This window comes from Desmodus rotundus, chromosome 10 (assembly GCF_022682495.2).
Source record: "Desmodus rotundus isolate HL8 chromosome 10, HLdesRot8A.1, whole genome shotgun sequence".
In the NCBI taxonomy this organism is placed as follows: Eukaryota; Metazoa; Chordata; class Mammalia; order Chiroptera; family Phyllostomidae; genus Desmodus; species Desmodus rotundus.
In genome coordinates this window covers 22,409,188-22,692,010 of record NC_071396.1, presented here as the reverse complement: position 1 = coordinate 22,692,010, position 282,823 = coordinate 22,409,188, and the positions used below count along the sequence as shown (strand labels likewise).

Sequence of the window (282,823 nt, the reverse complement as noted above, 5' to 3'; positions counted from 1 at the left end):
TGTGGAAAACTGTCTGACAGTTTCTAGTCAAGTTAGACACAGGGCCGCCACCCCCGACCCAGCAATTCTACTCCTAGGTATGCGCCCAAGAGAAATAAGGAACGATGGTTCACAAAAAGACTCACACAAACACGATAACTCCATGTTAACTCCATGATAACTCCAACCGAAGGCAGCTCCAATGTCTATCAACAGGAACATAGATTTAAAAACTGTGACATATTCACACAATGAAATGCACAAAAACGTGCTGTGATTCCATTTCTGAAGTTCCAGATCAGACAACACTAATCAATACGTGTCAGAAAATGGGCTGGAGGATGGTAGATGGATTGGAAAGGTGCATGAGAGGACTTTCTAGAGGAAGGAAAATGTTCTATATTTTGCCCTGCATATACAATTGTTAAAACTAATTGAACTGATCGCTTAAGATCTTTGTGTTTTATGGTATGTTAATTATATGAAAAGGAAGAAAGGGAGGGAGGGAGAGAGGCAGGCAGTCACGTGGTTTGGTCAGAGAATCTTGGGTAATTGCCTATGTCTAGACCATTGGTATTGTGCAGGAAAGGGGTGGGAAGGGAATCCTGCCCCAGCTCCTAAGGACCAAGCTGGCTATGAATTTCCCCCTGTAGTCAAAGAGGAGGTCTGAATGATTCTATGAAAGCAAATTACATGTGTGCCTTAGAAAGCTTACCTTTAGCCCGGGCTGGTGTGGCTCGTTGGATTGAGTGCCACTGACCTTCGAAGCAAAGGGTCCCCTGTTCAATTTCCAGTCAGGGCACATGCCTGGGTTGCAGTAGGGGGCGCGTGAGAGGCAACCACACATTGATGTTTCTCTCCCTCTCTTTCTCCCTCCCTTCCCCTCTCTCTAAAAATAAATAAATAAAAATCTTTAAAAATAAAGGTTACCTCTATACGAGATTTAGGGTCTTAGGCATCTGCAATATCCAGACAGATGTTACAGAAAATAACTTAAAGGTTCTAGTCGGTTACAGTAGCACATGCAGTGTTATTTTTAGCCTCCCCAACCAGAGGAAATAGAATTCTCTGGTTGCTAGGGAAATTGTGCTCTTAGTGGCTACATATGGGTTCCTAATTTAAAAGTCTTGGGAGACTTCATAGACCAGTACTGGCATGTCAGGCTAGGGTTGTAAACCTGCTAAGATGTGGCTATTTTTCACTTGATGTATTCATGGGTGACTATCACCATAGCAATAACGATGCTGGCCAATGCTGGGTCACTAATGGGGGTCTCCTGATGGTTATGTGATGGAGGCCAGGCCAGGAGGCCTGTTCAGAACGGCAGGCAGGTGTTGGAACAGGTGGATACACTGGTAGCCACCGGAGGTGCCGGGGCATGGGATGGAGAGGTTGTGGGTGGAGGATAATTGGATGGGAACGTAGGGTTTCTGCCACTTCATCAGGGTCAGGTTACTCTTGGGCAAAACCCTGCGCCCTCAGCAGCACTCAGTTTAGCGTGCGTTCTCGGGCAGAGCAAACTTACAGTTCCCGTCCAGCAGATGACAGACAGTTCACCGCGCCCTCTGGCTCTGGGGGCATTCAGTTAGTGAAGCAACAAGGGTAGCTTTGGGGCCCCAGCACCCCCAAATCTCCATCAGTGCCCCTCTCTCCATTTAGTAGCAGGGACCATCGGCCCAAATCCTTTGTAAAGGGCCACGGAGACACAGCTCCATGCCCCTCCCCCACTGCAGGCCAGAGGGAGCCTTTGGAAATTCTCCAGAACAGCGAGTCTCACCATTTCTCCTGCCACCTCACACATGATGGATGAAGCCCACACAGGTGAGAGGATTCAATGTGTGCACTTCGATTTTGATGGAACAGCAAAAAACTGTGGGAGGTAATGAGGTCTGCAACAGTGCGTGTTTATCAGCAGGGTCTTGGCTCCCCCGCAGGGAGGGACTGTCACCTCGGCACAGGGCGGGGGCTGCAGGGTGCCCTCAGCCACTCCACCTGTCCCTCCCACTCAGGACGTATTTCGAATGCAGGTAAGTCAGTGTGAAGTTATTTTGCAGTAATGCCAAGTCAACGCATTTTGCAACATTCAACCATCCATAAGTCCTACTGCCAGAATGATAACCCATGCATTTTTAGTGGCTCCCATCCCCCACTGTAACCCACGTGCCCCCCAGCTCCTTTTGAGTCACCCAGTTTGCTACTCTGTCCTCGGGCCATGCCGAGTCCACTTGCTCAACGACATGGAGGAGAGGCACCCGGTTTACCCAGATCTGTGCGGCACTGAGTTCCGGGGAGAAAGAGGTTTAGTCTGTGCCCCACCCTTCCTGGAGAATGTTGGCTTTTGATGCCCGTCTCAACCTCTGCATCAGAAGAGCTGAGCAGTGTCAGTGTTGATTTCCTATGCATTTTCCTCAATGTGTCTTAGAGAGTTCAAGGGCAAGGGCAAGGGCAAAGACAGGCCACTCCTACACAAGCACCTGGCCACCTCACGCCCTGCAGAGCCCTCCCAGGTGCAGCCAGTATAACTGGAGGTCATCCCTGCAACGGTGCCCCCACGGCCATCATTTTTAGATTGGAGAGAAGGGAGATGCTCCCAGGGGAAGAGAATCAGAGCCTTCCAGCGGGAAGGTGGAGGTCAGGGCTTCATGTTTAATTGGAGACAGCACTCTGTACCCACCAACCCGTGATTTTGAAAGTCACTGCTCTAGTGACTAACAGGGGAGCAGCAGGGAAGCAACATTTTTCGTGAGTTGTGTTCTTATCTGGAAAACTGTGTAATCTGGAATTAGGTGGCAAAGGTCACCCAGGGCAGTGCTCAGATCAGGGCCATTTCTCAAAGAAGTTCAAGACCACACAGCAACCAGGGGGAGGTAGAAAGAGCGCTGTATTCTGACAAAGATGACACATGTCATGGTCACCTTGTGGAGATGATGTCAACAGCATGCATCAGATTAGAATACGAGGATCACCATCGTTGTCCCCCTCAACACCACTCTCGCCATCACTGTCACCCTCGCTCTGGGGGAAGATTGTCCCAACGCTGCCGTGAGCGTGTCGTCCAAGGTCCCTGGGAGAGGGCTGAGCCCAGAGTAGAATCGAACGTTAAACTTGAGTTTGTTGCATTTAGGACATTTTCCCTCGAGGCCCGTATAGAAAACAGCCTTTATGTGTTTGTTCGTGTTCTGTGTTGTTTTCCTCCTCTTCCCAGGGTCAAAATGTCCTGGGTGGAAAGAGTGTGGCTGGGGGACCCTCCATACTTGCCACTCTTCAAGTCTGTGTTTGTACGTCTGGTGAGACAGACACATTTAGTTGGGATGCTAAATTAAGTGGAGAGGAGATCTTAAGATGGGAACTGGGCAGAGGGATAAATCAAATAAAATAATAAGGCACGCAGTTAACCATAAGAAATGGGCTTACAACCCCGGATATTAATGAGGCTTTTACTTTAAATGGATATGTTTAATCAAGCTATGTTGATCCATATTGGGAGCTGGAGGAATTATGGTGATTGGGTTGGGGCTGTGCCAAGAACATGCTTGACTGTGTTATCCTGTGCGAGCAGAAGTGGCCAGCAGAGCGAGGGAAGCCCTGAGTCGGGGGATAAACACACTTCCTCGCCTCTTGGCACGGCTGGGGAGAGCCCAGGTCCTGGGACTGGGTTGCCAGCCTTTGCATCTGGAGACCCAGGAGAGCAGGAGGAGGCTGGGCTGGAAAAGCCTCAAGGCAGGAGAGGTGGAGTGAAGTGGCTGGGAAGATGGGCCACCAGAGGAGGGAGGAGCCCACAGCATCACCCTACACACATGAGTCTATCTGCTTTATAAAGAAGATGCTTACGATGGGGCAAGAGGGTAGTTAGAATTGCGGGGAGAGAGAGGACTGAAAAGCCAACCAAGTCATAGGGCTTAACCCCCACTCAAAGCTACTATCAGAAGAACTGGCTGATACATGAGAACCCTCACCGTCTCTACACTGGTCACGTCAGTGGAGTAGACGGTAACGCTCAGGAGCAGCGCTATCTCAGGCAGGAAACACGCCATGGCCTTTCTGGAATTCTGTCTCAGAAAAGGTCAGCCAGAATGGGTGGAATGCTGGGCCTCACAGTATGATGCAAACTGATGGCATACAGCGTTCAAGTCAAATGGCAAAATATGCTGTGCTGTTAACATGTGCTTCTTGTGGCACCTATGTAGTAAAAGAAAATGCATTTCCCAGGTGGTTTTGAACAGGTCTCCTGGGCGTGGCACCTGCTGCTCAGCCCTCCCAGGAGCAGGCAGGGCGGGGCAGGGTCCCGGTGACCCCGGGTGGCTCACCTGCCCTGGGGGATGGAGAATATGTCTCAGCACCCCTCCGCACCCCTTTGTCAAGAAAGCTTTTCAGATGCTTCTGGGGGAGCTGGTCCTGGCTATGGGAGGCAGGACTCTGAGAGGCCCTCAGGGAGCAGACCTGTGGTCGAGGCCTGATCAGACGGGGAGAGGAGATGTAAGGGGCAAGCTGCAATGCAGACCACTGGGTGCATGGCATCCCGACGATTGTTGGCCACCAGGGGGGGTGGGAGCGGCCGGTCCCCGTCACGCTGTTCCAGTTCAGCTAGTCAAACAAAACCAAGTCTCATGTTTATGTTTGAGGAATTGGAACCAACCCAAAAGCCCAAGAATGCACTATGGCACATCCCCTCGATTTAAAAACTGCAGCTAGCCCTGGCCAGCATGGGTCAGTGTTTGGGGCATCATCCTGCACACCAAAAGGCTGGGGGTTCGATTCCCAGGCAGGGCACATACCTAGGTTCTGGGAAGCAAGCAATCGATATTTCTCTTTCACTTCGATGGTTTTCTCTCTCTCCCTTCCCTTCTCTCTTTAAAATCAATAACCATATTTATAAAAATTAGAAGAAGTGCAGCTAACTTGTGAAGAATAAACTGGAAAGCCTTGCAGTTGAAAAAAAGAATACGAAAGAGCATTGATGAAAATTAAACAACTGTGTGTAGGCTGCGTGTGTATACTTGCTGTGGCCTGAATTGTATGTACCCCCCAAATATGTACATTGAAGTCCTAACCCCCCAGCACTTCAGAATGCGGCCGTATCAGGGGATAAGGTCTTTAAAGAGGTGGTTGAGTTAAAATGGGTGGGCTTTAATCCAACATGACCCGTGTCTTTACAAGAACAGACGAGGACACAGAAGCACTCAGAGGGACAACCACGCAAAGACACAGGGAGAAGCGGCCAGCGGCACACCAAGGGCAAAGGCCTCGGGCGGAACCAACCCATTGATCTTGGACTTCTGGCCTCCAGAATGATGAGACAATAAAATTCTCTTGTGTAAGCCACCCAGCCCGTGGTCCCATGCTGTGGCAGCCAAGCTGGTACTGCCACTATGATTGTTTACGTGTAAGTTGGACCACGAATTGCTAAAGGCCTCAACTTGGGTGAAGACTCTTGTCCCAGCCTGGCTGCCAAGGGTGGTCAAGAGCCTCTTAAGGTGTTAACATCACGTTAAAGTTCATGCGCTGGCCTGAGCAGCCCAGAAGCACCGGGAGTTAAATCCGGCAGACACTGAAAAATAATAGGAGGGAGGCTATTTGTTATCACAAGCAGTTTATTGTTTCTTTTTTGACAATCTGCAGAGCATATGTGTGAAATTCCACCTCTATTTAGGGCGTTGCTACTTCCCAAGGCTCAGCTGCTCTGCTTTGGCTGGTGGGGAGGGCGGGAGGGGGAGCAAGCTCACCCAGCCCTGCCTGCTGTGTTCCCCCCCTCCCCGCAGTGCTGCCTGCTGCTGCGCGTGGGGCAGGAAATCAGCCTTGTAAAGTCCCCTTCTCCCAGGGGAAATGAGAATTTTTACCCTCTCCCTCAGCCCGGTCTCCATCCCTCTCTGCACCCAGGGTCCTGTGTGGCCACAGGGGCAGAGGAAGCAGACATGCCCCGCAGTGTGGACAGAACACACATAAATGCTCACCTGCCTATGGAAGGGACTCGACATGTAATGGATTGCCCGCGAAAAGAAGCCAAAACACAAACTCTTTCCCAAAACTGAAGGTGGAGCAGTTCTGGGAAGAAAAGTCTATGGGTCCCTAGGAAATGGCTGTGGCCCGGACCCCTTCCCTTGGCTCCCATCCCGGTGGGCCATCCCCTTCAGGGCTCAGGAGGCACGGTCAACCTCGGGCGGGGATTTTCCCTCCCGGGGTCACTGTGACCTTGGGCGGTGGGGGTGGAGGTATTTGCTGTGTGCCCCGAGCACGATGCTGTGTTCACCGGGTGAATGGACTACGCGAGCAAATGGTGGAGTCACTCTGTGTACAGGCTTCACCCAGAGTAACAAGGTAATTCTCTAAAGACATCCACACGGAGTGAGACTAGGCGTATTTTCTCACCCAACTTTGTCGCTAACTGGCTTTGTTTTGTGTATCTACCGGGTGGCTTTCCCCAAAGGTCTGTGTTTCAATGAAATGACACTTTATAGATGGCACCCCAGCTGCCTGAACTTGGTCCCTACCCGGCCCCGGGAGGGGAGCGTTCTCTGCCCACCACTTCTCCTACTCCTCCCCGGGGGCTGCTCTCCATTCTCAGACACAGCGTTCACGTTGGGTCCTGGGGACAGAATTTGCCAGAGTCACCGGGTAGCAAAGAAAGGAAGCCAGCACAGACCTTTGTAACAAAGCCATAAATGAGCTTGTTGGTCATTTCAACATTTTTTCCTTTTAAAATGGCAGTTTTGCACCTTATTTTATTTTTTATTTAATTATTATTTTTTTGTCTTCATTTGAGGACATGGTCATGGATTGGAGAGAAGGAGAGAGAGGGAGTGAGAGAGAAGCATTGATGGGTTGCTGCTTATACACATCCCAACCAGAAATCAAACCCACAACCTAGGCATGGGCCCTGACGGGGAATTGAACCCACAACCCTTTGGTGTACGGGATGATGCTCCAACCAAGTGAGCCACCTGGCCAGGACTCGTTCCAACACTTTTTAATAGGAGGCTTCTTTAATTAACCGAGAAATGAATGCTCAGCTGAGAAGGATAACCACTCTCATTCTCTGAGCCTCAACTTGCTCATTCATAAAATAGGGATAAAGCACGAATCTTGCCTTAGTTTGTGAGCTTTAAATAAGAGAATGCATTTAGAACACTTTGTCAACTACAATCATTATGCAAATAAAAGGGAACAGCCATCATCATTATATAAAGAACTCGCTGCTCTTTAGATCTGGAGAAAACTGTGGAGCGCACACGAGGAAAACCACCTTCATATTATGAATTAACTGGTGTTTAAAAACGACCATCTCTTCCTCATTTTTTGCCAGCTCATCTGGAAAACTTCTCTCTTATAGTAGAATAATGTACCATCACTTTGTGTTGCTTTCCAGTTGTTTCCCGTGGATGAGGTGAGACAGAAGCCTGCAGACTGCAAAGCGCTGTCGACACTAAGGTGGAATTTTAGTGGCCCAGTGCTTCGACCTGCAGGAAGTGGAGAAAGTTACTCCAGAGGCAATGTGCACAACCCAAGCCTGGGCTGAGGCTGACTTACGACTCAGGAGGGTGTGACTTCCTCTGGCCATAGGCATGCAGAGCAAGCCCTCCTAGGTTGGGTAGCCACGCTCCTAGGATCTGTGCTTGGTGCTCTGCATTTCTGTGAGGGGAATTGGCTCATCGATGGCCTGACAGATTGAGTCTTCTGTCCTTCTGGCTACTCGAAAAGCTTGTGACGTGAGCAGCCGCCAACCCTACCCGTGGGCTCTGCCAGGCCGAGAAGCAGATGGCAGGACTATTGAGGAAGCACCGTGTGGACCTGTTAGAGGGGCTGGGTCGGGGTGTGCAGCTCAGGTGGAGGGTCTAGGCCTGCAAACCACAGATGCTGAGTGCAGAGGTAGGAAGGGGGCTGAGAGGGTTGCGTCGTCGTCCAAGCAAAGAGTGATGCAGAGCCCGACTTCCACCCAAGAGTTGAAAAGGGGCTTTGGCCCCACTGCAGGGGCAGAAAGGTGGCCCTCGGTTCCAGGGAGAGGCTGGCACGGTGGATGAGGAATGCCACTAAAGACGGGAGTGGCAATGCTGCAGCCTATCCGGGTTCCTGGCTTTGGCAGACCAAGTTGACGTGGTGCCAAGTGCAGAGGCCATCCCATCTTCTCGGGATGTGGGGACAGAGCGAGCCTACAGCGTCCACCTCATGTAGGTCGGGCAGGGAACAGGAAGAATCTAGGGGCAAAGGTAGTCTCTCACACTGCGACTGGTGGTTGGGAGGGCTAGGCCAAAGCTGGGGACAACATCCAGGGAATGAACGCACTGTGGGTGTTTTAAGATAGGTTTTGTTATTATTTAGGTGTAATAAGGCCAATAGACCAAGAGACTACTGTCATTGAAAGGATAGCTTGTCACTCACAGGTCCCAGGAGGAGGGGACTTGCCGTGACGAGCCCCATGGAGCAGCACCAGGGTTGGTCAGGAGTCAGAGGGAGACGGGGAAACATGGAGCGAGTCTTTACCGTGGTTTAGGTGGAAGGAACGGGGAGGCGGTCGGCAGGCAGGAGGGCTGTCCCTGCCCGTCTGGTCCCTGCCCTGGAGGATTAGGGCAGAGGAAGGGTGGCCCAGAGTGTGAGGACCACAGAAGAGGTGGCTGGGGTGTGGGCTCTGCACTGACTGGTTGGCTGGTGCTTGGAAGGTGTGCTCTCAGGTGGGGTGCTCGCTCTCTCTCTCTCTCTCTCTCTCTCCCTCTCTCTCGGAAGTGGCTGACCCTGGGAGGGGTAGTCCTTCTAGAATCAGCAAAGCCCCAGGTATCAGGGCACCAGAAAACAGACAATATTGTAAAATGATATTACTATAGTGCGAGTGTAGGATTTTTTCAGGAGGACAAGGAGGAGTCCTGGAGAAAGCCAGCAGGGAGGAAGCGACAGCCAGGGTTTCCAGGCGAAGTCACAGCTCAGAGGCCAGCTCCCTGCGGCCAGGCCCAGGCGGCCTTTGCAGGTCCACCCAGCGGGCTGTCATTGTCCAGGATGGCTGGTCCGGAAACAAAATGGGGCAGAAGCAGGACATTTTTATGCAGACATTTTGATTAAATGGACATTATAGAATGTAAACACATTTTTTGGTTGTTGTCAGTAAAATTTCAAACTCATGCTAAGGCATATTTTGTGTGGGTCTCCGCATTTTGTGTGTCAGTGAATTAACTGGTGGCTGCAACAGCTTTTACACTTACATTTTTCAGAACTTGAATCTGAGCCCTGGCTGGTGTGGCTCAGTGGATTGCAAAGCAAATGGTCACCAGTTTGATTCCCAGTCAGGGCACGTGCCTGGGTTGCAGGCCAGGTCCCCAGTAGGGGGTGCACAAGAGGCAACCACACATTGATGTTTCTTTCCCTTTCTTTCCCCTTCCCTTCTCCTCTCTCTAAAAATAAATAAATAAATAAAATCTTTAAAAAAAAACCTAGAATCTGAATATAACTTATGGAGTTTGGAAGCCAGAAGTGCCCAAAACATTACATCATCCAAACCTGTCTTTTTTTATTCAAGGACACTAGGACTCGGAGATACCATGCTGAAAATATTTAAAATTGTATTAATAATTGCAATAGACAATCTTGACACCTCCCTACCCCGAGCCTCACCTCATCTCATGAGGCTTGAGTAGTGGTGTGGGGGGCTGTCAGGGAATGATTGGTAAGGTGACTGCTTTACCCATCGTTTACTAAAAATAAACCTGGAAGAGTAGTGCTTTTTACAAATTATATAATTATTTAGGTGAATTATAGAACTATGTATGTCACCAAAGGCTAGGGAAAATAGCCATATTATATACAAATATATACATATATATATAGAGAGAGAGAGAGATTTGAGCCCCTAAAATAGGGAGTTGCCCCTTTTTTGGCTGCCCAGCACACAGAGGCCCTTGTTTTGGGGGGCCCCCTTTTTGTGGTGCCTCAGTAGCAAGCAGGGCTCTGGGTCCCCACTAAGGAAGCCAAGGCAGGACCCCCTCTTTTCCCACGGCCCCAGGCTTTGCCCTTGGATGAGGGGCGTGGTTTCTCCTGCTCACAGCCCAGGTGCTCAGCTGTGACCTCATGATATAGCAGCTGGCATGACCTCCTTCTGCCACCGCAGCGGGGGGGTGGGGGGAAGCCCATGCCTCACCGCAGCTGGGCCGCTGGGCAGCTAGGTCTGTCTTAGGTTGTAGCTGAGCTGAGGGAGCTTACTCTCTGAGGTCAACTTGGTCCCAAGTGGAAGGGCACTCAGTACCTCCGAGGCCTTTCCTTTGTGGCCTCGGCCCCGTGCCTTCCACACGCAGGGCCTGACACAGAGGCCCACTGGCTGGGCCATCGCCCATTAGGAGTCTCAGGGGCCCCTGGCCACCTTCAGGGATGGTCCAGCCTACGGTATAAGGAACAAAATGCCAAGTCCCACAGCCACAAAACAGCATGTATAGGAGGATGATAATGGTTTTTGTTTGAAAAAACCCAAAAATACATAGATAAGTATTGTGTATGTATATAAATCTGTGTATATATGTGCGTGCATGTACACACATATACATATATGTATATACCTATACATTTATTAAATTTTTACCAACATTAGAACATATTTAAAATTTATTTTCAAAAATGCCATTGTCTTTATAATGGCTATGAAACACCAGAAAATCCTGGAAGAATACACCAAATACATCTGTTTAAAAAGTTATTTTGAGGAGTGAGATTATAAATTGTTCATACCTTCTTTATCCCTTTTTCTGTTTTATCTCAAAGTGTACTTTGCAGGCATTACTTTTAGGGCCTGTAAAGCGCTTGGTTGTTACTTTGTGAGAAAACGTGGGAATGTGAACGCCCCGGCAGAGCCGGGGTGCTGCCCGGGACCAGTCAGGCTTGCTCAGGAAAGCAGAGCGGCCGAGTGGTATGGAACGCGGACTCGCAGGGTTCCGGGAGACGCCGAGGAAGCACGAGGCCAGAGGGGAGAGCTGGAACCAGCCAGATGCACTGCCCCGTGCACTTGAACACCAGTGCAGGGGCACAAGTCATGGCTTTGGGCGACCTCGGAGCTGGTGCGGAAGTCTGCGGAAAGCTACCACCGCAGCGTAGTTACTGCGTCCGCAGGTCTGCAGCCAAATGCTGGGTAGCTCTACTAGGGCCGCTGTTGGTCAGCAAGGTCAGGAGCAGGGAAGCAAGATGAGAGCAGAGCTGGGAAAACAAAGAAAGAGCTGGAATCTGTGAGGTCTCTGCATCGGCCTTTCACCACACTTGACCACAGGACGGGCCACGGGACAGCAGCTGCTTCCTTTCCACCCTTGACACAGGTGCCTCCTCTTCGGGGCGTTTCCAACCTGAAGCCTCACAGGGTTAGAGAATTTCAGAAACATGCTTCCAGCTTAAGTTGAGTCCGCCAACTGCTTCATACACTAATATCAAATTTCCATGCCACTGCTCTTTTCTAGGTCTTTCTCCATTCGTGATGACTTCTAGTTTCAGTGCAAAAAAAAGTATAATTCTCTGAAGATGTTTTAAACGGCCATGAAACTCAGTATCGGTGGTACCAACAAGGTGCATGGCTCAACTTAAGTGATGAAGATGTGCAGCTGTGCCCGAGTGCGCACGGGCACAGGTCACCGCCACTATGTCGCACTAGCTGGTGTCGTTTATGAGATGTTGCCAACCAACCGTAAGGCACTTCTCAGCTACAGAGACATCAAAGGGTGAGAAATGGGCGTCTCTATGAGCTATTATTATTTCCATTCCTTCCACTCGCAGGTGAGGAAAATGAGAAACAGAGCCTAAGCAACTTTTCCACTAGAGAAGGTGACACAGAAAAAAGATGGCAGAGGCAAGTTAGCCACCATACCAGCCTTCTCCTCAATGGGACTTACGGCCGTTCACTCAGGTAACTGCATTAAGGAAAAAGGGAATCCTCAGCCCTTTCGAGGACGCTGGACACAGGGTGTGGGTTGATGTTGATATCTGGCATCCTGGCTCACCATACCGGGGGGTTCCTGAAGAAGTCACTTTTTTTGTTCCTAAATGGGTAATTGGTTCGTGGGAGACCCTCACCTTGGTCCTTTGACCTGCAGGGTAATAGGTACCAATGTAGGAAAAGCAAAGAACCTCGGGACCACTCCCTGTCCCCGTGCCAAGGTGGTAAGTGAAAAACAACACCACCTTCCATGGGGAATTCCAGAGATTAGTGCTGACTTCAAAAACGTAAGAAATGCAGAAGTGATGGTGGCTCTGTGACAGCCTTGGGTCTATCCTTTGCAGACATCAGTGGATCATGGCTGATGACAGTGCAGAGCCACAGACCCAACCAAGTGGCAGCCCCAAGCGCACCTGCCGTGTTCGGTGTGGCACCTTTGCTGGACTGACCTGCAGCGTGTGGTGTGTGGCCATCGATTGCCCTGCCGAGTGAGTTCTCGTTCCACCTGGTTGGGGAGAAGGATCGGAAACAGTTCGTATTCACGTGGGACAGACAACAGCACACATTTACGGTCCTGCTTCAGGGTTATGCTCACTTACCTGCTCTCTGTCCGAGTACAGTCCAAAGAGATCTGCAATGTCCGGATGTTCCACCGTATCGTATCACATTAGTCCGCTGGAGTATATCGATGGCATAACGTTAATTAAAGCGGATGAGCGAATATCAGCATTGGAGGGCTCGGTACGACACCGGGAAGGCCTCTTGGGATTTGCGAAGCGGCAGATCCCACACTTGGGAGAGTCCACACTCTGACCCATCTACTGGGCAGCGTGGGAGGCTGCAAGGTCTTGGGTGGGGCCCGCGGCCGAGCAGGGCTCTGCAGCTGGTGCAGGTGGCGACGCGTGCTGCCCTGTCTCTCGGGCCATGTGACTGAGGAGGCCCAGATACGAGAGCTATCGCTGCTGGGAATAAGGCTTTGTGGAGTACGGTAGCCACGGCAGGAGAATCACAGCGCAGACCTCTGGGATTCTGGAGCAAGGCCATGCCACCTGTACAGAGAGTGCTGCACCACTTGATAAAAGAGCGTGGGCCTTGGTAAAGGGAGCATCCTGGCCGTCCTGAAGTGGATTCTGTAGACTCCAAAGTCCCAAGGTCAGGTGGCCAGTCAATCAATCAATCAGTAGTAAAAAATTGAGCCCAGACTGGGCACTGAGAGTCCCGCTTCTGGTCCTGGGGCTATGTGACCTTGGGCAAGTCCTTCAGCCCCTCAACACCTCAGTTTCATTACCCATGATACTGTGATATGTGCTTCCCATGAGTCAGGCAGCGTGCCTGGTTTGTCTCACATAACGCAGGAATGCATGCATGTGTGACAAGGACCCTTGGTGTAAAGAACATGTGCGTGATGCCCGAGGTCACATGTAAATTGGCAGGAAGGCGGGGAGAGATCGTGGATGGCCTGCCCCTAGAGCCATACGTAGCTCTAGCGCCCACGTTCTCTGAAGTCCTGCATGCTCTTTCTACCGCCCGGCAGGCACCCTCCAAGCCCCAGTCTGGCTGTGCTCCCTGGCTCTTGCCTGAGAACCTGTTTGGACTCATGGCATTCTGACCAAGCATCAGACACGTTTCGGAGACTTTGGGCAAATCATTCATTGTGTCTGGGCTCCTTCCCAGAAGACTTAAAGCATGAAGGAGGTGGTGTTTAAAAATGGGTTTGCTGCCTGCCCGCTACATTGAGAACAGTGTTATTCCGGTAGATGGATGTGATAGCCATTTTGCAATGCATGTAGAGAAGTGTTGGAAACACATGGAGCCCTGGCCAGATGGCTCAGTTGGTTGGAGCATCGTCCTGTGCACCAAAAGTTTATGGGTTTAATTCCCAGTCAGGGCACCTACCTAGGCTGTGTGTTCGATCCCCAGTCGGGGAGTGTATGGGAGGCAACCAATACATGTTGTCACGTCGATGTTTCTCTCTCTTTCTCTCTCCCTTCCTCTCTTTCTCTAAAATCAATAAACATTTCCTCAGGTGAGGACTTTTTTTAACACATGGAATAAAACACATGGAATAAAGATGGTTATAAACTGCTACCTGCTTGAAAAAAATAATAAATAAAATAAAATGGGCTTTAGTGTTCTTACGGAGGACAGAGCTATGGAGCATCTAGAATCATTGGCTCCTTGCCTGGTTAGTCCTCCTGACCCCACTGTTTCCATCAGAGGGGAAGAATCGGTCTGCCCAGGGAAGGAGAGGGGGCTCTCCTGGGGGTGCAGGACTGCCGCAGAGCTGGGGCTGGCCGTTTGGAAGAGCAGCGAAGTGACTCGGAGCTTTCTCACTTTCAGCCTGGCAGATCCACAGGGGGGCCGGGAGGCCTATTTTTGGAAGATGCATCAGGACAGCAACCTCATGAGTCTGTGAAAGGATGTTTTTCTTTTGAAAATACTGTTTAATGTCTCAATGTTCCACTTCCCCAGGAATCGAGGGCTGCTGCCTTATAGAGGAGCTATAAATAATCCTAGCCAGCTTGAATAAATAATGTGGCACAGTGAGGGAGGGGCACCAGGTGTGTGCGGGAAGGGGTAGGGGGAAGCTGCCCTGATGGGCTGTATCAGCAGTGCATGGGAGAGAGGAGGGCATCTGAGGCCAGCTCCTGAGGGCCAGGGGACATGGGAGAGGGCTGCGGTGATGCTTCCCGGGGCTCTTCAAACCTGAGCCCAGGACCCTGGTGCTTCAGCAGCCTCCCTGGCAGACTGAGCAGCGCCCCTCGCAGGAGGGAATGGCACTGGAGCCGCACCCAGCCTGGGCTTGGAGCTGTCCCTGGATTAGCTGCCCTGGCTGCTGGCAGGAAGCTCTGATCTGAGCAAGGGGTGCCCACTGGGTGGGCCGGCTCCTCATTCCCCCCTGGGACAGCATGTTCACCCTGGCCTCCTTCACCGGGTGCCTTTCTCCTAGTGGTTCACGCTGTGTGTGTTTCTGAGCCCTGAGCCAGAGTGGCTGAGTCCGTTCTTGGCAACAACGAACAGACTGTGAGAAATAGTTTCCCTTGGGCACGGAAGTGTCGGGGAAACTTCCCCGGCACGGAGGCTCAGGGATTGGGAATCCTGACTTGGAATGAGGCAACTGCTCAGCCGTCCCCTCGCCCTCCCACATTACTGAGCCTCTGCTCCTATTTCCATCAGGACAGGACTTCATGATTTGAGGAGCCAGCAACGTGCTTTGGAGAGCCCAGCAGCCAGCCAGAGGGGATCTCAGCCCAGGAGAGGAGCAATGTGCCTGAGGACTGGGTTGGGCCAAGCCCTAAAGGGAAGTCGTGTTCAAATACTCCCTTCTTCCCACGCCTCCGGGCAAGCCCAGGGATGGCCAAGCCTAGGATGGGCAGAGGAGAGGCACAAGCTCCCTCTCCCCAAGCCTATGACAGAAATTCAATAGACATTGTGCTGCCAACAGCATTTTCAAGACCCGCCAGTATTTTTTTAATTCTATTTCCACAGAATTTCTGTCCTGGATGTTCTCCCAGCCACGCGGAAAAAGACGTTTGATTCTCTGAAGACATGGACTCTTTGAAAGCCTCTGTTCTATGCTCTTCAATGGAGCAGCACCTGTGCCATCCGGGTCCTGCCCCATTTAAAATCAGACCAACCTATGTGTGGGAGGAGCAAGCTCAGCATTCAGTTGCTCATTGCTAGTAGGACGCGCGGACCGTGCATCCTGGTGTAGATTCCAAAAGGAGACTTTGGGAGCATCCCTGGGACAGTTAGGGGGGAATCTGCGGCATCTCATTCCTAACCTAACCTCATTCCCTCGTCCCCGTGGACTCCCACCGGCAACTGGTGCTTGTGAACGAGGCTGCTTCCAAACAAGTCCAGGAGAAGAGAAACCACAGTCTCTGTGTTTTAACAGGTCATCCTATTCCATGTGTCATCCTATTTCTGGGTGAAGCCTTCCTGGTGGCCACTGTCAGCAGGGTCCAGGAAAGCCGAGGGGATCGGTGGGGACTGCGATCTCTTTGATGGGAGTGAGCACCGTTCAGTTGCAAGGGGAAGGCCTGCCCGGGGTGAAGATGCCCCTGGAGAAATGACAAGGCTTACTCGCTTGGCGGCGTACAAATCGTTCCAGCAGGATCTGATGGGTCAGGTCCAGGGTCAGAGGGACATAGATGAAGGATCCAAGAGGGGGCTGCATCTTCCAACTCCACGTCCAGCCAGGGCTGGCCAGCAGACAGCCAGCTTCTGGTTAAAGCTTAAAGTTGCTCTCCCTGCCCTAGCCTCCTCCTACAAGGGGTTCAGAGGAAGGTCCTACAAACCCATCCTCACCTGAAGAGGAATCATTGAGGACTGCCCTCCTGCAACCCTGGAGGAAGTCCCGCCGTTTTTGAGGTTTAAATGAGCTTTCTGCTCTTTCTCTTCTCTTCCTGGGACTCCCACAACTCTTACATTGGTTCTTTTCCTGGTACCCCACAAATCCTGTAGGTTTTCTTTACTCTTTTAGTTGTGTTTCATTTTTTCTCTTCTGGCTGGCTAATTTCACATGACTTCTCTATGAGCAAAGAGTCTTTCTTCTGCTTCATTGATCCTATTGTTAATGCTATGGTAGTTATCATTTTATTGATCGTATTCTCTAGTTCCAAACTTTCTGGTTTTTTAAAAAGAATTTCTAGCTCTTCGTTGAACTTCTCCTTTTGTCCATGTATTGTTTCGACTGGTTTTCTGTGATTCTCCTTCTGGGTTCCCTTGGACTGAGCCCCTTTAAAACAAGTATTTTGAATTCTTTGTTGGGTAATTTATAGATCGCTATTTCTCTGAGTTGTTTACTGGGAAATCATTGTGTTCTTCTTGTGGCATTATGCGTCTCTGATTTTTTATCTCTCTCGCAGCCTTGCGTGATGACTGTGTATTTGAAGGAGGAGTTACCTCTTGCAGAGCTTACGGACTGGCTTCAGTGGGGAAAAGACCTTCAACTATAGGCGGGTGACGGGGGACAAGCTGACGAAGTGCAGCAGCCCCAGCCCAGAGGAGCACTGTGGTGGCTCCAGCTTCAGCTAGTGCAGCAGTGTAGGCTCTGAGCAGCTCCAGCAGCTGAGGACGCATTGGTGAAGACTGCAGTGGCCCTTGGTGGCCAAGGCTGTGGGTGTCTGGGGTCCTCACTCATGGAGGCTGCTGGGATTCCCCTGCTCACATTTTCCCCTGCAAGGGGTAGTCACAGCCAAGGGCATCCCTTTGGATGCTGGGGGCTGGGAAAAGAGCGTGCACAGAGTGGCCGCTGAGTCAAGGTCTAGGGCATGGGACTGGCGGTGGTGCCAGGGTCTCTATTCCAAACACTTCTGAGCGTGAATTTACTTTTTAGTCTACCTGTCAGCCTGCAGGGCGTAAGTTTTAGAAATGTCGGTATAGGAAATTATTCCCTTCACAGATGAAGAGATATCCACAAGCTTTGTGTTCTTTGCAACTTACAGCCCCAATTAGCAGTGTGCCTTGGAGGATACTTTCCTCCTCGTTACACAATATGTGCTGGGGATAAGTGCGTTTCTGTGAGTGGTGAACAAAGTTTCTAAGACAAAACTCGGAGATAAGTAGGTCATCATATGTTCTAAGATTCATTTCTTGAAGCACTCTGGAACTGTTACTCTTCTGGGACGTGCAGATGACACCCGGAGTGAATGAAGCCTTTTGTTCTGCTAACTTCTGGTGAAGAAGATCTTGTTATCCACTTATAATATGTTCCACTGAGTAGGGTATGACTCAGAGCTTCCCAGTGCTCACACTTCCCACACGGAGCTCAGCGTGACATGCCAAGTATTTAACGATCAGCAGGCACGGGCAGTAACCAAGCATACGTACACGGACCCGCACGCCATACCATTACACACCAGCTGAACACCACCTCTGCCCAGGGCCAACCTGTGGCCCCGCTTTTAGACCGAACAGGTACAAGTGATTTGATAGATACTGAAAGGCCTTAACCCAGACACTTCTGTAACTGCAGCGTTTGTGTGAATGGTGACATTGCATCTCTAGAAAGCCTTCCCTAAGAGAAAGGATAAAATCCATGGCACACTCATAGGCATTTTTGTTATCTCACTCCAAACTGGCTTTCTCTAATAACGAGATACATGGCGGGAAAGTTTGTTGAAAGGCAGAGTAAAGAGTTGGTGGAAACGACTTTTTGTTCTGTTTAACATTCATTCTGTGTGTTCAAATATATTTAAAACATTCTCAAGAAAAACAATGGGTTTCATTCATGAGTTGCCTTTAAGAACTTGCAAACAGAAGCCGTTTAGCAAAATGCTGAGGCCCATAACTTAATAAAGAGACCTCTCTTGATGCTAAAACAAGCATTACTTGGTGGTGATGGGAAGGAGATTGGAGGGCTGGCTGGGAGAGGGGTGGCACAGGGGGCAGCATAGGTGTGCAGTGACCGTGTAGCACAGGGTGAAAGGGCCTGCGTGTACCATCTGTGCACTGCGCACAGCAAAGGCTGGAATGGACCCTGCAAGCGGCCCGCAATCCCCCCATGCATTACTGCAGAACCAACCTGGCTTCATAGTGACTTCAAAGTTGGAAGGTAAAGTATCTGATCACAGCCGACTTGACGCCTCCCCATTCCTCTTCAACTTGGCCCTACTCAGGCAAGGTGAGAAGACCTGGCTAAAGTCCCACGGCAGCTGTGGTTGGTGTCTTGGAGGCACGTAGGAGCCAATATTCAAGGGTGAGACAAAGCAAACTTTTGGAAGTGATTATAATCAATCATCCAAGACATATTTCTTCCTTTTCGGATGGCTGTTCCTCTTTTAAACTTTTGACACTGGCCATCCACGCTTGTGCAGTAAAGGGTTAACTCAGCTGGTTCTGACTGGCTCCTGCAGTATGCTACCTGATAAGAGTGTGTTTTGCATTCCTGGACCTCTGGCCTCCACCATACAGTCTCTGCCAGCTGTGTGATTTACGGTGGGGGCCAGGTGTGGTGTGAGCAGAGGAGAACCGGGGATTCGTTCAGCAAATATTCCACTTTCTGGCCATCTAACTTTGGTGGGTGGTGGAGCCTATGGACGGAATATCAGACAGAGGACATTTCTTCTCCATTCTCTCAAGGCCCCATGTGCCTCACTTGGGGCCCAAGGAAGTTTCCAGCACTTCCCACGGAGCCCCAGGGGCATGACTTCAATCAGCTCACAAGCAAGCATCTGCCAGCACCGGCTCTGTTAGGGCGTGAGTAGCTATTTTGGATTACTGTTCATTTGAAAAAAAAAGAGCACAAATTCCAAAATACCAAAATTCTAAAAATGAATGAGACCTTCTTATTTAATTATAGTTTTCATGGGAAATGGTGATTTTTTTTAACTTGCAAGTTCAACATCTTATCAAATGAATAAAGATACATTTGGTTAACTTCCTGCACTTAAGATGCAGATTCAGCCCCTTGGAGAGATGGCACTAGAACTGGGGGTGTAGACAAGTCACAATGTGGAAAAGCGCCTGCCGCCCACGGGACAGTGATTGAAACCCATCATGGTCCTGCTGTGAGAGAGTATGCGTCTCTCTGGGTGTGTTATTTGTCTTTGTTCCCATCTGTCATTTCGGGTCCTTTGGACAAATTCAAGCTACTGTCTCATATGAACATTATCAGTGCTACATTGAAAAATATCCATTGGCTGAAAGGAAATGAATACTGTTCCAAGGTGTGTGCGTTTGTGTGTGTAGCTAGTCTGCTGGCCAAGCTTGGATTCTCTCTGCACCACCTGACCATTTCAGATGGAAAGTGAGGTTGTTTCCTTAGCATGGGGCTGAGGGCTCATCATTTCAGTCCTCTAAACTGCTTTTGTGCTCACCCGAGTGTCGGTTTCAGGCAGGTGATCCCGGTGTCCTAAGCCAAGACCCTAAAAATTTTATTTTTACAAAGGCACAGGGGTATCCAATTGGGCATCTCTGGGCCACGCTGGAAGAAGAAGAGTTGTCTTGGGCCACACATTCAATACACAAACACTAATGAAAACTGATGGGCAAAAAAAAAGGCTTTAAGTACATTTACGATATTGTGTTGGGCCGCAGTCATAGCCAGCCTGGGCCACATGCGGCCCATGGGCCACGGGTGGGACACCTCTGGGTACAGCTTACATCCATCACCCCATAATCTTCTCAAAGAATGAATCCACTCAGTACTAGCTGGTTTTATCTGTGGTTCGAAACCATACTGTGAATTGTAATCACTCGAGGACTATTTTCTAATAATGTAGATAGACAGTCTCACCCCAGAATAATACAGCAGAATTTCCAGCAACCTTTTTTTTTTTTTTTTTTTTTTTTACTCTCCAAAGGTGCTTCTGCTGAGCACTGATGGACCTGATAACTGCCCAATTCCAGCCCTCCCGGGTGCAGATTTGTCTGCTGTCCCCCAAAGACCTTTGCTATCTGTAGGCAGAACTGTCGACCCATCCTTGAGGGCCTCGCTGTGCAGTGTGGGCCCCTGAGCAGCAGCACTGGCATCACCTGGAACCCCCCCCCCCACCAGACCTATGGCACCAAAGCCTGTGTGTCCGCAAGACTTTCAGGGGACTTGCAGGCACATTAGGGAGTGACTGGCGCTCAGTCTGGGCTGCACACTGAAACCTGGGAAACCTCAGAAATACCGATGCCTGGGCCTCAACCCCAGAGGTCCCGATGTGACTGGCCGGGCCACTGGAAATGTTGTCAATCCCCCGCAGGTGAATTCAAATGGGCAGAAGAGGGTGAGAACCCCCACCCCAGATGGCTTTGGAGTTCATCCAGGGGATCCATGACCCGTCTTCAGGCGGAGGTCTGAGTCTGCAAGAACAATCCCTACCTCTCCTTCTCCAGAGCAAGAACCAAGGCAGCTTCAAGCCTGAGCGTTCCCTCTGTTTTTCCTTTTGGGAAGGCAGGATTTACAAGGGTTATATGGAAGACAGTTTTTTCCCTAGCAGATAAACATTGAAGGCACGAATTTTTTTTTTAAGTTATAACATACACTTACTTAAATTAATACAGTGGCAGCCCAGATGGTTCTAAGTCGTACATTTCGGGTTTAACCAACATCGTTAACATACTGGTCATTCACAGAGGCATCCACAGGTTTCGATTACGTGATGATGTCTTCGCCCGTTCTTCTCTTCCTTTTCTGTCCGGAGTAATCTCGTTCAGACATGGTTCAAGGTAGAATTCGCCCTCCTCACAGTCTGTCCTCTGCTCTGTCCTGAAGGCAAGCTCTGCTCCCTCGTGGACAGGTTCAGCGCCCTCTTACTGCAGAACACCCCATCATCACACAGGTTCTCTGGAAGCCTTCTTGCAGCTTCCTTTACACCCTCATCCACACGTGTTGTATTGTCTCGCATTGACCCCAGTTTACCAAATCCTGAAGCATTGCAATTTCACGGCAAATACTCTCCAGGCACTGGCCGGATGCTGCAACAGCAGGCCTGCTTGCCTTTTTACAAAAAAAGAGGGGGGGCTGGGAAGAGGGAGAAATAGAGTGAGAGAAACATGGATGTGAGAGAGAAACATCAATCGGTTGCCTCTCGTACTCACTGCAACTGGGGACCAAACCTGCAACCCAGGCTTGTGCCCTGACCAGGAATCAAACTGGTGACCTTTCATTTTGCGGGATGATGCCCAACCCACTGAGCCACACTGGTCAGGGCCTGCTCGCCACGTTGACCTGAGACTCAGGCACATAGGTTTGGCATATTTCAAATCTCCAGACAAGGGGGTCGTCAGCCAGAGCAGAGGTACTAATAGCAATGCCCAGAGTGGAAAATGGATAGACGTCTGCATGGGAGTGGGAAGAAAGTGGGAGGGAACGTGAAAATGAGTTGTGCAACACCTGGTGCTGAGCTAGAGGAGCGCCGGTCCGAGTGCAGCAACGTCTTGGGCCCTGGAACAAAGAGCTCACTTTCGCTGTCTTTAACTCCCCGCTGCCAGAGCTTACATCATCTTGCTGTAAAACGGGAGCTTACAGTTCAGTCCGTCATTGCAGAGCAGGTCCTGAAAGGTGAGTTCGGAGCTGAGAGGCAGTAAGCGCATGCCTGGCAGCCCACCCCTCTGGCCACTCAACTCCCACATACACCATCTACACGCATCTGATTCTCAGACAAAAACAAAACAACTCAGCGGTTCTATCTAACGAGGTACAGCTACTCACCTCTCCCCCAAACAAGAAGACACGCAGTCCCAGCAGTAACTGTATCCATCACTAGCTGTACTCATTAATCTTCCAATTTAGTCATGGTCCTGTGGAATATCTGTTACCTAAAGACTTCACTGTAATGCAAACCTCAAAAAGGTCATAAAAATAAATAGGAAATAAGAGAATAAAATGGGGAGTATATGCCAATAAGCGTAGGTATATAACAAGCAAAGAAAAAGTCTGCAAAGCTTCGACAGCCCTCACTTCTGTGAGTGGTCTCAGGGCTGTGGTTGGTGTCTTCTTCCACTGCCCGGTCCATATCTCAGCCAGAACCTCAGCTGCTCCGGACCCTTTACCTGCTGAGGTGACCCAAATCTTCATTCCCAAATGGCCTGAGTGCCCAGTTGTCCTGCCTTTTATTCATTTATTTATTTTTGGTTGCTCTATGGTTTTCCTTTAGTCTTTAGGACTGGACATGGGAGTCCTCAGAGATGACCCAGTGAATTCCCTCGGGTCCCAGACACAGCCCTCCTTGCCTCTCTGTGCAGCCACAGCCCAATTTACCCTGGTACTCAGGATCAGCCACCTTGGCTGGTCATTGTTCTGGCACACACGTGCTGGGTGAGCGTGGTGCTTTGTGGGATGTGAGGATGATCAGGGATGCTTGCAGAGAGCAGGGTGATCAAAGGGGTTACCCCGTCGGCCCCATCTCAGCAAACCAAGTGCCAGGAGCTACGTCGATTTGCTCCAGCAGAGACACTACACTAACGACGGCGTCTGCAATTGGAGCGTCTCCACTTGACTCAGTTTAGGATGGTCCACGGTCATTCCCGAGAATCCACACAGCTTCTGCACAGGCTAAATAGGAGAGATGGCAGAGAAACACCACTGAGGGTCTTTACACACTCCTTCACATCAAGGAAGGGAGGGCCTGGGGAGACTACACAGCTGAGAACATCAGCACCACGCGCAGTGTCACCAAATCCCACTCGTGGCCGCACGAGTCACCAAGGACCAGTCACTTGGAAGATTTCCTGCCACCTCGATGGCATGGCTAGACAGCTAGCTGTGGGGAGCTTTGACAATGGAATTTGACAGTGGTTCATGACATGCTTATGGACTGTGTGAAGAAATATGGATTGCGTGCTATTTACAATTAAATAGTCACTGGCTTAATAACCATACCAAAGTGCATTGATTAATTGATGGATATCAACTTAATCTTTTAAGGTTTCCAGGGCCTGGCAGCTCTTTCAAGCTCATGATTGGGATGGGACTTGAGGTACAGAAGGGCTCTTCTGCAAGTGACAGAAAGTCCCACTCTAACAGGCTTAAGCCAAAAGAGAATGAATGTATTGGCTCATTATTTTTATATCCCCGATCACAGTCCTGCACAATGGCGCTTCTCGTTACAAAGCCACCCACCAGTGTCATTTAAATATTGTGCAAACTATATAATTTACCCATGCAATAACATTATTTCCGGCAAGTCTTTCGCTGAAGAATATACAAGAGCTTTAAAAACTGCACTCACACAGAATTACAGATGCTTCCAATTTGACCCGTAAAAGCAGGTCAGCGCTGCTGAGATCACTCAGTCTGCAAAGGAGAGGATGTGAGAGGACTTCATAGCTTTATACACGCCAAGCTGTCATAAACCGTTCCTCAGGGTCACACAGCTAATTCTTCAAGTACATCTCAACCCCCTTCCGATCTGTGTGACTCTCCAACCTTTGGAAGTCACGCCCAAACTTGGCATTTCAAATGACTTCTTGTGCAGGCCTTTCTATGAACTAACGATGTGTGGGTTAGATGGAAAGCTAAGAGATTTAGGTGCGTTCCTCACATTTTTTTATTAAAAAGTCAGCCTTGTACTAGTAGACATGTTTTTTGGTTTTTTTTTGGGGGGGTTGTGGGGTTTTTTTTTAGTTCTAACTTGCAAATCTCTCTAAGAAATTAACAATTTTGGGCATGTTCGGTGGCCCTCATAAGTTTCATATTTTTTCAACTGTAGCATCTTGATCTTTGAAAGATCATACTGTTTTGAAGATATTCGTTATTCCATGTTATTTCTCGGAGGTCAGTAGCTTCCAGGGATTCAAAATTACAGTCTCCTGCAGACTGTCCTATTTTAAAATGTGCAGGGCAGAGAACGGGAAGGTAAGTATACACACGAACAGCTTAGCTACGAAACGTTACTATTAAAGATAGTGAAACAAAATAGTTTTAAAGATAACATTTACAGGTCCAGTCAGGAATTCAAGAGACTGGCCAAGACTTTGCCCTCCATCCTCTCATCTCTCCTGCGGGGCTACAGTTTCACTGAGCTTCCCAGCAGTGAGCCCAGGGACCACAGGAAGTCCTGGCAGAGCCCAACTTTCGCGGAAGCCATCCTTCTATACTCCCTTCTTCCAGCCTCGCCTGCCCATCACAAGTATCCCCCCGTCCATTGTCATCATGGGTGGCCGAAAATGATTGAATGACCTGTCCCGGCCATAAAACTAGAAGCCCAGTCACACTGTCAAGGTCATAACAATGCCCTTAGGCTCCCACAGACTCTCCAGGCTGAAATCAAGCACGTCCCGCCTTGTTCCCGCACACCTGCCCTACCTAAAGGACAGCGACGAGTCAGGGGCTCGGAGAAAGGACGATTTCCCCTTCTCAGAACCACACCTGACCATCTGGTGCCCATTAGCTCAGTGTCTTGGAAACAGATTAGCCCGACTCAGGGTCTTTGTCTGGCCTTGGTGTTGGTGTGCCTGTCACAGTGTGTTCAAGTGGAAGTATCTAAGAATCCCACCATCTGTTCCTGGATAGGCCTGTCCCAGAACTGGCAGAGAGCCCAGAGCCTGGGGCAATACTAGGCCCTCGATACACTGGCATCAGACATGAATGACTTGGGTATGCGGCCCCTCCCTCTCCGCTTTGCACCTGCAGACAAAGCTACGGAGGGGCCGGGTAGGAAGGTTTTTCACCTCCTGCTCCTCTGAAGAAAACCGCTGGAGAGCCGGGCCCTACGCTCCCCATCCCCTGGCCTTGGACATCAGTCAGCCTGGGCGAACATCTCCCTGAGGATGGGGGCTGGTGGCCAATAGAACCGGCCCTGCCATTAGAGGGTGAGAATTTTCAGTCCCACCCCCAACTTCCTGGGAGGGGAGAGGTCCTGGAGTGTGAATGGATTGCCAGTGCCGATGACTTAATCAATCATGCCTATGGAATGAAGCCTCCATAAAACCCCCAAAGACAGGGTTTGGAGCTATTTCAGGTTGGTAAACATGTGGAGATTCGGGGAGAGCGGTGCACCCAGACAGCACGGGAGTTCCGTGCCCTTCCCCCACACCTCGCCCTGTGCATTTCTTCCCTCTGCTGTTCCTGAGTCATATCGTCTTGTAATAAACCAGTGACCTAGTAAGTAACATGTTTCTCTGAGTTCTGTGAGCCGCTCTAGCAAATTAATTGAACCAAAGAGAGAGGGTCATGGGAACCTCCAATTTATAGCTGGTACAGGTGACAAGCTGGACTTGGATCTGAAGTGGGCCAGGGGTGGGGGCCAGTCTTTTAGGAACCTGTGGAAGCTGATACTGTCTCTGCGTAGACAGTGTCAGAACTGAGTGGGGTTCTGGGGCACACTGTTGGTGTCTGAGAATTGCCTGTGGACGTGGGGAAGCCGGTGCGCGGACACACACACGGATGTTTCCCAGTAAAGGCGACTAAATCTATTCCAGTGCAGAATCATTCGACAAGTACAAACAGCTAATCCTGAGTAACTAACAAGACTCCTTGCACACTCTTAAATTGGCCTGATAGAAATGTGTGGTGTTTACCTGCTAACTTAAAGCTGCTACGTACAGAAACATGAATTCCTTTCTTTTTCACCCACATATGAAAACAGCTTTTGTCTAGCTGAAAGGGGGAGGCACCAGAACAAATTCTCCTACTGTAATTTATTAAAAGAGTCTCAAAAACACCCTGATGGACACCTCCTTTCCAAGGAACCGTGTGCTAAGTTGCTCCCCCTCCATGGATGTTCCCCTTCAAAGCAGATGAATGCTGTGCTTTCTCCCTTTGTAAAGGCTTGGGTGCCGCTGGACCGGCCTGGGGCTGGGGAGCTAGGGACCTGGAGCCTAGCCCCTCCCACAGCCTGGTGTAGAGCCTGGCTCAGCGCCCCCTAGCAAAGCTATGAACTGAATTGGATTGCCTCCAAGGTCCCTTCAGTCCATGAAACAGATAATCTATCTACAAGGAACCTTTGTTCATTAGGCAGGCTCTCACCTAGAATCAGCAGTTTGCTCTTTTTTTAAATAGTTTATTTTTTATTATATTTTTCCCATTACTACTTACCCCCCTTGTACCCTCTTCTACCTCCCCCCACCCCCTTCCTCCCACCACGCAATCGCCACATTGTTGTCTGTGTCCATGAGTCCTTGTGCGTTTTAGCTCCACCCTCCCATCCCCAAATGCCCCCTCCCCATCAGCTGTTTGATGCTTCTTTCTGAGGCTCCTTCCATACCCTGGGGGAGGCTGCATGTCCTCCGTCTGCATGGACTTTGCACACACCCTAAACTCTCCCACAGCCTGGCCCACTGTGGCTGGGTCGAAGCTGGCCTGCGTCAGTAGTAGCTCAGATGGATTTCAGCCACCGGCTACATTTCGTGGGCTGAGGTTAGAGCAGGGCGCTGGGAATGGAGAAGTTAGGCTCACCTCTGATGCTGAGCCAGGCAGGTGGCCAGAGGGACAAGAACTCCAGGATTCTGCTAAGTCCAAACGGACATCCTCATGCTGGAAATGAGCCAGAGCTTTCATGGTGTCTCCCACTCTCTCTTGGATTACAAGCCATGATCAGTTTAATCTCCCCAAACGTCATTGGTACCCTCGAGGGCTCGTGGTCCAGATGATTACAGCAGCCTTCTGCTGGCACCGTGAGATCAGAATGGCCTAGCCTGGCTGGCCAGTTCCTCCAGCACCTCTCACTGATTATAACCTCCCCAAATCCTAGCATCCTAGAAATGCCTGCCTCCACACCCTTCCTTGAGCTTCTTACTCTGTAGAAGTACTCCACTTAATTCTTCCCACGAAATATGGTGAGACTTTGCTCTGGGGTTCGCTCCTACTTGCAGGAAGAAGATAGAATGTTCCAGGACAGAGGCAGACAGCTGTCTCAGTTTTGAAGGCACTTAGATTTGGCTCAGAATGTCCCAGTCTTGCTTCTGTAAACCATCCTCATTCATGACATTGTTATCCACCACGTGAGTCCTGCATGATTACCTCTTTCTAATCTCTCTACCTGCTTCTGAGGCATGGAGGGTCTAAATTGCCTCCGGGTTATTTTTGGCGTTGTGCAAACACACAGTGCAAGCGTGCATCTGAGTGCTGACCACGTGCGGTGTGAATTTCGATGCGAAGGTGGGAGCGGCAGGAATGGCCCGCAGCTGGAGGCAGAGAGGGGCTGTAACGCAGGGTGCCTACAAGGAGATGCCACTTGCCGCCATCCTGGCCAGGTGCAGAAGGAGCTGGCTCCTGTCACTCAATATGCAGGGGCCAGAGGGGGCAGGAGCTGTGGATCCCAGCATGCTGCAGATGACGGGATAGCCCATCCGGACAGGGTTTTGCTGGGATGGACCGGGTGCCAGCGAGACAGGGCGGCCCCTCTTTGATGTGTACTTCAGAGGGCGCTGGGGAAAGCTGAGAATTCGTCTAAATAACCTAAGAAGGACGGAGTATAAAGAAGGAAACGTGTGGGAAAGAAAAAGCAAAACAGCATGGGGGTGGAAGGGAGGAAGGGAGGAAAGAAGGAAGGAAGGGGGAGGAAGGGAGGGGAAGAGGGAGGGAGAGAGGGACAAACACACGATATAATTAGAATGTTTTAATCTACTTTAGCAGTTAAAGATGGAAATTTGTGTGGAAATTTTAATATAAACGTTTAATTCTTTTAATCCTTAATTTGGTACCTAATTTAACTACTAAACCCATTTTTTCATGGAAAATATATGAATTAGTGGGATACAATTGGGGAATGCTGATGTAGACTCATGAGAGCAGGTGTAGAATATCTAGATGTATAGAAATTCTTAAGAATACTTTTTGGGTTATTACAATCTTAGGACTAGAGCAAATTTATAGCCAGAAACCTGTTGTTTTGAGGGTTTTTTTTTTTTTGTATTGCAGAATTTGTGGACTCTTTATAAAACACCAAGAAATCTCTGCTTCCCAGACAAAATTGTATAATTAATCGGATATACAAAAATTTAATATACATAAAAATGCGGTACTGTACAAGAACGTACAGGTCACCTGTTATGAGTTAAACACGCAAAGGCTGTTACAGAACGGTTTCCAGCAGCTCATCAAACTCACGATTCTCTGCTCTCCAGGACACACCAGCTCTAAGATTTCTTTGGCTGCGATTTGTGTGCTTCACAAGGGGGCGCCTTGTCTGTTTTGACTCACAAAAACAAGGCTTTGTTGGGCCACGGAGTGAGGAATAAAAGACCAGCAGTTAATGAAACTTTTGTAAATGGTTTAATTTGTTGTCTTGTATGTTTTTTTCAGGTTTAATTTAGACGAGTTAATTGATTTGATCTACAGAAGGCAATTAAAAGGGAGGGGGAAAACGCCTGAACTGCGATTAAAACTGATTAGAAATGCAATAGAGAATATTGCCGAATCTGAGGACTTTTCTTCAGTTCCTCGGGTCATTTACCACTTGTGGCCTCAGGGAGGACCCGTGCTGGTTCCCTGCTGGGTCTGCGAGCAAAGCATTTGTATCCTATCTCTGGATACACGTTGAGAAAACGAATCGTCACCCTTACTCAGACCATATCCAACAGTTAACTGGACGTGGACCATAGACTTAAACAGAAAAGCTAAAACCACAAAACTTCTGAAAACAACACAGAACAGCATCTTCATAGGCTTGGGCTAAGCAAAGGTGGGTGGGGGCGGGGGGACTGAGCTAGGCTCCATGTTTAAATCTGGGGGGCAGGAAGTAGGGAGTCCTGTTTCGGGCTTGGCTCTAAGCCACGTTGACCCAGCTAGCCCTACACACCTGTCCCCTGTAACTCAACTGGGCTTGCGTCTATTATCAGTCTAGGTTGGAACCCAGAAGAAGGACGCTTCGTGGGCCCCTCCTCTGATCTCTAGGAGCACACGCGTCCAGTGTTCTGTAGTTCTCCCAGACTTGGGAATAACTTTCTTACGGCAGGCATTGCAAGGGGGGATGAGAGGGTGTCCACAAAACACTCTGAGATCTCTAGAAGGACGCCTAGACTCACAAGGCACCGCCACCAAAGCTACTCTTCCTACATACACATTCTAACTTGTTGCCAGCGGCCTGACTTGGGTTCATCTTGGGTGTCTGTGTTTGAACCTACACAGGGAATCACTGGCTTAGTGGCGAGGGTGGGCAAACGGTCATCGAACACAAGGGTCATTTAACACCCTTCGGTGCCCTCTGTCCTCCTCCCTGGTCTCCACCTCCCCTTTAGCATGTGACAAGCAGAATTCTCTGGAATAAAGCTATCAAAGAACTCTGCAGTTAACGCAACCCCCAGGGTGTCAGAAGAAACAGCCTATGTCCCTGAAACGTGACCCAGAGATGTGTCCCCACCTTAGTGACGTAACAGCCCATCCCCTGCAGGCCCCCTGGGGCGGCACTCATAGTACCCACCAGGGACCCAGCTGTAGAGGGTACGTCAGAGGAGGAGGGCAAGAGGGAGGAAGAACAATTATGTTTAACAAACGAACTGAAACAATTATGCAGCCACCCACTGGGCACAGAGCTTTGAGCGATGCTTCAGAAGGGATAGGAAATAATCAGCTGAGAAACGGACCTGAAGCCACGCCGGAGAGCGATTTCACAAACCATCTCACGGGGCGAGTACACTCACGTACCCGGTTAGCGGAGTCGAAAAGGTGCTCTCGCTTCAGGCCTCCTGTGAATCTACAGCGATGCAGCCACCAGAGCCCAACAACGGCCACTGGAAGACATTAAACCGCCACCTCTGGGGGTCTTGTGACATTTGTCACGACTGTCATCATTTGTGACTGCCAGCATCTTTTGGACACTGTTCCTACATTTGAGGAATTTCCCCCACTCTACCTTTCCTCCCTGGAGAGAAGCCAAAAATATACTTGCAGCTCACCCCAGGGTGTGACCTAGGTCTGACGCACTCACGTGGGGTTTTGATGGGAGAAGCAGCCGGCACCGAGTGGGATGTGCTTCTAAGAAGGATGGAGGCAGGGGCCTGGAGTGGCCTCCCCAGCGAGGCTGTGGCTGTCTTCCGGGCCCACGGCTGGGATGTCGCTGCAGCATCGCCCCTGCGATGTGACGGGCTGAGCCCAGTTCTCTCAGTGGCACAGCCCCGAGCCTGACCCTGGCCCTCCTGGGGATTCTTCCAGGCCCCTTATAGTCTCTAATAAAGTCCTTTTATGTTCCAACTAGTTACATGCTGGCTGACACACCTTGCTTTTTCAGAAGCTACCAGGAAAGGACGCATATGTGCTTTTAGGCATGTGAAAGTCTGTACCAGACTTTGAGAACAATTACAGTACTTGGCTTTTAGAAAAAAGAGGCATCAGCCCAAGCTGACAACTGAAGAGACCCCTCACTAGCTTGCAAATGCTTGGCATCCTACAAAGTGACGCCTGGGTCACAGGAAAAATGCCATAGATGTTCCTTTCTAGCCACGTGCCAGGGAGTCCTGCCCAGGGTGAAGAAGTGGGTTTCCAGGAGCTTCCAAGGCCAGCCAGTATAGGGACTACTCTTGTCCCCTCTGCTCTGACATTGGACACTTGTCCTTTAGGAGGGCCGACAGCAGAACGCACCAACTGGGTGGACAGCCCCTAGGGGCTCCAGAAGACTTCAGGTCAGTTAGATATGACACCTCACAGGGTGTGAGGCCTCTGTGCACCGTGGTCTCAGCCCTTCAACTAACCAGCGCACCAATCACAGCCTCCTCCCACCGGCCAGGAGCACGACACAGGGTGAGATCATTAGATAGGGTCCCCAGACCAACCACAACGCCTTTCCACCGATATCAGGCACTGAGCAGGTAGACTGAGCCAAGGGCAACTTGTCCAAGCAATTGTTGTTTTGTCTTTTGCCAAATCATGGTACTTTCACTTTGTGGATGCGTATTATGACTGGGGATAGGTATGTCTTGGCACCCTAAGACGTTCCCTAAAATAGAGTTTGGGATTCTGCACCAGGCAGGTTGTCTCAGGTCAGAGCCGAGTGCAGGAAGACCTGGGGAAGCCGGGAAGCCGTTCTCCGTGGTGGCTGCTCCTCAGGGGGGCTCTCAGGGGGAGAGTTGGCTTCTGAGCTGAGTTCTCTGGGGGCCACCCTCAGTGCTGATGTGTCTGACTCTAGTGCTCGGTCACGGCTGGGCTTCGGCAGGTTGTCACTTCTCCCTCTGCCGGCCACTCGGAATTACCCTCTCTCTCAGCTCCAGAATTCTCTCCTCCTCAGGCTACTGCTGCCTCCTGGCCTCAGCTGAAGGCCCGTTCCTGTGTCCTCCAGCTTCTCCCCGCTTCTCACTGCTGATACTGACTATAGCAATGTATTTGCAAATTCCTTACAAAAGGCAGAGAAGATCTTATCCAATCATTCCCTGCTTATTAGACAGAACTCCCCAGCGGTCCTCCAGAGGGCAGACTTGGGCCTGGATGCTGAGCTGCACGTGGTGCTGGGCCTCACTCCTCCTGGCCACTCCCTTGTTGTATCCTTACTGAATTACACCTGACAAATTAATGCTTGCTTCCCCTGAAGCTCGCTCTCTCTCTCTCTCTCTCTCTCTCTCATATTAGCTCACAGGTAACACATGAACCACCAGCTCACAAACCCCCAGAACTCACACGAAGTGAGCTGTGCAGAGCCCTTCCAGGCTGACTGCATTTTCCAAAGGTGCTGCGTCAATGGGATCCCATCCCGCGTGCTCTCCTTGGCAGGAGACCTTGACACTCTGGGTCTGTGGTCCCTCCCCTTGAATCTGGGCAGACCTGGGACTGGCAAGGCTGCGTCCCAGACAGTGATACAGCTTCCACCTATCTTCTTGGGGACCTTCCCTTGGAACCAAAGTGAAATAGTACAGCGGGGAGCTGGTTACAGTTGGGAAGGAAGGAAAGAAGCAGACGGTGGAGATGCAGTGATAGAGGTGTGAGCACGGGGCGGGGGGCTGGGACCAAAGGCATCAGTGACGTCACGATGGGGGCAGGTAGGACAGAGTAAAGTTAACTGTGGATTATCACTTGCCAGGGCCACACAGAAGGTAATTCTAAAATCCACTCTGACTGGGTTTCTCTGCCCTTTCATTTACTAGGATCCTACCATAGTTTATTATTTAAAATGTTGCTTGGGGTAAATTTTTTTTAATGTAAAATCATGACTTCATACAAATATATGAGATTCATTCAATTCATCAGCTACAAGGGAGGAAGGTATTACTACCACTTCCAGGGAGAAGCCAAAGAGCAGACACATATGTCTGGCAATGTTCAAATAAATTTGCTTTTATGATGCAAATAGATATGCAAATAGTATGCAAAATAGATGCAAAACTGGTTCCTTCAAAGGAAAGGGGGGGTCAATTGTACTTTCAGTGGACGAAATTCATTTGCATGTCTATAGACAAGAGTCACTTGCACTGATGTTGTCTACCATTAATAGAATTGTAAAATAGCTCAAAGACAAGAAAGCACAGAACACCCCCTAGAATCGGCCCAAAAAGGCACACTCAACAACACTTATTCTTCCTCTGAAGACACTTCATGTTCATTTCAAAGCATTTCACAATTTTCCCTATTATGCTGAAATCAAAGTAGTCCCTACCACTTCTCGTAGTTGGGTTGTTAGAATGTATACCTGGAGTTATATTCCTGTACTACCAAACGTGAATTCCAGAACTATTTGATTAGGGAGATGAGGCAAAAATTCGGGAGCCCCGAGGATTACCCTGTCTTCTTGCTGGAAGGAGAACCATTTCTCCTTCGAACCAAACCACCTCTACTCCACTCCGGATGCAAGGAGGGTGCAAATAAGATACACAAGGGGTGGCAATGGCCCTGCCAGCTCCTCGTGAGTTGGAATGGAGGCCTTGACCACGGTGCCTGTCCTCCCTGCACCTCCCCCACTCCCAGGGCTGCCTTCCTCTAGGAAGGAAGGACTGTCTGACCCTAAACTCAGCCTTCCGTGTGAGCGTGTGATCGGTGTCAAAGTGGAAACCGCCTCTCCTGACGGTGGGCGGGTTGCTGTGTGCAGGTTTGGCTGCTTTAGTCCCAGGACGGGGTCAGAAGGAGGACGGATTGACGATGACCGATGGCTGGAGAGAACGCTTGGGTGGGTTCCCTGACCACAAGATTTCTCTTTGCTATTTTTGAGTGTTCTGTAGGAAACCAGCCAAAAAAAGGGGGAAATCTATAAATAAGGAAAGTGGGAAGAAAAAACGGACCTGTCACAATGTCACTGAAAAAAAAAGGAACTGAGAATATTCCAGAGATTTGAAGTTAAAGGGGGATCAATATTTACTAAGAAACAAAGTAGCGGGCACGTGCTTGGTAATGAAATGCAGGCAGAAAAAAAAGTGAATTAAGGAATGCAACAGAGACTTGAAGGTAGAAAAATGCTTCAATTGAAAGTCTCATTCTTCAGGCATGTACAGATCCGAGTATGAAGAGAGAAAATTAGGATATAGTGACCACTGATTATGTCTTGCACGGACTGAGAACTTTGTATTTACTTTTTAACTTCATCGTCCAGCTCCTTTCCCAGATTCCAGGCCCCATTCCCTGTGAAACAGGAATGACTACCAATGATGATATTCAAATGTTTAGCGGCAGACAAATATTCCCCAGCACCGACAGCTAACCAACCAGAAGCGAGGCTCCGCGGCCACGGGATGCTGAGGCAATGGCAGGGATGTGGGAAGGGTCCAGGCAGTAGGTGACGGCCGTTCACCAGCCTTCGCGGAACCCACACAGTGCGGACCCACTGAAGAGCAGCTCAGAGGGGAAACCCGGAGCAGTGGCTTCCGGGCAGGCGCAGGCTTTCTCTCCCTCTTGCCCTCGCCCTCTCCAGGGTGCTGCTCCACTTGCATCTGGATCTTCCTGCTGCTCCAGGTTTGCCGCGCTGCACCCCCGCGGCAGCCCGTTCCATGAGACCTTGGCTGCCCCCTACTGGTACTTGGGTGGAGAGCAGGCAGCTGGGACCCTCCTCTTTTGCCACCTAACCCCTCCAATGTCCCCAAGATTAGCACACCAGGCTGTGCAAATTTATTTATTTATTTATTTTTACTAAAGGCCGGGAACAATTTCAGAAGGGAATTATAACGAAGAGTTCAAGTTCAAACTCAACTACACTTCTAAAGAAGGCAGGGTTTACCACATATCATGCTTGGCCTGCCCTGTAACTTTGCCCCCTGCCCTGGCCCCTCCCCTTGGTGCCTTGGCCCAGAGCATGGCCCTGTTGCCCCCCCTCTCCCCCCAACTCCTACCCTTGGGCAACAACCGCTTTTTTTCTGTATGTATGGGTCTCTCTCTGTTTTGCTTTTCTTACTCATTTGTTTTCTCTAGATTCCACATACAAGTGAAATCATAAGGTTTTTGTCTTTCTCTGACTTTTTTCACTTAGCATAATACCCTCTACTTCCATCCATGTTGTTTCAAATGACAAGATTTCCATTTTTTAACTGCTGACCAATATTCCATTGTATATGTGCACGGCTTCTTTGTCTTCAATTGTCTATTAATAGATACCTAAGACACTTCCACATCTTCGCACTTACAAATAATGCTGCACCGAACGGGGTGGGGGGCGCATAGATATCTTTTGAGTTAGTGGTTTGTTTTCTTTGATAAATACTCAGAAGTGGAATGGTGGGATCACATGGTAGTTCTAGTTTAAAGTTTCTGAGGACCCTCCATACTGTTTTTACCAACAGTTCACAAGGGTTCCTGTTTCTTTGCGTCCTTGCCAACACGTGTTATTTTGTTTCAATTCTTGGTAATAAGTCTGAGGTGGTAGCTAACATTCTAAGAGGTGCAGTGACACCACATTGCAGCATCCCTGGGCAGGGAAAACTCACACTCCAAACTACCACACCGAGGGCGAAGGCTGATCCGACTGACATTTTAGTTTGCAAACATTTAGATATTCTCTGCCCCCCAAATATCCTGGAAGCCCCCACGTGAAGGGAAAAGGGGTGTGACTAGCCGCAGAGAGGTTTTCTTCTGCAGTGCTGCCCCTGAAAGCTCGGGCACTCTTCCTGTGATCAGTCTGCAAAGTCCTGGCGAGAGAATAACAGGCAGACGGACACGGAAGTGTTGTTTGGGGTGCATTTCCGATCTCTGCCCATTCCCCCACCTCCTAGTGGCGACAGAAGAGGAGAGAAGATTACAGTGATTCGCCAAACTGGTAAAGTAAGCATATAGCATCCTCTCGCTGTCTCCTAGGTTCCAGGCTCTGCAACATTATATAAGCTTTGCCTGAAGTAATGAAGACCTCGGGGTCGGATATGATACTCCATGAAACAACTTATACGTACCTGCACGTGGGAAAGGATCGGGTCGTAGAGAACAGACATGGGCCTGGGGCAACCTTTCCGAAAGAGAATATTGGACTAAATGTAGGGACAAACTCCCTTTTACATGGGAAGAAACTGAGGCTCAGAGTCACGTGGGAAGGAGGTCAGAATCTGGTCTGCCTGTACCCGGGGCTGTCTTCTTCGCTGCCACGCTAGCTTTTGTCAAACGTGATTCACGTGTAGAAAAACTCTACTCCTTTGCCTTCCTTGAATGGGCCTTGTTCACATCGACGACTGATGCAGTTTATAATATTGCAGCTTGGCTGTCAAAAGCCACCCAGCTGAGACAATAATTTGGTCTCTACGCATGGACCACTGTGTCAGAACGGCCCAGGAAGCTTGTTAAAAGTGCAGAGGCCTGAGCCCCCCACCCCCATCCCCCCCAGATCTGCATGCCTTCTGAGGGTTGGCCCTACAATTCACTCACAGGTATTTTCACATTGTTTCACAGAATCCCCAGGGGAGTCCCAAGCCCTCCTCAGTTGAGAAGTCATTTATCTATGCTATTCTGCCTTCCCCAGAGGCCCAGCCAGGTCCTGAGGATCTGTGGCCCCACCAGATCAGAGGAATGCTCCCAGACACGGCATCTCTCTGGGGTCTTGGGGAACCTGAGTGGTTTCGTGCTCGCCCCTGCCAGGACAAGCCTCCTCCAGAGCCCTCCCCTTCACCTTTTACCTGCTGCCTCTCCCTGCAGGTAGTCACCCCCATTAGACCTGCCTTTGCCTTAACACGCACCATGCGAATTCAGGCAACTTAGGAGCAAAAGAAGGTGCTGTGGTTCCCACCTGGGGTCGCCCACCTTCTAAAATAGCAGCCTAGACAGCCTACCTCCTGGACATGCCCCCCTCTGCCACAGCCCCAGCAGGCAAAGGTCTCATCTTGGCTTATTAAATTCGGCAACAGGGATCCCTCTCCTAAGGAAGGTTATCTCTCATTGCCAGGGAGTTCTTGGCGGCACTAACCAAAGGGGGTCCCAAAGATGGTTTCTCTCCATGGGCCCGATCATGCCGAGGGCAGCCTCTCCTGTCCCTCCTCTGAGCAGCACCAGGCCGTCTTCTAATGACACCGCTTCACACCATCGACCACGTGTGTCACCTGGACCGCTCCTGCGCCCACGTCTTTTCCTTAAGGCCGCATTGCCTTCCTTCTCCTTGGGGAGGGGGAGAGGACTGTGTTGATTGGGTTGTCAGTTGTATTATGTTATTTTGTCGTGAAATTGTTTTCAATTTCATTCCCACACTGTGAAGTCCTTCAGGACCCTCACTTGGCCTTGGAGTGACTTCAGCATCTCAGCGTCACTGTGAAGTGTCACGAGCTGGTCCTTATGCTCCCATCACAATGGACCCAGAGTCCCAACTTGGAGCCCTGCAGTGGAGCAGAACGCCTCCCGCCACCTGGGTGACTGTGGGGAGGCCGCTGGGTCTCTTGGTTTTGAGTCCTCGGATCTAAAAAGGTGAGGATTCTATGAATTGGCACTGGAGGCCAGACAAGGTCAAGAAGAGCTTGTCTTTGCTTCTACTCTTCCCACCTGAAATGTCTCCCCTCTCCTCTCCATGGGTCCAAATCTCACTTGTCCTTCAGGCTCACCCCAAGGAGCCCTCCTTGGTGTCCCAGGCCCCACAAATCTCTGCCTCTCCAACTGGTGGCTACTTAGTGCCATAAACCTAGCTGTCCTAGGCCAATCTTGCTTCTCACGCTAATCTCAGAATGGCGTTTCTCCAGGCTTCCTGGGGTCCCTAGGGCCATGCCCGTCCATAGGTGCGCTCCACAGGGAGTGGCTACATGACTAGGGCTTGGCTGGCGAGGGCCAGATGTGAGGGGCACAGGCAGGGTGCCCCTGGGCCTCCAGCTTGCTCCCCAGAAGACCTCAAGAGCCTCAAGTCACAGATTCCGTAGGTGACCTCACCAGGTAGTGATGACCTCACGGTTTCCATGGCAGGGTAACTACGGAAACGTGAGAACCTTCCCTACCATTTCTCTAACGGACACCAACCTGTTTGGTTGCCTGAGAGAGAGAGACAGACAGAGATACGATGATTGACGAGATCATTTGCATTCAATGTGACTTGGCCCCTGTGCCCTGGGAGACCAGCACAGCAGGTAGGCCTAAGCTGGGCGTCTGCACAGGAGGCATCAATGTACACACAGCCTCGCCCTTTCGGGCTTGTCCATCCCCCCTGAGGACTGCCCAGCTCTACGTAGTGCCAGTGCCCTGGGCCCCCCCGAGACCCACAGTATCCTGCTCACTGCTGAGGACAAGGCCGTGCCATTCCTGGGCCAGTGTTCACAAAGGTTCCCATCTTTGCCGATTCCCCTTTGGGCTACGAGGTATTCCATTCAGACCTTTACTGGTTGGCCTCTTACCAAAAGTCAAGTGCGTTTTTGTTGGCAAATGACAGGTGGAGACGTGTGAGGAAGAGTTGCTGAGCGTGGCTCAGGAGCCTGTCCTTCCAACCAGTCACCTTCCCTGCGCTGTCATGTGGGCGTCCGTCCACAGGGGTCCCCTCAGACTCGGCCCAGGCTGAGCTGCTGAGCGCTGGGGGAGGGGGCTCCACCCTAGGGAAGAACAAAAGAGCCGAGGGCAGTGATGGCGTGGCTCTGAGGCTGAGGGCCGAGGACACGGCACCTAGAGGGGTGCTGGGTGATGGAAGCCTGGACTTGGGACCCGGAATCTGGTCCGCACTTGGACCAGATCGCTCTGCGGTCGCTCTGCCCCGCACTTGGCCTTTCTCTGATCTCAATGGAGTATCAGAGGACTGGAGTTCAGTGCGGTTGAAAAACCAGCGCGAACAGGGCCTGAGAGGAGCTGCCAAGGTGGGAGGGGGTTCTGAAACTGATGTGTATTAACTTATTTTTTCCCAAAATTGGAAAGCATTTCCTTAAAGCCTCAGAAGTGACGGGCTGTAAGAAATCGTTTCTCTGTTGCAGGAGAGATGGGGGGCGGGGGGACCCCGGTTACGATTATTCCCAAGTTCTGTTTTCTCTGGGAACGGGGAAGGCACTCTGGTCTCCCGCTGCTGCCCGAGGCCCCGCAGATTTGCTTTTGCAGCCAACCCCCCCTCTAGGGGACGCGTAGAAGTGACGGGCCAAGGCCGAGTTTGGGATGCCAGCAGATTAGGAGGCTTCAGCCAGAACCCGGGAGACTCGTGAGAGAGGGGACGTCCGGGCAGGACGTTGTACAGCACAAGTGACCGGTCGGTTCTGATTTTCTTTCCAGCAGGTGTGCCTCTCGTCTATTCTTCTACACCTGGCCGCTACCACGTGCCCTACCGGAGCCGTGGAGCCACCCGGGTGGGCTGGCATGGAGAGACGTACTGCCTGGTTGGTGGCTACCGGTGCTTCGGGGACGCTCCTTTGGCCACCCCAGCAAAGGCGGAAGCCAAGAAGCCAGGCCCCAGACGAGCACTGAAGAGACCTCATCCTAGGAACAAGTCAGATGTAGACCTCGGCTGCTCCAGCCCCAAAATCCGGCGACTGGAGCCTGGTGACAAGAAGCTGAGCCCTCAGAAGCTCACACCAGCAAAGATGGTAGCACAGCAGCCAGTCCCCAGACGGGCTCTCAAGAGACGTCATCCTGGGGAGGAGTCAGATGAAGACCTCGGCTGCTCCAGGTCCAAAATCCGGCGACTGGAGCCTGGTGACAAGAAGCTGAGCCCTCAGAAGCTCACCCCAGTAAAGATGGTGGCAGAGAAGCCAGTCCCCAGACGGGCTCTCAAGAGACATCATCCTGGGGAGGAGTCAGATGAAGACCTCGGCTGCTCCAGGCCCAAAATTCGGCGCCTGGAGCCAGGGGGCAAAGGTCTGAGCTCACAGAAGCTCTCTGGCTGAGGTACTCGGCAGAGGGAACAAAGGTTTAATGGCCCAGGACTGCCAATGCCTCTTCCTTCAGGGACCCCCTGTGTCCCCCACTGGCGATCACAACCTGAGCCATGCTGCCCGAGCCTTCTTCCTCAGCCAGGATCCTCCTTCCACCCTAAACAGTCGGGGCAAGGAGCCGCAGACACCGAGTTCCAATGGGAGGCTGCTCTGGACACCCCAGGGCTGAAGCTGGTGGGCAGAGAACCCAGAGTTCCTCTGCTCCCTCCTTGAGAGCCCCTTCTTGGGCAGAAGAACGAGAAGTCTGCACTCTGTGAGCCAAGTAGGATCCAGGAGCAGAGAGAGGTTAAGTGGGGTGCGTGGGCTCAGCAGAGGCCCACCCAGTCTACCAGATGGGCTCCTGCCTGAGCCACTGCCAGCGGCCACCAGCACGAGCTAGGAGGCTCCTTGAAACTGAAAGAGGCCATCTATGGTAACCCGGGGACCCCCAGTCTGGGGTCTCGGGAGCAGAGCAGGGAGGCTTAGGAAGCATCTAGGTTACACGAGGTGGTCAGGGGAGGCGTCTCTGAGGAGGTGACTTTCTGTGGAGATGTGAGGGATGGGTCACGTGTGAGGAGCTGCAGGCAGAGCATCCCTGGAGGGTCATGGGGCAAATGCGAAGACCCTGAGGCAGGAATGCCTCGCCCCCTCCCAGGACCCGAAGGAAGGCCGGGGTGGAGGGCAGGAGGGAGAAGAGAAGGAAGATGGGATGGGAGAGGCAGCAGAGACCACAGTGGGCCTGTCACCCGTGGTGAGGAGTGTGGGTCTTGTCTTCAGTGGGATGGGAGTCCTGGGTGGGCTTAGAACAGCGTAGAGACGTGATGTGAGGGGACGATACGAACACCACTCTGACCGCTGGGGGCCGTGGCAGGGAGGTGCTGGCTGCTAGCAGTGGGTGTCTCCACAGGGGAGGGGCAGTTGGTCCTGGGGGTGGGGGAGGGGCAATCTCAGCAGACAAGGAAGAGCAATGGCTTTGGGCCTGTGTCCCAGGCTCACCTGCCTCAGCTGCCCAGAGTAGAAGGGGGCACTGTCAGCAGCTTGTGGCCCTGGGACCAGGCTGAAATCACCGTCCAGGGTTGCAGCACACTTGTCCTCAGGGGCCCCAGCACAAGACCGTTTCTCCTCCCCCGACACACGCCCAGGGAAGGTCCTGATCACCTAAGAAGCTTCCCTAACCTGGGTTAGAGGGGGAGGCGCACGCACTGGGGTCCCCGAAAGTTCTACGGTGAGTCTCAGCTAACCCACAAAAGACAGCAAATGGCTCTTCCTGAAGTGACCCCCCGCCATCCCAGTGCCCACCCCTGGAGAGTAGAACCTTCGTGTTTGTCTCTGATCCTCACTGAGCCTGAGGCTGACTTGTGGCCACAGCACAGTCAGATGGGCTGGCGATTCCCAGATGCGAGGCAAACAGACTCAGACTCACCCGGCACCTTAGGAAAAGTAGAGACTCCCAGCACCCAGCCTGGTCCTCCCGACTGCATTTTAGGGCGGGGTCCGGACATGTGCACTTTCAAAGGCTCCCCTGACTCCCAGTTCACAGGGAATATGAGGGGCAGAGGAACATGGGGAATGACACCACAGGCTGCAGTCTCCAAATTCCAGACAAAACTGATGGACAAAGGGGTGATTTTTTTCACAAATAAATTACAGGGAAGAGCTTTTTGTCAAGAAGGCAGAGCAGGTCAGAACTGTGCTCACCTCCCCCAGCACCACATCAGAACCACAGCCCAACTGCAGAACACGCCCCTTGGGAACAGCCCGAAGGCCAGCTAAACAGAAGTCCTATAGAATTAAGGACACTCAGAAGAAGCCACAATGACACAGGTAGGAGGGTTGATGTGGAAGCGGCAGGTCCCCCACTCACAGTGTGGCAGGTAAGAAATAATATGGTGGGGTCGGGGGGTGGATACCCGGGCTGCAGAGGTACCGTCTGGAGGAGCAGCAAAGAGCAAGGGTCCTAGCCCCACCAGACGCTCCTCAGCCCAGGGTCCCAGGGCGGGAAGGGCAACCCCCATGACTCTGGCTGTGACCCGAGGCAGGGACTGGGGCCCGGGGAAAGGGAGGGCTGTGCACTGGAGTCCCAGGCTCCCCTTAGGGGCCAGACTCACTCTCACTTGCTGGGAGCTCCAGCGCTGGGGCAGGAATTTGGAGGGTGCCAGGGTCGTCCGGGGAGGAACTGCACTGTCTGGCTTCCCAGCCAGGGCTGGGGGAGCAGCTGTGCCCCCAGACCATGTGCGGATCGTGGTGGTTGACCCTCCCCCACCCAGCTCTCATCTGTCAGTGATTTCTTTCTATGTAAATGGTTTGAATGCTCCGATCAAAAGACTAGTTTCCATCAAGAAAGGAAGAAAGGAAGGAAGCAAGCAAGCGAGCCGGCTGGTGCATGTTTACAAGGGAATATTACTCAGACAACAACCTGGCCATTTGCGACAACCTGGATGGACTGGCCTAGAGAGTATTAGCTAAGAGATGTAAGTCGGCAGAGAAAGACCATATAATTTCATATATGTGGGATCCTATAATTCACTTACATGTGGGACCTAAAACACAGAATACATTAGCAAACAAACAGAAACAAACTCTTAGATACAGGAAACTAATTGATGAGGCCGGATGGGACGGGGTGTGGGGAGATGGGTGAAAAAAGTGAACAGATTAAGAAGGAATTAAGAAAGTGCGAGTTGTCAAATTAGTCAAAGAAATGTAAAGTGCCTCACGCGGAATAGAGTCAACAACACTCTGGTAAGTACGAACGGCCCCTAAGATGTACAAATGTCTCATCACCATGTTGCACACCCAAAACTAACGCAATACTGCGTGTCAGCTGCCACTGAGAAGTAAGAAATCATTTTAAAGGATTGCAAGGAAGAAAAAAAGAAGAGCAACCCGTGAATTAAGAGTTATAACCACCAATTGCAGCGCAGGCGGGGCAGGGGATGGAGGTCCTACCTGCACTATAATTCAAATCAATTTAAAAGGCTGGCAGTCAGGTGGAATTTGAATGTGACAGGTAATTCACGATATAAAGGAAGTGTTGTTGACTTTTGAGGTGCCGTAATGGTATGATGGGGAAGATTTTTGTCTGTACTTATTTCTATTTTATTTGAGTACAATAGACATACATAAGTTTCAGGTGTACAGCATAATGTTTCAGTATTTTTGCAAAACGATCGACACAGTAAGTCTAGTTCACATCTGTCATCATACATAGTTCCCACGTTTTTTTCTTTATGATGAGAACTTTTAAGATTTACTCTCCTTAGCAACTTTCAACTCTACAATACATATTATTAACTCCAGTCACCTTGCTGTATATTACGTCCCCATGACTACCTTATTACTGGAAGTTCGTACTTTAAACCCCCTCGCCCCTTTTGCCCACGCCTACCCCTCTGGCAACCGCTGATCAGTTCTCTGTGTCTATGAGCTCATTTTTGGTTTTTCATTTTTAGACTCCAGACATAAACGATAGCAGGCGCTGTTTGCCTTTCTCTGTCCGACTTCTACCACTTAGCGTGATGTTGTCAAGATTCATCCACGTTGTTACAAATGGCAAGCTTTCCTTCTCTTGACTTCCGAATAATATTCCATTTTGGTTAGATAGATAGATAGATAGATATAGAATATAAATATATATCTCATTTTGTTTATCCATTCATCTGTTGACAGACACCTGGCTTCATCCATGTCTTGGCTATTGTAACTAATGCTGCAATGAACACACACAGGTACATATATCTTTTCAAATTTGTTGTGTTTTCTTTGGGTAAACACCCAGAAGTGGAATTGCTGGGTCATATAGAGAACCTAGGCTTTAAATGTGTGGTCCCTGGGTTTACACCTGTCACTCATTGACTGTGTGGCTTTGGGCTGAGAGCCGCACCTCTGAGAGCTGAGACGGACTGGTTATTAGAACTGTTGGCTTTTTTCAGGTGAGATGATGGCACTGCGGGCGTGTAACCAAATGTCCTTTCTTCCTCTTCCTCCTCTTGCTCAACGTGGAAACTGAGGCACCCCGGGAGCAGGAAATGATGGGATGTTCGGGATTTGCTTTACAATATACTCCAGCCGGGAAAGAAGGTGGCAGTGCCGTAGCAGGAGGAGCACCCACGACACAGGCACAGCGCGGCGCTGGTGACGGTGGAAGCAGGGTGATGAGTCCCAGGCAGGGGTAACCCTTGCGTTCTCCAGACGCTTATGTAAGTCAAAACATTTTTATAATGAGGATGAATAAACAAAAACCAAACAATGAGGCTTTTTCCAAAGATTTTATTTAGTTTATTTTTAGACAGAGAGAAAGGGAGGGAGAGAGGGAAAAAAACATCAATGGGTGGCTGCTTCTCACATACCCCCTACTGGGGACCTGGCCTGCAGCCCAGGAATGTGCCCTGACTGGGAACCAAACCAGCAACTCTTTGGTTCACCATTTGGTGCTCAATCCACTGAGCCACACCAGCCAGGGTTGAACAATGACACGTTCAATTCCCATACTGAAACAGATATCACCTGGACATAGGATGCACTTTTCATAATTGCTCTTCTGGCAGTTTATTTTGATTCTCTGGGTCAGTTCCAGCTGTCATCCATCACCTTCTCCAGACTCTGGCAGGGAAAAGTCTCCTTAACAAGGCTTGCAAGGCCTGGTGCTAGGGATCCTATTGATTGGATTCTACACCCACATTTTTTAAGTGACCAGTCTCCTCTTAGGAGTAACTTGAACACAGGAGTCTCATTTGAAGGTATTGTCTTCTTCTGTCCCACTCCTTCCAGTGGCAGTTAGGGTTAATGTTTTGTCCAAAGGAAAAACAGCATTGGGAGGAACAGCCTAACCCCATCCAGAAAAGCAAGGCTGTGTGACGGAAAGATGTACAGGGTGAAGAGCGTAAAGTGAGGTTAGGGTTTGGTTGTCAGAGTCTCAAGGAGTAAAAAAGAGAAATGAATGATCACCACTCATTACAGTATTCACAGCTAGAGGAGGGAACTATGGGAGTCAAAGCAAGCAAGAGAAAAAGAAAATCTGGGAATAAAATTGGAATGGAGGGAGGAGGGGGAGGGAAGAAAGTGTGAGAAGTTGCAGGGTAGGGGGTGATTGCACGGGGTACAAACAGCAAACTTTGTCCACCTGTGGTTTTGATTAAGAACAAATATGTATTCACACCTATTTATCTGCTGTATTTTGATAACCTGGAAGACCCGAAGTTGTGTTCAGTTGCTGCCCACCCTGGAAATAAGCTCAAAGTTAAGCAGGGGGCTGCCCAGCTGACCACCTTTTCTTCCCTACAGCTCCCTGGAACTGAACCCATGGGAGGGGTTGCTACGCTCGCCAGTGAGTGCCGAGGCTGAGGGCGGAGGCCCGAGTCTCCCACAGAGGCCTCAGCACCCAGGAGAGCGCCGCGTGGCAGCGCACAAGGACCGACCGAGGGAATGTGCTGGTGATGGGCCCAAGCCTGGAAGACCGGCCTGAGAACCCCAGGGCTGACAATCGGCCCTGGGTGCAGTTCCGGCCTCCGCCGCACGGAGGCAGTACCACCTACCGGCGCGACGACGGCAGTGCTGGCGCCCCCTCTTGGCGGCGTGGGCGGAGCCCGGCCGCGGCACCCTCGCTCATTGGCCGCGGCTCGGGCGCTGCCATGTTGGCGGAAGCGGTGCCTCCTGTGCCGTGGAAATCGGTCGTGGCTGCGGCTGCGGCTGCGGCGTAGGTGAGCGCCGTCCCCTGCTTCTTCACCTCGCTGGTGTGTCGGCGCTGAGAGGCGGCGGCCGGCGGGATGGAGAAAAGCAGGATGAACCTGCCCAAGGGGCCGGACACTCTCTGCTTCGACAAGGACGAGTTCATGAAGGTGCGCTCCCCGGAGCCGGGCCGTGGGTGGCCTGCTCTCCCTTGCCTTTTGGGGACTGTCGTCGGGCTTCTCCTGCCCAGGTGCCCTCGGCGGGGACCTCGCTGCACTTCCCGGGGCGTCTCTCGGCCTCAGGTTTGGCAGGTGTAGCCTGGAGAGAGCACTTCGGTGAAACCGTGCTTACGAGTTAAAAGGCCTGACCGCTCTGGGCAAGGAGTTTTGAGTTCAGTGCAAACCCCCCGCCGTTCCTCGACCCTGTTAGCGTGCCGTGCAGTCAGATGGTCGGTCCCCTCGCCAGGCAGAAGCTTGGTGACTAGTGTCTGGCACCTGGGGCTCAGGAACTATGACTGAACAAAAAGGCACTTAGTCTGAAGTTTCTTCCTAACGTTAACTTCAAGCTTCTGGAGTGAGATAGTGAAAAGATTCGGATATTCTTACTGACTTGGGTGCAGTACGATGAAGCAAGGCGTTCTCACTTTCTGAAGTCGCCCCACTTGATGAGGTGGACTGGAAGTTGGTGTGCAGGTGATTACAGAACATGAACTCACAGACTAGAAACATAAACTGAAAACATGTAACTGAGCATGAAGATCAGTCAGGTCCAGCCTTGGGAATGTCAGAGATTTGAATCAGAGCTAGGAGGAGCTTTGTCTGGCTGCCTGGTGTATGTATCCCTCTGGGTCTGCGCTTAAACAAAAGTGTATATGTGTGTTTAATTTCTAAAGATCGCGATTTTTGACACCACTTAGTAGCTGGGTTCAGTGTTAAACAATTAAAAGTGGTAGACAGCTAAAGTTTTGAACACGTGAGTTTAAATCTCTTGTTCTGTGTTTTTTGATGCATTCCAGTCATCATGTCTTCTCTTTTTCTAGGTTGATAAGCCTGTCTCTTTTTGATACTTGCTTTCTGATCACATCTCCAAAAGTCTGGTTTTAAACAAGGATTTTTAGATCTGCGGTTCTCCGGTGTGGCCATATCATTTTTAGTATGCGGGGCTCTCCAGGCCCAGGAGTAACACCCTCCCGGCCTTGTGCAGGGGTGTGTCTGCCCAGCCACTGTAATGGAAGGTGTAACCGAAATGGGATGTCTGCGAGAGAGTGCAGGGGGAGCTCACTGAGGCAGAAACCCCTCATCCCACCCGCTGGCTGGGAGCTGCCCTGAAGCCAGGGACAAACTCAGGAGACCTGGTGGGGAGAGGGGCGCTGGAAGAAGAAGGGTGCCCATGGAGATTGGGGCCCTTGTTCTGACTTCAGGGATCTTAGAGCACAGAAAACGCTTCACTTGTCCTCCTGGTCTTTAGGCTTCCTTCAGGCCCAGTGCCAGTCCCTGTTCTGAGTCACTGTCCTGTAAACTGACACGATGCCTTTGCTCAAAAGCGGATTCAGAAAGTAGAAATCTCAGGATACACGTAGGGAGAGGACAGACTGGGGAGGGGCTGGAATGCCAGCCGTTTCATATTTCGTGGCTCTTAAACCTCTGACTGTGCCATACGATCGATTTGTAGTGCCAATAAATGTGCCTCCTTTCCTGTGTGGGTGGAAAAAAGAGAACACAGCTCTTCTGTGTGAAATGTTATTGACTTTTTAGGTGGGGCCTGGAGATAAAGGTTAATTGCCATTTGTGTTTCCTTCGAAGAGATGTTTTTGTTAAGTTATAATTCCGGGGAGAAAGGCTGGGTGGAGAGCTTGCTGTTGGGGTTATACTTCTACATTTGTGCCTCATTCAACACGTTTTGTAATTGCATCGGTTTTATGCCTGTGGGGAAGTTGGAGAATATCAGGTTTGCTTTAGGAATGTTGAGATTGCTCGAAATGCAGTCGTTTGATTGGAAACTGTGTCATCAGTCTGCCAGACCTGACGGGGACCCTGTCGGGCCATGATTGCAATTGCTCGCTTAGCAAACAGGCGCTCGCTCATCAGGCACCCACTGGGTGCCTGCGGCAGTGGAGACGCGGCGGTACAGGGATAGGCAGGATGTGGTTTTGGCTCTTGAGCACGGTGCTAGGAAGCCCGTGTGTGAAAGCAAGCATTCCTGGGTAATTTTATGATCAATTTTAAGGCACTGCCAAACTGTTTTCCACCGCAGCTGTACCATGCAGACGACGGTTCCAGTTTCTCTTCACCAACACGTGTTTTTTGTTCTTTCTCCTTACTGTATCGCCACTGTCTTGGGGGGGGGGGTGCGAAGTGGTGTTTCCCTGCACTGCCGTTTGCATTTCCCTGCTGGTTAACGGCGCTCAGCATCTTTTCACGGGCCTGTCAGCCACGGGTGTGTTTTCCTTGGAGAATTGTCTGTTCAGACCCTTTGCTCATGTTTTAATTAAATATTTTGTCTCTTTATGGTTGAGTTGTAAGAGTTCTTTGTGTTCTCTGAATACCAGGTCCTCATCAGATGCACGGTGTGCAAATATTTTCTCTCATTGTATGGTTGTTTTTCACTTTCTTGACGTATTCTGATGTACACAAATTTTTATTTTGATCATATTCAACTTACGTATTGCTTTTCGTGCTTTTTGGTGGCCTTTCTAAGAAATCATTGCCTAGCCGAAAGTCACACAGATTTCCACCTCTGTTTTTGTCTAAAAGTCTCATAGTTCTAGCACTTATATTTAAGTCATGGTCCATTTTGAGTTACGTTTTTGAATGTGGTGTGAGGTTGGTGCGCAGACTCATCACTTGCCCAGTAGCGCCATTCGTTGACAAGACTGAATCTTAGCATTTGTGACAACGGGGGTGGCCCTTGAGGGCGTTCCTCTAAGTGTAGTAAGTCAGACAGACACGTGGACACCTGTGACCTCAGGTGGCTATGGAATCTAAAAAACACCACCAAAAGCCAGGCGTATCGGTGCAGAGAGCAGATTGGTGGCAGGTGGCGGCGGGGGGATGGGTGCAGGGTTCAAATCTTAATAAGATGAAGAAGTCCAGGGGGTGTGGGGACAGCTCGGTGACAGTTAATAATGCTGTATTATGTATTCCAAGGTTTCTAAGGGAGTAAATTAAGATCTTGTCACAAGAAAGAATTTCTGCGTGGTGTGAATGTTAACGACTTACCGTGCTGGTTCCCAGCATACACAAATACTGAATCATTATGTCGCGCATCCGAACGAATATGATGTTATGTGTCAGTTGTAGCTCAATTTTAAAAGGTAATTCATATTTTAGAGAGAGAGACCAAAAAAAAAATCTGGCAGGATGTGAATTCACAATATTAAATAGTGAAAAACAAAATAGCGTTTCACTGCAGAGTATCGGGAGGGGGGGTGATTTTTTAAATCTGTTATGCAGTTACTTCTCTGAAAGTTTTAGGTTGGACATTTGTTACTTTTAAAATTAAGGGGGGCAGCTGTTTCTATTTTGAGAAGAGCCCACTTAAACTGTCTAATTAAAAAGTAAAATAAACCCCCCGTGAGATTCAGGCAGCAGGGGAGAATGCTCCTGGGCCTTTTGGAGGGTTCGCAGGCTCCCTGTGCGCCCGGTGCACGCCGGGACCTCCCCCGTAGGACCTCCCCCGTAGGACCTCCCCCGTAGGACCTCCCCCGTAGCCGCAGGGCCGAGGAGTGAGCAGGCGGAGTTCCCTTCCATCGCTGTCTCTCTTTACTTGTACACCCCTGGAGGGTCGCTGCAGTCATCTGTGCTTTTCGGGTCTTACTCTCAGGACGACTTCGACGTCGATCACTTTGTTTCTGACTGTCGGAAGCGCGTCCAGCTGGAGGAGCTGAGGGATGACCTGGAACTCTACTACAAGCTTCTGAAGACGGCCATGGTGGAACTCATCAACAAGGACTATGCAGATTTTGTCAACCTTTCTACAAACTTGGTAACCCTTAACTCTGCTCTTCCTACCAGTCGGTATATGAGCGCCCACACTCTCTTTCTGAACGCAGCGTTCTCCTGAGAGTGCTGAGTCTTTTCAGAACCTTTCAGTAGACTTTCCCCCTCAGAGACTGAAAGAGATCACTCATCTCGTGAATTAACAAAAGAACTAAACTTCCTTGGTATACATTTTTGGTTTTTCTCATTTAGGACTATTCTAGCTTATTTTTAAATTAGTTATTAAGGATAGCTATATATATAGTTATATGTAAGCTATGTACATACATATGTAAATAAATATTATATCAAAGTAGTAGTTTTGCTGGTTGCCAAGTGATTGCCATGACATCTCACTGGCTGAGACTAATTTGCAAGAATAAGCTTCAGCTATTCTGAAGGGGGGTGTGGTTCACTCCCAGGCCCGTGTGCTAGCTGGAGCCAGGGTGAGGGGGCCGTGGCCACTGTTGGTCTGCAGGAGGCGTGGCTTTGTAAACATGTGATGATGGTTTGTGATGAACCGGTCAGGTGTTTGTAAAAGTCATTTAGAAACACTTGCGTTTTAATACTTGCAAAAAAGTTGTTCATATTTTATTTTGTTTCTAAATCTGTTTTTTTAAAAGAAGTACAGAAAGTAGTTATGTCCATAGGAATTTCAGGAAGCATTAAAATCAATGAGCTGTATTTGCTTTGAGAAATCTACCACTGAGATAAATGTGGGAGATGTGAACTAGAAACTCAAAATATTTTATATCCCATTTATTTGGTTTGGATTTTTCTCAAAGGTTATAATCATGTTTAGAGGAAATGGAGCCAAGCCACCAGACTTTCACATCAACTGGTGTTCATCTCCTGTTGAATTTTTTCCAGTTCATTTAAAATTTCATCCAAAGGCAAATTGTGCATAAGGAAGCTTTCATTTATTATGAATTCCCTTATTGTTTTATGAATATCAACAGATTTTTTTCATATTCTGCGAGCAATATTTATGGCAAATAGCATGGTTATTTAGCTAGTTCCTTGCAGTATGTGGTCATACAGAAGAAGAACCTATAGCTAGTGCCGTTTTGATCACTGAACAGATACGTCGCTATCACTCCTGGTTCTGACGTGTTTGTGCCAACGCGGTTTTGCCCGTAGGTTGGCATGGACAAGGCCCTCAACCAGCTCTCCGTGCCTTTGGGACAGCTGCGGGAAGAAGTTCTAGTAAGTATCCCGTAGAGCCTGCTTGCCTTCTCCAGGAACTCCTGCGTCTGGTAGGCGGTGGTGGTGCGGTGGCCCATGACCGGCACACACCTTCGGAAAAGGTGGAGATGATTCTCTCCTGCTTGTGGTATCACAACCAAAACACCTGTTCAGTTTGGAGATGACAGATTGTCAGAGTAGACCGCTTTGAAGTGTCAGGGGAGGGCAAGAAGGCTCTTTCCAAATTCAGCTTGTGAATGCGACCTCACTCGTACGTAAGTAGTCTCCCACTTAGGAATGGCTATGTCTTTAAAATTTGTAACGGTTTTGCAAGGTCTCCCCCAGTCAGTGTTTTACGTGTGGAAATGCCTCCAGACCGGTCCACAGAGGCTGTTCACCTTTTAATTTAACTGAAGGGTAATGTCAGTGTAATGTGTACTTAGTAAACACTACATTTTATTGCTTCACTGAGAAAATCTCTGCTGGGGGAATAGGACCCCCCATCCCCCGGCCTCTAAGCCATTGGGCGCAGGGACTGCATCAGGAGGAAGGGTGGAGGGGACTTCGGACATCACTTCCAGCAGAAAGCTCTGCCGCCTTGTCCTGTCCCGACCCTCCTCCCCACCCCGCCCCAGTCCGAGTCGGGCTCCCTGCCTTCCAGCTCCCGGAGCTCTGAGGCACTCTGTCACGTCTGCTGTACCCACTGTCATTGCCTGTGTGTGACGCCACCCCAGACCAGGCCAGCTTGAGTGGCCCTGTGCGCCGAGCCGCTCTGACAGAGCTGAAGGAATGCACAACAACAGCCATCAGTGCTGAGAAGTCCACAGGAGGGGTAGGCAGGAGAGAATTCAGACAAGGGATGTTTCTGGGGCTCTGCCTGCAAGTAGCAACTATTCTGGGATATTTAGGTCTTGTCTGAATTTTGCGAAAGCTCCTTAAATACTTTTCCTTGGAATGGAAGTGGTGTTACTGGATTCCGCGTGGCTCTCCGGCCGTCTTTGTGGTGCCCCTCTTCCCCCAGCCTCCTGGCTGTGCAGTCTTTGCTAACCTCGGGCTCCACTCTAAGACTCTCCCCGAGGTAGATCCCCTCAGACCTGGTGGACTGCTGGCCACCCGCCAGTGCCACAGCCCTGCCCCGCCCCCTTCATAGCCTCCTGCCTCTGTCCAGGTCAGCCACAGGCCTCCCCTCCCCTTGTGAGCTCAACTCCTGAAATGGCTGGGAGATTCTGAGGTCGCCCAGGGGTGCGTTTCTGTCTTGTTGGTCATTGTGTCCTCTCCGGATGCCACAGCAGCTGGCACTTAGTAGGTATTTCAGAATGTGTAGTGAATGAATGAACCCCTTTCGACAGAACTTTTGTGATTTGTCCAGTTTATTCTCATTGCTTTTCTTACCTTTATCTTGGACCTAATTCCTAATTATCTCATACTTGGCTAAATTCATTAGCTCCTGGACATGTTGCTCCACCTATGACATCTCCCTTTTCCTGGCCAGTCTCTTCCTTCTTGCTTCCTAATATTCCTAAAACAACATCATATCATGACATATTAGCACTTAAAAATTCTTTAGTTTTCCAAAAATGTATAGAATCTGCCTAGAGACCTTATCTTGTCTAAGTGAAGTCCTCCTAACCCCTCCTAACCCCTCCCAACCCCTCCCCTTTCATTTCTGCTGCTCTGCAAAGTGACGCTGTCCTCGCACCCAGGTGTCATCCTCACCACCCTGAGCATGCCATACTCGGTTATTTCTTTCTACCTTGTCTTCCCATGGTCTCCTCTCCACCCAGGTCAGCCTACGCACATGCTCGAATCGAACTCGGGCCCCGTCCCCGCTGCCAAGCTCTCCTGGACTTGGATTCAGACCCTCCTTCCTCTGCCCTGACCATCTGAGACTCTCGGTGTATACACATGATTATTCTTTCGGCCATTGACCCTGTGTGACCTTGGCTTACCATGTCATTTTGCCCCCCAAATCAACAGCAGTTGTATCTGAACCTTTGCATCTTTATCTGTCTGTGTCATACTGGCCTGTCGATACTGGAATTGAATTCATTCAGTTCTGTAGAACTGAATTGAATGTGTGAATTTCATAATGTTACCAGACAATTTCCACAGCACACTGTCTTTATTTTTTTGAAGAGTCTCCGGTCGTCTATCAGCGAAGGGATCCGAGCAGTAGACGAACGGGTGTCTAAACAAGAGGACATTCGGGAGAAGAAGGTACAGTGAGGTGTCGTGCTGTTAGCAAGCACCTGTGGTGGCCCTCGGAGTTCAGGCCCTTCCGCAGGTGTGACCTGGTTCGCCCCTCCTGTTCCTTTGCGGGGAGGAGACGGGAGAGGAGACCGTGGTCTCGCTCATCCTGAGGGATTCGTAGCTGAGCCGGGCTAGTGAGGGGCAGGGCCAGAGCCAGGGCGCAGGTCTCCTCACTCCTGGGACGCTTAAACAGAGGTGTGATAAAGTAACGGAATTCTTGTAAAGACCACAAATTCTATAGTATTATGCTTTCATTTATCTGTGGTAGCATTAACATTTTTAAAGAAAACTGTAGATTTCATAGGCTGCATGCCTGTGCCTATTTTTCATTACTACGAAATCGGGGGTTTTTTCCACATTTCTCTTACAATTATACAGCATTGCATTGCGTTGCGTTGTATTGTATTATAATGTCAGAGGAACCCAAGGGGACATAAATTAAAATGTTTCTTCTTTCCCCTAACAAGAAGGAGTGATAACTGACCTCAGTGAAGCGGTTTACAGTGTGAGAGGCGCACACATTCCCAGCACCCCTATAAAGAAGGCACTCTTACTTCGGAGATCAGGGAGTAAGGGGGCTTCCTGAGGCGCTCCTTCCAGTGTTGTCCCGCAGATTGTGCTCTCGTTCTGCTTATTACCGCTCTTGTTTCCGTCCTTTACATAAACCTCTTCATGCACTGCCTTTCCTTGTCAGTGGGCCTGTGTTCTCATTCTAGTTTCTGATTTATTTGTAATCGTAACGATACAGTGGCAGAGTTGGAATCTGGATTCAAGACTTCTGACTCTAGCTTGGTGCTCTTGGTGTTTTCTAAATTTACTCGTTAACACATTTTTTTTTTTTTTTTAATCGAGGAGAAAAACCTGTTAGAGAGACCTTCTGTTTAATTCTTTAGGTAGCCTCTGAGCTTTGGTCTAAAGATTTCAAGAAGGAAGTGGATTCTGGGAAAGATGATCAGCCTCACGGGAGCAGTGAATTTTTCTTGTTTTGTTCACTCAGGGCCCCACTGTCGAGAAGAATGTCCATTCAGAACAGGTGGTCAGCAACTGTGTGCTGTATGAATGACCTTGTATCTTTCTGTCCTTTGAAGGATGAGAGTTTTTATAATGTTCCTCAACTTCTTTGGTAGTATTTGTAGCGTAATAATGTATCTAATGAATTGACACATTAAAACTTGAATGAAGGGGTTATAAGAAAATAAATGTAGTACCAATTGAGAGGTTCATTTAAGACAGGAAAAAGAAAAAGGAATAAGAGCACAGAGCATGAGAAAGCAAAAAGTCCAATTTCTTTTTAACTGCAAACTTTCAGTAGAATATCGAAACGCACTTACTGTAGAGAGCCAAAATTAAGATTTGCGTCCTTGGGAATTCAGTGTGCTACAGATACTTGAAATGTAGGGAATGTAGGGTGCTCCAAATGTTCTAACTTGACTTTTGGGTTTGTATGTCCCTGCATTTAGCTTGGGGAAATCATATAATTAAGATTAAACATCGTAACATTTCTTTTTGCTTTATTTTAATTTTTATAGATGTGTGTGTTGAGACTTATACAAGTAATTCGATCAGTTGAAAAAATTGAAAAGATCTTAAATTCTCAAAGTTCTAAAGAAACATCTGCATTGGAAGAACGCAGGTAAGTATATTTTTTACTAAACAGCACATAAATTAATACCTCCCACTTAGGCTAATTTTTATTTGTTTCTTTATGTATTTTAGCGAGAGCTCATTTCTCAAAAAGGTGGCAGTCCAAGTCTTTGGCTTCAGTGTCTTTGACGGTTGCTCAAGCAAAGCAGAGCGCATGCAGCGGGAGGTTGTAGCACGTCGTTAGGGACCTTGGTGGCTCTGGGCCTCAGTTCCCGCGTTCCACCTCTCAGGGAGACAAGATCAGCGTGCTGTCGGAGGACGGTTTTTGTCTTCGGCATTGTCCTGCCTAAGGGAGGCAGTGTCCCCACTGATCTTCAAAGCGTGGAATAGCATTCGTCTTCCTCTGATACTTTTTTAGACGTGCCCAGAGCATTACCGTTGGTGCCCCGGACTAGCATTATGTCATTAAGAGGCAGTATTGGATACACTTAGCTGAAAGTTGTAATCAGGAGAGAAAAGCTTATGAGATAAGAAAAAGGTGACCATTTCCTTGGTCACAGTGGGACTCTCTTCCCACCTTCCTGGCCCAGTTTTGAGTCGGCCTGGTAGGCGAGTGACTGGAAAGTGAGCTGAGTGGGTCTCGGCGGCAGCGGAGCACGGGCTTCCGCTGTCCTGCCAGCCGGGCAGCCCGAGTCCGGGTCCTTCCCCGTCTCATCTGTGACTGAGGCTCATCAAGACTGCACTTGCAGGCTTGTCTGGCAGTCACTGAGGTCCTGTCAGCCAGTCCCTAGCACATACTGAGTAGTAGCCTTAACACGTGTCTCAGTCAGGCCTAATGTGAGCTTTTCTGAAGGTTGCAGTGACGGCCTTGAGGGCCTTCACTCAAAGGTTTGAGGGCCTTTCCTTTGATTCCAGTGCGTAGCTCAGAGCTGTAGAGAGGGAAAATCGGGTCAGTGTGCGTGAGTAATAAATACGCCACGCCCGGTAGGCCACGCAATGTTCAGATAATTCGTAACTAATACATGCGTTAGGTTGTTCGGGAAGGAGTTGGGAATCGGCCTCTTGTGTTGGTCCTGCTGAGCAGTTCCGGTCCCTCCGAACTAGTCTGGGCGCTGCCGGTCTCACGTGGCATTTCGTGTTCCCTTAGGTGCTCACGTCCTCCCCCTCTGGCTGACCGGTCACAACCAGGTACAGGATGCTTCCGAAAAGCCCAGCAGGTGCTTCGGTGCCTCTGCGGTTTTCTTCCTTTGCTACTTGACTTCCTTTTGCGTGGTAGCGAGGCTCTGTGATGGGTTTTAGCAGAAGAAGGGCATTTATCAGACTTCGTGGAAGATGCTTGGTGAATGTCCCCTCGCTGGGACACAGCGTGTAAACTGGCTGCCTCTCAGCCGCTTGGCAAATGTCAGCTTAAAGGGAGCTGTTTTGACACATTTCATTTATTGCTGCCAGAGGGCCAGTTGTATTTTCCGGAGGAGACAACAGTATTTGCTACTGGAGAGGTATCAAAGATATTTGAGAAAAGGTGTGACTAATAGGGCAGGCCAAGCGGAGAGAAGGAGGGTGATAGGTAAGCCGTCCACGAATGGGAGAGCCTGGGGAAGGCGGTGGGAATGGGTGGTCGCACCCTCAGTGACCTCATCCAGCTCCTGCTTCCTGTCCCGGTCCCTGGGCCGGTGGCCTGGGGGACTTCCCTACTGTCGCCGCGCCATGCTGTGCGTATAGCTCATGGTGAAAAGCGACGGCACGGAGGGTGCTTCGGCTCGCACCGGGTACCGGGCAGGGCGAGGAAACACTCCCTGGAGGAAGTTGTGACAGCGGGTGCGCACGCAACACCATGGCTCGTCATGTGATGTGTTCTCCTGGGAATCAGCAAACTCCAGGAATTACATTTCTGTCACTCTCTCTGCTAGCCCACTTTTGACAGGACAGATTTTGGAGAGAATTGCTACAGAATTTAACCAGTTACAGTTTCACGCGGTTCAAAGCAAAGGCCTGCCTCTTCTGGACAAAGTAAGACCGGTACGTGCTGTTTTAGATGTTCACCATCAGGTATTTAGGAGTTCGCTAAGTAATTTTGGTTTAACCTCGTAATGCCGTGGTGAGTGTTGGTCTACACGATTTTGAAGCTAGCTGTGAATGTTTGCATTTAGTTTTTGTGTTTTGGACCATTGCTTCCTACATGTCACGCATTACGGATTTTGTGTAAAGACGCAGGCATGTTCTCTGAATTATAAGAGTAAAATTAATGCTGAATTTCACGTAACTTGACACATTGTGTGATGTCGTCAGAGTTAATTTCTCCAAAGCCCTTAACTGAGCTTTAAAGTCGTATGTTTGTCAGGTTTACTCTGTAGCTTAAGAGGAGAATAACTTTTTTTCTAGTTGTGTACTTCTGTCTAAATTGTCCTTTGATGATGCAACGGTGTACTTATAAAGAGATTGCGGGGAGGAGGAGAAATGCATGTTATTCTTCAGGAAATGTCAGTATTGTAATTCTACACGTACTCTCCTCTGTTGGAATAAGAGATGTGTTGTGTGTGTGCCTGAGTTTGGGGGATGGGTCCAGTCGGAGCTCTTACCTGTCTCCTCTCGTGCAGCGGATAGCTGGCATCACGGCCATGCTGCAGCAGTCCCTGGAAGGCCTCCTGCTGGAAGGCCTCCGCACTTCCGACGTCGACATCGTACGGCACTGCCTACGGACCTATGCCACGATCGACAAGACCCGGGACGCCGAGGCACTGGTGGGCCAAGTGCTGGTGAAGCCGTACATGGACCAGGTTTGTGCCTGCCAGACCTCGTCCCACAGACACCCCAGAGCGTCGGTCTGCCTTCAGCACTGCACTGGGTATTGGGGGGCTGACCGGAGCCCCCGCTGTGAGGAGGCCCGCGTTTACTGCGGTGTCCGCTGTAAGAAAGGGAGGGCGCCTGTCTGTCACCATCCGCACGCCGGCAGCCGGGCGCGCTCTCATATTTTTGAATGATGCCGCAGCCCAGGGACCGTCTTCATTTAGAGGGCGGGGTCTGGCCTAGGAAGGAGGTGTGTATGAAAACATTTCGGGGTCAGTTTTATGGTTTGTAAATCACACTTCAATGAAGTTGTTAAGAAGCTGGTCTTGTGGACAGAGTAGGACACACAGCCAATGGCAGTGCTGCTGTGCGTGTGCGTGGTGGAGGAGCACGCAGACCAGTCTGTGAGCAGGGAAACTGCGGGTTTGGGCCCAAGTCTTCAAAACTGCGGAGGAGTTGGCTGGGCCAGAAAGGTGGGAGAGAGGGAGTATTCAGAGATGAAGGGCTTTTATGGGCAAATTGCAGAGTAAGACCTTTAATCCCGAACTTGGCTGTGCAGTGTCCCTCACCCATTAGGATACAGTGAAAATGTAGGAAGGAAGTATATTCTGCCTTTGAGCAGCCCGAATATAGATTGTACCCCACGAAGTTGCCAGTTTCTACAACCGTTTCCCAACATACAAAACCGTTTCCCAACTCAACCGTTTCCCAACATACAAAAACGGCAGCTTCATCCAGTGCAGACAGATTGAAGTCGCAAAGCCCATCCCCCATGTGTGCAGACTTCCCTCCGTTCACCTGTCCGGTGGGTGTTCTTTCTGTCCAGCAAGTGCAGAGCTTCTCCTCACCGTGACTTGGGGACGAAAGTCTTCCACTTTTACACCGGGCATATTGCATCCCGGTGATAATGAAATTCCGTAATTGACCTCAGTGATCTTCAGGGTAACTGAAAACTGTGACCTGCCAGTTGTGTTGTGGTGTATTTCGTGGTTATTTCAGTGGAGGTGAAAAAGACAAATGACCCACAACTTGTCAATGAGTGAAAATACCTGTTACTAATTTTTGTCTTTGTTTTTCATTGACCTGAATCTAATGAACTAAATGAAAGAAATGTGAAGTTTCAGTGGCATATTGAGTAAACCACAGCCACATTTTTAATTTTATTTAAATTCACGTGCTTCTCATCTTGTTCACCTCTTGACTCTCAACCTTCACCCCCAAAATAAACTTATAAAGTAAAATGAAATGAATTGTCTTCCATCTTTCTCTGTCTCACCCCTTCCCCTAAGCTGAGTGACGGTAGAAGAGAAGGTCAAGGTCAGGCAGTAAGAAGTTGTCACTTACATCCCAGCTCAGAAGGAAAGCACATGGTTGTGCCTGGTGTTTCAGCCTCAGGCCGGTCTCTGCCAGCCAGCCTCCGTCTCCACGGGGACAGAACTGCGCAGCCTCGTCCTGGGAACTAGTTTGGAGTGCAGCTGTTCCTTACCTATTGGTTAGAAAACATGTTAGCTGGGCGGGGCATGGGTCTTGTTAATTGTTTAAATATAGAGTTCATGCCTCTCCTTTAGATGCTTTTCCTTCAAATGTTACCCCTGTTAACAGGTGATTACAGAGCAGATCGTGGAGTCTCATCCAAACGGCCTTCAGATCATGTATAACAAACTCCTGGAGTTTGTCCCTCACCACTGCCGCCTTCTGCGGGAAGTCACAGGCGGAGCCATTTCAAGGTACTTGGCTGGTGTGCCGGAGCTCACCTCGCTCTCGTGGTGGCACCTGCCCGCCATAGTGCACAGCCGCTGTGCGCCGTCGTGGGCCGGCTGGGCCCGGGGGACACTGCAGTAAATCGAGTCACGTCGACTTTTTTGCTTCCCGTATAAAAGTTGTGTCACACTATCCTGTAGTTTGTTAAGTGTGCAGTGGCCTCATTTCTAAAATAGACAATGCATCTACCTCAGTGGAAAGATAATTTACTGCTAAAAGATGCTGACCACCATGTGAGCCTTTAGCGAGTCTTAATCTTAGGGCTGGTGAGTGGGCTTGCCTTCAGTTTGTGAAAAACAGGAAGCGAAGCGAAGCACAATGAAACGAGGTGTACCTTGCTTCTGGTTCACTGTTACCACGGTGCCATCAGGCGGGTATCACGAGCCTCGCTCCACACATAAGAAACTAGAGTGATGAAGCTGAAATTGGCAGTTACAGCACCTGTCTGAGCCCAGAGCCCGAACCCTTTCCTTCTCTACTCTCTCTCCCACATCAGTTCAAAGTCAATACTGGTTTCTTTCTATTAGTCTAATGTCGTAGTCTGTCTAGAAATACTAATTCAGTTAAATTCAACAACTTTTATACTGATTGTGGTTGAAGTCGTTTCCAGTTTTCCCTCCTCCTTTTATTTAATTTCCACGACTTCCCAGTTCCGTTTCATAAATAGCTCTTCACCTTTCATCACTGCTGCTGCCCCAGGCTGGGCCTCTGCCCTCCTGTCTCCAGAGTAACGGGATCTCCCCATTGGCCTCCCTGCCTCCACGTTCTTCCCCCCAGTCCAGCCTTCTTGCGTCCCATCCTCCCAGATCTCTGAGATTCATGTGCTCTGCCGCCTTCGTAAGTCGTTAGCGGCTTCTCATTGCTCCTTGATACAGCATCGAGGGTCCTCTACACTCCAGTCCTGTGTGTCTCCACTGGAGAGCCCTCTGCGGTGGGACTCTGCCCCGTACCCCCTGGTCTCTGTCCACACACTGGCATGGCCCTTCCCTAACACTCCCTGTGTCCTGTACATCTGTGGCTTTCCTCCTGTCCCTTGCCACAGTAAGTGGCAGCTCGGATACCACTCCCTTCAGGAGACCATCTCTTGTCCTGGTCGCCGGAGTTAACCGTCCTCTGGATTCCGTTGCCTGTCACTGTCACTGCTGTTGGGGACCGGTTTCCGTCTTTGCAGGTGCGCATCTCCTGCACTGCACAGGGTTTGCAGAAAGCCCGGTTAATTTATTTTCAGAGTTAGAGAGGCAAGAAAGGCCTTCATCTTCGTGGAGTAAGCCACATATTTGGTCTTGAATTTTTGTTCTTTGAAAAGAAACGCTGGAGTGATAAATACATTGCTTGACCTCCCTGTTTTCGCTGCATGATTTCTGATGAAACCTGATTTTGCCACGTTTGCTTAGTGATCGTTTGGATTTGAGGGTAAGAGTTTCAGAGAAGTTACGATGTAAAATGAAAGAAGCTGCAGTTATGAGACGGCCGGTCATTAGATTGGACGAGGCTGGTCTTGTCCCTGAAATGTCAAGTTTCAGAACTTTGTAAGTTCCTACCCACAGTTGTCGGCGTGGTAGAATCCACAGGGAAGCCTCAGAAATGTGGGGCATCGTATGGTCCTTCGGTAGGTCGTCTTCCTTTGCTTCGGGCCCCATCACTGTGCTGCCGTTGACCTTCCTCTGCTCACCTCCTGCCTTAACGTTTCGAATGCTTGTGTTTCCCTTTTTCCTGCATCGTCCTCGCTGCCCTTTGTAACTGGCAGTGCCAGCGACCTTCTGGCTTTGTCTTCCAAACAGTAGGGATTGGCTTTTCTAATTAGCCGTTTCCATTGTTGATCTTGCAGGTTTCAGTTTTCTCTTTGGGGCTTTAATTAGGTATTGACTTTGGGTATGAGACCTGGTCATTTAGTAGTGCTTATATTACGTGCATCTGTCGTTTTAAAATCCTCAATTCTTCCCTTGACCAGATACCTGAATAGATCCGGTTCTTTCATGATTAAACATGTATCATAGGGGGCGTGCAACCCGGTAGTCGGATATGCCTTGCCCTCCTCAGCTCTCCTCCAACTCCGCCAGTGATTCCTGTCAACGCTAAACTGTAGTAAGGTGGTTTGATAGCTTTCTGGGCAGTAAAGCTTACCCTCCTTGATGATTTGTCTTTTTTGAAAATCATGAAAGCTTTTTTCTGTTTTGATAATTTGACAACTTAGCTACAAAACTCCCAGTTTTGCTAAAATAAGACCGCGTATTGACTTGCTGAATATTTTAAAAGAGCATATTACTCAACAACAATCGAAGTGGGTGGATCAGCGAGACAGTGTCTGCCTGGGGGATATTTATGGGTCTTTAAGTTCAAGAGAAACTTAAGGAATCTGCCTCGATTTCATTACTTACTTAAGTGTTTAATCAGCACTAACACAGCACTTGCTGTGTGCTGGGTACCGTCCTACATGCCTGGTGAGTATTAACCCACACGGTGCTCCTGTGAGGCACATGCTACTGCACCTGCCTTCTCAAGATGAAGAAACCAAACACAGCGGTGAAGTGGCCCAGCCTCTGAGCTCGGGTGCCCAGCCCCTGAGGCCCTGCTTTGATCTAGGCGTGGCCTCTCCTTGGAGCTTGTGAGCTAGAACCCGCAGTCTAGCTGTTTGCTAGAGATGTACAATACAGCGTGCACGCACAAAAGTGCAATATGTCAAGATTTCACATGGAATAGCCGTAGAATTTTACAACTGGAGGTAAACTCAGAGGTTGTCTAGTAGCCACGGAGCTGCCAGTAGTCGGGACACTAGCAGTTTACAGTGCTGTGGGGTTTGGTGGGGTTCGGGTTGAATGCAGAGAACGCCCTGTGCTGCTGTTGGACTTCTTTTCTAGGACAGAGGGTGAACGTGGTGGCCTGTTTTAGGGGAGAAAATTGTGCCCCGGCAGTGTGATGTGGTAGTTCTGTCTCGTGCTTGACACCAGCTCACTCTGCTGGGTGACGGAGTCGGGGGATGTGTCAGGGTCAAGGTGAGACTGAGTTCAAGGAGTGAAATAGAAATTTGGGCACACAAACAAACTAATTGACGGGACTTTTTGGGTTTTTTTTTAAGTGTTGAAATAAGATTGAGGCTTGGGGACTTTTAGTAAAAGCACCACGGTGGCATTTTGGTCTTTGTAAGTAGGAGACATGGTGTATTTGACTGCAATTTTGCTCTTACCTTACAGTGAAAAAGGCAACACTGTTCCCGGATATGACTTTCTGGTGAATTCTGTCTGGCCAGAAATAGTGCGAGGACTGGAAGAGAACTTGCCCTCGCTTTTTAACCCCGGAGATCCTGATGCCTTTCACGAGGTACCTCCCCCCCTTCTCGGCTCTGGAAGATGTTAATCCGAGGCTTTGGAATAGTCACGTTCTTTTCTGCACAGGCCTGGTTCTGTGATTGATTAAAAATGGAAGTTTGAGTTGCTGAGCGAGCATCTGTCTTAAAATCCACACATTGGTTTATCCACATAACAGTCCCCAGTACTTTGGGGATTGAGACTGTTTTAAATTGTAGACTGTAAAGTAAAAGTCAGTGTAGACAGTTGCGACTAGATATTTATACTATTTTCTAAATTTTTAAAAAAGGTTCTGGAGTCATTAAAAGCTCATCTCTTTGCAGTTGTTTTCCATGAAAACTTAAGTTTGCACATTTCTACTATATAATTTCGAAGGAAAAGAAAAATTATTGATTGGATTTTGAAATGTAGTATGTAATTGTCCTACATAGTTTAAAAGATGAGGAGGCCCTAGATTTCGTGATTTTCTTTAAAAACCATGTTGCCATTTAAGGATCTCACAGTTTAGGTGTCAGAAGCAGCTTTGAGTGCTCCCTCTTCGTCACGTCATGTTTTAAAGGCAGCACGTACTGTTCAGCAAAGAGTGAAGCCTTGGGCGGGCGGCCCCGGTCCCCGGCCCAGCTCCCCTGCTCTGCGGCCTCTCGGTGCCTGTCTTCCTTCTCTTTCCCTGGGCTTCGTTTTTTCATTCAGTACGACAATCTCTGTCTTTCAGTTAGGCAGTTCACTGCATTTATAGTGGCCTTAGTACTGATACGTTTGGGTCTTTGGACTTCCTGTTGTCCCACTTTTCTTCCTTTTTCTTCCTCTTTTTATCTTCCATTTCCACCTTCTCTGTGTCGTGGACTTTGGGGGATTTGTTTTCCTCCTCTCTTCTGTGTTTCCCTCTGCTAATTTACACGTTCTGCCCGTTATGTGTATATTAAGTAGCCCTAGCAGTTACAGACTCTAAAGCTCACTGGCCCTCGAACCGTACGGAAATGTGGGGCGCTCTAACGCTGATCACCCCAGTTTATGGCGTGTGGTGTCCTTTCCAGGGTCTCGTTTCCGTTCTGATTTCTGTCGTCTCACACGATCGCTCTCCCCTCGGAAGGATCCCTTACTGCCCCCACAAGTCTGTCCTCTCCTCTGCATGCCATTCCCTCTTGCATGGGAGACCTACCTCCTTGGAGCATTTCCCTTCCTCCTGAAATTCACGTTAGGCGGCCTCTTAGTAAGGATCTGTTGATGATAAACCCTTATAATAAACCGTTCGTTTGTGTTTGTCTATGTTGCTTTCAGGTTTGAAAAGTAGTTTTGCTGGAAATAGAATTCTCTGCACTTTGAATGTTGTCTTTTGACTTCTGTGATGAAATTAGCATTTAACCTAATTTTTGTTTCTTTGTAGTTAATGCGTTTTCCCCTCTGGCTGCTTTTGAAATCTCCTCTGTGGCTTTGGTGTGCTGTGTCAGTATACTGTGTCTAGCAGAAGCTTCTAAAAATGTATCCTATGTGGGGTGCATTTGGTTTCCTGCACCGAGGATTGGAAGCTTTTGTAAATTCTGGAACGTGTTCAGCCTTTAGCTCTTCCCTTGCACCTGTCTCCCATCCTTCTGTCACTTCCTTCCAGAATTCTTGATTAGACCTCCTCGCTTTATCTTTTATGCTTTCGAAATGTACAGATACTTTTATATTCTTCATCTTTGTCTCTGTGCCGCATTCTGAGTAATTTCTCAGGGCCGGTCTTCTAGTTTACTAATTCCTTCTTCAGTCGTGTTTAACCTGTTTTTTCATCTGTACATTGTTTCCAACTTTAATTATCCTAGTTTTCATTTCTAGAAGTTCTGCATGCTGCTCTTTCCAACCTGCCTGGTGAATTTGGTTATTTTTAAAGGGTAGAGAGGCACAGGGTGAGTGGGGTGTGAGCCTGGGGCCTAGTAGACTTCAAAACAAGTAAGGTAACGCATTCGGAGCTTTATTGGCCCAGAAATTTCAATGACCCGTTCTCTCGGCTGAGTGTCCTGTGTTACATACAGTACACTGACAACGATTTTGTCATTGTAAAAGTAGGATTTTTAAAAACAGATGCCGTTAAGTGGAGTGAAATAGTAGCCGTCAGCGTTTGCGATTTAAGGCCTATTACATCCTCCCGTTCTCCTTCGAGAATCCCACGGATCGCACTGGGCCAAGAGCTGTCTCAGCTCAGAGACGAAGCTTTCTGGTAGAACTTTGGCTCTGGAATGCTAAAGCAGTGCTAGTTTCCAGCAGCACCTATCTAAGTCTTTCAAGAAATGCTTTCAGCCTTAATGCGCCACGCTTCCTGGGAAGAGGGAAATATTCTCGGACTCTCTTAGTATCCATCACATGCCGAGGTAGAGTTTCATCCCAAGAGAGATGCCTGATACCTTTCTTTGCCTCCCCTCCACACACCTGACCGTACCCAGGAGACACCATAAGTGTCGCCCAAAGCTAATTGACAGGAATTTGAAACCTGCAGTGTTTACGATGAGAGTTACGCCACCCCGTCTGCCATCTTGTCCAGTTCCAGCAGACGGGGTGAGGGTGCCCTAGAACATGAGAACTGTCCCTTACAGAGCGCCGGGTGTAGAATCCTGGGTTTCCGAACGGACTTGCCATGGGAGACCTGGGGTGTGCCGCAGAACCACCCGGGCACTGCCTGATCTTGGAGTGGGCACCTCGAAGGACGAGCGAGCCCTCAAGGTCCCTGTCGGCTCTAGCAGCTGTGATTCTGTGTTGACCTTCTGTATCTCAGTGGTAGTTTTTAGTGTGTGCGCCCAGTTGTGGTTGGTTTGCCTGCACTGAAAATGCCTCCTGTTTGTCCCCGTTTCAGAAATACAGCATGAGCATGGATTTTGTGAGAACATTTGAGCGGCAGTGTGGGTCACAGGCCAGTGTAAAGAGACTGAGAGCGCACCCTGCCTACCACAGCTTCAATAACAAGTGGAGCCTGCCTGTTTATTTTCAAATAAGGTCAGTACTTTATTCACCTCCTACCTCCTTTCCAAAGTAGAATTCGAATACCAGGTAAGGCTGTCGCCCCTGACTACAGCCTTTTCTTGGTGAGCACTGTACAGCTCTTTGGGAAACAAAATTTAAAGTGGAGATTTAGAAGAAATACCACGCTTGCCAAACCAGTGGGTTACCGGACAGAAAGCTAGGACTTGTTTGCTAGAGCTTGGAGAGCTGAGAACGGGAGACTTGGAGCGGGCTGGGCTCCACGCACAGCCTCGCCCCCACGCATCGTCTCCTTCACTGCGGGAGGGAGAGTGGGAGTCAGACGGCAGCACTTCATTGCCATGTTCCCTGTCGTGTCGCCCACCTCGAACAGCGGGCGGGCCTGTCCCACGTCTGCTGTGTTGGCTCATGTGTGACATTTTTTTCCCTCGGGGCGGGGGGAAGCCTGGCGTTCAGCATTTCTTGCAGCTGGTTCTGTGACCCAGCGTACGAGAATCCTCGATACCTTGGCTTTCCGCACAGCGCTTGTGACATGTGCTGTCCCCGTTCTGGGCAGCGGTGCCACTTTTCCCCCAGATACTGCTGACACGGTGGCGTGGCTCCCTGGACTACTGAGGAACCTCATGATAAGCCCATAACAGCGTATGTTCCACTAGAAAAAATGGATAATAGCCATTTTTGCAGATTCTTTTTTTTCTTTCTTTGCAGATTCTCTTGAATGAGGCCATGGTGAGTCCCTTGTAGAGCGAGCGGCATTGACCAGACCATCTGAGTTAGAGGGATCTTTAAAGTTTCTGGGTGCTTTGTTAATTAGGATGCAGGCCTTTGCGCAGAGTCCTAAACAAAAATGACAGGGAGGGAAAAATACTGAGTCGGGCCCCTCGATTATACTTGCTCACCGTGATTGCGGATACGTGTAAGCATCTTCGATAATGAAGTCAGTGTTCAGAATGTTGGGACGGTGCCCTTCCACACACATGCTCTGCGCGCTGTGCTTTGTGCTCCGTTGTTCTGAGTTACATCGTCATGTAGCTTGTCTTTTGGTAGAAAGTCAAGGGCTTGTTCATCTGAGGTATTCATGGACTGCTAGTCAGGACCAAGCCGGCGTGAGGAGCCCTGTGCCCCGGGAGCAGAACTGCAGGGGCTGCAGCCTCCTTTCACAGGAGAAGACTGCAGGCGAGCCCTAGTGTGCCAGCTCAGCCCTCTCTTGTGGTCCAGGTTTGGAGTTAGGTTGCTTTCGACGCCGCCCCGGCACATCCTCCCGTCTGGTGCCTACAAACTCCTCTTTCCTAGTGGTGCTCCCCAGCCCCCCGACCCCATGCTTAGTGACCCTGCCCTGCCCCGCCCCCTTGGGGCTCTCCAGGCCCCGCGCTCTGGGCTCTGGAGGCCGGGCCCGCAGTTCCTCTCGGAGCTGGTGACTGAGCTGTGAGGTCTGCGGACACTCGGCCCGTTTCCCGACTCCTCTGCCTTCACCAGACTTTAGCCTTAAGCACTGAAGGGGTGGGTTAACTTTTCTTCCTAGACTGTTTTATTTAACATTCATGAAATTCTTAAAAGTCAGGTTTCAGATATGGGACTTGTTCTCAGTGTATTTGTTTTTCCATTTGAAAAGTAAACTTGGTAGGCCTCACCTGTTGATTTCTGTTGGGTGTTGGACCGTGCACCCTGGGCCATGAGGAGGAGCTCTGTGAACAGGGCTGGGGTCAGAAGGTGCCGTCACCTGACTCGGGGTAGGACCACTGAGAGGAGCCAGGAAGCCAGGGCGGGGAGCACTCTGACCCGCCCCTGAGGAGAAATGCTGCTCTTGCCCTCTCACTGACAGGTGTGTGTCCGGGTCTGACCCACACATCCCCTCCCCGCCGTTCTGGGACACACCTGTGCCGCCACCCTGCTGTGCCCGCACTTCCTCCCGCAGTATTGGGAGGAAGGAGGTTCCAGATGCTGCGCTGCCCACTGGGGGGACGAGCCCTCCGTGAACCTTGCCAGGCAGTAGGAGGGTTTCCCTTCCCTGCAGCACAGGAGGCTGTGGGAGGCCGCGGTGGGATCCCGGCTGAGAGTCCCCCCCCCCCCCCCCCCCCCACTGCGCCCTCTGAGGGCGGGGCTGCTGCTTTTGGTCTGAAACGCTGTTTCCTTTACTGCTGAGTTTCCTTGAACTTGGTCTCTGAACTGCTTTTTAAAAGCACATGTGTACCATCAAAGAAACCAAATTATCACTTAGGGAAGTTCATCTTAAGCCTGTGTCAGAACTTACTGCCACCTGGGAAGTGACTAGCAGGTAACCGAAGGGTGTGAAGATGGAAGAGTTACATACTTGGGAAACCGTGCTGCATAAGCCGCTAGTTACAACACGGAACATACAGTCACGCGCTGCAGAACGGCGTCCCGGTCTGCACGGATCGCACGCACCACGGGGGTCCCACGGTGTTACCAGGAAGCTGGGGGTCCCGTAAGATGGGCTTCAGGAGGGGTCTCTCGCACTCTTGACAGGAGCAAGGTGTGTGTGTCACTCACAGCACCTCTGTCCTGAGGGCCCAGGTTGCATCCCTGGCGCAGCCCCGAGGTGCCTGCCCATCCCCGCGCCCTCCCCCCGCCCCGGCTACACGCTGAGAGGGCAGCAGGCCTGCCAGTGGTCTTCCGAGGGCACCGCTGTGAGTCATCTGTTGGGGGCCTGTGCCCTGCATGAGGACGCGGGTCCGAGGAGGCACCTAACGAGGATTGAAGGGCCCCAACTCCTTTTAGCAGGAGCTTCCTGCTTGAGGTGTGGGGCCAGCCCGAGGCCCCCGGCCCCCCAGGCGCACGGCCTACCCCGTACTGGCGGGACACCTCTGACAGTTGATGCACCTGCGCCCCGCGTCATCGCCACCCGGCACCCGAATGCGTGCTGAACAGAGTGCATTTGCTGGGCGTTGTTGGACGAGCGGCTCCGAATCCTAGTCACTCGTGTCGGGCCCGTTTTTCCTTCGCGGTGGTTGCAGGAATTACTAAAGAGACTAGAGCTCGGATCTTCTCTCCCCGTGCCCTGCATCACATCACCTCATGCCTCTCGGCCTCCCATTCTCCCTCTGCCTCCGTCTTACAAGGGACCGTGATTGATGGCACCCCGATGACCCAGGGTCCTGTCCTCGCCTCAGGGTCTCTCATTTAGTCCCATCTGCAAAGCCCCCTGTGTAAGGTCGCAGCCACAGGCTCTGGGGACCAGGGCCCAGGTGTCTTCGGAGGCCTTTACCCGGCCTCCCACCAGGGCCCCCAGGAGGAGGAATTTCCTGGTACTTCGGAAGAAGGGAGAATAGTTGGGGAAAGGCATCTAGCAACAGCAAAAGCACTAATTTGTGCTCTTGTTTTTATCCCAGGTTTAGAGAAATAGCGGGAGCCTTAGAAGCAGCACTTACAGATGTACTGGAAGACGCTCCAGGTAATTTCCTTTTTTAGGTGAGAAACGCCAGGATGCCACTGAATGAGCTCATTGAACTCACCACGTCGTCTAGACCCTAATGAATGCACGACACCGGGAGTGCCTTCCCCTCCTATCTGTCGTGCAGTATGGTGGACCTTAAAGGCTGACCGGGACAGCTTTTTTTTAAGAGACAGAAGGAAGTCGAATTTTTTGGTTTCCACAGTTTGTAGAAATGATAAGAGGGTGCGTTGAGAATTCGGAAACAGACCTCATTTTCGTTCCTGAATGTGACACATCGTGCAGTCCCTGGTTGCCGAAGTGACCAGCCCGTTTATAGCGGTGTCTGTGAGCTGCTTTCCTCCAGGACCAGGATGGCCCTTCTGCCCTGGGAGACCGGCAGCTGGGGCTCAGGCCTCCGGAGCACGGGGCGCCCGCCCTGGGTGCAGGGCAGGTGACAGTGGTCAGCGGGCACCTCCCAGACAGGCCCGCCGCCCTCACAGCCTCGCCAGTCGCACTTCACGCCGAGGCCACTCCTGGGTGTCTAGGCCACTGCGCTCAACTCCCTGCCCCTTTACGTGCCGCTGAGGCCATCCATGCTCTGGAGCCTGAAAGTTAGTTTTCGTCTATCTTGGCCAAAGATGCTCACGCAGCTGAACTTGCTGTGGATAAGCAGTGCACTCAGGTGGCGGGGAGAAGAGCAGACAAATGGAACGGGACAAACAAAACCGAAGTTGAAGCCCGTGCGAGTGGCTGCCCCTCCGGCTCACGTTTGCTGCCTCGCTGTGAAGTGCACGTTAGCAAACTGGTTCTGAACGCTGTGTGTGTTCTCTCTGCAGCCGGAAGCCCCTACTGCCTGGCGGCGTCCCACCAGACGTGGAGCAGCCTGCAGCGGTGCTGGTCGGCAGAGCTGTTCCTGCCGGCGCTGGCGCACCGCCTGTGGAGACTCACGCTACAGGTGCTGGCGCGGTACTCCGTGTTCGTCGGCGAGGTGAGGGCCCGCCCCGGCTCCACCGCAGCCAAGGCACGTTAGGCCGAAAGTGCTGAGACCCTAGACGGCCACGGTGCCGCCGGAGCTTGCTTTTCGGCCGCGGGAGGCTCACCTCTCAGGCCCGGGCCCACTCTGTCCCCGTTCCCTGAGCGCCCCCCCCCCCCCCCCGCGCCACCGGCTGCCTTGAACCTTCCTTATTCCATTCTTTTCCTGCTGCTACTGCTTCTCCTCGGTTTCCCCTGCTGAACAGCACATGCTGCAGACACTTCGTGTCATTTGAAGCATGAGGTTTGGGTTTTGATTTTTAGTATTAATATTGATCAATTAAGTAAACTCAGTATATTATTTGCCTAGTATAGGTAATTAATTTTTTAAAACCTGTGATGGTCCAGAAGTTAATTTGCCTTTGGTTTAGGGACCTGTTGTTTTATGGTCGCCTGTTACTCTTTGGCTTCAGAAATTAGACACAGGTTCAGTCAGGGAGAACATCCCTGGGCTTGAGGTTCGTGCTCGTTCCTCCCCGAGTCCTTCCCAGCTGTCGAGAGAGTCGACGCGGTGCGCTCTCAGCGGGAGACCTTTACCGAGACTTTGTTGGCGGCTAGCTTTTCACGGTGACTCGTTGACCCACACTTATAAGTGCCCGTGCATCCTGCTGTTTTGCTAGTGGAGACGTATTTAGTCATCGAAATCCTTTTTCAGCTTTTACTCAGGCCCATCTCTAATGACAGTGCCAAGGACATTAAAAAGCCTCTGGGAGCTGGTAGCAAAGACCCTTCCACCACCCAAGGAAGCAGTGAGGACCAAGGAAGCGGCGCTCCCGAAGCGAAGCCTGTCGCTTCCGTCTCCAGCACTCAGCTTGTGCACGTCGTCGCCGACCTGGACAGGCTTCAGGAGCAGGTAGCCCGTGCCCCAGGGTGCCGTGTGCTCAGCGCAGGGTTTTCTCAGTCTGCGAGGACAAGACACCGTCCGCCTGTGGGCTTAGGCTTGTGGGGCCCCAGGGCAGCTCGAGAGATCACCTCGGTCCTCTCATCTGAGCCGTTTCCCTGACAGACGTGCTCTCTTGCTCCTCCTGCCAGTCTGGCCTCGCGTCGCGCTGACCTGGGGCCGCTGCTGCTCCCCCAGCAGCGACAGCCCGAGCTCGAGCAAGCTGTGCTGCGCGAGCTCAGCTTGTGGTGCAGGCACGATCTTCCATGGGTCAGATTTCAATCATTTCTCATTCACGTACCCAGACTTTCTTGGCAATATCTACTCTTCAGCTGTACTGTGAAAGTACTGAGCTATTAAAGTTTCTCATCTGTTTCTGTGTGTTTCCCATGTCCTTGCTTTTCCCAGCCAGAGAACATGGGTGAATGTGTGTTGAGGCGCTGTGTCGCATAACTGTGCTCTCTGCTCGGGTTCCCGTAGTTTGTGGTGCCGAACAAGTACTGTTTGTTGTGAGTAAGGACATGGCCTTTCTCTGAGGGTCCTGGGAGAGCTGCAGACTGCAGAGTGGTGTGTCTTCTCTGGGCCTCCTACCAGCCACAAAGCTGCTGTTTCCCAGGGCGGATGTGAAGTTTTCATTAAGAATTCTGCTTGCTTCTGATGAAAGTCACCAAAAGTCCTGAGTTTACTTTCAGCGTTCATTAACGGTGTCCCAGAGATCGTAGATGCAAATAGAACTGCCCCTTCCTTTGACTTAAAAAGTGGTTGGGTATCTAAAGTGCATATTTATTTCAGCTTCCAGAACTCGTGGAAACAATCAAGCCAAAACTCGAAACGATTGGCTTTAAGAATCTTTCTTCCATCTCAGGTAAAAACGATGCTTTAGACTTAGCAAATCTTTGAATAAGAAAGAATTCAAAATAAAACTTTAGAGACTGTGGGATGTATTTCAACTACCATTCTCTCTAGTTGTAAATTCTTAGCTGGTCCTGTGTTCTGTTCTACGATTGTAACTCCACTAAATGAGAGGGTTTGTTTAATCTAGTCATTTAATTTGATGTGTTGCGCACGCTCTGTGCACGCTCTAAGCGCCGTGGCAGCGTTGTGCGTAGAGCCCACACCCGGGCTGGAGAGGGGGGCTAAGGCCGTTCTGTGTGTGCCAGCAGCAGCCCTGGAGGACTCCCGGCAGTCCCTGTCAGCCTGCATGCCCGCCCTCAGCAGCCGCATCGTCCAGGACTTGAGCGAGTCCTGCTTCAGTTACCTGAGAAGTGCCCTGGAGGTTCCCCGGCTCTACCGAAGGACCAACAAGGTCAGCGCCATCACTGAGAAGAACGTGGAGGTGGGGAGGTGCCAGGTGGGAAAGCCACAGGGAGGGAGTCGTCGAGCGGGAGGCAGACGTGGGCTCACAGGGGCAGCCTGGGATGGGCCCGTGCCGCCCCATTCAGAGAGGTCGCGTCCGTGGGACGCACCCCATGTGGACGGCCAGGTGCAGGGCAGTGGGACTTGGGCAGTGTGTGCTTTTAAGTCCTTTCCCTTTGTGGGGCGGGTTCGTCTACCTGTCGCATATCTGAAAAAATGAGAATTTACCTTGTTCCCTTCATCCTGTCCTTGGAAGCACCTGCTTTCCCCTCTTCTTCTGCAGCTGCGGTTTGAAAAGCTGCATTAAGAAACTAACGTGATTCTCCTGCTTTCTGATCTTGTGGAGTGGTGAATCGGGGGTTCATTCTTACCAGCGTTCTGGCTCTCCATATTGACCTCTCATTTTCATGCGTCGACAGTGCGCTCTTGCTAGACCTCACGTAATTCCCCCTCTGGTTTTCTTTGTCCCCAGTTGTGGAGTTGGGTGTTAGGCAGTTTACAACTGAAATTATTCTCAGGAGTTGTGAGAATCTGCTAGGACGCTGTGCAGGTGGAAAAACCCCTGGGCTTCCCGCAGACCTCCGTGGGCTGGCCAGCCGCTCGGTTGTGTGGTGCAGCTGTCTCTCCACCCGCCTGACACGGGGTCCCGAGGGTGGTGGGGAGATCTTCGCTGCTGGGCTGGGACTGGACTGACCTCCTCCGTGGCTGGTCTCCTTTTCCTTCTACGTCTGCAACATGCAGTTGAATTACCACTTGTAGAAAAAGAGCCACGTCACCGAATTTTCTTCCTGGTCTGACTTGAAGCTCGCACTCAGAAGTGGGACAGACCTGATTCATACAGCCGGATACATTTTTCTTTCAATGACCTCCTGGCCTTCCCTTCCTGGTCAGTAGGTGCTCGTACTTACTGGGGGCAGGCGCTGCTAAATGCCGTGCGCTCTCACCAGCCCTGCTGCCAAGTGGGTGCTCGTGCCCTTCTTTACAGACGAAGAAACCTAAACTAGAGAAGTCGGATTACTCACCTTAGGTCCTGCTTCTCGCAAGGCGGCCTGTTGACCAGCAGCATTAGCCCAGCCCCTGCCCCCCACCCACACGCGCAGAATCAGGCCCGAAATGGAATGAGATCACTGGGTGACGGGTGTGGACAGGAAGTGACTGGAAGCAACACCCTAGGGAATGAAGCCCTCAGTGGCTGGCGCAGCCCCTGAATCCAGTCGGGCTCCAGACGCCGCCTCCCGGCTATCGCTTGCAGAGTCCCTCTTGTCCTCCAGACGGCTCTCTGCAGACAGCCGCGTATTGCTTTTCGGAAAGGACGGAGGCTGTACAAGTCTCAGAACTGGTACATTTCTAGAATCCTTTTGAACTTGATGTTTGGATAACTTCTATCTTTTCTTTCTGTACCTCTTTCACCCTACCAACGGTGTTCCAGGAGGTGCCAACAACAGCTTCCTCTTACGTGGACAGTGCCCTGAAGCCATTTCACCAGCTTCAGAGCGGGCACCGGGACAAGCTGAAGCCCGCGATCATTCAGCAGTGGTTAGAAGGCGCCCTCTCGGAGAGCACTCACAAGTAAGTGACCTCAGATAGACTCCTCCGGACTTCCTCAGAAAAGCCCCGAGTCAGACATCAGGAGATTCCTATCCGAGGGCAGCGGGTCGATGAGGTGGGAAGAATATCACATCAATTCGTTGGGACAAAGCAGTGCAGGGGGAGGGGTCACACAGTCCACCTGTGTGGACGGTTGAGCTATGCTCCCACACTCCGTGCTCCCCACCCACCCAAGGCTCTACCTGGACTGCAGCCAGCCTGGCTGGGGCTCCCACTGGCTGGTGTCTCCTGGGTCACACACCTCTTAGGGGTCCGGGCATTCCACCCCTCCCCGGGCGCACCTGCCTTTTCCCGTCCTTGAGTCCCTTCTCCAAGTCCAGTCTCGTGGTTTCCTGGAGGACCGTTTCTCTACCCGGCTCTGTCCGTCCAGAATGGCCTCAGCCATGCGGCGTTATCAGGGGAGGGGAAATCGTTACAGCTGATCGAGGATCTGTGTCTAAAGCCCCACAGCCCTTGAGAATGTGGGGAGTGCTCAGAATCACCGACTGAGCGTCTCTTCATTTCTGACTCATTCCCCTTTTCCCCGGACGCCAGCACTGAGTTACGTCAGAGTCTGTTACCCAGTTTTGTCGCTGAATTCTGCTTAATTATTGATTTTGCCCTAGTGTTTTATTTCTTTCAGTTACTTATGAGTTAAGTGGCATTTGTGGGTTAATTTAGAACAAAGTAAATTACAATATTGTTTCTACATAAATGCCCAGGAACCAGCTTGTAAACAGAGTTTTGAAATGTAACTCATGTGTAATTTGGACAATATATTGAGCATGTTTTGAAGGCAGTCAGTTTTATTTAATTTTGAAATGCTTCTACTCTTTAAAAGAGAAACCAATTGTAAATGAACGTGTGACTTGCGTGGGAGAGTGAGCTACAGATGTTCGCTCTGGACATACCAACGACAGTCTGGCCTGTGGTTCTCCCTGAGTGTCCAGGACTGAACCGCACGCAGAACCCACGTGCATAGTCTTGGGCTCTCAGGGAATGCTCGGGAGTCGAGGCCCTATTTTTCTTCAGTCTGAAGAAACATTAAATATTTACCATGGCTGATGTTTTATTGGAAGTCAGTTTTTATATTAAAACTCTCCCTCTCTCCCTCTCTCTCGTTTTTGGTCTGCGATGCCTGTTAGCATGCTCAGTGTCACACACACATCTCTCTCACCTGTACATGCGTCTTGTGCTCCAGGTACTACGAGACCGTGTCCGACGTCCTGCACTCTGTCAAGAAGATGGAAGAGAGCCTGAAAAGGCTAAAACAAGCCCGAAAAACCAACCCTGCCAACCCCAGCGGGTCCAGCAGCAGTGGCGGCATGAGTGACGACGACAAAATCCGGCTGCAGCTGGCCTTGGACGTTGCGTACCTAGGGGAACAGGTAACCGTGATCCGGCATCAGTTCCAGGGACTCTGCAGCCGAGTTCTGGGGGCACCTGGCGGTTCACATGGGCCCAGAGGGGCCACTGAGGGCCCGGGAGGCTGGTTCCCATGCTAGAAAGAGGGGTCAGGGTCCCAAGGTACTTGAAGTCCAAATACTTGCACCTAGGAAGTTAGAGAAAGAAGAGACAGAAGAATACTGAAAGCCAGCTTCCTGAAATCCATTGGCTCCTCCCTTTGTGCGGTTACGTCTGCTTGGTCTTCGGCGCTCACGTTCACGAAGCCCACTGGAGAGGCACCCACGGAGGTCGTGTCCTCCTGGTCCCCTGCCTGACACGTGATCAGCGCCACATCACGGTCTTTGGGAATATTGGCTGGTTTAGAACAACCAGAACAACTTGGGACAACTAGCAAAGCATTAGCCCGTTGGCTTCGCAGCGTGGAGCGTGAGAGACCACGTGAGCACAGCATCTTTGTGGGTGCTCCGTAAAACGCAGATCTGAGCATCGTAGTACACGGATGAACACTAATGTGTGTGTTACCACGTGGGGGGCAGGTGAGGATTGCACGCAGGCCTTGCCTGGTGAGGCAGAGGAGAATTCCCCGGTATCAGAACTTTCAGAGGTTCGGAAAGTGGCTTTGTCCACTGTTCAGGTTTCCTGTGTAAAGAACGGTCCTCCAGGTGGATCCTCAGGGAAGGCCTCTTCGCTCGAGAAAAAGTGAAACCGGAACATTTCCATCCGAAGATGCTTGGTTTTCTAGCTCCCTGAGAGCCAGCCGCCTTCTACACATCAGGGTCATCACCAAAAATCTAAATTCTTCTGCTTTGAAGCAAACTTAGACATACATCCTTGCAAAAGTCCATTGCCGTGTTTCCTACTTCACAAGTGAAGCTTGGCCTGATAAGCAAGAAGTGCGTTATGAAAGCACATGCAACAAATGAGCAAAGGGAAGAAAGGAGGGCGGGAGGGAAGACCGAGGTGGGGGGGGCGGGGAAAGGCGGTCCCCATCCCAGTCCCCAGGGCGGACCGAGACGCTGGTTTTTCCAGACCACACTGTGCACGCGCGCGTGTGCCTGTGTTGTCGCCACTGCCACTGCTGTTGCCACACTACAGCGGGGACAGCGTGTGCCCTCTCGTTACCAAAGCAGTTCACAGGAGTTGCTGTGCCCAAGTATCTTCAATTAATCAGATTCTAAGAAAAGGTGGTTGCTATGTTAAGAATTTAAGACAGGCCAATTCTTTTTTGAGAATTCTCCTTTTAAAAAAGCAGTTGGCTTTATTATTTCTTTCAGTGTGAGTTTTCTTTGCCAGTCCACAAAAGAGGCCCTTGTCCTGTTAGATGCTGACTTGCTGGACCAAGGTCAGTTAAACACACTGGCTTCTTAGAACGCTGAGGGTTTGACCCCAGAGAGTAAAGTTTCGCGATTAAGTAAATCCTTGCGCTCTGAAAGGAAGAAGAATTCTGCCATTAACTTTAAGGAGCTGCCTTTTCCTTATTTAGTAGACGCTGGGGGTGAATATTTTCCTTTATTTTTTGTAAGGGTCTTTTTTCCACATTCACTTTAAATCGCAGGAACTTACTTCTCTCTCATGGCCTTTGCAGATACAAAAGATGGGCCTGCAGACAAAGGACATAAAAAGCTTCCCAGCACTCGCAGAGCTTGTCGCTGCCACCAAGGACCAGGCAACAGCAGAGCAGCCGTAGGCATCCTGGGGGGAGCCCACCAGGAGCCGGGCGCCGGGCCAGGCGCCCGCAGGAAGAAAGCGGCTCTGTTCGCTCTGCAGCCCCGAGCCTCGGGGGCGGACAGAGTATTCCCGCCAGGTCTCCAGCGACACACCAGCCCAGCTCACCCCGCACATTTGGGTCTTCTTTCACCCAAAAAGAACACAGAAGCCTTTTTCCGTTGTATGGAAGATAGTTTTTAAGACATTTGAAACTTTCTACTATAGTTTACAGAGCAAATTATTTTATTTTTATTGTAAACCTTAGTGAGGAAGAGCTGATTTGTAAAATATGATTAAAGTAAATGTATATACCCAAACGCAGAAAGGGTTCTCCCTGGCCCGCAGCAGAAGCAGCTGCCTGCCCAGGCGTGGCCACGCGGGGGCTGTGCCCCCTCTGAGACGCACGCCGATGGACTCCCCAAGCGAGGCTAGGAAATGCAGGCTCCCCGGCCTCCCGCTGGGTGTTTGCGAACAGTGCTCTGGCGTGCTCTTCGCCCAGCCCTCTGTCGGGAGCAGGAACCAGTCGGCAGGGTTTATTTTCTGAATAAATGAAGTGTCTGCCCAAAGCGTGCGCCCTTTTTCTTTGTGAACTCAGAACAAGTGGCGTCTCCTCGCTCCGGCCTGTGATGACCCGTTTCCATCTGGGCAGTGCCTCCCTCGCACCTCTCAGGAGGGTCCTGTCCCCATAGAAGCGTCCTCCGGACGTGTGGGAGTCCACCCACGGGAGGGCAGCAAATGTGCCTGCCCCTGGAAGCCAGCAGTCGCTGGCCCTCCTGACAAGCTAATTCTGCAAGCCGGGCATTGGTGGTCAGGCGGACAGAAGAGTCGGGAAGAGGTGGTCAGAGCACGTGGTTGGCTCGCTACCCTGCACACTGACACGCCCCTGCACACTCAGGCTTGGCGGGGGGGCCCCTGCCTTTGCCACGTAACGACAGTAGGAAAGCAGGTGGCGTGTTCTTCTAGCTTCGCCTTTCTTTGCACCTCAGCCTCTCTCTGTCCAAAGGCTGCTTGTAGGGAGACCCAGGAAAGGCGTGAGTGACGGGAAATCAGCAGATCTGGGAGCTCGCCAGGACGACTTTGCTTCAGCACAGCGATGAGGCCCAGCTGGAGGAGGGACAGGCCCCCGAAAGACAAGCCCCAGGAACACCCCAGAGCGGTGGTGTGGGCACCAGGAGTTCCCTCGGCCTGGCGCTCTCACAGCAGGAGCGGCTCCCACTCCATCCCAGTGCACAGCATGTGCTCTGGGCTGAGCTGCAGACCGGGACCAGACAGGCGAGTGCCAGACTCTGCAGTTAGGGTTAGGAAGGTGGGTGGGAGAAGCAGAGCGTGTGAGCAAGGAGTGAGAGGGCAGGAGGAGTGCATCACAAGGGTTCAACCTGACTCCGCCAGGGGGGCTGGCCCACCGGTCTGTGCTTGGCTCTCTGTTGGTGCAGTAGACAGCGGTCAGGAGGGCAAGGTGGATGTAGGGCTGAGACAGCGGGGACGGAATGGAACCCGCATGCCTCCAGGTGTCCCAGGTTCGGTGATGGGTGACCTGCAGAAGCTGTGCCGTTCTTGAGGCCGTGCACACACCTGGCCCAGGGCTAGAGGAAGCTGAAGGAAGAGGTCCAGCGGGGGCCTACTGCCCCATGCTGACAGGTGACCTGCAGCCCAGCGTGACCTGTGACCTGCACGGGTGCAGGATCTTAGTTAAAAAGCAAGACGCCCCAGACACTTCTCCCTGGCTTCCTCACACTCCTGCTCTATTTAATATAATATGTGATTATTAAGCTGTGCTTTGGAGAATTGCGATCGAATAACATTTAAAGATGAAGTAATACTTCTTGCAAAACTGATTTTTAAAACTTTTTAACACAAATCAAAAAGAGGTCTCAAGTGCCAGAGTTGGTGTGCCGGTGTCTGCCGGTGCTGGGGCCCAGGGGGTGAGGCGGGGTGCGTCCGCACCATCTCAGACTTTGGAAAGGTGGTGTGGATTCTGTCCTGTGAGTCCTGTGACGTCCCTGATCTCCGGAGCAGCACCCGCTGACCCAAGGCGCACGTCCTGGTGCCCCAATTTAGAACTCCAGCCACTACGAGCTGTGCCGCAGAGGTCGTGAAGAGCCTGACGTCGGTGCAGGTGCCCTTCCGCTGCCACACGAGGAACAAACAGAAACGTTTGGGTTTTCCAAGTTCAGTAAAGGACTCGGGATCTGATGACTAACCTCAGTGGGCTGGGGGAAGCCACCTCTGGCCCCCCTTGGTGCCTGGTCTGGTGCCCAGAATCTGGGACTGGAGGTGTTTGTAGTGGCTGAATAATGAATTGCCTCGTTACTGGATACACACTTTGCAACCCAGGAAGACTTAGAACACAGTGAAGAAATGTCTAAGGAAAACAAACCTGTAGAATTGATATTTCTGTGTTAAGTGATCTGCAAAATGTTGGTGTTTTGTGGCTTTGTAGTGTCCAGACCCAATTCCCAGTTATGGCCGGTTATTGCAACCAGCGGCCGGTTGGCGACGGTTTACTCCTAGCAACTGCCCAAGCCCCGGAGCAGCCTGCTAAGCAGAGAGGCCTGTTAGTTAAAAACACAATGTTCTCTCTGTCCGACTGCCCTGTGGGCGACCTCAGGATGGCGCTGCAGCTGGGGACTCGGGCTCCCTGCTGTGTCCCCACGGCCAGCACCCAGAGCAAACCATAATGTAAAGGAGGAACTCTGGGTGATGACGACGTGCCAGCCTCCCCATTACCAACGTCCCTCAGCAGGGCGGGACACTTGTTACAACAGATGGACCCGCACCACCACACGGTCGCCACGCTGCACCCGAATGCATGCTGAATGGAGTGCATTTGCTGGGGGTTGTTGGACGAGCAGCTCCGATTTTTCGTGTCGGGCCGTTTTTCCTTCGTGGCAGTTGCAGGAATTACTAAAGAAACTAGAGCTCGGATCTTCTCTCCCCGTGCCCTGCATCACATCACCTTGTCCCACTCTCCCTCTGCCTCCGTCTTACAAGGAACCCGTGACTGATGGCACCCCAATGACCCAGGGTCCTGTCCTCGCCTCAGGGTCTCTCATTTAGCCCCATCTGCAAAGCTCCCTGTGCCGTGTAAGGTCACGACCAGGGCCCGGGTGTCTTCGGGGGCCATTATCCAGCCCCCCACCGTGGCCCCCAGGTGAACACCTCCATTCCTGCCGTGTCTTTTGGAACAGGACTGCTAGAAAGGGTGGAGGTCATGGTCCTGTTAGGGACTGAGTGCCACGTGGCGGTTACTACTCATTTATTCATTCGTTTCCCATTCCATAAACAAAGAGACAGGGCAGAGAGGTGAAGTCACTTGCTCTGGGTCACACAGCTGGGCTTTCTGCCAGCCCGCCTCCGAGCACCCGCCACACTGCCCCCGGGTGCCTGGCACAGTGACCCCGTCACACCCACAGAGGTGGGAAGGACGAGGCACCCCCCTTGTTGCCAAGCTAGGGAGGTACTTTGCAGGCTAGAGGGGTGCCCGGGAAATGTGAGGGAACATGCTGAGATTTGGAGGGTGCCGCTGCTGTTCTGTATGGGCCTGGGCTGCAGTCAGAGGAACAGACCCGCCACCTGTCCCCACACACGCTCCAGTCAGCCTCGGTCCCTCAGAGTGTGGCTCCAACATCCCAGTGAGTGGGAGGGTGGCAAGCCCTGGGTGCAGGGCAGGCACCGCACAAGCAGGACAGGAAGGCGCTTGGCCAGCTCTGACACGGGCCGTCCCCACTCCCAGGCCAGGTGCTCCCCAGCCCCGGGCCTGTGGCCACGAGCCCCGCAGCTCTCGTGGGCAGCAGCTCTCTCATCTTGCCACTGAGTCCATCGCTACTCACAGACGGGAGGAGAAGGTGCGTTCTGTCCCTCCTCAGCACCCTCAGTTATCAACCGGTGCGCAGCCTGGGCCTGCAGGCACCCACCCCTCTCAGGCTTTGCCCAAGATTCAGCAGGTGGGGGCCTAATCCCACCAAGGAGGACAGGCAGGGACGCTCGATGGACAGAAAGGAATGAGCAGCGTAGAGACCTCTCTGCCTCCTGCTCCCCGGGCACCATGCATAACAGCCTGACCCCATGACCGGGGAGTGAAGAAGCGCCCGTCGTCTGGCCCCTCCCCAGCTGTGTGGGGTGCAGGGCCTCCCAGGCCCGCCCGCCCGTCCCACGGACAGTCACTGCCACCGAGGAAGGAAGGGGCTGGAGAAACATCACCTTCAGCTTCTTCGGAGTCCTAGGAAGTGCTTCTGTTTGTACGGTTTGCTAAATGGCCTACATAGGGCCCGGCAGAAGCAAGGCCTGCTTGAGTGTGGTGGGTAGGGTAATGATAGGGGTGTGATAATTTATAGTTGTCACTTGAACAGTTCACCTCAAATGTCATACGGTGTGCTTGAGTGTGATACTGTTATATTATAGAAATACATGCTTATAATTTGTAATAAAAATATTTGTAATAAAAAGAGGTGTTATTTGTGTCAGGCCCTGTACATGTTCTGCTAAGTGAAAGAATTTTTTCCTTTGTGCTTCCTGTTGTAAGACATTTATTACTAACAGGGTAATCAGCCATGGTGTTACATTCTAACACACATTCAGATGCTTGTGCGTTTCAGAAATCACAGCGAAGAAAAACTCAGGCCTCGTGGAGACAGCATGCAGGTCGTAACTCCCATTCAGTAAGCTACATATACACCCGGGGCAGTAAAAACGTGTATTTTAATTTTAAAACCCAATTTCTGTTTCCAGTTAAAAAGGAAACCATTACCGGCTTCACAAACACAGTGGTCTGTGCGAACCCTTTCCGGGACAAGGACACTTGTGCTGTACTGAGCTCTGGCCCTGGGCTCCCCCCACGCGCCCACAGTAAACCTAAGGACCCAAGAGCCTGACCCACCCGCAGGTCCTGCTGCTCCCACACACAGCGCCGCACTGACCGAGGGGAAGCGGCTGCTTTCCAGCTCGCAGCTGACTCACTGGAAGAAAAAGCAGAAGATGGTGGCGACAAGTCAGGGTTGCTGAGCTATGCTCCTCGCCCACGGGGGCAGCTGCGTGTCCACAGCAGGGCGGCCTCACAGTGCGCTCAGCGGGTTGGCCACGCGGCCCAGGAAGTGGAGGGCGGTGGAATCTTGGTCATAGACGGCAAACAGGAATGGGTAGTTCAGGGTCACCTCCAGGACCTCAGGCCCGGCCAGCTGCTGGGCAGGCTCTGCGGGCTGCTCCCCCTTGTCTGCTTTGAGCTCGAACAGCACTCTGTTCAGCACCTGCAAAGAGGCACGGGTTGGGGTCGCTCCCACGCTCTGGGGGGCCCGGCATGGCTGTGCAGAGCTGCCCACAGTGGGGGACAGTCCCAGCCTGTTCAGACGGTGCACGGGGCCTGTGGGTCCTCACTCAGCACAGCAAGAGGGCTCCTCCCTGACGTGCCCTCGGACCTGCCTGTCCCCACCTTCCACTTTGCTGTCCCGGGCAGAACTCCTGCATCCCCCGCCCCCCTGCCCCACTGTGGCCCACCAGGGCATGGGCCCTCGCGCTCACTTAGCACAGGAGGCTCCTGCCCCCCAGCAGAAAGTCTCTGAGGCCAGGACTGGGAGTGACCCCATTTCTCCCAGCACTGGCACGACGCCCAGAGCTCCCAGGCCCCTCTCACTGCCGAGGTGTGTCATCCCAGGTGGCAGCAGGAAAGCCTGTTCTCTGTAGGGCATTTCTCTGAGGCCAGAGCTGTCTGACAGGGCCAGTCCTGGGCTTGGCAGCACCTGATGTCCTAGTCCCAACCCCAGGATAGGTCAGGCTGGGCACAGCCACTGAACACAGGGTCGGGGCAGGGCGGGTGGGGTGAGGGGTTGCTGCTCTCCACCTGTCTCTGGAAAGCCCCAGAAAGCTCTGACCACATCTTTCCTACCCTAGAATTAAAGTATTAATTCTGATTACACCCACCTGGACAAGCCTTCCTCTCCCTCCAGCCCAACCCCACCTTCCAGAAGCTTCCTGTGTGTCCCTTTCATCTCCCACACTGGGAACGCACAGACCCACTCAGCAGCGGGCCAGATGGTACCTGTCCGACGCGGAGGTTGGCATCGCTGATTTTGCCCAGGTTCGCCTCGGCGCCCAGAAGGGTGGGCAGCTTGGCCTGGGCGAGCAGGTCCTGCAGGTCGTAGGATTCCCGCAGCACGAGCTGCGGCAGGGTCAGGCGCATGGCCCTGCGGAGATGACCCACAGTTAGGAAGGCGCCAGGTGGCTCCCGGGGCGAGGCCTGGGCACGCAGAGAGGGCTCTCGGAAGACCCGGGCAGCCAGGGGGCTGACATGTGTCCCCACTGGAGGGAGCGTTCACTGGGGGTGGGAGGAGAAATTGTCTTGTCACCACTGGGAAGAGGAGCAAATGACCAGGGCAGCAAACCAGGGGGCATCAAGGACTGCTCCCTGGGAAGGGCCCCCAGGCTTCTCAGAGGGGGCCAAGTCCCCTGCGAAGGCAGCCCCCAAGGAGCCCTTAGAACACACAGGCAGTGGGTGTCCGGGCTAGTGTCCAAAAGGCCCTGCTCACTGGGCACATGGAAATGCACTCTGACCCTCCACATGGGGAAGGGGGAGGGTAACCCCCTCTCCTGCCCCCAGATAGACCGTGATTAATAAATCGAGCGCTGGGTCAACAGCTGGTGGAGAGACGAGGGTGGGTGCAAGCCTCCTGCTCCAAGCAGCAGAGGCCATGTCCCTGTTCCGTGCCCAGGGCTCGACCGACAGCGGCGCCCATGTCCACCCATGCTCCCCATGCACCCACCCACCCTAAACAGAAGGACCAGCATAGCTCCCCACTTTCCAGAGGCAGCAGCCAGGAGGTTCCCAGGGATTCCCAGGGGCCATACCGGGGAGCCAGGGTCTTGGTCCACGTCAGGAATTCGTGCTGGAAGGTGAGGGCCTCGACCTGCTGCAGGGCCGAGGCACAGTGGGGCTGAATCAGCAGCAGACCCACGTTCTGGCTGAGGGGCACCCGGGTCACAGAGAGGTTGTTGTGGGTGTCACTCCAGTGCTGGAAGGTGCCCGTGGCGGAGAGCATGGGGACCAACACGGAGGTGGTGTTGTCCACCCAGAACTCCTGGGGGCCGGCCAGCAGGGAGAAACCCTTCATCTGCCCTGGAGACCCAGACGGAGACAGAAGGGGAGGGTCAGCCAGGCCACACAGGCAGGTGGACGCGGGGCGGGGGCCGGGCTGAGAGCCAGGCCTAGGCGGGCAACCCCAGCACGTCCCAGGGCCACTGCGTTTTCCCAAGGGCCGATCAAATCAGCATCGCGAGTTCACTAAGGTAACGCTAACAGCCAATGACGAAGACACAGCACAGCCAGGCTCCAGCTGAGACTGGACACTGCCCCTCCCTCAAGGACATCAGAGAGCTTCAGGAACCTTCTGCACCAGGTGCTGAAGGGGCTAGCGGCCCCCAGATCTGTCCTGGCCTGAGGCCAGTGGTCCAGCATGCTTCCTCTGATTTTTGGTTTTTAATAAAGTTTACTTTTTAGAGCAGTTCCAGGCTCACAGAAAAATTAAGAGACAGGTACAGAGATTTCCCATATACTTGCTACCCGCCCCCCCACAGCTTCCCTCACCATCTGCACTGCCACCCCCAACGCTGATGAAGCTACTGCCACAGCGCTGCCGCCCACCGTCCGCCCTTCCCCCTGGGGCTCGCTCTGGGCGTGGCGAGTTCTGTAGTCTGCACGAGCATGTGACCACGTCAATCCACAGCTGCATTTCCTACAGGACGGTCTCACTGCCCCCGAGTGCTCCACGTGTGCTCCCGTTTTCATGCGTGTGCGGCGCCAGCTGTGACAGAGCCTGCTGCTGTCCCCCAGGGGCCTTTCCCTTTCTCAGAGCCACAGACTGAGAGCCGGGCACGCCCCTCCAGGAACGGAGGCTGCAGGGCTCCAGGCACTGCTGCTGGGCACAGACCTGCGCCCAGCTGTGCCCAGCGGATGTGAGCTGCTGCGAGAGGTGCACCCTCTGTGATGGGCCCGGAGCAGGGCTGAGCCCTCCTTCCCCGCAGGCACTTGCAGAGCTGAGCTCTAAGCATGCTCTTGTGGAAGGCGCGATCACTCAGGGAGTCTCCGTGATGTCCCACTGGCTCACCCCTCCCTCCGAGGCCCTCCCTCCTGCCTCAAAGGGCCCACTCTGTGGTGATTCTGGGAAGAAAACTGAGGCCGGGGAAGAGCCATCACAGAACAGCCCCCGGGGAGCCTGGCCCTCGGCAGTCTGAGTAGAGGAAGCTTGAAATAGAGTCGCCTGTCCCCTCACTGAGGCAGGTGTCCAGGGCCAAGGGGGCAGGGTGGGGGTGGTGGAGGAACAGGGTCCCTGGCCTCAGGGAGCTGGGCCGGCTCTGCTGTCCCAGGCTCTGGTGAGAAGGGAGAGCGCCCTCAGCGGCCCTTTGGCTTTGTGACCCAGGGCGCTTGTGACAAGAGCAGCTGGACGAGAGCGTGGGAGCGAGGAGCTTCGGTGCTGCCTCTTGCGACAGCGTGGAGGGACCTGGAGAACACTACGCTGAGTGAAATCAGCCAGAGAAAGACAAATGCCGCATGACGTCACTCACACGTGGAGTTCAATGAACACACTGGACTGACTAGCAAAATGGAGACAGACTCGCAGGTACAGAGAACAGACCAACGGCTGTCAGAGGGGAGCAGGAGGGGCTGGGTGAAAAAGGTGAGGGGGTTCAGAAAGGAAACCCTCGGAGACAGACCACAGCACGGTGATCACCAGAGGGAAGGGGCGGGGGGAGGCAGAGAGAGGTGGGGGGCTCAGTGGTGGTGGAAGGAGACGACATGGGGCCGTGAACACCCTGTATACCCGAAACCGATGCAGTTTTATTAACCAGTGTCACCCCAGCCGATTCAGTTAAAAAGAAGGAAAGAAGCTTCGGTGACCTTCCGCACACACTGCCCCTGGGGACCTCAGCACTGGCCCACCAGGCCCGGCAGGAGGCTCTTTAGATTAGAGGGGAAAAAAGACTAAATTTTCCACCAACAAACTGAACACAAACAGAAGCCAGAATATGTACTCAGGGGCCGCCCTCTTCCCTCTGCTCATCTGAAAAGCACCATCCTCTCCGGAGGTTCAGTAAACCCCTCAAGGTTAAGTCAACAGATCTCCCAGGACCTGCCAGGGCCAGCGCCTGGGCTGGAGGTGACGGTAAGTGCCGGGCAAAGGGCGCCTGGCGCTCACGGGCCCCCATGTTCCCAGCCCGTGCTGGTTAGAAACATCCAATTGTGCACTGAGGTGGCCATGACAAGACGTTACTACTGAAAGGGACTGAGAGCCCCCGGCACAGTCCACTCATTTCATGAATGGACCCACCGGTGGGCTGGAAGGGGGTGTGCGTCTCCATTTGATGGAAACTGAGACGGGGAAAGCTCAGGGCGCGAGAACAGAAGGCTGCACCATGGCGGGGCTGGGAGAGCACCCCAGGACTTCGCCATCCTGAGCGTGGTTTGCCTTTTTCTACGTCTCCCCTTCTTCCTTTCTCGCCTTCCTGTCCAGCTCTGTTCTGCAGAATCACATGGATGGGCAGTTCTCCAAAGCGAAGCCCCACTTCTGACCCAGTGGCTCTCTGGCTTTGCCTTTTGGGGGCACGACGTTCTTGGTGAACTCTCCCCCAGGGCTGCTCTTAGGGACCGTGCGCCAGCCTCTGGTCTCCTCCCCGCTCCACAGTGGGGCTGGACTCTGCCCCTGTGACCTCTCTGACCTGGGGCCTGGGCAACCGGCCTGTCTTCTTCCTCTGCCACCCAAGGGCGGCTGGAGGTCCTTTCCTGGTGCGGTTTCATGAACTTCCTGCATGTGACCAGAAGGGATCCTGCTCTCTTTAACCTCTCTCTCCACAGCTCTGTCTTCAGCCACGGGCTTTCTTGGCTCCCTGTCCACCACGAGGCTGCTCATCTTGATCCAACCTCCTCAATGTCCCTGAGACGCAGGGCTCCCCAGCCCACCCATCCATCACAGAGCCACTAGCTTACAGCGTGTCCCCAGGGAGTTTGCCTGGACCGTTGCAAAACCTTCCAAGCACCCAATGGTCTCCGGTGCACACAGCACAGCTATGGGCACGACCTCTGGGCAGAATGCTTGTCCACATGGACGTCTGCCCCCAAAGAGCTCTAACCTTCCCGGCAGCACATTCCAAGTCTCAAAATCTGGCTCCAACCCATCTTCCCAGCCCTGCCTTCCACTGGTCCCCCTCTCTCATCCTAATATCCCAACCTCGTCCCTCACCTTGAACTTGGCTGCCTTTGCTGGCAGGTTTCTCTTCACTGAAACCCTGCTCCCCTCATCACCCCCAGGCCTTCTGTCCACTCCCCAGTGACCCCCTCCTCTGAGTTCTCTGAGCCTCCCCAAGAGTAGCTTCGTGGGAGACTTTTGCCTGCAGCTCTGTGGCCAGGGCGCCTGCCCACAGGGTCTGTCCCCCACATTGAACTTCAACAACCTGGGGTCAGGGCTTGTGTATCCCTCCTACTTGGCACCTCTGAGACGCCCAGCTCAGCATCTTGCAGCTTCTCAACGATGAATTGTCCAATGAATGAGCAACCTGTGTATCAGGGACTGCTTGCTAATTGCCCCCAACGTGAGAGCGATTTAAGCAAACAAAGTGGTATTTTTGTATGAGACAGTGACCTTCTTAAGAGACAGAAACCCAGCCCTCTGAGCAAGGAGCTGGGCCACTGGGGTCAGGAGACGTGGGTTCAGATTCCAGGTCCCCTGCTCATGGCTGGGCCATCTTGGGCAAGTCACTTAGTTTCTCTGAGTCCCTATTTCTTCACCGGTGACAGAGGCAATGACACCTCCTCACCACATCACAGGGGGTCAAATGATGGGAGTGAAAGGAGGCAGGAGAGTCGCTGCAGAGACAAGGCAGCGGGTGGGTAGGCACGTGCCCGAGCCGTGGTCACCCGAGGAGCCCAGGGGGACAGCCACTCCCGTCCTCCTTGAGGGTGGCCTCCAGTTACCTGTCATGTCTGCCACCCTGCCCACCTCCAAGGCCAGGCCCAACTCAGCTGAAACGTTGGATATTAGAGCCATAGAGACAAAGAACTGTCATCTTCAGGCAGCGGCCTGGGGGCAGAGTCCCCCAGGAGGCTTTGCCTTACCTCGAAAGTGGACGTAGGCGTTGAAGACCAGGGTGCTGTCCGGGCTGACTCCCGTCGGGGCACTGCCCATTTCCCACCCTGTTACGGCCTGTATGAACCTGTTGATCTTCTCAGCGGCGAGCTCTGGGTCCGTGGACAGGTCTAGAGAGCGCGGGAGGGTGACGGGGGCGAAGGGGGCCAGGCCCTGCACAAAAGACCGCTTCAGGTGCAGGTCGGGGGCCGTGAACAGGCCCACCACGGTGGACAGCAGCAGCCTGGCCTGGCTGCCTGCCCCGCCCTGCAGGACCAGAAGGCCCTGGATGGCCTGCAGGGTAGCGAGGACCTTGTCACCATCCAGCCGGGAGGTGCAGCTCTGATCCTCCCCGGGGACGCCCAGGAAGGCCTGCAGTCTGTGGGCCGTGGGGTCCAAGGCCCCCAGGTAGAAGGAGGCCAGGGTACCAAAGAGGGCCGTCGGGGACAGGACGACCCCGCTGGCAGCAGTCTGCATCTCGCTCAGCGTCTTGTACATGCGGAAGCCCATGAAGTTGAGCAGCATCCCCACCATGGCCACCCTCATCTTGTCTTCCCCCTCCAGCTTCCCAGCAGCCAGCACCAGCTGCTCCCGCAGCGCCTCCTCGTCCACTGGGGACGTCTTGGCCTGAATGGGGACAGGTATGAAAGTCGGCTCGCTGGGCGACTCTGCAGTGGGCTTCTCCAGCTGCTCACAGCTGCTCTTGCTGTAGACGAGGAGGTGGAACGGGTGTATGTACACCCGGTCAGCGGTGGAGAGGCTGGCCCAGGCCAAGACACAGAGCATGGCGGTCCCCAGGCTCACACCGGCAGGGGCCATCTCTGTGGGGCACTCGCTGCTGCTACCCTGAAATGTTTGGGGAGGGTGAAAGGCGGTTACTGAGTGCCTGCTATAGCCAGGCGTGTTCCCACACCCCCGCAGCTTTTCGCCTGGAGAAACCCATCCGTGTCTGCAAATTTCCGCAAGAAGAAATGGACTCAAAGGCCCACAGAAAACATCTCTGTGGCCCAGGTGCATAGCACCCCGTTGGGGCTCAGGCGTGCTTTTGCAGGGTTCTGTTCGGGGGTTCATTTTGTTGCATTTCTGTCACAGTGGGCCTCTCCCTTCCTGTTTACATAGACCCCATATAGAAAGTTGAGTCGCCAGGGAAAACCTGTGGACTGAGTGCCGGGCGGGGGGACACGCTGCAGGAACAGCCCCGAGGGGCGGGGTTTGGGCCGTGCTGCTCAACAAGCCCCTCCCCACTCTGCATTCTGAACGGCACAGGCCCTGTTCCGGTGAAGCCATCTCATGGGTCATTTTCAAGGCAGAGGCTGTTGTTTGCCCTCAGTTGTGATCAGCTCTCCCGCCCCGAGGGTCCTCAGTCAGCAGCCAGCCCTCAACAGGGGGTCCAGGCCTTGTGGGTGCTCCCGGCAGGGTGGTGGGCCTGACGCCCACCCCCTGCGGGTCTCTCCTCCTCACCCCTTCATGGTCTCCCTGTCCACCAGCCCCTCCCTCCTTCTTGATGTCCCTGCTCCTGGCGGCTGTGTGGCTCAGTGAAAACGGTGAGGGTGGCAGCTCACACAGTACCCTGCTTCTCCTTGCCAGGTGCTGCTCTAGACTGTTCAGGTATCAACTTACCTAATCTCTGCAACAGCCCGCCCCCGACCACTGGGGCTTCCTGCACGCGGGATTCCGCTCGCAGCTGTCCCCGCCAGGCCTGGCACTCTGAGCTCACCCTGCTCTACTTTCCTTTTGCCGGAGCCCTGCTCACCTGGCGGCACAGTGTATTGTTTACTGTTTGTCTGTTTATTGCTCATCTCCTGCCACGTGCATGCAGACCCCCTGAGAACAGGGTTCTTGCTCACATTATACCACATTCCCTGCCCACTCCCCATGCCCCCACTCCCCTACCCCCACCAAAGTGCCTGGGACATAGTAGCTACTTGAAAAGTCATTGTTACATAAATTCATTATTGTTGCTTTGCAGAGGAACAGAGAGGTTCAAGGGCAGGCAGCTAGTAGGAGACAGAAGCAGGATTCAAACCCAGACCCTTGAAGCCACAATCTGCACACACAAGCAGCCGATCTGCATTGCCTCTTGAACAAAACAATGAGAATCTGCCTTCGTAGTTCCTGCGGAAGTTTAGAAAGCATTTCATTTCCTACTGCTGTCCTAGTCCGAGCCCAAGGGAGTTCCAGGCCTGGCTATTTGTCCCGTTTATAGATGAGCAAGCAGAGGCCCCGGGGGGACGGGGTGAGTTTGATTGCACCGACCCAGGCCTTGAGCCCAGAACCAGAGACAGCTCTGCTCAAGGAGGCTGCGGGGAGATGGGGCCTCCCCTCACCTGCACCCTGTGGGGATGCCGACCGGAGCTCCTTGAGCCTGGCCGCTCCCCTCCCCAGCTCCGCCGCCTGCACAAGCCTTGCTGTTCCTTCTGGCTGGAAGAGGACTCAGGGGACCCTTGGCCACCATGATCCAGCCCTGTGCCAGAGGACCCAGCCCTGCTCCGAGGGAGCAAGGGGACTGACCACCAGCAAACTGTGAGAAGGACCAGCCTTCTGGTGGAATCCAGGTTGGGGCTGAGCAGGAATAGGCCAGCTCTGGATGTCTGGCTTGACTGGAGGGGAGCGGCATTGTCTGATTCTTCAGGGGTAATGTCCCCAGTGGTGTAGGTCACCACTGTCCCCTGGCTTCTGGCTCCTGGATGCTGGCTAGCTCTGCCCCCTCCCCACAGGGCCCCAGCCTTCTAGGCCCAGCAGACAGCTCAGCTGCCCTGGGAGAGACAGGAGGGGGCACGTGTGTAGAGAGGGGCTCTCGGCTTACCTTCTGCTTCAGTCCACAAGACAAGGGAAGCTCTTCCTCTGGCCAGCCACGGAGGCCTATTTATATCTGAGGGGTGGGGATGGAGCGGTTCCCAGACCGTCCTGTGCCCAGGCTGGAGAGAGGGGGGTTACATCACAGTGGGGGTGGGGGCCTCAGGCAGCCAGGGGGATGAGAGCCAGAAGGACTCATGCTGGGCCAGCTTCCAGGAAGTCAGGCCGATCGATCGATGCGTGCTCTGCCGCTGAACAGAGCGAGCTGGTACGCGGTCAGTTACACATTTACTGGGTTCACCAGAGCCAGGGCCGAGGTCACCGGACGCAGCAGCATCCCGTGTGGGTATGCCTGACCCGGTGTGATGTGCTGGCCAAGGGAAGCCACTGAGCCTTCCAACGGAGCTCCCTTGGTGAGGGGGTGCTTCTGAGAGGCCCGGGCATGTGCACACTCGGGCGGCCTGGGCTGGCTGCTGACCCTGCAGCCTCGAGCGGTTCGGCAGTTGCCCACAGAGCTGCGTGAGGCCCCCTGACAGCTAGGGAGAGAAACACCCAACCGAGGAAAAACATCTTCTAGAGGCTCGCAGTTCAGCAGTGGTACAGCCAGGCAGCAAGACACCAACAAAAGGCTTCCAGATGGGGGCGGGGGAGCGGGCAGAGCACTCTGTTAAAGCTGGGGAAGCTCTTGAGGTGGGGGATGTCGTTGGAGCCAAACCTGGAAGGAGAAAGAAGGTGGCCACTGAAGAAGTGATTTGCAGAGGGAGAGGTTTGTACAAGAGTAACAAAGAGGTAGGGCAGAGGGGGCTTGTTTGGGGGGACACCAGCAGACCCAGGTGCAGGAAAGGGGGTCAGTCAGGATGGCAAGTTGCTGCTGCTCCCGGGGCCTGCCCAGGATGAAACCTGCTTGCCATCCCCCACCCGGATCGGAGCGGGTGGAGTGAATGGTGCAGAAAGGAATGACACTGGCTGGAGCCTGAACACCAAGCTTGGAGGTCAAAGTCGAGCCACAGAAGGGAGGGATTGAAGACGTCTGAGCAGGACAGTGACACAATGCTTGTCTCCCGCTTTTAAAGTTTTACTCTAGTGGGGACACTGTGATGGAAGGCTGGAGGAAAGGTGGAGAGAACATCTCAAATCAGGCGCTGAGAGGATGATGAACCACTAACCAGGGGCAGGACCTGGAAAGCACGGAGCTTTGGGGGAAGGAATACACAGTTTGATTTTGGGCTGTTTCTTTTCTTTCTTTCTTTCTTTTTAGAATTTTATTTATTTATTTTTAGAGAGAGGGGAAGGGAAGGAGAAAGAGAGGGAGAGAAACATCAATGTGTGTTTGCCTCTTGTGCACCCCCTACTGGGGACCTGGCCTGCACCCCAGGCATGTGCCCTGACTGGGAATCAAACCGGTAGCCCTTTGGTTCACAGGCCCTCACTCAATCTACTGAGCTACACCAGCCAGAGCATGGACTGTTTCTTTTGAAGCTTCTATTGGCCCCCAGTGCTAAGGACTTGGGTGATAGTTACAATGGTCAGGAGTAGGGTCTGAGCCAGTCACACAGATGTGAGAGGCAAATACATCAAGTGTAACTCACAGCCGGTGGGTGGAGATGGTTCAGCTGGGGAGGGTTAAAAATGAGGAGCGAGGCCCTGAGAGGTGTGGCTCAATGAGTTGGGCATCATCCCACAAAACTAACGGTCTCGCTTTGATTCCTGATCAGGGCACATGCCTGGGTTGCAGGTTCAGTTCCCGGTCGGGGGCGAGTTAAAGAGGCAACAGATCAATGTTTCTCTCTCACATGGATGTTCTCTCCCTCTCTCTCTCTCTCCTTCCCTTCCCCTACCTCTAAAAATAAATAATAATTAAACAAAATGAGGAGAGAAGAAGGAAACCCAGAGAGCTGGAGGGTGGGGAAGCAGTCCGGGCAGAGGTCCTGAAGGGCAGTACAAGAACCAGGAGGCAGCTTTCCGGAAGCCGGGGGGAGCGTTTGGAGAAGTGAGAAGGTAGGAGCTGAAAGAGGCCTTTGGGATAGAATGTCATAAAGGCGTAAAGGCCTTGGTGCCTAGATGTCTCCACCCAAACAAAGCGTTCTGGGGCAATCGTTCCCCAGCTCTTGGCTGCTCATCAAAGACCAAGCAGAAGTAGGTAGAGGTGAAGGTCGAGGTGGAGAGTGACCCTGGGAAGGACGAGGGAGGGCCAGGCTGAGATGGCCTGAGAAGCTGGGGGAGGGGAAGGGGCAGACGGACTTGTGAGCTCTGCTTTAGGAAATGTAACAAAAGGAAGAGGAAGGATTAGGAACCTCGCCGGAGGAAGAAAGATCCCCTTTCGTGGAGCAGCTGCTACGTGGCAGTCACATCTGCCCAGGTGGCTGACATGGGTGTTTGGGCTCCCAGCCTCTTCCTCCACGTTGACTAAAGGGGATTTGACACCGCATTGCCCCATTCCTTCCTCTGTCCTCCTGGCTTTCAGTGGGCGCATGGCCCCTGGGCCCGACCCCTTCTCTCCCTCTTACTGAGGACTCACAGCTCCCCGGGTCACTCCCACACCGCCCCTGCTTGCACTCCGTAAGCCGGCTCCTGTCACCCTCAGGCCCTTGGATCAAAGGGTCTCCTTCACCCTCCAGCCTCTGCCATCCTCAGCCCCCGACCCTCTGCCCTAGACCCAGGTCACCTCCGCCCCGTCCATTATCTGTGCCCTGTGACCCGTGTCCTTCAGTAAGTCACCTCCTCTTTCAGTGCCTTCTGCCCTGAGAGTTCCTGTCACATGTTTGTACATCCTGAAGTGTATTTGAAAACAGCTTCTCAGGGATTACAGCACAGGTCAGAGTTCCTTCAAACTGGGCCCAAGGTGGGAGAGGCTCCAAGTGAAGGCAGAAATTTCCCTCTTGATAATGACATGGGGGAAAAAATAAGGAAATAATCGTTGTTAGGCTGGACACAATAAAGATATCTTCTTAAATGTTTCGCGAGGTGAACGGCCCTTACTCAACTCCCAAGGCTGGCCATCAGCTGGGTAGGTTTTCTATGTGAGGCTTCTAAGCTCATTAGAATAAATCAGAAAATTGCTAGAGCGTGGTATCAAGAATGTACATTATTCCCAGAAGCGTAACCATTCGAACAGTCCACAGACTTTGGCCTCGTTCCGACTTAGGACAATCTTCATTCCAATGGCTGCTGCTTCTTGCGCGTCCCTCCCATCGTGGGTGGTTGGGGACGGCTCATCTGAATAGACTGTGGAGGGAAGGGTAAGTGCTGGCTAGGGAGACCGAGTGCCGTGTTTTGCCGTGTTTAATGTGCACCCACATTTTTGTGCACGTTATACGCAGGATTATTGTGCCCATCATTAAACCCCATGTTATTTCATTGCTATACCCATGTGTAACGCACATCCCCATTTATCTCTCAAAAATTGGGGTAAAAATGTGCTCATTATATAAGCCATGCTCAGAGCTGATCCAGGAACCAGCCGCGGGCGGTTGGCAGACCTGGTGACATATCAGCCAGGGGTGCCCTTCGAGCTGATGACCTTTGAAGGCCAAGTCTGCTCTGCAGTTACTGAGACAAGGCTTGGCCTAACCCAGAACCCGCTTCCTCATCTCCTGGCCAGCCAGGAAGTCACGGACAAAAACACACACAGTCTTACTCCAAAGCAAAACAGACACAAACCAGGAAGGTAGGAGAAGCTCTGTTTACGTATGTGACGCAATCTGACTTGGAACCAGCTAGGATGAGGCAAGGGAAGCAGGAGGGGAAAACGCAACAACTGAGTTTCCGGTTTTGCTTCTAGGACAAAACTTGTCTCACAGGGGACCGCTTTCGGCCTGGATCAGAACTGTCAGTCCCCGAACAGCCTGGTGTGAGTCACATGACCACCAGACGTCATTTAGTGGAACCCGGAGCAGGAGGAGCTTACTGTCCTCCTTCCAAGTTTTCCTTTTTATGATGAGGACACTTTCCACCTCATCACTGCTCATATGAGAGCTGAACAGGCCCCTGGGGGTTCTCTGTTTGTAAATTGGGCTCCTTAAAAAGGTCAGGTTCTTGCTTTATTTTAATCCTCACTGAGGATATGCTTATCAACTTGCGAGAGAGACAGAAACATTGAAATGAGAGAGAAATATCAATTGATTGCCTCCTGTATGCGCCCCAACCAGGGATTGAACCTGCAACGTGGGCATGTGCCCTAATCGGGAATCGAATCCACAGCCTTTGGTGTACAGGATAACACTCCAACCAACTGAGCCACCCAGCCAGGGCCCATTTCTTTCTAATACAAAGCACTCTCAGTTGGTTCACCTGGGCTTCAGACTCTTAGTAAATAAAACAAAATACTCCCAGCTGCCCTATGTCCCTGGGAAGAATCTGCTCCTCCCTTTCAGCCCTTTTAAACCCCACAGACGCCCCGGACAGAGCCCTGCAGACTGCTGTACGTGAACTTTACCCGAAGAAGGTACAGCTGCCCATTCGGATGAAGCAAACCATGGGCTGGAGGGGACGGTGATTTGAAATAACAAAGTTCTAGGAAATGTTGTGATTGGAGCATGTTTCAGAAGTTATAGTCAAACTAAAGAATTTTCTTGGTCACCAATTACGATTGTACAAATAAGTGATTTGTGTGTTTGTGTCAATTTCAACATTAGATGATAGAATTAGGGAATCCAATTCAGGTTCTTATGATGAGTGACAATAAACTTTATATCAAACACCGTTGGATGCTGACCCCTCATCTCTCCCTATACTTTTCTCCTTTGTCCATGGCCATGTAGAAATTGAGAAAAGTAATACTCACTTTCCTAGCCTCCTCTGTAACCATTAGTGGTCAGGTAAGCTGGTTCTGGCCAGTGAGACAGAAACAGAAATCTGTTGAGGGTTCTCAGAGTGCTTTTTCTTTCCTTTTATAAAGAGAGTCGATGGCTCAGCTTCTCCATGTTCTTCCACCCTCAAATGTTATGTAATGTCTGGAGATAGAGCAGCCACTTTGTAAGCATGAGACAACAAATGATGAAGTAGAATGATTTTTTTTTAAACTGGACTTTTGATTGCAAGGTGCCAGCAATTGCATATCTCTGGACTTTTACCTGTTTGAGCACAATTAGTAACATTTTCAGACAATTACATACCACTGAAAACATCCCAAAATAATGCAACTTTCATTCCCACCCAGAGGCCAGGAGAGTGTTCTTCAAAAATGCAGTTCCTTTGAGTAGAGTTCATTTCCTGACCAACGTCAGCCTCTTTGTAGTGGGTTTCCCGTTTTACATCTATTTCAGTTGGTTCTGTTTTCAAGTGAGTAGTCAAAGCATGAAGTTTAGCGATGCCCCAGTTAAGTTCACGGCTCTAAGCCTGGAGTGAGTAGCCACAGTAGTGCCAGGCCTTGCTGCTGGCTACTATGCTCCATCTGAAACTAACCTGTGATGAGTCTCGGGGCGATGGGCCTGCCTCTATTTCCAATGAGATGAAAATAGGTTGCCCTCCCTTTATCCCTTCCCAGGAGGTTTTATGGCTCTTCACTGATGTCCACAGGGCGTTGAGTTCTTCTCAGAAAACTGTACGAGCCCGATGATGGACACGTTGCCGGGGTGCAGGGCTTTTCATGCCCGCCGTGATCCGAGAGACGGGTGGGAGAAAGCGTGTAATGTGCGTCCCAGAAGCTCTGGATCTACAGTGGTCTACGGCCGACCCTGGCCAGGAAAGGAAGCGTGTATAAAACAAAGGGCAGAACGAGCCTGTGTCCATTCCGGGGATGGGCGAGCTACAGCGCGTGGGCCAAATCCGGACCGCCATCTGTGGAAGTAAAGTTCTATTGGACCCCACCACACGCGTTAGTTCGCAGGGTTTTCAGGCTATGTTCAGGCTGCAAGAGCAGAGCTGGGGAATTGCAACAGGGAACATGGGTGGGACCTGCAAAGCCTAACACAGTCACTCCCTGGCCTTTTCCAGAAAAAGCTCGCTGACCCTTAGTCTATTCTGCCTACGGGAGAGGCAGTAAAGCTACACTTGTATATTGTCCTTTTATGAAAACATTGGCTTTGGGAACACCTGCTGTATGTAAGGACACACTAAAAATGAGATATATTTTATCTGACCCATAATGAATATAACACATAGAAATGGCCCACACCAACTATCTAGACAATGGCTAGAACTGCCCATTACAAACTGACTGAAACTTGATTTTTGAAAATATTTTGACAAAATTTAGATCTGCCAAATTTAAGCCTGGGACATTGGAGTTGACGATAGGGCCTAAGAAAGAAAGAAAAAAGAAAATGTTTGACCTCACCACTTAAAAAAAAAACTCTCAGCAGCAGAAGCTCTCATTAGGAACTTTTGATACAAGCAAAACCTAATCGATAAATCAGCTCCTCATTATAAACGTCAAGGGGAAGAATTTATCCTGATGAAAAGAACTTCTAAAAATGGAAAGTGTCTCAACAATTAGCCTTTGGAAAAATAAAAGTGATTTAACGTTACTACATAGAAATTGATCAAGAAATTAAGTTGGCTTAATGGATTTTATTCCAGAAAAGACTTTGTCAATGAAAATTCATCAGTAGTCACATAAATCGGAATACAGTATTCTTATTTAAAATGGCACATTCCCACCCCGGCAGGGTGGCTCAGTTGGTTGGGGCACCATCCCACACGCCGAAGGGTTGAGGTTGCAATTCCTGCCCAGGGCAAATGCCTAGGTGGTGGGTTCCGTCCCCGGTAAGGGAGGCCGCTGATCGATGTCTCTCTCTCTCACATCAATGTTGCCCCCCGCTCTCTCTTCCCCCTCCTCTCTCTCTAAAATCAATGAACACACCCTCCTCAGGTGAGGATTAAAAATAATAAAATAATAAATATAAAATAAATTTTAAATAGTAATAAAAATAAAATGAAACGGCACATTTTTACATGTCCCCAGTTTGTTTTGTGGTTCTTTCCTAGGGCAGGCCTGGGAGCCATTTCTGTGTCAGTAAGCCATACACAGAAAGTACAATTTCCTAATCTATTTCTCCATTCAGGCTTTCTTGCGTTTACACCTCTGCAGCAAAGGGGCCGAACTCCATGTTTGCTCTGGCGCTGGGCATAGCTGGGAGAAGTCTGGAGGGGAGGGGTCCGCTCACCCTTCGGGAAGTAAGCTCAGATAAGGGACAGCCATCCCCGTGGAGAACGGTGTCAGCCTTTTTCCACTGGAGCTCTGACGCTGGGATGATAGAACCGTTGTCCCCGTGCACCTGAGGTGCTGGCTCTTGCAAAATCCCAGTTCCAGGAAAAAAAAATATTTATTCAATGATCAGTTCTTCTCCTGTGGAAAATATTGCAAAGAAGTTTAGAGATGGAAAATATTAGTCAGTGCCTCCCTACTGCAAACGAGGAGGAGAGGAGATTTCAGAGTGCAGCGGGGAGCCCCCGCGCGGTGAGGATTGGGGCTCCTCGGTCGCCGCTGGAGCCTCCGTGTACACAGCTAAATGCCTCCTGCTGTCTGGGCATCTGTGTGAGAAGTACCCGCGACAGTTGCTTTGCTCATCCTAACAAAGAGAGTGACCAGCTGCCCTAAAACTGGTTCAATGGCAAATAGTCAAATTAACCGAACATAAGGACTTGACCTTTGATGTGACATTTCCAGCCAAGGTGGGAGAGGGCTCTATTTGGTTTGCATTTACAACATTTCACAAAAACAAAGCAAAGAACAGACATGTAGCTTGACTGACCTCTTGCATTACTTTACTGTATCCTTAGCGGGGAGTCGGACGGGCGAAGAGTCTCTCCCAGCCCCCTTTGCAAACAGCCCTGTTTGATAACTCACCCCAAACTCACCCATGCATGTTCTTCAAACCGAAAGAATCGAAAGCTCCAGATGACCCCCAGGGTCAAGCATCACCCTTCCTCCCGTCTTCAGGTTTGTCTCAACCCCACCCCCTTCACCGGGGCCTCACGGAGGGAACCAGGCTCCACGCCCACCCAGCCCCGTCTTCCCAACTCATACCATTCCTTTGGATCTCGAAGCATTTTCCAAGAAGACCCTGGACTACCTGAGGAAGGAGTAAGGAATTCTGGTAAACTACCTGAGGTCTTCCCTTCTCCCTCTCTCCCAGATAGATGGTCATGTCAATGATGACCTTCCGGGTCAAAGCTCCTACCTCCACTTGACTACACTGTGGGTCATAAATGGTGGAGCTTTCTGGTTAGGACTTTCCCATGAACTGGCACCCCAGTGGGCCTTGGAGAGCCCTAAAATCCCACCAGTGGTGTTCAGGTATGACCCTCCAGCCCAGAAGGACGCTCTCCTCCTAAAGATCCGAGGCAACAGAAAAATGCAACACCCCTCAGCTCCTGGATCCAAACATCTGTGAGCCTTTGTGCTGGGAACTGCGTCTCATCCCTGAACCCATCTGGGTGGCCTCCCGGCCCAGGACAGAGAGACCCTCTCATAACACGGAGCATCTGGTCGTGAATCCCAGATGCTTCCCCAGGAGGCAAATGTCCCGCTGCACTTGACAGGTTAGTCCCCGACTGTAACCTAAAACTGCCCATCGGCTGGCAGCCAATAGTTACAGAGCGCATGTAAACAGACTGCAGTTACAGAGGACTTTTGAAAACGGAGCGAATGGACCACACTCAGCTTTTTGCCATGAAGTGTGAAAAATCTAATAATGTGGCAGTTCCCTGGCAAAATGGGAATAATCATCACAGACGCGAGAAGAAATAGAAACCCTAAGGAAATAACTAAGGAGAACGTCTAAAGTTCAAAGTTCTACCCCCCAAAGACACGATGTCTGAGCGAGAAAATGACAAGTGCCAGCCACTCCTCAGGAACCAATCGCTCTCATCTTTCGTGAGTGACGTCGAGCACCCACTCCGCGTAAGGCCCCGGCCTGGGTGTGCTGGGGGACACGCAGTGCAGGAAGCTCCCCGGCCTTCGAGGGAGTTACACCCAGCAGGAGGCGTCATCAGTTATCCACAGACCGAACCAGCAACAGCTCTGAGACGCTACCACTTATTAAGCACCTTCGACACCTTCCAATCACTTCGCGTCGTCGGCCCCGGGCTCGTTCTCCCGCGCAGGGTGCGAGGCCATCAGAGGGAGGGCGGCCGGCGCTGTTCGCCCCACATCGCTGTCAGCCCGGGCGTTATGGTTGCACCGTACACTCTTCCATCGGGGTCAGGGAGCGCAGCTGGTGCGTCTTTATACTCCCTGCTGTCCCCGGTAGAAGAACCCCTTTCTCATGCTTGTGAGGATTCACTGACTTCTGCTCAAGTGTTTGGAACAGAGCCTTGGGCGCCGTGAGCTCCGTGCAAACACCAACTGAGGTCACTCCCTAAAGGTGTGCTGGTCAGCGATGGGTTTTCTGCCAGTAGGCTGGGGAAAGAGGTTGGGTACCCATGGAACTCACTGGTCCAGCCAACGGAAATGCAAAGGCACCCTGACCCTCCAGGCTGACCCAGAGCCTGTGCCTCTGCCTCCTGCAGTTTCCTCACCAGCTGCCTGCCCGGGGTCCCCTTTCTCTCTCTCTCTCTCTCTCTCATCCACAGGAGCCTGATGGTGCCCAAACAGTCTCCAGCTGTGACTGCTGCTCTGTGCTCCCAGGCCATGTCTCCAACTCTCCGTGGGCCCCATACGGACACATTCAAATTGAAAACAAGAAGCTTCAGCCCTGGCCGGTGGTTCAGTTGGTTGGAACATCGTCCCGTGCACCAAAATGTTGTGAGTTTGATCCCTGGTCGGGGCACATGATTGGTGTTTCTCTCCCTCTCTGCTCTCTAAAAACAAATCAATAAAGTCTTATAAAATATACAGGAAGCACTGTTCCTGTCATATATACTATTATTACCCTTCCAACTACGAAAACAAGGAAGGAAATTCCCACACACTACACCATGGCTGGACCTTGAGGACATGATGCTGAGTGAAATACGGCCAGTCACAAAAGGACGCACAGTACCCGACGGCACTTACAGGAGGTCCCTTGAGGGGTCAGCTTTAAGAAACGGAAAGTAGAGGGGTGGTGGGCAGGGGCCTGGGGTGAGGGGTACGGGCAGAGGGAAGGGGGAGTTAGTGTTGAATGAGAACAGAGCTTCGGTTTGCAAAGGTGAAGAGTTCGGAGATGGGTGGCGATGGATGCACTCCACTGTGAATGGACTTAAAGCCACTGAGTGCCACACTTAAAAATCAAGGTGGAGGCTTTTATGTTGCGTGTATTTTACAACGAGTTATGTACATGAACCATCCCTATGTCAGGGCACAACCCTGTGCATCCCCAAGATGGGAAACCCTGAAGTCCTCCTTTCCACTACTTCCAGAGAAGAACTTAACCTAAAACCCCTTGGATAATTGGCTGTGCTTATCATCCCAACAAAGACCAGAGCCCCAGGCCCCCGCGGGTGGTCAGACAGATCTCCAGTAACACCTGTCCTCAGAGAGCTGCTCGCAGAGGGCGGGGGGCTCGGGGACCTAGGGGCCTCCTGCCATTTTGTGGGAGAGGTTGACAACATCACTGCTGGCCTGTGGGACCCCCTCCTTAAATAAGTGACAGAGACATCTCCGAATGCTACTGCCCACCCGCCCTGGTATGGGGACCCTCCCTCACTGACTTTGGGGCCACAGCGCTATGTCTTATTCCTGGAGCGGAGGGACAACCTGGCATCGCAGACCCAGGGGCCATTGGTTCCCCCGCATCAGGGGTCAGAGCCACCAAACCTCCAGCCCTGTGGGCACGCAGACACACGCGCTGGTGTGCGTGGCATCCTGGGCCGCCTGGACACCATGACGAGCAGATGGCCGAGTGGCAGCAATACAGGCTGCAAGGCCCACAAAGCCGAATACACTCACTGCCGGGCTCTCTACGAGGAAAGTTTGTCCCTGTGGTGTACACTGTCATTAAGCTCCCTCCCAACTACCAACCTGCCCTCCTCGACTTAACACGTGCACCCTCCCCAGGGCAAAGCCATTCCTGACTGCCACCTCCGGACCTGGTGCGGGGGATGTGGTGCAGGGGATGTGGGGCAGGTGGTTCTTGCCCTCTTTCCTGTAAAGCAGCCCTCTCTCCCTCTGGGTCTGCCTCTGCTGGGGACGTGCCCAGTCTCCCAGCTCCCTGTGGGTCTGCAGGCGCCCTGGGAGGGCACGGGGCTCTCTCTACAGTTTGCCTTCAGGGCGTGTCCCATCTCTGTCTACAGGGAGGTTCCCAGGCAAATACGTAGAGTCAAGCGCCGCTCAGCCCAGGTGCCCCTAGACTGGCACTGTCATCTCGCTCCTTCCCATCCATCGACGACCCGAGCCCGCTGGTCAGGAAGCAGCCTTGCCTTACCTCTATGGGACCTCGGGGCCCCAGGAGCACCCAGCTCCCAGGGATACCCGCAGCTCCCACTCCTCAAGGCAGAGCTTCGAGCAGCGGAGGCAGGAGTGCCCGCAGAAGGGCATCCTGTTTGAGGATGCTGACTTCCCAGCCAACAGCTCCTCTCTCTTCTACAGCGAGAGGCCCCAGATCCCCTTCGTGTGGAAACAGCCGGGGTGAGTGCAGCGCGAGGGGTGGGGTGGCAGGGGGTGTGGCTCTGGGGAGAGGGCAGCAAGGAGGGGAGGGGCTGGAGGGCGGCTGCGCACACCTGCCTCAGGCTCACCTGCTGAGCCTACTATGGAGACGCTGTGCAGTTTTCGGGCAGAAATGAGGTGCGGGGAACACACACCAGCAATGGGGGTTCAGGGATGGTACCCAGGGTATCTGCCTGCCTCCCACCCCCAGCTCTCTGACTCCCACCGAAGTCAGACTAGAATCAGAAAGGGTCCTCTGAGGAGCGGTGAGGGAGCCGGGGTCAAAGCTTCCTCCAGGGCAGGTCTCAGGAGACTTGCAGAGATGGGGGGAGGCCCTTCAGAACCACCCCCACCCATGGGTGCTAACGCCCTTGCAAAGTGCTGTGTGGCTTCTGGCCGTGCTTCACCTGCTTGCTCTGTGGGGTGGATACTCAGTCAGCAGGTACGCAGCACAGGTGTGATGCAGGGAAGGCCAGGGAGCAGGGTTCTCTCCCCAAACCACGAGTCTCCCTTCCCGGAGGGAGCCATCCTCAGGCCGCCCCACCCGACAGTCTGGAGGTCCCAAGGGACACCGGCTGGTGCCTGGGATGGGCAGTCAGTGTTTGCCACGCTGGCTTAGTCAGGGCCTGGCCTCTGCCTGGCACACTGGCTCACATTCCTTCAGGGTGGGTACTGGCCTGGGAGCGGTCCTGTGGGGACGGGAGAGAGCTGAGAGTGCCGAACCCAACGGTGAGGCTGCGCTGCGTGTGGTCCCACCCTGCCACGGAGGTGTCCCGTGACTGCGGTCACGTCACCGAACTGCCCGAGCCTCAGTCTCCTCACCTGTCCAGTGGGTCAGCAATGACCAAGACGGGTCCAAAGTCCAGCACACGGATGTTCTCAGCGAATGACGGCTGTTATCCTCTCATTCTCCCGGGTACCACCACCATCATCATCATCTTCATCATCTCACATATGAGACCACGGCTCGTCATGTCTACCTCCTCCCTGTCTCCCTACATTCAAAAACTGTCCACGTTTTACACAAACACCTCTGGGCTCTCAGGCCCGGCCCCAAGTACACACCGCAATCAAAGCCGCGTGAGCTCTTTATTGCTCGTTCCTGTTGGCAGCCATGTGTGCATGCGTGTGCATGTGCTCACCTACACGCCATCCCGCCCTGGTCCACATGTAAGCTGCTTCTGGTTCTCCAGTATTTTCCCGTGTCTGCCAAGGCTATCCCAGGATGGCTAAGCCTTCCTTCTGAGAAATTCCAGTAGCTTCCTCCCTCCTAACTGGTCTCCCTGCCTCCAGTCTTACCTACCACCCCCCACATACTGCTGCCCGGGCTCATGCCCCCTCCCCAGCACCCTCAGGGGGGTGGTGTTGCCTAGCAATAAGGTGGGGCTCCGCTGCCCCCTGCTGCTCTCGGCCAGTGCCCCATCCTCCTGGTCTCTGCTCTCACAGCAGCCCGTCCTGTCCCGCCGGCACGCTCTGTTGGCCTGGAAGGCCCTTCTCTGCCGGGAAACTCGGAGCCCTGCTCCGCGGCCTCCCTGCGCCCCGAGCGCCTTGGCGGTCCCTACTTCAGGACCGATGCTGTTTTCACCTGAGAGTCTGTGCAGCCGCCTGTGCTCTGCCTCACAGTCCTGCTCTGTGAGCCCCACTGCGCCCTCAGCTGCGCGCACCATCTGGCTCATTCAAAATGGTGGTAACAGCCAACAGTTACCATGGCAACAGCCACCAGCCACTACACCTCGAACATTTGCAGTTGACCAGGATTATCTCCCTTAATCCAAACAACCCTGAGAGCAGGGCATTGTTTTGTCCCCAATCTATCTACGGAAGAGGAGACTGGGCCAGAGGCTAAGGCTACAGGGCGCTGGGACCTGGCAGCGCCTGGGGTGCTCGTCACCGCACTCACTAACACTTGCTTCCTGATGGAGCAGGGATGCTGCGTTGCCCCGGAAGCACAGTGTGACTGTGGCAGATCGGGGCAGGGGTGCGTCCCACCTGGGCCGCCCTGCACGGCCCTCTGCCTCCGTTCTTCCAGGCTGGACATGCCACCGCCGCCCAGCAGATGCAGCACCACTTGCAGCGAGATGAGCTTCTCCTTGACCCCAGGCGAAATTAGCCTGTGGGGTGCCGGCCGTCTTTTTGTCTTGTCGGGGTGCTCTTTTGATCAACACCTTGGGAAGAGAAGGGCCAGAATCGGGCAGAAGGAGCCACGAGGGGTAGGGCGGCCCCAGGAAGGTGCTGGCCAAGCACACAGGCACTCTGCAGGTGGGAGGGTCCCTCAAGTACCCTGCAGAGGGGTGACGGCTTGCCACATCTGTAAGCCAGCTCCAGGCTCTTCCCGTCCAGGGGTCCCCGCCCTTGCCTTCCACACTGCTGGCCCCTGGCTCTGAGCACCAGGCCGCAGCCTGCCGTTCCCCCTCTTTGCCAAAACTGGAATTTCTCCGAGACCACAGCCCGACAAGCACAGCTGCTTCCCAGACACCCAGCTCTGTTTCCTGTTTGGGAAGTGGGGGTGGGGGGCGGAGGCTCTGCATTATACCTCACATACTTCTGGGGCCTGGGGCACAAGGTGTGGGGGTGGGACTGAGGTTCCACTTGCAGAATGGACCTCCAGGTCGCTCGTTTGGGGACACAGGGCTGGCAGCGAGGGGCCCGTTTCCAGGGCCCCCACCCCAGGCCTGGGGCTAGAGTGCTGTGTGCATTCCCGCTCAGCACGTCAGTGGAGCGTGGTCCGGCGGCAGCTGTGAGCTGCCCAGTGAGACGCAGGGCAGCGAGCCCGCCCCAGCACCACCTTCTTGTCAAACACAGCTGTGCTCAGCGGCAGGGGAGTGGCACGCGAGCAAGAGCAGCTGGAACCAGAAAAGTCGAGGGGCCATCACGGGGCGAGGGGCAGCCAGGAGGGCCAGGAGTCACTGTGGTGCATGTCCTGGGCCCTGCCGTAGGGGTGGGGTGACAGGCTCCCTGAGAGAGAAGGAGAGGTCCCCCCAGTGGGCGTGGCCTGTACCAGGCCTCGTGGGGGTGGAGCATGGGTCTGAGTGAGTGGAGCTGGTCTGGGATGGGGGTCGCTCTCCCAGCCTGATGGGGGATCAACAGCCACGTGGGTGAAGGGCAGTCCACCCACGGCCTGCCCCCCTGGGCCAGCAGCCCGACTTGCTCCGCTCACAGTGCCTTGGCCTCAGCGTTCTCCCCAACTCCCTGTCTGCCTGAAACCATCTGCTTTCTCCCATGAAACCCCCTCCCCCTGCTTCTCAGCCTTAGCCCAGCACATCCGGTCCCTGAAGGCATCACCGTACCCCTCTAGCTCTCTGCCTGCCTCCTGCGTGTGCCATGTCATGTGGCCATGACCTCCCCGCACAGTGGGCTCGCCTCCAGAGGCTGTCGGCCGCTCTGAGCCACCCCCGAGTCCCTGCCACAGCTCCAGGTCATGCCAGGACCAGCACACAGCTATGGGCAGCAGGGCGCAGCCTCTCCACTGTGTTAGAAATGTGGCTTCCCCTTGTCAAATAAATCACTTAGAGAGAAGTCTGTGCTGAGCTGAGGCCTCGACGACGACGCACAACCTGAACAGAACAGGCCCTGAAAGCCACCATTCTGGGACCCGGACGCTGCTGGGTCCTCCGTCCCCCGGGAGCACCACTTGGGGGCGCCCAGGCCCACCCCCCTCCTGGCGCCCCGCTGCAGACTGGCTCCCTTCAGGTTTGTCAAGACCCCTCTGACCTTCCCGTCGCAGGGCTGCGGTTCCAAGTGACTCCTGTCCTCAAGTTCCCACACAGCTCTTTACACGATCACACATTCCTCTGGGCCCCACGCATGTATGCACGGCCTGGGTACACAGGCAACCTCATGGGACACACACGTGGGCGCAGGTATCCCACATGCCTACAGAAGTCACTCATGCTTAGCACCCGGCACACACAAGCACAGAATGCCTGAAGGGCACACGCATGCTCTGCATCACACAAACGCTGGACAGACTGGGGTGTCCCCACACATCCGGGACCTCGCCAGTGGACACCTGACGGATAATCTGTGTTCACTGGGTGAGAATCGCTAGTTCTCTCCTTTCGTATTTTTCCCCGTCCATCCACCATTGGATGCTCTCTGATAAAACTCTCCTGGATAAAGACAACCCACTGGAAGACCAGAGCTGGGAGGTGGTGACCGCTGCGGCACAGGTGGCCTGGCCAGGCACGCAGAAGGCAGGGGAAGGGAGGGCAGCGAGGCAGAAGGAGGGTCCTGCAGGCCCACAACCTGTCCTCCTGGGAGGCTCAGAGCCTGCACGGGCTGCGGGGGGGGGTCTCCAGCCTCAGAGCCCGGTTTGCATCCCCACTAGGGCTGAGTAGCCGCGGCAGTGCGAGCATCGTTTATTAGGACCCTAGAGTGGGGCTGGGGGCCAGTGGGGACCCCTGGGTGCCCTCGGGGGCAGAGGCTCCCATACAGATTCTGGGAGGGGCCCAGAAAGTCCAAGCTGGAGGAGGGCGACCTGTGTATCACGTGACAGAGGAGAGCAAAACCTGGACGAGGTGGATGGCCTGCCCAGGGCCTCTGCCCACCGGCAAGGCCGCTGCCGGGACCTCGCACATTCCTGCCTCACACCTTCCCCTGGGCCGGTCGGAGCCTCCGCAGCACCCTTGGGAGCTGAGGTCAGGAAGGAGAGAGCACCCCCATGCTTCACTGCACAGGTGGGAGAGCTCTGTACAGGCAAGTCAGGAGGCCTGCTCCGAGGAGGAGCTGTTTCCCGACCTCCTGCCACCCTCCCCACAGTGCTGGAGACGGGGGTGATGTAATAACAAGACCCTGAGGTCCCTGGCTGGAAGGCGAGGGGCTGCGTGCAGATGTCAGGGGACCTCTGCCAGGCCTGGCTCCATGGTGCCCCGAGCACTGGCGTTCTCCGTAAACTCTCCTGGATGAGTCTATTGGGGTCCATTAAAAACCAACAGCCCCACCCAGTGCTCCCCTGGCCCACAGATGTCCCAGGCGCCCACCTCCACGCAGCCAAACACCCTGCAGCCTGCAAAGGCGGCACATCATTCCACACTGGAGCTCTTGGTGCTGGGGAGGCCCCCGTCCTTCAGAGGACTCGCCAACCCCTGCCCCGATTCTCTGGGCCCAGACCACAGGAGAAGCCAGTCCTGGTGAGCCTGAGGAGGGGAGTTCAGGGCAGAGCCCTGTCCCCAGCCACTCGGCAGGGACTTTCTCTCTGGTTTTTTGCCGTAGTCCATGCCAGGGACCAAGCCTGGTGCCTCCAAACAATGGAGAGAATATGTAAATTTTGTATAATTGCTTTTAAATGCTTTTGTGTTAATGTTTTATACTTACTCCTCTATGTAATCTATATATTCATATATATGAATGATTTTATTATGTATGCATAATAGACATGATTATGTGTCATATATAATAAAATTAATACACTTGGTAAAATTATGAGAATACATGTACATATCTGTCATTATAGTGTAGGTACATTTAAAAATTATATTTAAGTGCATATTTTGAAAAAGGAGGAAGCTGGGTAGCCTGAGTAGGAACTTGTGTTTAGCCCCAGGCACCAGGCTGTATGTGTGACTCCCTCTGACGTGGGTTTGGAGCTCACAGAAGCACATAAATTGGGAGCCGGGATTCGAACCCAGGGTGCCTGACACCTGGCCCAGGGCCTGAGTGGCCATGGGAAGCCTCAGGGCCTGGTGACATCCTGCTCTGACCAGAGGACTGAGCTGAGGTACTCAGAAGGCAGGACCTCTCCCCAGGGAGGTGATCTACTGCAGAAGGCCCAGGATTGTGGGGTACAGAGCTGAGGGCACCTTTCACCTCCTCACGCCCCCCCATAGGAAAACCCAATACCAGGAAGCAGCCCTCTGCTTCGAGAAAGGAGAGGGACCCCGAGCCTCCCCACGGCAGGCCTTACTTGAATAACGATCTCATTCCTCCAGGAAATAGTGAAAAATCCAGAATTCATTCTTGGAGGGGCCGCCAGGACTGACATCTGCCAGGGGGAGCTTAGTAAGTGTGAGCGGAGGGAGCATGCGGTGGCAGGCTGGACAGAGGGCCCGCCAGCAGGACCCGGCCTCTGAGCTGTCACCACAGCAAGAGCAGCACCAGGGCCCTGGGGCTGGGGACCCGCACTGCCACCACCTCGGCTCCTCCTTCCCTCACTCCCTCCCCCAGGTGCCCGGCTTCTCTGGGCACTGGAGCCCAGGGACCCTGGAGCGGCCCAGGGCTCCCTGCGGGAGTCGGGAGTCGGGAACGACACACACAAGAGACCGTCTGAAATCTGGCTCACATTTGCGTTGTCTTGTTGCGTGCTAACACGGACGCACAACTGAAGAAATCAGTGCATCATTAACCCACAAGTCCTGAAAACCCAAGATAACTGACAGCGAATGACCCCGGAGCTGCCATTACCTATGACTGACTGAGTCCGGGTCGGGGGCAGCATCGGTCCTGGGCATGTGCCCCCAGGCACCGCGGGGGCTATTTCGAAGGTGCCCAGGAGCTGCATACCTGTGCACCCGGCCATGCCAACACTGAGGTCTGAGCCTCGGTCCTCTGGGAGGGGCGCCACTGGAACCTCACAGAGCTGATGCTTACGGAGCATCGAGCCAGCATGTCCTGTGATACCACCAGGACAGGGACAGCTGCGTCCTATGACTGGGGCAGGAGAGCAGGAAGGGAGGCAGAGGGGAGACCCGAGGTGTTTGCTGGTATCTGTCCTCTCTCTTCGCATGCAAAAGACGCAGCCTCACCCAGCACGCCCCGAATCTTCTGCCTCAGAGTTTTCCCATTTGCTGAGAGTGAGCAACAAAAACCACGGTTTCCCACTTGCCTCTTGCAGGTGACTGCTGGCTGCTGGCCGCCATCGCCTCCCTCACGCTTAACAAAAAAGCACTGGCGAGAGTCGTCCCCCAGGACCAGAGCTTTGGCCCCGGCTCTGCCAGAATATTCCACCCCCAGGTAAGCGGGGCCTGGCCGTGGACTGGCCTCTTGGGGTCCGGCGTGATGCCAGGGACGTGCTTGGTGGCTGGGAAGCCCTGGAGGAAAGTCACCCTAGCTGGGTGACTGCGGCATCCCAAAGGGCACTGTGTCATGAATGACCTCTGCACGCGCTAGACGAGGCGAGTCCTCGCAGAAGTCGGCAACCAAGCTGGCGGTGACGTTTTGGCAAACCTGGAGGTCCACGTGTGAAGGGCTTTGATATTTGGAAATTCTTGTGCGTTAGGCGTAAGTGGCCCAAAACTACTACACCTCTCAGGGACTGGATTCTTTCTCATACACTGAGAGTCTCCTTATTGAGGACATGCAGATGCAGAGACCTGAGTGAGCTTAAAAACTGAAAACAGAGAAGCAGAGACGTCATCGGCTGGGGCCCCGTAGAGGACAGAGCCCTGCTTGTCCCCTGCACAAATGTACATGTACATGTGTGTGAGCGTGTAAGCACACGTGCACATGCACCTATGTATGCACACACTCCCCTCGCATCTGCACCCGGCACGGAGGGGCCACCTGTCTCACCACAGCCTCTCTCTGAAGGAGAACAGCCAACACACCGGGGTAGAGGCTCCATCTCTGAGTAAGGGGGGAACGCGGGGTGCAAGGGCAGCCGAGACGCAGCCTGAGTGTGCGTGGGAGGGAGGAGCAGAGCAAACCCTGACAGTGAAGAGTGTGGGATAGAGAGGGCCCACCAGGGTGCAGTGTCCACGTGCCACCCTGTCCTGCTTCCCCTGGCTGTGAGGGGTCCGCACCAAGTCTCTGAGCCAATGTCAGGGGCAGGGTCGGATGACTTCACGGTGTCCAGGGGGCCCCATCACGGAGCCACGGAGCCCACGTGTGATGTCCTTCAGGACCTTCAGGGCAATTTGGTCCAATGGAGGAAAAGCAAAGTGATGCACATTTGCAAACGGGGCTGGGCCTGCCGTGACTCCCCCTAATTTCCATCTCCCCCGGCTACAGTTCTGGCAGCACAATGAGTGGCTGGACATGGTGGTGGATGACCGACTGCCCACCTTCAGGGACCACTTGATCTTCCTCCACTCCGCTGACCACAGCGAGTTCTCGAGCGCCCTGCTGGAGAAAGCCTATGCCGAGTGAGTGCCAGCTGCATGTGGGCAAGTCCCAGCTCCAGAGCCCGCTCCGCAACCTTCCCCCACCCCCGCCCCGCCAATTCCAGGATCAGCAGTTTCCAGGGCTTCTGCGGAGGGAGAGGTGAGCATGAGCAGGTGCAGCACAGGGGGTCTCCTTTGGGCAGGGAGACTATTCCGCATGATACTGGAATGGTGAGTCCCCGACACCATGCATTTATCAAACCCACGGACCTCGCTCGACAGCACAGAAAACTCATCTGGGGGCGGGGGATCCCAGGACGAAGTGCAGACTCACAGCACCTCGCTGTGTTAGCAGTCTACCAGGCCGGCTCACTGAACGGGGAGGAGAGAGGCGCTGGCCGAGTAACGTCGGAAATGAATGGCACATGTAACACGGAAAGGCAGGGAAGGTTCCTCCACTCTCTGTCTGCATACAAGTGACACCCTCATGGTCGGGCCCTGGTGTCTGTGAGCAGGGAGAGAGGGAGGGGAGAGAGAGAGAGAGAGAGAGAGAGAGAGAGAGAGAGAGAGAGAGAGAGACTCTCATTTAAACCTCACAGCAAACCTGGGAGGGAGAATGCAGCCATCACCCTGTTCTATAAATTAGAGAAGCCAGTTGGCCCAAGATTACAACACTTGTGATGGGGCTGGAACTCGAACCTGCAGCCAGCCAGGGATCAGAGTCCATGCTCTTCACCACCACACACCGAACGCTCAGGGTGTCTTATTTCCCTAGAGCTCCGAGCAAACTCCATCCCTGATCTCTGCTTCCCATCCTCCCTCCGCACCACCCAGCCTGGGCCCTTGGGGAAAGTTAGGGAAAGACTGGCTGGGGGCGCCACCTGGTGGCCGCGCTGTTCCCGGCCGCAGTGCCCACGCTTTCCTGCGTCGTTCCAGGCTGAACAGGAGCTCTGAGGCTCTGAAGGAGGGCAGCACCATCGAGCCCCTGGAAGACTTCACCGGGGGGCGTGGCAGAGACCTTCGCCACTGGAGAGGCTCCAGAGAACTTCTGTGAGATTCTGGAGACGGCCTTGAAGAGGGGCTCCCTGGTGGGCTGCTCCGTTGACGTAAGTCGCTCCTGTTCCAGGCACTGGGCTGGGGCCAGCGGTCTGAGCCAGGTGTACACAAGGAGGGACAAGACTTTCGGTGGGGGGAAGGGGGAGGAATTCATTTTAATTAAATGTTTATTCATTTATAAGCTTTTCTTTGATGTTTTTCAAATCACAAAGGTAAATATACTCGCTGTATCAGGGGGGACAATCCTGAAATTGTCCTGTGGGCACATTTCTCCCTCCCCACCCCCGAGCCACCCTTGTGAGGCTTGGCACGTGCCCTCCCCGCCCCCTCGCTCATACAAGTGGGCTTGCGCACATATAGGCACAAACGGGCGGGTCGGCCTGGCTTCACTACATTGGACCTTCCTGTATGCTTTCTAGAAACCTGTTTATTTTGCTTCATCTACCACGAAAAAACACACCAGTAGATAGAAATCTAACAGCAGTTTTGATTGTATACATGTACAAGCACACAGATGATTTGACTTCATGTGGTTCTGAAACCTATGTAAGTTTTCTTTCCTCTCAGGCCTTCAGTCTTCGCTGGTAAATTATCTGTCCCCTCTGCGCCTGCCACCGCACGTCGCACACACAGGTGTACAATGTAACGCTGTCGTGGGCTTCCTGCCGCCTCTCCGTGTGAGCGGCAGCGCTTCTCCCACGTGCGGCTACGTGACGGGTCGGTCCAGTTGTTCTGTTTGGAGGCAGAAAGGTAAACTAACTACTCGGGGCTGCTCACCTGGATGGGACTGGGAGTTGCTGAATGGCACTGCTGACCACCTCGGCATGTCCTGTGTACCCATTTCACATGCCCTGGGCACAGGGCCCTCCCCTCAGGGCACAGGAGAGGCCGGGCCGGGCCTGGAGCGCCATCTGGGATGGCAGGAGCTTGACTTAACTTACCTGACGGGCCCAACGCTACTCTTCTGTGTTTTAAATCAGAAACTCCACAGAATCAGAAGCCCGGACGCCTTTTGGTTTTATTAAGGGCCACGCCTACACTGTGATGGGAATTGACCAGGTAAGTGGCATGGACCCCTGTGGACGGGGCACAAGGACAGACTCAGCAATGCCTGTCCCCTGTGCTCACTTAGTGCCAGACAGCGTAAGCCCACTTCCAGGCGTCTCAGAGCACGGCTCCTCGAAAGAGCCGGGCTGGGGTGCAGAACAGCGAAGCAGGACCGAGAGAAGTGTGTGCCTCCGCCACGGTGCAAACTCGCTCCGCCAGTGTGAGAGCCTGGTCTTTGATTTTTTCTTTTCTTTCCTAGTTCCAGCCCTGTAAGAGTCTGGGTTCTCCAGAGAAACAGAACCGATAGGAGACAGGGCTAGAAGTAGAGAGAGAGAGAGACGGACAAAGTGACAGAGACAGAGAGAAATGGAGAAAGAGATTGAGATTTATTGTAAGGAGTTGACTCATGTGACTATGGAGGCTGAGAAGCCCTGTGATGCACCAGCTGTTAGCTGGCAAGCCGGTGGTGTAGTTCTAGTCCAAGTGCAAAGAAAGGCCCAAGAACCAGGAGAAGCGGTGCTGTAAGTCCTAGTCCAACAGCAGAAGAGGACCGAAGTCCCAGCTTGCACTCAGGCAGAGCGCGCAAAGTCTTCCTCTTTCCAGTTTTTTGTTCTGTTCTGACCTTCAGCTGATTGCACGGGCCCCAGTGACCCGCATCAGGCGTCCATCTGCTTCACTGAATCAAATGCTAACTTCATCCTAAAACACCCTCACAAACACACCCAGAATCATGCTTAACCAAACGCCTGGGTCCCCCATGACCCAGTCAAGGGGACACTACAACCAATCGTCACAAGGCCTCTTCTCCGCAGCGATTGTCCAGGGTGGCACCGATCCCCGGGCACACCTGGTGAGGGCTCGGGTTCGGAAGGGGGCTTCTTGAGGGACACATGGGAATGAGAAGGGCAGAGGATGAAGAGAGAGGAAGACAAGAAGCCACCGCTACACCGTCTCAGGTTCCAGTCCAGTGAGGTCCAGAGGCCTGTGGTAGCCCTCTCGGTCTGTGGACAAGTCTCAAACCAGTCTGTGGAGGGCACAGGCACTGCAGGCCCCGCCTGTCGCTGCCCACACTGTGAGTACTCTCCACGTGAGTGGGAGCCAACTCTCCACTGTGGCAGGAAGCACCAGCCCCCCCTCATCACCGGGACCCTGAGCAAAGCGGCCAGGTGGGCGACGCCCCTGGAGCATTTAGGGTTGCGGGTACTTGCGTTGGCTCCTCTCCTCCCCCTTAACCACAGGCCCCGCCGGTCACTCAGTGGAGGAGGCTGTGATTTTTAACGTTAGATCTAAATACTGTTCCGAGTAACCAAAGAAATTCTCTGTCTCCTGTGACGCTCTGTCCAGATGCATTTTCTTCTCTCCACCTGCAAGGACTTTACCCTCCCTGCTCGTGTCAATGAGTGACCCTGTGGACTGGTGCCCTGGAGAGGGCACACTGACAAAGTACGTTTTCTCGTCAAAAATATAACTTGTGCCACCAGCACAAGGGCACGCTGTTCTGAGAGCTCAGGGGTCTGGTAGCTGGTGAATTACTCCCCCCACCCCCCTCCCTCCAGAATCTCTGTACAGTGCACGCGGCCCTTCCCTGCTGCAGAGCGGGACAGAAGTCACGGTGGACACGTCTGGTTTTACCGGCTCCAGGGTTCTCCGTGTGGACAGCAGAGACCCTCCTGTCACCCCTGATCGGGGAGCCTGATCGGAGTTGGGAGCCTGGGAAGTGACTTTTGCTTGTTGTATAAATTCCCAGTGTGTGTTTGCTATGTTCTAGTCATCCATCTGTGAGTAAGAGGCTAAGGATGAAGACAATTCAGGACAGTCCTGAGATGCTTATGGTTCTGACCATTCTGTGACACCTTCTCAGGGAGATCCGTCCTGAGATGCGTGTAGTGAGGTGCTTCCGTCGCTGTGTGGACACCGTAGGGTGAGCACGCTTACACCAACCCGGATGGTACCGGCTACTGCGCACCGAGGCCTCAGGGTGCGCGACCTGGTATATGCGGCTCATCGGCGACTGGGACGCGGTGCTGTGTGCGTGATTAACAGTTCGTGAGAACTCTCCAGTCGCAGTGCTGGGGGCGGAGAACACACAGGTAAGTAAGACCTGGCCCCTACCTCTAGGGAGAGACAGTCTAGAGAGAAAACTCATTCGTCTGAAGACTCATGTGGACTAATTACTCACTAACCACAATTCTACTTTATTTCCCAGATTTGGCGTCACTGGTCTGGGGTGACTAATATGACATCATTGGTAACAGGAGTTAGAAAGTCCCCAGGGCCAGTGAAGAATCAATGAGTTTTGACATGTCTTCAGCATGTTGCCATAGTCAAGGGGCTTCCGGTAGCACCAGGCCCGGCTGGAGCTCATGGGTGACTGTGCCATTCCACGGTAGTCCGGTGCTTTCTCTTCCAGGTAAACTTCCGAGGCCAGAGAACCAAGCTCATCAGAGCACAGAACCCATGGGGCCAGGTGGAGAGGTACAGGTCCTGGGGCTACAGGTCGGTCCCCGCCCCCTCTCTCTGGCGGATCACCCCTTCTTGCTATTCAAGGGGCCCATGGGCCCGGCGGCCTGTGCAGGGGTGTGAAGGAGGAGTCGTCTGTCTACAGCTCTCTCCTGGCTCTTATTCAGAGCCCTGTCCTGCCTCCAGCTACTTACTTCAGCCTTCAGGTCCCCCTTGCAGTCAGACTCGATTCTCCAGGACGATTCTTAGTGCTTCTCTCTAACTTCCTGCGATGATGTTTCGGTCAGTGAGAGCAGATGCCCCCGTGGGGACTTCTCACACCCCCGTGCTGCCGTGAAAGCCTGTATCTTCTGGCTGAGGGGGCCAGGAAGCAGTGTCTGTGGGTGTGCATGCACACGCGGGTGCAGGTGGGGGTGGCAGGGAGTGTGTTTGGTGTGAGAATCCCTGAAGTATTGCCACACAGGTCACCAGGGTCTTCTTTCTAATGATCACTGTCCCCAGTGGTCCAGCAGACAGCAGAGGAAGTGGAACAGGGAATTTGTCCACTACAGAGCGGTCAACCAGTGCTATTCATTTGGCTCTCGGTGAAAACAAAACAAGGGTCTGTCTTCCTGGCTGTGTCCCCTCTTCACCCCTGAGGAAGTGGCCCAGGTGACTGGGATCAGGGTGTTTCCCAGTGCTCGGGCAGTGCCCACCTGGAGCAGTCATTCTGTCTCTCCGCCACTCCCTCCTTCCTCCTCTAGGGCCTCTGCTGCCCCCCTCCCACCCATTGACCGCTGGAGGGGCCCCGGGGAGCCCCAGGGATCCTACGGCAAGTCTAGTACTGGAGTGACACTGAGTCGGAGTTTGTCCTTGGCTCAGACAAAGCTGCCAGGTCACCAACCATCTGGGTGTCGGTGGCTTTATGAACTAGGCTCCAGCCTGGAGACGCAGCACACACCCTGGGGATGGAGGACAAAGGAGGGAAAGAGACCGGCCTGCCTCTCCTGGTGGAAATGGAAAGAGCAGGAACGTTGAAACCGACAGTACTGGGGCTGCTCCCCCCCCTCCATGGACAGGCCTGCAGAGCCCCTAGCTATGGGGGACATACTCTGCAAGGGGCTGGGGCCACCTCTGCCTTTTCCCAGGAAGCGCGCAGAGCGGGAAATGAAGACAGTGCGTTTTGACAGGAGCCCAGGCAGGAATCAAGCTTGCCTCCCGCTGCCACGCAGCCTCAGGGTGACAGGCCCACCCTGATTGCTGGCTCTGATCCTGCCTGTCACAAGCTTGGCCCGCCGGCCCCTTCTTTGTGTGTGGGTACCCAGGAGATGGTCGCTCAAACAGGGAATTATGGCCATTAGTCCTGATGTCCCAGCCCGGGCACAGGGACCTAGAGAGAGGTTCCTCCCCGGCACCCCCACCTCAGGTCAATATCTGCGGGGGTGGGGGTGCGGTGAGGTGGCCACAATGGCTGCAGCACCGCAGTACGGTGACTCCGTCTGACCCATTTGGAGGCGGCCATGGGGCCACAGAGACACAGTGGACTTGGAGGCTGCCCACCTGAGCCCTCTCGTCCACAGGACGGGCATGAGTCTTCTCTGGCTCCCTAGAGAGGCCAGGCAAAGAGGGTACTCGGCACATTAAACGTCCAGTGTGGGTGGACATGAGGCATTATTATCACTTCTCAAAGGCTCAGCTTATAAATGAAGGGGAGAGGTCAGACCCGTGCTCCTGGCCACACCTTTCAATCCACTGGGGGCATCCAGTCGGGCTCTCTGTGCCGCACCGTGACGGTCCCGTGATCATGGTTCCCTGGGGGGAGGGCAGTGGTCTTAAGGGCCTTTCCCCATCAGCTGTCGGTCAGCCTGTGGATCCCCCGCACGTCCCTGGGGCCCAGTCAGTAGCCACTGACCAGGATCTGTCCCCTCTGAACACACATGGCTCCCTGGGCGAGGCCACTCCTCCACTCGAAGCTGCTGAGGTTTGGGCTGCTGCCTGTGACCGCTCCCTGACGCTGACTGTGTTTGCTCCCAGCTCCCCCGAGTGGCGTGCCAGTGGCCCGGCTGAGCGGCAGCGCCTGCGCCACACCACTCTGGACGACGGAGAGTTCTGGCACAGTGCTGCCTCTGTGTTCACTTCCACGTTACTGCCCCCCAGTGTGAGTGCGCCCCCCCAGCCCTCGGGTGCAAGGAGCCCGACCTTCCTTCCTTCCTTCCTTCCTTCCTTCTTTTTATTTATTTATCTAATATAAATCAAATAATTCTGTCTCAGACCCCTTCTATGCATCCAGGTTGGCAGAGAACATAATCTGTTATGTTTTGGGGAGCTCACCCCATCTCCAGGCTTCTTTGGGTCTCAGGGGCCTATAATGATCCAGAGTACGTGGGGCAGGGCCTCCGGCCTCCAGCACCCCTCCCCAAGCCCCCCGACTTCGAATGGGGAGTGTGAAGACCTGCGGCCCTGGGTTCACAGGCTCCTCCCTGCCCACCCACCGTGAGGACAGGGACCCTGGAAGGCAGTTACCACGAGAGCATCTAAAGACATAGACCTAAATGAGAAGGCACTATGCCTAGTCCAGACTGAAACTCTTGGTTTAATGAGAATTTTTAAAATTTATTTTTAAAAATTATATTTTATTATTTACAGTTGTCCCAATTGCCCCCCTGTGGCCCCCCGGCTCCCATCCCTGCCCCCACTCCTTTGAATGCTGGGTCAGGCACACAGGTGTTCTCTGTCTACCCCTTCACCTGCTTGCAGCCGGGCCCCACCTTTGCCCTCCCCTCTTACAGCTGTCAGTTCATTCCATGTTTCTATGCCCCTGATTCTATTTTGCTCGAGTTGAACACAAAACGTTTAATGGGCCTTTATTCCAGAAGGCTTTTCTCAATCTTCGTTCTTCCAGCCCTGCAAGGCCACACTCTCTGACCTCTGGCTCTCTTTGCTGTCGCATGCTTACACCAGCCTCTTCTCGCCTAAGATCGTCTCTTTCTTGTAAGACCATATTAAATACAACTAGCGAAAACCAGCACACACGAATACTTCAGCTTTTTCCATTCTTTCCCCAGAGCACAGCCCACTGGGCACTTCTCTGCTCTGTCTTCCGTGTATTTACAGACAGCAGATTTAGCAATTATTTCGCCATCCATAGCATGGATATCTGTTTTCCAGCTCCAATATTTCCTTGCAACCTCCTGCCCAATGGCTAAGCGGGTATCACCTGTTTAGAACTGGTACGGCGGCTCCATACTTCAATGATCTAGGGTAACAGCAGCTGCTGTAACAAATGGGCCCGAAATGTGTAAAGACACAAATGCGGTCCAGCTGATTTCTCACTGGCTGGAACGGTCCACGCTCCTCTCACCCTTTGGCTCCACCGCCCCTGGGGACACAGTGTCATCGCAGGAAGCCAGCAGCAGAGGAGGAAAGGGGAAGACTGGAGAAGACATCCCCACTTCCTAAAAGCCTTGACCCAGAAGTAACACATCACTGCTTACATCCCACCCTGGACGGAGGGGGTGGGGTGCAGTCCCCGGCTCCGTTCTGGTGGGCGAGCTTTGGCGACATGCTAGCCACCTCTGCCTCAGGAGCCGTGGAGTCGAAAGCAGAAAAGATTGTGGAAACCAAACACAGTATTTGAGACATTGGCAAGCTGTGGAGTTGGACATTAGAGACAAATTGACCTTAAATTTTGGGTGCAGAGGCTCTGGGTTAATGAGCTACATGAAAAGAGTAAAACTTGTGGGAATAAATGCAGAGGCCGGGAAGGAGTGTCCTCACACACCGTTGAATAGGAGCAGGGGGTAGGAACCCGAGTCTGAGAGGCCGCCTGTGTCCCTCGAAGCTGGCCGAAGGGAGGAACGCGGCAGGGGATGCAAGGAACCCGCAGCGGAGGCCCGGCAAAGACAAGGACCTCGGTCTCCACCGCTGGTCAGCGAGGCCTCCCTTCCTTGCTCCCTGTCGGCACCCCACCCTGCGCCCTCCTCCTTCACCGGACTTTAATGTCTCTGTAGAACTTAGATAATCAGCCTATATTTTTAGCTTTTTTCTCTTACCTTTCTAATGCTTTCCTTAACTTTTTTGGTGTATTTTCAGTCTCCCCACACCTGCGGTCTCCTCTCCCGGGAGGACGGGGCGGGCACGGTCTGTCAGATGAGTGGGTGGGTGACCGAGTCACGCCATCGACGTCACCCCCGAAGCATTGTGTCCCTCCGCTTTGTGCAGGATGGCTTTCAGCGACTTTCAGGCCCATTTTGACAAAGTGGAGAGGTCTGCAACTTCACGCCTAATGCGCTGGAAGAGGACGCTTTGCACCAAGGGGAGGTGATGGTCCACCAAGGAAGCCAGGTGTGGGGCTCCACAGCCGGGGGCTGCCGCGACTTCCTGGGTTCGTAGCCTGCCCGTCACTCTCTCTGGCATTCCCAAGGGTCCAGTCCAACCCGGAGACGTCCGTGGGTCAGGGCCAGGACCCTAGAGAAACCCTGACCGCGGGGTTAGACAGAAGGATGTCAGGCAAGATCAGGAAAGAGGGCTGAGGAGACTTGGGAGGAAGCTGGGCCAGAGTGGCCCAGGGAAATGCCCCTGTTTCACCACTGAGGTTGTGTTCCATTGCAAGCGATAGGGAACACAGCGCACACCTGTCCTGCAGGGAAAAGGGCTACTGTCCTGCGTACCGGCAAAGTTTAGAAAGATCTGTCACCTGTTTGGGATTCTCTGTTTTGCGCTCTTTCCTCTGTTCACTTCCTCCTGCACCTGGCTTGCTTTATAGTCACAGCAAGAGCTCCTAAATGTCCTTAAACAGAAGTCCTCGACTTCCTTCTAACTGGGAGTTCCTCGAACCAACCCTGCCTGGTGAAGGGCTGGTTCGCTTAGTTCCAGTTCCCGTGGCGAGGGCAGGGCTCACCAAGATCAGCCGGCGCTCCCCCTTGGAGCTGGGAGGGGGGTCCATTCTGCTCAACCCGCAGACCCCTGCTGTCCCTTTTGAAATGCCGAAGGGGGAAAGTCAGGTGGCACAAACGTCCCAGCTAGACCCCCAAGAAGGGACATGGTTCCAGAGAAGGTGGAGATGAGCAGAAGAACGCTGCTTTCTTACAAGGCATCCTAGAAAGTAGGGCAAGGGGGCGACTGGAACAGGGAGAGAAGAAACTGTCTTTCCGGGTTGGGGAGGATGGGGTGAGCTGCTTGTGTGTGTGTGTGTGTGGCCTTCATGTTGTTTTAAAGGGAGGAAACAACTTGGTCCCTGACCAAGAAAGACGACGGGCAGGAGGAGCACACGCTGCTTGTGGCTCCGACGCGGACCGAAGGAAGCTCAAGAGGTTTGGCGCCAACGTGCTGACCATCAGCCACGCCATTTACCAGGTAGGTGAGGGCCAGCTGCTTCTCAGAGTTCGCCCTCTGAGTTCCAAATTCTCGGACCCTCCATGTGTCCACGCCAGAGACTCCACGGCCAGTCTCCAGCCTGTGCCTTTCCCGTTGCAGTGCCCGGGCAAAGAGGAGCACCTGAGCCAAGACTTCTTCTGGTACCACACTTCCCGGGCCAGAAGCAAGACCTTCATCAACCTGAGAGAAGTCCCCGACAGGTTCAAGCTGCCCCCCTCCCCCGGGAATACATCCTGATTCCCAGCACGTTGGAGCCCCATCAGGAAGCTGATTTCTGCCTGAGGATCTTTTCCGAGAAGAAAGCCATCACCCGGTGAGTGACAGGTGCAAGAATCCCTCTTGCAAAGAGCCTGCACTCCCGTTTTGCGCTGGGGGCCTCAAATGATGAGACCAGTCCTGTTAGCACTTTAGAAAGTGCGTCTGCCCGGCGCCTTCAGGGCACAAGCTAAGCGGAGGCAGGCTCTGTGCTCCTCGTGTCCACCAGAGGGAGCTCCCTCTGCTTCTTCCGTGTCATTGGAGCACGCGTGTGACTTGTTGGCGGCCTGTCTTCATGGACTGTAAGCTCCAGGAGGGCTGTACGTAGTGGACAGTACAGCACACGTGTGGACTGATGATGCGGATTTGAGAGAGGCCAGTGGACCTCGAAGGTCAATCGGGAGGCGGGGCTTTCTGCAGGCGGACCAGCAGTTAGTGAGAGGCGTTTACCAAGACCCTCCTGAGAGAGACTCACTTATTAGACCTACGGGGTGGCCAAAAACAGCCTAGAGAGTGTGAGACTTGATGGTTTCTCTCCCTCAACTGCCCTTGTCCTCCTAAGTCTCCTGGGGGTGCTCAGCTTGTTCTGATCATGGAGGAATATTAGGGAGAAGGTGCTCCAGACTTCACATCACCTACTGGGATCCGCAGGCTAGGTTCATCACCTGGGAAACATTTAAGAGAGCCGAGGCTGGGCTTTACCCAGGGCTACTTTAACTTTTTATTCCACAAAGTTTTAATCAAACATTTCACTAGAAAGAATAATCTTAGTTCCCAGGAGCCCTCCACCTGTGCTTCTCAAGCTTTGCCACACGTTACAATCCCCAGGGGAGCTTCAACATTTTGATGACCAGGCTGCTCGGTAAAGCAGCTAAATTAGAAGAATATGGGGGGTGGGGGGTGGCACACAGCGTTAGTATTTGTAAAAATTCCCCAGGTGGTCCCAGCGTTTTATACCCAGCCTCGATAATTATCATCTTGTAATCTTTTCCTGACGTTCCCCAACACGTACTTCTTTTTCTGAATTACTTAATAACAGATCTCAGAAATGCGGTCCTTTCGTCTGTAATTATCTCGAACAGATAGACTTGTTTTTAGCATAATCCCCATGCAATTTACACAACGTAAAAAGCCTGGACAAGTCCTCGCATCCCCTAAGACCCCGTCCATGCTGAAATTCCCCAGGTCCGCTTTTTACGTTTGCCTGGCTGTCTCCGATCCACTCACTCACTGCATTTGGCTGTTGGGTTCCGTCTCTTTTGTTCTACGACAGCCTCTTCCCCCAGTTTGTTGTACATTAAAGGTCCCAGGTGACTGTCAGGTGAAGCCAGGGTTGACTGACTCTACCGCTTGGACTGAACAGGAGCCTGAGGCTGAGAGAGCAAAGCCACTGTCTCCGTAGACCAAGCATCCAGCTCCGAGGGGCTCCCCACCCTACCCTGGCTGCTCCTACCTGTAGCCCCACTCACTGAGCTTTCCCTCACCTAAGGGACCCATAAACTTTCAAGACTCACGCAAAACTTCATGTACATGTGCTTTTATTCTGGAAGCAAGGCCACGGATTGTGAGGGATCTTAGCCCCAAAGAGTTAAGATGGGGAGATGTTTTGGATCCAGGAGCTGGCTGCATATTGTAGATGACAACACGTCCCACCCAATGCCAGGGCCCTGTCTTCCTCCGCACCCCGCAGAGAAATCCCGCAGCTGGCCGGAGTCGGGCCTGTGCTATGGAAGACCGCCACCAGGTGGCGCAGCTCCTCCGCAGGCTTCTCGGAAGGCCCCTGGTACTGGGGAAAAGCTAAGCCTGTGGAAGGACGGGGCCCTGCAAAGATGCCTCTCTCGTGTGTCTCCCATCAGGGCTGTTCGAGGCCCTCAGTACAAAGAACAAGGACTTCATTCATCTCAACATAAACGCGGTATGACCAAGACTTCCTCTCAGGGATGCAGCCAGGTCTAGGCCCCGAGTCCACATTCCATAAACGTTTGTTGAATGTGTGTGTGGGTGAACATTTAGCTTTGGGGGTAAAACAAAAAAAAATTGCTAATATCTCAAAGGCATTATGCATTTAGCGGTCAATATAATTGTTACAATAGTCCTGTGAGCTAAGCGCTAATAGTAGCACCATTTTGCAGAACTGGAAACTGAGGCATGGAGAAATTAGCCACCTGGAGCAGAGCAAGCTAGCAAACCCTGCCTCCTCCTCCTTCTCCTCCTTCTGCCAGACGGGCTCCTTGGCCTGCCTGCCTTCTACGTTCTGATTTGCTCACTTCCCCTTGCTCCCATCATCCCCTGGGGCTCGTAATTCTTGGCGTGTGTGTGCCTATGAATGGATACACACGTGCAAACTCCTCAAAAACCCCAGAAATACACCACTCCTTCCAGTGACAAGGGCTGATGACAGCCAAAAAGGTGGGGGGGGGGGGCTGATGGAGTTTCAGAGGCTGGGAAGGGGCGCTGGAGGCATGGCTTGCTTCCCCCCAGTGCCCGTGTGGCCCCAGCACCAGCCGCCTGGGCTCCACCTAGGGGAGCAATTAGAAACGCAGAGTGGCTGCTGGCAGCAACACTCTGTCGGGACCTTCAGAGTTGCTCAGCCCTGGTCTTCACTGTTTTCACTACAAAAAAGACGTGGTAAGTATCGTCACGATAGCGCCGTGAGCTCACCCCACAGCGGCAATCACATTGCCGTACGTGGATGTTTCACATGAACACACGGCACACCTTGTATCTGTGCAACTGGTGCGTGTCCATTGGGCCTCAGTGAGACAAACAAGCAAGTGCAGGGCTCCGGCCCCACCCCAGGCCTGCTGAACCAGGTCTCACTGGGCGGGGTCCCCAGGGACTACTCAACACACTGAAGTTTGAGAACTCCGCTGAATCCTTCTCTTGCCCACAGGCCGGGGACAGACCACGGGACGCTTTCCTTCAACAGCCCCCGTGACTTCCATGTCCCACGCTTTCCTTTCTCTGTCTGTGTGTCGTTCTGGCCAGCTCTGCTTTCCAGGGACCTAAGGGTGCGAAGCCAGCCTGTGTCTCCCTCTCCAGCTCTGACGCTGAGCTCTTTCTCCCGTGCCCACACCACCCCCTCGGCTCCCTTCCAAATTCACTAGTGACCATGGATTTCGGCACCACTTACTGACTATTCTGAGATACAGAGGTTGCTGACAGCGTGTCCTGGACAGGGGGTGGGGTCTCCCCCCACCCCCCCCCCCCCCCCGTGCCCTGATTTTGGTCAATCAGCCTGCTCTTTGCCTCGGTCTCACCATTTGCAGACAGAGATCTGGGCCTTAAACTTATACCTGACATTTGGTTAACGCTGCATCGTACAATTTGGCAATTTATCATGTTGACTCGTCCCTAATGTCCCCGTGTGCCTAGCCCAGGCCCCTGGAGACATTAGAAGTATGCTGGGACCAGAAGCTGGGCGTTTTTCTTCCGCGCATCCTCTCTCACCTTTCCCTCCAACAACACGTTCGTACAAACACCTCCTCTGACTGATGGGCTATAAATACCCAGGATTCCCAAGACAGGTGTGCAAACCCACACTGGTCTCCGCCGGAAATGAGAGGACCGCTGGGCCCGCCTTTACTCCTCCTTCACTTCAAGGCTTTGCCACTAATAAGTGTGAAGCAAGTGTGACAGCTGCCACCTGTCCACAGTGAGAGGGGAGCAGACAGGCTTGGTACTCAATGGCTCCTTGGCCAAAGACTCAAAGTGGTGGGAGAAGCATTCCATCGCTTCAGGTTCAAGGTGTCATTTCTCACCTAAATCTCCACTGGCGTGGGGGCTGGATGAGCTCTCTCCTGCCCACTGACTCAGCAGACCTGAGTTCTTGCCCCTGGCCCAGAGTTAACCGCCCTCCAAGACAACAAGACAAATCTGCGTCCTCTCCCTCCCATTCCAACCTGCTCCACTCCTCCTGTGCATTAGCATCTCCTGGGGAGATTTTAACCCCCGCCCCCTGCCCTGGCCATGCCCCAGACACATCCAATCCAGATCTCAGGTGCTGGGACCCAGCACTGATGTGGATTAAATTCCCCGGTGAGTCCAGTGTGCAGCCACGTTCGAGAGCCACCATTCTGAATGCAACCCAGGGCACAGAGACTCTCTCTGCCTGAGCCGGCCTCACCGGCACCTTCCCTGCTGAAAGAGTCTGTGTGGCTGCCTTCCATGACCCTGGCCTTGGCTCAGGCTGTGCCCGGGGTGAGGGGGCGGTGTGGCAGAGAGGAGAGAAAAAACATGTTCACTGGAAACCTGTTGCCCCCAGGTACCACATGGTGATGAGAAAGCTGGTGGGAAGTGGGGCACAAGGGACTCGGGGTGGAAGAGGTAAGGAATAGCTCCCCTCTCACGCAGCCCCTGTGATGGGGGTCACCTCTCTGTCAAGGTGAGGGGACCCCTCGTCAGGAGGAAAATGCTCCTTAGGTGGCCCTCCTCCGTGCCTCCGGGAGGCTGCTGGAATGCATGGGAGAAAGCACAGTTCACTCTCTCACTGTCTGCACTTGACCTAAGCTCATTCAGAAAAGGCTCAGGAGCTCTGGGAAATGCAAAGGGCTGAGAACCCATTTTTTAAATGTTGCCCCTTGAGGCAAAAGTCCCTGTCTGAAGGCAGAGGGGTCGGGGAGGCGGTCCTGTGGCAGGAACGAACCGGGGCCGTTCCTGGGGTGGGAGGCAGATGGAGGCTCACCCGCCTGCAATCTCTCCTCCTCTCGGTTTCTTTTTGCTCCCAGTTCATCACCCTGACGATGAACATCTGAGTCCTCCCTGGTGAGAAGCAGCCCGTCCAGCTGGGACTCGACTTTTGGGCTGTGAACTTCAGTAGGTCTCCTGGTGCAGAGCCCTCAAGCCCCTCTTCCTGCCCTACAACCCCCCACTGTGTCCTGAGCTCGGAAGACTGCAGTGGACTCTGCGGTGCTGTCTGACTTCGTGCTGCCTCTTCGTGAGGTCACCGCCCCGAGATGGCTGAGGCCACCTGCCATGCCCTACGTCCAGGTCCAGGCATCTCTGCCAGCTCCTTCCTGCACTTCCCCCACCTCCGCCCAGGAGTAATTACTCAAAGGTCCAGCGCACAGAGCCCTGGCTTTCACACAGCTTTGGTCATTGGCTCTATAAATGTGGCTGTGGCCTGACACAAGAAGGGACGGCGTGGGGCCGTAACTGAGCATTTTCTCCACCATGGGTGTGTTTCCTCCCTGGGGCCAACATCAGGGGATCCTGGGTGCCCACTGGTAAGAGTGGGGCAATGTGGAACTCTCCACCTCTCCGCTGAGAGCTAGACAGTCTCTGTCTGCTCCAGACAGTCTGTCCCCAAAGCTCTCGGGACAGAAAAGCCCGAGCAGTGCTACTTCTCCCCTGGGAGCCCAGTTCCAGGTCAGACTGGCCTTCATGCCTCTCCGCCGCGGTGGGACGAAGCGGGAGGAGCCTTGCTCTGGCTCCCGTCCCCCAACCGGAAACCCCACCCAGTGGGAGGAATGCAAAATAAACGATAAGCTGCTGGCTCAACAAATGCCAGGCCTCGGGTTCTTACGAGCATCCTTGTGGCAGATGAGGCGGCGTGGAGGGGCGTGCAGCGAGGGAAGGAGGCAGGGGGTTGGCATGAAGATCAAGTTCAAAGCGGAGCTTCATCAGAACCCTGTCCGTTGACTCGGCTACAGATGCGGGAGCAGCAAGTCGCCCCCTCACTTCCCGGCGCTTCCCCAAGCTCCCCAGCGACGGACACAGGGTTATTGCAAATACTGTACAATCGGCCGCTGACGCATGCTCATTGCACCCACCATTTACACCAGACTCCTAGAAAAGGCAAATCTATGGAGACGAGAAGCGGGTCGCAGTCCCTTGGGCTGAAGTGGGGGCGGGGGGTATTAACAGCGAAGAGCCAAGGGAACTTCCTGGGCGACGGGGAAGTCCTAAAAGCAGCTGGTGGTGACGACCATACAACCCCCGTGGGGTCACGAAAAGGCATGAAAAGCGTTTGTTTGTAAACTTCACAAGGGGAGCATGTTGAGTATTGAAATTATCCCTTAATAGAGCCATTAATGAGAAGTAACTGATCTGTGAGGTGAGATGCAGGTACAGACACCAGAGAGAAAACAGGTAAATGACACTAAATTAATCAACGTCGACAGGTTTTGTTAAATGGGTCAAAACGATGGTCCGTGCTTGTGTTTCTCGGTCTCAAGGTGAAGTGCAGTCGTCGCCCATCTTCCGCGGGCCGGGGGTTCTCATCCAGGGCGCTGGCCGTCAGCTCAGCAAAGCACAGGCTGGGCTCTGCTCGAGCGAGTCTAAGTGGGTTCATCTGTCCCTCCACTTCTACCTTTTCAGTGACAGAGACAACGGCTTGGGTCATCTGTCCATTGATTTTCAACTTTTCAGTAACAGAGATGTCGGCTCGGTTGGGTGAAATATGTCGGCATCTAGACTGCAGGGTGAGGTTCAGCCACTGAACAGCCACGTGGACACTCAGCAGGGCCACTATGGTCAGTGGATCTGGCCTCGACTGCCCACCCAGACCTTGGACGGGACATCGTGATTCCTGAACGGAGAGTGTGTTTCACGAGCTCCAGCCTCCGTAGTCCTCTTTCCCCAGGGAAGCCCACGGGGGTGGGGGGCCTGCCCGACCTCTCCGGGGCCAGGGAGGGACCTCCTCGGTGACTGCCCTGGGCGACAAACAGAAGGTCGCCTTCTGATGTCATTCTATTCATTCAAAGTATCAGTCACACTTTATAAAGAGCTTGCTTAATATCAGACGATCCTAGAAGTTTGGTTTTCTCCTCCCCATAAAACAGGTTTTGAAACAACCTAATCTGAGGCTCAGAGGGGCTCACGAGCCGGTGGAGGAGCAGCTTGAAAGAATGGTCATCTGCTTCCTGCTCAAGCAAAAGCTGGAGAGAAATGCTCGAGCCCCTGCTGGAGGAAGTGACATCCTTCCCGATGAGAGTTGGTGGTGCTCCAGAATGACCTGGAAAATATTCTGTGTGACTAATGACACGTATTCTGTGTATCCTCATCCAAGGATGTGCTTATTGATTTTAGAGAGAGGGGAAGGCAGGGAGAGAGGAGGGCGAGAAACGTGGATGTGAGGCAGAAACACCGATGGGTTGCCTCTCACACACACACTCAGGCGTGTGCCCCAACCAGGAAACGAACCCGTGACCCTTCGGTTTATGGGATGACGCTCCAACTAACCGAGCCACACCAGCCAGGGCACTAATGACACTTAGAAAATCTCCCCTGTGCCCATTTCTAAGGGAGAGGAAAGCTTTGCACTTGAGGGATGGTGTTCCCCGGGGGGGATCCCAGGGTCCGGAGGAGCACAGGTGTCGTGTGTGTGGACCTCCCCGCTGCCAGCGGCTGCTACCTGCTCACCTGGCCAGCTTAGCCCCAATGGTGGCTGTCGACCATCAGTGTGTCTCAGCTCTCCTGTGGCCTAACTTTCCCGGACGCACACAGCATGGGGGACGACAGGCTGAAATTCCTGTGCATACGTGATGGCCGTGTTTGATACACTGTAGCGTGGCAAGTCCACAGTGAAGGACAATATAAGGGGAAACATTCTCTGAACGAAGGCTTCCACGAGCCCCAAGCTAGAACAGGGGCAGCATGTGGTCCAGCAGCGATGACCCACCTTCTCTGCCTCTCCCCACAGGGCTGTCCCCGGGCCTGGCATCCGCCACAGCCCTGTGGTCACATCCGAAGAGCTTGCACCGAACCCAGGGAGTGGACATCTTTCCCACAGGTCCTTAGACCAACCCCCTGGGGCCTTACCAGAAGGGAGCCCCAGGCCCCCACGCACGGGCGCCTTTTTCTGCCCTGGGGAGCCTGTCCTGTCTCCTCTCTGCCCTGTCCTGTGCAGAGCCACACAGCGTCCTGAGGGCCAGAGCATGTGACCCGGTGGGCAGGGGCGCAGGGGGCGTGGGTGCCACTCAGTTCAGTGCGCGGGGTCATTGGCGGTGACAAAGCACCACTCTGCCGAGAGCCCGGGCTGCCTGCCAGGCAGCAGCGCACACGCCTTGTGGGCTCCGCAGCTGTGAACTGGCGGTGGGCTGTGCTTGCTACTGACGCCCGCCTGCGGCATTTTCCCAGTGCCACCTCTGCTGTTCCCGTCTGAAAGGGGGAGGGGGCTGGCTGGGAGAGATGGGGGGAGGACAGCAGAGAGAGGGAGCAGGAGGGAGAGGCAGCCAGAGGGAGGGAGGGGGAGGGGAGGGGGAGGGAGAAATTCTCCATCCATCAAACAGTAACTCCCAGTCCCAGGTGAACTCTGTTCTACTTTCTGTCTTTGTGAACTTGACTATTCTAGGTACCTCCCGGAAGTGGAACAAAACAATTTTCATCCTTGTGTGTCTGGCTTATTTCACTTAGTGTTGTGTTTTTGAGGTTCCTCCACGTTGTAGCAAGTGTCAGAATCTCCTTCCTTTTTGTGGCTCAATATTTCACCGTCCACTGTCTTTATCCATTCATCTGTTAATGGAGATTTGGGGTGTTTCCCTCTTTTGGGGGGGTGTCTTGGTTTTTGGCTATTGTGAATAATGCTGCTGTGAATATGGGTGCACACATATTTGACTGGGTCTCTGTTTTCAGTTCTGTTGGGTATTAACCCAGAAGCGGAATTGCTGGATTAATGGTAATCCTGCGCTTGACTCTCAGGAGCAGCCAAGACCGTTTCTGCTGTGGCTACACTATTTTACACCCCCCACAGGCAATATAGGGGGGCTAAAATTTCTCCACATCCTCGCCAACACTTGCAATATTCCTTATTTTTGTATTATGTTTGTATTATTTTTATAATAGCTGTCCTCGTTGATGCGAAGATTGAGGCCCCACTTCTGGGAAAGGGAGCCAAGGGGATTTAATTAATTAACATTTTCTCATATTATAAAAGCTTACTTGCAACTTTTTCCCCTCTCTTCTTTCCAAACGGAAGTCCACTTCCTGAGAAACTGCCATCACTGTTGTGTAGAGTCTTCAGTTTCTTGTTATTACATCTTGATCGGGATTCTCCAGAAGGTTCTTGCCCCCTGTTCCTGAAGGTGGGAATGCTGGTCACTGGGTGAGTCCCCTCTGCTTAAGCCCCACTGGAGCTGTCGAGCTGTTTGCATTTCAGCAAGACCGTGGGTAGATTTGGAAGTCAAGGCCAAGTCTGAGCAGAGCCTCCTCCCAGACACCGCTGAGGTGGAACTTCAGACTCTTTCCAAGATTTGTCGGTGTTCCTGCCTGAATCCGGGGACTAGGGCCTCCCAGCACGTCCTAAGTGTCTGTCTCTCGTCAAGGACCACGGCTCTGAAAGCTCTGGGGACATCACTTTTAAAATGTAAATAACAAAGCCAGATCGTCGCACCTCCTCATACACAAAGAGTCCCTCCTGGACCAAACTCTAAGAAGGCTTCTTGGGATCTCCCACCCAGCCAGGCCTCCTCTGTGGACTTGTGCGTTCTTGTGGGATTTTAGCAAGAATCCTGCTAAGCCAGTTTAGCCAGTTTAGCAGAATCCTCCATCCTCAATATCCACTCACCATCAATACCTGCTCAGGTGCCTCGGCCCCCACCATCCCCAGGTGATGTCTGACGGCCCTCGCCTGCCTCCAGCAGGAATCCCGTTAGGCTGGTGTACCCTGAAGAACCCCTGATGGCTCCTCTTGGTGGTGTTCTGGCCTCTGACCTCCCCGCCCTGCCCCTTGTCTACAAATTCCCACTTTTCCCAGTTGCATTCAGAGTTCATTCCAATCCCCCTCCCGCCACAGAACCCCATTGCCGGGGGCCTATACCTATTGCTGTGGGCCTGAAGGAAGTCTGCCTTACTGTCTTCACCAAGAGTCATGCGTGATTTTCCTTTAACGCGGTCTCCCACCCAGGGCCCCTCCCGCCCACGTCTGACTCCACCTGCAAGGAGGGCACAGAATCACTGCTCCCCCTCCCTGGTGGCCCCCACTCCTAAGTCACGGAGCATTGACTTCCCAGACGAAAACTTCCTAAAACAAGCCAAACTGCAGGCACACACTCTCCAATGTATTTCTGTGTCCATAACTCTGAAAGAAACACATAGAGATTTATGGAGTTGAGCACACGAATCGGAACAATACATACAGCCGCCCTGCCTGAGGTCACTTAGTAGGAAGCTGCAAGGCATTATGTGTCTATTAAATAATGGAAAATGAAATGTGCACTTGAAAAATAAGCCTTTCACTGAGATCAGTGAGATCGTTTTCTTGGAAAGAACTTGGCCAGGATTGTAGGAGTTAAAAGGAACACGTGAGGATGTTACAAGGCCAAGGCCAAGTCTTCTTTGTCCATTCACCAGGGTGTGAGGATGCTTTTCACGGTCAAGGAGGAAGAAAGAGGATTTGGTTCCTCAGTCTGTCTGTCTGTCTGTCTCTCCCCACCCTCACATCCTAACCACCCTGGCGCTGCCCCCAGCCTTGCCAGTGACGTAACCCAGGCAAATACAAGCCGCCTGGTGCCCCGTCCCCTCGCTCCACAAATGCAGGAATTGTAACAGTGTCTTTGCAAAAGGGTGGAAGTGGCACAGAGAAGGATGACTGGTTCGTGTCTCCATGACCTTCTGGAGTACAGCGGCGGGCCAGGCCCAGGCTCGAGGGAGGAGAAGGGGGACAAGCACCACAGCACAAGGGGGAGGAGGGGCCCACATCCAAAATGCGGGTTAGAGCCGGCAATGGGGCCACCAGCAAAACGCACAAAGTGGGACGAGGAGCCTGTTCCCACCTGAGAGTGGAGGTCGTGAACAATGAGTGTGCAATCACCTGACCAGAAAGGGGAGTGGGTCCCCAGTGACGTGGCAGAGCTGGTGGCCTGGAAGGTACTGATTCGGACGTGTGGCTGAAAATGCAGGCGTTTACAAGAAAAGGAGTGTGAAGAGAGGGCACCTAGGGGCCTGGCGTTAGGACACCAAAGAAGAAGTTAGAGAGAGAGAGAGTCAGAGAGAAATGAGAAGCCTTTGCTGGGGTGGAAAAGAGACAGATCTGAACCCTGTCCGTTTGAATCTAAAGTCTGTGTTTCCCACCGCGACTTCCAGCATGAGCTGCAGCCCCTCCGCCAGGAAGTCCGGCCGAGGGCTGAGGACCGGGCCCATTGAACGGCGGCGAGCCCAAGGGTCCGGCACAGAGCTGAGTGGGTGTGGGCCAGGGGACAGAGCCACTGTCAGCCCCTGCCCCACGCCAGCCCTGCCCAGGAGACAGCAGACACTGCCCGGCACACTCCATCTAAGGCCCTCAACGACCTCCCCCGGTCAGGTGACCCCAGGCACCAAGACACTAGCGATGTGTCGCTTCAGCATCTGTAGAAGATGTTTTGCGGTGAGGGAGATGAGACAATGCCCTGCAAACCTAACGGCGTCCACGTGGCGAGGAAGAAGGCTTTGTATGCCTTTTCCTCTGAAGCTTGCTTGGCTTGTCCTCCTCAGTCCCTGGGACGTGGCCAGGCCAGGCCAGGCGGGGCTCACGGAGGGGTCAGTGTCAATGATGCGGGGGGCGTCGGTGGCACAGAGCTCGGGAGCTTGGACCTCACTGGAAAAGCTCTTCTTGCTCATCCCGTCCTGGGAAACTATTGCCTCTGTTCTCCCTGACAGCCAGGTTCCGGCTGCCGAAGTATTCACTGGCAGGCCCTTCGGTGGAAAAGTAAAAATCCCCACCTCTCCTGCCAAAAGGATGCTCAAACTGGCAGGCCTGCTTCCAAACTTGCAGAGGTGGGGAAGGGAGGGAGGGAGGGTCGTGTGGGGGCAGAGTGTTCACCAAAGGCAAGCCCTTGATAACAGCAGGGAGCCCATCAGGGCCAGGAGGCCAGCCCGCAGCCCGGCCCAGGGTGCTCAGGGCCGGTCAGGCCTGGATTTCCAGAAACAGGCTGTGGCGTGGCGGGGGGCCTGTGAGTAGGACCTTTTTCTCCCAAGAAACCCGAGGAAATCACATCTCAGATCATTTGCTTCCAGAGATTCAAGTCTTTCTTTTTCTGCCTCCACATCTTGGTGGCTGCCTGGGCGCTGAGCTTGGCGAGGGCTCTCCCCACAGAGGGGCTGGAGGTGTGGAGTGGGAGGCCTGGGGTGGGGGGCCTGAGAAGCATCACGCCCGCGGAGACCGCTGGTTTGCCTCACCCGCTTTGTGCACTAAACCCTCCAGGCCCCGAACTGCCCCATTTAGGGGCTTCTGCTCAGTTCTAAAGACAACAGGGGAAGAAGCGTTTTGTAGGGAAAACTGACAACAGGGCTTCTATGCGTCTAAAAGCTAGAGTGACTTTGGGGCTGCAAGAGGCCACAGGTGGCGTTTTCTCCCTCCGGCAAGGGGCCCTGGGGTCCTCCTCCGCGCACCTGCTGCCAGAGCCCCACCATCTCGGATCTGGAAAACAGGAGGCGGGGGTGGGCACTGGGGCCCGCTGTCTGCCCCAGGAGACGCCCCAGAGCCCGGAGATGAGGAACAGCAGGCACCAGTTCTAACAGGAGCATCTGTGCCCGATTACCCGGGAAGAACACAGCACTCTGGAGACCCGAGTATGGGGAAGAAATACAAGTGCGCTTCAACCGCTTCAACTGACCCGCCCTCCCCAGCTTCCCCTCACAGCTACAGCCTCCCGGGCCCTCAGAGTCACTCTATTACCTGGGCCCCCTCAGGTCACACCCCCAGATGCCCTCAGAGTCATACTGCCCGGGGGCTGGACTTTGACAAACCCCCGTCAGTGTGGGAAGCCTGCAGACAGGACTGAGAGCATAGAATAAACTCCATCCCGATGGGTCACTGTAGTTCAAGGTGAATGAACCTGTACGTCTGAAGCAATTGGAAAACATTCAAATGTTAAATTGCAAAGTACCTGAAATTGCTTCCTCAATGGTCTCCCTCTGACTCAGCACCATCCCTGGAGCTGCTGGAACATTCTGTCCCTGAACACTCTCCTGCTGAAAGTAAAGACAGCTTGAGAAGCTGCACAGACCAGAGTGACACCCCTGGGCATCATAAACTCGGCACATTGCTATGTCCCCAGCCCTGTGGATTCAGGGAAAATTGAAGGCAGCTGGCCCAAGCTGGCTCATCTCTTCTCTATGTTGTATTTAAGGTGCACTTCTTACAGACTCCTTATCATAGGGGCCTTTTTTAAACCTAGTCTGACAATTTCTGCCTTTCGATCGGAGCATTAGGCCACTTGCATTTAACATCACTATCAAGATAACTGCGCCAACCTACGGTCTTGCTCTTTGTTTTCTATTTCTCCCTTTTTCTCCGTTTTCCTCTCTTCCCGCTTTCTGGCTGACTAATATTTAGCATTCCATCTTATTTGCACAATTAGTGTATTACGCATACATCTTTGCTTTAATTTTCTAGTGGTTACTATACCGTTCCCAGCGGGTATGTCTGACTCATCAGTCTGTCTTCCAATGTTACGTCACTTCACCTGTAGCAAAAGGGCCTGACGAGAGAGCGTCCATTTCTCCCTCCCATCTTTTCAGGTGTCACGCATTTTATTTCTGCGTGTTACAGAGGCCACACACAGTGTTATTATCTTTTGCTTTACACAATCATCTTTCTAAATGTTTTTAAAACTGAAAAAGTGGCGTTTATATTTACTCCCCTAGTTACCATTTCCTGCAGTTTTCCCACCTTTGTACAGATCCAAGCTTTCATCTGGTATCATTTCCCTTCTGCCTGAAGAACTTTGTTTAATATTTCTTGTACCTCTGGCCAACTGGGGACACATTTTCTCAGCTTTTGTGTATGTATAACAAGCTTTTATTGTGCCTTGGGTTTTTAAGGATTTTTGGTGGTGGTGGTGGATATTGAACTCGAGGTTGATAGTTCCATTTTTCTTTTCAGCACTTTGGAGAGGTCATTCCATTTACTTCACGCTTGCATATTTTGAGATGAGGAGTCTGCAGTCACACGGTCATTCCACCACCCACCCACCTCCACTTCCTAACACATCTTTTTTAACTCTGGCTGTTGTTATAGATTTTCTGTATGTTACTGACTTTCAGCCATTTGTAGCATTGTATGTGTGTGGGGGGGGGGGGGGCGCGAGTTCATCCTACTGGAAATTCATTGAACTTCTGGAATCTGGGCCTTCACTGTTGTTATCAAATTGGGGGCCATTTGGTCATTATTTCTTCAAATACATGTTTCATCAGCCTCCCTCTCTTCTCCTTCTGGGACTTTGACTACTCACATACTGGACCACTTAGTGTTTTCCCACATGATACCAAGGCCCTGTTCATTTTTCCCCTACATGTTTGCTTCATTATGAATAGATTCGACTGCTGTCTACACATTTACTTAGCTCTGAAGTACATCATCTGATTTTAATACGTTCCAGTGAAATTCTCTTTTCAGATACTGTTTTGTCTTTGAAAGTTCCACATCTTTCTTTGAAACATTGTACTTTACATCTTTGGGCAGATGGACCACATGAATAAGAGCTGTTCTAAAATCCAATTTCCATCATCTCTCTTACTTCTGGGCTGGTCTCCTGATTGACTTTTCTCCTGTTTGTGAATCACATTTCCCTGCTTATTCATGTGTCTAGCAATTTTGATTAGCTGCTGAACATTAAGAATTTTAGGTTTCTTGCTAATTTTATAATATTTGTATGAAGATTGCAAGACATATTCTGGCAGGCAGCTAAGTTCTCTGTGAATTGGTTTGATTCTTTTATGTGCTCTCTGAAAGCTCTTTTGGAACAGATCTAAAGTACCCATTATTTTAAGGCTAACTGAGCCCCACTTCCAGTGCATGGTCCCCCGACATGGTCTGCACTCCACCCGGGGGGAATCTGGACGAAACCTGGCCTTGTTTGAACTCTGGGACTTATCTCTCAGCTCCCTGATTACTGCCCTTTCCTTGGAGGCTGTTCCTGCCCAGCCCATTACGGTTTCTTTTCACCTGACACTTGCAACAGTTTGGTCTTTGGCCAACGACTCAAGGGAACCTCTGTGCAGATTCCTGGAACTCTTCCTCTCTGGAGCTCTGCCCTTTCCCTTCCAGCCTCCGTGGCCTTTCCAACTCCAAATGCATTCTCCTCACCTCAGCAACATTGCCGGGCTCCATCTGGACTCCCCCTCCCTGCACTGCAGTCCGGAAACTGCCTCCAACAGACTCGAGGGGAATTATGGGCATACTTCTGGAGCTCCTTCTCTGCATACGCCCCTCCTACACATCCCAGCTACCTCTTCATCCCCAAACTCACTCTTCTCAGCTCAGCGAGACTTCCTGCAACCGTCTAGAAAGCGCCTACGTCAGAAAGCCAGGACACGCTGCGGCATGCCTTCACCTTTGCGTGGGATCGGAGTCCTGCCCGTCCTGTACAAGGTGGGGAAACGCACGCTTACAGCTGTTTGCACGGAAAGTAACACAAAAATGAGTAGATAATAATGCAAGAATAAACTCTTTCCCACACTCCCAACCGTAAGCCTGACTTCTGCCCCTCTCTGTATTTTCTCCAATGTTGTGCTTGTTTACAACACGAGGGTAAGTCTACTCCCAATTACTCTGCCATGGCCAGAAGCAGCAATCTTGTTCACTTTTAACAACTTTCAACCATAAGTCTGTTTGCACAGTCCTATGTTCAGTCTGCCTCCTCCACTACAGTGTAAGCCCATGAGGGTAGCATCTATGTGTATGAGACACTACCAACCCCCCCGGCCGGCACCAGGCTGCAACGCAGGAAGAACTCAGAAGAAAAATGGGGTGCTGTGATCCTGAGGCTACATGCTGGCATCCAGCACACGGCCACGGCCCACGTCTTGCCAGGGTCACATGTGGCTCTCATTTCCAGTCTGCACTGTCCCTGTGACACATGCTTTCCCCTCGGACCTGGACATTTTCACCCCCCCCACAAAGACTGGCAGTAAATGCTTCGAAACGCTGGTATTGGGTTAAAGCAGCAGATGGTGTTTCCCACACTTCTGTGATACGGTTAGAAAATCTTAGATAACTCTGAAGGATCTTCACATGTGTTATGGTACGTGAGTTTGTCCCGTGACAGACTCTCAGGTGGGGCAAACTTTGGTTTGCTGTGGTCAAGGCACTGGCCAACTGAGGAACTCCTCTGCCCCGCCCCAAACAGCTGGTGTGATTTCATCTACACAGATTACTACCAGAGACGAGCCTCAGAAGATCTGAGCAATGCTGGCCACCGGCCACCTCCAACCCGAGAGAAGCCAATGAGCCTCCTGTCCGACATGAGAGATTGGTAGCAGACGTAGGTTACGAGAAATACCAACCTTCTCTGCAAGCAGGCACCCGCTGGCACATCACCATGGGTCCCTCCAGACCTCTGTTCTTCTTCTTTCCCGCCTCCCTTATTTCCGCCTCTGCCACCTCTACGGGCACCGGCACTCTGCTGCTGAGTCTGTCTTGTGTTACGTGCATGTTTTTAATGTACGCAGATGGAGTATTGTTCTGTATTCCATTTGGGTTGCTGCTTTCATTCACTAAGTAATACATTTGTTCAGACCCACCCATGTTGCCACGTGGACACCTAATGTCCTGCTTTTAGGTGCCCCCGAATAACCCTTGGTGAGGCCATTCCATTTATCTAACAACCTTCCCCTGACAGACGTCAGCTTGTCACCAGTGCTCACAAACAGCAGTGAGCAGCCTGGTGCACACCCCCGTAAGTGCCTGTGTGAGACTTCCTTTCAGACTTATGTCCCGGAGGGGGACTGCGGGGTCGCAGGATACATGGCAAAACATCGCCACGTTACTCTGGAGACCGTATCTGCACAGCTCCTCTATTCCGGGGTTTCTGAAGCTCAGCACTATCGACGTTTGGGACCAGATCCTTTGCTGTGGGGCCTGAGCTGGGCACTGAAGGAGGTTTGGCAGTGTCCCTAGCCTCCACCCACCAGATGCCGACAGCAGGCTCTCCCCACCCTCGGCGGTGTTGACACAAATGACTACCAAGTGTCCAGGGTGGGGGCAAAATCACCCCCGGTTGAGAACCTCCGCCCTACCCCATTTCTGGCATTATCCAACTCTCTCTATTTTTCTCTCCAATAACCAGTTCCTTGACGCACCTTTTCACATGCTTTACAGTTTTTAAGGATCTTGTCTACGGTTCACGCTCTGTTGCAGTGGCTGGCCTCCTGGTCTTTTGCAGGAGTGCCCTCTGGATTCCCGATGCTTGTCCTTCACTGCCGTGGACATAGCCAATGTGCTCTCCCATCCTTTCAGCTCATCAGCTCTACCCATGCTCACTCCACTGACAAGAACCCTTCACCTTCACGTACGAGACACCATAGGCCGCTTTGTGGTCTGCACTTTGGAACTTTTATGGAAGAAGTCCTTCTCTGCCCTCGGTCACGAGATGTTAGCTTTACACCTTTACCTTCCTTCATTTGGTCTGGACTCCGCGTGGAGCCCCCCTAGTGCATGGCGTTGGGTATTTCTCTCCCCCTACAGTGAACTCTGCCGTCTGCACTGCCACTTGCATTGCAGACTAAGCTCCCACGCGTGTGGGCCTGCACCCCGGCTCTCCACCCTGATGGAGCCACGCGCCCCAGCAGCGACACCCAGACGTGCTTCTGCAGCTTTGCGATGTGTTTCCATAGCTGAGAGTCCGACCCCTTACCCTTCAGTGAACAACAAGTTTCTGAGTTAATGTAAATTCGTCAAATTGCTCAGAATAGCCGACTGCAATTTTTGTTGAGGTTACACTGACTTTACAAGATGATTTGGGGGGAAATGACATTTTTAGAATATTGTTATCCCACCTGGGACTATCGCATCTTCTTCTAGTCCTTCTGTTTCATTCTCGTAGTTTTCTTTAAGGAAATCTTCACATACTTGTCAAAGTCGAGTCCTGGACACTTTATGTCTCTAGCTGCCATCAGGAGTTGGTACCTTTTGATTTACGTTTCCAGTTGGAACGGCTGCCCTTGATTTTAAGTTGATCTTATATCCAGAACTGTCTGAGTTTAGGTGGACTTCCGAATCACTGACTTCCCTTCTAGGGTCCCCCATCTTCAGCACACCTGGAAGGCTGTTGAGTTCGTTAGAAGATTGCATGTGAGCATGGAATCAGACCAACCCAATGGCTGGAAAAGCCTATAAATACCCCACCCCATAGCAGAGCCCTGTCTTGCCCCCCGACTCCGTCTCCCTCGTGGCTGCAAAGTGTAAACAGGCCCAGGCATATTTTGTCTTTATGTGAATGGCTCCCCCTTGCCAAGAAACACTTAAAAAAAAAAAAAAGATATATTAGCACCACATGCTGAGCTACCATAATGTTTGCCAAGCCTATGGCCATGGAGCTATGGTGCCTCCTCTCACCACGGGCAGATGCACTAATGCAAGGCGTGCGGGCCCACCCGCCTCCCCACGGTCGCTGTACAGCCCAAGTCGGAAGTACAGTCACCTGCTCTCCCAGAAATCCTGGCTCCCAAGGCGGCAAGGCCCCACTGGCCACCTGAATCACCGTTTTCCGGACGGTTATCAGTTTTAGAAGTGCATTCACCTGCTCGTTAATGAAACAGATGGACTGGTCAGGCTTGATGTCGTTTCTCCTGAGGAAGACCGGCTTAGCCAGGTTCAGTGCGACGTCTCTCCGGGAGACAGCACCGGCCCTGCCTAGTCGGTCACTTGCTGTGATAAGCATGTCACCCAAGGGCATACTCCAGCCCTCCAGGACACAGCTCACCGCGTCTGCTGGGGGCCTGTGCACCTCGACACTGCTTCCCACCGGCCTTCAGGGGGCCTGGGTCAGGACTGCACGCGGGGGGGCCTCCTGAAGCGGTTTCACGCTGGTTTAACTAGTAAGAATCTGCTTCATCTCCTCTGTGTTCATCCCCGCCCCAGAAGAGGCCCAAACAGACATCTAGAATATTTTAAATGGCTTTATTAAAGGTTATTAATATAAAATACAACCAAGTTACAAGTAGCCAGTAAGAATTTTCATTTTTGAAAACGTGTATCAAAGAAAGAGAGGCGCAAAGAAAGGGAGGCTGCTCCGACATCCACGAGGGGCTGCAACGCCCCCTGTTCCCAAAGTGGGCAGCGCTCCCAGGCCCGGGGGTGGGGGGACAGACCCCCAGGGGAGAGAACTGAGACTCGTTGCTGACTTCTTGGGAGAGATTTTGCAAAATACAGTCACCCAAAGCAACACACTGACTCCTTGAGCTGAGTCCTAGGTGCAGGGGGTGGAGGTGGGGGGAATCCAAAAACACACAGGCTGCAGCTGAGAAGTATCTTTAAAATAATAAATGGAAACGCCTGATACACGGGGCGGGGGGGGGGGGGAAGGTGGTGGACATAGGAGCTTAATTTTCCCTTATTTGGATGCACTGAAGGTAGATTCCCAGGAGGACGAGAAAGGAACCATCTTTGTATGTAGGCTGCCATGGTTACAAGGAGCCCCCCTCCCCCCCCGAAGGTCAGGCGGGATGCAGACCAGGAGCCAGCATCCTCCAAGCCTTCGCTTCTCTCTCTCTCACATTTCCGTACTTCTGAAAGTGGAGCAAAACAACTCGACTTTAGGACTCCCTCTAGGATTTCTGGGCTTGAAGGGGATATTGGGCTTGATGGGAAAGTGGGAAGGAAATTCGAACTGTCTCCCAGAAGAGCAGACAGATCACGTTGGCTTCATCGTCCCAGGGCACAGATCTTCTCTGCTATTAACGCCAAGGAACACAAATGCATCTGCGCATCTCCTCGTTTTGAAGGGATCCTGCTTTCCAGCCTGGGTTCTCAGACAGCTCACTGCCCCCACTGAGGCAGGGGTAAGACAGGCTCGAGCCTCTGCAGCTGGCTCAAGGGGCAAGCCCCCTGCTGGGCTGTCCCAGATGGGATTTCTAGGCTCCTTTCCCTCACCACCACGCTAGCAACCTGTTTTTCCTTTTATAATCCAACTATACTCAAATGGTACAGGAAAAAAAAACCCTGCGTTTGTCATAATGAAGAGTCACCGGAGGAGGGAGGTCCACTCCAGCGCCCCAAGGAGCCAAATGAGGTTTGAGAACATTAAGCAATTGGCAGGAACCAAACCACACATTGGCTAAGCCACAGCTTTGGCAGAAACTTTCCTGGAAAAAATAAGAACGTTGCCATGTGCTTCACCTTGGAGCCAGATAAAATACTCTGGAAATCATTTCAGATTTGTCCTATGAAACAAAGAGGCATTTTTTAAAAAGACACACTTTGATATTGAGACCAGGCGCACGCTGGCTGGGCTCGCTGGGATTAAGGCGTCAGGTGAGGAGAACACAGTGAGAGGTGCCGTGCAGACCACACTTGGGCGTGTCCTGCAGGTTCCTGCAGCTCAGGGGCCACGGTCAGGGCACAGACTCCCCAGGGTGAGGCCCCCACTCCTCCTCCCCAGCCCCATCAGGGGCATGGGCCACCCCCACCGGAGCAGCAGTGGGTTCGAGGTCCCAGTCCGGGAGATGCCGTTGCTATGACCACAAAGGTCTCCAGGAGGCGCTGCTGGGGCCATGCAGGAGCCGGGTCTTCCACTTCCGCTGGCAGTCAGTGTTGGGGGAGGGGCCGTGGTGACACAGCTGGACCAGTCCTTGGGATGAAGGCGCCCCTGCCAGGACCACGCTGGGAGGTCTAACACAACTAGTCAGAAGAGCCCTGTCTGCCAGTGACACCTGCCATCAGCCCTTCCTCCCGCAGGTGCCCAGGACAGGGGATACCCACAGGCCACAGGAGTAGCAAAGAACGTCTAAAAGTGGTAGCCCTACAACCGCTAAATCTAGATACAAAATAATGCAAAGTTAATACAAAACTTTTAAACATGCAACTCTTAAACAAGAATAGTTTGAGTAAGTATCAGGGCCGCTTAAAGACGCCCTCTGCCTCGCGTCAAATCTGTCCCCTGCAAACGACACAGGGCGGAGGGTGGCACGCAATTTGAGAAACAGGGCTTCAGCCAGGGAAGCCCTGGACAGCTGGGAGCGTGGGGTGGGGTGGGGTGCGTGGGGAGCAAACCTTTCCATGGTCACAGCCAGCATGCTGATGTCACCGTTGCTGAGCACGTCACTAACAATCTCCCATCAAAGGTGACCCCACACATTCAAAAAACGGGAGGGGATAAAGGAGCAGGGGGTGGGAATCACTTTTACAATTTTGGTGACATGGTGGAGAAAACCCTTTCTCCGAGGAGGCGGGACCTGGGTGCAGCTGGAGCAGAACATTTATTTGTAAGATTGACTGAACTCCTAACAGTCTTAAAAAATTCCAGATGTAAAACTTGTTATCAAATCATTGAAAATAGCACATCTCTCTGGTCTTACCAAAAAGGGGAAACGGTGGGAATCTGGACAAGGCAATATTTACCAGTTTCCCAAAGATCACGAAATTCGCGTAGAGAAACCAGAAAACGGCCCAGGAAATGCTGCCCTTTGCATCCTCCTCCGCCACACCACTCTGGAAAACTTTTGGGGAATTCTTGGTTTTTGGTGGGAGGTTTTTTTTTTTGGTCTACCACATTTTACCAGTTGTCCAGAAAATCAAACCCCGTCTTTAAGATGGCACTGCTTGAGCTGACCTGCCGAAGAGACAAAAACACCAAAGTGAGGCGTGAGGGTTTTTTTAGTTTTGCGTAATCTAAAAACAGCATCTCATTTAACATGACCCAAATGAAACAGACCGCTTCTGTCTCAGAAGCTCCCTGACCTCAATTTGCCTCGGTGCCTGGAACCAGAAAATTAAATAAAATTCAATGCAAGCTACTGTCCCCAGACATGTCTGTGAGCAGCTTCTAGGCCTACCTATGGAGAAAAGGAGGAAAGTGTATCTTTTCTCTTCCTGGAAGACAGGCATGTTTAAATTTAGTCATCGTGGAATAAGAGAACACGGTACACATGTAGTCTTTCTAATGTAACACGCACAGTCACACAACTTGCAAAGTTGAGGGAATAAAAAAATATGGGGAGAGGTTGTAAAGCTTCTTTCAGATCGTGTGGAAGGTCCTGGAGTGTTTTCCCCAACCCAGGGACATTTTTCAGGTCAAGGATCTCCCGCGTGAATGACATGGGTGAGCTCGAGCTGTCTCAAGCTGCTGTGGTATTCAGACACATCCCAACGGTCTCCCGCCATCCCTGTGACTAAGGTGCCCCTTTCTTCCGGACCAGCACAGCAGATACCCCGAGTGGCCAGGAGCCTTCCTGGGCAAGGACACTTTGACAACCCACCCTCCACGCAGCTGGCAAATGCAAAGTGCGTCTGTGACAGCAATGGGCCACGCAACTTCCCTGGTAGCCTGGCTCCAGCCCAGTTCTGCTGCATCCGCATTGGAGAGTGAGCGAGCCAAAGTGGAAAAAACTAAGGAGTTCCATCAAATTTTCCTCTTTCTGGTTGCCTAGCAGTTTCTTCAATGCGGGAGCATCTCACTCTGGGCTTTGCGCTCAGAGAGCTGTTCTTTCAGAGGATTTCAGACGCCTGACTCCCCACGCCCCGAACACGGCCCTGCAGCTCTTACAATGGAGACTCTCAGCCATGCTAAGCGAGCACTTCCTCTGGAGGAAGAGCCCACTGCAGAGGACCAGAGAAAGATGCCCAGTCAGGGAGAGAGGCAAGCTGAGCCGTCTGAGAAGGAGCTGAGGGCAGGAAGACTAGAGACCCAGAGAGTAGATGGGCAGGGCCAGAGGCAGGAGAGGGAGGGGCCCACAGCCCTGGCTGAAGACCCTGGGTACACCCAAACCCATCAGCTGGAGAGTGGACTTGCAGCTGATGGAAGGTGGGCGGGGCACCTACCACAGGGCCCCTTCTTCGGGGGGACACTGACAGTCAGCCTTCTGCTGAGGGAGGCGTGGAAGCACCTTTAACTCCATTTGGGACACACCCGGAGGATGCTCAGAGCCAAACCACGAAACACCCACCAATGAAAACTGGGCAAGGGACTTGAAGAGACGTTTCTTCAAAGAAGACACCAAATGGTCCGTGAGTGACAGGAAAAGACACTGGACATCACAAGGCATCAGAGGCATGCCAATCAAACCCACGGTTAGACAGATGGCATCAGGGTGGCTGTTGTCCAAACAGAAGCTAACAAGCACCGGTGAGGATGTGGAGAACCAGACCTCTCGCTCTCCGGAACGTAAAACGGTGCGGAACGACCCTACGACCCTACGACCCGACGACCTGTCAACTCCTCCTCTGGGGACACACCCCACAGGACTGAAGCAGGACCTCGAACAGCCATGTTCACAGCAAAGTGATTCACAAGAGCCAAGAGGAGGAAACACCCGTGTCCCACCTGGAGGAAGGGGCCACCCACCTGTGCAGGTACGGGTTCTGAGAACAGCTCATCCTCCACGTCGTCCCTGTCCCCAGGGCCGGCCACGGGGGAGGGCTGCTTGCCCACAGGCTTGGAGGGGGCCACATCCTCCACCATGCTGGCCTGGATGGGCTGTGGCCCCTCACACTCGACACCGGCACTGGGAACGACTCTCGGCTCCGGGCGCAGGTGGCCGGGCCTCTCCGCCTTGGCCTCCTTGTCCTTCGGGGCAGGGTCCTGCCTGTAACAGGCCGGCAGGACCTTTTCACCTTTTTCCATGGACTTGATCTGGCTGGGCGTCAGCGACTGGAACTCGGCCTCGGGACCCTCCCCGCGGGACCGCTCCGCATTGATCTTCCAGAAGGACGCTTCCTCTTCCTTCCGGGCCGGACCCAGGGCATCCAGGCTGGAGGACTTGCTGCCCTGGGGGGGCCGGAGGACCTGCGAGCCCTGAGCGGCCTTGGATGGCTGCCTGGGCTCGCCGGCGGGGCAGCTGCTCGGCTCCTGGATGGATAAGGCAGAGACGCTGAACTCCATCTGACTCTGCACCGGGCACAGGGAGGAGAGAACAGAAAGGAACCTTCAGAACCAACTGGGACAGGTGCACCTGCTCACACAGCCCACCCCCACCACCAGCAGCAATAATGGTGCTTTGTGGCCCAGTTTCTGGAACTTTCTTGCTCTGATGCCAAAGCCTCATCACAGCCCACACTACAAAGAGCTCATAGGCTCCCGACTCCTACTGCCTATTAGGGCCTCTCTGCTTTGGGAGGAGAGCACCCACCGGCCTTCTCAGGACCAATTCCAGGGCCTTCCTGAGGAGCTGCTGGTGGGCAACCGCCCTCCCTGGGAAGCTGACGAGGGTCAAAACCCAGCCCCCGCTCCAGCCTCTTCTCTCTGGGACCTGCATCAGCAAGCAGGAGTTAAAAGAAACCAACAGAGCCAGACCCTGCCTTCCCAGTCCAAAGCAAGCAGGTCCAGGACAGGCCTGAGCGCGCTGCAGAGACCCAACCTCCCCTCCCGCCCCTCACACCTGCTCTGAACTGAATCGTGTTCCTCCAAGTCACACACTGAAGCCCTAACCCCCAAAGTGAGGGAGTTAGGAGGTAGGGCCTGTAGGAGGGGATTAGGCTTAGAGGAAGCGAGGAGGGTGGGGCCCCCGCGATGGGATTAGCATCCTTGTAGGAAAAAACTTGAGAGATTTCTTTCCACCGTGAAAGGGCACAGCAAGAAGGCAGCTGCCTGCAAACCCGGAAGAGGGCCCTCACCAGGACCCAACCACACTGGCACCCTGAGCTCAGCCTGCAGCCCCCAGAACTGCTAGAAATGAAGGCCTGCAGTTCAAGCCGCCCTGCCTGTGGCATTTGTCACAGCAGCCCGAGCCAACCAGGGTGGCACATCACTCCAGAGGTCTCCTCCTGAGACGGTCCCACCAGCTCGGCTCTGCGGGGCTCACCCTGTTGCTGGTCCTGTAAGCCAGGATGCCGCTCCCCACCTGAGACTGTAGACCCCGGAGGGCTGCCGGGGCACCCGGCACGCCCACACCCCACATCTGAGAGCCCCAGAAATGCTTTCCGCAACCCGATGCTGCTCGATCTCTAAAAATGATAGCGCTGAGCTGTTCTGACCAACACATCGTTACATGGAAACCTAAACCTTCCTTAGATCCGAACCCGCAGGAGGACGCCAACTCCCGCGCTCTGCAGAACAAGCGATCCGCCGTCTCGGTCCCTCCTAAAATCAGTCTTGATAATGCCTCTCTTCCTCATCACTTCGGCTCCCCCTCTTCTACATTTTTTTAAATAAAAATAATTACACTACAATATAGAAACTTTGGGAATTAGAAAAAAGAAGAAAATTATCACTGATAACCCTAACCTCTCCCCATAATCATTCTTCCTTTTCGGATTTTTGTGTAATCTTTCATGTACGTATTTTACGAGGCTGCCATTCTATTATGCCTATAATTGGGGGCATTGCTTTCTCACTTCATGGAAGCGTCATCCATGGTGCCACATGGTCTTTACGATTGTCATAGGTGCAAGAGGTTTCAGAGAGTAACTGCCCCACTGCCTACTTAGCCACTCCCTGAGCACCAGACAACTCTCTGCTTCTCATCTGCTGCCGTGATTAAGGTCGCCATGAATGTCTGCACGCACATAGCCCTGCCCCGTTTGGAGTTCATCTCTTCAGATGGACCTGTGGAAGCAGAACATCCGCACGCGAAAGGGTTTTTTAAATGGTTCTAGATGCAGACAAAGCACCCTCTTTGTTTCCCAGGACCTGCCCCCTTTCCCGGTGCCAGCAGCTCCTCACCAGAACAGCATCGCCGGCCACGCTCCCTCGTCACCACCGACTGTAATAACTTGAAACTGTGTTACCTTATATACGAAACGTGGTCCTTTATTACTTTAGTGCATATTCCTTAATACATGGCGGACGCAGGTCTTTTCGTTTCTACAAACAGCCCTCTCCCCAACGGGCACGGACACTAAGAAAAGGATGAAAACATTGCTTTTCCTGCAGAAACTGCAGGCCCTGGACCTGGACCGCCACCCATTCTCTCAGTCTGAGACTTCCAAAAGCCCGATTCTGACGGCCAGAGGTCAAGGCCCAGAGAGGACGAGGCCACGAAGAACTCAAGATCAAATCACAAGCACGGGCTGCCTTAAAGTTCAGTGTTCTAAGAAATTAAGACACCAGAGCTCTGGCCCAGCCAGGTGCTGTTCATCGGCACAGGTTACCGAGAGCGAACAATGCAGCGGGCGCCCTGTGTCAGTGGTGGGTTTTGCTTTCTGAATTTTCTTTCTGCAGATGAGAGAATGGAGGTTTGGAGCAAGTCCATTAGTGGTCGTGCAGCTGAGGCTTCAACCTGGGCCAGGCCCGTCCAAGGCGTGAAGCCGTGCTGGGCACCTCGGCCCCGATCAAGAGCCAGGGACCAGCAGGGACGCCGCCCACAGGAACGGCAGAGCGCCTTGCACCTAGTGGGGTTTCTGCACAACTATGGCAAGGACCTGACTCGATTTTTAAAGGTCTGTGTCTGGGTAAACCACGTGCCCTCGGCACATTTCCAAATTCCACAACAGAATAGATGCCGTTGAGCACAGACATGACGGTTTCTTTAAATAAGCAAATTAAAAATAGCTCGGAAGTGGGGACCGAGACTCCAGAATGGAGCTGACTTTGATCTGGAAATTGTAGTGTCAGACAGCTCTTAGCAGTGAGCCTTCTGTCGAGCCCCGGGCTTTTTTAGGATCAGCAATTTCTCCGGTGGGGGTGGGAGTGGAGCTCTGCCTAGGGGCCTCTGGAAAACTAGGCCGGACATTTGCCTACAAGGAGGGCAGCCACGGGATGAGCCAGGGAGGCTACGGGAGAGGGCAGGCGGTCACAGTGCCTCCGAGACTGCTCCAGGCACGTCGAAAGGGCACGGGGGCAGCGCTGAGCTCGACGTGACATTCTCAAGCAGCAGGACAGAGGCTGTTCCCATGGCTCCTCGGACAAGCAGCCACGGGCATGTCACAACTCCTCAAAGGAGGGTGTCGCCTGGTTAGAAGAGAGGGCTCTGCTGACAGAATGGGTCACCTGGCTTGGAGGCTTTAGGGCAAAAATGAGGAAAACAAGAACTTACAGAAGAAGAAGAAAACCATCCCAGCATATTTGATTCTCAGTCGTTCCCCTGAGCATACGTTGTTTTGTATTTTGCAAATAAGACTACAATCTCCTGGCTCTGGCTGGTGTGGCACAGTGCATTGAGCACTGGCCTACGAACCAGAAGGTCGCTGGTTCAATTCCCAGTCAGGGCACATGCCTGGGTTGAGGGCCAGGTCCCCAGTTAGGGGCGTGCGAAAGGCAACCAATCAATACTTGCTCACATATTGATGTTTCTCTTCCTATTTCTCCCTCCCTTCTTGTCTAAAAAGTAAACTAAATAAAAAAGACTACAATCTCCTTTAAAAAGTCTCCTCCCCACTGCTCACCCTGGACGAAAAGGGTTTGTTATTTGTATCTGAAGTACACTCCGTTGGGAAGGGGTCGGCAGGAACGGGGAGAAGGGTCTGTTTTCCTGTGTCGACCCCGTCCTCCTCGGGGCCAGGTCTCCGGCACAAGCAGACTGGGCCGCATCCAGGGGAGCTGCCCATCCACCCTGGGACGGTGGCCCCGGGATCCCAGTCTGTAAAGGTGCCCACGCACAGCAGCAGGGCAAAGCAGAAAGTCCCAAACCCATCTGCAACCCCACGCAGTCACACCTGCAAGTCATAAGGAAGGGGCACCTTTTCCTTGGACAGCCTTTGCCATTTCATTTTTAAAAACTGATTTTAGACAGAGAGGAAGGGAGAAAGAGGTACTTGCTGTTTTTATGCTGATTCTTGCACATGTCCTAACCAGGGATCGAACCTGCAACCTTGGTGTATTGGGATGATGTGCTAACCCACTGAGCCACCTGGCCAGGTCAGCCTTTGCTGTTTCAGAGGAGGCTTGATTGCTTCTCACTTTGGTGATTCAACCTCACCAGGGCTTTCCTCTCTGGTGGCCACTCACTGGCCCTTCTCTCCCAGACCAGGGCTTATCCTGGACGGCCTCTGCTAGCGGAGCTTTCTCCCTGGAGATCCCCCCCAGTTCCTCCTGGGGCCCCAGACCCCCGAAACCCCAACCAAGATGCTTCCAGGCACCACTCATTCTTTCCCTTCCCTCTAACACGCCCCTCCTCAGTGAATGGCAAACCCACTCCCAGCTACTCGACCCTGAACTTGGGCTTTTTTCTTTAGTAAGAAAGGGAATAACAATCACCCTTACCTCACTGGACTCTTGTGAGATCACATGAGTGGGCGCCCCTTGGGGTTTTAGAACAGGGCCCGGCACGTGCTAAGTGCTTCGTGAACGCACAAGACTTTGCTCTTCTGGCTCTTCATGGTCTGAGGTGGGCAAAAGCCCACCTCCATGACCCACAGCTACGAGGGCTCCTTGCACGCCTTCTCTGGTCACCGGGCAGGGCACGTGGTGACTGCTGCCCATAACTGGGACAGGCGGGCAACATCCTTGCCCGCATGGCAAGCTGGGTCCAATGCTACCCTGGAGTCCCCCTCTACGGGTGCCCAGGGGCGGGCCATGGAGTCTGGGCTGGGAAGTCCCCCACAGGTACTGTGGTCAAGCCACTGTCCTGCCCAGGCTCCCGCAGAGCCTGTGGGCGGGCCTGGGACCGACAGGCACTGTGACCTCCTCGGGTTCTACCACACCTTTGAACACCACGCCACGCCGCAGGTTCTGAGATGGGGCCGTTCTGACACAGGGACAGGTCAGCGAACAGGAGAGGGACAACCCTGCCTCAAGGTGGTGACCAGCTGGTGGAGAAAGAGCTCTTAGGAGAGGAAGCGATGCCAGCCCTGCCCCAGAGTGCAGGGCCTCACTGAACCGGAACACTGCGTGTGAGCACCGATGGGTTGACACTGTCACCTGCCTTGCCAGGGACGGGTGGGGACTGGGTGCGGGTTTCAGGTGGTCTTAGAGCCTTGAGACAGGAGAGGAGGAGTAAACACGAAGCCCTCTCCCCTGCAGCACTGCCGGCGGCCCCCCCTCCCCCGCAATGTCCCCAATGCCAGCTAAAAAGCCCGGGGAGAGTGTGCGGGGGGCGGGGGGAGTCGGTCCAGCCACCCCAGGACTGGGCGTCGGTCACCCCATGTGGGGAACTGGGGCTCAGCTGGCCACGTCCGTCCTAAAAACAGAAAGACCACAGCTGAGCCCCGAATCTATTTTTACGTCCCCCTCACTGGAGAGGAATGTGTAAAATCTCAGTGAAGGGGGGGCACACGCCGCCAAAAGTAACTGTCTGGCTTGGCCGCCTCCGGCAGAAGTAAAGCGCGCAGCGCAGGCTGCAGAACCGCTGCCAGGAGGGGCACTGGTTTTCTGGAGCAAATCCTAACAAATTCACAAACACCTACTCTGTCCACGGAAGGAAAAGGATGTGTGAAACAGCCCCCACCCCGTGGTTATGAGGTTAAGGGAGAAATGATAGCCTCTGCCCTCTGGGGGCTTGTCACCTAATGTCACGTTCCCATCCACCCCAGCCCTCCCCAGAGGCGGTACGGAGGAGGGGAAGTCCCCGGTGCCGCCACACAGGGTCCCGGGCTCGGATGTCCGCTCCACTCTGCGCCTCAATGTCATTGTCTGTAAAACGGGTGCTTGTGAGGGCTGAACCAGGAAGCACCCCGGGGACGCCCAGCACAGACAGGCATGAGGCGAGCCGCGCGGCCGCTGTCATGCTTGCAGAATCCCAGGAACCGGGGTGTATTTGCGGGGTGGACCTGCAGACCCGTCGGGGTAGACGGAAGCTCCGAGGCCAGACAGGGCAGGGCCACCGAGGTGGGTGGGGCACCTGACTGCTGTGCAGAGATGGGGGTCTCGCTGAAGAGGGCCTGGGGGACCTTGAGCAGTGCAGGAGCTGAGCTGTGACGGGGGGACAGTGCGGCCCCATGTGACGGTGCCTCAGAAACGTCCGGCTGGCAGTGAGGAGGGGCAGCTGAGTGGAGCTGGGAACCAAGGGCATCTTCTGTGTACAGGGCGTCCCAGCAGAATGCCCTCCCCCCGTGGGCAGAAGACACCTGGGAGCCACAGACAGACCCGGTGTCAGTCTCTCCTGGTCCATGCAGCCTGCTGGTCCCCGCCTTCCTTGATTCCGGGTGCCCTGGTCCATGGCAGGACAGCGGCCCTGGTCTCAGCAGTGAAAGAGTTCGACATGTGAGCAATTCCGGGAGCTCCTGTGCTCCCTTCTCTTCCCCAGGAAGGGGCTGGAGTGCTGCCCCACTGGGGACGGTCTGTACTGGCCCTCAGAGAGCTCTGGATGCCACAGAAACCAAAGAACTGATGCCCACGAAGCCCCCTTACTGACCCCAAGTAGGTAGCTGACCATGAGGTGAAGGACAGGGGGAGACAGAAAGGAGAAGTCCAGACAACTCGGGGGAGGAAAGTCCGGGTGGGGTGGGGGTCTGGGGTCCTCTGCAGACATTCCTTGAAACTCCCAGCCCAGAGCGACGGGCAACGCCAGGAATCCGCTCCCTGCCTCCCCTCCCCGGAGCATTCCAAGGGCTGGGTTTTTTCCTCTTGAAATACCAGTAGCATGAGAGAGGAATCCAGTGTGGAGTCCCAGGGGCACCCTCCCCCTAGCCTGCCGGCCAAGCTAACAGATGAGCGGGTGGGAAGAGGCCTAGGACGACCCCCGCCCCTGCCCCAGCTGGGACTAGCAGCGCTCCCTCTGAGCCCCCTTCTGTGACGAAGAGGTCAGAGCAACAGAGGCATCGGCTGGATCACCAAGGGGGAGGGAGGGGCCCAGGCAGGGAGGACAGGCTGGAAGGCGGAAAGGGATTCCAAGGAGCGGGTGTCAGGCTGAGGCTGCGGTGTGCCTGCTCGCCAGCAAGGGCCCTGACAAGAGCTGTGCTCCACTGGGCAGTGACCCCGGTCCCCAGTGCTGGGCGGTGACCCCATTCCCCAACACTGGGCAGTGACCCCAGTGCCCAACACTGGGCAGTGACCCCGGTCCCCAGCACTGGGCAGCAACCTCGGTCCCCACAGCACTGGGAGGCAACCCCGGTCCCTGGTGCTGGGCGGTGACCCTGGTCCCCACAGCACTGGGCAGCCACCCCAGTGCCCAACACTGGGCGGCGACCCTGGTCCCCACAGCACTTGGTCACGACCCAGCGCTGCAGCAGCCCGTGCTCCGCGTGGGGAACCATGCGCCGAGGCACTGGCTTAAAGGAAGGAGCCCATGCAGAGGTTCAGCCATTGGGTCAGAGACCCCGAACCCCCGGGGTTCTCAGCTCTGCCTCACACGGCCGTGACCTTGGGACAGGTTCCCCCGGCCTCGGTTCTCTGACCGTCAGGGGCTGAGAGCCAGAGCTGAGCAAGAGCTGGGCACTAAGCTGCTGCTCACAGAGTCTGCTGGATGGAAGAGCTGGCGGGAGGCTGGGATCACACCTCCCAACGTGGCCATAAACGTGTCCAGTGAGGGGGGGGGGGGCATGGCTGAGGGGTGGCGGGGCGTCTAAAGCCTTCCTCCCACGTGAGCTCGGCCACCTCTGGAAGCTCTCCTCCCCGGGGCAGTGTTTTGAGCGCAGAAGGCTTTGCTCTGGCCTCAGCCTTAAGCACAATGGCTGACACAGTGGAGGAAGAACAAATGACCACTGAGTTTTTCCACCAGTGGGTGATGTCATAGAGACAGACAGTAGAACGGGTGGGTGCCAGCGGCTGGGGGAGGGGAACGGAGGGAGTTAGGGTTTGATGGGACAGAGCTTCAGTTTGGGAAGCTGAAGGGAATGCTCTGGCTGGATGGCGGGGATGGCTGTCCAACGTCGTGAATGTCCTGAAAGCCGCCGCTGAGCTGTACACTGACAAAGGCCGAGATGGTACATTTATGCTATGAGCATCTCGCCCCAGATGAAAACTGAAATTTAAAAGAGAAACCAGTGGACGATGGGGAAACGGTGGAAGGAAGCAGCCGGTGTCACAGCTGCCAGGCTAGAGAACCACAGATTGAAAACTGCGGCAAATTCTCGGTGACTCTCCACCAGGAGCTGTGCTCTGTTCCCCTCACCCTGGATCCGGGTGGGGCTGTCCCTCGGTTGGACCAGCAGAAGGCGGCGGAGGTGACACAGTGTGGCTAGCATGCCTGAGCGTCGAGGGGCCCAATGAGCTGTTCCTCCACCACACCCGGGGCCCAGCTGACAGCCCGGCCCACGGATACACAGAAATGAGGCTTTCTCAGCACCCCTCAGGCTGTCAGATGACACAGGAGCCCGGCAGGGAAGGCCAGCAGAAGACCTCTGAGACCGCCGAGCCCCGCCCACCACCCAGACGGCTGACTCTGCAGAATCCCAAAGCCTGGGGCAGAATGTTTTGTCAACAGATCACTGAGGAATCTGCTCCGGGAGAGCAAGCCACAGGCTCCAGTCTCCAGTCTCCATCCTGCACTCGGGGTTCAGGCCACCTCCTGTCTGCAGCCCTCCAAAGGCGTTCTGATCAGTCTCTAAGTCCTAAGGCGGAGTGACAAAGTCCAGGACGCAGGGGACAGGGTGCTCCAGGCCTGAGGCTGGGAGGGGTGGGTGGGGGACTTTATAGAACTCAATGTTGACTCATGAGGACAGAGGTGGGGACAGCTCCTCCACTCTCTGCAATGCCGCCCATAAGGCACTAACCCTAAACAATACAAATCTGACCTCGAGAGGTCAAACCAGAAGTCGAGAACACACAGTGAGCCCCCCATCGGTGAAATAAGCTGCTTCTCATTGAAGGGGAACAGGAAGTGGAACAGACAGAGCACTCTGACCCACAAAGGCTGGCTTTTTGCTACAAGGACACAAGTGAAAATGGGCCACACACTAACTTGATTTTATAGAGCCTTCTCAACTCCCCAGGTTCCCAAGGGACCCACTGGTGTCTGTGGACCATGTCCGCCAGCACAACCATGACCCACGCCAGCCCACATTAGCTTCCTGTTCTCCAGGCCTCGTCCAGGCACCTGTCCCCGACGTGGGCCCCGGAGCTGAGCCCTGCCCTGCCCTGCCCTGCCCTTGTCCTGGAATGTCATCTGCTCAGGTGAATTAACAATGAGGAAATGGGCCGCTCCACCAAGAGCTGATTTGGGAACACTGAACAAGTAAATTCTTGACAGAGCGGATATTCCTGTGGGGCCCAGGATGGACTCGGGTCTGAGGACGCCTTCGGTACAAATTTTGACTTCTCAGTGTCTCCGTTGCTGCGGTACCAGCAGAGGAGGGCCCGCCCAGTCCGGAAAATCTGTGCCGCTTCCCAGGCCACCACACCCGGGCTGTTGCTCCCACGGCTGAGTGCCGTTTGCCTGCTGCCCCTGGATCTCACCTACAGGACTTGTGCTTCTCAGTCACCTGTTTGGGGAGCCCACATACATACACAAGGAAATTGAGTTCCCTGGCTGAACGCCAGTGGGGTCGCCTACAGCTTCCTTTACGTGGCACCCGACATGGTTTTACTGTTGGATTTAGGAGCTGTGGGCATTCCAGCCTGCTCCCGGACACCCTACCCTTGGCTGCCCCTTCCAGCAGTGTCCAGGTCCCGAGGGGGACTGCAGCTTCCAGCCGCAGCCTTGCCCCTCAGCCTGCTCTCTGCACAGACCCAGGGTTTGGACCTGCGGTGGAAACAGTAACAACATGAGCAGGAGGCAGACGACTGCACTTTGTTTCTGAGACGTTTGGGAGCCAATGCAGTGGTCCACCCAAGGCAGAGGCATCTGTAATCACGGAGGGGACACTGCGTGGTCCCAAACCACGCCTCCATCCAACGTGAGGACCGCCTCTGCTCTCACGCGCCTCCACAGCCTTCAGTCGGGGCGGTCAGTGGTCATTCGTTAGGATTTATGATACTTAGCTGATTCTTGTAATACAGACTCTAACTTCACGCAATCACGCCAGCTGTCCTTACCCAGCTGAACCCTTGTCTGATATTTCATTTGAAGACTCCCATGGGCGAGCCTCTTATAGACCCCCTTGTTGCTTCGCCCCACTCTGACCCACCCCCACCCTCCTCAAACACGCCCTGGGGACCCATTTCTACTGAGGCGAGCAATTGTGGGAACACGAGAAAGACCAAGAGCCAACCCCTGCCAGTGACGCGCTCGAGAACCCTATCTGACCTCAAGTCTAAGCCTCGTTACCCCCATTATGGAAAGAACCCTCAGACACGCAGCACTGAACGTTCCAGAATGCAGAGCATCCTGGGCCTTTTCCTCCTCCTCGGTGGGTGAGCGACACCTGCCTTCTGGTCACTCCACTGCTTATTAACACACTTCCATGGGGCAACTAGGGAGGACGTGGGAACACATTAAAAGCGGTTAAGCCTGATACTCTTAAGCAACTCTGGCAGCGATAATAATAAATAATCAGTAATGACTGCCTGGGAGACCAGTCAGAGTTCGTGACCCAAGTCGGGCTTCATTAGCGCGCTCTCTCTCTCTCTCTCTCTCTCTCTCTCTCTCACACACACACACACACATACACACACACACACACACACACTGCAGGCAGTACACAGCACATCTCTCTCTTCTCTCTCACTGTGAGGGCTCCTGCGCCTTAGCCCTGACTCTTCCAGGCAATTCCGGATACACAGTCTTGTCTCTGCCACTGTCTCTCTTGTCCCCATGCCTACCCAACGTCCGGTCTCTCCTGCCCGTCTGATTTCATTTAAATATCAGCAGCTGTTACCCTCTCCCATTCTCCCCACCCAATTTTTTTTTAAAGCTCCGCTGGTAGCTGTGCCTTATGGAGCGCCCGCACCAGGGCGCTGACTGCTGAGTGCTGGTGGACCAGGCAGGGGCGGAAGATGGCCCGTGAGGAGCCTGCTTCCCAGAAAGGCCACCCCAGGCCTCCCGCACCAGTCTGCTAACTCATCGCCAGCCGCTCCTGCCTCCTCTCCGGCCCCACCAGCAGTGGGGCAGCTGCCTTCTGAGTCCAAAGGCTGAAAGAAAAATACACGATGCAATTCTTTTTAAACGAACAAGCAAATCTAAATTTAACCCAACTTACCCTTGTCTCCCAGGAGAAAGGGGCAGAGTGCTCATCTTGCCAAGTTATGTCCTGAAACGAAAATTCAAGAAGAAATCTGAAATCCAAACCCAAACACCCCGCGCAAACATCCCCCACAGCCACAGGGGAACCAAAATTTAAGAGTAACCCCAATGCCTGGCTGGAAACAAGCTGTTTTGATGCTCTGCATAGAATGTGCTGACCTTCCCAGTCTGGCCGCAACCGACCTCTCTGGCTGGGGCTGCCCGGCACGCTCCTCCCGGCTGGACAGACAGCGAGGAGCCCCTGGGAGGCCCCAGGCCGGATTCAATGATGGGGATGCTGGGTAGAAAGGGGAGGGGGCTTTCGGGCTCAGGGCTCAGCCCTACAGTGATGAGCCAAGTGGCCAGGGGAAGGTGATTAGCCTTTTGAGCCCCGGTTTCCTCATCTGTCAAAGGAGAAACATTCTTCCCTCAGAGTTTAGGAGACACATGTCTGTGGGGGAAGAAGTGGAAGGGGGAGAAGGGCAAGGGAATGGCGTGGGCTGCTCCCCAGAGAGAAAACACATGAGTGCTGGATCCTCTGTGTTGAGGTTTTCCTCTCTGGCAGGTGGGAACCCTAGGGGAGGTCTCAGCAGAGTACTCCTCAGTTCTCCAGGTGTGGCCCGGGGAGGTCAAGGTCTCCACCGATGGGTCAGTGCCAGGATGGGGGGGTCTTTAGTCATTGCAGTCAGTCTTGGGTGGCTGGTGTGCTGCTTTTCTGGGTCTGGAAATACCGCTGAGGCCTAGTCGTCATCTCCAGGGAGGAAAGGCCAGGGGAGGAGAGGTTACCCTGGGGGCGAGGCCCTCGTTTGCCCTGACCACCCGCGCCTGGCGGTACAGTGCTCAGCATTGTGTTCAGCTCTCAGTTTCCCTACTGCACTTGCCAAGGAACTTTCCTAGCTTCTCACCACCCTGCCTCATATTGGGGGCCAGATTTTCTAAGCCAGAAATTGGGACATACTGGGTGACACAGGGTAAAATTCTTGGCCTGAAGTTGAGCCTGCCCCCCACAAATCGCTCCAGGTGAATCCCGTCTTCTTCTTCCCCCCGGGGAACCCCCTGCCCTCGAGCTGGGCTCGCTGGCTCTCCCCTCCTCCCCGAGGCCAACTGGTCCAGCAGACTCGTCCCCCCCTGACCCGACCCCCCTCGGCTGCGTGTCTGCCATCACACCAGCTGTCAGGCAAAACTTTCAAAGCGAGAGGGAGCTTGAGTCACCGCCCTCCCGCCTGGAATTTCAGTTAAACCCAAGTTATTTTCAATTTACAGACTCTGTGCCTCCAAACATGGAAACGCCGCCGGAGGAATGTGAGTTGAGGAGGCTTTGTGAGCAGGAGTCTCCCGGCAGTCGCTGTGGGTGCTGTGGGCTCCTGGACCCGTCCCTCCGTGTATGTGACAGAGGAGGTGGGGGAAGGTGCCCCTGAGCTAAATGACCAGAAGGTGTTCTATGATGGCAGGACCCCACAAGCTCCTCTCGGAAGTAATAAGACAAGAAGGACTTTGTTTTCAGATGGGAAAAATAAAGGCAGCCGATGGAACATGAATATCACTTCATCTAGGTTTGGACCTGCACAAGGAAGTAAAGGGATTTCAGCGAGCAAGTCTGCTTCTGTGTCTGGGGGCGGGACAGCCAGGGCCATCTCCGAGGCCAGGGGCAGTGTGAGCAGGCAGGGAAGGGGCGGGGGCCCCTGGCCAAGGGCAGGGCACACTGGGGCTGGACCCCCCTTATCATGTGATACGATCTCTCTGCTAAATATTAATTATGCAGCTTGAGTCCCTTTGAATCTGCTAAGGTTGAAGAACGGTTTTGGCCTTGGAAGGTGAATGAGTTCAAGCCTCTGAGCCACACAGACTCAGCCCGGAGCGTGGTGGGCCAGCAGTGCCCCCCGGAGCTCACATTGCAGGGGGTCAGAGCCGAGAGGGGTCACCCTGTGGTTTCTCCCCTGTTTGGCGTCAAAGTCAATAAATAGCCTGTTCGCCCCAGTGAGAAACGGAATTGAGGGGCAAATTCCCTAGATTTCTGCAATCCTGAGCCTGTAAAAATAATAAAGCGCTCGAGAAAAAAAACCATGCCAAACAGAAATGCGGGCGAAGCTCTGATGTCGGGCACCGGCTGCACAGCCCAGCCCCAAACAGCGTTGGCGGCGAGAACGGGCCCCCCAGGCAGCGGGGTGCAAGGCGGCAGCAGAACTGCAGCGTAGCAGCAGGCACACATGCGTACAAACACACTCACACACAGCTCTCTTTCTTCTAACCCCACGACAACCAGCAGGCACAGCCAGGCACACGCCCGTGGACAATCGCATATGTCTTCGGCAGGGTGGCTTGGAAGGCTCCCCCACCTGCCGCCCTGGCGCCCAAGATCTGCAACTAAGCACCAAAACACAGCTGCTACGGAGACCACAGGACAGCGGGGCGGCCTTCGTTTCGGCCAAGAGTTCTCCTCTGTGCTGAATTCCGCTCCAGGAGAGACACGCAACACCCCCAGAGACAGCACCGAATCTCTGGAAACGACTGCTTCCCTGCAGCACAGCCAGGGACAAAGAGCAGAGGGGAGCCACAGAGGGCCACGGGACGCACGGCTCCGAACAGCCACCAGAGGCCAGCGCACACGTGGCGGGCTCTGGGGGTCCCCGCGTGACCCCGAGGACTCAGGACGGACACTGACCAAGTATGTTTCCTAACGGTCCAGAGGCCTGGGCTTTTGCTTTTGTCGGGGACGTGTTCACCCAACACAATGTTACCTCCTAACAGAAACAGTAGTGTTTAAAAAATGGGAATACGCATTCCCTGCCCATATAGGCCTAGAATGCATAGTCGCACTAGAATGCGTAGTCGCAGGAAAGCTCCAGCACTGACTGCTTCGCACTTGGAAGAACAGGTCCCAGGGAGCTGCGAGATCTCTGTGGGCCAGACAGCTCTGGGTTTGGAGGCTGCAACCGGCGGCGGGCTGAAGAGGCTCACCCCGCTCTGCAATGACTGGGGCGTTGCTGGCCACATACCAAATATACACATAAAAATGGTTCGAATGGTGTATTTTGTTGTGAATATTCTACCACAATAAAAAGAAACCTCAAAGGGCTACATACTGTATGATTCCAACTCCACCGCCTTCTGAAAAAGGCAACATTATAGCGTCAGTGAAAAGCTCCGAGGTTGCCAGGGGTTAAAGGGCGGGAGGGAGGAGGAGGCAGAGCACAGAGGATTTTGACGGTGGTGAAATACTCTGTTCCATGTAGATGCCTCTCTCAAAACCTGTAGAACGTTCACCATCAAGGGGAAACCCTGGGTAAGCCCCGGACTCTGGGCCGTAATGCGGGGCCAGTGCAGGCCTGTGCCCCACGACAGAGGGACCGCTCTGCCGGGGGGTGCTGACCATGGGGGCATCTGTGCCTGCATGGAGTGGTGGGGGGAGTAGGTCAGAATTCTCCCAGGGGTGTCCACCCTGCAGCCCGTGGGCTACATGCAGCCCAGGATGCGGCCCAACACAAAGTCCTAAGTTTACTTAAAACGCTATGAGATTCTATATGTGATTGCACGTCACAATGTATTGAATGTGTGGCCCGAGGCAACTCTTCTTCTTCCAGTGCGGCCCAGAGACACCAAAAGGTTGGACGCCTACCTTCCACTTGGTTTTGCTGAGAACCTAAAACTGCTCTAAAACATAAGACCTTTTTTTTAAAAAAGTGTGTGTCCCCAGGAAAAAAGCCCACAGAGGTAATAAATAAATAGTCAAAGGTCATCATTTCCTAACCGGTGCATTTTGCGATGATCCGTGCCCTAGAGGTTACTGCCATCTGCTGCTTCTGCAGCGTGGAAGGGGCGTCGGTGACACTACCTGGCACTGTGGCTGCACCTCCAGACGGCTCTGACTCAGCATGTCACCTGGGGGGCCTGGCTCGGGCGATCCAGCAAGCGCCGCCCTGTGCCGCCCTGCAAAAGGCCCCTCCACCACCACCACCACACTCCGGCTGCTGCCCACTCACCACAGTCTACAGTAAATGTCAGTTCTGCAATTCAACTTTTAAAGGATCTTCGTAGTTTTGCTTTTGAAATTATTTGGTTACAGTAACTCCTCTATCATCGGCTAAGCTTTCTCTATAGAAGTCACGACTGACTATTCCAAAAGTATTCTACAAGGAGGAACTCTGGACTGAAAACTCATTTCAAATGCGGCGACACTTTATGAATATTCCCTTTTCCTTTTGGTGAACTTGATTACAGACTCCTGGGCATTTCTTCTTGTATAACTTCCTTCCCCGTTGTAGGCCCAGTGAATCTGACTGCTGTGTGTGGAACAGACACAGCACCTGCAGGAGGCTCTGTCTGCGTGGGGGACCCCCAGCTCCCCCAAGTCGATCTGAGGAAGAAAGGCGGGGAGCCCGAGCTTTCTGGAGTCGCCTGTGGGCTCCCACTGCACTGGGTCAGGCCACTGGCAGCCAGCAGACAGGAAGCGGCCCCTCTTCTAGAACATTCAAAGAATAGCTTCCGTAGACACCGGCAGCCCCATCAAAGTCATGTCTGCACCCCAGGCCTCTCAGAAGGGCAGGCTGGGGCCCTTTTGAATCCTTAGCCGGAACAAACTGCGCCTCCCTGCGGCTGCCCTCTCCACATCACACCTGTCACAGGTATCCGGTGGGAATGGCCCCTTCCCCGGTCCTCACTGGACTTGGGTTCACACTGGAACTGTTCACACACACCGGACTCAAGACTCTCCGAAGCGGTCCCCTGGCCTAGCAGTTCCCAGGCCTGGCTGCACGTCAGAATCACGCAAGGTGCTGTTTCAGCAGGCCGACTCTGTGGGGCCCACCTGACCTAGCTGCACAAGCAGCAACTCCCTAGGTAACTCCCAGGCAGCCGCTCCACTGGGCAGCTTGCCCATTTCAGTCCTTCACAGGACGCTGTTGGCCCCTTCGGCCAGGAACACCTGGCCACATGGCCACACCAGCTGCGCTTGCTGACCCCCGAGGCACGGGCCCACCTCTGTGTGCCAGGCCACACCCCGTCAGAGGTGCCCTCCATCAACGTGGTCCTCATCATCCCCAAACAGGGACATCTCCTCCACCAGGCCCAGTCCAGGCTGCTCTCACGAGGGGCCCACGTGTTCTGGGCAGCTCTCACTCTCCCTGCTTCGGAGCAGGCAAAATCCTGGCTGCGCCCGAGGGGGACCAGCGTTGCAAATGAACAGTCTCCTGGCGTGTCGCGAGGCTCCAGCATAGTGAGAACCACAGTCAATGGTCCGTGCACTCTCCCCGGTGCTCAAAGACTGAAGAAGAACGGCAACAACTGCACTTCCAAGAGCAGTGCAGCGCAACCATATAACAAGTATGTCACCATTAACAGTGAAGGCTCCCACGCGCCAGACTCCGGTGTGGTGCTGCGTCTGTGAAATCTACCAGGAGGGCTGGGTGTCCTCCACAAGTTACAATCCCAGGCACGAAGTGTATTTGCTTTTTCTGGACTGATTCAGAAGCAGCGTCAGGACCCTGAAACTATAAATTGTACTGTGCTCCCGCTTCTGGTTGACAGATGGTAGCATCTTGGCTTAAAGGTAAGAATTTCAACTGGGAAATGCTATAAGCTGGAGAAATTAGGAAAAAGCACAGCCTGCAGGAATGGGCCACCCCCCCGCCCCCGCCACCCTGAGGTGTGCTGGCTGTGTCACCCTCCAGGGCTGTCAGGTGGCCTGGGCGCCTTGGCACACCCAGTGTGGAGCCCATTCTTCCCGGGGGGGCTGTTCAGTGTCCGTCTGCACCTCAAAGCCTATGAAAGATGAGTGAGGCCGTCTTACTCCTTGGCATTTAGTCGGATGAGGGAGAAAACTGGTGTCCGCACAAAAACCCTGCGTGCCGATGTTTATAGCGGCTTTATTCACCGTTGCCAGAACGTGGGAACAACCGACATCCTTTTGTAAATGAATGCATAAACTGTGATACATCAGACAATGGAATATTATACAGTGCTAAAAAGAAATGGGCCATCAAGCCATGCAGAGAGCTGTAGGAACCTTAAATGCCTATTACTGAGTGAAAGATGCCGATGTGAAAAGGCTACATACTGTCTTATTTCAATGATACAATGTTGTGGAAAAGGCAAAACTATGGAGACAGTAAAAGGGTCAGTGGCTGCTAGGAGCTAGGGGGAGGGAAGGTGAGCAGGCAGAGCACAGAGGGTGTCTAGGGCAGTGAAATAGTCTGTGTGATACTACACTGGTGGGGACATGTCACATCTGTCCACACCCACAGAAGGCACCGCAGCAAGATGAACCCCGATGTCAACTAGGGCCTTGGGCGATGATGAGGTCTCAGTGAGGTTCTTCGATTGGAACTAATGTGTCCCCCCCTGAGGGGGGAGGGGGGGTGGGGCGGCTGTGCAGATGGGGTATATGGGAACTCTCTCCTTTCTGCTCAATTCTGCTGTAAACCTAAAACTGCTCTATAAAATTCAGTCTATTAAAAAAGGAGGCGGGGTGAGTGAGGAAGAGGAATCGTGAAAATATGCAGCTCTTTTTTTACCACTGCTCATTCTTAGGGACTAATACTCTTTACATATTGATGGAATCGATGGCTCTCCCTTTGACTTGCAGTATTTTTAACTCTGCTGATAAGAGGGTTTCCGTGAGTGGAGGGCAGAACTGCGCTTCCAGCACCAGAGAAGCAGTTGTGACTGAACTGGCAGGCGGCCTCCACCAGGACACAAAGTCCGAACTCAGGCCTGCGCAGGCTGCGGCAGAAGCAAAACGCGAGAGCCCCGAGGAAACGAACAGAAAAACGAGTAGGGAGTTTCAACAGCTCTGGTCTTCATTTATTTTTTCAGGTACTGAGGGAATCTCTTGCTTAGAGTATCAAAGGGACGCTTGACCTTTAAATGGTGACTCCAGACCAGCCAGCAGGCTTTCAGCTCTGTCCCCTCCCTCCCTGCAGGATAGTGAACCAGTCCTTTAATTTCTCTGCCCAACCTGTTCCCCAGCAGCCACAGCGGCCAGGGAGAGGGCCCGTGCTGCTGTGTTCACTCCCGGGGCTCAGCTGTTCGACAGGTTTCTCCCAGGAGCCCCAGGTGCAGGGTACCTGCCAGGTGCTACTCTGGGAAGAATATCTGTCACTCCGAAGGGCAGACTGTGGGGCCAGGGCAGCCTATGGGGTCAGCCTGGTGGCCTCCCCAAGTAGCCTGAGCTGACGGATCTGGACTCACGGCCAATTCCTCAAATCCTGCCCGGAGCCAGGGCTTGGAACCCCAGATGCAGGGACACGAAAAGCCACATCCACCCTGTCACCTTTTCTAACAAACACACAAATCTGCCAGACAGAGGTGGGAACCATAATTATACAGTCCACCTTCCTTAAAAAAAAACAAGTCCAGAATCCTGAAAAGCACCTCTCAAATTTCCCTTCTGTGTTTCTGCCAAGGGCTGAAAAAAGAAAAGGCGGGGATGCTGAGGGCAAAGGGGAGGGGAGACATCACAGGTTACAGGTCCTGTATCATCAGGAAGCCACAGACGCTGCCAAACTCAGAGGCAACGAAGATTTAATGGTGGAGGAAAGTTCTGGAAGGATCCTAGCAACTGCTTCCTAATGCTGCTTCTGTATTGTTGGAGCCTTTTCTCAGTAATATACAGGAACAGCATATGATACATTTTATACTAACTTAGTTTATTTCAAGAAACAAACACGGTCACGCTAAGCTGGCTGAAGAGGAGGGGGCAGAGCTCTCAGGCTTGGCAGTGTTCCCAGCAAGCGAAATCCAGATCAGGGGCCCCTCCCGCCCAGAGCCCCCTCTGTGACAGTGAGCTCAGAAGAGGCAAAGTCAGTCCACGAGATGTATACGCACCAACTGCCCAAACTGCCGGGGTCACCTGCTGATGGCCTGCGTGGAACCGAGAACGTGGCCAGAGCTCAGAACCCTGTACTGACTCTTACCAGATCCTGCAGCAAGGAGTTTGGGGGAGGGGGGCAGGGAGCAGAGAGCGACACATCCCTAAAAATTCAGGGTTGTTTTCTCCTTCCCTGCTTGATCCCACGAAGCAGCAAAAGCAGACTGGGATGATCGACAGACCCTTCTAAAATGTGAACCTTCCGTCTCTCAAAGGAAGCCTTCCTGTTCTACTAGACACCTGACCAGTGTCTGTGTCCACACCGAGGCAGGCCTGAGAGCCTGAGAAACCTCGGAGCCGCTCATCCCTCAGGGCAGAGCTGTCCCTCGGAGGCAGGGCCTTGCTGCCCTGCTGGCCGCGTGGCCAGGACTGGGCTCCAGGGGTGCCCCGGCAGAGCGGATGAGGGCAGGAGGGGCTGGTGGCCCCGCCCGGAAGCTGTGCTGAGATCCTGTGTCCCTACGGGGGATTTTTACAGGAGCTGGTGAAAGCTGGAACGCCTCTGGTTTCCACCGTAATAGGCTTCGAGAAATATTCTGCTCAGCGGATTCCCAAGGACAGAAGAACTGAACAATTGACAGGTCCCCTCACGGCTTCAGTGCTCCAAGGTAGCCAGCCTCCCTCTGCACGGGGCTAGTGGGCCAGCAAGGGCGGTCTGGGCCCTGGTCTTCTCCCTCTACAACAGCGAGGCAAACACCAGCCCACAGACGCGCCTGGCCGACGCAACCACAAAGAGGCAACTTCGGTGTGTGAACTGCGCCCTGACCACCAAGGGCTACGACCGTCGACATACAATCGATTCATACTGTGGGTCCCGCCAGGCACACGAATGATTAGGTGATGGTCCCGTCAGAAGCCCTGTTTGCAGTCTCACTGAACATGCCTCCGTGTGAAACACGTGACGGGGGAGGGGGGAGGGGGATATTCAAAGAAACAGGCAAGGTCCTTGTCCTCAGGGCAGCTGAAAGGGGGGCCCACGCTGAGGCTGGTGTGGCTGGGGATGAGGAGGCAGGCCACACTAGTCAGAGCACGCCGAGGCTTCAATGATGTGCCACCAGGCACGTCACCCGAGCCCGCCCTGCAGAGCTCCTTCCTGCGCGGCCAGCTCAAGGCCGAGCCACGGCAGGAATTGATTTATTTCACGCCAGTCAGTGCTTGTCGCAAGCGGAAATGGAGAGATTAGCTAATATTATTAATATTCTCACCATCAGCAGCAACAAACATTTTGTAAGCCCACAGCCCTTTCACATGCGTTATCGCTACCATTTAATGTCACCCCCGTTGTAGAGACAAGGCCACTGGAGCTCAGAGCGGTTGGAGAGTCACCAACAGCGTGTTGATGGGGGTACATGGGGAATTCGAGTCCGACACTGACCACCAAGCCCAGGCTCGTTCTGTTACAGCCTCGGGAAAGGCCCTGGGAGCCCCGCGTACTGAGTGGTCTTCCACCTGATATTTACAGTCATCAAAGGCCAGGCAGTGGCTCAAGCAAGAGCTGTGGCTCACCTGGAGCACCCATCCATCAGAGGTCCGTCTGAGGACAGCAGGGTGGCCCTGCTGGTGGGGGATCAGAGGGCCCTGGGGAGCACTCTCCACTCTGTGGCTGGCTGTGGAGGCCCCTGGGGCCACATGAGACTACAGATCAAGTGGGAAGGGAGAGTGCCCTGATCGATCTGACACAGGGCCCTTTCGGACGAGCCTGGGGCCACCTACCAGGGTCGCTCTGTCCAGCATCCTACCCAGGGGTCGCCTCCACCTTGTCCTCATCCATCACTTTTTGTGCCCGGGGACCAGTTCTCCTCCGTGAATGGTCCTCCTCTTGGGTAATGAGACCACTAACTCCCCTTTGGTACCAACTTTTTACCAGGTCCAGGGGATGCATTTTATTTATTTTTTAAAATATTTTATTTATTTATTTTTAGAGAGGAAGGGAGGGAGAAACGGGGAGAGAAACATCATAGTGTGGTTGCCTCACATGTGCCCCCTACTGGGGACTAGGTCAGCAACCCAGGCACGTGCCCTGACTGGGAATCAAACCAGCAACCCTTTGGTTTGCAGGCTGGCACTCAATCCACTGAGCCACACCAGCCAGGGCCAGGGGATGCATTTTAAATTCCCTGGTGCCAGTAAACCACACAGCCAGTGCAGACAATACACCCCGGACAGTGTCCCATGCACCTCTCCTCAGATTCAGCGCCTCTGGCTCTCTGCATCTGTGCTGAGTGCGGGCAGAGGCATGCGAAGCGTGCTCTCAGCCCGTTTTGCAAAGCTGAGTTCGAATCTGGAAAACGGCTCATTTGTTTTGGAAGGGCATGCAGGTACCATAGGGAGCAGTTCCGTTTGTGTTTAAATCACATTGGATATACAAATTCACAAACAGCTCAGTCTGGCATCTGACACCTAGTGAAGGAAATTAAGAGTACTCCGTGAGCCCTGGCCGGGTAGCTCATCCTGATACACCAAGGTAACGGGTTTGATCCCAGTCGGGGCATATACAAAGAAGCAACCAATGCAGGTATAATAAGTGGAACAACAAATCAATGTTTCTCTCTCTCTCTCTCAAACTAATTAAAAAAAAAAGTAATAAATGATCACCCTTATCAGTGGCAGTGGGCCCATGTATGGCCTGGGCTTTTTGGCGACGAGCAGGCCTGTGGGCATTCTCAGCCAGACACCAAACTAAGGAAAACTGAGGCTCGCTCACCAACACCTGTAGGTGCCTCATTTCCAGGTCTATTTCCTCTCAGATTTACTTCTCTGTGACTTTCCCAAAGAGGGGCTGCCTGCACTTCCGTCACCCCGATCTGAGCACAAACCCTGTGAACGTCTTTCCTTTTAAAAGATTTTATTTATTTATTTTTAGAGAGAGGGGAAGGGAGGGAGAAAGAGAGGGTTGAGAAACATCGATGCAAGAGAGAAACATCAATCGGCTGCCTCTCATTCACGCCCTAAGCGGGGACCAAAGCCACAACCAGGAATTGAACCAGGGACCTTTCCCTTTGTGGGACAACCCCCAACCAAGTCATACCAGTCAGGACTCCCTGCAAAGGTCTTTAGAGAGGTGCGTATTTCCACACAGAAAATATTTCATCTCTAGGAATACATTTTAAACCTCTGCTGCCATCTCCCCAGCTCACCACACCTTTTTCCTGGCAAAGCCTTCAGAGTTTAAAGTCTCATGGAGACTTTCCTTTTGACTCTGTCAGAATAAACCAATATTGGCAGCCTATTTCTGTCCTTCATGCCTCCATCCCATTAATGTGAGTTTACAACCAGGAACATTTTGTATTAATGTCTCAGCACACCCAGGCCTGAAAATCAGATTCAAACCTCACTCTTCCCTGGAATTCCTTCCGCAGCCCAAACTTCCCTGGAAAAGGCTCCAAGCCCAGCCTCTCCTTCCTGCAACCTCACAGCCTCAATGAACCGAGTGAGAATTTCTCTCCTGCACTTCTTGCTCCTTCTGACTTTGCCCCTCACAGCAACAGTTGAGTTTGAAAGGCCAAAGAGGAACAGAGCAACATCGGATGGCACCAAGCAAGTGTTAGTTAACCGTATTTCCAAGAGAAAGAGCAAGTTATAGGACCAAGTCTTGCTGGACCTCACTGAAACCTTCCCCCTAGTTTTTTGGTGGGAAGACCGGCCACCACGCTCACCTCAAAACAAAGCTTGTACTTCATGCTCACTCAGGAAACATCTTAGGGCTCTGGGTTTCGCCTCCTTATCTTGGAAGCCACCTCTTCCTTCTTGTTATCGTACTTGGCAATTTCACTGTCCCCATAGAGCTCACGAATATTGATATGTATGTACAATTTCCTGCAGGCATGGGGTGGATATTATTAGCCCCGACTACACCGCGGGGAACCTCCAAGGGGTTAACTCACCCACGGCCACACACGAAGTGGCAGAGTGGATTAGAACCCACTCGTCTGGCTTAAAATTCCTGCTCTTTCCACTTTGGTCAGCCTCGCTTAAGCGCAGCTGCCTTCAGCCCCGGGGGGTCTCTGAATCCAGTGCGGCCCAGCGGAGCAGGACCTCCTCCTCTCGGCGATTCTCCCAAACTCCCGGAAAGCCCCCACCCGGACTTTCGGCTCTCGGACATCCTCTCCCATTCTCGCGCCCTCTCCTCTCCAGCCCCCACTACACCTCCACGACCCGAGGGGAGGCTCCAAGCCAGCAGGTGCCCGCCAGACCAGGGCGCCTCGGGGCATGGGGAGGGGAGAGGGACCCCGCCTGGCCCGGCCCGCGCCTACCTCGTCCCCGAAGCGCACCACTTTCTGGCCTGTGGGCCCGCGCAGGCCGGGAAAGCGCGCGAGCTCCTCGGGGTCCCCGGGGCCGCGGGGCGCCGGGGCGCTGGGCCCCACCAGGCACCGGTCGATGATCTCGTCCTGCTGCGCGGGCGGCAGCCGCGCCCACTCGGGCCCGTACTTCTCGCGGATCTTCTCCTTGTCCTGCATGATCTTCCTGGCCATGGGGCTCAGCGACGAGAAGTAGGTGAAGCGTTTACGCTCCCGGTCGTCCAGAGGCCGGTTCCCGCTCATGACGACCGAGCGCGAGGCTGCGATCGCCGCCGCCATGGACGCCATGCCCGGCTGGCCCGCCGCTCCCTGCCTTCCCCTCCCCGCCGCCCCGAGCACCGCCCCGCCGCGGCCCCGCCCTCGCTCCGCCCCGACCCCACCCCGAGAAACGTCCGGGGAGCCCCGCCCCCCGCGTCCTCCACCCCCGAGAGTCTGTGCTCCGTGGCCCCCGCCGCCTAGGCCCCCGTCCTCTGTGCGCCCCATTCCCGTAGTCCCGCCCTCCGCGACCCCTACCGCCGCCCCCCGCGCCCGCCCTTCTCCGGGAACCCGGCCTCCCGCTGCCCCACCCACCGCCTCCCGCACCCCCGGGAACCCCGCCTCCCGCGCCCGCCCTCCGCCGGGAACCCGGCCTCCCGCTGCCCCACCCACCGCCTCCCGCACCCTCGGGAACCCCGCCTCCCGCGCCCGCCCTCCGCCGGGAACCGGGCCTCCCGCTCCCCTCACCCCGCGCCTCCCGCTGCCCCACCCACCGCCTCCCGCACCCCCGGGAACCCCACCTACTGGCTCTCTTCCTTCCGCACCCCCGCGGCTCCTGCGCGTCCTCGGGGTCCGCCCTCGTGGCTTCCCTCGCTGCCCCAACCTCTCGAGGCTCCTCTCGGCCAGCCCTGGAGGCGGCTGGCGCGTCCCCAAGTCCGCGCCCGGCCGTGCGACCGGATTGCCGGTGGCGACCGCCATGGTGCCACGTGGTCCCTGGTTTGACAAAGGAAACTCTTTCTGCCGCCGAGGTGCCCGCGAAAGCCGCGCTTCTCCGGATGCAGCCGCCCGCCGCCCAGTTCTCCCCCGGCCCCTTTCCCCGATGGGCCATCCGCGCCCTTCCTCTGAGCCGTCCCGACCCCGGGCCGTCGCGCGCGAGGTGACAGCGGAGGGCTGGGCGGGAGGCCGAGGGGACGACCTGGGGGGCCTGGACTCGTGACGGGGGGATGGAAAGGAAATTAGTTCCCGGTCCTAAAGGGACGGGAGAGAAATGAACTACGCCGCAGCCCAAAATGCCGTCGGTGGAGAAGGCGGTGCCGAGGCGCAGGGCCGCTCGCACCGGCGCTGCTTTTTGCCACCTCCGGTGAAGAGGTGGCCCCCAGACGCCGAGTGGCCTCTCCTTTCTCTGGGGACACAAATAAAGGGACAAGATTTATTTTGGAAACTCAGAAACCAGAACTCTCAGCAGCTGGATGTTCACAAAACAAGCTGAAGAGAGGCGGCAAGTTTTCACAGGCAGAGAACAGCGCCATCCCAGCAGTGGGGCCCGGTTGGTCCTTCTGAAGCATGATGCCCCAGGTCACAAACACTAAAATTACACACACCCCTCATCCGCTTTACCCTCGGGCTGATTTGAACAAGACTGTAACAGGTCTCAGAGGAGAGTTAAAGTATCCTCTCTCGCAACAAAAAACTTCATTTCAGTATTACTACGCCTTCAAAATAACACTTGAATAATTCTGAACACATTTGCAGACAGAACTCGCGACATTCTGTTTTAAATGTGGAATGGTCTTATCATCTTCTGGCCCAGGGAGTCTAAGAAAATATCTGTGGAATGTCATGAATTCGAGGAGCTCTATAATAAGAGACATTGCTATCAACAGTGTTATCAGCATGTTAGAGGGAAGGAGTGGGAAAAGCCACCAGATAAGAAAAAGCCTGGATCGCACAGTATGTGAAGGGCTGTGTAGGAAGCCAGAGGGTGAGAAGGGCTTTTGGGTGTTACGATTATCTACTGAAGTTGCCCTATAGTCCAGTACATGCTATCCTGAGTGCCGTGGATTTCTGCCGCCCATGCTCGTTCAGTAGTGAGCGATCTTTAATCACGTATTCTTGAAATTGATTAACACCTTTGAACTGGCTTTGATATTTACACATGAAAGATTCTGTGCTATTGGAAACTTGGTCCCATGTGGGTTTTAAAACAGTTGCAAACAACGAATGTTGCTTTTCAAAAAAGCACCACCTGATTGTTTTTCAGATCAAAGATAATTTGTTGCCAGAGAAGTTGTAATATTAAATACGATACGATATAATTCAAGGACATCAGCCAAAGTATGTAAAGTTCATGATCTGGAAGATAAGGGGTAACTAAAGGAAAATTACTTCCAGATTATGAGAAACTTGGGGCCCTGACAGACAACTTGGCTGAAATTGGGGGGGAATGAAAATACATATTGATGCACTCCAGGGAAGAAATGCAAATAGACAAATTCCAAATATGTAGCCAGGTAAAACAACGGGACGGCTCTGGTGTAAGAACTGTAAAAATTAATGTCAACAGAGCCCCGTTAAAATGGAGTCGGAGCTGCCACCCCAGCGGAACCGCCCTGCACACGCTAGTCCTCAGAACTTTGGATGTTAAAACAGGACAGAATGGCTTTGGACTGGGCCTGGAGCAGCATGTATCCCTAACGACTGTTTACAAAGGTAACCAGAAAGAAAATATCATGATCACCAGACTGAAAACGAAGAACATTCTGTAGAATGATCGCCATTATGTTAGCTTATCGGCCCCAATAGAAAAGCCATCCTTCTATTAATGTAACTGTTTCCTTTCCGTTTCTCATTAAGTCCCCCTGGCCTTGGCCTCCTAATTGGAGCACCATTGTGGGCTTCCTCCTGAATCCGCGCTGCCCGAATAGCTATTCTTTTGGATCTCAAATAAATGCTCGTTACCTCCCACTTCGGCCATTTAGTTGTAGGTTCAGTTTCTTCTTAAGCAAGGATTTGGATGGAGTCAGTCTACTTGTCCTTTCTGGGGGGATGTGAGGGAGCCAATGGACTCTGTTCACAAAGCGAAGAGACTAGCCTGTAGTCCCTGACCCTCAGAAATGTTTCAAAGCCTTGCAGTGGTCCCCAACGCATTCCTGTCTTCATCAACATTTCATCGGGGCATTTGCTGCTTCCCAGTAAGCGCTACAGGGAGAGGAGGAAAGGCGTGAGAAAGAGAGAACGCAAGGTTATGTTCACTAGATCTGTCGGTGTTGGGTGATGGGTATTCCCCGCCAGGTCAGCGCTTCTGGAAGGACGTGCGGGCTCCTGAGATGCTTTTCTGAGGAATCACGGAGACACCGCAACAGGTGCTTGGGGTGAGGATTACACGGTCTCGGGTGTCCTCAGCTGTGGAGTTCTCCCTCTGCAAGTGCCATTTCAGTTCTTCTCAGAAGTTGCCCCACGTCCGCAGCAGAATGTAAACTCCACAACAGGGAGAATCTTAGCCGTCTTGTTCACTGTTGGGAGCAAGAAAGCCTAGTTCTGAGTACGGGCTCAATGGCTATTTGTTGGATGAATGATGAATGAATGAACGTTACAGGGTCTGCATTATCATCCCCTTTTACAGATAAGGAAACTGGGGCATCAAAAGAAAAAAACTCACCTGAGATTATCCCCTACCACCCCTCCTAGTCTGAGATGGACTTGAGATTCAGACCAAGGTTGTTTGCCTTTTGTTAAATCTCCAACATTAATTTATGTGTGTAAGTTGAATTACTGGATTAGTATTAATAAACTGGGTTTATGGCTATGTTTATTAAAGCCTCAAGGCACTCACTGGTGAACCACAGCTCTAATTTTTTTCAGAGTAATCCCTGAAAACCCAGGATGATCACCAACACCTCCGTGACCCATCTGACACCTTGGCTAACAGCTGCTGCCCTGGAAGTCCTCTCTCTAGCTCCGCCCCATTTTTTAAAAATTACTGAGAGAGAGGCAAACAGCGAGGCCACCCCCCATGGTGGGAGGTTGCCCTGGGGCACCTCTGGAGACCTGGGGGGACAGATTCAACAGCTTTGGAAAAAAGCCCAGAGGTGACGGAGTAGGGTGCATTTGAAGTGGGGTGCTGTCCATTTACCTACCCGCCCCTGAGGTGGGCCAAGGGGCTCACTCAAAGCTTCTGCTAAATACCTGTCTGAGCCTCAATTTCTCCACCTCTAAGATGGGAATGACTACGCCAGCCTTCTACGGTAATGTGTCCAGTGAGAGAGAGGCTACACCTGGGAAAGCCCCTCCCTCGGTGCAGCCTCTCTGACTTGGCGACTTCTCACCCACCTGGCTTTGCAGGTGCTGCGTGTGTCGTGTTTACCTACGGACAAGTCCCTGAGTTTGTGAATGGCTTCTTAGTTGAAGATCAGCACAGGGCTCCTTCTCTTTCTGCTGCCCATCCCAAAGGGCCTGCGACACAGCTGAATGCCACGTGTCTGCGGAATGAATCTGTCTTCCCAGACAAAGAGTGTGGGAGCCCGGTCCCCCACGGAGACGCCCCGCAAGGTAACGGAGAACCGCAGGGCAGACGTCCCAGCCCTGCCTCTAGGATCCCAGTGGCCACCTCCTTGCCCGCCGGTTGCTGAGACTAGTGGCGAAATTCCAGGCACTGTGGCAAACAGATGGCAGCGTGGGGAAGGCCGTCTCGTGGTGACAGGGCAGGGCAGTGGGCCTGTGGACAGCAGTCCTGGCAGGCCTCTCTGCTCGGACGCAGGCAGACTCCCTGAGGATGATGATTCATTCCCACAGCTGTTACTGGTTACTCCAGACGCTGCCCTGCCCGATCTCTGCTCCTTGCTCCCACACCCGGAGGGGATGGGCAGCGGACACGAGCAAACCTGGCGTCTGTAGACCGGCTGGCACACCATGTGATAGGAGGCCCGGCCGAGACAAGGAGAAAGGATGGAAAGACAAGACGACTTTACAGATTCACTGTTGGCAGGAAACGTGCTCTGAATGTTTAGAGGAGTTGGGTTATTTTTCCAACTGTAGAGAGAACTTTGCAACAACAATGGTCTGTCACCAGGTCCGGGCAGGTGTGAGTTTAAGCAGCACAGAGAACCCGCTTAGCTGCTCTACGAAAAACACTGAAAGGCCTCTTGACAGCAAACACCTGCTACCTGCCCGAGGTTTTACATTTAGGAAGGCCTCTGAGACTTTGAGTCCCCTGTAATAAACATAAACAACGGTAGAAGCAATGGCTGGTTCTCTTTTCCCTTCACCTGACATCCCCACCCTGCGATCCCCGGATAGGGAAACCCCTAGCTCAAAGGTGACCCCTCCTTGACGTCTTCCAGGTCACGGGCACCCGAAAGCAGGGAGCGGGGCCCAGACGAGACAGTTTGTCTCCTGTAGAGTTTGGTCTCAGGTAGACTTCGGTGTCCTGGGAAAAGCAAGGCCAGCATTTTTGACAGCGTACGTGTGTCGGGGACTGCATCCTGTGTGCCCCCAAATCCATAGTTGAAGCCCTACTCCCAATGTGAAGGTACTCCAGAAATGGGGCCTTTGGGACAGTGCCCTTGTGAGTTGACATGGGACAGCTCACCTCTCGCTTTGCTCTTCACCCCGTGAGGACACGTCTACCTGCCGACCAGGAAGTGGACCCTCTCCATACACCAGGGCTGCCCGAACCTTGATCTTGAACTTCCCGGTTTCCGGGACTGTGAGAAATGAATGTTTGTTGTTTTAGGTCACCCGGTCTGTGGTTCTGCTGCTGTAGCAGCCCAGCAGGACTAAGACAGCGTGGAATGGGCTTCAAATTCATATAAAATCATTGGAGAGAGAGAAAGGGAGATAAAAGTGTCTGGGAAGGGAGGGTCTAAAAGCACATGGCAGTGATTTATTGATTGAAAAGTGAAGGGAATTCCTCTCTCTCCTCCCCTAAACAATGTGTTCTGGACTTCTAAACACTCCCAGATGTGGAATGCAAGTTCCCTTCCTCCGCTCGCCTCTTCAGGCTGCCCTGACGTTTGTTAAACGGGCTCCTGGCAATCCGCGTTAGGCGGTGAGGGCAAGGGAATGTCCCACCGTGAGGTCTGCGATGGCCATCCCGGCTCCCTGGGGAGGTCCGCGGCATCGCCGGAGCCCTGTGCTTCACAGGAGTCACGCATCTGTTCCGTTACCCGTCAGCAGCCTGGCGCGGGGACTTGGGGGAAACCCTGCAGTTAGTTATAAAGGCTGACTTTTGGGGACCTTAATATTTTCATGTGCCTGTCCCTGCTTGGATTCGATCTATGTCCTTGAATTGTTTTAACCCGAAAGCCATCAAAATGCCAAGATGCTATAAAGAATGGAAAAAAATTATGAAAAAATGAAAACAGTTGTCTGTTAAGTTTCATGGACTGTATGTATTTTGTTTCTAATTTCTATGAAAATGTTGTTTGTGTAACAGATACATAAAAATTGCCAAGCGCCGTGAGTCATTCCCATTCTCAAACAGAGAGAGAGAGGTTACTGAACAACGAAAATGTGATATATGTGTGCTAGGGTCAGTGAACTTGACCCCTGTCTACCTCAAGCCACTCCCTGCAAATGGCCTCGCACACCTCCGCAGGCCCCTCCTCCCTCACAAGCCCTCCAGGTGGGCGTCTCCCTTTATGTTACCACTTTAGGCCTGGACTGCCTCTGGCCTTCACCGGCCTCCTCCCTCCCAGCACAACCCCAAACGTTCAGATAGGTGTGTTCGTCCCAATTGCTAGCGCTGTGCCCATCTGTCCCTTGGGTTAGAAAGCCTGTCTGCCGTGGGTCCCCCTATCCAAACTTGACTGATCCTGGTAAGTTTGGTTTCAATGGCATCCGCTGACCTTTACTGTGTCTCCTCTCCTCTAACCTGCGGTAGCTGCTGTGCCCAGGCCACCAGCACCGGGGAGAGCACACACAGGCATTGACTGAGGCATAGGGACAACAGTTAAGGGGCTCCAGCAACAGCTGAGTGACTTCACGGAAGCCATAGGGTCACACCATGGCTACATGCCCCCTGCAGACAAGCTCCAGGGACGAGCTCCCCCAGGGGCCTCCCCCCTCCCCACCCCGTCCTCTCTCCCTGCTGGTCTATCAGCCCCCACAAAGCCCAGGTGACCTCACTCTGGCCCCTGTCGGACTAAAACCCCAGACATATGCTGAACTCCGATCAAGCTGATTTGGCAACGTCATAAAAGACAGACCAGAGGGGTCAAGAAAGCTGCATTTTGGAAATAGTAGTTACGTTCCTGTATCAATACCCAACAGGACCCAACTATTGCACAAGCTCGACACGACCCTAAACCAGAGTCAGACAGAGCAAACGCCGAGCTTCCTGTGCGTCATCGCTCATGCGTGCGTGGAAGGGTGAAGCTTGTTCACGGGCTGGAAGGATCAACATGTTAAAACGTCCTTATCACCTGAAGCAATCTACAGGTTCCATGCAATCCCCATTAAAATACCAAAGGCATTCTTAGAATGAGAACTGACCCTAAAATTGATATGGAGCCACAAAAGAGCCCTTTCACTCAACTATATTATGAACATTTTTCTAATTTTGATAAATACTCTGAAACATGATTTTAATAGTGATACAGTATTCCAAAGTTAAGGAGTTAATAATTTATTCAACCAAGTCTATATGTTGGGACTTGCATAAATGGCATAAATAAGGTTCTCAGGAAAACTCACTTCCCTTGGAACCTTACCTGCCTCTCCCCCAGCGGCTAGGCCTGGTTTGGTACCTGGGGCATCATCGCCCTGGCAATGGGCTGGGCCACTCAGGTACCTCTATTCAGGAATCTGAAACTGGGGCTGAGCTGGGGTCAGCCAACCTCTGAGCAGCAGGGATTGAAAGAGAGACTCCTCTTCTTTCAAAGCGGGCCTGTGAGGGAGACAACACAGACATCCTGGCTTCTCCACAGCCGCCCCCTGGCTTCCGGTCCTTTCCCGAGCCTGGCTACAGGAAGCAGGACCGGCCTGTGGCTTTGTAGAAAACTCCCCTTTGCCTCAGTCAGCTTGTCTAGGGTTCTGCTTCTTACTACCCAGAGGGCTCTACCTAACGCTAAAGGAGTGAACATTTTTAAGGAATTTGCTACGCATTACAAAGCTTTCCTCCAGAAAAGTCACATCTGCCTTGTACGTTTCTTGAATTTTGGTACCGAGGCTCTTTACGGGGCAGAGCTCTTGCTAGGAAGCAAATCCACATTTAATATTAAGAGCCACCAAAGGGAACGGGGCAAGCACATCCATTTGCAGGGTATTAATAGAGCCTTAGCTTGCGTTTACCAGGCACATGCTGTCCTCAGAGTTGATGCGTGTGGCACAGGACTCAGAGTACAAGTGGAATTTTCCTGTTCGCAGGCAGAGGCGAGGGTAATTTTCCCAACTAATTTAAAACAGAGCTGTTCCTGTAAATTGCAGTGATTCAAGTCCATTTGCAGAGGCGGACGACCCAGGGGTCTGTGGCTGTCACCTAAGCTCGAATGAGCACTGAATGCTAAGCCCTTGTTTCCTGGCCCGGGGTCTCTCCAGAGAAACGGAAAGGCCGAGGCAGGCTTCCACGGAGCTTCTGAGCCTGTGGCAGCCAGCTCCAGAGCAGGGACCGCAGGCGTTACTACCCCACTGGGCACCAGCCCTCACACTCGAATCTTCCAGGACGTGCTCTTTTACTGACGTGCTGCCTGGCTTCTCGTGAGTTCCAGCCAGCTGTCCGTTCAGTCGCTGGGCACTCTGACTTTACACAAGGCAAAGTAAAGCAAGACGAGGGAAAGAGGCCCATGTATTTAACAAGGGTCTGGCTGGACCATACAACGCAGGCTGCTTATTCACATTCCTTTTTCTGTTTTTAATCCTCACAGGAGGGTATGTTTTTTAATTGATTTTAGAGAGAGGAAGGGGGCGGGAGAGAGAGAGAAGGAGAGAGGACAGAGAGAGAGAGAGAGAAACATTGATCAGCTGCCTCCCAAACGTGCCCGACCAGGCATGGAACCCGAAACCTCTTGGTGCACAGAGGACTCCCACCAACTGAGCCACCTGGCCAGGGCTCATCACATTCCTTTTAAAAGAAGTTCCCCTGCAGCTGTCGGCCCCTCAGGAATCTGCAACTTGACACTGAGCCAGAACCGACCCATTTCACAAACGTGGGATCTCTCTGCTTCCCGGGGGGTTAGCAAGTAGGTGGAAGCCTCTTCCCCCGGGCTTTAAAACTAGCTTATTTATAATGCTCCCACACCAAACTAATGCAAGGAAACCGAGACTGGATGTTTCTGCCAGGGCGGGGCCTTGTGCACCTCTCTGTCTTTCTGTCTGTCTGTGTGTCTGCACAGGAGAGAAGAGCTCCCCCGTGCTCTGTGGGGCGTCCCGTGGAGCCTAGCATCCGAGCCAGTTTCAGAGAAGCTGTCAGGTTCCCCTGCCTGGCACCCGGCACCCTGTTGCGGGCCCTCTCTCCCTGATGGCTATGGCCGATTTCCGACTGATTTCCTCCAGGACAGCTGTTGGAAGTGGTGAAGACACAGCCTCTGGACTCCAATCCCGGCTCTGGCGCTGCTGGTTGTGCGATCTGAGCTCGGTTTCTTGTTTTCTGCGCCTCCATTCGCCCAGGGGTGCTGCTGTATTCCCCACGCTGCGCGTCTCTGTCTCGCGGGAACACTGGTGATACAACGCGGGAGCGCTCAGCGCTGCGCGGGCACAGGAAAATGCCCCACTCCGCTGAGCTGTGGCCATCGTTTCCTCTCCTGGCTCCTGCACGTGGCTCTGAGTGGGCGGAGCCCAAGTCCATCTTGGTTTTGCTCCCATCTCTCAGCTCAGTGCCGGACCCCCACGGTGGGCCCCCTGTTAATGCTTGCTGGTCGCATGGATGGGGTGAGTGGATGGGCTACAGACACACAGGCTTTTGTAGCAGAGTTCTGCGGCCTGTCGTGGCCCTTTTTCTTGTGTTGCAAAGCCACTGGCAACACTGAGAAAGGAGGTGGAGAAGAGGCTCACACCCCCAGCTCTCCGTCACCTCAGTTGGGTAGACATCCCATCCCTTGTCTACTATGCATTGGTCTGAGAGCCATCTTTCTGCTGCGGTCACGAACGTTTCCCCCTAAATAAAAATTATCTACATTTATGATCGAGAAAGTGGACCAGGAAGTGAGTTCTAAGGTTGAAGCTATCTCATGGAAAGCGTGGTTCTACAGGACCTGTGATCTAGGGATGTAAATTGCTGCGGACACGGCCATAAGCAAAAAGAAGTAGTAGAGAAACATAGGTGTAGTAAAAATAGAAAGAGATGCATGGGCCATATGACCTCAAAACTCTGGGTCAAGGATACCCCCGCCCAGGGATGGCAGGGGATGCTGATGAGAGTACGTGGAGGACATACCCTGCGTGGGTGGTGTTTTCTTACGCCGGGTGGGGTCACCTAAGGGTTTGTGTACCATTTTTATTCTCACTGTGTTTCAAATGTTTAATAAATTGAAAGCGATAGCTGGAGATCACGAAGGCAGTTCAAAAAAGAAATACAAGTGGCCAATCAGCACAAGACAAGACGTTAAAGTTGGGGGTGGGGACAGAGAGCTAGAGACAGATAGAAATGGAGATAGGGGAGGGGGAGAGAGAGATCAAGCAGGAAGAAACCCTACACCAGGCAGATAATAGCTCCACCAGCATGAGGAGGCAGCTCTGCAGGGCCACCTGGCCCCTGGCTCGCTCCCCTGGAGGGACAAGCGTCCAGGCAATGAGTCACAGCCACACACGTAGCCTCTCACTCCTGACATTAAAGACGGGCAGGGGATTAGAAAGGCTTCGAAGAGTGCTTCTGAGTTTCTCTGGTCTTCTCTGAGGGAGGAGGGAAAAAAGCAAAGTTTCGGCTGTGAAGTTATTTCTAGCCCTTATGCCCAACAGTGTTGGGTCTGGGGGAAGTCAGACCAGACTGTATTATGCTACTGGCCAGTTTTTTGGGGGTTGCTTCCCCTGCATCTGCTACACGGGCTTTAAAACACAGAGGCCATTTGAGAAGGTCTTTGTCAGTGTGAAAGTCTGAGCTGATACCAGGTGCACATAGGGAAGAGAAACTATTTTAAATTGGCTCTCATTTTTTTTCCTGAGAGAATCTTCTCAAACTGGTTAATTAGAGATGAGTTAAGAATTTGCAGTTGGCTCGCTACACAAGAAACACAAATATTAAAGCTGAAGAAACACGGGGGATTGCGGAGTTTCACACTTGCATTTTCCAGGTAAGTTAAGGCCAGAGAGGTTAAGTGACCTGCTCAGTGGGAGGTGGCAGGGCTGCTTTGGGGACCCGGGTCTCCTGATGGGACACCTCACAGCCTCCCGTGGACCTTCCTCAGTTCCAGACTAGCCTCATAGGACTGCCATCCACGGAATCTCGCAGGCTCCTCGGCCGGAGACTTCAGGACGCTGTGGCGTCCCCGTGAGTAGCACGGGCATGTCCCACTTCCTTCTCCTGACTGCGGGCACCCGACACACCTACTCCAAGACAGACCCTGGGGATGAGGTGGCCAACGTCATCGTTGGAAAGGCTCCCTGGGTGTGATTCACCCTCCTCAGCAGACATCTCTGCAATAACGACCTTCTGAGGGTCGGATGATGTAGTTAACAAAAGGTATGTTTCAATATGCCACAGTCAATGATTCTGAGGTTCATGTCGCCTGGGCCAATGTGGATTTTTATCCGCTGCTGGGTCTTCCTCAGGCAGAGCTCCTCCCCTCTCCTCTGTTCCCACCAGACTTCTGAGGCTGTGTGACAATGACCTAACTTGTATTCTCTCCCCGTAGGACTGTGAGCAACTGTGAGCAACTCCAGGATGGGACTTCCATCTTACTCCATGGAACCTCCAGCATGCAGGACGCTGCTTGGCCTCTACTGGTTGCTGGAACCAAGCGATGGCCGGCTGGGTCTTGGATGACAGTACCGCGTTGGCCAAACAGGCGCGTCAATGAACTTTCACACTCCCCAGACAGAAGACCACTTGTCATCAGGGACACTGTGTGAACTGTCATCTAACAGAGTACCTGTGAATAAACAGGGGCTTGTTGGCGATACAATGGGAAAACTGGCGTCCTTTGAGACAGTTCTGAGTGACCTGCAGCGTGTGGCCATCCTTCCTGTAACCTAGTTTACCTCTGGAAATCATGCTCCATAAGAAAAAAAAAAAAATTTTTTTAGTAAATGCATGAACTGAAACTGAAACCCCTAAGAGAGGTCTGCTGAACAAAATAATCACATTCTATCAAAATGTATTGGACGAGTCAGGGATCAGCAGCCCAGACTGCCCATCCCCTTTTCCTTGTTGCTACAGGTTATCACGTTATCACTCTACCTCATGGCCACGATTGGCGGGCCTAAGTGGTCACCTGACTTAAGGTGGACCAATCAGTGTTCCTTCCCAGAGACTCTGGAGGTAGAACTAAGAGCAGTGGCCTGTCCTCAGGTACCAGAGGCAAATTTAGGGCGTGTGGTAGTCCCACACCCACCAGTGGGTGTGCGGTGCACAGACCGCAAGCAGCAGAAGTGAGCGACAGAGGCAGGCCCCGCCGGCCCAGCCCGACGTTCCAAGGGCCTGGAGCAAGAACACAGATAGAAGCCGATGCCCCTTACGTTCAAACACCGGGAAGTTACAAATCCATCGTCAAACATAGGATGTTCTGCCTTTCCTCCTGTCTCAACACATTTTACAACAAAAGAAGGGGCTCAATACGTGTAAGGCCATAGGTTTTACGTTTGCAAAGCTGTCAAAAAGGAGCCACAACTGGATTTAATCATTCACACGCATCTGGGTGTTCTCACGGGCGTGGAAGTCTGCCTGAGTAAGAAGGAAATGAATGACTCACACATCATTAACTCCACAGAGTTATCCTTCTCGACTTCACCTCGGCAAATCACTAGTGTTGTTATCGTCGGGGTTTTCACTTAATCTCTGCTCTACTAATGATCCAAGGGATTGAAAAGCAAGATGTGATTATAGTCAACATATACGAAATGTGGATACATGTTCACAAGATATAAATGTAAAAATGCTGTACACTTAAACGATTTGTTTCTGAAAAACTTTTTATTCTAAGTGATATCACCTAATAAAATCAAAGACGCTACACAAATTATAATTTATAAATATCAAACTTAACACAAAACTTCTTTAAATAAAGCTGAATTTTTTCATTTCCTTTGAAAACATAATTTCACTTTTTAAATGTAACAATTTGCAATTCTAGCATTCGAAGTGCATTCGGTTGCCGGTGTAAAGAACTGTAGGTTGTTAGGGTTTCTCGTGAGTGGTTTGCGAGTAACCACTCAAAGAACAGGAAAAAAGTATATAGTTCCCACAATCCTGGTGAGGAAAAAAATAATTACAAAGACCACTAGCTCAAAAGAATGGCAGGGGGGAAGAGAAGAAAAACTGGAATAAAGAGAAAAATAAGGTGGCATAGCTAGGTGATGTCGGATGGAACAGACAGGCATTAAGGCAAAACCATTAAGAGATACAGGGATACTTTATGTTGAAAAATGTTCAATTTACTAGTAAGATAACTCCAATTTTATATGTCCATTGTCTCAAAGCCTAGAAAGCAAGATTTGACAGAAATACACGTAAACGCAGACTTACTATCTTAACAGTAACTGCGCGCTCCCATCACCCACGCCCACCAGTCAGGAGAACCTGTGGAGTCCGGACACAGAACGAAGGACGCTTGGCGCTACTGGGAGAAGACGCCTCGCTCTGCAAGAGCCACCGTGCTCTTACCGTGTGGCAGGGAGCATCCGACGAGACAGCTTTCCTCTTTCATCTGGGGCGTTTTGATTGCTCAGAAATTTTTAGAAATGTATGGGAATAATCTCAATACCTCCTGGTCCCAACATGTGACAAGGACACTGGGAAGCGCAGGCCTGATGGGAAGCGGGGCTGCAGCCGGGCTACCATCCACGTGTTCGCCACGCAAGGGCATCAGCCACCCTGACTGGGGCGGGGTGGGGGGAGGGGAGGTGGAGCCGGGAGGAGACTCAGACAGAGGAATCAGATGGGCCACTAGCACGGGGACAGATGGGTGAAGACTGTTGGCAAAAGCCACGATTTTACTGGTAAGTAAAGGCCCGTAAGATGCAGGTGTTCATAGACAACACACTTTTCAAATCACAAACAGAAATATGATGCCAATTGTTAGGATAAAAGAATATTCTGATAAAAACGGCTCTATGTATATGAAATTTGACACATACTGATGTAGGCACACGGACATGTATTTGTAGGAGCTTCTGGGTGCTGGATGCTCGTTGTAGCGGTGTGTTGGGTTTGTGGCAATTCACCCACGTGTGCGCCTGTACGTGCAATCTCGTGTGCATGTGCAGTGTCCCCTGTATGTACAACACGCCTGCACGGCCCGCACGGGACAGACCACCTCTGGACTGTGGTTTCCACACGCGAGTGCTTCATTCTGAGCAGTAGGAGGCGGACGTACGAAGAGGAGGGGGAAGTGCAGTGAAGGGGCTGTTCCACTGAGAAAAGGCAGGCCCATGGGGGTCTTGTCAGGGGGTTTTGTGCAAGAGGATCGACCGTGCTGTGTCCCGAGGCCCACGGCGGCCCTGTCAGCCCTGCCCATGTGACCGTGGGCAGCCACTCATCTCTTTTGTCCCAGTTCCCCCACGACAAATCACGGGAGCTCGCCTAGGTGGCCTGAGGGTGCTGTAAGTTCTAAAGTGCTATGTAAGCGCTGAAAGGCATGTATAGAAAACATGTTTAAGAATGCATTTCAAACACATTAACTGGTTCCCCCACTCGTGTTATCCTTTCGTGTTGCACGCATGCGTTCCTTCACACCTTTGAAATGGGATGGCTGGTTAACATGTATGTACGGGGGCCGGCAGGAGTAAGGCCTGCCTGAGCGTGGTCCCTACGGTAGCAATATGGATAACTCATAGTTTTAATTTGAACATGTCACCTAAAATGTCCTATGGTGTGCTTGAGTGTGACACTGTTATGTTGCAGAATTACATGCTTATGATTTTGTAATAAGATTTTGTAATAAAAAAGGGATGTTATCTGTGCCAGACCCTGTATTTACATGAAGCAGAAGGTGCTACATTCACCTCAAAAGTTACATCCACACCGAAGTGGTAATTTAGGAGTTGGTTCGCGTGTCCAGAGTGTTCCAGATTGTTCTAAGCCTACCAAATGTAAGACTGATTCGGAATCTGTGTTTGGGCAGAGATGTATTATTTTGAATCCTGAGCCTAAGAAGTGAGAGTTCTTAGTCTCAGCTGAGATTGTCGTAAGGCTTGACAAATGTGTTTGCTCTTAGGAGGCCTCCACAGTTGCCGAAGAACAAGCCCTTTTTTTGGCCCCTGATGGATGGTGACCAGGAGACCCTCAAAGGCCAGGGTGGCATTTCTACCCGCTAGATGGCCGGACGCCATCGGTCCACTTGACAACACGCTGTCAGGCTGACTTCACAAGTGGAGGACTCAGGGGTTCAGGCCCGGGTGCTGGAGCCACCCCCACTGGCCCTCCACCTCCCCTGTCCACTGCGTGCCGACGTCTGCATGGCAAGCTCGTGCGCAGCATTCAAGGGCTGTGACAGGTAAGTCACTCCCCACCCATCGGAGCCATCAAAGTGGGAAGCACCCTGGTGCCTACCTCTCAGGGCTCCCGAGAGGACTGAATGAGGTAATACTGTACGGCACTTAGAAAAACGCCAAAAACAAGTGTTCAAAACACGTTTCCTCCGACAGGGTGCCGCTCCCTGGGGAAGATGGAGGCAGGCCTGGCAGAGAAGGCCCCAGCCCAGCGTGGCCTGGAGCAGAGAGGGGTAGGGGCGCCCAGCGACCAGCCAAGGGACCTAGAGTGTTGAGGAGCTGGTGGATGGGAAAGGGCCAGGGCATGGGCAGTGTGCACGCCGTTGAACAGCGCCCCCACCAGGAGAGGGGCCTGGCGGCTACTGGTACATGCAGCAGGGCACTGGCCTCTGCTCGGGCACAGGCCCTGTGAGCCAAACCTGGGCACTCCGGGGGGGTGGCGACCAGGACCCAGGGCTGCAGGCAGCTGAGAGGCTGGGCTCAGGGCATCAGGCTGTCCCCTGAAGACAAAGGGGGCCTGAGTGACTGGGAATTTAAGGCCGTTCAAAACTGGAAATGCCTGAATCCTGGTGACCTGGCACAGGTGAAATAGTCTCTTACCGGTAGAAATTGGAGCTTGTAAACTAAGTTGTATTCAATCACAGAGCGGTATTATTCATGTCAGATACCTGTGCCTGCCCAACTTGCATGGCCCATCATAACTCTAGCCCAGAGGCCTTCCTTGGGCCACCCCCAAACCCTGGACTCTCACTTAAAACCCCAGGACTCCACTCTGACTTCCATCTGAGGCGGAGCTGCGTAGGGGCTGTCTGTGTGCGGCTCCGCCCCGCAGAACGTCCTGCCCCAGTGGGAAGGCTCCGTATCTGCCATCAGCAGGGAGGCCGTGGGCCATAGGTGGGCACCTGGAACGGGGGAAGCGCCCAAGGAACAAGCATTGGCATTCCTTTAAGTTTTTAAATACCTTGGGATGGGGGTTGCCAGCCACGGTGGGTCGACCTGAACCCACCTGGGGTGTTGTAGAGGCACCCTGGACCGGATCTCACGGGGACCTGGGCGGTGGCGATCTGGAGACTAGGGGAGTGCAGACTCAGGGCCCACCCGGGTTGCTGGTGCAGCTGCTGGGAAGAGGGGGCTGGTTTTGAGATGGGGAAGAGCGGGAGGGACACACAGACTTCGGGGGAGACTAGGGTGCGTCTGTGCACACGGCGCCCTCCCCTGGGTTTCTTGAGGCGAGTCTGCTCATCTCTGTTCTGGTCCGTACACAGCTTACTTCCAAATATTGGAAGGTAAGTATTGGAGTTGGAGGTTGGCTTCCTGTCCCTCGCACACTTTCTACATGAGAAGTTCCTAGTTCACTAGCAAGTTTTATTCTAGAGGATCTTTTTCCAGTCTTTTGAAAGTTTGAATGTCTTGATTCATAGGAGCAATTTTACAAATAGAGCTAAACTTAGCTACTCCGACAAGCCGCTAACATGAAGTTTGAGATAACTAATGAGCAGCAGAACGTGATTCGGGATCATTTCCATGGGTACACATGGCTCTCTACATTTAAATGAATTCGAGCTAAATCAAAAACTCAGTTCCTCAGTCACACTGGCCCCATTTCAAGTGGTCAGGAGCCACCTGTGGCAGGTGGCGGCTACCACACTGGAAAGGCAGATGTAAGACAGTCCCATCACCACCGAAAGTTCTAGTAGACGGCGCTGAGTTGGCCCTATGGTTCCCATGGGAAGCTGACACTAGGAAAGGAGGAGCGTGTGGCCAGGGCACGCACATGAGAGGAAGGGGCGTGTGGAGGAGAGGAAGGTGGTGGGAGGGGAGGCTGGAGAAGCAGAGGCCATGTCAGGTGGGCAGTGAGAGGCTGTGGGGGTTCGAACACAGCAGCAGCCACCAGACAAGTTAGAGTTGATGGTGGCCATGGTGCCAGGGAGGTGAAATGGACTTGGGGTGGGGGAGTTGGGGGAGCTGAGGAAAGCAAAGCGATAGGGGTGGTGCTTTGTAGGAGGGGAAGGAAGAGGCTGCTAATGATGCCCACCCCCGCCCTACAGAGCACATGGGAGGCAGCCCCTCTGTGGTTTCAGGGTCTCCAGGTGGACAGACCAATTGGGTCAGGACTTGAGAGCGCAAAGAAACGCAACAGACACAAGGAGGCCCGCGTGGCATGGTGCTAAGTTTTCTAAGTCTTGAGAAGAGCCTGAGAATGGAATCTTTGGTCCCCCAGACTAGGGGGTCTGGGCAGGCCCTGGGGTCAGAGGGGACCAGCTGGAACCCTAGCACCCGGCTTCAACAGCTGGGTGACCCTGTAGAGCCATTAACTTCCCAGAGCCCCGGATCCCTCGCCTGCTGGTCGAAAACGATGACAACCTGTCTTTCGGGAGCGCAGCCCTCGTCTTGGGAGAACACGGACCGCGGATGGAAATCTGGGTATGAGATGAGGCGCGCCCAATGATGCAGGCACTCTCCCTTCTCCTTCACTGGTTGTCAGCAGAGAGCAGAGCACAAGCCACATCTCCGCCGCTGTTCAGAAGCCCGCACCAGTACCCAGAGCGACCTCTGCGCAAAGGGTGAGTCCCACCGTGCAGATAACTGGCTAGCCCCCAGGGGTGTTACCCCTGGGGGTGCAGACACCCTGAGGTGTCATCATGTGACTCTCTGCAAGAATCCACCACACAAACTGAGTCTCAGAGAGCAGTGAAACGTTTGACTCTTTAACAAAAAAAAAAACAATCAAAGAAAAAGGAAACCAACTTGAAAATGGCAATAGTTTAATGAGCCCGTTTTTCTCCTGGTCATTTACCCTGTCTGAAAAAAACAATCAGTAATTTTCTGAATGTCCTCATACCTGAAAGTGAAACCAGTTCACAGAATAAAAACATACACGATCCAGTGTCAAAAACCAGTGATTCGGAGAAATCGCCCGTTTGTTTTCCAACAGAAAGCAGAAAAACATGGTTCAATACTTCAGTGTGTGGGTCGCTGGCAAACACCGTCCGCGGCACTCGCCATGGTGCTCCTGGCTGTGAGCTCCGCGGCCCACGGGGACGGCCTTCCACGGGCCGAAGACAGCGGAGAACCCATGCGTGGAGGTCGTGCGAGTTGAAAACCGGACGCCCAGCACCGTGTGCACAAAACAAAAATCATGGGAAAAAAATGCCGATCTTGAAAGGAATGAAAATACTGCTGCTGTTGCTTTTGTTCCTTTTAATTATTCATTTTTGGTTTCTGAAGTAAACTTTTTTTGCTGTAAGGAAGGAGCTGTATGACTTCGTAAGTGGAAGCCGACAGGCCACGGGCTAACAAACACTCCTTTGCTCCCAGACATTACAGCTTCCCCCCCAAAACCCTCTTTCGTAATTTTTGTTGTGGTTCAGGAAGTAAAGACAATGATTTCAAGTATTCAATTCCTATCAAAAGTTGGTATCAAAAGTAATAAAGGACCTAATTTCTTTGTAATTCCACGTTTTAAAAATAACTTAGGAAGCAAGAGGTCCGGCCCTTTCCTTGTATAAATACCGCGGCGTGACTAGAGTTTCTTAAGACAGCGTGGCGAGGAGTCGGTGTTCAGCACCTCGATCATGGACCGTAGCGTCGGGAAGGTCTCCGAGACTGACGGGAGAGTCTTGTAAGAAGGTGAGATACTGAGAAAGGAAAAGACAAAGATGGGGTGTGAACAGTAATGCAACTTTACAAAAAAGGCAAAGCTTATATTTTATTCCTACTACGATATTCAATTTCCAACACCCCACATGAAATGCCAGTTACTACAGAAAGGAGGCGCTGTGAATGGAACAGCTCCTCCTAAGCAATGGACTGAGGTACCGGAGGGCTCATGCATGAGCTGCCTAGAACTTCAACCAGAGTCTCCGGGGGGGAAATCGAGCTCTGGTGTCCGCACGACCATTAGGCACACATGTCGTGGTGGCGTGCGTGCTGCCCCGGAAGCAGGAGACGCAGGTTTCAGGGCATTTCACGTCCCTTACTAGCTGAAGTCATTTCTCTACGGCCGCTCCCTCCCTGACCTGGAGCAACAGGGACGGTGCTAACTCACGGAGCTGCTGTGGGCATGGGCCGAGATAATGCAAAGGACGCGGGAAAGCGGTAACTGCACAAGGTAGGTTGCTGGTGTTACTCTTTCCTTTAAAAGCTGTTGGAAGATTAACACTGTAAAACTGTGTAAGAAACAGAAGGGAGAGCTCGGACCTTAGGGTCATTCTACTGAACCACGTGTAGAATAGAAAACCTGAAACAAGAATACAGTGGGAAAAGGAGTAACTGTTAGGAATTTTTATTACAACGCTAATGGGACGTCACGGATTGAACAGGTGTGTCCTACGGACGTGAACTTCTCTGTTTTACACAGAGCACACATCGCCCAGCAATTTTTACAGCAGCTGCTGTGTCAGTCGGACCCATGGGGAAGGCCACACCGGTGGTGGTGACAAAGGAGAAACCACGGAGAGGGAGTGGGCTCAACAAGGTCGAATAGTGAGACATGCTCGTCCTTCATTAGCTAGTGAAGCTCTGTGCGCTCCTTCCTGTCCACGCTGACCCTCCCCTGCAGTGCTTCCAGACACCAGAGCCAAGGAGGCCAGAGTCGCTGCTCGGCTGGCCCAATCGCATCGGGGTAATTTCTGCTTCGGGTTCCCTGACTCACACACACTGGTCACCTGAATCAGAACAAAGTGCCACCTTCGAGAGAGCAGTGAAGATGCAGCTGGAAAGGCAGGGTGCCGCCCCTGGGAGCAGGGAGCGTGGGAGGGCTCAGCCCAGTTTTCAAATCCACTCCTCAATGCTGACCCCCCGCCTTTGGGACGAAGGGTGAGCCAGCCAGGAGACGTGAGTGTCTGATTACATCTATGAGACACCTGTGACTTTCTGTCATCAACTAAAGAGTGTCTTTATTTTTTATTCATTATTCATTTTCACCCACATACTCACCCTGTAGGGGATCAGACACGACGGCCAAACCTCTTTACCTTTAAATTCACTGCCTGATAGGAACTCATGAGAGAGAGTACAGTTCCAGTTTCTTCCGTAGCCCCCAAAGGAACAGGCGGTCCCTTTTCTCCCTCTCAGTTGCAATATCCTTTTGTTGACCCTCATCAAGTGCTGACCTTTTCAAGTTCATCCAGCTTTTGGCTATTCTGCTGAAGGCCTCTGAGCCAGGGGCTGTCATAGCTTCAAAGTCAACTAACTGCAAAAGAGAGACATTGAGGAGTGTGAGCGAACCGGGAGGAGACAGGCTCACGTTGGCACCTGTCCGACTCTCGTATCTTCGCACGAAACCCGCAGACTGGGGTGTGAACACAGCCAGTCATCCGCCCCCCCCCCCCCCCCCCCGGCGCAGCCTACCTTCCCTTTGGGGATTTTCCCCGCCACTTCTTTTCCGCTTGCCATCAACACTCCCACGATCACCGAATAGGCCGTCACACTGCTCGATAAAGAAGAGTCACCGTCAGTCGGCTACAAACAGTTGCCGGGCTCGCCGTGGATCTCCCGCCATAAAAGAGGAAATTTTCTTTCTTTTAAGAATCTTTGGACATTAAACATAAGACTGCTTTCATTTGGCTTAAAAAGTACTTACTAATTTACTACTAAATATATTTATACACACTTATTTAAGAGTAAGTGTGACCAAATATGTTCTTTTTCTAAAGGGAAAAAAGTGCTTATTTTAATTAGAACACTTCTTTCCCTTTAGTTTTTAAGTTCTTGTGAAATGACAAATTAGAAAGTGTGTTTATACTTTTAACGACTTCATGAGGCTTGGTTTTAAAATGCGTATCTATAGTATACTTCATAAGCACAGATCAATCTCACCATTTAAGCATTAGAACACTCTGGTCCTCAAAGAAGCAAAGTGCACACATCCCCACAGGCCAGACAGACAGACAGACAGACCAACGGTCGGAAAGCGGATCCCTGCTATCAGCCTCCTTCCTGGCGCAGACAGCCCCGCTCCGGATTCTGACAGCTGTACTACACACCGACAGTGCCCCGGGCAAGGCTCCCGGGGATGAGGCTCCGCCCCTGACAGGGAAGGGCAGCCCACAAGCAGTGAGGCCTTCGCAGCTACCTACCGGGGAAGGCCCACAGAGGCCGGGGCAGGGTGAAGGAGGCAGAGGAGCAGGCGGGCCTCGGGCTGTCATGGAGGGAGAAGCACGCACAGGGACATGAAGATGTGAGGAAAGGCAGGGAGGGGTGGTGGGAAGAGGACCCTCAGAAGTTCCACAGGACAGGTAAAGGAGGGAGGTGATGGAGCCAGCATAAGCCAGGGCAGGACAGGGACGGGCCCTGGGCATGATGCCACTGCGTCTGCACGGGGGCCAATAGGCGTGCAGAACCGGGGGGCCACAGAGTGGGGAAGCAGCGAGACGAGTGAGCAAGGCCATGTCGGGAGATGACAGGGATCGGTGTCTGTGGCTGTGGCTATGGGCATACGGGAGAGAGAACTGGGGGTCAGGAGGCAGAACCAGCAGGGTTTGGGGACTGAACAGAAGTGGGGACGGAGGGTGAATTGGGTTTGGCTTCCTTCACATGTCACACAGGAGCCCCGAGCTGCCGAGGACAGTGACGGCTGCTGGGCGTGTGCGCAGGGCTGGCTAGAGGAGGGCGAACGGCGCTGCGGACAGGTCTGATTCAGCGCATCTCTGCTCAGGGGACACTGCTAGTCGCAGTTGGCCGATACTGCAATATTTATGCTCCTACTTTGTTTCGATGCCTTTGTGATATTACAATGAAATTTACTACCACATTTAGAAGAGCTGTGAAGTATTAACAAAGATGGGCAGGTACATTATTCTAGCGAAAACATCTTAAATTTAAATATGTGCTAGCAACAGCCATTGACGTGATTTGCTGCGCACAGCATGGGGCGAAGAATAGAAAGAAACCCCTGCACACGCCTCCCCCGTGTTGATGACATCTGACACACTCCTGGCGGGCTCCTAAGAAGCCAGAGTTTATTCACAATAATCTAAATGGCATGGGTGGTTGGTGACGCGAAAGTGTAAAACATTAGGGCTAAAGGCCGATTCATGGCCAAGCACTGGCGGGCAGGGGAGAAGGAGGCAGGGTGACAGTCAGGGGGGAGCACCGAAATTGAGGTGCAGGGATCATGGTGCCCAGGCACAGCAGGCCCGGGTGAGCCCGCGCCTGCAGAACTCAAGCACACAACAGAGGAACCTTTCATACCCCTGCTGCTGGTCCGGTAGATCAGGGAAATACGTTGGGATGGAGTTTGAAAAGACAAAAGGGGGCTTGTCACTGCTTGGGGTGCATTTGTACACACACCCACAGCAGGAGGTATAAGAGAAAAAGGACACGTTTTCAGTGTAAAACCTCTTGAATGACAGGACATCACTCACCTGGATCCTCGTGAGAGCGGCATTAAATTATAAAAGTAATAAACTAAGGATAAGATTAGGTTGCAAACAGCATCAGCCTCCTGGAAAAAGAAGACACACGCTCGTGAACTTAAACTAGACTACAAACTACAGTGGGTTTTTATCGGGGGACAGGACGAGGAGCCCCATGTCATCAGGAAGGGGGTTATTCCGCTCCTCTCCCACAGAACCTGCTCTCCCGCTGCTGAATACCGATACTCTTTTGTAAACTTTTGCTAATAAAAGGGTGCATGCGGTCCAGGTCAGGGCAGTATCCTCCCAGCTGGTCTTAAAACTGCAAACCTTTCTGAGAAACACAGAAATCTCAGTCTCCTTTAACGTTACTTGCGACGTCAAAATATACATGGGGATTAAAATAAAACAAAGCATTATTGATGCTGATCGTGCTTTCTACAAGCCTCCCTAACTCCAGAGATTCTGGGAAGCCCCGCTCTGCACAGATTTAGGTGGTACATAGGCTTCGTTCTGTATAAAAACTTAGCTGCTTAGTTATATGAATTAACTGATTAAAGTGCAAGAGATACAAGGTGTCTTCCTGGGGCTACGGGCACCGACTCCAAAACGCGGATGGCGTCACCAGACTCTCAGCACAGTGGCAGCTGTGGCCACGAAGGTGACGTCTCAGATCCTGCCACCAAGGAGCCCCCACAGGAGTCGGGGTGGGCAACAGAGGTTAAGAGGTCGCCGGCCAGGAAAGGTCATTTCTATTATGGGTCAAATTGTTCTTTTAAATCGTGACATAGCCCACATTTATGATAATATAGTAAATAATAAGTTTATTTCTCGCTCCCCCATGGCTGTAGTCACTAAATATGGGAACTGCTCCAGTAAGAATAACAGAAAACTACTCACAGGTACATTAAAGCTGATTTCAAGCACAAAATGTGTAATCTCATGAAAGGGCAGAGGCTTTCAAAAGCTCACCAGGAGTCAGGGGAAGCAAGGGGGACAAGGCAGCAGACACCTACCCCAAATTCTGACGAAAGAATGAGGACTTTTCCTTTTGCTGTTAGGTCTTTATAAAGTGCATCTATTTCAGCGTGATATAACTGTGTTCTTTCTTCTGTGGTTTGGGTTTCCACAGAAAAGAGTATATTGCCAATCCTAAAAATACCAGAACACGGGTCAAAGGCATGTGTGATATACCATTCAGGGAGCCAAACACGGAAAGCAGGACAAGGCGGCGAACAGCACGCTGACGTGGCGCAGGACACGGGGGGGAGCGGACCCCACCTTTCTAACCACCGCAGATGAGGCACCCGTCGTAAGTATGCAATTTTTTCACTAAATACGGTATTTTGCTCCGTTCAACCACGTAATTATATGGGCTTCAGCTAGTCCAGGAGGAAACAACTACGCTTAGTAGAGAATGCGTTTAAGCACCTAGAAAACATTTGACCTGATAGCCACCCTGTTATTACTGGGGGCCGGGGCAAGGGCTGGGCAGGAAGTTCATGGTCTCCTTTCTCTTCTTCCCGCCCCTACTGCATGCTCGGCTCCACACGAGGCTCTGCGGAGGGGGTAAATCTGATGCCACGGGTATTTACTGTACAACGCCAGTAACAAAAACACCGACGATGGTCTGGGGACCCTAGAAAGAGCATGGCACAGCTGTGTCCTTTTGAGGAAGGGAGGCGGAACTCAGGCCGCGAGTTATTCTGAGACTGCGCTCAGGCCTTACCGAAGTTCACCGGGGTTCAAGAGAGGGAGCCCAGAGCTAATTTAGAAGACATGGAAGAGACCGGGACAGGCTTCTTGGAAGAGGAGGCCTGAGCTTGGGTCTTGAAGACCAAGATGGCAGAGGCTCAGACAGGAGGTGCAGGTGACCGCAGGGTGCACGCGGGCCTGCGGGATGAGCAGGCCGGTTTCCGACAGGAAAGTGGTTCAGGTAAAGCCGGAAAAACGGTCAAGGCCACGTTACTGAAGGCCTCAAACGCCTGGCCGGGGGGTAGGTTTTGGCATCAACAGACAAGGGCTGGGGAGTAATTTCTGGAGCCAGGGGAGTGCCCAGTGGAGTGCAGCCCTAGGAATGCCGCTGAAGCCCTGGGAAGCCAGCAGGAGACGGGCGGCCGGCACAGCAGCATGAGTCTACGTGAGGGCCGGGCAAGGGAGGCAGGGGATGGGGTGACACAGACAGCGAGGACAGAGGCTGCATTTCAAGGGGAAGGGATTTGACGTATCTCTTCCTCGGTGACTCCAGTTCTGCCTGGGGACTTACCTGGAGAACACTCGTATCTGTATCTACACCACTGGTGGGTGAAAAGGTAGGAAATAACTTCACGTGAATAGTAAACCCTGAAATTCCTTTTGGGGAAAGAATGACCTTTATGGTGAAAGGACTTTGGTAAGTAGGTGGCTGGAGGTAGAGAGCGAGACCACAAAGACGTGGAAAATCACACAAATCTGGAAGTGGCCACACTGTGCTTACTCGTGAAGGCCTGTGCGCCCCACCGTGAGCCTGACCGAGGGCCCCTGTGGCCTATGAGTGAAAGCACGTGAGGCAGAGGGTCGGCAGGGGTCGAGTGTCACAGCCCCACCGCCGAGCGGCAGGAGTCCCGGGCCCCCAGCGCTGAGGAGTGTGGGCAGGGGTTCAAGGTAAGCCCACCCAAAATTCAAGAGATTTGGAGGCTTCTAGAGGGAGTTTGGATTTTAGAAATAGTTATAAAAACGTTCCTTCTGGTGCTGTTTACAGAGTGAAAAAAGGGAACCACCCCAGATGGTCAATAATGAAAAATTAGTGGGAGAAACTACCCATAAAATGGAACACTGTGCAATTATTAAAAATGCACATTAGAACAGGATATGGGGAAATGTTACCAAGAAACGGTGAGGCTAGTAAACAGACACTTTACAAAGCAATACACAGAATATAATCTGTTTCCAAAGAAAATAACTTAAGGGTTTTTATTTTTTAATCTCCGCTTGTCTGTATATTCTAAATTTTACACACTAAGACTACACTGCTCTCATAAAAATTAAAACCTGCATTTAAAAACAAGAAATTGGCCTCGAATCTGCCAACTTCTCATGTGTTTTCATTTTCTTAGTAAGAGCCTTCCCCAGATGAACTTCGAGAGCCCAGAAGGATGTTTTCCACCAGCCCCATCAGACCTCACACCTAACGTCCAGAGCGCGGGTAGACTCAGCACACTCAGGAGAGGCTGAACGCCGGGGCAATACCGTAGATGTGACGGTAGGAAGAACTGGTAATAGCTGCACTCGGGGCCTCGTCTTCATTTCAGGAGAAAGCGAAAGCCCCACCGGCGGACCGTCCGCGCCAATGCGCCCAGGCGCACTTCCCGACGCCCGCCCGCCTGCCCTCCACGCTCACGCAGCGTACGTACTTGTCTCCCGTAATAGTGATCGTGAATCCATCATATTCCTTCCCTTGATCTTTGAGGCTGGGGACTTTTGTGTTCACAGTGAACCCATCCTTCGTTTTAGTATTAAACTGCTTTCGGGGAAAAAGAAGATTCACGTTACTAGTGTGAAGTTCACTGTACACCCCCAACGGCCACTGTGCAGCGCCGACTCGGACTTCCATGCTTTCAGGGAGGGTCACAGACGTCCCCGATGCAAGAGACCCAGTGAGCAGGGACAGAGGATGACGCCTCTGCCCAGCCCCAGGCCCCAACGCCGACTCTACTGCCTGCCGGAGGCTGCAGGCTCACGGGCCTCTCCCGGAGCCCCCTCTCTGGGGCTCTTCTCACGCTCAGCCTCAATCAGCGGCAATCCTGACCTTCAGCAGGAGCTGCACCCAATGTCCTGCGACTCAAGGAAACACCTGCGCTCTGCTGTGCTCCCTCCAAGCAGAGTCTGAGCTCTCTGCCGAGCACTCAGAATCATTTGATTTGCCAGCGGGGAGTTTCAGACACACGCTCCGACTCTGCAGACCACAGACAAGCGAGCTGCGGCGGATACACCAGGCTCAAGCTAAGAGCGGCCCTCGGGGTGACCTCTCGGCTGCACTGGGCCACTGTAGTCCCTCGCAGGTTCTTTTCAAACAGACACTCATATAAAGTATTAAAATCTCCCCAAATATAGTAAACCTAAAGGACTAAAATGCCCACAGGAAAGCTAAAGATGAAACACTGAGACGCGTGCCAGTGTCCTTGCTGCCTGGAGCCCCCAGCAGCCCTCGGTGAGGCCCTTCTGCCCTCTGCGGGGCACTCGGGGAACTCACTGGCGAGTCTGTAACTTAATTACTGGGCCTGCACCTCCTGTTACACTTGACACTAAATATTTCCGCAGTGTTAATGCACACTGAATTTTCCAGGCATGCACACAGCATGTACATTGAGGAGAGTGTATGATATCCTGCTGGAACTTTACTGAGCGTGGCTTACCATTCAGAATGCCCTCTCACCAGTGACATCGTAGCACACAACCCCCGAGTCAGCAAACAACAGGCGGGTATGGATGGGGCTGCACTTGCAGCCGGTGGGTACCACGATTTCACATACGGGTGCAAGCAACGGGCTGCCTCTCGGGAAGACACGCCCGAACGCCGGCACACGCAGCGCAAGCCGCTCTGTTAGAAGCTCCTCCCAGTTTAGACTTCTTTACGGCTCCACGCTCACGTCAAAGAGTTTTGGGGTAAGTGGGATATATTGTGGAGTTCATCTTACTGCACCTGACCATGTTGGCGGAGTTGACACGGGGGGCTGAGAAGACGGAGGACCACTCCTCAGTCCATCAGACACCGCAAGGACCCCGAGGCGGGCCTGCAGAGTCACCGCCCCTCAGCAGCCAGGAGCCTCACACCCAGCCTGGGAACAGGCTCGCTCACACCCGGAGAGGCAGGCGTGGACCTGTATGCGACCTGAGGCCTCTTGGTTATTCCTTGGAGGTGGACAAGCTCTGGTCCTTCACAGAAACTTCTCAAGTTCCATTTGCTGTAAGTCCATCTTATCTACTAGCTGCAAGGAGAACGCTCATCCCGCCCTGCAAGCGTCATCCACTTCGGCAGGCGCAGCTCCAGCCTCCACCTCCTCAGCTCCACGAGACGCTGCCCAGTGGTCTGGTGAATAACCCCGGCAGAGAGCTGGCGTGAGCACGGGCTCCCCCACACGCTCCCTTCTCTCAAGAATCACCGTCTTTCTAAGACCCGAGAGCTGCGGCCTGTATTTTGTCCGGCTGCATAGTTGTCACGGTGTGGAAGGGCAGTCGCGTGCAGTTGCCCGGTCAGCACCAGCAACAGAATTCAACTGTCTGTATTTCTAGTTCCTCCGTTTCCTGTATCTATGACTTGCTCCCAAATTTGCTTTCATGTATGAGTCCAGTGTCTGTGTTTTATTTTATTTTGGTTATTTATTCAGTGTGCTTATGTCAGTGTTTTCAGGTGGCACACACTTCATAAACTTTAAGATGTTATAGTGTAGTATTTACAAACATGGCGTTGAACAACTCAAAAACGTACTACAGTTTTATTTTTTCCCTAAAATGCACTGCTATTTTGATAATAGACTTACCTTCATGATTGGAAGAAGATCTTCTACTTTGTGTACCTTTTCCAGAGCTTCTCTAACTTCCAACAAGCCTTTAGGATTATTAGCTCTTAAAAAGAGAACGAGATGAACTAAAATCAATACAGAAATATAATAATTATGCCATTACGTCTAATTTAAATAAGTCATCCTCAATTATGATAACTCAATATTCAAAAGGGTGGGCCACAACTAAAGTTTCTAAATAATGGGATGGTTTGATCTCACGAATTCTGGGCTACAGGTGAGGAGTGAGGGAGCAGGCAGCAGCCCCTCTAGAAGGTGAGACGGGGCGAAGCCGAAGGGACGGACAGGCGTGCGGTTTGGTCATAGAGCCTGACTCTCCCGGCTGGCTCTGAAATCAGACGTGAGTGGTTCTTCTTCCTAAAGCTGCTCACAGACGTGCCCTGCTAGGTTCTCACGCCAATTTTCTATTTACTTGGTGAGAGCGAGCCACTCAGAATTCTCTTTTTCTCCAGTGTTCTTTCAATGTTACATCTATGCCTTCATATCTCCCTGCCTTTCAGGTGAGGGAGATTGAGTATGAAGGCTAAATTCCCTTATAAAAAATGTCAAAGAAACATCCTGCCTTTTAAAAGAAAGAGACCAGAAATGTCATAACACCGCACGTAAGATTAAACATATCCAATCGAGTCTGTGCATTTTGTTAAGTTATTAAAAAGAAGGTTGATAGGTCATTCTACAAGGTTTTGATCCTAAATACAATGTAAAAATTTGAAACACTTTGTTTAGTCTGTCAACAGGCTTAGTGTTCAAGTTTCATAACTATAAGAAATACATAAAATTAATCCATTATTAAGAAAAGAATTTAAAGTATTACCCATGATAAATAAGAATTCTATCTTTAATAAAATGAAGAATTTTCTCAAAATATTCCAGGTATCTCATGTTAATCACCTGACCCCTGTAAGAAAAAAAAAATAAGAATTTTTACAAAGGAATATATTCCAAACCCCATCTAATTTCCAAGTTAATTCAAAAGAACAACAGAGAACTATGAGAATAATGTAGCAAAAGAGATGGGGAAATTCACTCATTTGCAACCAATGAACAGAAAAGCAAAGAGCTGCCTTAGCAAGACTGCTCGTCAGCTCATGGGGGTGATTCTGGCGAGAAGGGTGCCAACCTCAGCCCCGGAGAGGCCGAAATGGGGAGGAAAATCCTCACGTTCTTAAATGAGGCTCAGACTTTTCACCGATTCCCTCCTGTGGATCCCTTCGGTTTCTGGGCTGCATGCCTCCTCTCCCCGCGCTGTCCCGACTGCATTATCTGCTGGTACCCCGACCTTTTATCTAGATGGAAACTAGTAGTTTCTCCCCAACCCACCTGAGACACGATTTTCCTCACATTTCTATGCCCACCCCCCTTTTAAAACTCTTTCAGAACTTGTACAGTCAACATGCTGATGTACACATCCGACTGCTGTGCACGTGTACGAGACAAAGCACACATCCGACTGCTGTGCGCGCGTACGAGACAAAGCACACATCCGACTGCTGTGCACACGTACGAGACAAAGCACACGTCCGACTGCTGTGCACGCGTAGGAGACAAAGCACACGTCCGACTGCTGTGCGCGCGTAGGAGACAAAGCACACATCCGACTGCTGTGCACGTGTACGAGATAAAGCACACATCCGACTGCTGTGCACACGTCCGACTGCTGTGCGCGCGTAGGAGACAAAGCACACATCCAACTGCTGTGCACACGTACGAGACAAAGCACACGTCCGACTGCTGTGCGCGTGTACGAGACAAAGCACACATCTGACTGCTGTGCACGTGTCCCACACCATCCTGTGTCAGACCCGCTGCCAGTGCTCCTCCTGCCACCGTTTCAGTGCCCTTTCCCCACTCCAGCTCTCTTCCACGCAGCCCTCCAGACCTCGGCACTTGTCACTCGCGCTGGCACATGACTCTCTACTCACGTCCTGTGCCTCCCAGGTCACTGTGTTTCTGACCTATTCCGCCACCTGCAGCCAAAGTGATCGCCTGTTTGGGCAAATGTGCTCACGCCACTTCTCTGCTTACAACCTCTGAACAGCTCAGCATCATTTTTGGGGGAAAAACAGCTTCCCATGGAGCAGAAAGTTGTTTATACTTAGGGGGAAAAGTTTTTTACATTTTGGTCTCTGCGTGTCTTTCAGGCCTTTGATGGCTGGTCCTGCCTTCATGGCAAACTAGCCCTCAGCCACAGGTCAGCATCCCTTTCTGGTCTGGCCCAGCTCTCTCCAGGCCCAGACCTGCCCCCCTCGCTGCTTTCCCTCTTTCCAAACAGCCCGGGCCTCGCCCGGAGGCTAGTCTCAGGGCCCTGCCTTGTGTCCCCTGGCGTCCTGTACATGTGACCACCACAGCTGGACACAGTGTGCAGTTGTTCACGGTCCACTGTCTGCGCTCAGCTCTGAGCCCTCTGAAGTCAGGGCCCGTCACACCTCCTCACCACCACCACTCCGCACAGCGCACTGACAGTGGCCTTCTGATAAAGTGAGTTGAGTTCAGCCTATAAATGCTACAAACTAGTCCATGAGAAACAGAAACAGAGAAGTCACAAGGGATAAATTGTTTTTTTAGAAATTCGAAACAAATAAATGTTTAAATGACATTTCCATTAAACTTAAATGTCAAAGGTGTACAGAGTATTTTATTCCTGATTCAAACTTCCGGAACTAGAAGCATTTTAGATGGGACACAACTACCATATTTACTTGCAAATTCTATCTACAATTAAATTCAGTGGGTCCCCTTGTAACTGCTACTCTTTGCGATCTGTTCATCATTTATTTGGAAGGTGACGAAGCACACGAAGGGAGAGGCGAAGATGCCAGCACTTCACCCGCGTCCCTAACGTGCTGAGCCTCTGGGCACAGAAAAGCCCTCCCAGGCAGGCGGCTCGGAGACGAGATGGTGCTATTGCTCCAAACCCTTTGAGTGTTGGCGGCGGGAGGGGGAGCCTTTCCCCACATCAGCCACACCATGTTACCAGGGTATTATGACAAATGTGATGTCCTCCAGCTAAACGCTTTCTTCATGGTCTAGGACCCGTTAAAGACAGACATCCCAGGCAGGAACCTGGTAGCCTACTCTTTGAGTTCTGCCTCAGACACAGAGCCTGAAGCAGGCCCCGGGCAGGCGCTACGTTGCCTCCTGCAGCCGGAGCAGCTGAGAGGACGCAGGCAGGACTCTGCAGGGCAGAGCGAGCCTGCGCAGGCCCTGTCCAGGTCTCCAGGAAAGGAGCAGTGGGCCCCTCGTGGTCTCCAGACCCGTCTGCTAAGAATAAACTGTTTACTCTTGGGCACAGAAGGGTCGTACCTGATTAAATTGATGTGGTTGTTAAAACCTCGGCTGAGACTTCGGGCCGGCATTTGATCCAACCATAGCACTGGCTGGTCTGGGTCAGCAATCCTACGAGACAGAACTGGTTAAAGATGAAGACCTTTCACAACCTAGAAAGGCTCAAAAGCATTAAAAATAAAACATCAGCGCCTTTGCAAAAATGCGGAGGAAGAAATTGTTCAGAATGTTAAATCCAGAAACACGGAACGCAGACACGCCAGCTCCAAAAGGATGTCCAACTGGGCCAAGAGAGAAGTCGGTACCGGTGTCTAGCAGCGCAGCACTCCCTCAGGCACACGAGGTCGTCCAGACACACACTCCAGTGTGGACAGAGGGGAGTGCTCCGCAGTCCACCCAAAGGCACCGCAGGTGACGGAGCACGCTTTCAAAGAGGCTCTTTCTACAATACTTCTTCTAAAAACGTGCTTGGAAACACGGTAATCCCTGTTCTGTGCGTATTACTTGAGTGTATTTCAAAGAATGACGACACCAGCAACGTCGGGCAAACTTCAGAGAGGAGCACGTGATGTGTAAGGCTTACTGTCAGTCAATAAAACAGCCTGCGAAGCCCGCAGGGGAGACCGGTTATGACACATACCCCATCCGTCGGACTCCGGTCTCTCACGAAAGCCTTACGTACCGTCTCCACTTGGCAGCGATGTCGAACATGTCCCTCCACTGCATCAGCCGCGTCTTGCCGTTCATCCGGACCTTCGAGTTGGTCCACGTGCGCTGCACCGCCTGCATGACTTCCAGCGCCGCCAAACCCATGGCTGTGAGAGAGAAACACAGCGTGGACAGGGCCTGCTGGCGCAGGGCCCAGGGGCCGAGCTGCACCGAGCCTCGGGGACAGCTCCCGAGTTGTCACACAGGGGCCTCGAACAACACAGGGCTCCGGGGCCCTGGCTGCCTCGTGCAGTCGAAAATCTGTGTACAGCTCTGGTCCCCCCAAATCAACTACCAATAGCCTGCTGTTGACCAAAGGCCTTACTGATTGCATAAATAACCTATTGCACATAATTTTGTATGTAATGTGTATTATATCCTGTATTCTCAGAATGGAGTAAGCTTGAGAAGTTAAAACTGTAAGGAAGAGAAAATACCTTTACAGTTCTGTACTGTATTTATTGGTACCGTAAGTTTATACCGTCAGTTTATAAGTCAAATTGGCAGCACCTACAATAACACTGTCTTATGGGGTTCACTGTAGATGGTACACGCGTTACTAACACTTTCATCAAAAAGGAAAAGCTCATGAGAAAAAATATTGTATTTATTTGCATGTAGAACGATTCGCGCACTGATAAGGAAGAGTCAGCCATGGGATTGCTTTACGGTAGCCTAGTGTAACCCATGCGACTGCTTCACAGCAGAAAGGAAATGTCTACACAATTTTCTGATGCATTTACTGGAAAACAGCCACTCATGCGTGGGCCCGTGCAGTTCAAACCTGCGTTGTTCGAGGGTCACTGTCTGAAGACTCACAAGCACTGGCGATTTAACAGGACTGGGTACACATCGCAATCACAGTGGCCCTGCTAAAGCTATCAGAGAAAACTAGTGACACCCCCAAGGCTGTCCCCTCCCAGCTCTGCTCCCTCCTGAAGCTCCCGGAGGCCTATGGCAAGGACACGGCGCCGTGGGTGGCGGTCTGACCCACAGTGAAGCCTCCAGGCTGGTAGCCCACGCTCACGTCTACCATTTGCGCGGCACGGCCCCCAGCCAAGTCAGGATGCGGCCTTCCCGTGGGGCTTCAGTGAATGGATCTGCACGTTTCTGTCCTGATCGCATGCAGATTTCGCGTAGGCACAACACGTGATCTTTTTAAAAGCACAACGTGGTTGAGCAATCCTTGCTCTTTTGTCAGAAACATTTCCACTGTCAGATAGTTGCAAAATACCTCTGTGTATCCTCTTGTTTGGCAGGAAGCCAGGCGTTTCATACTGCATCAGCGATCCCAAACGATCAGCCACACAAATCAGCTCTTGCACCTCAGGCTTATAACTCTCGAAATTCTGATGTAACACGTCTCTGCAAAAACATTACAGATACAATAAGGACTTTTACAACAGACACTGGGTAATCGAATTTCACCTGAAGAGCAGTCATTTCCTCCTCTGGAAAACTAATCAAGAAACCTAGGACTACAGAATTTTTACTCCATCCAGTGCTTTGCACCCAACCACACACAAAGCAACGGAAGGAATCTCCCGGAGTATGTACAGAGTGGCTCTCACGTGCTTGTTGGCAACACCGGCGATGGGTTTGCAATTCGGACCATTACTTGCACTGTAAACTCCTCCAGAGACATAACCTGCGTGGAGGGCCTTCTGCAACAGCAACCAGCCCCCACGCTATGTCCACCGCCCTCCCCGGGACTGCAGCAGGTGTACTTGGAGCCGTACGTGTGACCGCTGCTGGGTAGCTGGCAGCCTGCTAGAAGTTCTCGTAACAAACATTGCAATTCCAAGCACAGGTTGTGCTGAGGTCCCCAAGGCCACCCTGAGGTCCAGCTGTCCACTGGGAGGACTCACAGGACTCAGTGCTGTTGTCTATTACAGCAGAAGGACACAAGCACAGACATCAAAGGGAAAAGCCACATAGGGCCAAGTCTGGAGGTGACCGGGTCAGGCTTCCAAGGGTCCTCTCCCAGGGGTCACACAGGATGAATTCCCCGAGGGAAGTGCGGCCCACCGGGGAAGGGTTTTTACTAGGGGGCGGTCACGTAAGCTGCCCAGATTGGTCAGGAAGGAAAGCAGGTGTTTAGCGTAAACCTTGATGCCTGTGCAGACAGCGTGGGCCCAGGGAGCCACTCTCTTCCGTTCTGGGCATGGTGGACACTCCTGAAGTCCAAGTTCGCGGATGCCAGCCAAGGGCCAACCTTGTACGCAGGCCTTTCCCAGGACAGCGTCTCAGGCCTGCCAGGTTAACCCTTTCCTGCACAGAGGTATTTCCCCAAAAAGGGATGGCAGAAAACACAGGTAACCTCTTTACGCTACCTATTTCCTTTTTTCTCTTTGACTGTGTAATAATGGACACATATAAAAACATACCTCAGTACCCAACTTAAGAACTGGGACGGTCCTGTAGCTCCAGCTACTTGTCTGCTCCTTTCGTAGCCTATATCCTCCTGGCCCCCGGCAAGAGGCAGCTTGTCTCGAATTTTGTGTCTGTCTCCCTTACCTTTTTCCTTTGAAAAATAGCTACGTCACGTATATCCCTCAACAACACAGTCTATAGCTTTCCTCACGAGCTTCACGGGGAAAACGAGGCGCCATGGCAAGCTACTGCCGTGCTGTTTTCACTCAGCGTGGCATTTTCGGTCTAACCCACTCTGTCGCACAGGCCGCTCATGTATGCTGCGGAACACCCACCCTCGTGCGACCGGTTGGTTCGCCCACTCTTCTGCTCGTGGACACCTGGGACGACCTCCAGCTTTCAGTGTGAACAAACACTGCTCTCAACAGTCCCATACAGTCTCCCGGCGGATGGTGCTCCACCCATGCAAGGTTCTCTACTGAGCGTACACAGCAGGATCGCCAGGCTGTAGGACATGCGAGTGGTCAGCTGTACCAGGCACGGACGAACTGCCGGCCAGTGTGGCTGTAGCAATTTAAACCCTCTGACCCCCACTTCTGGTCGCTATTACTCTTGTCAGGCCTCATAGTATTTGCTCATCTAGTTTAGGCCTTTTTTTCCCACTCTTCACGGTGTCTTTCGTTGAACAGAAATTCTTAGTTTCAACGTAGTCTGACTCGTCAATCCCTTTGTCTAAGGTCTATACTGTGTGTCATTATTTTAAAAACTCTTGTCTACCTGAAAATCATAAAAGTCTTCGCTTATATTTTCTCTAGACGTTTAAAAAATGTTGCCACTCAAACTTAAGACTGTATTCGTCTAACACCGGATCTCTATCTGCACCATCACGAAAGTCAGCTTTGTTATCTGTGTTAACAACCTGATTGTCCCCCTGCCTCTTACTGGCCAGGCCCACCCTCACCCACAACACGCAGTTCCTTGGAGCTCTCTGCCAGAGGCTTCCAGGCTCCGAGCTGTGCTCCTCTGGTCCACCTGTCTGTCTCCGCTCCCGTCTCACACTTGCTATCCGGCAGGATGAAGCCCTTCCCCTCTGAGCTCGGGCACCATCCTGCTTTAGGAGTCATCTTCTTGATGACGCTCGGTTCATTGCTTTTCCACACAATCGCCAGGATTAGCTCATCAAGTTTCTCGACAAACTTTGTTTCGAGCTTTGAATGGCACTTTATTGGATTTAGAATTGATTTGCAGAGAAATGACTTACTGATCTCCTTGAACTCCCTACTCGTGAATACAGTATTTCTCTCCCCGTATTTCTTTTCTTTTAGGAACTTTCAATAAAGTTCTGTAATGAATTCCATACAGATTCTGTTTATCTTTTCTAAGATACATTCTTAAGTACTTATTGCTATTATAAGTGGTATTTTTGTTTCTTGCTGGTATATAGAAATGCAAATGATTCTTGTATATTGATTATAATTGACCACCTTGCTAAACTCTTAGCAGTTCTTATAATTTGTAAGTTTTCTGGGTTTTTTATAAAAGATTTTATTTATTTCTTTTCAGAGAGAAGGGAAGGGAGGGAGAAAGAGAGGGAGAGAAACATTGATGTGAGAGAGAAGCATCAGCCGGCTGCCTCTCACACACACCCCGACCGGAGCAACGTGACTTTCTATTTTTAAGATTTCCTCCTTACCTTAGGTTTTCTCCAGTTTCTTTTCATTTACTCTTTTTTTAAAAAAATCTGTGGGTTTACGTGTTTCCTCAGTTCTGGGAAATTCTTAGTCATGATTATTATTTTTTAATTGCCTCTCTCCCATTCTCTCCTGAGATTTCAACAACATGGGCCAGACCTACTCACACCATCCGCATCTTCTGCCTCTTTCCTGTTTTCCGTCCCCTCGACCCTCCGCGCCGCACTCTGAATAATCCCAGTGCTCTCTCTCCCAATTCTGCCATTTTCTCTCAGCTATGGCTACCCTGCTGTTTGGCCTCAATAATAAATTCTCATTATATTTTCTATTTCCAAAGCTCCCAATTATTTTTTTTAATCTGCCGGGTCATCTTTTATAATCTCCATGTTCATCTTCCTGATTTCTTCAAAATTTCTTTAAATACTAAATTGGGAGTTATTTGAGAGTCTGCATGCCATAATTCCAATATCTGAAGTCCTCGCGGGTCAGTCTGTTGTTTGTGGTCTCTGCTGAATCTCACTCCATGCGCGAACCTGGGGCCCACATTCGCACTGATTCCTTCCTAGGACGAATCTGCATTTGCTTCTGTTGAGACCCTGGGGAGGCCTCCGGCATGGCACCACTTTAGCCCTTTCAAGTTCAGCAGCCCCCGCCTGTGCCTCCAGGCATTCTACTGCAGTGGCCGCCAGGTGCACTTAGCCCCCACCCCACCCCAGGGCACCTTCTTCCCTCTAAATGTGCTCACCGCGCACCACTCGAGTTTGATTCCCCCCTTCTGTCTTTTTAGAGAGTGAAAGGGTGTAAGGAGTCCAATCAGCCTCTTCGTTTTTAAGGCACTGCAGACTCCCAGGAATCAGGATCTATTCTAGATCTGTCTTATAATGGGACAGCCCTTCAGCATCTCTGCTTTGCCATATGCAGCACGAGTTGGCCAGTAGTGTCACTTCCCGTATGTTCAGTAATTTGTTCTAAAAGTAACACAGCACAGAATAATGCATATCAAAGACGGCCAGTTAGTACAAGTACATCCACAGTTTGATGCTGCCCAAAATTAGCAGGGAAGAACGGGCTAGAAGGAATGATGATATCCAGAGGCAAGTTTTGTGGTACTTTATAAATTAAAAGAAATATTTGCAGACATGTCAAATCAAAAGATAAATTAACCAGAAATACGAACAGAAGGCCACTTATGGGTGGAAGGACAGCAGGACGGACCTGCGGTTCAGTGCTGGAAAGGACAAGAAGCACGGAAAGCACTCACTTGATGTGGGGCTGCAGCCCCGGCTGCTCTTCGTAGTCTTCGATGAGGAACGGCAGGCTCTTCGCCCAGTGGTCCTTGAAGCTGCCCGGCAGATCCACGTCGATGTTGTACTCCGTGAGGGGAGTGTCAAGGTGTGCGTGCAGGTACCGAGAATACTCTGCACACAGGAAACCAGGTCTGACACACCCAAACACTGCTAAAGAAGCGTTTTTGGTACTAGCTGCCATACAAATACTTTGTAGCAGACTGTTATTTAATTACAAGAATTCTAAATGGAGAGTCCAAATTTTATTAAGTCACTGTTATTATTTGATAATCGGAGGAACCCGCCACCGACTGAGTCACCAGGGTGAAATACCAGCCACTCAAGAACCTCTCCATGAAACACACCAAAGATCTCACTTTCGACTCCAGAGTCACACCCGAAAAAAAGGGGGGACTGTAATTCGGAGTACACAGGTATGCTGCCCAACAGTGGCCTCTAGCCACCTAGCTATTGAGTACTGAAAGTGTGGTTAGAGTGACTGAGAAACCGGGGTTTAAATTGTTATTTAATTTGAATTAATTTAAACTTAAAAACATACTTAATTCAATTATTAGAAAACATCGGTATGTTTGGAACAACTTGCGTATACCAATCTACTTTTACAACTTTACATTTTATGAAATCTGAATTTAGATCAAATATTTCCAATGAAAATTGAGTATCCAAATTGAGATGCACTGTGAGTGTAAACTATACAGCAGATTTTGAGGACTTAGCACAGAAAAGGTAAAATACCGAATGAATAGTGTCTTCGCTAATATTGTGGGTGTACTGAATTAAATAAAATGTGTCATTAAAGTTCATTCCACCTCTTTTTTCCACGTTTTTACTGTGGCCACTAGAGATTTGAAATGACACATGCTGCCTGCGGTTTTTTTCAGCTGGACAGCACTGGGATAGAACAGAAGGGTAGTGGCAACCACGGCAAGAGGAGAAAAGGAAGCGAAGACCTGGCATTTCTGTGGAAAACAGAACGATCTTTAGGCACGGCAGTGAGAAGGTAAGACCAAGACCGACCAAACGGTAACTCGGAGATCCGCTCCCTCCCTCAGCCCCATCACACTCCTCCAAACCGTGTGAGAACTCTGGTGTGGGAGAATCCTGGTCAAAGACAGCACCTTTACCCTTCACGGTGCAACCTCATGAAAGGCCCCTTTCCCGTCACTCCTGCACCTTCGGACAAGGCGTGAGGAGGCATGACCATGCAGGTGGTCGTCACGGCTAGTTCAAACTACGTTTTCCTGACTTAAGTCTTTTTAACTTTAGAAGGAAAATATGTAGGAAGCGGCAGCAAAGGCGCTGAACTGGTCTTCAGAAGGCATGGACTCCATCTAGTCCAGCTCCCACCACTGACCGAGGGAGGCTGGGGACAGGTAACCTCACGCCTTTGACACTAGTGGCCTCCTGGGACATCAGAGAGACAAGCAACACGATCTCCACAGCTTTCGCCTTGAACTTCAGTGGCTCTGCCATGTTCTGACTTACCTCGGAGATACTTCACTTTAAGGTACTCTGGGCTGGCCTTCTGGCCTGGCAGAGGGTCATTCAGCATAACTTTAGTTTGTGCCTTTATTCCTTCATAAAACTGTCCCATTGCGACGTGGCTGAGCCCCTTCATGTACTGGCACACCTCGTTGTACGGCTCCAGCTGCAGGCACCGCTGAGGGGTGAAGGGGAAACGGCCCGTTCGCATCAATACAGTTCAGGGGGACGTTCGAGTGCTTTGTTCGTTAATCTGAAGTTAGAAAACTGTTCCCTCCAGGCTGGGCCAGACCAAGTACATGCTGCTAAGTTAGTCTAGAGGGCAAGGCAGTGGATTTCCTTTCTTTCTGTCGAGGCGCAAACACTATTCTCGCCACCCCGCCCATTCTTGACAGTCTCACCAAGGGAGGCTCACCTTGAAGTTTTTCAGGGCTTCCTGTAGGCTGCCGTGGTGGTACAGCATCATGCCCCGGAGCTGGAGGGTCTGCACGTGGTTCTGGTTGAGCAGCAGGGCCTTCTGAAAGCTCTCGGTGGCCGCTTCGAAATTGCCCAGTTCTCTAGGGATTTCGCAGCGGTTAGGGACACAGTGCCGGCACTTCAGTAAACGCGCGCTATTCAGGACCTCATCTTCTCCCCGTCCAGGCCGTGACCCGATGCCGCGGCTCGGTGTTGCCTTCTCAGTTTTACCGCTTTACAGCCGCGCAGCCTTTCACACCTCACGGCTCCTGTCCTTTTTCTAAGTCTTACCAGATTACGGAACAACCACAGAGCTCCTGAAATTCTTTAGGGGAAGTTAATTTATAGCTTATTCAAATCCCTTTCCCTAGTTCATGATGAGCTCCACCCCTTACGAAACTGTGTGTAAATTTTAGCATTTGGGTAGAAACATACGCTTCTTCTTCAAACAAACAAAAAAACCAGGTATGTAGCTTATAATCATACAGAGGTTTAGCAGTCCGAATTTGAGTCAAATTCAAATTGCTAAATTGTATAGGTTGAAAATTGTATATTTTTGTCACTAAAGGTACTTTACTTAAAGTCTAGTATATTGCTATATAATTTAAAATTATATGCGTTTCTGAAAAAAGAAGTGTAGTTTTAGCATTGTGATCATTTCCGAGTGGAAACATTTATTACTGACCAACCTTCTTTTATATGTTAAAATGTTTGCAAATAATACTTTCAAAATATCCCATATGTCAATTTTCTATACATACTGAATATGTTAAAAATGTAACAGCTTACATTTACACCGCACTTTACTATTGATTAGGCGCTTGCACTCTATTTTCAACTTATGTTCCCAGCAACTTTATGGGACAGAAGAATAAGAATCGTTCCATAAACCCAAACAAATCACTTTCTTCCACTCAGGATGGACCGTTTCTCCAACTATCGCAGCAGATAAATAAGCTCTTGAATTTAATCTTTCCCAAATGAGGTACCTAGCAGAGTTTTGAAGGGGCCCTCTGTAACTGTCTTCCTTTTCTACCTGCTTGAGGACCTTTAAAAGAGTCAGAGCGTACATTTTTTCAAAGCCCAAGTGGAACAGTGCCCCCTCTCAGGGCCACGCGTGGAGCCAGGAAGCACAGGTCCAGGCACAGCCTCTCCTCCCTGACAGACATGTGTCAGGGCTGCAGCCTCCCCCGCTGCTATTCCCGCACCCCTCAGGCCTGTCCCAGTGATGTGGGCCTCGGCCTTAGTTATGGCCTGAGCGACAGTAGCAGCGTCTGGAACTCAACAGCTCATCCCGCCACTGCTCAAAACCACCACCCTGGGAAGACCCGCACTTTCTAGACCAGTGTATGTGCAAACTGAAGGCGTTTTAAGAGATTAACTGGATGCATCGTGATCTCCTCTGATACATGCGTTTTTCTGCATTCCAGAGAAGGTCTCAGCAAGTACGTAAATGCCCATGCAATTTAGAATGACCACTTCTTTGGGTTAGGAAACGCAACTTTGCTTTGACATCACTATCTCGTGAGGCTCTCTTGCCTCCCACTCAACACCCTCCCTCCGACCCAACTGTTATTACTTCACTTACCTATAGGCCTGCCCCAGACTTTTATACGCATCAATGAAATCAACTTTCTGCTTCAAAGCATCTTTGAAGGATTCAATAGCTTCCTGTAAAAGTATATAGGAAATTATTTCATTTGCCTAACTGCTAAGAATGAGTTTCACTTAAATCACTAAAGGACTCACACATTACACATGGCCTCTCGGTGATTTTGCTTAGATAGGAGGACGTGAAAGAGGGAGAGGTAGAAAGGAGAGTGAACTGTGAATCCGGAGGGTTTAATTTCAGTAGTAAACAAATGCACCACTATGATCGACAGCAGAGCCTGCAGCCTCTCTCTTTCGAAATGGGAAAACAACTTCTCTCTCTTTTTCATCAGCTTCTTCAGTGCAGTGACATCACCTTCTTATTGAGATCATTTCCTTAACTAATCAAAGCCCCGGGGAACAAACAAAAGCCTTAACTGTGTGAAAAACTCAAAATGATCATAACTAGTGGCAATAAAATTGAGCCAACAAAAGAGGGGGGCGAAGCAAGCCCGGGTGCAATTGTTTATACAACAAGCAGAAAGGCTCCTAGATTGGCTACCCGAGAGAATCACAGGATCTAAAGGGAAAAAAACAGCAAAGCAAAATAAAACAGAAACCTTAAGGTCGGGGTGTGTGAGGCCTGGTGCCTGCCAGCACCACGGCAGGTCTGCGGCGAAGGCCGCGGAGGCCCCATGGCACTGTGCTGCGGGGCGGGGAGGGGGTCCCCTTAGAGACACAGAGCGCTTGGCTGCTGTGGGACTCTCACTATGAAAACCGTCAATAAAATGTGCCATTCTGGTCCAGAACTGATGTCCTAGGCTTAAACCAGTATCAAATGTGTCTTCCATTATGACTCGACTATTCACTGAAACAAAAAATTACGAAGACATCTCACACATTTCCCCAGGAAAAGATGTATCTCACTGACGTTAGTGGCTACAAAGTTTCATGGTCTCTAATACCCTTAGTGAGAAAGGCTTTGCAACTTCTGTGATAACCACTGCACACCTGATTAGGCAGTTCACAGCAGAAAGCTGCTGCAGATGCCACACGCCGGGCACATGGTAGGCACTCAATAAATATTTAATGATTTGCGAGGCACACAAAAGCATCGTGCAAAAGCAGCGTGACCCTCGTTCTTTTCGGGAAGTCACTCGTTCGCTGCTTCCTGGCTTTCTCGGGGGTGGGGAGGGGCGGCAGGGCAAGAGAGGCTGGCTTTTCGAACTCTTCAAAGACGTCACTGGGATAACAAGCTGCTCTTTCAGGAATGCAACTGAATACTGCTTGGCAGAACGGTGAGAACAGATAAATGTTAACAGTTCAGAAATGTTAAAGACCACTGTTAATTAAGCTTCCTGTTCTGGCATCTTGATTGCAAATGTTTTTCAACTGTATTTTTAGTTCAACAAACATGTATTGAGCACCTACTATGTGCCGAGGCGGTGTAAGGCACAGGGGAGACCAAGAGGAGCAATCATTATCTCCGTCCTCTAAGAACTCACAGCGGAGTTAGAAAGTTAACACCGAACCAGATCAGTAGGATATGAACTAAGAACTACGATAGAGGCACAAGTGAGAAAAGACTCTGGGAACAGAGAGAGGAACAGCGAACTGAGCCTGGGGACACAGAGCTAGCTTCACAGAGGAAGTGACAGCTGAGCTGGGTCTCACAGAAAGAGAAGGAACTTGGCAGAGACAGAGGCCTCGTGGATGGGGCAGGTACAGGGTGCTCAGAATTGGGGGCTGTGGGTTGGCAGGAGTACAGGGTGCACAGGTGGGAGTGGTGGGGACAGAGGAGATGGGACCGGGCCAGTGTGGTCAGCTGGGGCCAGGGAGGGAAGGGCCTCCGTCATGCTCTGCAGTCTGGCCAGTCCCAGCAAATGAGGACGGTGGCCGGGGGTGGGAGAGTGGGATGCAGGCAGGTGTGTGGCTGCAGAAAATGGACTCTAGAGAGGATTACCGCTCTGCGACAACAGAGGAGACAGACTGGAGAGCGGGGAGAATGGAGCCCCAGGAGGCGGTGGCTTTGGTGTCCAGGAAAGAGATAATGAAAGCTCGAATGGAGACAGTGTCTCGGGAGAGAAAAGAAGGGTCCGATTTGGGAGGCATCTGTGAGGGCAAACTAAGACGGAAGTGGGTGGCTGTTTGCCAATGGGGGCCAAGGGGGGAGGGAGGGCAGGGAGCTTTTGAGCTGCACAGCCTGGGTGGGGTTGAGGGCATTAACCAACGTGAGGAAGGACAGGAGGGAGGACAGCGGCGGGGAGGGGAGGGGTTGTGGGTGCAGCTGGGGCGTGTTAAGTCTGCATGTTTGTGGACGTCTAGTGGAGATGCCCGGGACATCTGCCGCCCACTGCACTTACAGCATGCTCGGACGCCACAGTTCTTCAAAGTCTGATTTCTCTTCAGCTTTTAAGAGGCTTTGGTTTCGGGGATCCTGTCTAATCACTGCACAGCTCTCTACCTCATTCTGCCAAAGAGGGGACATAGCAGAATCAAGATTTTAAGCCATTGGGAACAAAGCAACTTCGTTCGAATGAATCAATCTGTAAGCACACGAACTGGCGCTGCACTCGCCTGGGTGGCGAATGCGGCCACTTTTCCGCACAGGGTGTGGGTGGCCGTCACTCTGAGGCCGCTCACTGTCTCTGAGAGAACACTCCCAGGCAACTCTCAGAGTAAAGGCTGATGAAAACATGTGCTCAGAACATACACTTTTTGAAATATCCTTGAAACACAGATAAAACGGAGAATTCAACAGAAAAACGTTTGCTGTTTTTTCCCTGGGAAAATCCAAATTGTCCGATATGTCTACTGAATGGGATAGCTGTGAAATCTGTCATGTAATATCGCCTCATGTATTTCTAATACATATTATAAGGTAAATAAGGCAAATAAGGGAATCACCCACGTAAATAAGTTCCAAATTGCTGTGGACCTGGAGAGACCCCTTCAGGATATAAAGGTGGCTCCAACTCATTGGCCCATTCCGTACTTCGTCCCTACAGTCAACGAAAGGAACAGAGGCATCTACACTAAGTTCATTAATTTAAGGAGGGCGTTGCACCACTGGCTCAGTGTCCCAATCTGTGTGATTGGGGGACCCTCTGCTTCTTCTCTACTTCCTGGGGATGCCGTTGGGGTGCACGAGACAATACGTAAACACTCTGACCTCCTCGGACGGCAGATCTATCAAAATGCACAGAAAAAGTTCCCGTCTGTTACACACGTTGAGGCTGTGTCTGTGAACACGGTGACAAGGAGAAAGGACCGGATGGTTTTGGTGAGGCTGGTTTACCAGGGGGCTTCCACCACCCAGAGAGTGAAGGCACTGTTTCTAGGTTCTCATCATGGAGACTTAGAATAAAGCAAACTGAATTTCAGCCCTTGTCCAATCCGCAATCAGTGCCTCTGTTACAGCTCGTTTCTGAAAAAGTCTCATTTCAAAATCCCACACAGGGCCCCGCCCACCTGGCCTTAAAGTTACAAGTGAAACCCTTTGTTTGCACTTGGTTACTTTAAAAAACAACTTTCACTTCTTATACTAGTCGTTGACATTTTCTTACATTCAAATCTTTTTCTCCTCCATGAGCCATTCATTCAAGGGATAGACTTTGACTATGGTGTTGTAATTCCGAATTGTTTATGTACAGTGACTGAGGGAAGAGGCAAAGAATAGAGGGCAGATACAAAATAACTGGAGAAGTCCACCCGGCAGCTGCTGAAAGCACAAGGTGAGTAACTGCTCCCAAAGCCACGGCTGCGGCCCAGCTCCCCAGGGGCCAGGGGGAGCCTTGCTCGGCTTGCTACCCGCTACGCGCCCGCAAAGAAGGGCTGAGGTGGAGGAAATCGAATTTGCAAAATTCTTTTTGGTTTGGTTTTTAGTGAACAGGAGTTATTACTATTTTTTTTTAGTCTGTGAAACAAATATCAAATTAAATTTTCACATGTAAAATAACCCACTATAATTAATACCTGATTCGTGTTTACAGCTTATAAAGTACTTCTCACACATTATTTTATTTAATTCTCACAATCACTTCAAGAGGCAGAGAATAGAATCATCTCTACTTGACAGGTGTGGAAGGAGAGGCTGAAGGAGTTTAAGTAACTTGTCCTGTGGTGCAGGTTAAAAAGATTCAGAGCAAGAACTCCAACCAAGGCCTTCCAGCTCCAAATTCAATGCTCTGCCCCTGAACTTCATTTAGTCCACTAATACTTATTGAGCACCTACTATGTGACAGGCACTGTCTGTACCACTGAGGGTTTACAGCGTGCAGCCTTCTTAAAGGCAAACCCTCTCCCCACCCTGCAAGTGTGTGTGTGTGTGTGTGTGTGTGTGTGTGTGTGTGTGTGTGTGTGTGTGTGTGTGTGTGAGAGAGAGAGAGAGAGAGAGAGAGAGAGAGAGAGAGAGAGAGAGAGAAAGAGAGAGAGATCCTCAGAACTCTCTCCAGTAATAATACCACGTTCTTTCTGACCGAGTGCCCTTCCCGGCCACAGGCTACTGAAATCGTTCACAGTTTTCAACCTTCTTTGGGAAGTCTCTCTTGATCTCCTGGTCAGAACGAAGTGTTTTTCACCTGTACAGCCTGCCTGTGTTCAATCGGGCAGATGTGCTGTGTCCTGTACTACAGCACCTACTGTGAGCCAGGCCCGGGGAGCTCTGCTCTCAGCTCCCAGCCGTGTGTCTGGCCTGCTTGCTCCTGGCGTGCAGCCTGCCGCACACAGGTTCCCAGCTCGGGCTCTGAGAACGCAGGCTCAAGGGCAGGGAGAGGAGACGGGCTGGAGGTGGCCTTCCTACCCCACACTTCTAGTCGACTGAGCCAGCGCCTTTGCAGTTTCCCTCAATGCCACCTCCTGGGAGCAGTCCTCAAGGGACAGCGGTGGGGCCTGTGAATCGCAGAGGTGCCCCCAGCCTGCTCCTGGGGGATCCCAGTTACGTCTCAGCACCGCTGACCCTGAATGCCAGCAATGTCTCCTTGTGAGTCCCTCTGTCCCTAACCTGCTCGGCCACCACCGTGTCAGAATCCACTTCCTAGATGACAGATTTGGTCTCCACTACACGTTTTTCCCCAGATCTAGGCTGCACACCTCCTCTGAGCCTAGATGAAAGCCGAAATGTTTAGCATAGTGCTTAGACGCTTCCGGTCCTCCCTCCACCCAACTGTCCCACTGTCTGTCGCTCCACAAACTGGCTGCGTCCCCACGCTTCCCTGTCACCCTCAGCTTTCCTCTCTGCCGGACGAGCCTGCCTTCCTCCACCTAATCCTGCTCTGCCTTCAAAGTCTAGGACAAGGTCCACTTGTTCTGGGGAACTTCCTCTAACTCTAACTATAGTTTAAATGAATCGTTCTTATCTCTGTGTACAAAGCACTTTGTTTATATTACTTTCTTTGGTGTATTTACCACACGATAAAGTATATGTGGAAAGAAACTTTGTAAGCTGTCTCCCTTACAAGTGTAAAGTATTATTTCTCCCTCCTACTACCCTTTTTCACCCTCTCCCCTTCCGTATCCTCCTCCAAGTACCTACCAAATAGTAGGAGCTCAATAAATACGTTTACTCAAGCTACCTTCTGAAATAAACCGACCAGATACTTGTTGACACATCATTTGAAAACACGCCACACTAAACTCTACTAACTTCTTCCCACCCGCGGAATCAAAGCAGACTCATTAGACCGTGCACACGGCACACACACGTTCACCTTCAACAGTCCTCTGTGAAAGAAAGTCAGCCCTTTGTAGAGCATGGCGATGGGCTGGTTCCTGTTCAGCTCCAGGGACTGCTGGAAGTCCTCGTGGGCCGTCGCGTAGTCCTGCAAGGAGCGGAGCGGAGCAAGTGAGGCCGTGCTCAGTATTTGGACGGTTCCTACTTTTTACCGGTAGAGGGAAAATGTCCCAATTTATCCTGTGCCCTTTTTAAAAGCTTTAAAGAAAATATTTCATGATCACAAATACTATAAGCTGAATTCTTATATTGTTTGTTGAAATAATTGATTTCCGTAGGAAACCGACGGGAAACACTCAGAAAGGTTTAACTTCAGCATGCTGTTTTGACTATAAAAAGAATATTATTTTAAATAATATTAAAGTCATAGCCTGTTAGAGAAACTTTAAGTTATTTCCTGGTAGTAATATTTTATTATATTGAATACTTCTGAAATAATTATGCTACAAATCAACCTTCGAATGTTAGTTATGCTGAGATTTTTTAAATATATTTTCTTTTGCATTAGGAAAGTAGTATAAAAATGATGTAAACCCCCAAAGAAAACTGTAGCAGTTGTAAACACACCTGTGACGATAAAGGATAACCCTGTCATGTCTGCGTCACCTGCACAGAGAAGGTATCGCCTGGGAAGCCGCACGAGCTCAGGCCACGGTTCTCGGGTTGTGCTACCCGGAGGAACTAAAGCGTCCCTCTAAATGGAACACTCACGTTGACGACAGGCACGCCTGCTCCCCTACGCTGGCATTTGCAAGAAAGGTTGAAGTATAGTCTATGAACCAAAATGATCTTCTGTTTTTCTCTTTCTTTTCCCCCTAGTCCAGAGGGAGTTACTGCGGACAGTTCAAGCAGGAAAATGTGTTCTCGGTACTTAGTATTTCTCTGTGGGTTCAATTCCAGCTAAAGAAAGTGCTCTCGTAACTGTCTCATCTCACCCACATATTGCTATACAGCTCAAAGCCCACCCCCACAGCAGCCTTCTGAAGTAGAAGGGGAAGCGAAATCCTCATCGTCACAAAAGGAAATGTTTCAGGGCACAGTCACTCACCTCTGATATGAAGTGCAGGGTCCCCCGATGTCGGTACAAGCGTGCGGAGGGCTGGAGCTGGATGGCCTTAGTGAGGTCACTCACCGCCTCACTGATGCGCCCCAGAGGGGACAGGATCTATGGACCCAAATGTGCAGTTAGGAAAGAAGACTTCCAACGGCCACCCCCAAAGCTGCTGATGTTTTCAGTTACACATCGGCACGCTCCACTCAGCATTACTCTCTCCACAGACCAGAGTCCTTGACCCCGAGTACAAAGCAGTGAGGTTCGAGGTCAACAAGCGGAGAAACCACTCCTCTGTCCCGTCAAGGGGGAAGCTGAAGAACTACACAGCAATTGCCTTGTGACCATTCCATATTCTGGGTTATCACTGATGTTGCTTTTCTTGAAATGGGACCATTTCTTTCCTCAACCTATAGTTTCTCTTTCAGGTCAAAAATTGGCATGTCAAACTCAATCTGAAAGAACACTTGGAACCACTGAGAGACAGACAGTGCTGGACACAGAGAGAGCCCCCCATGGTCTTTAGCTAGGCCCCCTGAGGTACCGGGTGCTACACGACAATTTCTAAGGTTCCGGGTGTTTTCTAAGCTCTGTTGTGTTCATTCTTAACCCCTCAGTCACGATGTGCAAAGTAGGGGAGGGACCGCCTGCCAGCCTGTCTGGAAAGGCTGTGGCCCAGCAATCAGCTGGGTTCCGGTGCCATGACAACACAGGAGGCAGCTTAGAACGCGAACGCACCCCCGAAAAGACGCACGAAAACCCAGCACCGGGTCAGTGTTCGTGCAGCAAGCTCAAGCATTTGCTCCTGATCGAACGTTCTTAAATTAGGGTTGCTTTTCTTCCTACAGGTAGGTCATTTCAATCCAGTTTTACTAGCTAGTTTCCTGTTTTGCAGAAACTTCAAACCAGCCACAGTGGGAGGATGCAGGCAGGCACACCACCATGGGGAGAAGGACAGCTCAGGAAGAGGACAGGAGGGAAACATGTGCCCGAGAGTTCAAGCAGCACAGTGGTCTGGGGTTACAGTTTGGAAGGAAAACATCCCCCCCTAGTCTACCAGCCCCAGGAACCTAAGTGGATTACCACAGGCGGGCACACAGCCAGCAGGCAGAACGATGGCCCGAGTGACTGTTTAATTATGTTCACTAAATACAGACTGTTTCAGAAAGTGGAAGATTTCTCACAAAATAATTTCGGATGTAGATAAATGATATGCTACAATTTAGCTGGAAAAATCACTACCTCCTGACATTAGTGTCAGGTTATGTTGGGAAAATGGGATAGTGCTATATATTTTCAAGATAACTGAAAATTACTTTCCTAATTACCAATATCATTTTTAGATACACAACTGGCTTTTTATTAGACATATAAAAAATTTAAACCTGCTAAGTGAGTCCTTTTTCTAAGGAAGTGTAGAAACTAAATTCATGCTTTATTCATAATGTTTTAACACAACCGTCAGAGTCAGGGAGGGAGGAGCTAGCACCTCCACCTGGGGCAGAGGGTCACAGATTCACCACCAAACACTCACCCTAAAAACCAACCAGGCTCCCGGGAGATGAGGAACCTCATGGGTTATAATCCAATACAGACCAGAGATAACAAATCATAGTATCATTAATTGATAAAGAATTTTATTCAGAAAGCCAAATCCCCAATAAAACATAAAATTCTCTTTAAGAAACTGAACTATAATTTATGACACTATAATTTCAAGAACAAAAACATCACAGAGAGTTTTAAATTACAAAAACAAACAGTGTTTCCTTGCTAAGTTTTCTCTCCCCAAAGGGGATAAAGACGTATTTTTTCCTTTAGTCCAACTACAAAATGCCACTTGATCAGATGACTAAAAGTTAGGTTTTATTCAGGTTAAACACATTAACATGCCCCGAGAAGCACTCAGCCTGGCTAAACGTGCAGGCGAGTAAACATAACACGAACCCGGCCAGTTCAGGACACCCTCACCCGCTTGGTTCCCCGGACGGGGCTCTGATCAGTCTCAAACCACCTCCTCAGTGAGGCCTCTGAGACGCCTGTGACACCCCCGCCCCTTGCCAACCTCACCGAGAAATCTGGCGGGCCACAGGCCACGCCTTTCTGTTCCTGAAGCACCTCCTCTTAGTGTCTGCTCTCACAGGGGTTCCCTGGAATTTCCACCATGTTACGTCTCTGTCTCCACCCCAAGTCCCCCTTCAAAGTCTGGTCACAGTCAGCCTCCCTGCAGACAGGCCTAGCCCATAAGCATTATAGGTAAGGTAAGCATGCGCCTTCACACACACACACACACACACAACACACGCACACACAACACACGCACACACACACACCCCCCTAAAGGCTGTTTCGTTTTCACCACACCGTCATATTAAGATTTGCTAAAGTATGTCATATACAACATAAATATCCAGTGTAATACATACTTTCCAGTGAACACTGATAAGTGCGTATTTTAATACTAAATAGTACTATTACATGTTAAATCAGAAGTGTCACTCAGCCTACAGTTTTCTAGTATTTCAACCATGTTTAAAAGCATGAAATAACGTACATAGGAGGAAAACACAATGGGTGTCAGGGAGCTTTAAAACATACAAGAAAGAATATAATAGAAAAAAAAAGTCTGAGATTCAACTGACCCAAGAAGGACAGAGGAAAAAAGAAAACCACACTCACTTCTGCTCGCTGCTCAAATACCTCTGGGCGATCTGGTTCCAAGGAAATTACTCGGCTCAATTCGAACAGAGCCAGCTCAGCATTCTTAATGTCCTTGAAAAGGCATTAGCTTAGTATGAGATACACTGTTACTCAACACCAGGGGGAACAGATTTTCTGAAATAATACTTTAGTAACAATGTAACTACTTATTTACAAGTAAATATCAATTATCTTCTTAGGACCTATCTGCCAAGTTAAATAAGTTACGTTACCATTATTTATTTAACTCCCTCACCGTCTACCTACTCATCAACAGCACCCCGGACCTGACTCCCTATCACGAGTTCCACAGATGGTAGAATAGTTTCTAAATGGAACCCATTTAAACACTGACTCAGTGGATTTCAAGGGATGAGAATGTGGATGCCAGGCAAATGAGACCGCTGACCAGCAGTGATGTGGGAACAACAGGGGCCAAGCCAGCGTCCATCAAACCTCTAAGGCTATAAACACCCGTGCCATAAGAAATCAAGGAAAGTTCTCTAAAATGTGCATGTTACTTTTACAATAAAAATACATGAGCATATTACTTTTATATTAAAAGTATGTTGAAGACATGAGCAAACTTCATGTCAAGATATAACATGAAGAGATGAGAATTGGGGAGAAGCAGCTTAACTCTGACCTCCCCTAGAGAAAGGGTAGAAACTCCAGTCATTTGCTGAGGCTCTGAATGTAACATTGTTTCCCTCCCGAACACCTATCATTCCAAAATGTTCATTCTCAGTCCTCAATATCTCAGAAGTATACAAATATCATATACAATGTATCCAGTAGGCTGGCACCCAATTTGTACAATTTTTTTTAAATTGGCAAAGATACAAAAGTGATGTATCTCCCTGAAAGCATAATTTCATTTCATATACAATAAGACAAAAAACGTTTACGTATAATACCCTAGACTGAAAATGGAGAGATCTGAATCTCGGACAATTTCATTATTTAATGTAATAATCTCAGGAAAGGCTTCATTTTTATACCATAATGCTTATGTTAAGCAAAATATATTTGTTATGACCTCCTTCCTCCATCTCTCAGAGACATGGGAGGGGTCAGGGTACAGACAGACCCCTGTCTGGGGAAGTATAATATGTGATAATAAACACGTTTTACAGAAAAACTTTTGTTCTTTTAGTCAACCTTTAAAAATGGTGAAAGGAACTAAAATTCCATGTCCTGCCACACTCCTGATGCCTGGTCTCTGCTTTTCCCAATGAGTGTTGCTTAGGAATTGGGCTAAGACCTCATGCTTTTCTTGGTCTGTGTCCGGTTTATCACAACACAAAGTGTAGGCTGGCAAAGACGCCTAAACTTTTTCTACCCCATTTCTTTTGGGGTCGAAAATATGGCAAAATGGACCTCAGAAGACCTGGGTAGAAATTCCCAGATCACCACTTCCCAGCCATGTGATCTCAAGTGAGTCCTCTCCTGCCACTTTCTCATTTGTGACCTAGAACAGCAACTGCGTGTCCCACCGGATCTCAACAAACAGGGAGCGGCTCTGTCCAACCCTGGCCCAAGGCAGGTCACGTAGGACTACGCAAGCGGTAGCTATTCCATACTCACATGCAGGCCCTTCTTTCCATAGGCTATCCCTCGGCCATAAATGGCACTAACCAGATCAGGCTCCTCCTAGTCAGACCAAAACAGAAACACGTGAAAAGCTATAAACAAAACCAAACAAAACAAGTCAAAAGTCAGTTTCTGCTTAAAGCATGCTAATGGCACAAGTGACAGCCCTACTTCACGCCGCCGCACTTCTACGTCCGCACGCGGTCAGTCCCCAACCAGGAACGACTGTGTGCTTGAAGCTCATATGCAAGACACATGCAGCAAGAGTTTGGCATTAAAAAAACCCACTAAAATGAAGAGAACCAACAATGCTGAGCTCTGTGCTAGTGTCTGTCCCTGTCATCTCGTTAAAATGTGACCCTCTCAGCAATTCCACGACTGGCAGCACCAGCAAGCATGTGTTACGGAGCAAACGGAGGCTTAGAGAGGTAAGCAGATACAAGTGAAGGACTGGGTAACGCCACCTCCTAGTCCATCTCCTCTGGTGTAATCACAGAATAATCTGGAAGGGAAGGACCCTCCGTGCTAACACAACGAGGAGTAAGACACGACTCGGCTCCACAGCCTGAGGGGGACGAACACAGTCCTTTACACTAATGGTCGGTTCCTTTCTGCAACCTGCTCTCAGACTGAATGCAACACCTCGCAGGCCCACAGACAGAGCGCCTGCTGGCCTGGCCCTCATCCCCACCCCCACCCCCGCCCTGCCCCCACCAGGCAGTGGTGTGACGGCCCCACGTGCTGCGTGAGGTGCCTCCGGATACCTGCAGCCTCTGCAGTTTTGACCCCATCCCTGAACCCTGCGCTATATATATAAAAAGAAGAGTAAGCAGCCCGCGCCTATGCGATCCTGGGGGAAACTCCGGACCCTGCTAAAGAATTTAACAGAACGGTACCAGACAAGGCACTTCACCGGCTAATCCACTGCTCAGTTCAAACCTGAGAAAGGGGGTCTGCCAGTATTGCAGAAAAAGACCACAACTTCAATGGTGAGTAAGTAAAAAACTGAAGCAGATGCAGCGCAATGAAAGAAAAGCAAGGCTCCTGCAAACGGAATGAGGTCCCTCCACACCAAGTGGCAAGCTGGCGCGTCACTGGCTCCCCGGGGCCAGCAGACGAGCCTCACAGTGCATGGCAATTGGAAAACTTCAGGGAAACAGTTACGGATTTCCAGCTCCTCTTGGAAAATTAGAAGATTCAACAAAGATAGCCCACGGGGCAAAAAAGGAAAAGAAAAAAACCAGAGTGAAGTACGGGCTGTCCCTTGAGACGAGGGGTGGGGATTCATCAGTTCAGCACAAGCGCACCTGTGGCCTCCACGTCACATCGGCACGCTCGCTCACTTAGGTCACCTCCCACCTGCCACAGGGCTTTGGATGTGTGATTTGTAACTCAGAGGTGACTGGCATGAAAGGCTGTCTGTGCTATTTGCTACATGGGCAAAAAGAACAAATTCCACAGAACTACAAAGGAATGGCCGTTACTACTACTTCTTCTTTTTTATAAAGATTTTATTTATTTATTTTTAGAGAGAGGGGAAGGGAGGTAGAAAGAGGAGAGAAACTTCAATGTGTGGTTGCCTCTCCAGCGCCCACTACTAGGGACCTGGCTTGCAACCCAGGCATGTGCCCTGACTGGGAATTGAACCAGCGATCCTTTGGTTTGCAGGCCGGCACTCAGTCCGCTGAGCCACACCAGCCAGGGCCAGCCGTTGCATCTTGTAAGAAATGCTGATACATGACTGTATGGGTCAGTATGGGCACTGAAGAAAGCTCTTTCTCTCAGGGTGGGGAGAGGGTGGGATTACTGGATATGTTTCCATTCTACTTAATACACTGCTGTACCCTTTTTCATTGTCTAAAACGAATGTACACATGTAAACAGAAAAATATGTTTTAAGTACTATGTTACTAGAGAAAACAGTGTTACGAATAAAACGTCAATTTAAAATAAATAGTAAATAGCAAATGTCATGTAAATTACAGAATATTTAGAAAATAAAGGAAAGGGCACCCTATCACCCTGCCACCCAGAGGTCACCCTGGCAGAGCAGGGGCTTGGCCGGGGAGGGTCACAGATACCGAGGAGAGGGAGAGGGGCAGCAGGAGAGAGCCACCTACTGAGAATCCGGGTCACCCTGCCTTCACATGTTTCCACAGCAATAACCCCCACCGGAGGGTAACGCCGTCCAAGAACAGCACCTCGGCCGGGCTGGGACGGCAGGAAGGGAGCCCGCACAGCTGTCCCACGTGACATTCTCCAGGGAGAGGACACCCTACTCAGATTTGTGACGCCTCAAAATGATACTATGCGAGAAGTTTTTCTCCTAAAACTGAGAGTATTTTTGTGCCAGATGCTCATTAGGTGAATCAGGAAAAGGTGCGTTTAAATAAATAGTCATTCTACTGGTGTGACTGTCATCTCTGTACGTCCCGTGGCTGGACCAGCCACCCTGGAAGTCATCCTCACCCCCCCGCCCGGCATGTCTACTCAGGGGATCCTGGAAGATTTGACTGCAGAGTGTCTCTGCCGCCTCCTCCCCAACCCTCCTGGCACCGACTGCCCTATTCCAGCCTCCCTCCCTCCCTCGCCCAGGCAGCTGCGACTGCCTGGCCTGTTCCTGTCCCCCCCTCTCCGCCCTCACACGGAGAGTTCCCTGCCCGACACTAAAGGCTGCCATGTCACCCCCGGCTGAGACTACTCATCGGCCCCCCACACCACAGCCGTGAGTGACATTCTCCTTTTACTCCAACCCATAGTAAGAAGCACATTTTATGATGCAACCTGGTACACACACACACACACACACGTACATAACATACATACACACACGTATCAGAAACACAGTAAGAAGTACATTTGATGATGCAACCCAGTACACACATACATACATAACATACATACACACACGTATCAGAAACACAGTAAGAAGTACATTTGATGATGCAACCCAGCACACACACACGTACATAACGTACATACACATGTGTTGGAGACACAGTAAGAAGTACTTTGATGATGCAACCCAGTGCACACATACATGTACATAACATAGATGCACACACATGCATACCAAAACCACAAAAAGTTCATTACGTCACACCCAGACTTCCGTACACAGTATGGAAGCCTGACATTCTCTAGTCTAATATATATTTCACTTTTTCAAAAGGGCTAGTCTTGGCGTGCCAGTTCATTTTGGGTCCTCCTAAAATAAAGGGCGACTGGCGACTTGAAAAATAAAGAGGTGACATCTCAATGCCTTTGCAGAAAGTGCCGAGGACTTCCTGCCCTCCTGTTCAGCCTCACTGCCTTCCTCTCCCCCACTTCACGCTCTAGAAGTCAGCGCTGCGGAACAGGCCCCTGCGCATGAGACGCTCCCCCAGCTCAGTGCTCCTGCAAGCACTGCCCCACCCGCCTGAAAGGCTCGCCCACCGCCTCTGTGCCCAGGGAAGTCCTTCCACCCCTGCAGCCGCGTTCAAACACTCCCCCTCCTCCGACTCCTCCCAGCCCCCAGGACAACAAATGTGCTCCTTCTCCGTGGTTCCTATTACACGTGGTAGGGACGTCATCCATTCGTTCATTCAACAGGGCCTGCTCTCAGCATGTCCGAATCCCGTGCTAGAAATGCCACCGTAAGCAAAAACCAACAGGAAGGCTACATGTCCTTGCCTTCTTGGAGCAGAGCCAAAGAACCCCAAATATACATGTAGTTAGAGCTTCAGTACGCATGTGCTAGACAGTGAATGGTGCCTTTAGGAAGTGTATGAAGACCTGGACAAGATTAGGAGAGGTTCTGTCTGGAGCAGACACCTGGCTGAGAGGCATAGGGGTGGGGAGGCCCGCAGTGGCTGCTGCACCAGGCAGGGGGGCCAGCTGCCACGCCCCGAGGGAAACAGGAAACGTGGTCCAAGATGAGGATGGAGCGCTAGGTAGAGGCCTCATTGAGGACTTTCACCTTTTACCTAAAAGCAACAGCAAAGTGTGTGTGTGTTTACAGTGCCCGTGTACGTATGGTGTGTGTGGCGGGGGGTGTGTAGAGGATATGAGATAAGCCAGGAAATGACGGCCACATCAGCCTTCTGGGGGTGACAGTGCCTTGGACATGGCTTGGGCAGGGCTGGGAGAAGCAGAGGGACAGAGGAGGGCCTGCAGTTCGGAGGCGCAGGGGTGGGGCTGGGCTGTGGAGCCTGCGCACTCCCGTAACCCAATGGAGAGGCCGCTCCCCGAGTGGGCACCGCGGGCTGTGACCGGGGACTCCTTCTCCGTGCAGACAGAGGTGCGGGGAGGGATCCGGGACCAGCCGGCGGCCAGTCAAGCTGGAACCTCTGAGTTAGATGAGTTTCAGACATCCAAATGGATATAATTTCTTTAAAATAATTCCCTTATTACATCACTATCTTCCACTTGGAGAAAAATACTAAGAAAAAAAAGAGTAAACTGAATGGTTCTATTCAACTAGGACTCTGTCTAGAATTTTTTTCCAGCAGTGTAGGGATAGTCTAGTGTTGGACTAAAAAGACATCCTAAAGAGAAGGACAAATTGAGTGGCTTTATTCAATTTACACTTTCTTTTTAGAATTTTTTCCAACAGCAGAGAAGGATGTGTAATTATTGTGGTTCTTAATCAGTTATAGTCAAGTATGAAGGGTGCCTAAATTAAATAATAGCTTTCATTCGTTTTTTTGACCGATACAACTTTTTTATTTTATCTACCAATGGCCTTGGGTGTTAACAATAAGTCAAAACTCATTATGAAATGTCGTAATGAATTATGATTTTCCACAAAATAAAACCAAGGTTTATTGGGCTCCGAATATCAATCTTTCAAAGTTTTTTTGAGTATACAAGTCTAATAATATTTATATTCTATAGTTTTCAGAATTTTAAATAAAAACTAGTATTTCCATCTTATTATTTAATTTATGAAAATGCAAAATCATGGTATAATAAGATAGTTACTTTATCAGCGTGAAGTCTACTTAAATGTCTCAATTCTCAAAAAAAATTTTTTTTTATATCCACAAAGATCTAATTTGCTATCCTTATCATATGACTTATACAGAGCCTTTAAATTTTACAAATATTTACTTTTCCACCACAAGGCTGGCTTCCTTATTAAAACTCAGAAGTCACTGGACCGAAGACAAACAAGTCACAAACATCACTCGCGACACGGCGATGTGATGGGAACTACGGTCTGGCTGAGTCGCAGACACACGCTCATATTTCCATAAACGACACCTTCAAGATGGCATTGGAGAAGCGTTTTCAGTGTCGTCTGCTGACGTGATATAAGAAACGGAGTTCTTTCTTGAGTCCAGGCCCAGCAGAGTCAGATCACGGGCGGCTGAGCTCAAGGTCACACAACTAACAGGGAAGGCTACTGGCCTCACAGAACTGCCACAGCCCTGATGTCCCCAGCCATGCCTGGGCACCGCAGAGGCGCAGGAAAGGGTCCCACTTTTGAAGAACAGAATCGCGGAGGCACGGGCACACACGGCAGGGACACGGGACATGGATGGAGAGATGACATGTACTCACAGGTGTGTAAAACCGGGGTTTCCGTGGAAGACTAGCAGGTCTACTGAGCCTTGAGACTGTGCTCGGTCACAAGCCCTCATGCTCAGGAACATTTTTTCCTTTACAGAAATGCCAAACAGACCACATTTGCATAAACATTCAAACGAACACTTTGAAACAACACAGACCCTAAAAATATCTCCTGAGTTTGTCCCTGAGGGCGCAGCCAAGACGACAGGAAGGCATGAACGTTTTGCATCAGAAGGCCGTTCTGGCATGAAGTAGCCCGCGTGCACGGTTGGAACGCACACCAAAGGGCCTGCGACAATGATGACTCTCAGAAGACCCCGGCCCCCGGGGCCTCGCCTGTTCTCAGCTTTCAGTAATGGACGCTTCGCACTGGAGCTCACGAGCTCTCCAAAACAAGTCTGTCCAGACTCAATGAGCTGAATAACCCCCCGAAAGTCTGTGTGTGAACAGTTACTTGCGCAGCTTTGTGAAAGGATGTTTACTGCCTTGCAAATCAGACGCTTGCAAGTGCAGAAGGCCCTGTGAGGGACGTGGACACGGGCAGCACGTGGGGGTGACGGTGCTGGGGGCAGCTGGGTGGGCCCGAACCCGGAGGCACCCGCGCACACTGGAGGACGCGCCCCACACCGTGCTGAGCACTGAACAGAAGGTGTTGTTGGGGTGAAACCAGCTTCATTCTGCCAGGAGCACTGCCTTTGCCAGGGAAAGAAAAGGAAGAGCGCTTAGATTTAGAGAACGATCGTGCCTTTAAAACGCCACGTGAAGAGACTGCCATGTGCAAACTCTCGCAGTGAGAGAAGGGTTTGCAGTCAATGGAAGCGGAGCGGTAACTGTTCCTTGCGTGCTGGCTGCCACCTCCATGTACAGTTTCCTGATGAGACTGGCTACCAAGAATTTGAGGAAATCAATAAAAAAACTCTTACTTTCAAACATAAGCCTAATATGAAAAAGTTTTGTCCAGAAAAGCAGGAACAAGTTCCTTATTAAAATAGCAAAGAGAATTTTAGCATTTAATAGCATACCTTTGTATTTTGATGCTGTCATAGTCATATAATAAAAAGTAGGGTGACAAACGTCACCAACGCTACGTGAAATCTGAACTTGCTCCTGTTTGCTCCGGTGCGCCGTGGGGACAGGATTTCCCACACACGTCGTCACGGGGGAGCGCCGGGGAACACCAAAACGAAGGGTAAGCAGAGAGACACCAGCAAGAAGAGCACCAGCAGGGGACCCGGGGCACTGTCACTCCACCTGAAAACGCTGTGAATGACCGCCCAGTCCTTTCTTCTCTTGGCCAGCAGCGTCTGAACTTAATCGCTGCTCCCTCAGTCCCCACTCCTGCCCACCCACTGCCTGAATCTCCCTATAATCCACACATTGGCAAAGACAAACGTCCCAGGTGAAAGTGACCCGCTGTCTCGTGGACTGATGAAGATGCTCTATTAAATTTCAATATATTAATATCTTTTCTCAGCACAAAGAGAGATTTACGTTCTGAACACAAATGGAAGAGAAATTTGTTTTGCAACAATAAACGGACAATACAAAAGCATGTTATCGAGCCATTAAAATCATAAGATTATAGAGAAATACTGAAAAACTTTTACTTCTAAAACTAAGCGAAAACACAATACAAAACAGTACATGTAATCAGATTATAAAACAGAAACGTACTTTGAAAATCATACTTTGAAAAGGTCGTGAATAAAAAACTTTAATGGGAGAGTGACAAAACTAAAATATTTTTACTAAAGTTTTTGTCTTTGACATTCCTATGTTGCCTTCAACTACAATGGTAACAATATTTTCAAAAAGTTGAATGAATTGATAATGTATCTGCAAGCCTGTACTGTTTTCTCCTCTTGGTCACCATAATTAATTGACATTTGCTCCTATAAATGTATCAAAACGTTCCCTTTCAAACCAGGGTCAAATATTAACTGTAACAGTGCTTACTTACCTTTTTAAATATTGCATTGTTAAACAGCAAGGTGATTTAGAAAACTATTTATACTCTATCCTTTGTACTTGAAACTCCGCTGAAGAATATTATTCCACACAACCACCCAAACACACAGCTCTGTGAGGACTTTAAAGTAATAACTAAAAGAAATCTCATTGACTTTTTTAGAGCAAAGGTAGAATTATCAATATAACTAAACTTACATTAAAAAAAGAGAAAGCAAAAGCACTGCAAAAATTTCAAAAGTAGTATCTTAAAATTAAGTCTACCTGCGGGGCTGTAAACTTTCTGTTGGCGTTTGCTATATTAGTACCGATAAACACGCCAGGACGGTGTTTTGAGAAGCTGAAATTTACTGAGCACTTACTATGTGCCAGACTGGATACTACGTATCTTATGGGATAGCTAATTTAAACCTAACAAGAATTGTTTTGGAGGTAGTTACTATTATCCCCATACTCCAGGAGGTTAAATAACTTGCTAGTAAGCAGCTGAGTGGATGAGAACCTGGGTATTTCCACCTCTCCAGCCCACAGTTTCTTCACTCTTCCCTACTGGACTGACGCATAACAGTCGATAATGAAAGGGCCAAGCAGCTACGAAAACGCAGCTAAGCAATGACGGGACATGTGAGGCCAATAATGGTGGGCTCCACGAAGTGTCCCCTCTGCATCTCTGTATGCACAAGTACATGGGTATCTGTTTTTCCTTAACCCGATTTAATGCAGCTATCAGTCACCAAAGGCCCAATACTTCCACTGAAGAGTCTTATAACTACACCTTCAAGTAGGAAGCAAAGCCACGAGTGGAACTTTAGTTAACCACAGAGAGCAATTCCTGCATAGAAAGGAAACGTCGGGACTTCCAAGAATTACCAGTGTCTACAACTCATGGGAGATGTTATGGTCCAGAGAAAATAATGATTGTCTTTTTAAACTTGCACCTGAACCCTCCCACACTGCCCCCTGATGGCAGGGAGACTGCCAGCAAAGGACCTCAGACCTCCCTCTCACTCGGAGGAAGACTGCGAAGGCTGAAGGAGAGCTCGGCCCAAGGCCTGCGCCAAGAAAGTGCTGGCTCGGGACTGATTCCCTCTACTTCCTTGTATGACCTTAGACCAGACGGCTTATTGCAGCACTTACGCTATACCTAAGTCCCTATTTTTACCATGACTATATTTAGTAAAGAAGTTACTTAATAAAGAAGAAAAATTACCTGCAGCATTGTCGAGAAGTGTCTTATTGCTTCGTCATAGAGACCACTGCCAATCAACACATAAGCGATGGCTATGAAACAACAAAACACGAAAGTATTAAAGGGCAGAATAAAGGACCGCGGACTAGACTTGGGGACTACGCTCTTTACTGAATCTTAAAGGGCAGCTCCAAGGGCTACACGCAGTGAGAGGAAACCTGGAAGTTAATGAGATGTAATTGAATTCCTCTACCACTCAGCACTCGCTCATCAGTCTCCCAGTTCCATCTGGATTTCAATTATTAAAGCCATCTATAAAACATCTGCTTACAAGAAGTAATCATCATTTTCTAAGGCTATCAGTCACTTTCAAATACCAAATGACCTTTATGATGTTTTCTATCTATATATCAAAAGAGCTAGTAACAAGCTGATGATATCCAGATAATATGGCGATTGATTTACTGTGAGAGTTATGAGAAATACCCAAATAGCATCCCGAATCTCGATCCCTGGGGGTGCTAAATTTATACCAATTACCTAATGAGAACAAAAGCCGAGGCTCAAATGAATACATATTAATATAATCCTTAACCGTAAATACTTTACACCACCGCAGTGAAATGGTAGTCTTTTTTCTGCCTCTCCTTTTCAAAATATAGTCAAAACACGATTCAAAATATGCAGTAATGATGGATAGTTTTGGTCAAATTGTTCAGGTAAGTGGTATTTTGAAATTAGAGACGTGGCAATCTTTTAAAACACAACAAAATTTTGATTAAGCTTTTTCACCTGTCATAAAAACATTAAATTTTATCATTATAGATTACATTTCCACATGATATTTGTCCTAACTCTATACACCCTCAAATATACCTGCAAAAAACATATTCCTCATCCAACATAATGATCTATGTTGATCATAACTATGTTGATCACGTTTCTTTGCAAAAAAGCTGTATTGTGACTAATTCTGGGACCTAACAGGTGTTCAAGAAGATAAGCAACTAATACTCTTACTGTCATTAAGATCTTAAATTTTCCAACGGTTAAAAGTAGCAAAATAATAAATGCAGTGGAAACATTAAATGCAGAAAGAGATTTAGATTATCTTTATAACTAAATTTTAAAAAAGTAAAGTTCCAAGACCTTGAGCATCATAATAACACAAGAGCTTTTGAGGGCATTCTTCAAAAGAAAAAAAAAGGACTATCTTTATCCTAATTTCTTTGAAAACACCTATCAAGGACAAACTCATATTTGGAATAATAACGAAAGCTATCCAGACGGTTCCATCAGACTACAAGGTAACCAAACACCCCTTTGGTGGGGGCCCGTCACAGTAGCAGCAAAAAGAAACAATAACAACAGCGATGTGTGTGGCACTCCTGCCCGCAAGGCGCAGTGCCCAGCACGGTGACTAACGCATTTACTCCTCTCAGTGGCGAGATGGGCACGGCTGTCGCGCCGCCTGCAGACAAGCCTAAGGGAGTTAAAACGTCTCACATGAACAGGGACTGAACATAAACCTGTACTTCTGGAATGTAGGAAGGTGATGATACATTGGAAAGCGGAGAGGTAGGCTCAGATTCTGGCCCCACCACTCACCCGCTGTGTGACCGGGGCTGGGGGCGGGGCAACCTCAGTTACTTTTCATTGCTAGCTCTGGGTCTTGCTTAACAAGAGTGTACAAAACTTTTTAAGATTCCTGTCCCATCTAAATCCTTGGAATCTCCTATCTATCTTTCCATAATCAGTAAATATCTGCTGGATGAACAATGAGTACGTGACCCATAAAAACAAATAGCTTTATGGAATAAACACTGTGCTTGGTGATGCATTTAAGTTGTCCTTGTCCAGGTGCTGAACCCACTCGAATATAACCAAACGAAGCTCTCCCATCTTTCCATCTAAAAGTGAACATGTTTGGGGGGAAAAAAACAACCAAAAGTATCCATTAAAAAAATAATCCAAATCTTACACAAATGTAAGCGCGTAACTATTAAAATCTAAATTTTCTTATGGAGTCCAAAGGAGACATAAAGAAAAAAACCTGGGATGCCTGGAATTCTCACAGAAATTGTTACTACCCAGCAATTCCACGTGTCCCGGCAACAAGTATGTTGCCAGAAGTCATTTCTCCGAGAAAAAAAAAAATGCTGTGGCAGAAAAGCTCCTAGGCCAGCTCAGGGCCTGTACTGTGCCAGGGTCTCCTAGGGTTATTCTCAGAGCACAGAACGGGCCTAACACATATGAGCCCATTATTTATTATGGAGTAAATAAATACGAGGCTGAACAGAATCCAGGGACTTCAGAAAAGGCCTCATCTGATGCCTTAGGGGACTTAAGTATCAAAGCCTGTTCAAAGAATATCCCCAAAAAAGGTATTAGTACTTTCAGAGCAGTGACCTCTGTTGGTGTTACCTGCACTAACGGAGGTCAGGGGCTAAGGCGACAAGCGCCCAGTCCTACTATCAATGCGCGTGGCCGTGACCTCTCCATTACCTGCACTAACGGAGGTCAGGGGCTAAGACGAGAAGCGCCCAGTCCTACTATCAATGCGCGTGGCCGTGACCTCTCCATTACCTGCACTAACGGAGGACAGGGGCTAAGACGAGAAGTGCCCAGTCCTACTATCAATGCGTATGGCTGCGGAAAAGGGAAATGATTCTGTGTAGTGATGAGCGAAACTTCTCTGCTGGTGCCTGGAGCCAGCATGTGCTCACATGGAGTCGGTCCAGCTGCATTGCTCAGTCCCATCCGCAACTTTGTTCCCACTCCTTCGGTGTGAGCTGACCAGGCAGTGAGGAGACACACCCAAAAGTGTGTCAGACACAGGAGAAACCAGCCTGGTTTAAAGCATGGACAAGCCAAACTGCATGACCCACTTGCAGGTCTGAATGAACCCCACTTTCCTACACCCAGGTTCTTAGACCTCAGGGACTGTCCTCACAGTGACATCAACCTGAACCCAGCTATTTCATCAGGCAGAGGATGAAAGGCGGCGTCATTCACCCCTGCTTTCACTTCATTGCTCATATTTGATGACAGCACCCAATTAACTGTCCTTTTAATGAACAGGAGCTCCTAAGAACTCATTACCGTAATTATTAATTTCCCTGGACACACAGCGCTGGCACAGTCCTTCCCGATCGTTCCAGCCAAACCTTTTATTTTTATGACATGATCCGGGAGCTTGCACGAGATCCAACCACTCACGCGAACACAGCCCGTCTCTATAGGTCTCTGGGCCCTTCCTGCCTCACCATCCTGCCTGCCTGTTCCGCATCTACTTGCAAACGCGAGGCGCACGCCACAGGAACCTCCCCTGACTCAGCCTCACCTAGCTCTTCATTGGTGCTGTCATTGTCAGTGGCAAATGGGAATCTCTTCTGTTCTGCAATAGACTTGGCTTGGCTCTGAAAAAAAAACCAGACAGACATTTTAGCTTATCACAAATGAAGAAAAAACACAACACAAACCTCTCTTTTGAAAAATTAAAGCCACATTTAACTTACATGGAAGCAATAAAATGTCACTTTAAATCATAGCAATTGTGCGTAACTCATCTGCTGCCTCCCCGATGGTTGGTGGTTCCGTTTCCAGGAGCCAGCACCTTTCCCCTCCACAGGGGTTCCCCTTGCTGGCGGCTTCAAAGCCCCTCCACGTGCTCACACACTATTTAATGACCTCGACTGCGTTGCAAACCATCACATTCTAGCGATCGGTTCTTCAATGCGCCTTGATAACAGAATGCTGCCTTTTAAGCCCTAGCCGTACTTTAGGAACAAGAGCTACAAGCTGTACAGAGACGACACCATAGAAGGACAACAAGATGTGACCAAGAAACAACACATTCCGCTGGACGACACCCAGCAAGCGCTGAGCCCAGCCCTCCCCCATACGGCAGGAGACTCGCCCCTGAAGAACCCACGCAGACACACGCGGACGGGGCAGGAGAGCGAAAGCAAAAGTGGGCCGGGGAGGACACACTGTCTCGTACAGAAGTCAGCTCAGTGACTGGCATGATTTCCCTGGCAGGATCCGTCCGCAGAGGAGGCAAGGGCACTACCCTGGTTGAGAGACAGATCGTGTCTGATAAACAGCCGCTAGCTCCCCAAAGATCTGGCTGTCAACGCTAAGCTGGGGTACGCTTGGCCTACAGGCTTCACATGAACACGACAACTTCATACCAGGTTCGCCTAAGACATGATTACAGCGTGTGTGCACACACAGACAGGGAAAGCTGAGACGATCGGGCACTTCTGGCAAAACTCTGGGGCAAGAACCCAGTGACATCACAGTCATTCGACCTCTTCGTCCTTTAAACCCGCATTCCACATACAACAGCCGAGTAATTACACCTGGACCCTCTCCTGACTGAGGCACACGGTGCTCAGCCATGACCGGGATTCACCAGCCCCGACAAACCCTGCTCTCGGGCTTCACTGACTCCAACCGCAAAGCTACAAGGTATGTCCACCCGCGTTCCCTGACCCTGGCCGTGTAGTCACATGGCAGCGTCTGGTCTGCCCACGGACAGACCAAGAACAAGCTGCCTCTGGTCACAACACAAGTAAGACAGTCAGAGCATCGCCGCTCAAGAGTCAGTTTTCACTTCCCCTCAGGACCCCGGAGCGAGTGAGACACCTGAGAAATCCACCACTGGGGAAGGCTTCACACTCTACTTCCTGCAGCAAAACCTTGATGGCTGGAGAGGGGCTCAACGAGTTCTCTCTTGCTTTGCTCTCTACCCGGGAGCTTCTGCACATGGGGACCACGTGAGGCTTCAAGAAGCAGCACATCTAACACGAAGAGACAAAATCACAGCACCATGTCTATGTCCCTGTGTGACCAGACATGAGTCCTTCCTCTTTGTCAGACGAAGGCCAAGCACACAGACGCAGAAGATATTTCTGCTTAATAAATTGCTGAGAGCCAAGAAAAGGAGGCTATAAATAATCGTTTTAATACTTAATAAGTCTTATTAATTTCACCCAGCATTCAGTGAGAATCTACCATTTGTCGAGGTTTTCTGCACAAAGACATGGCAAGAGAACAGAGATGAAACCCCATTAAAGGAGGAAATCACTCACCAAGCACCATCAAGAGTACACTGAAGAGCAATTCTGATTTAAAACTTTTTATTACATGGGAAACAAAATCTGTAGCAGAAGCGGGCACGGCGAGAGCAGTATGGACAAACTCATTTCCTGATCAAAAGGAGCCTCTCCCCTGTCCAGCACCGCCCCGCAGAGGCTCCTGTGGGCAGAGAGGTGAGGGGCCACGACCAGGACCCACGTCGCTAGTGGGCTAACTCCCATCAGCCTTCAGGTCCCAGCTGACATTCAGTTCCTGAAAGCTGGCTCGCCTGGTCCCTGTTCTAAGGAGAGTACATTGGCCCTTGCTTTTCCTTCATGGGACTCGCACAACTGTGCTCTCCCGTTAATTTGTACAATTACTTGGTTAGTGACGGCAGGAGCTACAAGTACAGGCACCAAGGCTGTCTGGCTCGCTGCTGCATTTCCAGGATTTGCTTAGCACGATGCCTGCCACAGAACAGGTGCAAAATAAATATCCGGAGAATGAAGGAAGGAATGAGTCATCTAACGTCCGTGTTTTTAACTAAGGGAAGGAAAATGAAAGGCCAAGACTGGTGGGCTTTCTCCCTGGGTTACTAGCTAGTGCCATCTTAAACTGGAAATGCACCCAGTAGAAAATGCTTGAACTGCTATCAGTCAGAAGCTCCCTGGCAACTCCCAGAACCTAGCAGCCTATCCGAGGTGGGGATTAGCTAATCCTCACTAATTGTTTGCCTTGACGCCCAGCTCGCTACTTTACAAGATAGCTCAGTCTAGTCTAGTCTCTGACAAGTCTAATTCCAAAGTTGTTCCATGTGTCGATGTGACTGCTCCTCAAAGAGTCAGGCAAAATCAGCTGATCATTCTCTAGTCTGCAATTCCTACCTATTTTCGGCAGCTTTTACAGAACAAGGCAAAGCTCTGCTTGGAAAAGAAAGGGTATCCTGAAGGGGAACTTTAAACAAAAGAAGAAAACAATTATCTGTGTGGATGTTGAAGGGAAAGGCCCGGAGAAAAGCAGCTGACCTGGGCACCGAAGGAGGAACTCAGCTTCGCAGAGTTGAGTGTGAACCACAAGCAGGGCCTTCACCTCCAGGCGGTGGGGCCAGAGGAGCGCGCTAACACACACAGACGCACGCAGACAGTGCCAGGCTGGGCGCTCACCCCGAGGGGAGAGGTCGCCTGCCCAGGTTGGCTGGTACTGATAAAAAATATAGACGTGTCAGATATCCACCCAGCCGAGGGCTGGAAAAATAAGATTATACCGTACTTTCTAGTACGTAAAGCTCCTGGAAATAAGGCTCGTGACCCCCTTTTATTCCTAGAACTTAACGGTGAAGAGTCCTAGGTCCAGCGTGATGGACCGCACAATTCGGAGTCAAAATGAGGCAGTGTGACCCAACACCCAATGACCTCTCGTCATCGTATGCACGTGGAACCACTGGGCTCGACTGCTGGTTGATAAACGGGGTGGCCTGCGGGACCAGCGTCACAAACCAGAGGGCGTGGGCAGAAGCCACGTACCAGGATCTTCTCGGTGTTGAGGGTCAGCAGAGAGTCGCAGGGCGGTGATCCTCGGGGCTCACAGTCCGAGTCGTGGAAGCTCAGGAAGGATGGCTCTGAAAAGCAAGCGTTCCTTGTTACTCGCCTCACCTTAAATGTGTGGCTCGTAGGGGCTCAACTACGAACTGGAATATTAAGCATCCTCGAGACCAAAATCAGGACAAGTGTGTACATTCCACCTCAATAACTAACCACGCACACCATTCATGATGGCCCTCCCAGCCGTTCTAGACATGATCGAAGCCTGTGAGGCTTCCTGGAGGCTCAGATGAGGTCAGACAGGCTGCAACTTATGTAAGGGCCACAGGGCAAAAACATGGCTGGCCCAACGCTAGCCTCACTGTACGCGTGCCATCAGTACAGCTGTGGAGACCCTTTCTTCGGGCCTCTCTGTCTGCAGCACTTATCATGGGTTAAAAAAAAATCACAAATGGGAGAACAAAGCCGGGTCCAGGGAGAACCTAATGTTAAAAGATAGGCACTCAGGGTCTAGTATCACAATATACGAAAAACTCCTAAAACTCAACAAGAAAAAAGACAACCCCACTAAAATATGGTCATAGGACTTGAATAGGCAGTTTTCCAAACATATAAAAATGGCTACTACGTTCATGAAAAGATGCTCTACATCATTATTAATCAGGGAATGCAAATCAAACAATGAGGACCACTTCACACCCACTAGGAATGCTACAGTTTTTTGGAGGGGAGGGGAATGAAAAGTCTAATTGTTGGCAGGGGTGAGAGGAATCAGAACCCTTATGCTTTGCTGATGGGATGCACAGTGAATGGTATGGCCACCGTGGAACACGGTCTGACAGTTCCTCAGAAAGTGAAACGTAGAATGAGTGTGTGCACCCATCATCCCAGTCCTAGGTAAGTCCCCGGAAGAACTGCAACAGGACTCAAACAAGAAGGTGCGCACGCACGTCCACAGCAGCACCGGGCACAACGGCCCAAACGAGGACACGGCCCAAACGTGCACCAACCGGAGATGCACGAACAAACTGTAGTGCGGAACACACACACACATGCACTGGAATACTCCGCCTTAAAAAAAGAATGAAGTGCCGATGCACTTCACAACGGGGAGAACCTCCAGACAAAAGCTAAGTGAAAGAAGTCGGACATGAGAGGTCCCACACTGTGTGATTCCACGGACACGAAACACGCAGGACCGACCGGCAGATCCACGGAGACAGAAAGCACATTGGTGGTTGAAGGAGGAAATAAGGGGAACCTGCTTAATGGGTAGGGGGTTTACTTTGGGGTGATGAGAACGTTTTGGGGTGACTGCACACCACTGTGAATGTACTAAATGCCACTAAGTTCACTTAAAAGCAATTCACTTTATGTTATGTGAATTTTGCCTCAATACATTGTTTGAAAAGATAGGCTCTGGCTCAGTAGTCATAAGTAAACACCAAATAAGCTCGAGGAACGACATGAACCAATTTAGCCAAATTCTCACGTGTGTACGTCTTAACAACAGGAATCGGGACAGGACGTATCGAAGGAACCCTGACTGGTGAGCCATCGCGGGAGCTGGGATGTTCAATTCACGAGGACAAGCAGGGCTGAGGAGGACGGAAGGTTGGACTGGGCTGCAGACAGGGGATGGAAATGCCAGGGGGAATGAGTGAAGTGCACGCAGGCACAACAGCAAGAAAGCGCGGAGCGGCAGTGAGCAGACCACCCGGGCTGCAGGTGGCAGTTGGTGCTGGAAAACAGTGAGGCTGGAAGGCGAGTAGCCAGGCTGAGAAAGTCCCCAACACAAGAGGGAGGCTTCAGTCAGGCAGGAATGAAAAGCGGCATGGCTGCTGGTAGGTGTTGAAGGAGAGTGACTTCAGCAAGACATTTGGGAAGAACATTAATTTATGACCTGTTTCTCCTACCTTGTAGAAAAGCTAACATTTGAGACCCCACCATATGCTAAGCACAGTGCTAAGCATCGCATTTACGTAGCCTTATTCTATTCCAATAACCCCTCTGCTTTGTGCAATTCATGTGGGTTTCAATAAATAAATGACCTATAGAACTAGAGAATTTTAAGGAGCTGCACAGCATTTCGCGGCATGGAACTTAACCACATTCCTATCATGGGAAAATTAAGATGCCCTTTCCTTTTTCCTTAATATAAGGGTTTCAATGAGTATCCTTGACCTACACTGTTGCAAATGTATCCACTCAGGCAATGGAGTTAAATTCTAACAAATCCCATTTCTGAGGCAAAGGGTCTGAACAACGTTAAAATCTTTCATAGGCGTTGCTCCCTTTCCCTCCCAGGATGTGGGGGTAATTCCCACCCCACCAGCAGGCGGTCTATTTCCCTCTAGCAGGGTGCTGGCTTTTCTTCAGCTTCCCAGTCTTAAAATAGTACTAGTAAGAGCAAATTGCTGGGCTTGTATCCCCTCTTTTGTAAATCGCTTAAATCCTTTGCTCATTTTTAAATCATCTGAATCTATTCCAGCATGAGATACAGAGAATTCCTAATTACTTCCCGAACAGCCGGTTATCCCAGCACGATTTTTCAAATTACCACTTTGAACACCAGCTTTACAATAGTCACTGGGGTATGTTTCTAGACTTTTTTTAAAGGAATCTTTGAGATTACATCCATCTTCTGCAATAGCTGAAAGATAACTGTCCATCTCTACATGAACATTTACTTTTAAAAGTTACAGTAACTCATGGTCACTGTAGAAAATATAGAAAAAACCCAAACCATAAATAACAGTCATTAGAATACCGACATGTTTTGAGACCCACTGTGAAAATTTTGGTGTCTAATTAAGAGACCAAATTATGGTGATAATTCTGAAACCAGGCGGCCTGGGTCTGAATTCCTTTTCTCTACACTTCTTATTAGCTCGTGGCCACTGACTCAGCCTCTTGATCTTCAGTTTCTCTATTTGTAAAACAGAACCAACAGCAGTATCCACCTCACCGATGGGGTGGAGATTTGAATAAGGAAACATGCTTATTACTCTCATCATTAGCAGGTTGTGAGAACTGAGAGGCACTGTTTTGTAACCTGCCCTTTCAATTTAACAATATAATGTAAACGTTTTGACAGATGATTACATTTTCTTCTACAGTATTTAAAGTGGTGAGAGTATACATCATTTTTAATATTTTTTAAATAAAGTTTCAAGTCTCTACAAAACAACATGCGTTGGATTGCTGTCTCTAGACCTTTCAGGCCCTTACCACAGTGCTTATTCTGACTTCGGTGTTACAGTGTGTCAATTACTGTGACCTTCCGGTAAACGCATCCTCCAACATGGAATGTAAAGCAAAGCCTCTTCGATATTTTTTCAAAAATTTCTTGTCTATTTGGATAAAACATTCTTCCTTCAGGTAAACTTTAGGTAAATTTTGTTAAGGTTCCAAAACAAAAATCATATCCCTCTGACTTTTATTGGAAAATACATTAAAATTGCAGATTGAGAGGATTACTTGACTTCTTTACAAAGTTTAATCTTTCCATTCAAGTCTTTTATGAACCCATTTGGAACTTTGTAATTTTTATACAGGATGTAACGATTCAAGTTTGTTGTGATTTTAAAAACTGCTTGATAATCATTGATTTGATACGTATTTGTTGAGCATGTATTCTATTCCAGTCCCTGCTTGAGCCTCCGTGACTGTCAAAACCAGAGACGACCCCTGTCCTTGTCAGCAGGGATTACGGTTCAGTGGGGGCGGGGGGGACAACAGTAATTGGAGTCACACAAAGGATGGAAAACCACAGCAGTGTAAGAGCTACAAGCCAGCACACTCCCAAGTGGCCTGTGTAGGGGAGGTTCTCCTGAGGACAAAAACATCAGCTAACACTGATACGGGTGCACCTCGTATAGACAGGCACCCTTGTCATTCCCATTTTAAAGTTAGGGAAAATGAGGCAGAGACGAAGTAACTTGCTGAGGTTCCACTTGGGCAAAGCAGTGCAGGGGGTCCTGGACTGTGTGCCGTGAACTGGTGACAGGAGCCCCGGGCGCAGTTAAGGGTTTATCGGGTGAAGGTCCGTGGGAGGTTGGCAGGACTGGGAGGGCGGCCCAGGCAGGGATAAGCACACTGTACATCTTTCGTCTTCTTAACCAACTAGAGCTGAATATTTTATCTGCCCACATTATTGGACTCAACAGCTCTATTAACGGCTCCATTTACTCAGTGAATAATTACATCATCTGCATGCAATTATATCAAGGTATTTTAAATATTTATACTCATTTGGCATTTTATTGTACTGGATAAGACCTCCGCAAAAGTGCTCAATAATACTAGTGACAAAAGGTACTCCTGCATATCCCTGACATTAATATTTTATTTAATGACCCGCAATTTCCTCAGCTTTTGATGATAAAACTTTCTCATGTAACATTTATATAAACATCCAGTGGGAAGCTTCTGCATGTGGCTATGGGTTAGGCTTGGTGTGTTTTACCATACAAAGGAAAGAGTCTCCTGTTCTTTGTTTTACTGAAAATTTCAAATCAGGTGAGCTGGCTGATTTTATCAAGTGCTTTTGGATATTTCTTTAAAATAATCACATGATTTTTCTCTTTGGACCTATCAAGGTGATTAATCCAACTTTTTAAAAAGTTGAACCATCTTTGCTCGTCTAGAATAAACTAACTGACCAAGGCAAATTATTCTTTTAATTGCCGGCTGGCTGCAGTTTATAAATATTTTATTTAGGATTTTTATAACTATGTTATAGCTTTCTTCCCCCCCCCCCCCAAGTGTATTAAGTTCTGGCATCAGTGTTTTTCTCTGTTATATTAAAAAAAAAGTTTGTAAGAATTATAATTAAAGTTGTCTGGAACAGGAAATTAAATTTGTTCTTTAACATAAAAATATTTAACTCACTATGGCTTGAATTGTGTTACAATAGTAACCCAAGGAGCTATATTTAAATGGTTATAGATCTCCCATGAAATTAAGAAAAGCCTCTGCTTCCCTCCCTCCTTGCTTAGGTCCTACAAGTAAAATTTAATGGTGATTACTGCAGAACCAGTCCCAAAACACATTACAGAATCTCGTCCTTTTCGTCTGCATCGTCTTCCCGGACATTTCTTTATTGCCTCCTGTTTTAACCGCGTCGGCAGAGATGTCCGCACAGCTCTCTCCTACTCTAAAGGCTCTGCTGTGCAGCCATCCCCTCACTCACCACGGACGTTTGCATCTGCTCTCTCCCGTGTGTTAGCCCTGGCAGGTTCATCTATTTTCTTCTTCTTAAAGAACCAAATCTCGGATCTATTTACCAGTTCTATTGTTGACCTGCCTCTAGCTCATTTATTGTGTTGGTTCTTTTAATCCTTCCCATTTCCCTTATCCATCGTCTTGTTTCTCAAGCTGAGTATCCAGTTCATTTTTCCCCTTTCTTCTTGACCACGAAGAAGCCATCGCAGGCTTCGGCAGGATCACTGGCAGGTGGGTGAGGTGGGGACGGGGGACCAGGGCAGGGAGGCCAGGTGGGCCGAGTCCAAACGAAGGCAGAGGCCACTCGGTTGAAATGGAGGGTCACAGTTGAAAGAGAAACGCAAAGTAAAAACGACAGGGCTTTAAGAAAAACTGGGCTTGGCAAGTGGGAAAAGGCACCGGCTTCTGGTCTGTGCAGCCAGGAGAGGACTGGCGCCACTACCTGGAACTGGAAGCTTGAGAGGCAGAATGGGTTCTGATGGAAGAGCCGCCTTTGAGTTTGAGTCAAGCGTTCGTGAGCTGAACTGGAAGCTGCCTCGCACGCTGTTAGGAAATTCCAGATAGAGATAAGAGCTGTCGATATGAACTTGATCACCAGAACCTTAGGCTCAATGGACATGTGGGGAAATAGGTTCAACATTAATAGACACGTTCAAAGGCACAAACGAATGAACAGCAAAGCCGAGACTTCCCATATCTACACCTGGGGACATCACCTCAGTAAAGGTCCAGGGTGCATTTGCCCCACTCCCTCTGCCAGCGCCGAGAGCTGGTAATAAACTGTTTAGGCAGAGCAACGCCACCCAGCCTCTTTCCTCCACACCTCACACACAGCTGACTTGAAGTTCAAGAGCAGTGTGGGTGGAGACAACAAACAGAAGACTCAGGAAGTTTTTCTTTACCTCTCCCTTAGCTGCCCAGAATTTCGATAGAGGGCCTGTAGCAGCAGGAGGAGAGCCATTACCAAAGATGGGGACACAGATTGAGCCAAGTGTCATGAGCTGAGGAGTTGGCCAGACCTGAGAGTCCCCTCTGTGTCCCTTTGTCTCTTCACGGCATGGCAAACATTGGTTTAGCAAACATCTGTTCCTACCATCTCCCTGTGGCCTGCCTGCCTTCCCTCTGGGTCCCAGACCCCGCCCCCTTTCTCCTTAGCTGAGGACGGCCTAGAAGCCCCCACTGCCCCACTGCCTGTGGGCTTCTACCCGTATGGAGTTCCCGTATGAACAAAATTAAACTGTGCTTTTTTCCTGTTCGTCTGTCCCATGTCAGTGTAATTCTTAGGCCCGCCAGAAGGACCTGGAAGGGCAGAGGAGAAATGTTTCCTCCCCAACAGGGCTGATGGTGGAAGGTTCCAGAGAACCCTGGAGACATGGAGGCGGAGCTTATATACATCTCGGCTGCAACAGGAAGCAGAGAGCTGAGGCAGTGGCTGGAAAGACACTGGTCCTGACTTCGTTGCTTGTCTTTTCGAGATGGGGGCCGTGACAACCACAGGGATGCGGTCGGGAGACAAGAAGGAATAACACCTCACACAGGAGGAGAGCGGCCTGCAGGCAGAAGCCGCAGACTGGCTGATGTCAGGGTGGTGGGGAAGCACGGAAGTTCTTTCTTGGGCTCTTTCTTGGTCAGAGCAGAGGAGGGCATTACCCTCTAGTGAGACGAGAAGGTCGCTTTGGAAGCAGCATGTACTTGTCACACGTTCATGTCCACAAAGGAAACTGCCTGAAAGCCTGCAAACAGCAGATCTACGGCCAATCCCTGAAGGAAAACGTTTCTAAGAATCCAACAGCCGCTGGGCTGTGCTCATCACTGGCCACCTCACTCTCGTCGTGATAGACAGCGTGCCGACTGCACCCGAAAGCAAGGGTGCCTGAGCTTCTCCTATGGACCGGCCATGACCTGGAAGTCAGGTGCCAGACAGTTCTTGCCAATTCTAGTCTCAGGTGTAGAATAACCTGGGAAGAGCAGACAGCATTATTCTGGCTGGAGGAGCTACCTGTAGGCCAACCAGCTCCTATGTAGCATCGAACTGCAGTGCCTTTTGCTTTTTATCAATTTCTGCATTTATAAGAGAGCCATGGACCCTTACAATGCTCCGTGGTCCCAGCGGTAAATTTCCTTTAGAATGTAGCAACAGGAAAAAGTCCCCTCTGAAGAATCTGTATGCTTCTTTTATCCTAATAAAATATTATTTGGCACCTGAGATGTGTGAGTTATCAACAACCACCCTGAAAATAGAGGCTGGCTACTGAGAATTCGATCATAAAATCCACATATAATCCATTAGAACAAGATCTGCAAAGCTGCCTTAAAGAGACAGAATGGCATTTCAACAAAGCCTGACTGTAATCTGATGGAAGCCCTACTAACCCACAGAAAAGTGGTAACACAGGTAAAGAACTATACAACAAAAGAGAAGGAGTCAGGCAGCTGCAAGGAAGGGGAAAGAGCCATGGGAGCAAATTAAGCGGCACCAGTGCAAGAACAGAACAGGGTGGAGAGCGCCCACAAACCGGGCAGCTGGTCAGTGAGCCCACAAGGCGGTCACTGAGCCTGGGGTTCTGCCCCGGATGGATGCACGATGTACCTGGTGCTCGAAGGGGCGTGTACCTTTAGGAGCTGAAGACTTTCCCATACACCCATACTACCGGGAAAGCTGACGCAGAGTTAGGCAGTGATGTGAAAGCATTAGTGACAAGGGACCCAGAGACACTTAGAACATCCCCAACACAGGAGGAAAGTCAGGAGAGACATCTTTCGTGCAGAAGAGGTGGCGAGCAGGGGAGGGACCATCGACACAGGAGCCCTGAGGGTCTCTGTAAAGCGCGCCAGCCCTGAGCAGTGTGAAGCACTGCACCGTGCTGGTTCCTGAAGCAGAAATAAAGCCACAGTGAGTCTTTCAAACGAACTTAGAGTACCATGGAATGGGACTGTATCAGTTAGCTTAAGAGCAGATGTCACTTACTGATTTGGGTTATTTTTTTCTAGTTACACAAGTTGTTCAGTTTGTGAAAATTCGTGCAGCAATATATTTGTAATACATGCATTTTCCGCATATGTCATATTTCAATAAACAGTAAAAATAAGACAACAGAAGGAAAATGGTGAAGAGGATTAACCCCAAATGAAGAGTATTAAAATTCCACTACTTCAATAAATTTTGTGTAGATTCATGTGCAAGAAAACAAGAACAAACATAAAGATGATCTCCTTAAAATACCACGCTGTGAAAAGGGGAAGCTTTAAACGTCAGCCAAGCATTAAAGCGATGAAATCAAGCCACGTCTACACGCGGCAAACCAGACTTCCTGAAAAGCTTTTACACAGAAAGTGCTCGGCCACTTCCCGTCATCACATTCCATGTCGGGTAGATGCTAAAGCCCAGGCCACGTGTCTTCTGCCTCCATCCAGAGGGAAAGAAAGTTAACCCTCATCACCCAAAGCTGAACATGCCTACCAGTGTACAGACCTGTCTAAAGATAAATGTCATTCCTAATGAAAATAGACCTATATAAAAAAGCTAATGAGCGTGCAAATACCATGGACTAGCATCTTCTCAGACTCACACTACAGAAAGCAACTCCCCAACCACAGGACTTGCTGAAAGATGCTGCTCAGTTAGCAAAGAAAGGCAGACACCCTCAGGCCAGAGCTGGGCAAGAAAACACCATGCGAATCGCGGCATCACCCCGAGTCTCAGCCTCGGCCAGCTACCTTACGCAGGCAAATACGCCCGAGCGTGCCTTTAAAGAGATTAGAAGAGACCTGTCACAAAGCTGTATGTGATAACAAACAGAAAGTCAGGGCCAAGGCAAAAAAGGATTGAGAAAATAACACTAACAGTAAGGGTCACTACAGTTGCCATGACTGAGGGTAAAATTTGGTTAACTTCCTGTAGCTGGAACAAAAAAGGAAATAGCTCTCATTATAAAAGTTCCCCTTTATGGGTTCCTTATCACCTCTAAGGCACAGCAGTGATTTAAGTGCTGTGAGCAATCAGACCGATTTCATTTACCGTATTTTGCTGTGTAAAATGTGCACCCACATTTTTGGCCCAAACTTTCAGGGGGAAAAAAATCTTTTGTTTCAACGTTTATTATTAACTTAATACTACCTATGTAGAATATGCATCCTTATTTTTCCCTCAAAAATTTGGGCCAAAAAAGTGCACATTATACATGGCAAAATATGGTATTTAAATGCCTGGTTCCTCAATTAAGATGCCAGATATTGACAGTCTTTAAAGTCCTAATGACTGTCAAAAACTCAGAGCTAGGTTGCTGGTTACTTCCTTATTTTTCTAGAGTTAAAACTCCCAAATTAGGCAGAGAGACATTAACGCTCTTTCCCCCACTAAGAACTATGGGGAAATAAACTCAGATCTGGGGTTATTAATTTCAACAAACTAAAGAAAATGACTTCAGGTTCTAAATTCCTGAACTTGACTGAGGCCTTAAGCATGAATAACGAGTTAGAAGATGGTTATTTGAAAACTACAACAAAGTACAAACTACCTCACAGGAACAGACAAAAAAAGTCTCAAGGAGACAGTGAAAAGAAAACAAATCACAAAAACTCACTGTTCGTGTGAATACTTTTCAAAGAAGAAAAACGGAAGTTTTTTTGTTGTTGTTGAAACAATTCAACAGTAATGTATCAGCTCTGTAACACCAGCGTGTCAAATTCGGATTCCGCTAAGACCTCTCCAAATCTCACTCTCTCCAAGTCCCTGCCCATGTCACCTCGCCACCGGCCTTCCCTGGCCACCTCTCAAAGCAGCATCCCCACCCTTCTTTATTCTTCAGGGCACTTATCGCCGGGCCTGGGTGCGCTGCCTTCTCCCCAGCCTGGAGCACAGGCTGCACTGGAGGACCTCAGCCAGCTGTGCTGTGTCCCCGAGGCCTTAGAACACTGGGTGGCATCTAGTGGCACAGAGCAGCTTTTCGGTGACAGAACAGGTCCAGTCTACCTCCAGAGGTCAAAATATCAGGGTCAGTGAAGCAGACTTTCATACATGTAAGTGTGAAATTCTAGAAATTATTTAAGAATATATATAACCTTCAACGAACAAGGCGCAAGGGTGTAGCACTTCATCACTAAAGTTCGTAAGAAATGTTACTAATATGCAAACATTACTACGGAGATAAGGCACAGTCGGGAGGCCAGGTTCAAATCCTGGTTCTACTCCACCGCACAGCCTCCCCTAACTTCTCTTTGCCTCAGTTTCACCTTCGATAAAACGGGGATAAAAACATACCTACTTCAGAGTCGTGAGGATTAAATAAGAATGTACATGGTGTTTATAAGTTGAAAACTTCTGTTCATTATTTCTTCTCACAATTCCAAACTAATAACAGGGCAAAGGTAACAAGGAAAATTTATTTTTATTTGGAATAAATTTTTGTGTACATTACAGTGTTCTTTTATTTCTTTTAAGAGTAAAGTTATTTTTCACCATAGGAAAGCAGAGAGACAAACAGAAGTTTGTGGTTATACATGCTTCTCAAAAGCACCGTGTTAAAACGTGCCGGAGGACACCAAGCAGGAGGCCTGGGGAGCAGTCAGACCATGGCACAGGGACCATCCACACTTGCTGTCTCTGCAGCTAGACCTCCGTGGGGCTCAGCCCACGGACGTCCAGCTGCCCCCTGAGTCTGGGCTCCACTTGCTGGTGGTCTGCACAGCGTGGCCATGGCCAGTGTGCTATTCAGATGGGTGCCCACCAGCCGTTGTCTCTGGCCCCACAATCACTGGGGATCTGTCTTCAGACAAGACGTAGACAGCCCAGTAGAGCAGTGCTCAGGTTTCGACCCAGGCAGGCATCGACTCACCCCACTGAATCTGAAGCTGCAGGGAGGCTTCTGAAAGTGGCTGTGCTACCGTGTCTGCCCTCCGGATAGGGACCGGAGAGCAGAGGCGGGCTTGTGGGTGCATGAGCCAGCAAGTGCCGATGGCATGATCGGCTGTGAGGTCAGGTCTGTCTGATGCTTTAGAACTGAGCAGCTCTGGCTCCTGGCACTCACCTGGACCTTATGTCAATCACAGGTGGGTGGTTAGTAGTAAATCCTGAATTTGCTCCTACTTCTGTTCTTAGGACAGAGAAGGGCTAAGGACACCCCTAGGGCAGGTGTCAGGGGTCCAGGTTGTACCTGCTTGTCTTGGATAAGGAGGGAGAAATGAGACATTCCAGGAGTCTTCTCCAGTACACGTTCACACACCACAGCCAGTAAAGCCAAGGAAAACAGACAGAGGTTCAAGGAACACAAGCAGGTGACTCTAGGAACTATTTTCTGGGGCTGATGACAACAGGGGCAAAGCCACTTTAGCACCTGTCAGTGGCTACGGGACATTCATGTCAGCCAGAGAGGCTGTATGAAAGACTCATGCCACTCATTTGCAACAGCACATTTTAAATTCCAAGCTAAGAAAAGAGGTACTACATGGGAGAGATAAAAAGAAAACTGAGGCACTAAAATAAATTATGCTGAAAGCCCCACACTACAGTGTTCTTCCTCTGAAGCAGAGAACATTAGGTGACGGTCTCCATATGTGAGGGGACTGGAGAATGGGCAGGCTGCTTCCTCCCAAAGGCCAGTTTATAAAAACCGGCATCTATTTTCATCTGGGGAAAAAACCCATAATACAGGTCAGAGTTGGAACGACACTGGCATACTGGCATAAGCCTGATGCCACAGAATGAGATGGCCCACCTGGACCAATAATATCAATTGCTTTCATAATGTAAATCGATTTGTGCCTTCCACTGCCTAGCATCTGGGTCTCCTGCCGCCAGTGAGCATCACATGACCACAGGAGGGAAGGCGAAACGAAGACTTACCCCCTACATACCATTTGCCAGTAAATACTACGGATGTGCTTTCCTAGCTACAATCACTTAGCGTTTAGACAGAGTTTTATCTGGAGCCTAACCACCCGGCTTCTCCTTTCAGGGCTGTGGGACCTCAGCAAAGTGATGACTTCATTGGACCCAAATTTGATCTGAGACAAGGAGCTACCATTCAATGAGGTAGTTCCAGGGGTTCTGATAGGCTAAGAGCAGAGGCTAATCGACCTAAAGCTCTTAACGACAGCATGGGGCGCACAGCAAGCACTCAATCTGTGTTAGCTACTTCTCATTTTCCTCACAGAACTCTTGGGAAGAAAAGAGAAGCCTGTAATTAGGTAATAGTGTCTTCAATTTACAGAGGCGGCCCTTTTGCAAAGACAGGCAACTAACTGGTTCAGAGTAGCCATTCTTTTTCCACTACACAATGCTGGCCCTGCTACACAATAAGTCACGTACCTCTCCGTGAGTGAGACTTCCTCAAGGAAGTCAGACTGTGCTAAAAGGAAATCAGATAGAGTGCGCTAATCCTGACATCTCATCTCAACTAAAAAACACTATTCTCTTCCAGGCACATAATGCTAAAGAACACTGCTGTAGGGCCATAAAAGGAACTTCATAAAGGTGAGTTAGGTGGACCCAGGCCTTCTAAAAGCAAAGGAGTGGGTAAAAACACCCACTACAGAACTTCAAAACAGAAACGTACGCACGTATGTTGCCCCTGATACGTTTGTCATGACTTATTAAACAAGCCAACAGCGCCCAGCCTTCGTGAATGAGCTGGCCAGTTCCATTACGCACACAGCTCTGGCACTTACACCAGGCTCGAGGCCTGTGGAGCCCTTTTTACCTTCTGGGAAACACCTGACAGATCGCAGGTCAATCTTTAACAACCGGAAACAAGATATCAGCGAGCAGATCAAACGGGCTTGCTCCTTCGTTCCCTTCTTTCTTCCAGGGATGGAATTTTCAGAGGCTGTAGTTAATACAAGCCATCAGCCCGGGAAGCCAGGAAACCGGATTTCCAGGCTTAGCAGGGGCCAGGTATCCCTGCTCCGGGCGCATCCTCCTCCCTCCCTCAGTGCCTCCCTCGTTCCCACGGCAGCCGCGGGGGCTGGGTTGGAACGGCGCCCGCCCCAGCCACCTGCCATGTCCTCCACCACCCTTTCAACGATTGCTAGAACTCCAGGGAGGCCACCCTGGCCCCAAGAGCGTGCTGTCAGCTCTTTACTCACCGCCTTGGGCTATGGGAGGAGGGCGCGCAGCGGCGAGGGTGCGAGCGGCGGGGCACCTCGCAGAGCCGGCTCGCGCAGGAGCACACGCCGCGGCCGGGGTTGGGGGGCCCGGGCGGCCCGCACGTCGGCCCCGGGGCCCGCAGCCCCCACGGCCCCGCCACGACCCGGACGCCCGCCCGCCGCCGCCGCCACCGCCCACTCACCGCCGCACTCGGCCGAGTACTGGTCCCCCCAGTCCCCAGAATGCGGGCTGCAGCCGCCGCCCGTCGGGGCCTCCTGCTGCTGCCGGTGCTGCAGCTCCTGCTTGAGCAGAGACAGCGGCGTGTAGTGCTCGGTGGCCAGGGCGCCCAGGCGCGGCCCCGAGGGCAGGACCCCCAGCAGCAGCAGCACTAGGACGCGCCGAGCTGCGCCCGCGGCGGCCACAGCGCCGCCCCAACAGCAGCAGCAGCAACAGCAGCCGGCAGGTGCCATCTTTCCTTAAAGCGCATGTGCGACGGCCCCCGCCGCGCGCAGCGGCCTCCCAGACTTAACCGGCGGCTGACAGGTGGGCCGTGGAAAAGGGGCGGGGAGGGAACAAACAACATTGCCTCTTGGGAGTTGTAGTCCTGGCTGGCCCAGCCTCGGGGCTCTTTTCAGGTATTGGGACTACGAATTCCAGCAAGCACCGTGCGGCGCTGACTTTCCGGTCAGGCGTCTGACGTCTGCTCCCACACTGAATCGGAAGTTCTGGGCCTCAGTTGCGTAGAAATGGACACTGGTGGGCAGGGTGGGCTACGGCCCCGCAAGGGGAATCCGGAGGGGGTGACCGCGGGGAAGGGGAACACCGAAGAGGTGTCAACGAGTCCTGCTGCCGCTACCTCGTCCTCCTGTCCGTACAGGTGTATCGAATGCAACCAAGAGGCCAAGGAGTTGTACCGAGACTATAACCACGGCGTGCTGAAGATAACCATCTGCGTGAGTTGTCAGATGTGGGGTGTCCTTGGAAAGAAAATGGCGTGGCGAGATTTGGGGACCAATCTATCCCAGCTTTTTAGGATGATAAAAATCGAGTTTCAGGGTCTTCTAGTACAATCTTCAAATGGATGCTCGACACACCCGTCCTAGGTCTGTCAAACCTTCGCATGAACACGTGTAGTGATAGAGAACTCACTACCGTACACTACCTTTCTCCTGTGTTTGCTCGTGAGACCTAACCCGGTGAACGGAGCCACGCGCGGAGATGGATGTGGGTGTTGTGCAGAGAAATCGAAACATCGGATTGACATTTGGGTTCACACCAAAGCCATTTTATTTTTAGGTATTCTCCTCTTGGTGGACAAATGTTACCGTTCTTACACGCCGTAATCCATATTAAATTCTCATGAAATACTTTTTTTTTCAGGTTTCATCCCTTGTGGTTGTTAAATGTACAGTATTGTGTCCAACGCACTAACTATGCTAGACATTGGAATACAAAAGCCAAAAATAAGTAAAAATCCTGCTCTGAAGATGTTCATAGTCTATTTATAGGGAGTAACCTTATGTTTAAAAGTCACAAAATTGGAGGCATTAGCAAAGAACCTGTCCCATAACAGATAGTCAGTATGTTCTTGTCCCGTTTCTGATCTCCTGGTGGTTAGGGTGAAAAAAGCCCTGTAATATACAAGGGAGTGGACAAAGTGTGAATGTGGACCTATTGTCAGTTGGTATAATCACTCAGGCGCATGCACCTGCAATTTGTTCCTCTCACAAGTGGTTTCGTTTCTCCTGGCTTGGAAAAATGTCAGCCCGGGTTAAATGTATCCACAACACACACACATTTGATAGGAATTGCTGAGAGCCCCGGAAGCCTTGATTTGGATAACCTAGAACCAGGTTGCACAACCCAGCTCTGTACACAGAGCCCGGCATTCTCCAGTGTGTCTCCTGTAGCAGAGACATATTCTCAATGTTATTGGAGTAAAAAAAAGCTTCTCTTGCTGTCTGCCATCCCAGCATTGTTGGCCCTGTGCCTCATTCTTTGCCCACTTGTAGCTCACAGAAGCTCTGGGCCCAGGGTTACTTTTCTGAACCCTTTTCTCCAAATCATGTTTCAAGAACCACAAAGCCAGGGGCCTTCTGGCCAACAGGCAACAATTCATCAATAAAAGTACATTGTACTTTCAATTTGTAGGTCATAACAATTCCTACAAGTTAAAAGTACAATTTTTCTGGCATACTTTTCTGCTAAAATCAGTCTTAAATCCAATATCTTTTTAGCTTAATATGAGATTAAAAGATTCATACTTGTAGTCTAGAAGATTATATTCTGAAACCAAGTCTTGAATAGATGAACAGTTTGTATCTGAATGGAAGGTTAAGTAAATTACTCTATGTGTCCAGAAGAGACTGCTGTTTTGAAATCCTTTAAGATTTCAGAATGTATGAATTTGCTTGTTCTAATATTATTTTGCATTGTTTCAGAAATCCTGCCAGAAACCTGTGGACAAATATATTGAGTATGATCCTGTTATAATTTTGATTAATGCTGTTTTATGCAAAGCCCAGGCCTACAGGCATATTCTCTTCAACACTAAAATCAACGTAAGTTGTGATCATTTTTTTCTTTTCTAATTTTCCTTGATGATACTTTTGCATTTTAAAAGAATAATAATCATTTTGAACAGAATTAAAAAAACATTTCACTAAAAAAGAAATCCTAATGAGGGTGGGTTTTTATTTGACAGCATGTAGAAATTTCTAGAAATAAACTTTGATTTTTTTTTTTTAATTGCACTGTGTTTAGTGACTGTTTAAGAGTGTGGTCTTTGACAAACTGACAAACCATAATCTGAATTGCCTTTTCGTAGGTTACCTTTTGAAACAGACACCAATTATTTTTAACAATAAAGTTAAATATGTCCAGGTAGGGAGAGAATTACACCTGTAAGAAATAATCAAACATTAAAAGAAAAATGTTTTAAAATGTAACTTACTGCATTTTATACTCTACTCTTGAAGGAATGCATGAGGTGACTCACAAGATTGAAGTTAATCAGAGAAGTCCTAATTTATAAAGTTGGATTTATCAAAATATATATTCAGTGTATTGAATTGTGAAATCTTTAAAAGTTTGGGTTGGATAAAAAACCACAGATAAAATACAGGACACCCAATTAAATTTGAAAATCAGATAAACAACAAGTAATTTTTAGTATATCCCCAAATATTGCATGGAACATACATATTAAAAAAATGTTATCTGAAACTCACATTCCATTGGGTGTTCTGTATTTTTACTTGCTAAATCTGGCCGCACCCTAAGTTTGGGCAACCCTAACACAGACAATAACAGTGAAACGTGCATTCCTGTGCCCCTCCCCAAGTTAAGTAACCAGGGCAGTTTTTAAACTACTAGAGCATTGATTCTCGCACTTCCCTACACATCGGAATGACTGGAAGGGAGGGAGGGGACCATAGTTAATCCTTCCAAGTCAGAGCCTCAACCAAAACCAATGAAATCAGAGTCTTTGGGGATGGGATCCAGGCAGCCCTGTCCCGCCCAGCTCCCGGGCGGTGCCACAGTGCAGCCAGGAGAGCCAGTGTGCCAGCTGGAGCCCCTGTCCTGTGCTGCGTGGGTTTGCACGAACCACTTCCACTCTGTCGCAATAAAGGTCAGCCCAGAGAGAAACAGATGGGGGGAAAATCAATTCTTGTTGCCTAGTAGTTTCTGTTTTTGCTAAAATTCTACACCCTTCAGAATTTCCATCTGATTTGCACCTTTTACTTGCTGTCTTCCAATATCCAGCCTAGGGGTATTTTTACAAAATCCATCCTCAGGCTGACAGTTTCTTATGCAGTATCATGGAGTCTTCAGATTAAATCTTTTCTCTTTCGCTACTTCCCCCTACCCACAAGTCATATGAATTCCATGCTTGATTCTGTCTATAGGACAAGTACTGACTATTTAACGAAGGTTGAATTTCTATTTAAAGCTGTGGCTCTTCACTAGGGGTGCACATTGAAATCCCCCCTCCCTCCAGAACTGTTTCAGAGTGTGCATGTCTACATGTACTTCCAAAGACCCTGAGTCAGGATTGGGGCCCAGACATTAGTGTTTGAAAAAATCTCCACATGTGATTCTGATGAAGACATTGCTAATTAAGAACCACTGGCTTACAGACTGAATACAAGTACGCACTTAAATGGGCATTTCAGAATTTGAAAAACTACTAGATAGGACATTTTTCTTTTCTTTTTTTTTTAAGATTTTATTTATTTTTTAGAGAAGGGAAGGGAGGAAGAAAGGAAAACATCAATATGTGGTTGCCTCTTGTGCGCCCCCTACTGGGTATCTGGCCCGCAACCCAGGCATGTGTCCTGACTGGGAATTGAACCCGTGACCCTTTGATTTGCAAGCCGGCACTTAACCACTGAGCCACACCAGCCAGGGATACATAGGACATTTTTCAAAACCACAAATGCTGTACATACTGTGTAGCTATTGGTACTCAGTACAATTAATTCTTGTTTACCTAATTGAATGGCACTGTCTTTTTGACGACCAGATGCATGGAAAACTCTGCATATTTTGTTTGCTTTGTGAGGCATATCTGAGGTGGTGGCAGCTTCAAGATTCAAGCCAGAACACTGATCCTGACGACTTTATCAGATATGCTAAGGAGTGGGATTTCTACAGAATGTTTGCAATTGCTTCTCTAGGTAGGAACAAGCCCTGCTTTCTGTTCTTAGTCACCTGGCACTTGTTCTTGTGATCACAAGTGAGGCGCGTGGTAAAGGGAGCTAGTTGGTTTAGGACTTGAGACTTAATTTCCAGTCCTACCACTAACCTACTGAGTGAGTTTGCTCAAATTATCTGCTTTCTTGCTTTTTTACTACCACACCTGTGGTATGGAAATATCATCAGAGTACATGGTCTTTATCCATCAGATGGATATTATCAGTTTAAAGAGTTTCACGAAATATTTTGAGACATAATATTGTCGATAAAATCCTTAAATTTAAGTATAATTTTCCAGTTTGAAAATGACCTGGCCCCCTCGTTTTTAAAACAGACTGGTCATTGTCAGGCATTACCCAATGTCATGACTAATGCAGTGTAAGGAAAAGTTACAAGTTCAGGAATGGCTATGCTTCAGAGTTTAAATTTGTGACTCAGGTCAGAATTGTGTTGTATTAATTTCTGTGGCCGTTTTATTCCTTACTGGTTTCCACACCTCTCTGCCTCTAAAATTCTTTGATTAGGAAACATTGTCACCCAGTCCAATGTCATCCTTCTGGACCACGTGTCCTCTTTTTTCTCTATCTGCTGTCACTCCCTTGGTCCTCTCGCCCAGCCCCGAGGTTTTAAAATTCATCTATATGCTGAGAATTCCCAAATGTACACAGTACTACTAAAAATATCCTTAAACATATCATATTAGCCGAGAACTAGAACCTAATATAATTTTAAGCTTCATAGCAAAGCCTCGCAAAATTTCTAAAGATAAGCTGCTTTATGACCTCTGTATGAATACTTTCTGGAAGGATAAGGAATTGCACTCAAAGTTGGTTAAAATCACGAAGGGAAGTTTTCAGTGTAGGTGACAGAGCATTCAAAACCTTGTGGATAACAGGCACTCGATAAATAGTGGGAGAATAAACAAAGAAAAGGAAGGGAAGTCTTCCTGCGAAATTCCTAGGACGGGCCCATCTTTCAGATGTAAGACCCTCGACTCTCTGGTTGTTCTTCCTGTGGGGACGGAGCACTTACGATGGTCCAACAGAATCCTACTTCCAAGAAGGAACTTCAGAAAATTGATGATTACAGTCCAAATGGAGTTACCTTTTCATCAGTGGATGGCGAAATACTTCATGAAGGAATAGTTGAAATGGATTCCTGAAATTATACTAAGAAGGATTTGCTGCAAAAGGCAAAAAAAAAAAAAAAAGAGGAGGAAGGGAAAAGATTTGATCTCGATGAAGCGTTTCTTAATGAAGTCAGCTGATACGCTGCATCTTGGGTTGTGGTTTATTTGTTTTGATGGGGATATGGCATTTTTGTATAGGGACATTCTTATTTTTATTTCCCATTTCCTTCTTAGAACAAGCTGCCTTTTTAATTGGCATTTTTACTTTCCTGTGGATAGAACGATCTATCACAACCAAAAAGAAACCCGACTTTGTCTTGCTGCTGAAAGCCTTATTATTATCGAGCTACGGAAAGCTCTTGCTGATCCCAGCTGTCATCTGGGAGCATGAATACACACTGCTGTGCCTGAGGTTCATTAAAGTCTTCGTCCTCACCTCGAATTTTCAGGCAATCAGAGGTGCGTTTGTGTTTTATTCTGTCTTCTCGGCTCCCCGCGCCCATCAAGCTTATAGCCTTATTTCTCGATCACAGTTCTTATACAACCTGTTGGACACTGGAAACCTCTGTAGAATAATAACAGTGCCTAACGTTTCCGCGCTGCTTTGTGCAGAGCACATTTCGTGTTTGTTCAGTTTAACCACATGCTACCACGTAGTTTTCAATGTCTTCCTAGGCATCGTCTCTGTCCTGTGCAGGTAGCAGGACAGCCATTGTCACCTGCACTTTATCAACCATTGGTCCAAATTCACGTGGTGGGTGTCAGCAAGCCAGGGCGAGGGCTACTCCACCAGGGGGGAGAGAGGCCCCTTGTGGGTCTCGTTTTCCCACACCTTGTGAGAAGCGCTGTTTTAAATGATACTCTCTGCCGTGGTGCTGTTGTCTACTCAGGAGGACCAGGAGGACCAGGAGGACCAGTTTCTTCCTGCTACTCTCTTTATGACCTTAGAGCCCACACCTCATCTTTCCTTTTCATATTCATGGGAATCTGCCTTGATTGCAGGAGTGTCCGTGTTACACGCAGACGCTTTGGTTCTCTCCAGAGGTGTGCAGTGGGGAAGGTGGGAGGAGGTAGCAGCACAGATTAATAAGGACAAACAGAGATTTTCTAAAGACAGCTTTACAAAAGCAATCCCATTCCTACCACTTAATTTACACATCAATTAATAATGACAATGTCGCGGACGTAAGCTCTGAAGAACTTACCAGCCGCCTCCCCCCGCAGTGACACTGAACAGCACGCGCAAGCTCTCCCTCTGCGCCGTCCTGTGCGGCTTGCTGGCGGAGAGCGCCATGGTCTACTTCTTCAGGAGGATGGAGTGGGACCTCGGCAGTGACTGCGCCATCTATAAAGCGCAAGACTTCTGAAGAGGGACGGAAGCACCTGAGTGCGCGTGCGTTCAGACAGGTATCCTTCTCAAGTGAGACAGATGTCACTGTGGATAACTAGGGCCCTCACACAAGCATCCCCTGGCACTCGATGGCCTCTAGGACATTAGTACCTGTCCCATAGGGTCCTTCACTTTTGTCATCCTCAGTGACACCCACATCTATGTCTTTCCTGCACCTGGAGCCCGTTCTCACGCCCCCTCTAACACCTCCACCCCAACTCACTCCCACAGGGTCTCAGACCCCGGAGTCTATCCTGCTGACAGCTTCTTCTGCCCTTCCCAACCATCCGCTCCCTCCAGGCCAGTGTCCCTGCTTTGTGCTGCCATTTGACGTCTAGTCCTGTGACCCTAATTTCTACTTCTGACTTATACTCTCCTCTCTCTTGTCCACACCTGCAATGTAGAGGCGGTTGCCGAGCCCCTTGAAGTCCACCAGCTGCTTGCCCTTCTGTCAGACTCAAGACTTGTTAGAGCTGTTTGGTGAGTCTCGCCATCTGTTTCCTCCGTAAATCACGGTGTCACGGTGACTGTCGCTTGCTCAGGACATGCCTGCGTAGGCACAGACCCTCTGCTGGACCTCTGCCTCTTGGTCACCTCTGTTCTGTACCATCTGTGGCGTGACCAGCTGCCTTGGAAGAAGAGAAGACAGATACAACCAAGCTCCTCATGCCTGTTGAGTAAAATTTTGGATGTACTTCCTGAAAAAGAAGGCAATGCTCACGGCATTTGAAACCCAACCCTACGGCCCCTCGCCCCTGCGTACAGGAGACAGGCTGACCACATGTGAGTTCTCACAGACACACACAGAAGCTCACACAGATGCGAGGGGTGTGGAGTGCAAAAGTGAGGATGCGTACATCACAGATCACTTCAGGTAAGCGTTTAAATGAAGAGAGGAACACGCATTCACGCTTCACAGTAAAAATCTGTGTTTCAGCCCTGGTCCGGTAGCTCAGCTGGTCAGAGTATCGCCCTAATATGCCAAGGTTGAGGGTTCAAGCTCCCAGTCAGGGCACATATGAGAATCAACCAATGAAGGCATGAATAAGTGGAACAACAAATCAATATTTCTCTCTTTCTCTTTCCCTCCCCCATCCTCACTCTCTCTAAAAATTTAAAAAAAAAAATCTGTGTTTCATGCCTATGGCATTTTTATATCTTTTAATTGAAATGTTAAGTTACTGACTTTAAATGATATATTTTAAATAATATTTTGTATTCTTATAACAATAGAAACACTTTCAATAAAGTCAGAATAAACTGACATTAAAACTTTTTTTAAAATTTTCAATTCAGTGTCTTCCCCTGTAACTGTTACCTTTCAAATTGGCTGATCCAGAAATAAATAACTAAAAATAACTCAATTGTGTACTTTACAACGGTGAATTCTATCTCAACGAAGCTGTTTTTACATAAGTCACTATCACCTTCCCCCTTTTCTCTGGCCCTGGTTCACTCACTAGTTCTTTCACTCACTATTTACTTACTCATTAGACAGCAAGTACTGAGCACCTACTGCGTGTGTGTCAGACGCGGTGAGTACAGTGGAGAATAAGACGTGTGTTTAGAAATAGGAGCAGCTAACTGCAGCCCAGCGTGGTGAGTGCTGTACCAGATAAGCGTAGGGCCCTAGGGAAATACAGAGTCGGAGCACCCACGCCAGTATTCAAAGTGGAGAAGGGCTTCCAAGAGGCGGGGGAAAGGAAAGGAACTTTCCAGTGTCCCTGGTAGTGCGCGCAGAGCCCTAGAGGGCGGAGTGTCACGCGTGTGCGGAGAACTGAAAGTTGACGACACAACTGGGAAGTGTGGGCTGCGGGAGCTCTTGCAGTGATCCTGGGAATTCATGTAAAAGTCGGCCTGCGAAGGCCTCACGAGCGGTCGTTTGTCCCGAGGACAAAGTGAAAACAGAACCAGACCGATTGAGACGACATCCCAGAACAGCCACGGGATGTTGACCACCAGATGGAGCCTGTGCCTGATAAGGTGCAAGGGGGGGGGGGGGGGCTGATTCAAAGGCATTCAACCAAAAGGAAAAAGCCAATTAAAAAACAAGGAATCGGAAAAACGACATCAAATGTACTACATGGATCATAACTTTCAAATCTTTGATCTTTAACTCAGGTGAGTGAAGAGAAACACATCACCCATGTATAAATGCACACTCCATACATCCCCAGTCTTTCCCGATCACCAAAAAGATATTTGCTCGTCTTTTTTTTTTAATTGAATATTAGATACCCCTTTCCTTGGTGGCAGCGAGGCGTCTGTGAGCAGCAGTGAGCTCGTCTGGCCCGGCTCTGGTCTCCGACTCCATTCAGCGTGTTCTCTACTCCCTCACTCCTGGGAGTGAGAACAGGAAGGGTGAGAGCAGGGCGAAGGCAGAGGGGCTGCCTTCAAGTGGCCAGGAGGTCCGTGGAGAAAGTGGCCCGTTCTCCCACCGCCCGCCCGCCCGGGCAGCTCTGCTGGCGAGGCCCTGCGTTCTCAGTGCTGACGAAACACTTAAGTTACAAATGTCGAAAGGGTTGTACAGTGAAAACACACAGGGCCACCACCTACATTTTATAGTTCTTAAGTGTTGCCCTTTTTAAGCAAGTTTATGTTTCTGAGACCGCAGAGCTGCTCCGTTACACTGGGAAGTTATAAGGTAGGTAGTGGCGATGCTGATACTTTCAATGATGTCTGTTTTCCAAGCCACCTCTCTGCCCCCAAAGCGAGATGCGGTCTAAATGACAAGAAAAAAGGTGTTTCTATGAAAACCCACTTGAAGGTATAGCAGTTGAATCCCTCTTAGACGTCCCCACTTCTCCTGAAAGGCACACGCACTCAGCCACCAGTCAGTCACGCAGGGGCCCCCTGACAGCCCCCGCTGGCGCCTGTTGTGGGCAGAGCCCAGAGCCAGAAGGACTCAGCTCTGAGAGCACTGCATGGACATTAACAAGGCACAGGAGAAGAACAAGTGGTCTTTTGTCAGAAGACTTTCCGTCAGAGCCTTTGAAGCCCTTCGAGCTAAATTCGGAGGAAAACAGTGTATATGAGCCGAAAAAAGAATATTTTTAGATATTTAAAATAAGACCAAAAATGACTAAAATGTTTTAAAAGTATTTTAAAATCAGTCTTAAATGAAACTGAAAAGACACTGAAGCTTAGAATCAAGGGTCTTGCTTGAGGTCACAGGTGCATAGAGGGACAGAATTGGGACTAAAACCCTGGCCTCTGCTCCTGGTGTAATTGGGGAGGGAGGTCCTTGGGTCTATTTTCCCGTGTTAGGAAAAGGGATAACTTACTGTTCTTCAAATACAGTTAAGAATAAACAACAAGAGAGCTTTAAATAAATAGGGAACTTAAATGACTAAAACCAGGTTCAAATATTAGTCCTTTGTCTCCGAGGGCTCGAGCTGCAGAAGAACATGGGCGATGTGTTCCATTCTCCCCTCAGCGGGAAGCCGTGACCCTTCAGATCTGTGCTGTGTCTTTCTGATATTTAACCCAAGATCTAACCATGTCCTTTTGTTATAAAACTGGGGACACAGTCTGAAGGGAACTGTTCTTTAACCCAAGACTGAATTGAGCATGTTCTCTGGATCCTGATGAAGCCCCCAGAGGAGAAGCATCACAAAAGCAAGAACCTCCGTACCCAGAACAGGATTTGATTTATTTATTCCCATTGAACAAATATTTATATATACCATAACTTTGTGTCAGGCCCTATTTTAAGGGCTTTATCGTTATCAACTCATTTAATCCTGGAAGATTCCTGTCAACTACCATCGACTCTAAGAGCCATCGGGACCTGCATCCTGAGGACCGGATGCTGAAAGGGTCAGTGTATTGGGCCAGCAGATTGAATGACCACGCCCCTTCGTGGCACAGATACATAGCTAAGGGGGAAGAACGTCAAGGTGCCTAGAAATGTGTATTAGTTCCCCGTGGATGCCATAACAAAAGATCACACGCCTGGTGGATTAAAACAACAAATGTACTCTCTCCCAGTTCTGGAGGGCAGAAGTCCAGCCACTTTCCCTGGGCCAAAGACAAGGTGTCAGCAGAGCCACACGCCCCTCAGAGGTGCAAGTGGGATCTGTCCCAGGCCTCTTCCAGCTTCCGGTGGCGGCTGCCATCCCTTGGCTCACAGCCACATCAGTCTCTTGTCCACCCTCACAGCACCACATCCTGGACATCTGTGATGGCATTTGGGGCCCAGCTGGATAACCCAGGATACTCGGGTGATCCCGAGATTCCTAATATAATCACATCTGTAAAGGCCTTTTTTCAAAATAAGGTAACATTTACAAATTCCAGAAATTATATCTTTGCCCCAAATATCTTGGCGGGGTGTGGGGGGAGCATTTTTCAACCTACCCCAAAGTCACCTGGCTAACAGCAGCCCCTCCCCACACACACACACACTCAGCCTCCTGAATTTGACCAAGATGTGCCTGTGAAAAGTCACGGGTGGCAGACTCTGGGGCACTACAAAGAACTCTGAAAAGTCCCTTGCAATGCAGCCACCTGCTCTCAGGGCTGTCGGAGCTCATGCCGTGACGGGGTGTGAGTGACAGAGGTCCTGCGTCAGCTGGCAGCGGATCCCAGGTAACCCTTCACATTTCCTTATGACCTGTAAAGAATGCTGTTCTCACTCTGTTTTCCAGAAATCACCTTGCTGGGACACCGTGGGCAGGGAAACCCCAAAGCCAACACCTGCCCTAGAACTGGGCATTCCCCACCTATTTCTGGCCTTCATTTGACTTCCAGGTCAGAAAGCCTCATTTATATTCTGCAAGCCAATAGGACTCATCTCTCTCCCAGCAGGTGCTTCTTGGGCTGACTTTATACCTGGCTTCATCTTACCTGTCCTGCCCTTGTATTCCCTTTGTGCTGATTTCTAAACCCACTTTTAAAAAGGACTGCAACTTGCTGCGATGTGTGAACTTTTACAAAGCAGCCTTAAATAGTTTTTGGAACACAGATGATATGTAAGTCCCATCGACCCATTTAAAGGAAGCAACTGCACAAGCAGGCACGCTGGAGTGCCTCCTGCCCGGCGGGGCGTGCTTCCGCTTCCGTCAGCAGCAGGGGCCGTAAGGTCAACTTCCAGGTCTCCTGCTGGGCCTCCTCCAACTGAGGGCTCAGCGCAGTGGAAAGGCTGTGGGCTGCCTACCAAGCCAGTACAGGTTCGCGGTCAATGAGACAGTCTTTAGGCAGGGTCTGATAGAAACCCCTTGAAGGAAGTCGTGTGGGGCAGACGACTGCAGGCGCATTGAGAGGAGCTTGTCTTCCCTGGTATTTCTGCCAGAAAGGCCACTGGGGACCTGCCCACGGAGGTCCAGTGCCCCGTGGGGGTGCTGCTGCCCCGCGCTGGTGAGAAACAGTAACTGCAAGCTGAGCCTGGTGGGAAGCAGCCTCCTCGCCCCCAACCTCATCTCCATCCGATTCCTGAGGCACCTCTGCTTACAGTGCGTCCATCACCCACTGCCCTTCGACCTCAGATCCCTGCTCCTTTCCTACCGCGGGGCTGCACTTAGGCATCTCACAGGTGCTTCCTCGTCTCTAACCCCGATGATGTTCTAGAAACCACCTTAAATGGTCCCTTTCACCCCTCCTCCCCGAGCCCCACTCTGGCATCTTATCTCCCTGACCGGAGGAGAAAGAAAGGGGCTGAAGGGTGAGGTGCTCTCCCGGTAGCGTTCCAGAACAGAGCTGCTGCCTCGCAAGGGCACTGGGACCCATGCAAGGGAGCCCACTCAGGCTCCATGGTGACTGTGGCTTAACCACGTCTATTTCTTTCATCCTCACCAGACGGTATGTTTGATTTTAAAGAGAGGAAGAGAGAGAAACATTGATCAGTTGCCTCCCATACCCGCCCCGACTGCAGACGAAACCAGCGACCTTTGGGTGCACAGGACGACGCTCCAACCCACTGGGCCACCCGGCCAGGGCTGCCCATGTCTGTGTCTAACACAAGTGCCCCTCCCGCCAGAATCGGCCTTCCCAGTACCAGTGGTTTCTGTGTTCCTGGGGCCCCATTCCCACCCATCACTTACGTCTACTAAAGCTGCTCTGCCTTGGAGATAAAGCGGGCAGCAGGGACAGGGGTCCTTCTGCTTGAAGCTGGCCAAGGTAATTATCCTGTTGGCACTGCCCCGCCCTCTCCTGTCTCAGGCATCTGCCCCTCTAGGGCTGTAATTCTGCCTTACAGTTGCCTCATGCTTTACTTTCCCTAATGCTGCTCTGTTAGTGTATTTAGTAAAGGTTCACTCAGCATTCCATAGTCACTCACCTTGCTTGTGCTAGTCCCTCAGGAGGTCAGGAGAACAGATAGGAAACTGGGTATCCAGAGACCTGTCCTCAGCTGACCAGCAGCCAGAGACGTGAAGAGAAAGTCAAATCTTACCACATTTGGCGGAAACAGGCAAAAGGCGGGCCACTGCCACTTTCTCCAAAGCCCATACTAGGTGGTTCTGAGGCCCACACACTCCCTAGCATTTCCACCCAGGAAACTGTGATCTTGCAGGCAGGTGTCAGCTGTCCTTCAGGTGTAACTCTGATGTCATCTTCCGACATAAGCCCTACCGCCTCCATACAGAGTAGGCTCAGAGACAAATCTCTGAACCGGCAGCACAATCTTTCACGAGGACAAGAAGACTGGGCACGCTTGGGCTTTACCCTCAGTACCTTTTCTTTGGGCGAAAAGGTGAAACTCAATAGCCAACTCGCCGGAAGCGGTGTTGCTGGCCGCGTAGCCTCCGGTCTCCCTTACCCTCAGCAGATGTGTACAGTCAGGCTCTGACCTAAGTCGGGCCGGTGCACGTGGAGTCAGACCAAGACCCCATAGAAAAATACCACACGACGAACGATTCAATAATAGAGCCCTGTGCTGCAGAAATGACGTCACCCCAGCACCCTCCTGTGCCTTCAGTGCAGACAGAGCACGAACCGCACGGAGACTCCAGGTCTGCGGTCCGTCCTTCAGCCGCAACCTTAGGCAGACCACTTAACCTTCGTTTCATTACAGAAACGACAATGGTTTAGGAAAGCACGCAGCGCTACACACGAAGCCTCTGGCAACTTTGTTTCTGGCATTCCATCTGCCTCACGAAGACCTTCCCCTTCAAGCCAGCTCAGAGGTGGTCTCTGCCAGCACCCCCAAGGATTTGCTGTGTCTCCTTCGAGGCCCCAGTGGCCCATGGTCCCTCCCAGATCGCAATAGTGACCTCAGCCATTAGGGGTCACTGTCTGGGGACCACTGTTTGGGGAACTGTCCCATTTGCCTGTGCTCTTCATGTGACTCATCCTGTGTTCTCCGTGCCTGGCTCAAGGGGACGCAGAAAGGAGCAAAATAAATGTCATTTGAATGAATGACGTTGCCCTGGATTAGGAATGCAAGCAAGGAGTCGGGTTGGTTAGGTGACTACTGGAAAGCAAACGGAGTTTTTCTAAAACTACCCTGTATGTTGCCGGGCAGAGTAGAGAACGGTTTCTTCAGCCTTCACCAGCTAACGAGGGACACCTTGCTGTCTACCGCACCCTGCTGGCCACTGAGGGGCAACACAGCCCCATTCCGAACCTACAGGGAACGATTTCTGTCCAGTAGCAATGAGGGACACCAGATGAATTTGTTTTCTAGGCATCTGCGGGGCCTTTGCAAGGAGTGTGGATTAGAAAACATGTTATGCTCTGGTAAGCTTTCATATTCCTTGCCATGTGGTATTTACAACGGTACATCACATCTGGAGTAGCAGAAAGTTGGAGGTGATTTTTATAAAGGGTCCAGCAGAAGTGAACGCCCGCTTGAGTGTGGTTGGTAGGGTATGTGAATATCTCGCACGAGGTGGACAGCAACTTGAACCTTTCACCTGAAATGTCACACGGTGTGCTTGAGTGTGACATTATGTTACAGAATGGCATGTGCATGATTTTGTACTAAGAGACTCTGTAATAACGAAGGGGCGTTATTTGTGGACCATCCCTACAGGGGTGTTCCCTGTAGACTATCTCGACTGGGGCACTGAAACCCGCAGTGGCTTGTGCACGCGCCCCTTCTCCCCTGGGGAAGGCCTGAGTTTGCCCTTCCCAACAGTAAGGGCAAGGCCCCTGGAGCGCCTGTGTCCCCTCTGCCTCTGACTCTGATAGAATATGCTGCAATGGCCGCACCCAGCAACAGCGAGCCTGTTCTCAGAGGCCTGCGTCTCGGGGCCATGCCGGGGGCCGGGGGCCGGCCAGGCAGTTCTCGAGTGCCAGGAGACCCTGCCGTAGCAGAGTTGGCGCTGGGCTGACACGCAGCCGTGCTTCCTGACCTTGGTGTACAGCTCTCATCGGTGCCTCTTGTTAAGGCGCAGGCCTGACCCAGCAGCCTGGGTGGGCGAAAGACAGTGCCTCTCTACCACATTTCCAGGGCTGCGTGCTCCACGGACCCCGTCTGCAACACCAGATCTCAACCAGATCGGAAACCGCACACATGCCCAGGCCTCACTCCTTCCTACGGAAATCGGAACGAGGCTCAGTATTTTCCCAAAGGACCCCCAAGTGACTCTACCGTGGTCAGGGTTCAGGACAGCTGACCTCAAGTTCAACTCAGAGTTAAGCAGGGGCCCAGCCTCAAAGGAACAGACTTCCCCTGGTCTGACAGTTTCAACTTCTCTTCCCCTCTGAATAGTATGTCACACGCTAAAGCCATCCCTCACTTAGCTACTACTTTCAACACAGGAAATAAGCAGGAATGAGCTTCCTTCGCTGTACCTCACCCCAGTTCCCTGCACGGGGCTGAGTCCACAGCAGGCTGTCAACAAGCCTGTTCATGAGGATGTTTGACTTCCTCTCCCTGACCCCGACAGAGGCGCTAATAAGCAATTATCGCACCAAAAGAAAGAAGAGGAGCGAGGAGTCTGGGGGATTCAAAGGCCAAATAGCCCCGAGACCTCCCTGTAAATGGTCCACTGCAGGTCCCACACTTGCAAGCCCGCAGAGGAATAAAGCTTCTTTCAAATTCTTCACGTGCCATATGTAACTTTCTTTCTGTATTTGATTAGATTCAATGCATTCGAGCTACGAAAGTGGATGATTCTGAGTTCAGACCAAAAGAATACACAACCACAGACAGACAGTTCAACATTTTATCCTCGTTTTAGCCTACAAAGTGGAAAGTGTTCATAAAGGATTTTAATAAATACATTAAGGCTTAAGGTGATCGCTGCTCTGAGTGAAGAAGGGGTTCCCTTTCTAACAGGCTGGTTAACATTCAGAATGTTTTAGATGAAAAACGTTTGCCACCCGACACGGGACATGACACAGGAGCCCGTTCCCCCACTCAACACACCTTCATACTCTCCTCCCTCCCCCTAAAGCTGATGGGCAAGAATGGTACACATTTTGACAAGTTCAGAGAATGCAGTGGATTGGTGTGACCTGAAATGTTTACTTTTTTAGCAAAAAGCTTCCACTGAGTCACCCGGGCCATTAGTAGTGCAGCTTAGAAATAAATAAAGCTCAACCAAGAGGCTCGAAACCTCACGAAACACCAGAAAAGGCTGCCCACGGTACTGAGGAAGGGCGGGTGACATGTTAGTTTCAATACATGGCAAACTGGAGGGAAACCCACAGTGGGGGGCGCAGACCGTCTGCCGGGAAGGGTCCAGCTAGAAGTCGTCTGGCAGGAAACACCACAAGGACCTTCTCTGGGATCCTCCGGTCTCATCCTGAGTCTCGGCAGGAGAGCCTCGGTGCCAGGGTGTCCACAGTACTGCAGAACCTCGGCCATCAAAGCGCACCACCGCCAGGAGCCCGCGGACAGCTCCCTGCCAGCACACCCAGCTGCGCCGGTCCCACAGGCCTGGGGACTGGCCCCAAGAGAGAGCATGTGCTGACAGTGTGTCTGGGAGCCAGTCGCCTTCCTCTGGAGACCTTCTAGAGTCTATAGTCTAGATGGACTCCAGAATCCAGTCCCCGCTGGAGAGGGCGGAGGTGGGCAGTGGCAGGTCCCTGGGGGGGCCTCGTTCCCGCCCGTCTCGGGGAGAGTTCTGCTCCTGGAAATACTCCTCCTCCTCATCGAAGAAGCCGTTCTCCAGGGCGTAGCTGCTGTCGGCGCTGGCCGCTGCCTGGCACGCCCCCTTGTACTCCTGGATGGACTCGTGGAGGCTGTACAGCTGGCAGAGCAAGGACATGTCCAGTTGTCGAAGGCCGACCTTGAGGGAGGGGCGGGGAGGGAAAAACACGAAGTCAGCACGGGAGTTTTGGTTCCGTGGGACACTCAGCCCCAGCCTGCTAGAGCCTGCATGCTCCTTCTGCACGGTCGACAACTCAGACAGAGCGCCCTCGGGTGCTCTGCACTGCCGGTGCTGAGACAGCCTCGACTGCGTGATGCCCACGCCTCAGACATCACCCCGCGTGTCGGCAAAGGGTCACATCTGCGGCACGGGCCCCAGCCTGCGGGATTTCCCCAGCACGCCCTGAGATGCAATGGCAGTGCAGAGTTCGGGGGCTCCAGTGGGTTTCATTTCAGATGCCGAGACAACCGGGTGTCCTGTCCTCCTGCTTTGGTCAGGTTCAGTGAAGACTCTGCTGTGACAGTTGCTGTCAGCCCCCTGGGGCCACACAGCCCCCCCAGCCAGTGACAGCAGCTCAGCAGCAGTCAGTGCTACGCACTGCCCCCAGGAGCCCCCAGGCTCTGACCAGCCCAGCCTCAGGCCCTCACGAGAAGTGGTCCAACTGCCTCTCTTCCTCCTGACAGGGACCGTCCTCCCCTGAGAGGGTGGTGGGACTGACCCCAGGGCAAGCAGCTGATTCACTGTAGCAAGCAGTCGTGGAATGCCTCCTGTGCCCCCAGGAAGCTCTAAAGAGAAAGGGAACACAGACACCGGAAAACAGAGCAGTGGTGGAGAACCAGGCCTTACAGTTCCCAGCAAAGGGCTATTCTGCACAAGCCTGTCCCACTTCCACCCGAGGGAAGCCGGGGCTTGGAGAGAATCGTTTACCTTCTGACAAGAGAGGGTGTTAAGTTCCAGGTGGTTCTTTACCCCCTTCCACCACTGTGAGTCCCCGAGCACACACTGCCTACCCTCGACCACTGAGTGGACCATAGAAAAGGAACCAGGTCACGTGAATGGAGGCTATTTTGCTAAGATGCTCAGCAGAAGACTTCCAGATAGAGGGGCAGGTTCTGTTGTTTCCATAGAGATTCCCCATTATTCTAGAATTCCTTCTACCCTAAACTCCTACAAGGAGCTGTTCTTAGGAAAAGACCACCCCACGAGTCGAGGACATGGCCTCCAGGCCTGGCTCTGCCACTTTCAATGGCTTTGTCCAGCCCCTACCCTCAACCTGCTCACAAAACGAGGGATTCAGCTAGCCTACGGCGAGCTCAAATGGTGCGTGACCAAGTGTAGCAAACCACCGATTGTTCGTTCGAAATGGACGGCAGGCATCTGGGAGTTTCCTGAGCTGGTCTCAGAGGACACACCTGGCTCCACGGCCTCCTACTGTCGAAAGCACGCCTTGAACCGGTAGCCACAGGCACACCAAGCAATGCCCAGGCTGCCACATGCCACACCCCAGGGTCAGACACCATCGCTCCGGTTCCTGATCAGAGTTTGAAGATTGGGAAAGGGGGTCCCTGACCATTTGTGTTTAAAAAATTACCCAGATGATTCCGGTGTCCAGTTCCAATGAAGAACGAGGGTGGACATGGGTACCTTTCCTGGGCCACTCACATTTATTCCCCCTGGAAGCACTGAGTTTCAGGTCGACCAGGCAGAGGAGGACGAAGAATGCAGGCTCTGGGGTCTGCCTGCCCAAGTTCAAAGGCTGGCTCTGTCACCTGCTCCCCACCCCCATCCCCCAGCCAGATTGTTCAACCCCTAAGAGTTAGTGCACCAGCTGCTGCTGTCCTAGGTGTTGCTGTTCTTTTTGTTATTCTTTTCCACTCTGACAGCCTGTGGATCCAAAAGGAGACCTTCCAAACCAGTTCGTTCATCTCCCAACAGATGTAATTATTCTTTACACAAAGTCACCATCGGCCACCCGAAGATTCTGCAGAGCCCTGACACCAGGTGTAGCCGCTGCACATGCAAACGTAATTTCTCTCTTTCTTACCTCGAAGATAATTTCCATCCTATGCCTCTACCCCCTGAGAAAACGATTTGTCTTCTCCAGCTAATATCCTCGGTCCTCCTGCTGTCTGTGAGGACGTTCCGGCCCATTAGCCATCCAGACTTTTCTTCTGGACTCACTCCAATTTTCCAAGAGTCCTCTACAGTATCCGGATTTGCAAACAATAACCAAGCCCCAAGATTCTGACTCAGCCCATCTTTTGTAGGACTTAAAACAAGGAATATAAACTTTAATAACCTAAGTCACACCCTCCCAGAGTCACGCCAATATTTGCTCTGAAAGTAACAAGAGATTCATCTGGAATCCTGGAGATCCTCCTCCTGAGTCACTCTCGTCCCTGTGGATTGCCTGGGTGACCCCAGACTCTTTCCCATGCTGGGGCTGCATGATGGAACGAGCGAAGTGGCAGTGAGCAACTTGCCTTTGGACCTGATCTGACCTTCACCTCCCTGGGGCCCGGGCTCCACAACCTCGCGGGGTTTTGGAGGCTCTGGCTGCCCACGACAGGGTACCGCCCCAAGACCCACAATCCCAAGGCTCTTCCCTCCAGCAGGTGCCATTTCCGAGGGGCCCCGGGCCTAGCAGGACACCCACCAGGCCGGAGTGGGGAGCTGTCCCAAACCCTCTGCACTCAGCGGCTGATGACTCACAAAGCTGCCTTGTCATCGGGCGGAACGCTGGCCTAGAAACAGAGGTCCCACCCGCCCGCCTAGGAATACAGTTGGTCTGGAACACTCCTCTCACCCAACCCAACAGACGCCGAGCACTTAGACCGACTGAACAGGGCTCTAAACACACTCACACGTGTGTGCTCGCCCACACACAACCCAGCTCCCCTGCCTTCTTCGGGCACCACGCTTTCTTGCATTTACCAGAAACCCTCCGAATGAGCTTGAAGGACACGAGGCCGCCCCAGCTGTGGATGTTTAAACACTCGCACTTGAATTTCCTAGATGGAAGTTGGAAATCCGTAGGTGGCATCCCATCATCTGTTGTCCCCTCCCTGCACCTCACACAGTGGGTCCAGTTGAGGCGCCCTGTCCCCACTGCACCTGTTAAAGCCTCTTTGCTCCCCTGGCCCAAGGCCAGCCACCCCTCCACTCTGCAGACTTTGAGTGGCTCAGCCGCAAATGTTCCTCACTTTTCCCTCGCCATCTCTGCCTGTCCCAGGGCACTTATTGTTCTCTGCCTTATACCACAGTTCACACAAGAGTCTTCTCTCCCCTAATCATGGACACGCCTGTAATGTGGCGACATGACTCCACTTTGGGTCCCTTGGCACCCAGTGCAGAGCCTGGTGGAGCAGACACGCAGGGGAAGCACCTGGGTGAAGAAACCCAAGCCACCCTCCCGGGGAACCTCTGGCTGCAAAAGCAGCTGGCAGTGGGGTCGAGCGGGATCAGCAGGCCCTGCGCTACATCCCATAGGCAGGCTCAGAGGCAGCCGTTTATGCCCAGAGCACCCCAAGGTGCCCAAGGAAAGCCTCAGACAACACGGTTTTAACTACATCATTGAAAAAAACACTAATGGGAGCCAAAGACCCAAAACCAAGTTTCCTCCCCGGGCACTGGCGAGGGGAGAGCTGGGTGCGCCGGGAGAGACTCGAGATGGCCAGCCCCCAAAGTCAGTGTCTCAACACCGAGGTATGAGGGGCCCGGGGACGTGGGAGGGGACAGAAGGAACCATCTAAGAGAACTGAACTGCCGCTATGTTTCAGGACACGATTAAATCCCCCACGAAAAAGAACTTCTCGTCCTTTCAGAAAATAAGTAAGGGGGGGCACCCACTAACTCCCCGCACTGTCCCCAATCCACCAGCACAGGGAGCCCATGGTCTCAGGGATGGGTCCCCACATGTCCCCCCAAGGGACAGTCCATCTCCTAATTCACAGCTGGATTCAGAAAATACAGGTCTTTTTTGGAAAGCACACCTTAAAAAACATCTAGATAGGCTCATTTAAGGCAAATCCAGAATGCTAAGACCCTGGGGTTTGTAGCCTTTCGCTCTAGACGAGAACAGCCCGCTCATTTCCGTGGCTTTCCATTGCCAGCCGGGTTCCTGCCTCCCTCTGTCCAGCTTCCTGCTTCCTTCCTGAGCTTTTTCTTGTCTTTCCCCGCAGGCTCCACTGCACCCGCCTGCAGCACTCAGGTGCTCGGGAACCCACACCAGCAACACCAGGGCCGAACAATCCCGAACCACCCTCGAAATGGTTTCAGAAGTTCAGAATGGGCTGGCGGCCCCCTGGACAGGGCGGCGGCTCCCCAGGGGGTTTCGGGTCACTAAGTCTCTGCACATCTTTGGCAGAGGTGGCGGTGGGGGGAGTAGGGAGGGGGAATTTCTTCCTAACTTTTAAAATATTGTCATAGAAATGTTACCATTAGGAAACAAGCCTTAGAAGATGAAAGGAATCTTTAGGGGGGAATTTTGGTTGATTCAGAACAAAGTATCATGAAAAACATCAGGCTATCTTTTTTAGAAATAAAAAACGCATTAAAGAAAACGTCTGTTTTATTTAAGAAACAAAAGGTAAAAGTTGCGGTAATTCACCAGTACTTTAAGAGACAAACAAAAGCAACTTCTTCCCAAATACAGCAATGAATAGAAAACTAAACATAAAGGAACCGGTCTTTTTGTGCCTGGCTCCTGGCTCCTCCGCCTGAGCAGGTGCTGTGGGGGAGCTGGCCAGGAAGCAGGTCTGGGTGCTGGGATGGGGGAGCCTCAGGAAGTCACACTGGGACAGACTGGGAAGTGAGACCCTGGCCCCCCACCTCCAGCTCACCATCGCCTGCCGCTACAATTCCTCAACCTGAGATGAAAAGTGCCCCATCTCACATGGGGCAGGGAGATGTTAGCTGTAGAATCAGAAACTATGGGGTCCTGAAATGGAGGGACGGATGCGGAGCAAGTGTTTCTTACATGAAAGTTTAGGTGGAAACATAGTGGGCGATGGAGCGTGTAACATTGTGGTAGAGGCGCACGATAAACACTCGGCAGTCACCTAAAAGAACGAGCAGTTCTCTATGTACCTGAGCAGGCGGAAACCCGGGTCTACTGTTTAAGTCACAGAACGGCACGTGCAGCAGGGTCCCGCTTTGTGTGTTTAGGCACACACGTCTGCGGGCTTTTGACCGGGAGAGGAAGTGTTGGTTTGCAGAACTTACTTCCGGAAAGTGCAATTGGGTATTTACAGCCTTTTGTACTGCTTAATTGTTTTTCCCAACAAGCATGACACTCTTACATTTAAAAATTAGTTGTAACAGCCCTGGCTGGTGTGTCTCAGTGGACTGAGTGCCGGCCTGTGAAAACAAAGGATCTCCAGTTCGATTCCCAGTCAGGGCACATGCCTGGGTTGCAGGCCAGGTCCCCGGTAGGGGGCGCACGAGAGGCAACCACACACTGATGTTTCTCTCCCTCTCTCCCTCCCTTCCCCTCTCTCTAAAAATAAATAAAATCTTTTAAAAATAAAAATAAAAATTAGTTATAATACAAAGAAGGTATAACAAAACGGATACACACTGCTAGTTAGACAGCATGCTTGGAAAACCTCTGTGGAGGACTGATTGACAATGTCTATCAAAAGCCTTCAAGTGCCACACAGCTTTTAATCAGTAACTACTCAGCAGTAATCAGCTCACCCCAGGGACTGTCTGTGGAGACGACAATCGGGGCTGAACACAAGTGTGCAACTGAATCAACCCCTATCGTCCAGAACGTTCTGGACGATAGGGGTTGATTCTGTTAAGGTGAGGACACGAAGCGCCGAAAGGCAGCAGAGCAGGGTGCTGGGCTGGGCCTGCAGGAGGCCATCGGGGTGGTCTGACCACTGGGCAGCACTGCCTGCAGCCCGCACAGGAAGGAAGATGCCACACTGCCAGCCCTGGCAAAGCAGGCTGCTGAGGTCACAAGTGATTTTTATTTTTGGCTTTTCTGACTTTTCTACATTTTCTGCTATGAATGTTTGTTCACTTAATGATGAGAGAACTTTTAAAGTTACCTTTTTTTAATTTTAAATGTGATGACTGAACAATCACATGCGGATGCTTGTAACTGTATCTCAGACGAGACTTGGTCAATGGCCCAAATCTAATCAGGGTGTCTACTATGTATCCGCAGGACTGGAATGTAATAAAGCAAGCAGCGACCAAACGAATCGTAACCTGATTTCTGAATAAAGGATGTGTTGACAGCAGGCTGCTGACCTGCATACTGTTTAGAACAGGAAAAGCAAAGAGAAAGACTTCGCATAGGGAAAGGGCTATGAGCTCTACTAACTCAGCTCCCAAGCTTGACAGACTCGCCCCCGCAGGGCCTCTGAGCTCCCCGCCATGGGACGTGGCTCTGACTCCTGTGAACCTTCTCCTCCCCTGGGTGGAAATGCTATTTGACCAGCTGCATCTCCTGTAAATGATTGACTGACGGATTCATTGATTGATTTCCTTGCCAGAAGACATTTTTTCATTGCTTTGAGAGGGAGAGGTAACAGAGAAAGGTCAAGTGCTTGCCCCTCATAGGCTCCCCAATCGGGGATCCCACCCGCAGCCTTTCAGTATAGGAGATGACGCTCCAACCAAATGAGCGACGTCAGCCAGGGCTCCTACAGAGGCTTTAGATTCGCCAGGCTGAGGACTTTGCTCTGAAGAGCCACCGTGACTCGGAGGCAGAAAACGGACCGCTGAAGCCAGACCCGCAGCCCGCCCCACCTATACGCCTCCCAGAAATCCCTCTGCTAGGTCTGGCAGTCTGAGCTGGGTTTTCCCGCACACCAGAGGGCATCCACGCAGAGAGCCCATTCTGCAACTGAACAGTCCCCACGCGGACATCCTTGTTTATTTCTAACCTAAACTAACGTTCGCACCGATTCAGCCCATTTCCTCTTGTTCTGTCCCAGGCGGAGGCGAAGAAAAGCCATCGACCATTTTCTTCGAGAAATGTCATCGCATATCCTTTTACTTTTTCCCCACCTGTATCAATGAAACATCCAAAAATATTAAAAATTCAATGGTTCGTATTTCCATGAACCAGTCTTTCCTAATCCCATGTTCTAAGGCAGCAATCTTCCAATGTTTGGTCTTGGGACCTCTTTTTACTCTTAAAAAACTACTGAGGATCCCCAAGAGCTCTTGTTTATAACTGCTAGTATCTACCTTACGAGAAATTTAAACTGAGAGATTTGATTATTCATCCATTTAAAAATGATAATATACCCATTCCATGTGAATGTAGTAACATTTTTTATGAACAACCACATTCTGTAAACCTTTTTAATGTCTGGCTTATCTGCTTCTGCATTTGGTCCTTTGTGGCATATTTTTGGGTTGAAGAAAATCTGACCTCACGCAGAGATGTCACTGGGGGAGAAAGATGCACTTTAACAGCCTTTAGATAATTGCGGTTATTCTTCTTCGACACTCCCCTCGCGTTGGCTGCAGTGTGGAACTAGGAACTGTTCCCACTCTCTTACATTAAAATCCACCCGTCTTGCACTTTGAATGGACCCTTTCATCATGCACGACTATAATATCAAGCATTAGTGGTAAGAAAAGTGTGGAAAACTGATTCACTGAATTACGCAGCTCCTCCAAAGGTCGATACATTTCCCACTTAATATTTTAAAACTTACAATATGACCAGCACACACTTACAGGCCCCAAAAGGATGCGTTTGAAGGTTAGCCTGTGCTCTGTCCTTTCTGGAATGACGTCCAATTAGTCGAAATTCCCTTGCTAGAAGAGGAGGTGCAGTTAAGAAAGAAAATCTGAAGCTAAAATCAGAACACCAACTTTGTGGACGATACATAGAAAACTTTACGTCAGCACCTAGTGTTTTTCAGAGAACTGACAGAAAAAGCTGAAGAAAGTGGCTGCTGTCCACTCTGTTCCCCAAAGCCTCACCTCCATTGTGATCATTCGTTTAAATCTCTGCTGGCATCAAACATGATACCTTATTGTTTTAATTTGCGTATCTGTGGTGTTAAGGGATGTCAAACAGCTTGGCATTTCTAACGCCAAGAGAGAAATGTGTTGAACTTGGCTATTTTATCTCCAGTTCTAAGTACAGTTGACAACCTAATAAAACAGCCTCTCTTGGTGTTCTTGGTCTCCAGGTGTTTTTCGGTGATCTTCCACAGCCAGGCCTCTCCAGGCTGGGGCCCTGTGGTCGGTCAGCGGGGGCCATCCCTCCCCTGGAGAGCACTGATCAGGGGACAGAGGCCCTCCCTTTTCCAGCCCCCACCCCCAGGCAAGGACATCGCCTCCCTCCCCACTCCTTAAAGACAGGAGTCTCACGCCTGCAAAACCAGGCCAGCTCAGGGCGCTGAGGGCCGTCAAGGAAGCGTACAGAAAGTGCTCACAAAAGCTGAAAAGGCCGCACGTCTTTAAAAACATCTCTAGAACCCTACGGAAGGCCAAGGTTTTCCCGTCTCCCAAGTTCTCAGGGGAGAATAAACATCTGTGTTAATTGTCTGTGAAGGAATGAGCCACAGGAGAGAAGGAGCAACCCAGGGAGCGCTGCCGACTTATCACTTGGAAACATCTGGAACATGTGGGCAAGGAATGGGGTGACTAGGAGGCCAGGGCTCCAGAGAAGGAACTTGGGCAGGCAAGAGGGGTGAATATCTGACCCAGCCAGTCTCCAGGCTGGTTTCCTGTTCACGGAGCCTGTGGTCTGCCTGCAGGCCTTCCTGCACATGGTGAAAATTCTCACTGTTCGAGCTGGGGCCTGGAGTGTGTGTGCGTGCGCGGAGTTAGGTGGGCCTTCCGGAAGCAAAACCACAAAGCTGCCGGGGGCTGCTTGGTGGGAGTGAAGTGCGCCAGGGCCGCAGCCCCCTTCTCGAGCCCACCCTGGGCATCCTTGCCCACTCGGCCTCTAAGATCTACAGCAACGCGGGACCAGGGCCAGAGCCGGTGGGCACTGATGCCTTCCAGATGCAGACATGTCTGGGCACCGGCTTATTCAAGACCCTCTGTAAATGAAGAGGTACCCAACGTGCCAACAACCGGGGCACCTTGACACTCACATTTAACAGACAGAGGTCTCGAACCAAAGAGGGAGGGAAGGGTGTGCTGTTTGTGAGATGCTTATGAGTTAGGAGCAATATTAATTTATGGTCTCTGCAAAAAGATACAGGAATAGTTGGGTAAATAGTAAGTGGTATGAAAAAACACCTTTCAGTCCTTTATACCTTTACATCTCGGGCATATAAGCATAACCACACTGAGAGAGAACATGAAAAGTGAATGGTAACAGACCAGGGACCCCACCGCCGGCCCTTACTGCCCACCTCCACCCCACAGACACACATGGGTCCTCACGGGCACAAACTATTAAAGATTCTTACTTAGTTTTTTTCTTTTTGGTGAGGATACTCGGATGGGGACAAGTACTGTATGGGGTAATTATGGCCTAAAAAATATTGTTTTTTTAAATAGGTGCAACTTTTTTTTAAGGTTTTTAAAAATTTTTTATTTTTAGAGAGAGGGGAAGGAAGGGAGAAAGAGAGGGAGAGAAACACCAATGTGTGGTTACCTCTCAAGTGGCCCTCACAGGGGACCTGGCCTACAACCCAGGCATGTGCCCTGACTGGGAATCGAACCGGCAACCCTTTGGTTTGCAGCCCAGGCTCAATCCACTGAGCCACACCAGCCACGGCTGTAGCCTAAAAATTTTAAAAACTATTGCAGACAGAGCAATTGTTGGAGAATGGAGTCCAATAGCAAACTTGCAGCACTCTTCCTTGCCTGCTCCCAGTTCTTTGCATGAAGTGGGTTTACGACCAAATATGGCTGCACACATGGCCTCAGGGACCCCACGCACCCCGCGATAGGTGGGCACTGCTCTTGTGCCCACGTGATTCTATGACAGAGCACACTTCTGCAGGCGCCGCAAAGATCCAGAAAGGCACGAGGGCCAAAGAATTCTATTGCTATACAAAAGGATCCTTCGTGGAATTTAATTCTTATTTTCCAATAGGGGATCAGGAGCCTAAAGTAGTGAAGCGAGTGGCTTGCCAAAATTAGATCACGTGATTTCACAACAAAATACAAGCTGCTGATGCCTGGTTCGTAAGCTTTGTGACTCTTAAAGGGCCCATGAGAAATACAGATCCTCCTAGATTCTGATCCTGTAGGAATAGGAAGGAGCTCAGGAATCTTGTATTTAAGCAAGCAGCCTGGGGCATCCTCAGGCTGGAGGCCCATCCTTTGAGCAACACCACGATGAGCAATGCCTGTGGAAGGCAGAATTAAAGGCCACCGGACAGCCCGAGGCCGCTCTGCTCCACGCCCATCGAGAATGCTGCTGACCCAAACACTGTTCGATGGTCTGAAGAAAAAAAAAAAAACAAGACAAAGAGGTTCCAGGTCAAAGCTATTAGAACCCACTGCTGCTGATTTGGGGAGGGGAATCCAAGGTTCCCCAGGGATGCTGCCCCGTGAAGGTCCCCTGCCCCCAAGCCTGAGGCTCTCTTTCGGCCTCTACACTTCTGTGGGACTCTTCTGGGTGTGTGAGCTTGATGCACTAACCTCACAGAGTGGCGGGCGGCCTAATAGACACCTGTGTGAAGAAAGGTGTGGCGGAGGGCTCCTGCCTGACAGAGTCAAGGGTCCCCTTCAACCGCTTGCAGGGATTTGAACCACCAACCCAGAGCCTGGCAGCTTAGCAGGTCAAAATCTTTCATACTGTGCGGTCTTCGGGACAAAGGGTTTTTATGTACAAAGAGGCCTGTGGTAGATATCTAGTAATTGGCTGCCCAGCAGCCCCCTCCTCCATTTCTACAAACTGTCCTTTCTTTGAAGAATCCCTAGCCTCCCACGCGACCCTGACCTCAGGCATGACAAGCTGGCCCAGGCTGGCCAGGCTACTAGAGCTGGGCACACTGGCGTCCTTCATCACAGGATGTACAAACTGGAACTAAGACGTGTGACCGAAGCTGACAGCGGTGACACTGTTAGAAGCCATGTTCCAAAACGTAGCAAAAATGGCAGGCCCTCGCTGGTGTAGCTCAGTTGGTTGGAGTGTAGTCCAGTAAATGAAAAGGTCATGGGTTTGGTCCCAGTTATGGCAGCTAGGAGAGGCAACCAATCGGTGTTTCTCTCTAACTAGGATGTTTCCCTCCTTCACTGGCTCTCCCTCCCTTTCCCTCTCTCTAAGCGTGTTCCCCGGTGAGGATTGGAAGGAAGGAAAGGAGGGAGGAATGGGGGAGGGAGAGAAGAGCACCAGACCTCCTGCATTCCCCAGCAGCCCCATCCCAGTCCGTCTCTGTATACACCCAGCCCTGCAACTAGACTCTCCTTTTGCAAGAGCTAGTGAGCTTGTACAACCAACGCGGAGTCTGTGGCCATAAACTGAGACGTGGTCCGAGCTACAGCAACCGTGTCGCTGCAGAGGTGGCCACGTCTGTCTACCAGATGGGATGCACTCCTTAGCATCCAGATGGCTCCTAGTCCTCTCCGCGTCCTCCACAGCCCTTTACACCTGCCATGCACTCAGTAAGCATCTGCTGAATGTGATCCAAAAATAGTCTCTGATGTTTAAAAAACTCCAAGAAACTCAGCTGCTTGTTTTAATAGACTGTTTCTGGTCTCTAGCAAAATAACCACCTGAGTGACCATCACGGCTTTCTAAATGGGCCCATTGGGGGAGGGGAGAGGGCCTCAGGGCCATACAGAATTTCAGAGGAGGGCTCCCTGGGACAGGAAGTGCTGAAAGCAGGCGTGGAAACCACGACTCTCAGAGCAGAGTGGGGCATCACCAATCACGGAACAGGACTCCGCCCGCACAGCCTCCCCTGTCCTCACAGCCCTGGCCACCAGCTTCCCTGGTTCCTGCTCACCATCCTGCAATCGATTCTCTCCAAACCTAAATACCTCCTCCAGCCTCCAGCTCGGCATTCAAAAGTGTTCCAAATACTCACCCACTGATGTCACAGCAAACTACCTTCCCCTGAAAGCAGCCACCCCTCCCGACTCCCCTGCTGCTTGTGGCAAACCCCACCTTCCCCATGACAGAGCATCAGGGTTATCATTGCTACATAACGGGATCCTATGCAGTGACCGAAGACATTATTATACATGTTGACCTGGAAAATGTTTGCATCTGTGCTCCCAAAAAGCAGACCAGAATGTATAACGCGATCCATGTGTGTGGACACACGCATGCAGGCAGTTACACGGGCCTTGGGAGCTGGACGCAGCTGGCTGAATTTATGACCACAGGGGCGGCACCCAAGTTTTGAGTGACTTTTTAAAAAAATACAAAACAGACTTTGAGGGTCTATCTCATGGAGAAGTTACGAGACGATGTACAAGTATAGACAGTGTTGACGCTGTGCTCACACAGGAGGTATCCCCAAAATACTGGCAGTGATTATCTCTAGGTTCGAGGTCTGTAATTTTGAGTTGTTTTGCTTTGCTGAACTTTCCACAAAAGGCTGAGGTGACCTCTGATTCCTTTGCGTCACCTTCCCCCACTCTAGTATTTAACCAGCTATTCCTGAGATTCTGCTTCAGAGAAGTGTCTCCTTATATAAGGTTCTTGTGCCACATTTGCGGGTCCCCACCCTGCTGGAGGTTGTCGCCTCCTCCCTGCACACCTGTAGCATCTCACGCTCCCTCCTGCACCCTCCCATCCAATTCATTCCCCAAACTCCAACTCTGCCCCATTCTCCTGCTCCAACCCTTCCCTGGCTACCCGAGGCTTTCCGCCACCCTTGGCCCCTGGAGAGCACAGTGTTAACATGCCTCCCCAAGCTGTTCCCAGGGCAGCACTCAGTTCCTGGTTGCGGTCCTATGGCCTGTTCCCTTGTTAAAACTCCGTGGCCTTCTGAGGCCTCCATGTGCCCGTGGCTGGAAGCCAGCCCCCTCTCTGAGCTTGCAGAAAACAGGGATTAACCACATTCTGCCATGAATTCTAGTTGCATCCTTTGACACAGATTTGACCTCAGGCCTTCAAATTACATAGATCAACACACACTACTCTGCAAATAATTCAGGAGTGAACCCCCAGCTCTTATCTCACAAGGCCCCCCGATGGGAGCCTCAGTGGTGGCTCAGACCTCAGACCTCACAGCCCCAAGTTAGTAAATCTCTTCAAAGACCACAGTACTTTCGATGACCTTGTGACACTTCTCTAAAGGGACTTGTCAAGGCCTATAGACCTGTCTTCTTCTCTTTATCTTAGCTGAATATAAAACAGACCCATCCTGGCTGTTTATTTTCCTTGGGCTTCGAATAGGCTAGGCTAGGGAGAGATCTGGCCCAAGGCACAATTATCAGGTCCGGGCTGTGCTTGAGTCTCCCCAGCGGGACCTGGAAAATTACTCTCAGGCACGACAGGCTGGCTCCCAGGCCACTCCAGCAAGGCTTCCGAGCCTGTTTGTAAACCGCAGAGCCCTACAGCAGGAGTGGCCCAAGGTTTTCCTGTCTCAGTCCCCAGGATGAAACTTTAAGGGCGGGGAGGGGTCCTCTTCCCATGTCACCCCCACATCTGCCCTCCATCCAAGTTCAGACCATCACCACGCCAGGCATAGGTTTATCTAATTCGAATGCAGCACTGGTTTCTATGAATGTTTCTTAATAAATAAAAGTGGTTAGGTTTGGAGTTTAAGTCGTTTTATAAGATGCTTACAGCATCTTCTCAGAGAAAACCGGAATCACTTCAGGGCCAGATGCACAGCGAAAAGACAACTTCTGATTGATTTAAAAGTGTTAAACCTGCTTTTCTAGATTTAAGTCTCAGTTTTCTGAACAGATATGCTCCTGTAAAAAAAAAAAGGATGCAAAAATTGAATTTTTCTAAGCAATATCTAGATGCATATTTAAAGGATTCATATGAAATATTTTGGCAAACTTACTCATGGGGGAGAAAAATCAGCTTTCGTATATTAGACTTCCTAACTCAAGAATGCCTTTATTTACCTGTACTAGGACGGGGAAAGGACCCGCACTCACTAGGTGAGAGAAATGGGCAGATTCTAAAAGAGGGGGGCAGCCAGGAGGAGGTGACGGCCACCAGCGAGAGGGTTAGAAAGGAGCAGTTTTTCAGTTCTGGCCCGGCCTGGCCTAAACCGGGAGAAGAAAGCTGGGGAAAGGCTCAGTGACACCCTAAATCCAAGCCCTTGCCCCGCTTTTGGCGTCACCCTAAATCGCGAGTCCTGGTCCGCGAACACTTCCCTGACTTCTCAAGGACTGAGGGAAACTGCGCCCCGTTGTCTGCAGCCCGGACACAACCCGAAGACCCCCAGACGGGAGGACACAGCTGCCCGGCGCGGAGAGGGGTTAGGGGCGCCTTCGCCTTCGCCCGCAGCACCATCTGCGGCCGCCCCCCTCGCGGTAATCGGATTCTGCTGGCGCCGCCTGGGGTGCGGGGGAGGGGAGAGGGCTGTTCCAAGCCGCTGTCCGCACTCGCTCGGACAAAGTGTCCTCCGCAGGGCAGGAAAACACGGTCGCGCACCGCTCTCAACCCCGCGGGCGCAGTCGCGGCGCTTCCCCGACGCGGAAAGTCGGCTGCCCTCCGCGAGGGGTGACAAAGACGCCTCCCGCCACCGGAGTTTCCGCGCCGGCGGGACGGCGGCGGCGGCGGGTCTCCGAAAGCTGCCCTTTGAGAGTGGGGACCCTCCCTGGGCGATGGTCCAGTCGTGCGCACAGAGAGAGCGAGTGAAAGGGGAAGCTGAGAGGGCTGCGCCCGTCTTCCACGCCGACTCCAGGGGCAAAAGAAACAGAGCGGGGCGGGTGGGCGCGGGGACTTCCGGAGCTGGGCACGGGTCCCGCGAACTCGCCCGAACGCCAAGGCGCCCCCCACGCGGCCCGCGGAGCCCTCTTACCATCTCCTTGCGGAGCAGCGCCAGCGCGGCGTCCAGGTTGGGCGGCTTGCTGGGCTGCGCCGAGCTCCGGGCGCCGCCGCCGCCCCCCGCGCCGCCGCGGCTCAGCTCGTCCTGGATGCGCGACTTCTGGGCGTACAGCCGCTCCAGGTGCCGCCAGCCCCCCGCCGCGCCGCCGCCGGACGCCGAGTGCAGCAGCCCGCTCAGGCTCTTGGGCAGCGGGGGCAGCCCGTCCACCCGCAGCCCCCGCGCCGCGCCCGCCGCGCCCGGCGCAGCTGTGGCCTCGCTCATCGCGCCGGCCTCGCCACGCGCCCGCCCGCAGCCGCCCCAGCCCGGGCTCCCGCGGCCCGCCCCCTTCCCGCCGGCGCCCCACCCACTTCCCGCCCCGCCCCGGCCCGCCCGCGCGCCCGCCCCCTGGAGCCCCACCGCCTGGCTCACTTCCAGCCCCGCCCACCTGCCGCATCCCCGCTCCCACCTGTTCCGACCGCGAGCCTGGCTCTCGCCTAACCCCTCCCGGGACCTCCGCCACACCTCCGCCTCAAGGCCCGCCCCTGCCCCCTGCCCGCCCTCGCTCACCTTCGGCCCCTCAGGGGACTCCCCCGCACCTGCCCGCGAACCTCCGTGACCTCCCTGCCCCGTCTGCCCCACTCCCGGCCCGGGGGGTTACCCGAAGAGCCCCCACAGCTGCTCACAGTCACCGAGGGGGGCCCTATTTCAAATGCGCAGGATGAGGCTGTCTGGCGCTGGGCGTGGGGGTGCAGAGGCTCCTGCTCGCGGCCCGCAGGACGTCGGGGAGAAGGTCTGGCAGTGCTGGTGATCCCGCCGGCGGTCGCCGTCCCCGAGGCCAGGAGCCACCGGGCGGGGCCCGGGTGATGGAAGTCTGGGCCGCAGGACCCCCGCCTCCCCGCCAGGACGGCATCCAGACTCGCCCCCGGGAGGACCGGGGCAGCCAGGCCCCAGCAAGTCGCGCGTTCGCTTAGGCGTGCGGTCCTTCCGTCAGTGGCACGTCCAGGGACAGCAGCCAAGGTGAGAGCCAGGTCCACGTTGGGACTTCAAAACAAACATGTGTTTCAGCCTGGCCGCCAACGCACGAGTAATTCTACATGGAAGTGTTTGGAAAGTGGAGAAAAGGACTAAATCCGCGAAAGCTTCCATCCCCTCGGGCAAAGATAACGCTCATGACTCACACCTCCGAGGGAGCGAATAGAACGGGGAACGGCTTTCCCCTTCTAGGAAGAATAAAAACGACAGTGGCAACCAGACTAGAGGTCAAGGAAGGGGTCAAGGAAGCAAGCACCGATTTGCAGACACAGCCCCGCTGCAGATGAGACACCTACCTGTACACAGACTGGGTAACTCAATGCCCACCGATCATGAGTTTTAATTATTAAACGGATTCAATTCTTCTAAATATATTCAACAGGGTCATAAATTACAAAGTGTTCTGAGCGCTTCAGACAGCCAATGTAAAAAGCCCTGCCCTTTGGGGGGCTTTCCTCCTTTAATCTACAGCCCCTCATCACCCACCCCACCCCTTGTTTTTAACATTGGCAGGTGTCCGCATTGGCCCCTTGCAACTGGGTGAGATGGACAACGAGAAGCCCCAGCCCAGGCAGCGCGACTTGAGGGCATCGGGGCACCTTCGCACCCCGCCCACTGCCCAGAGTTTTCCACATCACCACTGGGCCTCGCCTTCCACTAATCACCTAGTCACATTTCTGGATTTCAGGTATTCATTCTCTCGCCTATTTAAACAGTGGGTGTCTCGGGAGAATGACAAATTTGCTGGTGTGGGAGTAAGGGAGAGGAGGGGACGGATGCATTCTGATCTCTCCTTCACACCCTGGCATGAGTTAGTGTAATTGTTGCTGACTGTCCTGCAGAGATACGGAAGTCGGGCGATTGGAGGCCTGGTTATCCTGGTTATCCGTGATGCAATGAGGAAAGAAATCATTGCAAAGTATCGAGACACTGAAATCATGGATGACGGAGAGGAAAGACAGTGAGGGACAGTTTAAATGACGCCGACCACACAATTTTAAAGGCAGGCTCTGCATTCTGGGAGATAATCAGTGAGGTGAACATACTTGAACAGCCCCCTTTCTGTCAACAAATAACAACCCAGTGTGAACGGAAATTTCTACAGAATTTCTGTGGTACTGGCTAAGACTCTAATTATATAAGCCCAAAACACAATTATGCAAAAGCCTAATGAATGTCGTAACTCACGGGGAGTGTCCGTGCCTGCGTATTGAAAGGCCAATCTAAGGTGTCTTTGAAGGCTCCTGCTGGCAACAGGAATCAAGTAATAAACAACTTGTGAAAATGTGTGTTTTGCTTTCATTCAATTTGAAATAACGATATTATGATCTCAAACCAGAAGGAAACCCAGCTATTTCCTATTCAGCTAAGTCAGTCCTTTTTTTTTTTCCCCCTTATCTGTTTGGTTTTGTTTTGTTGTTCGCAGGCTGTTAGAGGTCAGAAAATATAGATTTCCAATCCGGTGCTCTATTCATTAACTCACACCTCTCCTTAGACTTTGTAGGTGAAGGTCAGGAACCTGAACCTCAAAGTCTCAGACATCGGATGACACTTGGTGGATCTAAAGCAATGTTGTGGTTGTTGTTGTTAATTATTCGTTTATTTTTAGAGAGAGGGGAAGTGAGGGAGAAAGAGAGGGAGAGAAACATCAATGTGCGGTCGCCTCTTGCGCACCCCCTACTGGACACATAGCCCACAACCCAAGCATGTGCCCTGGCTGGGAATCGAACAGGAGACCCTTTGGTTCGTAGGCCGGCTCTCAATCC

At 51.6% G+C, this 282,823-nt stretch overlaps 7 protein-coding genes and 1 pseudogene across 12 annotated transcripts; 3 read left to right on the top strand and 5 right to left on the bottom strand.

Annotated features, from left to right (window-relative positions):
• Positions 1 to 20,929: 20,929 nt before the first annotated feature.
• LOC128779438 (cytochrome b-c1 complex subunit 7 pseudogene) lies at positions 20,930 to 21,207 on the bottom strand (annotated as a pseudogene).
• Positions 21,208 to 45,054: 23,847 nt separating this feature from the next.
• Positions 45,055 to 76,824, top strand: COG2 (component of oligomeric golgi complex 2). Its single transcript, XM_053912917.1, has 18 exons — positions 45,055 to 45,264; positions 48,917 to 49,078; positions 50,212 to 50,277; positions 52,393 to 52,473; positions 54,036 to 54,139; positions 56,001 to 56,109; positions 56,688 to 56,867; positions 58,480 to 58,604; positions 61,830 to 61,956; positions 64,771 to 64,910; positions 68,246 to 68,307; positions 69,126 to 69,277; positions 69,977 to 70,174; positions 70,994 to 71,066; positions 71,365 to 71,507; positions 72,987 to 73,126; positions 74,346 to 74,532; positions 76,137 to 76,824. Exons 1-18 carry the CDS (start codon positions 45,193 to 45,195, stop codon positions 76,236 to 76,238), a joined length of 2,223 nt encoding a protein of 740 aa, XP_053768892.1. The 5' UTR covers positions 45,055 to 45,192; the 3' UTR covers positions 76,239 to 76,824.
• A 3,942-nt stretch (positions 76,825 to 80,766) lies between these two features.
• AGT (angiotensinogen) lies at positions 80,767 to 90,313 on the bottom strand. 2 transcript variants are annotated; one of them, XM_024561783.4, is made up of 5 exons: positions 90,170 to 90,313; positions 87,354 to 88,209; positions 83,096 to 83,363; positions 82,290 to 82,434; positions 80,767 to 81,501 (listed from the first exon to the last, which is right to left on the bottom strand). In XM_024561783.4, exons 2-5 carry the CDS (start codon positions 88,180 to 88,182, stop codon positions 81,310 to 81,312), a joined length of 1,434 nt encoding a protein of 477 aa, XP_024417551.2. In that variant the 5' UTR covers positions 88,183 to 88,209; positions 90,170 to 90,313; the 3' UTR covers positions 80,767 to 81,309. The 2 variants fall into 2 exon arrangements, with proteins under 2 accessions (XP_024417551.2, XP_053769314.1); XM_053913339.2 differs by lacking the exon at positions 90,170 to 90,313 and adding an exon at positions 88,984 to 89,131.
• Positions 90,314 to 98,914: 8,601 nt separating this feature from the next.
• Positions 98,915 to 119,939, top strand: CAPN9 (calpain 9). The gene is given in 16 exon segments (XM_053913133.1): positions 98,915 to 99,004; positions 101,430 to 101,654; positions 107,596 to 107,665; positions 108,498 to 108,616; positions 109,613 to 109,746; positions 110,641 to 110,704; positions 110,706 to 110,830; positions 111,741 to 111,819; positions 114,218 to 114,303; positions 116,281 to 116,358; positions 118,468 to 118,507; positions 118,510 to 118,634; positions 119,464 to 119,528; positions 119,531 to 119,601; positions 119,722 to 119,844; positions 119,847 to 119,939. Coding segments are annotated over 16 exon segments (1,587 nt in total).
• Positions 119,940 to 138,678: 18,739 nt separating this feature from the next.
• Positions 138,679 to 167,145, bottom strand: C10H1orf198 (chromosome 10 C1orf198 homolog). Its single transcript, XM_024561850.3, has 4 exons — positions 166,759 to 167,145; positions 154,622 to 154,672; positions 143,076 to 143,618; positions 138,679 to 141,344 (listed from the first exon to the last, which is right to left on the bottom strand). Exons 1-4 carry the CDS (start codon positions 167,089 to 167,091, stop codon positions 141,288 to 141,290), a joined length of 984 nt encoding a protein of 327 aa, XP_024417618.2. The 5' UTR covers positions 167,092 to 167,145; the 3' UTR covers positions 138,679 to 141,287.
• A 17,969-nt stretch (positions 167,146 to 185,114) lies between these two features.
• On the bottom strand, positions 185,115 to 248,382 carry TTC13 (tetratricopeptide repeat domain 13). 4 transcript variants are annotated; one of them, XM_053912554.1, is made up of 23 exons: positions 248,086 to 248,382; positions 234,557 to 234,651; positions 231,295 to 231,370; positions 227,973 to 228,043; positions 219,236 to 219,301; positions 217,628 to 217,720; positions 214,946 to 215,062; positions 213,875 to 213,985; positions 208,165 to 208,247; positions 206,536 to 206,677; positions 206,124 to 206,298; positions 204,593 to 204,749; positions 200,502 to 200,632; positions 199,242 to 199,374; positions 198,578 to 198,670; positions 196,089 to 196,172; positions 195,233 to 195,317; positions 193,106 to 193,215; positions 190,730 to 190,865; positions 189,723 to 189,802; positions 187,708 to 187,786; positions 187,470 to 187,549; positions 185,115 to 185,993 (listed from the first exon to the last, which is right to left on the bottom strand). In XM_053912554.1, exons 1-23 carry the CDS (start codon positions 248,351 to 248,353, stop codon positions 185,879 to 185,881), a joined length of 2,580 nt encoding a protein of 859 aa, XP_053768529.1. In that variant the 5' UTR covers positions 248,354 to 248,382; the 3' UTR covers positions 185,115 to 185,878. The 4 variants fall into 4 exon arrangements, with proteins under 4 accessions (XP_053768529.1, XP_053768530.1, XP_053768531.1 ...); XM_053912555.1 differs by having other exon boundaries at positions 193,106 to 193,212; XM_053912556.1 differs by lacking the exons at positions 217,628 to 217,720; positions 219,236 to 219,301.
• Positions 248,383 to 248,582: 200 nt separating this feature from the next.
• On the top strand, positions 248,583 to 256,459 carry ARV1 (ARV1 homolog, fatty acid homeostasis modulator). 2 transcript variants are annotated; one of them, XM_024561889.3, is made up of 6 exons: positions 248,583 to 248,836; positions 250,325 to 250,444; positions 252,409 to 252,562; positions 253,990 to 254,169; positions 254,935 to 255,117; positions 255,505 to 256,459. In XM_024561889.3, exons 1-5 carry the CDS (start codon positions 248,630 to 248,632, stop codon positions 255,075 to 255,077), a joined length of 804 nt encoding a protein of 267 aa, XP_024417657.3. In that variant the 5' UTR covers positions 248,583 to 248,629; the 3' UTR covers positions 255,078 to 255,117; positions 255,505 to 256,459. The 2 variants fall into 2 exon arrangements, with proteins under 2 accessions (XP_024417657.3, XP_024417656.2); XM_024561888.4 differs by having other exon boundaries at positions 248,584 to 248,836; positions 253,945 to 254,169.
• Positions 256,460 to 264,196: 7,737 nt separating this feature from the next.
• On the bottom strand, positions 264,197 to 280,363 carry FAM89A (family with sequence similarity 89 member A). Its single transcript, XM_053913211.2, has 2 exons — positions 280,020 to 280,363; positions 264,197 to 265,278 (listed from the first exon to the last, which is right to left on the bottom strand). The coding sequence occupies exons 1-2, from the start codon at positions 280,305 to 280,307 to the stop codon at positions 265,015 to 265,017; spliced, it is 552 nt and encodes a 183-aa protein (XP_053769186.1). The 5' UTR covers positions 280,308 to 280,363; the 3' UTR covers positions 264,197 to 265,014.
• Positions 280,364 to 282,823: the final 2,460 nt, after the last annotated feature.

What these genes read in the sequence shown, in the direction of transcription:
- COG2 (XM_053912917.1), top strand. Translation starts at nt 45,193, where the DNA reads ATGGAGAAAAGCAGGATGAACCTGCCCAAGGGGCCGGACACTCTCTGC. An exon ending in ACAAGGACGAGTTCATGAAG is followed by an intron (nt 45,265 to 48,916) that starts GTGCGCTCCCCG and finishes TCTTACTCTCAG; the next exon opens with GACGACTTCGACGTCGATCA. An exon ending in TGTACTGGAAGACGCTCCAG is followed by an intron (nt 68,308 to 69,125) that starts GTAATTTCCTTT and finishes TTCTCTCTGCAG; the next exon opens with CCGGAAGCCCCTACTGCCTG.
- AGT (XM_024561783.4), bottom strand. Translation starts at nt 88,182, where the DNA reads ATGGCCCCTGCCGGTGTGAGCCTGGGGACCGCCATGCTCTGTGTCTTG. An exon ending in CGCCTACGTCCACTTTCGAG is followed by an intron (nt 83,364 to 87,353) that starts GTAAGGCAAAGC and finishes CTGGGTCTCCAG; the next exon opens with GGCAGATGAAGGGTTTCTCC. An exon ending in CCAACCTCCGCGTCGGACAG is followed by an intron (nt 81,502 to 82,289) that starts GTACCATCTGGC and finishes GCCTCTTTGCAG; the next exon opens with GTGCTGAACAGAGTGCTGTT.
- C10H1orf198 (XM_024561850.3), bottom strand. Translation starts at nt 167,091, where the DNA reads ATGGCGTCCATGGCGGCGGCGATCGCAGCCTCGCGCTCGGTCGTCATG. An exon ending in CTTTCTCCTGGGAGACAAGG is followed by an intron (nt 143,619 to 154,621) that starts GTAAGTTGGGTT and finishes TGCCCGGTGCAG; the next exon opens with AGTCAGATGGAGTTCAGCGT. An exon ending in CAGAACCCGTACCTGCACAG is followed by an intron (nt 141,345 to 143,075) that starts GTGGGTGGCCCC and finishes TCTCTTCGGCAG; the next exon opens with GTCAGCTCAAGCAGTGCCAT.
- TTC13 (XM_053912554.1), bottom strand. Translation starts at nt 248,353, where the DNA reads ATGGCACCTGCCGGCTGCTGTTGCTGCTGCTGCTGTTGGGGCGGCGCT. An exon ending in TTCACAGAGGACTGTTGAAG is followed by an intron (nt 208,248 to 213,874) that starts GTGAACGTGTGT and finishes ATACTTTTACAG; the next exon opens with GAAGCTATTGAATCCTTCAA. An exon ending in GGGCTGCAGCCCCACATCAA is followed by an intron (nt 200,633 to 204,592) that starts GTGAGTGCTTTC and finishes ATGTTTTTGCAG; the next exon opens with AGACGTGTTACATCAGAATT.
- ARV1 (XM_024561888.4), top strand. Translation starts at nt 248,630, where the DNA reads ATGGACACTGGTGGGCAGGGTGGGCTACGGCCCCGCAAGGGGAATCCG. An exon ending in GTTTGCAATTGCTTCTCTAG is followed by an intron (nt 252,563 to 253,944) that starts GTAGGAACAAGC and finishes TTTCCTTCTTAG; the next exon opens with AACAAGCTGCCTTTTTAATT. An exon ending in GAATTTTCAGGCAATCAGAG is followed by an intron (nt 254,170 to 254,934) that starts GTGCGTTTGTGT and finishes CTCCCCCCGCAG; the next exon opens with TGACACTGAACAGCACGCGC.
- FAM89A (XM_053913211.2), bottom strand. Translation starts at nt 280,307, where the DNA reads ATGAGCGAGGCCACAGCTGCGCCGGGCGCGGCGGGCGCGGCGCGGGGG. An exon ending in CGCTGCTCCGCAAGGAGATG is followed by an intron (nt 265,279 to 280,019) that starts GTAAGAGGGCTC and finishes CCCTCCCTCAAG; the next exon opens with GTCGGCCTTCGACAACTGGA.